Consider the following 243793-nt stretch of genomic DNA (forward strand, 5'->3'; position numbering starts at 1 on the left):
GTCCAGGAAGACGCTAAGTCCAGGAAGACGGTAAGTCCAGGAAGACGGTATGTCCAGGAAGACGGTAAGAGCAGGAAGATGCTAAGACCAGGAAGACGGTTAGTCCAGGAAGACGGTTAGTCCAGGAAGACGGTAAGTCCAGGAAGACGCTAAGACCAGGAAGACGGTTAGTCCAGGAAGACGGTTAGTCCAGGAAGACGGTAAGTCCAGGAAGACGCTAAGTCCAGGAAGACGGTAAGTCTAGGAAGACGGTAAGTCCAGGAAGACGGTAAGTCCAGGAAGACGGTAAGACCAGGAAGACGGTAAGTCCAGGAAGACGGTTAGTCCAGGAAGAAGGTAAGTCCAGGAAGACGGTAAGACCAGGAACACGGTAAGACTAGGAAGACGGTAAGACCAAGAAGACGGTAAGTCCAGGAAGACGGTAAGTCCAGGAAGACGGTAGGTCCAGGAAGACAGTAAGTCCAGGAAGACGGTTAGTCCAGGAAGACGGTAAGTCCAGGAAGACGGTTAGTCCAGGAAGACGGTTAGTCCAGGAAGACGGTAAGTCCAGGAAGACGCTAAGTCCAGGAAGACGCTAAGTCCAGGAAGACGGTAAGTCCAGGAAGATGCTAACTCCAGGAAGACGCTAAGTCCAGGAAGACGGTAAGTCCAGGAAGACGGTAAGTCCAGGAAGAGGGTAAGTCCAGGAAGACGGTAGGTCCAGGAAGACAGTAAGTCCAGGAAGACAGTAAGTCCAGGAAGACGCTAAGTCCAGGAAGACGGTAAGTCCAGGAAGACGTTAAGTCCAGGAAGACAGTTAGTCCAGGAAGACGGTTAGTCCAGGAAGACGGTAAGTCCAGGAAGACGCTAAGTCCAGGAAGACGGTAAGTCCAGGAAGACGGTAAGACCAGGAAGATGATTAGTCCAGGAAGACGGTAAGTCCAGGAAGACGCTAAGTCCAGGAAGACGGTAAGTCCAGGAAGACGGTAAGTCCAGGAAGACGGTAAGTCCAGGAAGACGGTAAGTTCAGGAATACGCTAAGTCCAGGAAGACGGTAAGTCCAGGAAGAGGCAAAGTCCAGGAAGACGGTAAGTCCAGGAAGACGGTAAGTCCAGGAAGACGGTAAGTCCAGGAAGACGCAAAGTCCACGAAGACGGTAAGTCCAGGAAGACAGTAAGTCCAGGAAGACGGTAAGTCCAGGAAGACGGTAAGTCCAGGAAGACGGTAAGTCCAGGAAGACAGTAAGTCCAGGAAGACGGTAAGTCCAGGAAGACGGTAAGTCCAGGAAGATGCTATGTCCAGGAAGAGGCTAAGTCCAGGAAGACGCTAAGAGCAGGAAGACGCTAAGTCCAGGAAGACGCTCAGTCCAGGAAGATGCTAAGTCCAGGAAGACGCTAAGTCCAGGAAGACGCTAAGACCAGGAAGACGCTAAGTCCAGGAAGACGCTAAATCCAGGAAGACGGTAAGTCCAGGAAGACGCTAAGACCAGGAAGACGCTAAGTCCAGGAAGACGCTAAATCCAGGAAGACGGTAAGTCCAGGAAGACAGTAAGTCCAGGAAGACGGTAAGTCCAGGAAGACGGTAGGTCCAGGAAGACAGTAAGTCCAGGAAGACGGTAGGTCCAGGAAGACAGTAAGTCCAGGAAGACGCTAAGTCCAGGAAGACGGTAGGTCCAGGAAGACAGTAAGTCCAGGAAGACGCTAAGTCCAGGAAGACGGTAAGTCCAGGAAGACGATAAGTCCAGGAAGACGCTAAGACCAGGAAGACGCTAAGTCCAGGAAGACGATAAGTCCAGGAAGACGCTAAGTCCAGGAAGACTGTAAGTCCAGGAAGACGGTAAGTCCAGGAAGACGGTAGGTCCAGGAAGACAGTAAGTCCAGGAAGACGCTAAGTCCAGGAAGACGGTAGGTCCAGGAAGACAGTAAGTCCAGGAAGACGCTAAGTCCAGGAAGACGCTAAGTCCAGGAAGACGGTAAGAGCAGGAAGAGACTAAGTCCAGGAAGAGGCTAAGTCCAGGAAGACGCTAAGAGCAGGAAGACGCTAAGTCCAGGAAGCTGCTAAGACCAGGAAGACGGTAAGTCCAGGAAGACGGTAAGTCCAGGAAGACAGTAAGTCCAGGAAGATGATAAGTCCAGGAAGACGGTAAGTCCAGGAAGACGCTAAGTCCAGGAAGACGGTAAGTCCAGGAAGACGGTATGTCCAGGAAGACGGTAAGAGCAGGAAGATGCTAAGACCAGGAAGACGGTTAGTCCAGGAAGACGGTTAGTCCAGGAAGACGGTAAGTCCAGGAAGACGCTAAGACCAGGAAGACGGTTAGTCCAGGAAGACGGTTAGTCCAGGAAGACGGTAAGTCCAGGAAGACGCTAAGTCCAGGAAGACGGTAAGTCTAGGAAGACGGTAAGTCCAGGAAGACGGTAAGTCCAGGAAGACGGTAAGACCAGGAAGACGGTAAGTCCAGGAAGACGGTTAGTCCAGGAAGACGTTAAGTCCAGGAAGACGGTAAGACCAGGAACACGGTAAGACTAGGAAGACGGTAAGACCAAGAAGACGGTAAGTCCAGGAAGACGGTAAGTCCAGGAAGACGGTAGGTCCAGGAAGACAGTAAGTCCTGGAAGACGGTTAGTCCAGGAAGACGGTAAGTCCAGGAAGACGGTTAGTCCAGGAAGACGGTTAGTCCAGGAAGACGGTAAGTCCAGGAAGACGCTAAGTCCAGGAAGACGGTAAGTCCAGGAAGATGCTAACTCCAGGAAGACGCTAAGTCCAGGAAGACGGTAAGTCCAGGAAGACGGTAAGTCCAGGAAGACGCAAAGTCCAGGAAGACGCAAAGTCCAGGAAGACGGTAAGTCCAGGAAGACAGTAAGTCCAGGAAGACGGTAAGTCCAGGAAGACGGTAAGTCCAGGAAGACGGTAAGTCCAGGAAGACGCAAAGTCCAGGAAGACGCAAAGTCCAGGAAGACGCTAAGTCCAGGAAGACATTAAGTCCAGGAAGACGGTAAGACCAGGAAGATGATAAGTCCAGGAAGACGGTAAGACCAGGAAGACGGTAAGTCCAGGAAGACGGTAGGTCCAGGAAGACAGTAAGTCCAGGAAGACGGTTAGTCCAGGAAGACGGTAAGTCCAGGAAGACGGTTAGTCCAGGGAGACGGTTAGTCCAGGAAGACGGTACGTCCAGGGAGACGCTAAGTCCAGGAAGACGGTAAGTCCAGGAAGATGCTAACTCCAGGAAGACGCTAAGTCCAGGAAGACGGTAAGTCCAGGAAGACGGTAAGTCCAGGAAGACGCAAAGTCCAGGAAGACGCAAAGTCCAGGAAGACGGTAAGTCCAGGAAGACAGTAAGTCCAGGAAGACGGTAAGTCCAGGAAGACGTTAAGTCCAGGAAGACAGTTAGTCCAGGAAGACAGTTAGTCCAGGAAGACGGTTAGTCCAGGAAGACGGTAAGTCCAGGAAGACGCTAAGTCCAGGAAGACGGTAAGTCCAGGAAGACGGTAAGACCAGGAAGATGATAAGTCCAGGAAGACGGTAAGTCCAGGAAGACGCTAAGTCCAGGAAGACGGTAAGTCCAGGAAGACGGTATGTCCAGGAAGACGGTAAGAGCAGGAAGATGCTAAGACCAGGAAGACGGTTAGTCCAGGAAGACGGTTAGTCCAGGAAGACGGTAAGTCCAGGAAGACGCTAAGACCAGGAAGACGGTTAGTCCAGGAAGACGGTTAGTCCAGGAAGACGGTAAGTCCAGGAAGACGCTAAGTCCAGGAAGACGGTAAGTCTAGGAAGACGGTAAGTCCAGGAAGACGGTAAGTCCAGGAAGACGGTAAGACCAGGAAGACGGTAAGTCCAGGAAGACGGTTAGTCCAGGAAGAAGGTAAGTCCAGGAAGACGGTAAGACCAGGAACACGGTAAGACTAGGAAGACGGTAAGACCAAGAAGACGGTAAGTCCAGGAAGACGGTAAGTCCAGGAAGACGGTAGGTCCAGGAAGACAGTAAGTCCAGGAAGACGGTTAGTCCAGGAAGACGGTAAGTCCAGGAAGACGGTTAGTCCAGGAAGACGGTTAGTCCAGGAAGACGGTAAGTCCAGGAAGACGCTAAGTCCAGGAAGACGCTAAGTCCAGGAAGACGGTAAGTCCAGGAAGATGCTAACTCCAGGAAGACGCTAAGTCCAGGAAGACGGTAAGTCCAGGAAGACGGTAAGTCCAGGAAGAGGGTAAGTCCAGGAAGACGGTCGGTCCAGGAAGACAGTAAGTCCAGGAAGACAGTAAGTCCAGGAAGACGCTAAGTCCAGGAAGACGGTAAGTCCAGGAAGACGTTAAGTCCAGGAAGACAGTTAGTCCAGGAAGACGGTTAGTCCAGGAAGACGGTAAGTCCAGGAAGACGCTAAGTCCAGGAAGACGGTAAGTCCAGGAAGACGGTAAGACCAGGAAGATGATTAGTCCAGGAAGACGGTAAGTCCAGGAAGACGCTAAGTCCAGGAAGACGGTAAGTCCAGGAAGACGGTAAGTCCAGGAAGACGGTAAGTCCAGGAAGACGGTAAGTTCAGGAATACGCTAAGTCCAGGAAGACGGTAAGTCCAGGAAGAGGCAAAGTCCAGGAAGACGGTAAGTCCAGGAAGACGGTAAGTCCAGGAAGACGGTAAGTCCAGGAAGACGCAAAGTCCACGAAGACGGTAAGTCCAGGAAGACAGTAAGTCCAGGAAGACGGTAAGTCCAGGAAGACGGTAAGTCCAGGAAGACGGTAAGTCCAGGAAGACAGTAAGTCCAGGAAGATGGTAAGTCCAGGAAGACGGTAAGTCCAGGAAGATGCTATGTCCAGGAAGAGGCTAAGTCCAGGAAGACGCTAAGAGCAGGAAGACGCTAAGTCCAGGAAGACGCTCAGTCCAGGAAGATGCTAAGTCCAGGAAGACGCTAAGTCCAGGAAGACGCTAAGACCAGGAAGACGCTAAGTCCAGGAAGACGCTAAATCCAGGAAGACGGTAAGTCCAGGAAGACAGTAAGTCCAGGAAGACGGTAAGTCCAGGAAGACGGTAGGTCCAGGAAGACAGTAAGTCCAGGAAGACGGTAGGTCCAGGAAGACAGTAAGTCCAGGAAGACGCTAAGTCCAGGAAGACGGTAGGTCCAGGAAGACAGTAAGTCCAGGAAGACGCTAAGTCCAGGAAGACGGTAAGTCCAGGAAGACGATAAGTCCAGGAAGACGCTAAGACCAGGAAGACGCTAAGTCCAGGAAGACGATAAGTCCAGGAAGACGCTAAGTCCAGGAAGACTGTAAGTCCAGGAAGACGGTAAGTCCAGGAAGACGGTAGGTCCAGGAAGACAGTAAGTCCAGGAAGACGCTAAGTCCAGGAAGACGGTAGGTCCAGGAAGACAGTAAGTCCAGGAAGACGCTAAGTCCAGGAAGACGCTAAGTCCAGGAAGACGGTAAGAGCAGGAAGAGACTAAGTCCAGGAAGAGGCTAAGTCCAGGAAGACGCTAAGAGCAGGAAGACGCTAAGTCCAGGAAGCTGCTAAGACCAGGAAGACGGTAAGTCCAGGAAGACGGTAAGTCCAGGAAGACAGTAAGTCCAGGAAGACGCAAAGTCCAGGAAGACGTTAAGTCCAGGAAGACGCTAAGTCCAGGAAGACGGTAAGAGCAGGAAGAGACTAAGTCCAGGAAGAGGCTAAGTCCAGGAAGAGGCTAAGTCCAGGAAGACGCTAAGAGCAGGAAGACGCTAAGTCCAGGAAGACGCTAAGTCCATGAAGATGCTAAGTCCAGGAAGACGGTAAGTCCAGGAAGATGCTAAGACCAGGAAGACGGTAAGTCCAGGAAGACGGTAGGTCTAGGAAGACGCTAAGTCCAGGAAGATGCTAAGAGCAGGAAGACGCTAAGAGCAGGAACACGATAAGAGCAGGAAGACGCTAAGAGCAGGAAGATGCTAAGACCAGGAAGACGGTTAGTCCAGGAAGACGGTTAGTCCAGGAAGACGGTAAGTCCAGGAAGACGCTAAGTCCAGGAAGACGGTAAGTCCAGGAAGACGATAAGTCCAGGAAGACGGTAAGTCCAGGAAGACGGTAAGACCAGGAAGACGGTAAGTCCAGGAAGACGGTTAGTCCAGGAAGACGGTAAGTCCAGGAAGACGGTAAGACCAGGAACACGGTAAGACTAGGAAGACGGTAAGACCAAGAAGACGGTAAGTCCAGGAAGACGGTAAGTCCAGGAAGACGGTAGGTCCAGGAAGACAGTAAGTCCTGGAAGACGGTTAGTCCAGGAAGACGGTAAGTCCAGGAAGACGGTTAGTCCAGGAAGACGGTTAGTCCAGGAAGACGGTAAGTCCAGGAAGACGCTAAGTCCAGGAAGACGGTAAGTCCAGGAAGATGCTAACTCCAGGAAGACGCTAAGTCCAGGAAGACGGTAAGTCCAGGAAGACGGTAAGTCCAGGAAGACGCAAAGTCCAGGAAGACGCAAAGTCCAGGAAGACGGTAAGTCCAGGAAGACAGTAAGTCCAGGAAGACGGTAAGTCCAGGAAGACGGTAAGTCCAGGAAGACGGTAAGTCCAGGAAGACGCAAAGTCCAGGAAGACGCAAAGTCCAGGAAGACGCTAAGTCCAGGAAGACATTAAGTCCAGGAAGACGGTAAGACCAGGAAGATGATAAGTCCAGGAAGACGGTAAGACCAGGAAGACGGTAAGTCCAGGAAGACGGTAGGTCCAGGAAGACAGTAAGTCCAGGAAGACGGTTAGTCCAGGAAGACGGTAAGTCCAGGAAGACGGTTAGTCCAGGGAGACGGTTAGTCCAGGAAGACGGTACGTCCAGGGAGACGCTAAGTCCAGGAAGACGGTAAGTCCAGGAAGATGCTAACTCCAGGAAGACGCTAAGTCCAGGAAGACGGTAAGTCCAGGAAGACGGTAAGTCCAGGAAGACGCAAAGTCCAGGAAGACGCAAAGTCCAGGAAGACGGTAAGTCCAGGAAGACAGTAAGTCCAGGAAGACGGTAAGTCCAGGAAGACGTTAAGTCCAGGAAGACAGTTAGTCCAGGAAGACAGTTAGTCCAGGAAGACGGTTAGTCCAGGAAGACGGTAAGTCCAGGAAGACGCTAAGTCCAGGAAGACGGTAAGTCCAGGAAGACGGTAAGACCAGGAAGATGATAAGTCCAGGAAGACGGTAAGTCCAGGAAGACGCTAAGTCCAGGAAGACGGTAAGTCCAGGAAGACGGTATGTCCAGGAAGACGGTAAGAGCAGGAAGATGCTAAGACCAGGAAGACGGTTAGTCCAGGAAGACGGTTAGTCCAGGAAGACGGTAAGTCCAGGAAGACGCTAAGACCAGGAAGACGGTTAGTCCAGGAAGACGGTTAGTCCAGGAAGACGGTAAGTCCAGGAAGACGCTAAGTCCAGGAAGACGGTAAGTCTAGGAAGACGGTAAGTCCAGGAAGACGGTAAGTCCAGGAAGACGGTAAGACCAGGAAGACGGTAAGTCCAGGAAGACGGTTAGTCCAGGAAGAAGGTAAGTCCAGGAAGACGGTAAGACCAGGAACACGGTAAGACTAGGAAGACGGTAAGACCAAGAAGACGGTAAGTCCAGGAAGACGGTAAGTCCAGGAAGACGGTAGGTCCAGGAAGACAGTAAGTCCAGGAAGACGGTTAGTCCAGGAAGACGGTAAGTCCAGGAAGACGGTTAGTCCAGGAAGACGGTTAGTCCAGGAAGACGGTAAGTCCAGGAAGACGCTAAGTCCAGGAAGACGCTAAGTCCAGGAAGACGGTAAGTCCAGGAAGATGCTAACTCCAGGAAGACGCTAAGTCCAGGAAGACGGTAAGTCCAGGAAGACGGTAAGTCCAGGAAGAGGGTAAGTCCAGGAAGACGGTAGGTCCAGGAAGACAGTAAGTCCAGGAAGACAGTAAGTCCAGGAAGACGCTAAGTCCAGGAAGACGGTAAGTCCAGGAAGACGTTAAGTCCAGGAAGACAGTTAGTCCAGGAAGACGGTTAGTCCAGGAAGACGGTAAGTCCAGGAAGACGCTAAGTCCAGGAAGACGGTAAGTCCAGGAAGACGGTAAGACCAGGAAGATGATTAGTCCAGGAAGACGGTAAGTCCAGGAAGACGCTAAGTCCAGGAAGACGGTAAGTCCAGGAAGACGGTAAGTCCAGGAAGACGGTAAGTCCAGGAAGACGGTAAGTTCAGGAATACGCTAAGTCCAGGAAGACGGTAAGTCCAGGAAGAGGCAAAGTCCAGGAAGACGGTAAGTCCAGGAAGACGGTAAGTCCAGGAAGACGGTAAGTCCAGGAAGACGCAAAGTCCACGAAGACGGTAAGTCCAGGAAGACAGTAAGTCCAGGAAGACGGTAAGTCCAGGAAGACGGTAAGTCCAGGAAGACGGTAAGTCCAGGAAGACAGTAAGTCCAGGAAGACGGTAAGTCCAGGAAGACGGTAAGTCCAGGAAGATGCTATGTCCAGGAAGAGGCTAAGTCCAGGAAGACGCTAAGAGCAGGAAGACGCTAAGTCCAGGAAGACAGTAAGTCCAGGAAGATGCTAAGTCCAGGAAGACGCTAAGTCCAGGAAGACGCTAAGACCAGGAAGACGCTAAGTCCAGGAAGACGCTAAATCCAGGAAGACGGTAAGTCCAGGAAGACAGTAAGTCCAGGAAGACGGTAAGTCCAGGAAGACGGTAAGTCCAGGAAGACGCTAAGTCCAGGAAGACGGTAAGTCCAGGAAGACAGTTAGTCCAGGAAGACGGTTAGTCCAGGAAGACGGTAAGTCCAGGAAGACGCTAAGTCCAGGAAGACGGTAAGTCCAGGAAGACGGTAAGACCAGGAAGATGATAAGTCCAGGAAGACGGTAAGTCCAGGAAGACGCTAAGTCCAGGAAGACGGTAAGTCCAGGAAGACGGTATGTCCAGGAAGACGGTAAGAGCAGGAAGATGCTAAGACCAGGAAGACGGTTAGTCCAGGAAGACGGTTAGTCCAGGAAGACGGTAAGTCCAGGAAGACGCTAAGACCAGGAAGACGGTTAGTCCAGGAAGACGGTTAGTCCAGGAAGACGGTAAGTCCAGGAAGACGCTAAGTCCAGGAAGACGGTAAGTCTAGGAAGACGGTAAGTCCAGGAAGACGGTAAGTCCAGGAAGACGGTAAGACCAGGAAGACGGTAAGTCCAGGAAGACGGTTAGTCCAGGAAGAAGGTAAGTCCAGGAAGACGGTAAGACCAGGAACACGGTAAGACTAGGAAGACGGTAAGACCAAGAAGACGGTAAGTCCAGGAAGACGGTAAGTCCAGGAAGACGGTAGGTCCAGGAAGACAGTAAGTCCAGGAAGACGGTTAGTCCAGGAAGACGGTAAGTCCAGGAAGACGGTTAGTCCAGGAAGACGGTTAGTCCAGGAAGACGGTAAGTCCAGGAAGACGCTAAGTCCAGGAAGACGCTAAGTCCAGGAAGACGGTAAGTCCAGGAAGATGCTAACTCCAGGAAGACGCTAAGTCCAGGAAGACGGTAAGTCCAGGAAGACGGTAAGTCCAGGAAGAGGGTAAGTCCAGGAAGACGGTAGGTCCAGGAAGACAGTAAGTCCAGGAAGACAGTAAGTCCAGGAAGACGCTAAGTCCAGGAAGACGGTAAGTCCAGGAAGACGTTAAGTCCAGGAAGACAGTTAGTCCAGGAAGACGGTTAGTCCAGGAAGACGGTAAGTCCAGGAAGACGCTAAGTCCAGGAAGACGGTAAGTCCAGGAAGACGGTAAGACCAGGAAGATGATTAGTCCAGGAAGACGGTAAGTCCAGGAAGACGCTAAGTCCAGGAAGACGGTAAGTCCAGGAAGACGGTAAGTCCAGGAAGACGGTAAGTCCAGGAAGACGGTAAGTTCAGGAATACGCTAAGTCCAGGAAGACGGTAAGTCCAGGAAGAGGCAAAGTCCAGGAAGACGGTAAGTCCAGGAAGACGGTAAGTCCAGGAAGACGGTAAGTCCAGGAAGACGCAAAGTCCACGAAGACGGTAAGTCCAGGAAGACAGTAAGTCCAGGAAGACGGTAAGTCCAGGAAGACGGTAAGTCCAGGAAGACGGTAAGTCCAGGAAGACAGTAAGTCCAGGAAGACGGTAAGTCCAGGAAGACGGTAAGTCCAGGAAGATGCTATGTCCAGGAAGAGGCTAAGTCCAGGAAGACGCTAAGAGCAGGAAGACGCTAAGTCCAGGAAGACGCTCAGTCCAGGAAGATGCTAAGTCCAGGAAGACGCTAAGTCCAGGAAGACGCTAAGACCAGGAAGACGCTAAGTCCAGGAAGACGCTAAATCCAGGAAGACGGTAAGTCCAGGAAGACGCTAAGACCAGGAAGACGCTAAGTCCAGGAAGACGCTAAATCCAGGAAGACGGTAAGTCCAGGAAGACAGTAAGTCCAGGAAGACGGTAAGTCCAGGAAGACGGTAGGTCCAGGAAGACAGTAAGTCCAGGAAGACGGTAGGTCCAGGAAGACAGTAAGTCCAGGAAGACGCTAAGTCCAGGAAGACGGTAGGTCCAGGAAGACAGTAAGTCCAGGAAGACGCTAAGTCCAGGAAGACGGTAAGTCCAGGAAGACGATAAGTCCAGGAAGACGCTAAGACCAGGAAGACGCTAAGTCCAGGAAGACGATAAGTCCAGGAAGACGCTAAGTCCAGGAAGACTGTAAGTCCAGGAAGACGGTAAGTCCAGGAAGACGGTAGGTCCAGGAAGACAGTAAGTCCAGGAAGACGCTAAGTCCAGGAAGACGGTAGGTCCAGGAAGACAGTAAGTCCAGGAAGACGCTAAGTCCAGGAAGACGCTAAGTCCAGGAAGACGGTAAGAGCAGGAAGAGACTAAGTCCAGGAAGAGGCTAAGTCCAGGAAGACGCTAAGAGCAGGAAGACGCTAAGTCCAGGAAGCTGCTAAGACCAGGAAGACGGTAAGTCCAGGAAGACGGTAAGTCCAGGAAGACAGTAAGTCCAGGAAGATGATAAGTCCAGGAAGACGGTAAGTCCAGGAAGACGCTAAGTCCAGGAAGACGGTAAGTCCAGGAAGACGGTATGTCCAGGAAGACGGTAAGAGCAGGAAGATGCTAAGACCAGGAAGACGGTTAGTCCAGGAAGACGGTTAGTCCAGGAAGACGGTAAGTCCAGGAAGACGCTAAGACCAGGAAGACGGTTAGTCCAGGAAGACGGTTAGTCCAGGAAGACGGTAAGTCCAGGAAGACGCTAAGTCCAGGAAGACGGTAAGTCTAGGAAGACGGTAAGTCCAGGAAGACGGTAAGTCCAGGAAGACGGTAAGACCAGGAAGACGGTAAGTCCAGGAAGACGGTTAGTCCAGGAAGACGTTAAGTCCAGGAAGACGGTAAGACCAGGAACACGGTAAGACTAGGAAGACGGTAAGACCAAGAAGACGGTAAGTCCAGGAAGACGGTAAGTCCAGGAAGACGGTAGGTCCAGGAAGACAGTAAGTCCTGGAAGACGGTTAGTCCAGGAAGACGGTAAGTCCAGGAAGACGGTTAGTCCAGGAAGACGGTTAGTCCAGGAAGACGGTAAGTCCAGGAAGACGCTAAGTCCAGGAAGACGGTAAGTCCAGGAAGATGCTAACTCCAGGAAGACGCTAAGTCCAGGAAGACGGTAAGTCCAGGAAGACGGTAAGTCCAGGAAGACGCAAAGTCCAGGAAGACGCAAAGTCCAGGAAGACGGTAAGTCCAGGAAGACAGTAAGTCCAGGAAGACGGTAAGTCCAGGAAGACGGTAAGTCCAGGAAGACGGTAAGTCCAGGAAGACGCAAAGTCCAGGAAGACGCAAAGTCCAGGAAGACGCTAAGTCCAGGAAGACATTAAGTCCAGGAAGACGGTAAGACCAGGAAGATGATAAGTCCAGGAAGACGGTAAGACCAGGAAGACGGTAAGTCCAGGAAGACGGTAGGTCCAGGAAGACAGTAAGTCCAGGAAGACGGTTAGTCCAGGAAGACGGTAAGTCCAGGAAGACGGTTAGTCCAGGGAGACGGTTAGTCCAGGAAGACGGTACGTCCAGGGAGACGCTAAGTCCAGGAAGACGGTAAGTCCAGGAAGATGCTAACTCCAGGAAGACGCTAAGTCCAGGAAGACGGTAAGTCCAGGAAGACGGTAAGTCCAGGAAGACGCAAAGTCCAGGAAGACGCAAAGTCCAGGAAGACGGTAAGTCCAGGAAGACAGTAAGTCCAGGAAGACGGTAAGTCCAGGAAGACGTTAAGTCCAGGAAGACAGTTAGTCCAGGAAGACAGTTAGTCCAGGAAGACGGTTAGTCCAGGAAGACGGTAAGTCCAGGAAGACGCTAAGTCCAGGAAGACGGTAAGTCCAGGAAGACGGTAAGACCAGGAAGATGATAAGTCCAGGAAGACGGTAAGTCCAGGAAGACGCTAAGTCCAGGAAGACGGTAAGTCCAGGAAGACGGTATGTCCAGGAAGACGGTAAGAGCAGGAAGATGCTAAGACCAGGAAGACGGTTAGTCCAGGAAGACGGTTAGTCCAGGAAGACGGTAAGTCCAGGAAGACGCTAAGACCAGGAAGACGGTTAGTCCAGGAAGACGGTTAGTCCAGGAAGACGGTAAGTCCAGGAAGACGCTAAGTCCAGGAAGACGGTAAGTCTAGGAAGACGGTAAGTCCAGGAAGACGGTAAGTCCAGGAAGACGGTAAGACCAGGAAGACGGTAAGTCCAGGAAGACGGTTAGTCCAGGAAGAAGGTAAGTCCAGGAAGACGGTAAGACCAGGAACACGGTAAGACTAGGAAGACGGTAAGACCAAGAAGACGGTAAGTCCAGGAAGACGGTAAGTCCAGGAAGACGGTAGGTCCAGGAAGACAGTAAGTCCAGGAAGACGGTTAGTCCAGGAAGACGGTAAGTCCAGGAAGACGGTTAGTCCAGGAAGACGGTTAGTCCAGGAAGACGGTAAGTCCAGGAAGACGCTAAGTCCAGGAAGACGCTAAGTCCAGGAAGACGGTAAGTCCAGGAAGATGCTAACTCCAGGAAGACGCTAAGTCCAGGAAGACGGTAAGTCCAGGAAGACGGTAAGTCCAGGAAGAGGGTAAGTCCAGGAAGACGGTCGGTCCAGGAAGACAGTAAGTCCAGGAAGACAGTAAGTCCAGGAAGACGCTAAGTCCAGGAAGACGGTAAGTCCAGGAAGACGTTAAGTCCAGGAAGACAGTTAGTCCAGGAAGACGGTTAGTCCAGGAAGACGGTAAGTCCAGGAAGACGCTAAGTCCAGGAAGACGGTAAGTCCAGGAAGACGGTAAGACCAGGAAGATGATTAGTCCAGGAAGACGGTAAGTCCAGGAAGACGCTAAGTCCAGGAAGACGGTAAGTCCAGGAAGACGGTAAGTCCAGGAAGACGGTAAGTCCAGGAAGACGGTAAGTTCAGGAATACGCTAAGTCCAGGAAGACGGTAAGTCCAGGAAGAGGCAAAGTCCAGGAAGACGGTAAGTCCAGGAAGACGGTAAGTCCAGGAAGACGGTAAGTCCAGGAAGACGCAAAGTCCACGAAGACGGTAAGTCCAGGAAGACAGTAAGTCCAGGAAGACGGTAAGTCCAGGAAGACGGTAAGTCCAGGAAGACGGTAAGTCCAGGAAGACAGTAAGTCCAGGAAGATGGTAAGTCCAGGAAGACGGTAAGTCCAGGAAGATGCTATGTCCAGGAAGAGGCTAAGTCCAGGAAGACGCTAAGAGCAGGAAGACGCTAAGTCCAGGAAGACGCTCAGTCCAGGAAGATGCTAAGTCCAGGAAGACGCTAAGTCCAGGAAGACGCTAAGACCAGGAAGACGCTAAGTCCAGGAAGACGCTAAATCCAGGAAGACGGTAAGTCCAGGAAGACAGTAAGTCCAGGAAGACGGTAAGTCCAGGAAGACGGTAGGTCCAGGAAGACAGTAAGTCCAGGAAGACGGTAGGTCCAGGAAGACAGTAAGTCCAGGAAGACGCTAAGTCCAGGAAGACGGTAGGTCCAGGAAGACAGTAAGTCCAGGAAGACGCTAAGTCCAGGAAGACGGTAAGTCCAGGAAGACGATAAGTCCAGGAAGACGCTAAGACCAGGAAGACGCTAAGTCCAGGAAGACGATAAGTCCAGGAAGACGCTAAGTCCAGGAAGACTGTAAGTCCAGGAAGACGGTAAGTCCAGGAAGACGGTAGGTCCAGGAAGACAGTAAGTCCAGGAAGACGCTAAGTCCAGGAAGACGGTAGGTCCAGGAAGACAGTAAGTCCAGGAAGACGCTAAGTCCAGGAAGACGCTAAGTCCAGGAAGACGGTAAGAGCAGGAAGAGACTAAGTCCAGGAAGAGGCTAAGTCCAGGAAGACGCTAAGAGCAGGAAGACGCTAAGTCCAGGAAGCTGCTAAGACCAGGAAGACGGTAAGTCCAGGAAGACGGTAAGTCCAGGAAGACAGTAAGTCCAGGAAGACGCAAAGTCCAGGAAGACGTTAAGTCCAGGAAGACGCTAAGTCCAGGAAGACGGTAAGAGCAGGAAGAGACTAAGTCCAGGAAGAGGCTAAGTCCAGGAAGAGGCTAAGTCCAGGAAGACGCTAAGAGCAGGAAGACGCTAAGTCCAGGAAGACGCTAAGTCCATGAAGATGCTAAGTCCAGGAAGACGGTAAGTCCAGGAAGATGCTAAGACCAGGAAGACGGTAAGTCCAGGAAGACGGTAGGTCTAGGAAGACGCTAAGTCCAGGAAGATGCTAAGAGCAGGAAGACGCTAAGAGCAGGAACACGATAAGAGCAGGAAGACGCTAAGAGCAGGAAGATGCTAAGACCAGGAAGACGGTTAGTCCAGGAAGACGGTTAGTCCAGGAAGACGGTAAGTCCAGGAAGACGCTAAGTCCAGGAAGACGGTAAGTCCAGGAAGACGATAAGTCCAGGAAGACGGTAAGTCCAGGAAGACGGTAAGACCAGGAAGACGGTAAGTCCAGGAAGACGGTTAGTCCAGGAAGACGGTAAGTCCAGGAAGACGGTAAGACCAGGAACACGGTAAGACCAGGAAGACGGTAAGACCAAGAAGACGGTAAGTCCAGGAAGACGGTTAGTCCAGGAATACGGTAAGTCCAGGAAGACGGTTTGTCCAGGGAGACGGTTAATCCAGGAAGATAGTAAGTCCAGGAAGACGCTAAGTCCAGGAAGACGGTAAAGTCCAGGAAGATGCTAACTCCAAGAAGACGCTAAGTCCAGGAAGACGGTAAGTCCAGGAAGACGGTAAGTCCAGGAAGACGCAAAGTCCAGGAAGACGGTAAGTCCAGGAAGACAGTAAGTCCAGGAAGACGGTAAGTCCAGGAAGACGGTAAGTCCAGGAAGACGGTAAGACCAGGAAGATGATAAGTCCAGGAAGACGGTAAGTCCAGGAAGACGCTGAGTCCAGGAAGACGGTAAGTCCAGGAAGACGGTACGCCCAGGAAGACGGTAAGTCCAGGAAGACGGTAAGAGCAGGAAGATGCTAAGACCAGGAAGACGGTTAGTCCAGGAAGACGGTTAGTCCAGGAAGACGGTAAGTCCAGGAAGATGGTTAGTCCAGGAAGACGGTAAGTCCAGGAAGACGGTAAGACCAGGAACACGGTAAGACCAGGAAGACGGTAAGACCAAGAAGACGGTAAGTCCAGGAAGACGGTAAGTCCAGGAAGACAGTAGGTCCAGGAAGACAGTAAGTCCAGGAAGACGGTAAAGTCCAGGAAGATGCTAACTCCAAGAAGACGCTAAGTCCAGGAAGACGGTAAGTCCAGGAAGACGGTAAGTCCAGGAAGACGCAAAGTCCAGGAAGACGGTAAGTCCAGGAAGACAGTAAGTCCAGGAAGACGGTAAGTCCAGGAAGACGGTAAGTCCAGGAAGACGGTAAGACCAGGAAGATGATAAATCCAGGAAGACGGTAAGTCCAGGAAGACGCTGAGTCCAGGAAGACGGTAAGTCCAGGAAGAGGCTAAGTCCAGGAAGAGGCTAAGTCCAGGAAGACGCTAAGAGCAGGAAGACGCTAAGTCCAGGAAGACGCTAAGTCCATGAAGATGCTAAGTCCAGGAAGACGGTAAGTCCAGGAAGATGCTAAGACCAGGAAGACGGTAAGTCCAGGAAGACGGTAAGTCTAGGAAGACGCTAAGTCCAGGAAGATGCTAAGAGCAGGAAGACGCTAAGAGCAGGAACACGATAAGAGCAGGAAGACGCTAAGAGCAGGAAGATGCTAAGACCAGGAAGACGGTTAGTCCAGGAAGACGGTTAGTCCAGGAAGACGGTAAGTCCAGGAAGACGCTAAGTCCAGGAAGACGGTAAGTCCAGGAAGACGATAAGTCCAGGAAGACGGTAAGTCCAGGAAGACGGTAAGACCAGGAAGACGGTAAGTCCAGGAAGACGGTTAGTCCAGGAAGACGGTAAGTCCAGGAAGACGGTAAGACCAGGAACACGGTAAGACCAGGAAGACGGTAAGACCAAGAAGACGGTAAGTCCAGGAAGACGGTTAGTCCAGGAATATGGTAAGTCCAGGAAGACGGTTTGTCCAGGGAGACGGTTAATCCAGGAAGATAGTAAGTCCAGGAAGACGCTAAGTCCAGGAAGACGGTAAAGTCCAGGAAGATGCTAACTCCAAGAAGACGCTAAGTCCAGGAAGACGGTAAGTCCAGGAAGACGGTAAGTCCAGGAAGACGCAAAGTCCAGGAAGACAGTAAGTCCAGGAAGACAGTAAGTCCAGGAAGACGGTAAGTCCAGGAAGACGGTAAGTCCAGGAAGACGGTAAGACCAGGAAGATGATAAGTCCAGGAAGACGGTAAGTCCAGGAAGACGCTGAGTCCAGGAAGACGGTAAGTCCAGGAAGACGGTACGCCCAGGAAGACGGTAAGTCCAGGAAGACGGTAAGAGCAGGAAGATGCTAAGACCAGGAAGACGGTTAGTCCAGGAAGACGGTTAGTCCAGGAAGACGGTAAGTCCAGGAAGATGGTTAGTCCAGGAAGACGGTAAGTCCAGGAAGACGGTAAGACCAGGAACACGGTAAGACCAGGAAGACGGTAAGACCAAGAAGACGGTAAGTCCAGGAAGACGGTAAGTCCAGGAAGACAGTAGGTCCAGGAAGACAGTAAGTCCAGGAAGACGGTAAAGTCCAGGAAGATGCTAACTCCAAGAAGACGCTAAGTCCAGGAAGACGGTAAGTCCAGGAAGACGGTAAGTCCAGGAAGACGCAAAGTCCAGGAAGACGGTAAGTCCAGGAAGACAGTAAGTCCAGGAAGACGGTAAGTCCAGGAAGACGGTAAGTCCAGGAAGACGGTAAGACCAGGAAGATGATAAATCCAGGAAGACGGTAAGTCCAGGAAGACGCTGAGTCCAGGAAGACGGTAAGTCCAGGAAGACGGTACGCCCAGGAAGACGGTAAGTCCAGGAAGACGGTAAGAGCAGGAAGATGCTAAGACCAGGAAGACGCTCAGTCCAGGAAGATGCTAAGTCCAGGAAGACGCTAAGTCCAGGAAGACGCTAAGACCAGGAAGACGCTAAGTCCAGGAAGACGCTAAATCCAGGAAGACGGTAAGTCCAGGAAGACAGTAAGTCCAGGAAGACGGTAAGTCCAGGAAGACGGTAGGTCCAGGAAGACAGTAAGTCCAGGAAGACGGTAGGTCCAGGAAGACAGTAAGTCCAGGAAGACGCTAAGTCCAGGAAGACGGTAGGTCCAGGAAGACAGTAAGTCCAGGAAGACGCTAAGTCCAGGAAGACGGTAAGTCCAGGAAGACGATAAGTCCAGGAAGACGCTAAGACCAGGAAGACGCTAAGTCCAGGAAGACGATAAGTCCAGGAAGACGCTAAGTCCAGGAAGACTGTAAGTCCAGGAAGACGGTAAGTCCAGGAAGACGGTAGGTCCAGGAAGACAGTAAGTCCAGGAAGACGCTAAGTCCAGGAAGACGGTAGGTCCAGGAAGACAGTAAGTCCAGGAAGACGCTAAGTCCAGGAAGACGCTAAGTCCAGGAAGACGGTAAGAGCAGGAAGAGACTAAGTCCAGGAAGAGGCTAAGTCCAGGAAGACGCTAAGAGCAGGAAGACGCTAAGTCCAGGAAGCTGCTAAGACCAGGAAGACGGTAAGTCCAGGAAGACGGTAAGTCCAGGAAGACAGTAAGTCCAGGAAGACGCAAAGTCCAGGAAGACGTTAAGTCCAGGAAGACGCTAAGTCCAGGAAGACGGTAAGAGCAGGAAGAGACTAAGTCCAGGAAGAGGCTAAGTCCAGGAAGAGGCTAAGTCCAGGAAGACGCTAAGAGCAGGAAGACGCTAAGTCCAGGAAGACGCTAAGTCCATGAAGATGCTAAGTCCAGGAAGACGGTAAGTCCAGGAAGATGCTAAGACCAGGAAGACGGTAAGTCCAGGAAGACGGTAGGTCTAGGAAGACGCTAAGTCCAGGAAGATGCTAAGAGCAGGAAGACGCTAAGAGCAGGAACACGATAAGAGCAGGAAGACGCTAAGAGCAGGAAGATGCTAAGACCAGGAAGACGGTTAGTCCAGGAAGACGGTTAGTCCAGGAAGACGGTAAGTCCAGGAAGACGCTAAGTCCAGGAAGACGGTAAGTCCAGGAAGACGATAAGTCCAGGAAGACGGTAAGTCCAGGAAGACGGTAAGACCAGGAAGACGGTAAGTCCAGGAAGACGGTTAGTCCAGGAAGACGGTAAGTCCAGGAAGACGGTAAGACCAGGAACACGGTAAGACCAGGAAGACGGTAAGACCAAGAAGACGGTAAGTCCAGGAAGACGGTTAGTCCAGGAATACGGTAAGTCCAGGAAGACGGTTTGTCCAGGGAGACGGTTAATCCAGGAAGATAGTAAGTCCAGGAAGACGCTAAGTCCAGGAAGACGGTAAAGTCCAGGAAGATGCTAACTCCAAGAAGACGCTAAGTCCAGGAAGACGGTAAGTCCAGGAAGACGGTAAGTCCAGGAAGACGCAAAGTCCAGGAAGACGGTAAGTCCAGGAAGACAGTAAGTCCAGGAAGACGGTAAGTCCAGGAAGACGGTAAGTCCAGGAAGACGGTAAGACCAGGAAGATGATAAGTCCAGGAAGACGGTAAGTCCAGGAAGACGCTGAGTCCAGGAAGACGGTAAGTCCAGGAAGACGGTACGCCCAGGAAGACGGTAAGTCCAGGAAGACGGTAAGAGCAGGAAGATGCTAAGACCAGGAAGACGGTTAGTCCAGGAAGACGGTTAGTCCAGGAAGACGGTAAGTCCAGGAAGATGGTTAGTCCAGGAAGACGGTAAGTCCAGGAAGACGGTAAGACCAGGAACACGGTAAGACCAGGAAGACGGTAAGACCAAGAAGACGGTAAGTCCAGGAAGACGGTAAGTCCAGGAAGACAGTAGGTCCAGGAAGACAGTAAGTCCAGGAAGACGGTAAAGTCCAGGAAGATGCTAACTCCAAGAAGACGCTAAGTCCAGGAAGACGGTAAGTCCAGGAAGACGGTAAGTCCAGGAAGACGCAAAGTCCAGGAAGACGGTAAGTCCAGGAAGACAGTAAGTCCAGGAAGACGGTAAGTCCAGGAAGACGGTAAGTCCAGGAAGACGGTAAGACCAGGAAGATGATAAATCCAGGAAGACGGTAAGTCCAGGAAGACGCTGAGTCCAGGAAGACGGTAAGTCCAGGAAGAGGCTAAGTCCAGGAAGAGGCTAAGTCCAGGAAGACGCTAAGAGCAGGAAGACGCTAAGTCCAGGAAGACGCTAAGTCCATGAAGATGCTAAGTCCAGGAAGACGGTAAGTCCAGGAAGATGCTAAGACCAGGAAGACGGTAAGTCCAGGAAGACGGTAAGTCTAGGAAGACGCTAAGTCCAGGAAGATGCTAAGAGCAGGAAGACGCTAAGAGCAGGAACACGATAAGAGCAGGAAGACGCTAAGAGCAGGAAGATGCTAAGACCAGGAAGACGGTTAGTCCAGGAAGACGGTTAGTCCAGGAAGACGGTAAGTCCAGGAAGACGCTAAGTCCAGGAAGACGGTAAGTCCAGGAAGACGATAAGTCCAGGAAGACGGTAAGTCCAGGAAGACGGTAAGACCAGGAAGACGGTAAGTCCAGGAAGACGGTTAGTCCAGGAAGACGGTAAGTCCAGGAACACGGTAAGACCAGGAAGACGGTAAGACCAAGAAGACGGTAAGTCCAGGAAGACGGTTAGTCCAGGAATACGGTAAGTCCAGGAAGACGGTTTGTCCAGGGAGACGGTTAATCCAGGAAGATAGTAAGTCCAGGAAGACGCTAAGTCCAGGAAGACGGTAAAGTCCAGGAAGATGCTAACTCCAAGAAGACGCTAAGTCCAGGAAGACGGTAAGTCCAGGAAGACGGTAAGTCCAGGAAGACGCAAAGTCCAGGAAGACAGTAAGTCCAGGAAGACAGTAAGTCCAGGAAGACGGTAAGTCCAGGAAGACGGTAAGTCCAGGAAGACGGTAAGACCAGGAAGATGATAAGTCCAGGAAGACGGTAAGTCCAGGAAGACGCTGAGTCCAGGAAGACGGTAAGTCCAGGAAGACGGTACGCCCAGGAAGACGGTAAGTCCAGGAAGACGGTAAGAGCAGGAAGATGCTAAGACCAGGAAGACGGTTAGTCCAGGAAGACGGTTAGTCCAGGAAGACGGTAAGTCCAGGAAGATGGTTAGTCCAGGAAGACGGTAAGTCCAGGAAGACGGTAAGACCAGGAACACGGTAAGACCAGGAAGACGGTAAGACCAAGAAGACGGTAAGTCCAGGAAGACGGTAAGTCCAGGAAGACAGTAGGTCCAGGAAGACAGTAAGTCCAGGAAGACGGTAAAGTCCAGGAAGATGCTAACTCCAAGAAGACGCTAAGTCCAGGAAGACGGTAAGTCCAGGAAGACGGTAAGTCCAGGAAGACGCAAAGTCCAGGAAGACGGTAAGTCCAGGAAGACAGTAAGTCCAGGAAGACGGTAAGTCCAGGAAGACGGTAAGTCCAGGAAGACGGTAAGACCAGGAAGATGATAAATCCAGGAAGACGGTAAGTCCAGGAAGACGCTGAGTCCAGGAAGACGGTAAGTCCAGGAAGACGGTACGCCCAGGAAGACGGTAAGTCCAGGAAGACGGTAAGAGCAGGAAGATGCTAAGACCAGGAAGACGCTCAGTCCAGGAAGATGCTAAGTCCAGGAAGACGCTAAGTCCAGGAAGACGCTAAGACCAGGAAGACGCTAAGTCCAGGAAGACGCTAAATCCAGGAAGACGGTAAGTCCAGGAAGACAGTAAGTCCAGGAAGACGGTAAGTCCAGGAAGACGGTAGGTCCAGGAAGACAGTAAGTCCAGGAAGACGGTAGGTCCAGGAAGACAGTAAGTCCAGGAAGACGCTAAGTCCAGGAAGACGGTAGGTCCAGGAAGACAGTAAGTCCAGGAAGACGCTAAGTCCAGGAAGACGGTAAGTCCAGGAAGACGATAAGTCCAGGAAGACGCTAAGACCAGGAAGACGCTAAGTCCAGGAAGACGATAAGTCCAGGAAGACGCTAAGTCCAGGAAGACTGTAAGTCCAGGAAGACGGTAAGTCCAGGAAGACGGTAGGTCCAGGAAGACAGTAAGTCCAGGAAGACGCTAAGTCCAGGAAGACGGTAGGTCCAGGAAGACAGTAAGTCCAGGAAGACGCTAAGTCCAGGAAGACGCTAAGTCCAGGAAGACGGTAAGAGCAGGAAGAGACTAAGTCCAGGAAGAGGCTAAGTCCAGGAAGACGCTAAGAGCAGGAAGACGCTAAGTCCAGGAAGCTGCTAAGACCAGGAAGACGGTAAGTCCAGGAAGACGGTAAGTCCAGGAAGACAGTAAGTCCAGGAAGACGCAAAGTCCAGGAAGACGTTAAGTCCAGGAAGACGCTAAGTCCAGGAAGACGGTAAGAGCAGGAAGAGACTAAGTCCAGGAAGAGGCTAAGTCCAGGAAGAGGCTAAGTCCAGGAAGACGCTAAGAGCAGGAAGACGCTAAGTCCAGGAAGACGCTAAGTCCATGAAGATGCTAAGTCCAGGAAGACGGTAAGTCCAGGAAGATGCTAAGACCAGGAAGACGGTAAGTCCAGGAAGACGGTAGGTCTAGGAAGACGCTAAGTCCAGGAAGATGCTAAGAGCAGGAAGACGCTAAGAGCAGGAACACGATAAGAGCAGGAAGACGCTAAGAGCAGGAAGATGCTAAGACCAGGAAGACGGTTAGTCCAGGAAGACGGTTAGTCCAGGAAGACGGTAAGTCCAGGAAGACGCTAAGTCCAGGAAGACGGTAAGTCCAGGAAGACGATAAGTCCAGGAAGACGGTAAGTCCAGGAAGACGGTAAGACCAGGAAGACGGTAAGTCCAGGAAGACGGTTAGTCCAGGAAGACGGTAAGTCCAGGAAGACGGTAAGACCAGGAACACGGTAAGACCAGGAAGACGGTAAGACCAAGAAGACGGTAAGTCCAGGAAGACGGTTAGTCCAGGAATACGGTAAGTCCAGGAAGACGGTTTGTCCAGGGAGACGGTTAATCCAGGAAGATAGTAAGTCCAGGAAGACGCTAAGTCCAGGAAGACGGTAAAGTCCAGGAAGATGCTAACTCCAAGAAGACGCTAAGTCCAGGAAGACGGTAAGTCCAGGAAGACGGTAAGTCCAGGAAGACGCAAAGTCCAGGAAGACGGTAAGTCCAGGAAGACAGTAAGTCCAGGAAGACGGTAAGTCCAGGAAGACGGTAAGTCCAGGAAGACGGTAAGACCAGGAAGATGATAAGTCCAGGAAGACGGTAAGTCCAGGAAGACGCTGAGTCCAGGAAGACGGTAAGTCCAGGAAGACGGTACGCCCAGGAAGACGGTAAGTCCAGGAAGACGGTAAGAGCAGGAAGATGCTAAGACCAGGAAGACGGTTAGTCCAGGAAGACGGTTAGTCCAGGAAGACGGTAAGTCCAGGAAGATGGTTAGTCCAGGAAGACGGTAAGTCCAGGAAGACGGTAAGACCAGGAACACGGTAAGACCAGGAAGACGGTAAGACCAAGAAGACGGTAAGTCCAGGAAGACGGTAAGTCCAGGAAGACAGTAGGTCCAGGAAGACAGTAAGTCCAGGAAGACGGTAAAGTCCAGGAAGATGCTAACTCCAAGAAGACGCTAAGTCCAGGAAGACGGTAAGTCCAGGAAGACGGTAAGTCCAGGAAGACGCAAAGTCCAGGAAGACGGTAAGTCCAGGAAGACAGTAAGTCCAGGAAGACGGTAAGTCCAGGAAGACGGTAAGTCCAGGAAGACGGTAAGACCAGGAAGATGATAAATCCAGGAAGACGGTAAGTCCAGGAAGACGCTGAGTCCAGGAAGACGGTAAGTCCAGGAAGAGGCTAAGTCCAGGAAGAGGCTAAGTCCAGGAAGACGCTAAGAGCAGGAAGACGCTAAGTCCAGGAAGACGCTAAGTCCATGAAGATGCTAAGTCCAGGAAGACGGTAAGTCCAGGAAGATGCTAAGACCAGGAAGACGGTAAGTCCAGGAAGACGGTAAGTCTAGGAAGACGCTAAGTCCAGGAAGATGCTAAGAGCAGGAAGACGCTAAGAGCAGGAACACGATAAGAGCAGGAAGACGCTAAGAGCAGGAAGATGCTAAGACCAGGAAGACGGTTAGTCCAGGAAGACGGTTAGTCCAGGAAGACGGTAAGTCCAGGAAGACGCTAAGTCCAGGAAGACGGTAAGTCCAGGAAGACGATAAGTCCAGGAAGACGGTAAGTCCAGGAAGACGGTAAGACCAGGAAGACGGTAAGTCCAGGAAGACGGTTAGTCCAGGAAGACGGTAAGTCCAGGAAGACGGTAAGACCAGGAACACGGTAAGACCAGGAAGACGGTAAGACCAAGAAGACGGTAAGTCCAGGAAGACGGTTAGTCCAGGAATACGGTAAGTCCAGGAAGACGGTTTGTCCAGGGAGACGGTTAATCCAGGAAGATAGTAAGTCCAGGAAGACGCTAAGTCCAGGAAGACGGTAAAGTCCAGGAAGATGCTAACTCCAAGAAGACGCTAAGTCCAGGAAGACGGTAAGTCCAGGAAGACGGTAAGTCCAGGAAGACGCAAAGTCCAGGAAGACAGTAAGTCCAGGAAGACAGTAAGTCCAGGAAGACGGTAAGTCCAGGAAGACGGTAAGTCCAGGAAGACGGTAAGACCAGGAAGATGATAAGTCCAGGAAGACGGTAAGTCCAGGAAGACGCTGAGTCCAGGAAGACGGTAAGTCCAGGAAGACGGTACGCCCAGGAAGACGGTAAGTCCAGGAAGACGGTAAGAGCAGGAAGATGCTAAGACCAGGAAGACGGTTAGTCCAGGAAGACGGTTAGTCCAGGAAGACGGTAAGTCCAGGAAGATGGTTAGTCCAGGAAGACGGTAAGTCCAGGAAGACGGTAAGACCAGGAACACGGTAAGACCAGGAAGACGGTAAGACCAAGAAGACGGTAAGTCCAGGAAGACGGTAAGTCCAGGAAGACAGTAGGTCCAGGAAGACAGTAAGTCCAGGAAGACGGTAAAGTCCAGGAAGATGCTAACTCCAAGAAGACGCTAAGTCCAGGAAGACGGTAAGTCCAGGAAGACGGTAAGTCCAGGAAGACGCAAAGTCCAGGAAGACGGTAAGTCCAGGAAGACAGTAAGTCCAGGAAGACGGTAAGTCCAGGAAGACGGTAAGTCCAGGAAGACGGTAAGACCAGGAAGATGATAAATCCAGGAAGACGGTAAGTCCAGGAAGACGCTGAGTCCAGGAAGACGGTAAGTCCAGGAAGACGGTACGCCCAGGAAGACGGTAAGTCCAGGAAGACGGTAAGAGCAGGAAGATGCTAAGACCAGGAAGACGGTTAGTCCAGGAAGACGGTTAGTCCAGGAAGACGGTAAGTCCAGGAAGATGGTTAGTCCAGGAAGACGGTAAGTCCAGGAAGACGGTAAGACCAGGAACACGGTAAGACCAGGAAGACGGTAAGACCAAGAAGACGGTAAGTCCAGGACGACGGTAAGTCCAGGAAGACAGTAGGTCCAGGAAGACAGTAAGTCCAGGAAGACGGTTAGTCCAGGAAGACGGTAAGTCCAGGAAGACGGTTAGTCCAGGGAGACGGTTAGTCCAGGAAGACGGTAAGTCCAGGAAGACGCTAAGTCCAGGAGGATGCTAAGTCCAGGAAGATGCTAACTCCAGGAAGACGCTAAGTCCAGGAAGACGCTAAGACCAGGAAGACGGTAAGTCCAGGAAGACGGTAAGTCCAGGAAGACAGTAAGTCCGGGAAGACGCTAAGTCCAGGAAGACGTTAAGTCCAGGAAGACGCTAAGTCCAGGAAGATGCTAAGACCAGGAAGAGACTAAGTCCAGGAAGAGGCTAAGTCCAGGAAGACGCTAAGAGCAGGAAGACGCTAAGTCCAGGAAGACGGTAAGTCCAGGAAGACGGTAAGTCCAAGAAGACGCTAAGTCCAGGAAGACGCTAAGTCCAGGAAGACGGTAAGTCCAGGAAGACGTTAAGTCCAGGAAGACGCTAAGTCCAGGAAGACGGTAAGAGCAGGAAGAGACTAAGTCCAGGAAGAGGCTAAGTCCAGGAAGAGGCTAAGTCCAGGAAGACGCTAAGAGCAGGAAGACGCTAAGTCCAGGAAGACGCTAAGTCCAGGAAGATGCTAAGTCCAGGAAGACGGTAAGTCCAGGAAGATGCTAAGACCAGGAAGACGGTAAGTCCAGGAAGACGGTAGGTCCAGGAAGACGGTAACTCCAGGAAGACGGTAAGTCCAGGAAGATGCTAAGTCCAGGAAGACGCTAAGAGCAGGAAGACGGTAAGTCCAGGAAGACGGTAGGTCCAGGAAGACGGTAACTCCAGGAAGACGGTAAGTCCAGGAAGATGCTAAGTCCAGGAAGACGCTAAGAGCAGGAAAACGGTAAGTCCAGGAAGACGGTAAGTCCAGGAAGTTACAGTAAATGTAATTAAGTGGGCCTAGTGATGCGCAGGTTTCGAACAGTAAAGAGGCGACAGGCTAAACATGTGAGGTTGTGGCTGGTGTTCACTGATTTTCAGGTTTTCAGACAGTGCAGGACGTGGGGATTGTGTAGTCGTGAGCTACTCACGTCTTCACTGACGCTAAGTCCAGGAAGACGGTAAGTCCAGGAAGATGCTAACTCCAGGAAGACGCTAAGTCCAGGAAGACGGTAAGTCCAGGAAGACGGTAAGTCCAGGAAGACGCAAAGTCCAGGAAGACGCAAAGTCCAGGAAGACGGTAAGTCCAGGAAGACAGTAAGTCCAGGAAGACGGTAAGTCCAGGAAGATGGTAAGTCCAGGAAGACGTTAAGTCCAGGAAGACAGTTAGTCCAGGAAGACGGTTAGTCCAGGAAGACGGTAAGTCCAGGAAGACGCTAAGTCCAGGAAGACGGTAAGTCCAGGAAGACGGTAAGACCAGGAAAATGATAAGTCCAGGAAGACGGTAAGTCCAGGAAGACGCTAAGTCCAGGAAGACGGTAAGTCCAGGAAGACGGTAAGTCCAGGAAGACGGTAAGAGCAGGAAGATGCTAAGACCAGGAAGACGGTTAGTCCAGGAAGACGGTAAGTCCAGGAAGACGCTAAGTCCAGGAAGACGGTAAGTCTAGGAAGACGGTAAGTCCAGGAAGACGGTAAGTCCAGGAAGACGGTAAGACCAGGAAGACGGTAAGTCCAGGAAGACGGTTAGTCCAGGAAGACGGTAAGTCCAGGAAGACGGTAAGACCAGGAACACGGTAAGACTAGGAAGACGGTAAGACCAAGAAGACGGTAAGTCCAGGAAGACGGTAAGAGCAGGAAGATGCTAAGACCAGGAAGACGGTTAGTCCAGGAAGACGGTTAGTCCAGGAAGACGGTAAGTCCAGGAAGATGGTTAGTCCAGGAAGACGGTAAGTCCAGGAAGACGGTAAGACCAGGAACACGGTAAGACCAGGAAGACGGTAAGACCAAGAAGACGGTAAGTCCAGGAAGACGGTAAGTCCAGGAAGACAGTAGGTCCAGGAAGACAGTAAGTCCAGGAAGACGGTAAAGTCCAGGAAGATGCTAACTCCAAGAAGACGCTAAGTCCAGGAAGACGCTAAGTCCAGGAAGACGGTAAGTCCAGGAAGACGCAAAGTCCAGGAAGACGGTAAGTCCAGGAAGACAGTAAGTCCAGGAAGACGGTAAGTCCAGGAAGACGGTAAGTCCAGGAAGACGGTAAGACCAGGAAGATGATAAATCCAGGAAGACGGTAAGTCCAGGAAGACGCTGAGTCCAGGAAGACGGTAAGTCCAGGAAGACGGTACGCCCAGGAAGACGGTAAGTCCAGGAAGACGGTAAGAGCAGGAAGATGCTAAGACCAGGAAGACGGTTAGTCCAGGAAGACGGTTAGTCCAGGAAGACGGTAAGTCCAGGAAGATGGTTAGTCCAGGAAGACGGTAAGTCCAGGAAGACGGTAAGACCAGGAACACGGTAAGACCAGGAAGACGGTAAGACCAAGAAGACGGTAAGTCCAGGAAGACGGTAAGTCCAGGAAGACAGTAGGTCCAGGAAGACAGTAAGTCCAGGAAGACGGTTAGTCCAGGAAGACGGTAAGTCCAGGAAGACGGTTAGTCCAGGGAGACGGTTAGTCCAGGAAGACGGTAAGTCAAGGAAGACGCTAAGTCCAGGAGGATGCTAAGTCCAGGAAGATGCTAACTCCAGGAAGACGCTAAGTCCAGGAAGACGCTAAGACCAGGAAGACGGTAAGTCCAGGAAGACGGTAAGTCCAGGAAGACAGTAAGTCCGGGAAGACGCTAAGTCCAGGAAGACGTTAAGTCCAGGAAGACGCTAAGTCCAGGAAGATGCTAAGACCAGGAAGAGACTAAGTCCAGGAAGAGGCTAAGTCCAGGAAGACGCTAAGAGCAGGAAGACGCTAAGTCCAGGAAGACGGTAAGTCCAGGAAGACGGTAAGTCCAAGAAGACGCTAAGTCCAGGAAGACGCTAAGTCCAGGAAGACGGTAAGTCCAGGAAGACGTTAAGTCCAGGAAGACGCTAAGTCCAGGAAGACGGTAAGAGCAGGAAGAGACTAAGTCCAGGAAGAGGCTAAGTCCAGGAAGAGGCTAAGTCCAGGAAGACGCTAAGAGCAGGAAGACGCTAAGTCCAGGAAGACGCTAAGTCCAGGAAGATGCTAAGTCCAGGAAGACGGTAAGTCCAGGAAGATGCTAAGACCAGGAAGACGGTAAGTCCAGGAAGACGGTAGGTCCAGGAAGACGGTAACTCCAGGAAGACGGTAAGTCCAGGAAGATGCTAAGTCCAGGAAGACGCTAAGAGCAGGAAGAGGCTAAGACCAGGAATATGCTAAGTCTAGGAAGACGCTAAGTCTAGGAAGACGCTAAGTCCAGGAAGATGCTAAGAGCAGGAAAACGCTAAGAGCAGGAAGACGCTAAGAGCAGGAAGACGCTAAGAGCAGGAAGACGCTAAGTCCAGGAAGACGGTAAGTCCAGGAAGACGTTAAGTCCAGGAAGACAGTTAGTCCAGGAAGACGGTTAGTCCAGGAAGACGGTAAGTCCAGGAAGACGCTAAGTCCAGGAAGACGGTAAGTCCAGGAAGACGGTAAGACCAGGAAGATGATAAGTCCAGGAAGACGGTAAGTCCAGGAAGACGCTAAGTCCAGGAAGACGGTAAGTCCAGGAAGACGGTAAGTCCAGGAAGACGGTAAGTCCAGGAAGACGCTAAGTCCAGGAAGACGGTAAGTCCAGGAAGACGGTAAGACCAGGAAGATGATAAGTCCAGGAAGACGGTAAGTCCAGGAAGACGCTAAGTCCAGGAAGACGGTAAGTCCAGGAAGACAGTAAGTCCAGGAAGACGGTAAGTCCAGGAAGACGGTAAGTCCAGGAAGATGCTATGTCCAGGAAGAGGCTAAGTCCAGGAAGACGCTAAGAGCAGGAAGACGCTAAGTCCAGGAAGACGCTCAGTCCGGGAAGATGCTAAGTTCAGGAAGACGGTAAGTCCAGGAAGACGCTAAGTCCAGGAAGACGCTAAGTCCAGGAAGACGATAAGTCCAGGAATACGCTAAGTCCAGGAAGACGGTAAGTCCAGGAAGACGCTAAGTCCAGGAAGACGCTAAGTCCAGGAAGACGCTAAGTCCAGGAAGACGATAAGTCCAGGAAGACGCTAAGTCCAGGAAGACGCTAAGTCCAGGAAGACGCTAAGTCCAGGAAGACGGTAAGTCCAGGAAGATGCTAAGTCCAGGAAGACGCTAAGACCAGGAAGACGGTAAGTCCAGGAAGACGGTAAGTCCAGGAAGACAGTAAGTCCGGGAAGACGCTAAGTCCAGGAAGACGTTAAGTCCAGGAAGACGCTAAGTCCAGGAAGATGCTAAGACCAGGAAGAGACTAAGTCCAGGAAGAGGCTAAGTCCAGGAAGACGCTAAGAGCAGGAAGACGCTAAGTCCAGGAAGACGGTAAGTCCAGGAAGACGGTAAGTCCAAGAAGACAGTAAGTCCAGGAAGATGCTAAGACCAGGAAGACTCTAAATCCAGGAAGACGGTAAGTCCAGGAAGACGGTAGGTCCAGGAAGACGGTAAGTCCAGGAAGACGGTAAGTCCAGGAAGATGCTAAGTCCAGGAAGACGCTAAGAGCAGGAAGAGGCTAAGACCAGGAAGATGCTAAGTCTAGGAAGACGCTAAGTCTAGGAAGACGCTAAGTCCAGGAAGACGCTAAGAGCAGGAAGACGCTAAGACCAGGAAGACGTTAAGTCCAGGAAGACGGTTAGTCCAGGAAGACGTTAAGTCCAGGAAGACGGTAAGTCCAGGAAGACGGTAAGACCAGGAAGACGGTAAGTCCAGGAAGACGGTTAGTCCAGGAAGACGGTAGGACCAGGAAGACGGTAAGACCAGGAAGACGGTAAGACCAGGAAGACGGTAAGTCCAGGAAGACGGTAAGTCCAGGAAGACGGTAGGTCCAGGAAGACAGTAAGTCCAGGAAGACGGTTAGTCCAGGAAGACGGTAAGTCCAGGAAGACGGTTAGTCCAAGAAGACGGTTAGTCCAGGAAGACGGTAAGTCCAGGAAAACGCTAAGTCCAGGAAGACGGTAAGTCCAGGAAGATGCTAAGTCCAGGAAGACGCTAAGTCCAGGAAGAGGGTAAGACCAGGAAGACGCTAAGACCAGGAAGACGGTAAGACCAGGAAGACGGTAAGTCCAGGAAGACGGTAAGTCCAGGAAAACGGTCAAACCAGGAAGACGGTAAGACCAGGAAGACGGTAAGTCCAGGAAGACGTAAGACCAGGAAGACGCTAAGACCAGGAAGACGCTAAGTCCAGGAAGACGCTAAGTCCAGGAAGACGGTAAGTCCAGGAAGACGGTAAGTCCAGGAAGACGATAAGTCCAGGAAGACGGTAAGTCCAGGAAGACGATAAGTCCAGGAAGACGGTAAGACCAGGAAGACGCTAAGACCAGGAAGACGGCAAGACCAGGAAGACGGTAAGTCCAGGAAGACAGTAAGTCCAGGAAGACGCTAAGTCCAGGAAGACGGTAAGACCAGGAAGACGGTAAGTCCAGGAAAACGGTAAGTCCAGGAAAACGGTAAGTCCAGGAAGACGGTAAGTCCAGGAAGACGGTAAGTCCAGGAAGACGGTAAGTCCAGGAAGACGCTAAGTCCAGGAAGTTACAGTAAATGTAATTAAGTGGGCCTAGTGATGCGCAGGTTTCGAACAGTAAAGAGGCGACAGGCTAAACATGTGAGGTTGTGGCTGGTGTTCACTGATTTTCAGGTTTTCAGACAGTGCAGGACGTGGGGATTGTGTAGTCGTGAGCTACTCACGTCTTCACTGTGCGAGTGTTCAAAGAGACAATCGTACAATCAAAGTTTTGTCATAGCAGTTTCAGCCTTCAGACGACCCGACCCACAATCAAAAGAGGATTTTATGACCACAGGCAGCCTGCGGGGGCCTTGAGGGAACCTGCACTTCATTAATCCTGAAGGAAATTCAGTTCATCAGCTGCACACACGAGTCATACACAAAAACAACTGATTAAAAAACAAGAAAAAACATTCAATACATAGGACTGTGCAGAGAATACAGTAAAGTAAAGTAAAGTGCTGTAAAGCCATTGTTCCCATTTAGCCCCTCCCACCCAAGGATTTATTATACAGCCTATCGCTCTGGGCAAGACATATTTCCTGAGCCTGAGTATTTCCAAGCGTCTCCAGGGTTTTCCTCTCCGTGATTGACACTACACAGTCCTGATTGGCCCCAATCATAGAGGAGCCACAGGAAGTCACAGTCACAGGAACAATTTCGCTCAAGTTGAAGTCAATGTGTTTTATTGAGTGTTTTTGTTTATTACAATGTGTCTGTTATAAAGATCTACTTCAGAGATACAGCATTGGTGAAGTAGTGCGTAATTAAAAAGTCGTTTTCTGTGCCCTCCCTTCCCCCCGGGGGCGCTGTGGAGACAACAGGTGACGCACAGCGGAGGAATGATCATTAATACGTTGTAAATACGTCGTAAATGTGTCAACAGAGCATATTGGAAACAATTAAAGCGACCGCCGTTACCAGGGCTTTGCTTTGGGAATGATTGATGGCACTAATGAGTGTTTTTGTAATCGTTAGATAAATATGTAACAGTGAGCGCTGTGAGCCGGTCTGACTGCTTCATATCTAATGAGAGACTCTGCAGATGAGATCCACTGATCCTTCAATAAATAACTGATAAACCAGCTTTGAATCCAGGCAGTAGTCAGTTTCCCAGAGTAAGGGAGATAGAGTGGAAATTGGTCATGTGTTTAAAAAAAGTACAGAAATACAGTTTTAAAGTTGGAAACAAATGTTATATTTGAATAAACATAAACAGAAGTGTTTGACAGAGGAAACAAACGGAGCTAAAGTCTGAGTCTCCTATCAAACTGGAAAGGGCTGGGCATCGATTCGGATTCCCAACTCGATTTGATTTAATTTGATTGATTATTGATCAAGGATATCACACAGTAAGGATTTGACTTGGATATGGAAGACATTCTCTAATAGTAGAGGGTTAGGGTTAGGGTTACACTAACTCTAACTGGGTGCACCTTACGTCACGCACAACATGGACATGTCTGAGTAGTAGACAGCGATAATACACATGCCTGTAAACTACAATAACAAGAAATACTTTTTCATTCACGTGTGAAAATGCCGGTTCCGGCGCAGCTCCTGCCTGTTGTGTCGGCCATGTTGATTTATCTACGTTTGATAAATCAACGGAGAGGAAATATATACGAAACAGCAGACGCGTTTTGTTTCATTTTGGCACTTTGCTCAACTTAGCTGCCAACTACCATTGTGTCTGAAAACAAGACGGCCGACACATTCAAATCGTATAGTTTGCATCCAGTCTATTATTAAACGATTAAAAATGATGCATGACTGTTTTCGATAATCAATAATCATCTGTGTCACATACAGTAAGTAGAACGTAAACAAGAGACACTTTCAGTCTGTCACCACGAGCCTGGCCCTCGGCAGACAAAAATATCACAAGTGATATTTAGTCTGGGGGCCACCGATTCATTTTCTGGTAGGAGCGGTGTGGTTTACGATCGTCCTGAGCCGTTTATTGGGCTGAATGTCTATCATGCGTCTGCAGTAGCCAATCGTATCAGATGACGTATGAAAACTTTCAAACTAAACTATTTAGAACGAGGTCTTGGATCTGTAAATAAACTTTTATATATATATATATATATATATATATATATATATATATATATATATATATATATATATATATATATATATATATATATATATATATATATATATATACATCCGTAAACAAACTACAAGCTTCCGCGTGTCCAATAGCTCGTCATCATCTTGCCGTCTCTCCTCCTAGTCCCTCCATGTGAAAATATGGGCCATGGTCCCCAGACTGCTGTGCAGTTCAAAATGATTGGAGCGCACACAGCAGCATGGGGGGTTCCCCGGCTGTATCACCACAGGAGCTTGAAACCATTTTGTGAACTGAAAGCTTCAATCGATCAAACTTTATTTATAAAGCGCTTTTCATACCAAAAAGGTATCACAAAGTGCTTTACAGATTACAACATTTAAAACAATGCGCCTGGGACAACCTCCCATATATATATTTTATATATTAGGATTAAATAAATAGATGTCAGTTAAAAGCTAAGCTAAAAAGGTGGGTCTTGAGCTGCTCTTAAAAACATTCTGGTTCTCTGCAGCCCTGAGCTCCTCCTCAGCCCTGAGCTCCTCCTCAGCCCTGAGCTCCTCAGGTGGTTCCAGAGGCGAGGGCCGTAATATTGGAAAGACGTCTCACCATGAGTGTTTTCGTTGACTTTAGGAATAACTAGGAGACCCCTGCCGGAGGAGCGAGGGGGCCGTGAAGGTTCGTGAGGTAAAAGCAGTTCTGAAAGATAAGAAGGACCAAGACCATTAAGACATTTAAAAACCATTAAAAGAACTTTAAAATGGATCCTGAAACACACGGGGCCAATGCAGCGATTCTCAAACCGGTGTAATGTGGTCCCGCCTCCTGGTCTTCATCAGGACACGAGCTGCTGTAAACCTGAGATCCTCTTTTTGGGAAGACCAGAAAGCAGGGCATTACAGTAGTGGATACGACTGGTGATAAAAGCATGCATGAGCGTCTCCGTGTTGGCCCGAGAGAGAATGGGGCGACTCTGGCTATGTTCTTTAGATGGTAAAAACCTTTATCTTTGTGATATTCTTAATGTGTGGAATAAACGCCAGCTCAGAGTCAAAGATCACACCCAGGTTCTTCACCTGTGGATAAGAACGAAACATTTGCGTGTACACCAGGGCACACCAGGACACACCCCTACCCCTCCGCGGGAACGCACAAAATCTAGGGGAAGGGCTCAGATCTAGGCCTAAGGTTTGAATTGGGACAGGGCCTTCTTCCAGACCACCCTCACTCAGTCTAGTCTGTATTTTCTTTATTCTTCACAGTGTGAGAAAAGGCCTCCTGCTGCCACTCACCAAACACAGGTCCTTGTTCATAAAACTGTCAAAATAACGAAGCATTAATGGGAGGCTAAATAGACTAATCAGCAGATCAAGTGTGGCACAGACAGTTTGACGCTCTGCGGGTTTTGCTCCAAATGAAAATGATTCATGGTTCACACGCCTCATAAATCACAGGTGTTCTCTCTGATGTCAGTGCTGCTCTACACTCGTCCAAAACAAACACACTCCTCACGCGGAGCAACAGTGTCCTGCTCCCGTCAGATCCAGATCCAGAGGTCAGTGGTGGGACTCCCAGAATGCACCTGGCCCGTGTGGGGGTGCAGTTACAGTAACGGCCGCTCCTCTTGCGGCGGCGGCGCTTTGAACGTCCTGTCATTTTCATCTCTCTGTAAAAACAAAGAGTTTCCCACAAGCGTCGCACATTCTCCACATTCACCTGTCACTCAGGAGGAGCCAGGTAATAATAACACTACCCTCATCTGACACCACTCTGCAACTGCCCTATAAATATTGTAGGTTCATCATTTTTCAAACTTTTTTCACAAGAAATAATAAAAATATTTTGATATTTTTTCAAACTTTGGTAGTTTTGTGCAGAACGGAAGTGGATCAACATAATTAATAATACAATATTTTTACAGCAGTTGAAAACAGTGGCATGAAAAGCCACTAACCGAAGATTAGGGTAATACATTTGTACAGGGTGCATCAATGACCAATGTAACATTTTCAAATCATATTTTGTTAATGTTGGTCAAAATACGTTTTGTTACAAAAAACTATTTGAATATCTCGAATATGGAAAAAGTTGGCCAAATTAAGAGCAAAAAATGGCAACAAAAAAAAGTGTCAAACGTTAACGTGGAGACTCTGCAGGGAACACGTGTGTATCTCGGTCAGTCCTAATTAGTTTCAATGTCAGAGTAAAACAATCTCCCTTTATGAACTCAAGCAACTGGCAGTCTATTTGCAGACCAGTTAGAGACTAGTCATAGACCCGAGTTGCCGCTGGTCATGGAGATGTCTCCGAGACACAATACCAGGTACCCAGGTAGTCTGGGTGAAAATGAACAGCTACGACAACAGGTTTGATTTCAGTCTCCGAGAGGTCTCCGAGAGGTTTCCGAGCGGTCTCCAAGAGGTCTCCGAGAGGTCTCCGAGCGGTCTCCAAGAGGTCGAAGAGAGGTCTCAAGCAGCTGTGGCAACTGTCATGTCTGGTGTTTAGTTTTGTGTTATTTAGTCATTCTGTTTTATTTTGAAATCTTACCTTTTGTTTCTCGATTCAGACTTCCTTCCTGCCCTTCCCTGTTTCCCCGCCTGTGTGATTACCTGCCTCTCCCCTAATGTGTGACACCTGCCCCTTTAGTATATATTGTCTGAGTCTTCCCCTTTGTCTTTGTCTGATTGTCTTTGTCCTTGTGCAGCTCTTGTGGGAATTCTTCGTTTATATCCTTGTTTTTGACCACGTCAATAAAAAGATTTTGAGCCACGCATTTGGGTCTCCTGTTCTGAACGTGATAGCAACATCGCAAACACTATTTGTGAGACGTTTCGGTGACATCCCTGCAATGCCTCCAATCCCTGCCGGTCTACATGGAGACTTCACTCCACTGAAATCGAACATGTCAGTTTTCACATCTCCGTGACCAGCAGCAACTCCAGTGTCCATCTAGTCTCCAGGCCGGTGAGACTCTTCAGATGAAATCACTCCTGGCTTGTTCATCCACAGATATGGACATGTTTGGTATCCACATGGCGCACAGAATCCCCCCGACAACACCCTGTAATCCTTTATTTTGTGGGAGTCGTCCCCCGATGGACCCCCCATCTGAAATGAGCACATTTCCTCCGGTTTGGCTTTGCCCAAATCTATAAGCTTCCTTAGAAAAGTGTCAAAACTGTGGAACTCTGGAAAACGAGTAGAAAATGAAGAAAGTTGGCCATCAACAAAGTCACCAATGAAAGTGCAGCAAAAATGTGACGACAACACAATAAAAAAGCCACAAAAAGGCAACAAAAGAGTAAGAAAAGTAGGGCTGAAACAACCAATCGATTAATTGACGACTAATCGATTTTTGAAATTTAGTAATCGATTAATTGTTTTCTGCTTCACACAGACTAAAATGGAGCAAAAATGACATGAAAATGTAGCATTTTTATGAAAACCTACCTTGTTTTTTATAGCTTGGGTCTGTAGTGTTTTGTAGATTGTAAATTTCATGAATAGAGCCTCCAACAAACATTTGTCTTTAGTTTACTCCATAGTGGACAGTTTCAAGTACCTGGTGTTCACCTCAACAATAAACTGGACTGGTCACTTGTACAGGGCGTACAAGAAGGGCCAAAGAGGCCTCCACCTTCTGAGGAGACTGAGGTCCTTCAGAGTGAGCAGACTCTGATCTGTGGTGGCCTCTGCTCTCCACTACGCTGGGCCCCGGGCCGCACAGAGCGGGACAAGAACAGACTGAACAAGCTGGGGGCCTTCAGACACGAACGGTGTCATTTTTTATCACAGCGCCGCTCAGTGGATGAAATTTTGGGAGAGCAAAACGCCCGAATTAACGAGAAAACTGAAGTAAAATGGTGTTGAAGATCCACATGAAATGAGTGTGTTCAGCATCCATCCTGCTAATCCGTTTCTCATCGATATTTGATGCCAAACTCTTATAAAATTGACATTAGTCAATAGTCATTACATTTCAAGATTTAACGTCATACTCTGAACGTTTCATTTGTGAAAATATATGATCACCGCTGTCACATGTGTCTGAGATGGACGATGCCAGCTCTCTGCTTAACCTTTGACCCCGGCCTTCACCAAGTGCATTTTCTCTGATCTTCACAGCTCGGGGCGGACTGGCCATTCTGGAAGAGCACGGACGGGCCCCTGGCATGAGGGCCACACACATAAGGCCAGGGGGCGCTGCTGCAGTCGTACAGCAAAGCAGACAGAAGGAGAGAAACCACAAGCTCTTCTGTTGATCCAAAGCAGAGAGACGGGAGACTTTAGAGAGAGTTGGAGGTTCATCCTTGCTTTCGTCTTATTTTTGTTGTTTTGACGCTGGTTTCAAGAAACTTTTAGATTTAGAAAATGTGCTTGGTTCAGGTGGGGGTTAAGAGGTTAAACACCATTACATCTCCTCAAATCTGTGAAAGATCCTCCAAAATGGTTCCTGAAGCCTTCACCCTGAAAAGCTCTGATCTACTGTGCCAGCCAAGAACACAACAGGCGTTCACTCTCTGACCATCACGTCAGTGATGGTCAGTTTGTTTTGATCTCAATACAACATCTGTGATTGACGTCATGGCCGACCTCTGAATCGGTGTCATCACGGGAGAAAACCCAAACTTTCTGTCTCCGAGGGCCAACATGAAAATGTGCCTTTGCCCTGCCATTTCAACCATGAAACACATATCACGGCAAACAATAATAGTTACTCTTTTTTTTTTTTTTGGGTGTGCATTTGCATCTGTGCAAAAAACATGCTGCATTAAAGCAAATACTAACCCTGGCAAAAGCCTAGTTTTAGTCGAACAAATATAAAACAATATTAGATCATTCTGAAAGTGTCAGTTCAGCATTAGTTCACTGTGGATGTGCCACGACGCTCTGTGATAAACACTGAGATACAACAGTGTTTCCTTACCTTTGCAGCAGGAGCAAAACAGTGCCCCCAATTTGACGCTAGTGGCCAAAAGGTGTACTGCATCCATACTGTAAGGGCTTACCATTGAGAATGAATGGGAAAAGTTAAAGGAATAGGCCACCGTTTTTACATACTGAGATATGTTCTTACCTGAGCTTTGACGAGTTCTTTAGGACCTGTCTGATCTTCCCCCGTGCCTTCAGTCACGTAAACACAGCGCAGACGGCGTTAGCATTTAGCCTCTCCCTCTCTCCTCTATAGCTCCAAAACAGGTCAAGATAGAAGCTACCAAGCTCTTCCACGTTTTCCCTATTTAAATATGGTTACGTGAAGTGTTCCACTACAAAGTATAATTACACACAATTAAACAATGTGGATTTTCTAAGCGGATAAAAGGGGGAACTATATTGTATGGCGTAATAATACCAGGAGTAGTTTGAAAATCGCGCAGTAATCTTCACTTTACTGTGCGGATGCCACAGTAAATTGGCAACCCTGCCCTACATGGACCCGTCTCGTGCCCTATCGCTGCACGTGCACACTTCTTCTCAGAAAGCACTGAGGGAACATTTGGAGTGCATTAGTCTTTTCTCTCCTGATAATCTTCTTCACCCGTCCTGGAACCACCACCTTAACGTGATCCACCCGAATGATCCTGGAGCTCTGTTGTCGGGGGCTTCGGGGCAAACAGGTCCTAGGTGATGGTTCAGAATCCCCTTATGAGAGACCGACAGGCCCGGTTAGAACCACGAGGCCGTCCTCAGGTGGACCCACCTGCAGGGGGAGCCGTAAGGGGCTGGTGTAGTGTGAAACGACCCGGAAACGGACAAGTGGAAGAAAATGGATGGATGGATGGACATTGCTCTTCACCAATCATCTCTCCTGACCTCAGCCCGGCGCTCCCCCTCCCTCCCCCTCCCTCCTCCTCCGCCTTTTTGGGCCTGAGGCGGCGGCGGCGACTGAATGACTTTTACCGCCCCGCGAAGTGTTTTATCCGAACGCGAGAAAGCAATTACAGCCGTTTACCGTAAGAAACCCCCGCGGACACGGCGCTCCGACAATAAAACGGGTCACATTAGAACACACATTACGACCGCTAAGTGTCCGTAATTAACTCATAATTAAGTGTACCTTGAGGAAGAGAGGGGTCCCAACACGCCCCGCAGTCAGGAAGAAGAAGTCACGGCTTTATTGAAGATAATCATGCCGTTACAAACAGATCTGTTTCAACTCGCTCAGAGGAAAATGACAATCAGTTTAAGGCGAGACGCTGCAGGCGAACAGGGAAGACTAAGAAATGTGATAGCTGGGGTAAAGTAGTTGGTAAAAATGTACACTTCTACTTGGTTTGGTGGAAGGAACTGTACTTATTAGCTCCATCATTCATAGTATAGTATAGTGTAGTTACTTGTGCCACTGGGAGTGCATTTTACTGTCACCAAAGCATCATGGCGACCTTAAAGTGGAGACACTACAGGCAAAACTCAATTTTTTCAGTTTTCAGGTTTTGGGCCAAATTGGTCTCTGAACATATAAGCTTTCACCCGGAAACAGAAAATATGCCTAATCTTCACAAAAACATGTTTAAATATTGCGCTGATTCAATGTTCCCCCATAGACTTATATGGGAGAATGCAATTTCAAGGGCCTTTTTCTCAAAACACATTTTTCTGTCATTGTGGCGACACTATGTCCACGTCAGTCGGACCTAAAGACTTCACTTTTTCCAGCCTTGGACTGAACAATATTTGGAAGATTTTTTCAGAGGGATTTTTTATTATTTAATCCCTTAAGCCCCATTTATTGAGTTTTGAATGTCAAAAAATAAGGCGAAAATTACATTTTTACAATTTTTTCCACTAAAAAACAGCTTATTTTAAAACTGAACAAGAAATCCGAAATCAATAAAATGAAACCATACATTTGAATGTAGCTCTATCCATTATTCAGATTTCGTCGCCGAAAAGATGGGAAATTTGGGGCATTTTTAGGCATAAAACACCTTGTTCTTATATGAAAAGATAAAATGACAGAAAACTTGCAATGTATTTTTTTCTCACATTAATGCCAGTGATCTACAGCAAAAATTGATATCTGTAAATATACATTTTTTCCCTGTTCACCTGCAGTGTCTCGCCTTATTGAAGGAGCATTATGCAAAGATATCAGTGCGTGTTTGACCCTGTAGTGACCCAGTGGCTGTACGAGTGGTCAGCAGTCGCCTCTACTTTCAATCAAGACGCTCCAGGATCAATAGTTTGGAAAGTTTTCACTGCTGAATGAGCCTCTCACCAGAAAACCTACAAAACGATGGATCCCGGAGCGTCCTAGAGCCCACTGGGATGGAAATAAAGGCGCCATGCTGACCACTCACAAGGTCAAATACACACAAATATCAACTTATTTTTTTAATTTATTTTTTTCTAAAAGTTGCATAATGCACCTTTAAATATGTGGGCTTATTTTCTTCTTTTCTTTCTTCTTTTATGGTATTCTCTTGGAAATATTCGTATTTTCACTTTACACTTTTTGTTTTTCATTTATGTCACGACTGAAGCATGAATCGGATTGTGCGTGCCCTCAATCACGCAAAAAAGACCAAAGATGTTGTTAGCATTTGGCCTCTCCCAGTATATTCCTATGGCTGTAAAACGGGGGTGAAGTTAGAAGCGACCGAGCTCTTCCACGAGCACGAAGACCAGACAGTCAACTTATCTCTTATCTCAGTGCAGAAAAAAAGGGAAGAAAGATGGAAAGAAAGAAATACGGTAGGAGGGGAGGAAAGAAAGAAAGAAAGAAAGAAAGAAGAGGAAAAGAAAGGAAAAGGAAGGAAAAGATGAAGGAAGGAAAAAGAAAGAAAGAAAGAAGGAAAGAACAGGGAAGGAAGGAAGGAAAAAATGGAAGAAGGAAGAAAGAAAGAGGAGAAGAAAGGAAAAAATGAAAGAAAGAAAGAAAGAAAGAAAGAAAGAAAGAAAGAAAGAAAGAAAGAAAGAAAGAAAGAAAGAAAGAAAGAAAGAAAGAAGAAGGAAGGAAGGAAGGAAGGAAGGAAGGAAGGAAGGAAGGAAGGAAGGAAGGAAGGAAGGAAGGGAAGGGAAGAAGAAAGAAAGGATGGAAGGATGGATGGATTGAAGGCCCTAAAGTTTAGTCCCTTTATCTGCACATGCGCCCTGTGTATATTTCTCCTGTCTTTAGCCTCTGCTGTCTCCCACAAAGGAAATGACCATATTTGGATTACAGTGTCGTCTCGGTCACAGCCTTTCCTGCTACACGTGGATACCAAACACATCAGTATTTGTGAATGAAGAAGCGTGGGAAAGACCAGGGAGCGACATGTTGGAACGGCGAGAGGAATCCCGAGGACTTCTGGATCCTGGTTCAGTCCTGATGTTTTTGTGGTCGTAGCTTTTTTCCTGCAGCTGTATTTAGTTTTTTAACGGGCTCTCAACACTTTAGGAAAACGGACTCTGACATTTACACGCTCATTTCTTTACCTCTTAGTTTTACAGGCGTTTCAACACCAGTCGTAAATGTCTAATAAATGTCGAGCCACGTTAGGCTAAACCACCCGGGGCCAGGGCCTGGGCAGAGGTGAACCAGGCAGCTGCCCAGGACGCCATCTACTGGACGAGGAGCCTCCTTCTGCTTCTTCAAGGAGAATGTGACTATTTTAGGCTACATCCGAAACGAGCAGATGGGTCAGAGCTCTTACGCCAAACCGGATGTGCGTCAGCGTCCTCCATGGCAAGTTGCTTCCCAATTGGGCTGTCAGTTAGGAAGTAGTTAGGAAAAGGAGCCTCCATACTAACTACCATAGCCACTTTAGCATAGGGACCTCTGGTGCTAACTATCATAGCCACTTTAGCATAGGGACCTCTGGTGCTAACTATCATAGCCACTTTAGCATAGGGACCTCTGATGCTAACTATCATAGCCACTTTAGCATCGGGACCTCTGGTGCTAACTATCATAGCCACTTTAGCATAGGGACCTCTGATGCTAACTATCATAGCCACTTTAGCATAGGGACCTCTGGTGCTAACTATCATAGCCACTTTAGCATAGGGACCTCTGATGCTAACTATCATAGCCACTTTAGCATAGGGACCTCTGGTGCTAACTATCATAGCCACTTTAGCATAGGGACCTCTGGTGCTAACTATCATAGGCACTTTAGCATAGGGACCTCTGGTGCTAACTATCATAGCCACTTTAGCATAGGGACCTCTGGTGCTAACTATCATAGCCACTTTAGCATAGGGACCTCTGGTGCTAACTATCATAGCCACTTTAGCATAGGGACCTCTGGTGCTAACTATCATAGGCACTTTAGCATAGGGACCTCTGGTGCTAACTATCATAGCCACTTTAGCATAGGGACCTCTGGTGCTAACTATCATAGCCACTTTAGCATAGGGACCTCTGGTGCTAACTATCATAGCCACTTTAGCATAGGGACCTCTGATGCTAACTATCATGGCCACTTTAGCATAGGGACCTCTGGTGCTAACTATCATAGCCACTTTAGCATAGGGACCTCTGGTGCTAACTATCATAGCCACTTTAGCATAGGGACCTCTGGTGCTAACTATCATAGCCACTTTAGCATAGGGACCTCTGGTGCTAACTAACCAGTGATTAGGAGCTATGTGCCACTGCGCCACTGGCCTATTGTACATGTTTTGAGTGGTTGGGGAAAGACAAGGGAGAACATGTAAACTCCACACAGAAGGGCCAGTTCCCTGGTGGGAATCGAACCCGGACCGTCTCGCTGTCGCTCACCACTGTACTACCACGCCGCACATAGCAACAGCACAAGGAAAAAGATCTGTTTAGATTAGATTTCTTGGTCTTAGCTTTCAAATGAGCTGTTACTCTGCCCCAGAAGCTGTAAGCTTTTAGATTTGAGTAAAGCTGAACTGGAGAACATGCGGCCTTTGGGCCTGTAATAGAACAACTGTGAGAGACCATTATTGACCGGGAAACGTCCCCACTCTCTGATTACCCAGCAGGCCTTGCTTTCAGGTCTCAGGCTCATTTCCATTGGAGTCACATGACTTCAGAGCTTCCTGTGGCAGTAGAAATCAACATGGCGTCCAAGAATACAAAACAATCATCTCATTTGTAAGCTTAACCACTTAACCAAGTGCATTTCCTGCAGTTCAGCTTTACCCAAATCGAAAAAGGCTTCAGCGTGACGCCTCATTTGAAAGCTAAGACCTACACTGATCTAGAAGAATATTTTCCCTCACATTGTTGCTGTGTTGTCGTGACTTTTTTGCCATTTTTTCATTGCTTTTGAGTTACATTATGGTGACATTTTTGTTGTGTTTTTGTGGCTTTTTCATCTGTGTTTTCGACCTATTTTTGTCACTATTTTGACACATGAGCTTGGTTAAAGTTCATATTTATGTCTCTATCTATAGGAAAGGTTTGACACAAATGATTAGTTTTTGCTCAGGTAGAACTTGTGCTGCTCAGAGGGAACTGAAAATGTGTGGGGAAAATGAACTCTTTTTTTTGTGCGTGGACAGATCTTCACAGTGAGGTTTCTCAGCGTTCCACTGACTCTCCGGAGGAGGGTGGAAAGTGGGCGCACGGTGATTATTTAAGGATCGGCGAGTTTATTTGTGCTGTCGGTTTAAAGAAAATGACTTTCTGTGGTTTTTAAAGTGAGACCGGAGCGGCTCGTGTTCTGCTGACGACACGTTCACATCTGACACAGTTTGTGAGCCATTTAAGGAGACGCCGCAGCAAAACCTCCATCTCTTTACACTTTCAAACTTTCACGGGGGAACAAATAAGTTCTCCAGAAACTATTGATCAGAAATAGATTATTTTCTCCATTGTGAAAAGACCAAGGGCCAAACCTGATATTTATAGCCATAAGTAAAGCACCACTTTCTCCAAATGCCAGTGCTGTGGATAATATATGACCTAATTTGGTGTTCTGACATTTTTAAAGGGACTATCCGCAGTTTAAAAATGTTAAAACTATGTATTTTCCTCCCCCTACATGTTCCAGCCATGTCCTAAGAAGAATGAGCTCAGACCTGTTCACCACAACTGCCTCTAAAATCCTGCACTGTCACTTAATATAGAAGCTGCAGTTACATGTATGACCTGAGGTGGCAGTAGTGAGTATAAAGTGGTCGACTTGCATCTAGTCTCTGAGTAATTGACAGTAATTCTCACATTGTCACAGTACTTAGCCCCCTGCCTTAACCGAACACACGTTCTCCAGTTCGACCTTACCCGAATCTAAAAAGCTTTGTTAAAAAAAAAAAAAAAAAGTGAACAAAAAGGACACAAAAAACAACAAAAACCCAACAAGAAAAGCAACAAAATTGTAGATGAGTTTTGTCCGTCTTTCAAATGAGGCGTTTCACCTATAGGCTCCAGGCAAGAAGCTTTTAGATTTGGGTAAAGCTGTACTGGAGAAAATTTGCTGGGTTTAGGTTAAATCCTAAAACCTTCTTTTTCTTGTTCTTCTCCTTCTTCTTCTTCTTCTTCTCCTTCTTCTTCTTCTGCTCCTTCTCCTCCTCCTCCTCCTTCTTCTTCTTCTTCTCCTCCTTCTTCTTCTTCTTCTTCTTCTTCTTCTTCTTCTTCTTCTTCTTCTCCTTCTCCTTCTTCTTCTTCTCCTCCTTCTTCTTCTTCTTCTTCTTCTTCTTCTTCTTCTTCTCCTTCTTCTTCTTCTTCTCCTCCTTCTCCTTCTCCTTCTTCTCCTTCTCCTTCTTCTCCTTCTCCTTCTTCTTCTTCTTCTTCTTCTCCTTCTCCTTCTTCTCCTTCTCCTTCTTCTTCTTCTTCTTCTTCTTCTCCTTCTTCTTCTTCTTCTTCTTCTTCTTCTTCTTCTTCTTCTTCTTCTCTGATTTGGATAACAATATTTTTCATTTGACTGTGAGATGATGTTGTAGGTCTTTGGGGCTGGTCTGTGGGCTGACTGTGAGATGATGTTGTTGGTCTTTGGAGCTGGTCTGTGGGCTGACTGTGAGATGATGTTGTAGGTCTTTGGAGCTGGTCTGTGGGCTGACTGTGAGATGATGTTGTAGGTCTTTGGAGCTGGTCTGTGGTTGACTGTGAGATGATGTTGTAGGTCTTTGGAGCTGGTCTGTGGTTGACTGTGAGATGATGTTGTAGGTCTTTGGAGCTGGTCTGTGGTTGACTGTGAGATGATGATGTTGTAGGTCTTTGGAGCTGGTCTGTGGGTTGACTGTGAGATGATGTTGTAGGTCTTTGGAGCTGGTCTGTGGTTGACTGTGAGATGATGATGTTGTAGGTCTTTGGAGCTGGTCTGTGGGTTGACTTTGAGATGATGTTGTAGGTCTTTGGAGCTGGTCTGTGGTTGACTGTGAGATGATGTTGTAGGTCTTTGGAGCTGGTCTGTGGGTTGACTGTGAGATGATGTTGTAGGTCTTTGGAGCTGGTCTGTGGTTGACCGTGAGATGATGTTGTAAGTCTTTGGAGCTGGTCTGTGGGCTGACTGTGAGATGATGTTGTAAGTCTTTGGAGCTGGTCTGTGGGCTGACTGTGAGATGATGTTGTAGGTCTTTGGAGCTGGTCTGTGGTTGACTGTGAGATGATGTTGTAGGTCTTTGGAGCTGGTCTGTGACGGTGACCGTGAGATGATGTTGTAGGTCTTTGGAGCTGGTCTGTGACTGACTGTGAGAGGATGTTGTAGGTCTTTGGAGCTGGTCTGTGACGGTGACTGTTCTCACCATCCTGCGCCTCTGCTTATGTGACATTTTTTCTTGGTCTGCCACTTCAGGCCTGAACTAGAACTGTGCCTCTGGCCTTCCAGTTCCTCACAATGTTCCTCACAGTGTAAACTTAGAGCTTAAATCTCTGAGACAGCTTTCTGGATCCTGAACAATCATTGTTTTCAGGTCCTCTGAGAGTTGTTTTGAGGCTCCCATGTTGCCACTCTTCAGAGAGGATGCAGAGAAGAGGAGAAACACTTACAAGTGACCTCCCTAAATACCCCTTCTCAAGATTGATTCACCCGTGTATGGAGGTCAAGGGTCACTGAGGTCACTGACAAGGGTGCTTAAATTTATGCACATGCCTAATATTGTTTACATAATTCTTGCACACTTTCCATACATCATATAAACTTTATTTCACTTCATCACTGTGTTTGTCTCTTATATGATATATTTAACAGACATTTGTTATCCAGACAACTAATGATTTAGAAAGGAAAATCAGGAGAACTTACAGAGGTGCACAAACTTTTGCATACCATGATTTCATTTTTCTTTCTTCTGTTAACATATCTATATGTGTTTTCCGACATGCTCCATCTGGTCCCGCTCTAAGTGCCGCTCTTTCCTTTTGGCCTTGGTTTAAAATGAGACAAACCGCTAAAAAATTATCCCTTCAATTTTCATTTGAGTTCCCCCCCCGCTCCCCGGAGAGGCCGCTTCAAACGCTCTCGCCGAGGGAGGAATAATGGTGCACATTTAGACGTCTGATGTCCCTTTTAAAAACGGGCTTTTAGTTTGAGGAGAAAATGAACTCCACTTTGGAGGAACTGCAAGTCAAGGACGAGCGTTTGATCGAGAAATTAGGACAAGGGAATTTCAAACGGGAGAGTGGAGCTCAGTTAGAGAGTAAATATACCACAGTACAGCACTGAAGTAGAGTTGGAGGATCTGTACGAATAGTATTTGTGTTGAGAACTTCTTATTTTTACTCCAATTTGAAACAGCATTTCTCTGACGGCTCCAAAGTTAAAAGTCCATTTGTCCACGTGTTTGCCTAACTTTGGGGGAGTGTGTTGACCATCTCTCTCTGCAAAGCTGAATTTGTCCATAAATCAGAGAGTTCAGTTCACCTGATGAGGAAACTGAACTCTTTTAATGTATCAGCAAATATTTGAAGTCACTTTTATCATTCTTTTATTGAACGTGTCTTAACCTTTTCTTTGAATCGCTGGTTTGATGTAGCCTGGCTAACACCAGACTAAAATCACAAGTGATATTTAGTCTGGGGACCACCAATTCATTTTCTCGTAGGAGAGGTGTGGTTTACGATCGTCCATACTCGTTTATTGGGCGATACGAAAAAAAAAAAAAAAAGTCTCTTGCGTCTGCACGTAGCCACGGCCAATCGTATCATCGTATGAGATGACGTATGACGTACCCGCTGTAAACTTTTGAATATAAACTATTTAGAACAAGGTCTAAAGCTTGATCAAAAAATACCATCGTGTCTGCTGCTGTCACGTTGGATCCGTAAATAAACTTTTTTTTTTATTATCCGTAAATAAACTACAAGCTTCCATATATCGAATAGCGCGTCATCGTCTTGCCGTCCCTCCTCGCTCTGTGATTGGTTCCCAAATCCACCGGAGATTTGGCTATGGTCCCCAGGCTGTTGTGCAGTTCGAAATAATTCGAGCGCTCACAGCAGCCTGGTGTTAGCCAGGTTAGGTTTGATGGCCTGTCTGGGAAAAATAAGAACAATCTGAACCACATTGTCAAAGTGTGTAGTCAGATTTCTGGAGTGCGTTTTGATGACCTTGCCTCACATCAAGAAAAGATTTCATGGATGTTGGGTCAACCAAATCATGACAGAAAAGAAACCGATTTTCACTGTCCTCTGTTCCTGATGCACTTATAGTTTATGACAGTTCAGTCAGTCAAATGTATCGAATGTGGTTAATGTGTCTCCATTTATTGTTTTTTATGACCAATAAAAAAACAGAATTGCCCATTGGGTGAATAACGTTGTTTTGATTGATTTGATTGAGATCATAGAGAGTCACTGAGAAGGTCAGCGCCCCCTGTGGGTGAAACAGAAGCTCTCGTCCATTGACATGAATGGGCAGCAATCAACATAGAACTTTGTATTTACACCTGAAAAAAACAATGTTTTATTAGCTTGATGGTTTATAATGTCATTATTCTGTTTCTTCCCATAATGACCATTGACAGAGAGTAGCAATGATAAACCATTCAATCCAAATAGCTCCTGATCGATGAACTCTTAGTGATTAAGACGGTTCTGTCACTGGGAAGGAGTGTTTTATCCACAGAACCAGAAGTCTGCCGCCATGTGAATTCTCTTTTGTTTTCACCCAGGGTGCAAACATCACTTGCACCTTAAATTACTATAAATGCTCATTTTACAGAAGGGGGAGTCAGTGTTTGAGTTATTTTGGGGGTCGCGGAACTGAAAAGTTTGGGAACCCCGGCACTAGAGTGTGTTAAAGTTACAGCTCCAGTTATGTGACTGTCAGTAGCTAGATGTTAGCATGCTAAGGTGTTAGCCTAGCCTTACCTTAGAGCAGACGTATGCTAATTTATTTTGGAGACATTTACCTGGGCGTAGGCCGTCCACATTGTTTGATCCACCGTAGGCAGCGTTCAGGTTGTGTTTTGGGCTTTGGGGAGGAAAGACACACTCTGGTGGTCCCTAGTGTCCGATTTACATCCTCCTTAGGCAGATGCTTCACCATTTTGCTTCTTCTTCTTTGTCAGGTAGGGTTTTGGGTGGTGAGCAGTAGTAAAGTGCATCTGCTCTGTGCTCATTGCTGGCATGTGCCATTGTTGACACCATGAGTGACAGTAAACATGACGCTAAACACAGTGAGCTCTTTGTTTCCAGTAAAAAGTCAGAGGCCTCATTGCTGGTGAAGAAGGAAGTCATGGAGCTTCTGCTTTAGACAGAACTTCAGACTTCTGCTGCAGGTAAGAGTCATATCATATTCTGAAACTCAAATATGTAGTAAAAACATAATATATGGAAAAGTAGTATTACAATTACAAAAAGAAAAATATTTATCTAATCAAAAATTATTATTTTTTTAATTTACTCTCTTTGTACAAAAAATAAATAAATAATAATATAATATAATATAATATAATAATGTTCCATATATAATGTTTTTACTACATATTTGAGTTTCAGAAAATGATATGACTCTTACATGCAGCAGAAGTCTGAAGTTCTGTCTAAAGCAGAAGCTCCATGACTTCCTTCTTCACTTCTCAGTCTGTGACTGAAGAGCAATGAGGCCTCAGCCTTTTTACTGGAAACAAAGAGCTCACTGTATTTAGCGTCATGTTACTGTCACTCATGGTGTCTGACCTAAAGTCTCACTCTGAAGAAAGTCAACTCACATTTACACTGAGAAGGTTGGAAGGGCGCCCCCTTGTGTCACCTTGCATCCAAATGCCCGGAACATGACAGCGGGTCAAAAAGACCCGCGAAGGCAACACAAGGGATAGTAACGGTTGCCTGGATGTCTGTTGGACGATTACCGTTTTGGGGCGTGGTTTTGCGAAAGGTCAATTGTATAGTTCAAACACTTGCAGTTCACATTAATCCAAAAAAAGGCTGTTTGTAAAAATGTCGGGTACAATGTTGGTGCAGGTTTCTGCAGGTCGGTGAAGAGGGAGACCCCCAGCCGCCGTATGAAAGTGGCAGTAACTCAATGAGACAATGCGTCACAGTTTGCTCTGGTTGTCAGTGGTCTACAGTCGCAGAGGTCCGAGTGTGCTCTATGAGATAACTCGGAGTGACAAGAATCCTCCGCGGCCCGCGTTCAAAGCTCGGGGCGTAATTGTCGGAGCTGTAATGCTCTGTAAAAGGTCGGAGTGGGATTTCCCCGTTCACATGAGCTCATCTGGAACAAGGGAGGGATTCCAACAGCCGTGAGTCACTGACGACAAGGACAATTATTGTAAAGCAGTGCTCATTTGGTCGTCAAACTCTGATGTTTGTGACTGAAATGGGATTAAAATGAAGAAGTCAATGAGGCTGAAGCAGTGACTGAACTCCTAAAGTAAAAGAAGGGAGTAAAGCGGGTGAACTTCCGGGACAGTTTGTAAGCGCCTCATATCATTTACATTCACTGTCAAAGGAACAGGTCTGTGCTCTGTCCATGTGGAGAACAAACATGAAGCTGTGGACCTTGGTTGGATAAGTTAACATTAAATATATCAGCGGAAAGTTGACGGAATCACTTTCAGATTTAGTCAACTACATCTTGACCAAAACGTAATGAAAACATGCCGCTGAATTGGTCGTTTTTCTCGACTGGTAAGACCCTAAATTCCATTGACTCGACATATTTCTCCAAAACTGGACAACTCATTAAGATAAAGCCAGTTCTCAAACATTACTCATGGGCCAGACTGAGGGAGAGAGTGTTTGAGAGTGCGAGTCAGGGACAACGGGTGGAAATGAGCCCATGGCCACGATCCAGCGTGTTAACATTCATGATGCATGCTCATGCACTGCCCGTTCCAATAAACAAACAAATAAATGAATGGGGGGGGGGTCTACAATTCTGTTTAAGCCCCGGGGCCGATGGGTACATTAAGGTGGGCCTGCCTATAGGTTGCAGTAACATTACAGCCTGTAAATAACGTACCGAGATGGAACAGGTGTGGCTTGCGTCCCGAGTGGCCGCCCGCCTCAAGACGCCCAACGCAAACGCACAGGGAGCAATGCCACGCCGAGCCAAATGCTAAAGATGACAGCCCATTAGCTCATGCTGACAGAATGGGTTAGCAACAACTCACCCCAGCCTGCTCACCCATTCCGCAAATACTCTGTGTTACCGCCAACAAATGGACCGCAACACTCTCGGCAACCGCCAGGTTTTGGCCCGGCAAACGGCCACAGTTTGCCTGATCGTCCGAGCTCAGCTGGAGCAGTCCTCAGTCTAGCACCCATGACTCAGCTCCTCAGCGCATGACGTCAAGGGTGAGGACGGCGCGGGTGAAATACTGCCCTTCATATATAGGCGGATATTGGTAACGCTAACTACGATAACTACGATAACTACGATCCAACAGCATTATATATGTTCAGCTCAAAGTGTCAGCTCTAAGTGTGTCTTGGAAGGGCTCTTGCCAGAAAAATAACTGCCTTTTTGGGGCTGACTAGATCATCTTTGCTACTGCCATGTCCTATGGATCTTTAACTCATGGTCCTCCATGGTCTACTGCAGGTTCTCCCCATGATTCAAGCCTATATCCAGGCCATACGCTCGAATAGAGGGACGCTATCTGTGTGGTTGTGTGCTTTAGCTCATAGCTTCATAGCTTTGGGTTTGGGAATGCCCTGTGCGTCATCACGGCGCAAACACATTCCCAGTGCCAATCCAGCCACTGAAACTTGTTTTCTTGTCACCGCTTTTAATCCTGGTGTTTAGGTAGAAGAAAGACTTTTAGCGGGTCCAGTTAGGCTCGCGTATCCTGCTTTGGGCCCAACTGCTCACAACATTTGTTTGTTCTAAATCAATTCTACCATTGGAAGCATATATAATAATTCCTCATTTCTGAAATACACACAGTTGAGGTCACAGGTAAGGTAAAGTTGTGCACATGCTAACACCGGAGACAAGCCGCATGTTGGGGCAAACGTTAGTCAAACATCAGGGTAAATGAGCCAGAACAACAGAGGCATCATAATGTATCACACTGGGTCATGCTGTACAGCCACACCATCTCTATAGTACACTCAGAAACTTGATTTCATAACCAGGAAGTAGACTAATTGCAACACACTCAGTAAAGCTAAACACCACACACTTACGAGAGTGTAACACTTATAAGCGAAGAGTGTCACGAGCTGAGGATTTGTTATTGTCACTGCACTGATAACACATGGGACACTCTTCAGTCTTCAGGCTCCTCCTCCTCCTCAGGAAACACTCGTCAGTCTTCAGGCTCCTCCCCCTCAGGACACACTCTTCAGTCTTCAGGCTCCTCCTCCTCAGGACACACTTCAGTCTTCAGGCTCCTCCTCCTCAGGACACACTCTTCAGTCTTCAGGCTCCTCCTCCTCCTCCTCAGGACACACTTCAGTCTTCAGGCTCCTCCTCCTCAGGACACACTCTTCAGTCTTCAGACCCCTTCATGAAACAAGGCCTCCAGAAAACCACCAAGACCAGTGTTGGACCATTTCACCACCTTCTTTGTGCTGTGGATGAACCTCTGATGATCCACCATACTGGCAGACTGTACAGGCTGCAGAAGAAGAATCACAGAAATATAATTTGAATATTCCTTTTCGATAGTATAATGAAGCTAGAGATAACTCCAACTAAAAGACAAAAAAAAGAGAAAAAAATGTCTCCATACATGTAAAACTAAAACGTGTTCATATTTGTCCGTGTACATAAACATGCATTCCTGTCATTATAAACCTTTTCTTTTTTAGCATTAAACATGTTTTTTTGTCATAAAATCATTTGAGATAGATAAAAATGTTCTGGTGACAGATGTGTGAAAAACATTTGAAGTGCCTCAGTCGTGACTATGTGGTTCATTGCTGCATAGACCAGAGGGCCATTTTTGAGCTTTTCTGAGTAGGACCATTTTTGTGAAGCTAAAACTCAAAGATCCTTTATCCGATCAATATTCTGCTTCTGCTGCAGTAAGGTTATATCCTAATAAACTAAAACCTGCAATATGAAGATGATCACTCAATACACTTCGTTTGTAGAACCCCTGACATTTTGGGGAAATAAATCCAAATTTCAAAATTGCCATTTTTAGCAGCCTATAAATACAAAACTGTACAATCTAGAACAGTTTTGATTATTGTTCCTGGAAGTATGTTTAGTAGACATGGCACAGACCCAATCGTAGCCCTGTACATGATTCCAGTACTTTAAAGATGCTCACAAATACAAAAAGCAACCGGGAGCAGACAAGGTGGTTACAACTCCCTGTTTTGTAAATTGTCTAAAACAAAACTATTGGGAGTTAGAGTTCATTACACATGTGAAGGAACTAAAAAAAAAACTGAGGGGTGTGGGTGAAACCACACGGAATGACCCAAACCAGGGGAGATCTGGTTGCTTGTCTCCCTCTGTGCGCCGCCCTGTGGACTCTTTTAAAAAGCAATTGAAGACTTTACTGAAGAAAGCTTTTGGCTGATGATTTCCCAGTTTTGTTGTTTAATTTATGTTGATTTTTACTTTGTGCAGCACTTTGGGAACAAACTGTACTGACTGACTTACTTAGTGAACTGAGTCTTAATAAACCAAACAAACAACGTGTAAACCCCACAGAGGTGACAAACCCTGACTTTTCATTCCTGGTCTGTCTGTCTCTGCCCCCCCCCCCCCTCTCTCCCCCCCCCCCCCCCCCCCTCTCTGTAAACCATCCAGTTTATGATTAAAGCGCTGCCTGACTCCGCTGGCCGCCGCTCGCATTCTTGCCCATTACGTCTGAGCCGGAGTTTGGAGTACTTTCTGAAGTACTAAATTACCTCTTTCATCGAGTAATCACCGGGCGGGGGGGTTGGCGGGGGGGGGGCGGCGGTCCTGACAGCTCCGCGCCGCAATCAGCTCCGGTTTCACGTGCGCCGCGCAGAATCGGCCGCTTTTATTCCTGGAGATCAAACCCGCGGCCGAGGTCAGGGGTCGTCATTATCCCTTTAGTTTTTATTGCCCCCACCTCAATCTTTTCCTGCAATGAACTCTGGGATTTGAAGTCAAGCGTGTGGCGTCAAACTGTCAGCTATTACCACTCCCACGGTGGGATCCTTTTAGCCTGGACTTGGCTGAAACCATGAAGCATTTCTCACACAATGTTCTAATGCTGACCAACTTCAGACTACTGACTTTTCCTGCTCGATGTGGGGAGATTAAATTAGTTTCCACTTAACATCTGGTGAGGATGCTCTCTATAGTCCCTCTGTTGTAGAAGAACCACAGTGATGGAGCTGGTCAGGATGCTCTCTATAGTCCCTCTGTAGAAGAATCACACAGTGATGGAGCTGGTCAGGATGCTCTCTATAGTCCCTCTGTAGAAGAACCACACAGTGATGGAGCTGGTCAGGATGCTCTCTATAGTCCCTCTGTAGAAGAACCTCACAGTGATGGAGCTGGTCAGGATGCTCTCCATAGTCCCTCTGTAGAAGAACCACAGTGATGGAGCTGGTCAGGATGCTCTCTATAGTCCCTCTGTAGAAGAAGCACACAGTGATGGAGCTGCTCAGGATGCTCTCTATAGTCCCTCTGTAGAAGAAGCACACAGTGATGGAGCTGCTCAGGATGCTCTCTATAGTCCCTCTGTAGAAGAAGCACACAGTGATGGAGCTGCTCAGGATGCTCTCTACAGTCCCTCTGGAGGCTGAGACTCTGGCTCTTCTCAACTTGTGGAGAAAGTAGAGGCGCTGAGTACTTTTCTTGACCAGTGATGTAGTGTTCATGGTCCAGGAGAGCTTCTCTGTGATGGGCACACAGCCTTGGGGAGCCCCCGTGTTCAGTGTGATGGTTCTGGAGGACGTGCCAGTTACACAATGATGTGTTGACCCCCAGGTGGAGCAGTTTGTGTATTCGCTGCTGTGGGATTATAGTGTTGAATGCTGAGCTAAAGTCTAAAAACACATTCTAACATTAGGGGTCCTATGTTTCGAGGTGTTTCGAGGCTTCAGCACCTGGTCTTCTGGAGGGGGTGTTGACTTTTGTGCCGGGGTTCCGTTGAGTGCCTCAGTCACTACAGGAAAACAAAGCCGTTTTTCGGCCGCACAGAGAAACGCTGCAGTGTCGACATGTCGGTGCAAATGAACATCGGCATTTTACACAAATCAATCGATCAATCAGATTTGAGCGGAGAATATTTTCCCTCGTTTTCCGTTAAAATGAGCGGGCTTCGCGCTCGACCGGAAGTGTCTGGACAACGAGGTGCCGAGACAACACAAAAAGTGGCAAAAGTGGGCGGAATAAGGTGAATACGGAAGCTTGTAGTTTATTTACGTTTTTTTTTTTTTTCAAGTTTATTTACGGATCATCATGACAGCAGCAGACGAGACGCAATTTTTCGATCAAGCTTTAGGCCGTGTTCTAAATAGTTTAGCTCGAAGGATACGATGATACGATTGGCTGTGGCCTCGTGCAGACGCATGATAGACATTCGAGAAAATGATGAATTGGTGGGCCCCAGACTAAATATCACTTGTGATTTTAGTTTGGCGTTAGCCAGAGAGAGAGAGAGAGAGTCAAATAGAGCAGTGCAGCGTCTTTACTTTAATATTACGGCTAACACATCACGTCTTCTTTCAGGTACTGACACTAGCGTGTATATTAGTTATATCCGTGATTTAATTTACAGTGCAATCCCTGCAAAGTTTGAAGGTTTACAAGGCCCACAGAAGATCAGTGCTTGTTTCTGACAGGAGGGGGCGTGGTGTCACAATGGTGGCTCTCCATCGTGATGTTGCTCATCCATCAGGATGGACGATGATATTGTCCATCGTGATGTTGCTCATGGTATCGTCCATCGGAACAGCCCTACTTGTCACCAGATTAGAAGGCAGCATCCCGGACCCTCAGGACTTCACTTGTAATCAGGTTTCTGATGGTGTAACAAAACCACACATTTAAACCTGGCTCTGTCCATTAATTACATTTTGTCGCTGAAAATATTTTTACACATAAATGCCTTACTTTTTCATGAAATATGTTTCTCAGTTGTCCTTGAACCGATTTTAACCATTTAAAAACTCAGAGAAATGTTCAAATCTCAATCTTGATATTTCACATGGGAAGTCGCTCTGCTTTGTCAAAGAGCGAGAGAGAAGTGTTGGCAAATAGCATAACTGTCTAACTCACTTCTCTTATTGCCATTGTAGCCATGTGGCTAACAATATACGAAATGTCCAGATCATGACTTTTCACAATAGTTTTTGATCATCATTTATTTCACTTCTGCTCATCACAGAGCTACCAAAAACACACATAAGGTGTATTAGAGTGACTGGTTTCGTAATTTAAAAAAAACAAGATTTTTCCGTTTTTGCCACTCAATGTCGCCTGAACCGAGCACATTTTCTCCAGGTCTAGAAGCTTCTTGAAAAACACGTGAAAATAGCGACATCAATGAGACGAACATGAGGATAAAACCCAACAAAGAGCGACAAAAAGATGATGGAAAACGTGACAAAAATAAATGACAATGTGGCAAAAATGTGATGGAAACACGAAGAGAAAGATCTGTTTTGATTAGTTCTGTAGGCCTTAGCTTTCAAATGAGGCGTTTCTCCGGCCTACAGGCTGTAAACCTTTATATTTGGGTAAAGCTAAAGAGGCTAACTGAAATCAAGATTGTTTTTTGGATACAGTTATCATACACCGAGCTCCGACCGGAGACTGAACTTGCGTATTTGTGTCTTGGATAAATAAAACCATCGGGACATTTCAGTAAAAGCAAGAAAAAACCCACAGATGGAATAACTTTAGCTGCTTTTATACAAAGCTTTTAATGTGAGTTTACGCTGCGGACACAATCAAATCAGTGCAGGCCCATTTCTCCCGTAACCGAAGTCGCCCAAACTTTCCCTCTTTCTCCCAAACTCCTCCAAAGACTCGCCGCTTTTTTTTCACGTCCAAATGAAGTTAAGCGTCCGAATCGGCGAGTGCATTACGGAAAATCCGATTTGGGAGAGCTGCACGTCTCGCCGAGCAGAAATGATTTTTCTGATGAATTTTCCGGGAAGTTTTTTTTTTTTTTCCTTTTTCGTCTCACTGAGGCCTGACTTCGCATGTGGCTCCTGTGATTCGGCCTGCGGTCGTTACGGATGTGCAGGAGAATTAAAGTCTGAGGTTTACGAGGGGTAGTCGTGTGGAGAATGCGGACGGAGTGAGCGGCGTTAAGCGGCTGGTTATTGACTCTCACGGACTCAATCAAGAGCTCACTCTGCTCAGCTTGGCTCCGGCTGCTCCTTCTGTCAGCAAGTCTTTTGCATTACGGAGCCAAAGTGTGTGTTAAATGTGCGGCAGCGTCAGTCCAGTGAGGCCACAGTGTTCACATGGCGTAAACAGCCTGTAATTGAAACTATTAAGACCTCTGTAATGGCTGGACCTATCCACGTGAAACAAACACTGTCACCGTGGGATCCTCCCTCCCTATAGTCACATGGCCGAGCTAAGGGGAGACACTACAGGCAAAAATCAATTTTTTCAGTTTTCAGGTTTTGGGCCAAAGTGGTCTCTGAACATACAAGCTTTCACCCGGAAACAGAAAATATGCCTAATCTTCACAATAACATGTTTAAATATTGCGCTGATTCAATGTTCCCCCATAGACTTATATGGGAGAATGCAATTTCAAGGGCCTTTTTCTCAAAACACATTTTTCTGTCATTGTGGCGACACTATGTCCACGTCAGTCGGACCTAAAGACTTCACATTTTCCAGCCTTGGACTGAACAATATTTGGGACATTTTTTCAGAGGGATTTTTTATTATTTAATCAATGTCAATGTCATTATTTTCAATGTCAAAAAATAAGGCGAAAATTATTTTTTTTACAAATGTTTCCACTAAAAAACAGCTTATTTTAAAACTAAACAAGAAATCCAAAATCCCCTCTGAGAAAGTCTTGGCAACTCATTCATCAATAAAATGAAACCATAAATTTGAATGTAGCTCTATCCATTATTCAGATTTTGTTGCTGAAAAGATGTTAAATTTGGGGCATTTTTAGGCATAAAACACCTTGTTCTTATATGAAAAGATAAAATGACAGAAAAATTGATTTTTTTTCTCACATTCATGCCAGTGATCTACAGCAAGACTTTCAAATTGATATCTGTAAATATATTTTTTCCCCCTATTCACCTGCAGTGTCTCCAGTTTGATCCAACTCTGATTCATGCCGTTGTCTCCTCCCATTTAGATGAATGTGTGGCTCCCTTCCTTTTCTGCTTGTTTACAAATCTGCTTCGGATCATCTTCAAATGGTTCACGACACTGCAGCGAGGCGTTTAACAGGATCACAGGCTGCGTCCGAAACGAGCAGATCGGTAAGAGCTCTTACGCCAAACCGGATGTGCGTCAGCGTCCGCCATGGCAAGATGCTTACTATGCCTTGCATTAGCCTAGCGCCACAAAACTCTTCAATTATAAGAACTGCATGAATTACAAAAAAAAAATATCTCCAGAAATCAGCAACAGTCTGGATAACTAGGAAATGAGGCCCTATGTCAAAAATCCTGAAATATCCCTTTAACTCCACATCTGAGTGCATTTGGAACGGCCTCAGGAGTGAGTGGCTGCATGTTTTTTTGGGGGGGTAGAGAGAAGGCCGATTATAAACTAGAAGAAGAAGAAGAAGATTATAAACTAGTTTTGAGAGGAACAAAGTGATCGCTCTTCAGGATCAAAACGGAAGTATCGATCCAATCCACCTGGTTAAAAGTCCTTTATTATTATTATTATTATTATTTATTTATTTTTATTTTGTATTTATTTTTTTTATTTTTTCAGACCAATATCCTGCCTGTGTGAAATTTAAGAAAAATGCGAAGAAAAAAAAAGTCTTCTATTAAGTGGACGTGCCTCAGGACTCAGTCACGTGATACAGAGACGGGAGAGACAAACATAATGCAGAGAAAAACAAAAAAACAACAATTAAAAATAGATGTGTATGGTAAGATATCGATAGTAATCATGTAGTAAACAACAAGTGATACAACATACCCTTTATGTTGGCCTTACAAAAAGAAAACTCAGAGTCAGATTTGGTGAACACAAATACTATCTATACCTTACCATACACATCTATGTTGAATTGTTCTCGTTGTTTGTTTTTTTCTCTTTTTTAGCCTATGAACTAGCTTTGAGTGTTCTACTGTGATGCTCCAGGATAAATTGAATTGTAGAGTTTCTGGTAGGCTATCACCGCTGATGGACCCTCTCACCAGAAACCCTACAGAACGCTTGATCTTGGAGCGTTGTGGATGGAACGAGCACCATGACGCTCCAGCCATAGGGTCACATAAAGGTCAGTGGAGGTGACTTGTGACCATCAGTAAGGACTGGCATTGCTAACTATCTTACGGCTTCTTGTGACACCTTTCAGAAACAAGACGACTGGTATAGTTTTGCCGCTTTTCTATTCAGTTTATGGCCAATTCAATCATTGTCCTGCACATTTCACCAGTCTGTAGTAACACGTTTGTTGTGAAATGCAGCTACTTTTCTAAATGTATTTATTTGACCTTTATTTAACCAGGAAAGTCCCACTGAGATTACAGGAACAGGCCACCGTTTTTAAATACTGAGATGTGTTCTTACCGGAGCTTAGACGAGTTGATCAGTACCTGTCTGGTCTTTATGCATGCGCTCATTCACACAAATAGACCAAAGCTGTCGTTAGCATTCAGCCTATAGCCTCCTCTCCTCTATGGGGCCAAATGGGGGTGAAGAGGCTTGTTTCCCCTGTTAAAATACAGTTACATGAGAAGTTACACGATCCAAGTCTGGAGTGGGTCCATTGTGAGGCGTAGTAACACTTTAGGAGCACTTCGACGTCTGCACAGTCAAATCAAAGCTCTCTTAAGGTGTTATTTAACACAAGGGTTCACTTACTTATTCCCCGCTGTTGTAAATGTCTCAGGTTTTTGATAAATGATGATACATTTGTGAGTTCATTTTTCCATTGATGACGTCACGTTGCCCAGGCCCCGAGGAAACAAAACAGCCTCACACCATGATTCTCCTGCTCCAGACTTTACAGTGAGGAGAGCGTTTTGTGTGTTCCTCCCAAACTATTCAACTTGGGGTTCATCAGTCCACAGAATATCGTTCCAGTAGTGCTGGAGCTCTAGTGCTCTTTCTTAAGTTAAAAAGATCAAAACCCTCTCCTCACAGTGACGTCTGGAGCAGGAGAATCATGGCTGAGGTTTTGTGTTCCTCAGGGCCTGGACAATGTGATCTCATGAATGGAAAACATAATTCACAAGTTTATCAAGATATTTTGCAGAAAGACCTGAGACATTCACAACAGTGTGAAACAAGTAAATAAACCTGTGTATTAAATATCTGCTAATAATAACTGCTTTTTTGTTGCTACAGATTTGACGCTCACGACGATCAGGAGGAATCTTGGATCATTCCTCTTTACAAAACTGCTGCAGTTCAGTGAGATTCAGGGGGTGTACTTACTTATTACACACTGTCCTGTGAATGTTTACATGTTACAGCCAGTAAAAATATGATCAAACGTAAATGTTTGGGTGGTATTAGTTTAAGCAGACACTGTTTAATCTAAATCTAAATCTGATACTGCATTAATCTCTGTAGAGAAATGAGTTCTCTGCATTTGACCCATCCTCAGTGTCGCATGGGGCGACCTGTAGGAGCAGTGAGCTGCCAGCATGGGCCGGCGCTCGGGGACCATCTCCATGATGTGGAGATGTCAGAAACACCTGACTGGAGGATTAACCTATTGCACATGTTTTTTTATAACCTACCACTAACCTACGCAGACACGGGGAGAACATGCAAACTCCACACAGAAAGGCCCCGTCCAGACCACGTCCAGACCACATTCCAATTTACCAATTTACCAATTTACCAATTTACCAATTTAAGCACGATGTATTTACTTTTCCCTCCCACTGCATGCGCTTTCTTGCCTCTGCTTATTCAGTTTGAGCTTCCATAACTGTATAATAATAATGATAAAAAGTAAAAAATAAATAAAAAAGTTAAGAATGTAAAATGTCAAATAAACGAAGCTAAAAAATGCAACAAAAATCTAAAAATAAATTGCATGATCTATCTATAGACACAAATATTTGTACTTTGGTCGATTCTTCCACAGTGCGCAGTGGACTTCTCTACAAGTGTTTTTTACTGGTGACAGAAACCACAGATAGTGACGAAAGAGCTGCAGACAGAAGTTATTACTCATCAATCAACACCAAAGAGGAGACAGTCCTCTTTAAATGTTGTTGCAGGAGTCCGTGAGGTGGAGGAAAAGGAGATGGAGCTGTAATCCAGTCCCGCTGCACTAACCAAGGAAATGAACAAACCTCTAATAACAGCCCGGCTCAACATTTAGCACGTACAAATGCACGCGGCGGCTGTGAGGACCTCTTCAGCGACTGCAGCGGTACGTGTGGAGGTCTGCGTTTATGTCGACTCGACAGTGTAACGCAATCTTCTTTCCACAGAGGGGGGACCGAGCGTCGAAGCTTTTCCCCTCTCAAATGTTACATGAATAAAGGCTGTATGTAAGGCCCACACTTTGTGCTTCAGTGCCGTGGAACACTTCAACATTTTGTCATTTAGTGGAATATTGTAAAGCGCTCCGAGTGCTCTACCTTTAGCCTATTTGCATTGTTTAACTGACTTCAGCCGGGAAGTAGGGGGGATAAAATGCAGACAGTAAATTATCCGTATCAGTCATTTCTTTTATCCACATTTTGTTATGTAGACTGTACAATACTAACTGGAATATATTTTCTAGTATATAGGGTACTGACCTAATATTATTTTAAAGTATTTTTATCATTATTATAGCATTTGAGCTGGTTCGTTCACCAGGGGCCAACCGAGTCCCTCAGGTTTGACTCAGGTCTTCAGCCAAGGACTGTCCCTTAGTTTTGTTTGTTTCGGCTTATTTATGTTTTGGTATGGTCCAAGCTGTATATAAGTTGTCTTATGTCTCATTTGAGGAGGTCAGTTTGTTTGTGTTAGTTAGTTTCCTTTACACATTCTATTTTTGTAAAGTTACATTTAGTTGACCTCTTTTATCGGCCCATGTTTGTTTGTGGCCAATAAAGCGCCTTTTGGGAGATTTAAAGGGACTATACAGAGTTTAAAAATGTTGAAATTAAGTATTTTCCTCCCCTACTTGTTCCAGCCATGTCCTAATGTGTAGAATGAGCTCAGACCTGTTCACCACAACGGCCTCTAAAATCCTGCACTGTCACTCAAAAGGTTGTTACTTCGGGTCTGAAGTGCCGTCATGCACGAGCTTGATATAGAAGGTGCAGTTACATGCATGACCTGAGGTGGCAGTCGTGAGTATAAAATGACCAACTTGCATCTATCCCCTTTAAAGCTTTTGTCTCATTGTCTCACTGCTTGGTCCCTAACAATTAGTAAGGGCTGTCCCTAACAGCGCCGCCGTTTGTATTTATTTGGCACTGATTCTGCAATGAAGTTTATCTAGTTGCTCTAGTACGGTCTTTGGGGAAGGTCATGTCCCGCATCAGCACACATTCACCAATGTCAATCACTTTTTCATTTTTGTGTTCGTACCACTTCTCACTTCTCTCCACGCCCATTCTTTGGCATAGTGCCCAATATAGGTAAGTTCCAACCTTGCTGTGTCTGTCCAGATACTCTTTTGAGGCCCAAATTTTGCAGCCAGATTCTATATGACTGATGGTCTCTTCTGCCTCTCCACACATGTTGCGTGTGCTGCTGACCTGCATGCCCATCACGTTCTTCTGGTGAGATCAGGTATTTAAAGCTTGGTCCTGTGCAGCTGTAATTAGGCTCTCAGTTTTGCTTTTGAGTCCTGCACTCCACAGGCATGAGTATGTGAGTTCTTTATTCACAAAACACACATTATTGTCATTATTATTATTATTATTATTATTATTATTATTATTATTATTATTATTACTATTATTATTATTATTATTATTATTATTATTATTATTATTATTATTATTACTATTATTTTTATTATTATTATTATTATTATTATTATTATTATTATTATTATTATTATTTATTTTGTATTATCCCCGCTTGTGCCAGTTATTTTCATTTATTTTGTATTCTATTTTATTTAATTTTATTTTCATTTGTCCTGACGTCCGTCCCGGGATGATGACGTAGCCGGCTGGTGACGTGTCGGTTTGTTTACTCCGGATGCTAGCGGCTAACAGCGGAGCGTCATCATGACCATGGACATAACTCTGCTGTTTAAGGCCAGCGTGAAGACCGTGAAGACCCGCAACAAGGCCATCGGCATCGGCTTCGACTCCGGTAAAGATGAGATCCTCAGACGGGGTCGGCCCAAGAGCGGCTTCTGCCCGAAGGCGAGGGAAGTGGTGAGTGCTAACTGAAGCTAACTGAAGCTAACTGAGGCTAACTCCTGCTAACGCCACTGACAGCTCCGTAACGGGACAGGGTTTTGGGGGGATTTGGTGGTGCAGGTGGCAGGTATCTGTCCGTGATAGAGTTGCAATCGTCAGATTAACCAGAAGAATTAAGTGAACTTTTAGCTTAGAATGGACACACAATTCACAGGAAGTTTCAGCTAAAGTGCAATTGAATGTGTTTGACCATGAATTTATAAGACATTTAGATTCAGTCCCTGCTAGAAACATGACATTGAAGGCCGACAAAAATATAAAAATAAATAATATATGTATATATTCAATTTAGTCATTAGTCATTTTGACACAGTATTTGAGTGTGTAATGTTCCAATACTAGTTTTTGTTTTAGTATTGTTGGTTTAAAATAATATGGTAAAAATAATATTGTTTATAGTGTGCATACTGAATTTCATTTCTCAAGATTAGCAAACATTCAATCAAACCGGGGAATGAGGGACATTTCCTCATTCAAAAAGCAAGTAGGACTCTGTGAAAACCTGAATGTAGGTCTGTCTCAATAATTATGGAATAGATTCAATAGACAGGCTTCTGCTGCCTTCATGTGCTCTGGTAAAGATGATTCTTTCCAGTTATGAAAGAATCATTGTGTTCAAGTGCTTTTGGGTCGTAGGTAAGTGAAACTTAAAAAAAAACAACGCGCTCGCCAATACACTATAAACATAATGGGAAATTCGTCGAAACCACCATTGTACCTGCTTTGATCGGGAAAACATCGAAATTGGGCAGTCGAGTGACAAATGCACACTTTTAGAGCTGCTCGATTATTTTAGTCATAATTGAAGTTCCAATTATTCAAACGATTATTTGTTGCCTTTAAAAAAAAAGTCCATCTTTATTTTATTTATTCATTTATTTATTGATCAAAAAACTATGCTGAATATTTTCTGTTTTCTGAACAGTCATAAAAGTACCAATGATTTCAAGTTTGCCTCGATTAAGAAGAGGTCTCTGATTCACACCTGCCCCCTGCTGGCCAGCCCTCACACCTGCGCAAGTAAACTGAGGCCTGATGACATCATCACACAGCGCTGTTTGTTTTTGAGCCATGACACATGAAATGTGAAGGGAAAATAATCCCAGCGGCATGAAATAATGCAAGTCTGCTTTGCAAAAAAAACCTGTTGTTTTTCGATTATGCTAATTTAGTAATCGTTTAGTGTAATAATCTAAATTGATTAATTGCACAGCCCTACATACTTTATACATATAGTTCGTAAGATTCTGGGTTTTATCGTTTTTCCTTTGTAGTTTGTGTCATAACTTTAATTTCATTTGGATCAGTGAACTACGCTCAGCACGGCTTCAGTGAGTCATTGTATGAATTTGTGATTTAGTTAAGGCTTTAATTAATTGTAATTTTGATAACGGTGACAAGTAAAACAAAAATATAGTCCAGAACACATTCAGTTTTCAGTTTGTTGCCCAATTCCCTGAATTTTCACATTAGCATTAACATTTGATTTGAGAGTTTTACTTTGAAACATTTGTCCCAGCGGAGATGAAAAGTCAAAGAAATAATCTTCACTGAGTCTGAGCAAGTGTGTGCAGTGCAGAATTATTTACAATATTATATAGTTTTAAAAGTTTATCATTTCGGTCTATTCTGTGTCAGACACAGGCCCCGCCCACTGCACGTGCACTATTGGTCAGGGTCTGTCATGATCTGAGTGAGTGACAGGTGAATTTAACCAATCACATTGTAGTAAAAACAAGATCATTGTATAAACTTTGCCGTTTGTCCCAAAGCAGAATGTGGGTTTAGGTTGTGTTTTGTTTGGACGGTCTGGGCTGTGACGTCACTCACATGTGGGTTTTATGGTTCAAAAACATCATTAATGGGTCGCTCACAGTTCACCAATTGTCTATTCAACAAAAATACAAAAAATATCATGTTTTTTCAAGCATTTTGACGTGTGCAGGTTTTAATTTGTGAAAATTCACAAAATTAACTAAAGTTCCCCACAGTTTTAATGTGGTGTAAAAGAGAAAACAAGTTTATATTGCAGACGTGACGTGGAAGCGTTGCACGACCTCGTTGTCATGGCAAAATTAGACAAACCAAGCAAAGTAGGAGGCTCTTTAGAAAAGTAGTGATTCTTTTGGTGCAAAGTTTAGACGGAGGGGGAGCGTCAAAGCAAAGTGCTGGATAGCTTTGTTTCTGGGGTGAAATCAAAATGTTTTCTAATGTAAAACCACAGATAGAGAATGGAGATCTGAGGATTGTGTCGGTCCATAACCAGTTCCAGAAGCGCAGCCTCGTCTGGGCCACAACGCTCTCTCTGTGTCCGCCCCGTGCTCCTGATAGGAAAATGTGTTTTAATAAAGCGGCCCCGCTGCGTGAGTTTCCTGCGCGGCCGATAACATCTCGCTCTGAAGTCTGATCTGCAGACACATCACACGCTGGAATGCCGTCCTCAGCTGAAACACTGCAGCTACGTCCGCTTCCTTCACACGTCTCCAACATTCTCCAAACCTCCACCGACCGGAATCTGCCCATAGGTTTATCTGGAGGGGGAGCAGGGCAGAACTGACGCAGACGTTTAGGGCTGGTTTATTTGTGATGGCTCTGTTTACTGACTTTAGCCACCGTCATTAAAATAGAGAATTATCGATCAATTACCGATATTATCATGTTTTCAATATCGGCTATCAGCCAAAATCGGCCGATAAAAAGGCCTTTAGAAGAGCTTTAAAATGAATTCTCCCACAACTTCCTAGGCGTCAAGGGGGCGGAGAAACATCGCCATGAAAATTGTTTGCACCTATTTTACATATTTTAGTTTATAAACCTTTGCGTATAATTTTGTAACCATAAGAGACAGAGACTTACCGTTTTTTGTTTTGGAATCTACAGATTTTTGTCTTTCAAACACTCTCCCTCTGAAGTACCTACTAAATATGAATATTCAGCTGTCACAGTTCAACACTGACACATACTTCACAGGATAATGGACAGTTCCAAAAGTGTGTTCAAAAATATCAGTGGTGCAAACCGGCATCGGCCAATCAAAATACCGATAATTGTTTAGTTTAGTCGCCTGTTCTAGGCATGTCCTAGTGGGAAGAGGCCTTGTGGAAGACCCAGGACACGCTGGTGGGACTATGTCTCCGAGCTGGCCTGGTGTCGCCTCGGGGTCAGAACAGCTGGAGGAGGTGTGTGTGGATCGGGAAATCTGGGCATCTCTGCTGAGACTGCTGCCCCCGCGACCCGGCCCCGGATAAAACGCAAGAAAATGGATGTATGTTTAGGTTAGTTTATTGAAAGGACAGTGTGCAGTTACATGAAAAATGATGGCTGCACCAAATTTAGCACTATGCTAATTTCTATCTGTAATAATCAATGCTTAAAAAAATGTAAAGGACATCAGTTGTTCATATATCCCGACAGAAACTGACATATTTCTTTATTTAGTTACAACATAGAGTAAATGCTAATGCATTTCAGTATAAGCCTTCCTCAGAGCGTTTAACTTTAGGCTATTTGAGAGATTTAAAAAAAAAACAAATTGACTTACTTAAAATATCAGCCATAGTATGAGCTATCGGCCAGACCAACTCCATATCGTATCGGACCCCGAAAATCCATATTGGTCGGGCCCTAGTTTTTACATTTGGGTAAAGTTGAGCTGGGTTGAGAAGAGGTTAAGAAATGATGGGTAAATTCAGAAGAAAAAAAAGGAATGCAATTGGGGAAGCATTGGGTGGAAATTGGGAAAAAGTAGTTCTGGCCTTTTTGTCGTCTGTTCAGGACAATGATCATTTTGAGCGACAAAGCGATGGAATAGTAGATGTTTACAGGACATTTACAAAATGATGACGATTTACAAAAACATGGCTTCATAATCGTTATGGAGAAAGACCTCAAAGTATTGATATTAATTTTTGTCAACATTTCCTAGGCTAGCCTCTCTGGACACGACTGATGCTGCGCGGCGTCGCCCGGTCGGCTGGATATAACCAGGAAGTGGCGCTGCTCGTCTGTGCTTGAGCGCCGGTTTAGTGACGCTTGGTTCTAATGATGTTGATCCTTGTTTCCTCTCTGTAAACAGGCGGCTTTAACAGTTTGCTCTGTTTCGGGGGGGGGGCTGAAAGCCTGCCGTCGCCGCAGCAGTGATTAAAGGTGCAGATCAAGCCCTGTCCCCGTGTCTGACGCTGATGTGAGCGGAGTAATGTGGAGCAGATGGAACCGGCCTGGAGGGGTTTCTCATGTACAAGTACTTTGATTTTTACTGAGGATAATGTACGTGAATCAACGCTAAACTTAAAATGTCAGTCTGTAAAAGAACAAAAACAACATGCACCTTTAGCTCGTTTTCTTCCCTACCGTCTTAGTTTTAATGTGATGAGGGAAAAGCAGACCAAACTCTCCCTTTAAGAGTTTGTGACATTCTGTGGCGAGTGAGCAGGAAATCCCTCCAACATGGCTGTGTCGCTCCCTGCTCTTTCCCACATGTATTCATTCACAAACACTGACTGTTTGGGATCCACGTGTAGCAGGAAAGGCACGGAACTCTTTGGAAAATCATGGAACTGTTTGAAAAAGCATGGAACTGTTTGGAAAATCGTGGAACTATTTGAAAAATCGTGGAACTGTTTGGAAAATCGTGGAACAGTTTGGAAAATCGTGGAACTGTTTGGAAAATTGTGGAACTGTTTGAAAAATCGTGGAACTGTTTGGAAAATCGTGGAACTGTTTGGAAAATCAGGGAACTGTTTGGAAAATCGTGGAACTGTTTGGAAAATCAGGGAACTGTTTGGAAAATCATGGAACTGTTTGGAAAATCGTGGAACTGTTTGGAAAATCGTGGAACTGTTTGGAAAATCGTGGAACTGTTTGGAAATCGTGGAACTGTTTGGAAAATCAGGGAACTGTTTGGAAAATCACAGAACTGTTTGGAAAATCACGGAACTGCTTGGAAAATCACGGAACTGTTTGGAAAATCACGGAACTGTTTGGAAAATTATGGAACTGTTTGAAAAATCATGGAACTGTTTGGAAAATCATGGAACTGTTTGGAAAATCATGGAACTGTTTGGAAAATCACGGAACTGTTTGGAAAATTATGGAACTGTTTAGAAAATCATGGAACTGTTTGAAAAATCGTGGAACTGTTTAAAAAATCGTGGAACTGTTTGGAAAATCGTGGAACTATTTGAAAAATCGTGGAACTGTTTGGAAAATCGTGGAACTATTTGAAAAATCGTGGAACTGTTTGGAAAATCACGGAACTGTTTGGAAAATCATGGAACAGTTTGGAAAATCGTGGAACTGTTTGGAAAATCGTGGAACAGTTTGAAAAATCATGGAGGTGTTTGGAAAATCACGGAACTGTTTGGAAAATCATGGAACAGTTTGGAAAATCATGGAACAGTTTGGAAAATCATGGAACAGTTTGGAAAATCATGGAACAGTTTGAAAAATCATGGAGGTGTTTGGAAAATCACGGAACTGTTTGGAAAATCATGGAACAGTTTGGAAAATCACGGAACAGTTTGGAAAATCACGGAACTGTTTGGAAAATCATGGAACTGTTAGGAAAATCATGGAACTGTTTGGGACATGGAAGTAATGAGGAAACAAGTTGGAGGGAGAATACTATGGGGAAAAGTTGGGGTACATTTTTATAATATGGTGTAAAAATAGGGGGGAAAACGTGATTTGAGAAAGATTGAGGGAGAAAAAATGGCGACGAAACTGGGGGAGAAATAGGTGTCAGTAATCTACAGCAAATATATATCTACATTGATGAACGTTTCCTATTCACCTGCAGCGTGTGGCCTCAAACCACACAGCCTGACGGCCTCCTCTGCAGAAAAGGGAAAGTACTTAGTTTTAATGAATGACGTTTGTTTAGACCAAAGCTCGGCGAGTCTCCTCCTCCGCTGTAGTTTCCCGCGGTGGCGCTTTGATGCTGCCCGTGCGTCCTCCGCCCCTAATTGAACCCGTCAGTCCGTAATCAGCGCTCTTTAACGCGAACCGTGCTCCTCCTGCGCTGCGGGGGGAGCTGTGGTCACGCGTTTGCCTGTTGTGATTCGGTGAACGCTCCACCGAAAGACGAATGTAAACAACTGTAATGAAGACGCAATCCAACATGGCGTCAGGACGGAGCGCCGCGGGGAGAAGCTCGCTCTGTGTACAAATACAGAGGTCTGGGTGGCACCAGCTAACAACATCTGAATGAGACCTTTTCATGCCATAGAAACGGACTCTAAAGCTTCAAAATGACAGTAAAGCTTTGTTTCTTAAATCATTTAAACATGAGATGCAATGAAACACAACTTACTTATGGTAAAAAAGGAACTGTCACATTCAAAAATATGACAAAGAATGCAAATAAATGAACAGACGATAAATATTGAGCCCAAAAATGTATCATTTATCGATATAATTATTGTGACAGCCTTAATTGGAGCTCTTCAAAAACCTTCCTGGAGCTGTGTTTGAGCCATTCACGCGTCTTTGAGTAATACTTGGGTATTTTCCCCATATCACACATTTCAGCCCAGCACTGGTTTGACTCGTCTACTTCCATTCCAATTGCAATTTTTCTGACATGCAGTATATCACGTTTAAGCTTAGGGCTGAGCAATTAATCGGATTTGAATCTAATCGCGATTTTAATTCAGGTCGACCACAATAATCGCGTGGTGCATTTTAGCCGACAGGAGAATTGGCCAGCCTTGTCATATTTTGCGAAAAATTCCGACACCGCGATGCTGCAGTGCCTGTCAGATCAAGCCCAGGGAACGGTAAGGGAAGAGTATCTGTCAATCTGTGAATTTAAGTGTAAAATCCCCACACGCGGACCAAAAGTTTACCTTCGCTGTATTTGGACCATGTGGACTATATCTGTGCATTAGCTGGACTTCTAACAGTGAATTATAAGTGAGTTATTATTGGCACATGCACTGTTCACTAATATTTCTTTATGTACATATTAGCTTGTTAGCGCTAAACTCCGTGAAGTCTCTGAACCATGTGCTCGTGGTTTTCAAACATTCCACTTTTTGGCGTCTCCTTTGCAGATGTTTGTGTGTCGCGTGGGCAGGTGAGGGGTTGTACTGTGAGAAATGGCCGCTTGGCTGCTCTGCTTCGCGATGACGACACTCGAGGCCGTCTGTTTCTTTCATGTGCGCAATATCGCCAAGCTGAGACAGTTGGTCTCACAAAAAGAGCTGGGTCTTTCAAAGCCGTCGCGCCCCGTCTCTGGAATGAACTTCCTCTGTCATAGATACAGACGGCATCTCTGGAATCGCCCATATATGGTCATTTTTGAAAACAGTTAAGGGGGTAAACAATTTTGAAAAAATTTACATTTTCTCTAATTATTCAAAAACTACATTAACAAATGCTGAATTATGAATATAGTTTCTACTAAATAATGATACAAAGACATGGGGAGGAGCAAAGTGGTTCAACAGCCCATAAATACATGATTAACGGAGAATGCTAACTTGATGCTACATGTTAGCATCGGGCTAATGCTAGCGGTTAGCTAGCGCTTGCTACAACTGCCGTTTTTTCACTTCTACTGAACAATCTGCTGTGAGAAAATATCCAAATGGGCCTGATTTACACTTGACTTTATCTATGTGTCATAAATAAGTTGATATTCCACCAGAAAATGGCTAAAAATAGTGAAAAATTGTGTTTCTCTAAAGATTCTATTTTCCTCCTCGGCGAAGCCACGCCCCCTTCTATGACAAGATGCCGTCTGTATCTATTGCGTTCCCTCGAGGAGACTTTTAAAAAGCAACTTAAGACTCATCTATTTAAAAAGGCTTTCGAGAGCAAATAGAGCTGCCTCTTTGAATACATATTTTTTACTGTCTTTTACCGTTTGTTTTAGTTGCTGTCCACTGTAAAGCACTTTGTGACCTCTGTCTGTGAAAAGCGCTATATGAATAAAGATTACTTACTTACTTACATTGCTGTAGTACCTCCATATAGCCGCTAGTCACCCATTGGAATACAAGCGATCACGATGTCCTCACACCCGGGGGCCGTGGTAGGCATTTTACGTTCTAAACAAATGATAAGAATCCGATGATCGGCTAAAAGCAATGTTCATAAACAGGGCATTGCTTCCCTTGCATGTATCATTTTATAAAACCGTGTTAGAAGCCTGGAAGCATCAGCTGTTGCCGACCATTCACCAAAACATCCGGCCTAAATTGCAGAAGTAAACAATAACAGCGATCGCTTGTATGCATTGGACTTTAGACACGTTAAAAACAACTTTAGAGCCGGTGCCTAATTTTCTTAAACTTTCTACAGTTAGATATTCCCCCTGTGATAACGCTGGGTTAGTTACAATTAAAGAAGCCAGGCTAGAAATCTCGTACTTAATGAGGGTCGGACTGTTAGCATTGGAGCTCTGCGAGCTACACGTCACACAAGGGCGGAGTCTACAGTGAAGGTCCCGCCCTTATGCCCTTTTTAGGAACATGCTTCGTGAGAGCTGGGGAGGAGGAGTCTGTAAATCCGCCATGACTTCCTCCTCGAACGTGGTCATTGTGGCAAACGGGGAGGAGTGAGGAGGATATATACATGTATATATACAGTGTGGAGCTTGTTTTTGCTGCTGAGTTAAGGAAAGGCCACATTTTCTTTTTTATTAAAACAAAAAAATGTAATAGAAAATTAGTGCTGGGCGATTTTGGATTAAGGGAATACTGTGACTAACAAACAGGAGGATGTGTTGAATTTAAAGGAACAGGCTGTTCTTATCTTAGCTTAGACGAGTTGATGTGTAGCTGTCTGGTCTTTACGCGTGCCCTCAGTCGCGTTAACAGAGCACAGGCGGCGTTAGCATAGCCTCTCCCAGTATTGGTATAGCTCCAAACTAAGGCGAAGGTAGTTGAGCTCTTTCCCTATTTAAATATGGTTGCATGAGCCTTTACACCTGGGGTAGGCAACGTAAGGCCCGGGGGCCAAATCCGGCCCTCCAGCACAGAACCTCTGGCCCTCAAGATGGTTTTGAGAAACATTATGACACAAATCAGAAAGTACTTTAACATTTTTAAGGTTAAATGGGAGAAATACTGTCAATACACCCAATTAGGTCATATCATGTACAACTCTGGCATTTGTAGAAAGTGCACTGGAAAAATAGTAATAATTTTAAGGAAGAAATGACAGAAACCTACTTGAATTAAGAGATTCAATCTAAAGTTTGAGTAGATTTGGTCTGGTCTTAGATCAGATAAAACATCTCATCGCCAATGGAACAAGTCATTATTTTCTTAATTCAAATTATATTAAAAGTTAATATGTCTGATTTCAAAGTGGGTTTTATGCTTGTTCCATTGGCATTTGTATCTTTATCTTAGATTAGTCCAAACAGACTCAAATTCAACATAAAGAACCTTTATTCAAGCAATTTTAAGTCATTTATCTCATTTAAGATGGCCATGTTTCCAGTGAAGTGCTTTACTTTGACCTAAAATTGGCAGCTTCAGCCCTCAGTCTTTTTACAATGAAAAAAATTGGCCCTCCGTTAAAAAAACTAACGATCCAAGTATAGTCACACAAAATTAAACATGGCGGATAAGAAGGGGAACTACTATATTGCAATGCGTAGACCAGACAGCTACGTGTCAACCCGTCTAAGCTAAGGTAAGAACATATCTCAGCATTTAAAAACGGTGGCCTGTTCCTTTAAATTGAACAGACACAGTATTCCCTGGGCCTGATCTGGATTTTTTTTTTCTTCTAGAATGCGACTGGACGGCCCTCCCTTCTGTAGATTAAACCGCACCACGCCATTATCAAGATTAACCTTTTTTTAAATTACGATTAATTGTCCTGCCCAGTGTTAATTTTGACAACATTTTAATTTAGTTTTAGTCTTAGTCTTTTGACTAAAATGTAATGTAATTTTAGTCGAGATTTAGTCCAAAAAATCTTTTCAATTTTAGTCTAGTTTTGAATTTAAGACTAATTTAGTGGACTTTGCATTGATAATATTGATTATAATCATATTTAATCTTGTTCCTCTGCTTCATGGAGCTGCTCCACATGAACAAAGCTCAGAGCTGATCCTCTGGAGGTGAATTTAAATGATATGAGGCTTTTTCAGACGTTCAATAGAAGTTTGGAGGATTTTAGTCTAGGGCTGAAACGACTAATCTATTAATCGACAACTAATCGATTACTAAAATAGTTGTCAACTATTCCAGTAATTGATTAATCGTTTTCTAGTAAACACAGACTAAAATTGAGCAAAAAAGACATGACAATTATGTTTTTTTGGATGAAAACCTACTTTGTTTTTTAAAGTGAGGGCCTGCAGTGTTTTGTATATTGTAAATTTCATAAATATCTGTCTTTGTCTCATCCAATCTGAAAGCAGAATTGGCACAAAGAGCCGCCTACAAACGTTTACTTTAAGTTTACTCCATCCACGTGTCCTCAAGCGGCGCCACTTTAGCTCTATGTGATGAAAAAATTGAAAAAAATACAATTTCCATGCACCTTTCACAGCCAAGCGATTAATCGATTAATCGGAAAAATAATCGGTCGATTAATCGATTACCAAAATAATCGTTAGCTGCAGCCCTATTTTAGTCTCTCCTTTTCATTTTTGTTTAGCCTTATTTTAGTCGACTAAAATATCTGGACATTTTAGTCATAGTTTTAGTCTCATGAAAAACTTAAAAACTTTTTATTTAGTTTTAGTCCAATTTTAGTCGTCACAACTAATGATTATATTTTTTGAATGATAACAACTTAACTGTGACGAACTAAAAGTAGCTCTTCGGGGACTAAAACATGCTCCGTAATTTGTCTGTGTAGATTCTTAAAAAACAGTCGGTCCCCCTCTGTCTCTGGTTAACCCCCTCTCGTCCCTGTTTACACCTGGGGGGCAGTGAAAGTGTGTCTCTTTCATTGGGAGCTGATGGAGAGATTAAGTGCAGCCCGTCAGACTGTCTCCGTCTGCGCTACAGACCTGACCCCCCCGTCCCCCGCCTGTCCCGTCCCCCCTCTCTCTTTACCTGTGCCTGATTCTTGTTCTTTCATCGTCTCATGTCGCAGGAGCACTTGACCCGCCGCGGTCCGCCGCGGGTTAAACGGTAACATGAGCCCTGTGTGCGCATCAGAGTCCGAAACCTCAGGGAGTATGCAGCGCACACCGAGGGGCCCATGGGTGGACGTCTGCTGCCCCGCGCTGGAGGAAAGAGGAAGCGCACCCAGTTTGAAAAAAGTGTCAAAATAGCACCAAAAAAGTGACGAAAATGTGACCAAAAAAGCCTCCAAAAAGTAACAGAAAAGTGGCAAAAAAACGTTGAAAAAGGGACAAAAGAGTGATGGAAAAATGACAAAAAATGTGTCACGAAAACACAAAAAAACAATTAAATAAAGTGATTTCAAATGAGGCGTTTCTCTGGCCTATAGGCTGTAAGCTTTTAGATTTGGGTAAAGCTGAACTGGAGAAAATGCACTTGGTTAAGGCGTGAGTTAGGAGGTCAGCAGTCTGTGAAGTCCAAGCCATTTTTGTGTCGACATCATGAAGCTCACGGAGAAAAAAAAACTGTTTTGAAGAATATATTTCACTCTTTTTGTTTAAAACATGAAGCAAAATGTATATTCTTGATGATTCAGAATATGCATTTTGACGATTATTGAAGCATGTCCCACACCCTACTTCTAGATTTATGTAAACTTAGATGACTGTAATTTTCATGATTAGAGTTCGACCGATAAGGGTTTTTCTAGGGCCGATGTAAACTGTGAAATGTGCAGGGGCGCTGTATGAGGGGCGGAACAGTGCATGTTAATAAACACACCACACCGGATTGTAGCCTTGCGCACTCTCAAACACACTCTCATTCATCCTGGCCTATTGTACATGCTTTTATTGGTAGGGGAAACTAGAGTACCAGAGGAAACCTATGCAGACACGAGGAGAACATGTAAACCCCACACAAAAAGGCCCCGTCCGTCCCTGGTGGGAATCAAGCCAGGGACCTTCTAGCTGTGAAGCACGAGCGCTAACCGCAGAGCTACCGTGTTTATATGTTCTTCAGAGGGAGCTCATTTAAATCAGCTGATTCCAGTCTCCGTCTCTTATGGATCTGAAATGATAAACTATAGTCTGCAACATAAAATCTATAAAATATGACCAGAGGTGTACAAAACTTAAGAACGATTTCCATTAGAATGCACTCTTTCAGTGCTAAAGTCTCTACCACTTTTGATTCCGGAGATATCGACCTTTTATCGGCAACTGTAAGGCCGATTAAACACCGATATCCAGAAAAATATCAAAATAAAGCTGCACCGTATCGTCACTGTCCCTCCTCTAACCTTACCTGAATGACCCCAGAGTTTTAGGGCTTCAGCTTTATTCTAAGACCGACATTGGCCGGCCCATGCCGATATGCTAGGCAATGCTATATTTTTTGCTGATTTTTCCAAATGTCTGGTCTATAATAGAACATAAATACTCGGCCACTCCAGCAGGGGCCGATTGTATTTTATTACTTTAGGTGATCCAATCATAGTTTTTGTCCCTGGTTTGATTAGTTGCCGCTAGCATTAGCATGCTGCCGTTAGCATTAGCTTGCTGTTGCTAGCTGTGGCATTTTGTGCGGCAATCAAAACTACACAATTGCGGCAAAATATTTAACAAACTTGTAGCTAACCCATTTTCATTGAGATGTTTCTCAGTTCCCCTGAGACCTTGAGAGGTGTGGGGGGACTCGTTTTAAAGCTCTGACTTCGCTCTTTCCAATGCAAACGGGGAAAAAAATGGAAAACGGGAAGTCTCTATCACTTTCGGTCACGGAGATTTCGGCTTTTATTGGCGCTAGGTCAGCGATATATCGGTGGACCTCTACACGGCACATCCAGAATCGGCTTGTTGCACAATGTGGCTACGCTAGTTCCTCTGAGCTGAAGCTGTGGGCGCTAGTACTTCCTGTTCGTGTTCATTTCCATTAGGATTAGCTTAGACCAGTGAGTTCCTGGTAGAAATATTTCCATAGACGAGACGTTTATGTTTGTAAGGATCAGTGAGTTTGTCTTGAAACTAAAGGCTAATTTAACCTCTTAACTCCCGCCTGAACCAAGAGGATCTTTTTTCCTCACGTCATCAGATTTTTTTCCATCATTTTTTTGTTGGGTATTCAACTCATTTTTGTAACTTTTTTGTCACATTTTTTTTAATTTTTCGTCAATTTTTAATAAAATGTTTGTCTTTTTTTAGTCACATTTTTGTAATTTTTTTGTCACATTTTTGTAATTTTTTTGTCAAAATTTTGTCCTTTTCTGTCAATTTTTTTGTAATTTTTTTGGTCAAATTTGTATCACATTTTTGTCCTTTTTTCCTTAGATGTTTTATCGCATTTTTGTCACATTTTGATCATTTTTTCGTCATTTTTTTGTCACATTTTTGCCTCTTTTTCATCAATTTTTCGTCACTTTTATGTCAATGTTTTCTCACTTTTTTTGTCACATTTCCGTCATTGTTTTCGTCTCAGTTTTGTTGCTATTTTCACACCTTTTTTCCAGAAGCTTTTGGACTGGGGTAAAGCCAAACTGGAGAAAATGTGCTCGGTTCAGGTGGGAGTTAAGGGGTTAATGCATTACACAATTTGAAATAGTGCCCTTTTATGTATATTTTTTTATTTATATTATTATTCCAGGAAAAGAATATAGACAGGAAGTACTGGCGCTCACACCTTCAGGTCAGAGGAACTAGCATAGCCACACGGTGCAACAAGCCAATTGCAGTTATCGAGCAGCACGGAAAGTTCGTCCACGAAAATCTTAAATTGTCTTCTTCAAAAGGCCTCAGTTGGAACTATTTCGAGCTTCTGTATTCCTAAGTGGAGTCGCCGTGGCTCGTGAAAGCATAAACCTCCAAGTCTCTCCCTAAACCTCTTTCCCCGAGTGTCAGTCCAACCCAAACTGTGATCGTGTTGCTTGTATTTGCAGACTCATTAATAGCCATTTCAAAATTACAGCTTTTACTTCCCAATTCCCACAGACGGCGGCGTTTTCGCTCTGCATACTCTCCCCAAAGCCCCCCTGGAACAGCGTCCGCCTGTTCGTCTCCTCTCACTCATAACCTGCCAGCGCGTCGAACCCTGCGCCGAGGAAGCAATTTCACCTATTTGAACTCGAATTACGAGCGTCAATATTAACTTTCCGAGCGGCCCCTGGACACTCGCGCACACAGTCCCTTCACAGTGAACTTAACCCGTTTGGAAACGCGTCTGTCATCGCACTGTTTGCCCCGTTTTTATTTATAACTACCCATTTGACGAGGAAATTGCCCGCTTGGAGTTGATGAAATGTCAAAAGTAAATATCGAAATGACAGGACAGTGTAGCGCAAACAAGCGGCTGCGTTTGTTTTGGCGCCCTCTGCGGTGCGGAAAGGGAACTGGCCGCCCGTAAAGCGGCTCAAGAGGAGCGGCCGGGTTTGTTGACAGAGGCGATGAGCTGAGGTTTCATTTTGTAGGAGGTGTATGTGGAGTTTCGCCTAATGGAGCTGTTGGCTTTTATTTTGACAGGTCGCAAACATCACCAAACTGAAGGACTTCCTGCTTCAGCATCGGAAAGACTACGTGAGCGGCGGCAGGTGAGCATGGCCAATTTATGTTAGTCAAGGTCATATATTATATAAGACGCCTAAAACTGATCAAAAGCTGTGACTCAAATCTGCAAATATTTCGGTCGACTCCTAAAAACTAGATGAGTAACTATGATAAAAGACGGTGTAAAAACGTGAACTTCAATGACAGTTTGAAAGAGCCTCATATCATCATCATTTAAACTCACTGGCAAAGGAACAGATCTGTGCTTTGTGTATGTGAACAAGCATGATGATCTGAGTTCAGGCAGAAGTGAATCAGACTCCATCAGCAGCAGTAATGTAGTGCCCTCTAGTGGTCAGATACCTAAACTACTGTAGACTTCTGCCACTATAATAAACAAGTTTATTGTAGTGTTTATTAAACACTACAATAAACTTGCTCAAATAAAGTAGCGAGTAATCCAACTTAGTTACTTTCAAAGCCAAGAAATCAGTAAAGTAACTGATTTAAAGGAGTAATCAGTAGTCAGTAGCAGTGATAATTTTGTCGACTAAAATATTTAGTCTTCATTTTAGTCAAAGTGATATTTTTGACGACTAAAACTAAATTTGAAGTTTTTCATGAGACTAAAACTATGACTATAAAATGAAAGGGAGAGACTAAAATCATCCAAACTTGTATTGAGCGTCTGAAAGAGCCTCAGATCATGTAAATCCTCTGCCAAAGGATCAGCTCTGAGCTTTGTTCATGTGGGGCAGCTCCATGAATCAAATATGATTATAATGAATATTATAAATGCAAAGTCAACTAAATTTGTCTTGAATTTAAATTATTTTTTTTGACTAAATCTTGACTAAAATGAAATAACATTATAGTCAAAAGACTAAAACTAGATTAAAATATGTTGTCAAAATGAACACTGGTCAGTTGTCTGTAATCTTTGGCAATGCTGGTCATTCCCACAGTGGACAACAGGGGGAGCTCCAGGCTAAGTCTTCCCCGGCTCTAGTTGTTTTCCATTGTTCCTGTTTAATTGTTACAGACATGATTTCCGTAAAGAATGAAAGCTGAGGCGTGTCATTTAGCCTTTCTGCCTTGTTGATCTGCTTCAGCCTGATCTCGTCGGAGGTGAGCCGGATGACAGACAGTGAGAGAGACCAGATCGATCAGGACGCTCAGATCTTCATGAGGACGTGTTCAGAGGCCATCAGGACACTAAGACACGAGGGTAACACACACAACAAATCACCCTCTGTCACATTCAGCCTGGTCTTCAACATCGTCAGAGTTTCATTTCTAGAAATGATCCACAAACTATCAATGGGAACTGTGGCTGAAACATTTTGGGAACTTTCTAAACTTCAAAAACATTATATATTTTTGCTTTTTTTTGTAAAATAAAGTCTTCCATTATGTTTTTTTAATGGTTTCGAACCATACACTTTTGAGTAATGTTATACCCCAGCCCCATAAAGGTAGAGACTGTTTAAAGCCACATACATCGAATTTTACCCAATAAATATATTGCAAAACAAGCCTTTATTTTGCAACAGATATTCTCATCATTGATGATAAATGTACCAACAAATATGCTGTGAGCGGCTCAGCTCTACTAAGATATAGATACAGACGGCATCTCTGGAATCGCCCATATATGGTCATTTTTGAAAACAGTTAAGGGGGAAAACAATTTTGAAAAAAATTACATTTCCTCTAATTATTCAAAAACTACTGTAACAAATGCTGAATTATGAATATAGTTTCTACTAAATAAAGATACAAAGACATGGGGAGGAGCAAAGTGGTTCAACAGCCCATAAATACATGAATAACGGAGAATGCTAACTTGATGCTACATGTTAGCATCGGGCTAATGCTAACGGTTAGCTAGCGCTAGCTACAACTGCCGTTTTTTCACTTCTACTGAACAATCTGCTGTGAGAAAATATCCAAATGGGCCCGATTTACACTTGACTTTATTTATGTGATAAATAAGTTGATATTCCACCAGAAAACGGCAAAAAAGTGTGAAAAACAGTGTTTCTCAAAATATTCTTTTTTCCCCCTCGGCGAAGCCACGCCCCCTTCTATGACGAGATGCAGTCTGTATCTATGACTGTGACTTTACCAGGAGTGGGTACGTCTCCAGCTCGTCTCCATGGAGATATGACTGAAGTCAGTAGATTGAGACATTTAAACAAGTGAATCCATTCTTTGATTCCCCACTGCAGCAATAGCATTTTCTGTTGAGCTGGTCATGAGGAGCATGTTTTGTACTGATGGCAACAGTATAGAGCAAAATGTTACACAGTGTGCCTTTAAGACCAGCTAAAACATAGTTTCAAGTTTCAAGTTTAATGGTTTTGTATAGCCCAATATCACAACAGAAGTCGCCTCACAGGGCTGCACCAAACATTAAGGCAATAAGACAGAGCAATAAATATGACAATTAAAAGTTCAGGCAAATATAATGTCCAATAGGAGGTGGTGACGAGCGGCGTGGGCCTCCCCTGTCCTTAGACTCTCCAGCACGGCAAGGACAAACTCAAAAACCCGGCAGGAGAAAGGAGAAACCTTGGGGAGAACCACAGAAGGAGAGATCCACTCCCATGGACGGACAGGCTATAGAGACCCAGGGCCGAAGGATCCCTCGTAGTAAACATAGTCCTGACTCTGAGAACCCCAGGAGACCCCTCCCTGAAGTTCTCAGGGCCCGAGATGGTTCATACGGCTCTAACATGTCAGAGATGGACTTCTGTGCTAAAGCATGAAAAGAGCTGTTTTAAGCTCTATTCTCTGAGTGACAGGAAGCCAGTGCAGAGACCAGAGCACTGGACTAATATGGTCGTATTGCCTGGTTTTCCTCCACCTTTCACTGTCCCATGTTTGGTCTCTTCCAAAGTGCTAATGGACGGTTCTGTGGCGCTCAAGGAGACATGGCCTTTGAAGATGTCTTTTTGTTGTCGCAGATGCCTCTGAGGGTTATTGGGCTGCAGTCGGCTCCAGCAACAGCTTCATTTGGGTCGAGGATCCTTTGTATTTGGCCACAACACAAACACTGTCCTCTTTCCCGCTGTGTCCAGATTGACCTTGAATATTGAAGCTTACCTGCATTGCTCTGTTTAGTCTTAACAAATGAAAATAGGCACAGATTATTGCTACTGATAATGAACTTGTATGTCTATGTCCCTCTGCAGCGGAGAAACAGATCAGCTCAGCTCAGACCAAAGACCACAGAGGAGCCGTGCTCGACCTCATCGAGGCCTATCTCAGAGGTGACCGCAGCTTTATGTCGTGATGATTAACTGTAGAAACCGTGTGACACCTGGCTGCCTCTGTGTGTAGGAGTGTGTAAGCTGTACTCGGAGCAGAGAGCCATCCGGGTCAAGAGGGTGGTGGACAAGAAGAGACTGTGAGCTTTTCCTTTCGTTCATTGTGTTCCTGATAGATCGTGGGTACAGCTGTCAAAATTCCTCATTTTTCCATTTCCTGTAGATCGCGGTTATTACCGGAGCACCATAAACGGGAGGTGAGAGCAGCCGCGGTGGAGCCGGCCGCAGAGGAACAGTCTGTCACCGAGGAAACTTCAGGTCACTACAGTCTAGTGTTGTCACCATACTAACATTTCAAACGATTTCGATACTGAACATAAAACTCGCTTCTCGATGACGATTTCTATACCACAGCCAAAAAATCCCTTTTACAAATATACACTATATATGTTGTACAAAGCTTTAGTCTCTTTGTACATCTGCCCTGTTTTATTTACATTACAGAACAATCAACACTGTATATGGTTCCATCGTGTTCTTCAAAAATCATTGTGAAAATGATTTGTTGCATATTCCTAGTCAAATGCTAAAATATCAACAATATAAACTACTGACTAACTGGATTTGGCCCATGACCATCAGGTTAAACACCGCCGCCGTAACAGTGACTGATCACATTTAGGAGCAGAACAGTGCGTCCATACAAAGCACAATGTTAAAACTGGCCCGCTGCAGTATCAGGTCCTGTATTTCAGCAGTGGTTGTATTTGGTCTTAGAATTGTATTCAGGGTTTAAGTGAGTACTTTTAGCTCTAGTCTAAGTTTGGGGCGTGGTCACAGGTTCTTCCTGCTGCGCTCCTTGAGGGGGGGTCGCGCTCTGTGCGCTGTCCTGAGGAATCACAGAAAGAATCAATATCTGCTTCAAACACCTAGTTTCCATACCACTTTTAGTGTTTATTATGGAGGAATCCATTTTGTTGACCACCCTCCTACAGTCACTGCCATGAGAATCACACAAACGTCCTTAGCTCTGAGCCCGTTCGTACAAATGCTTCTTCTGTCGCCGATGTCTTTCTGGACCAAATGAATGGGGCCAGGTCCTATATTGAAGTATGGCGGGGTGTGACGTGTCTGTGCTTTCTCCATCATTAACGTATTATAAGATTATATTTAGTCTGTCCCTCTAGGATGTTGCTTTGTTGTGGACTAAAATGCCGGACGTCGCAGCCAGTTCTCCATAAATTGTGAGTCAGGCTGAGTTATTTTTGTTCTGATCTAAACTCAAACGTTTCTCAGACACGGTTAGGAAGAAGCACAGGACAGAGGCAGCAGTCCTCGCTTCAGTCAGAATGACTTCACCCCACTTCCCACACGCAAAGACAACAAGTCAAATAGATTTAATCAGAGGGATCAGGAACTCACTTTTGTTGTGCAGAAGTTGTGGAGTTGAGTAATAGTTGAATGCCACACTGATTTCTCTGAGATCTGGAAATCCTGGAGGCATGCCACTGGACTCTAAACATGTCCTGGTGTAGCCGGCTTGTTAGCTGGATGGAACGCCGCTTCTCCTTTGTATTTCCACAGTAACTGCAGTAAAAAATCATTTAATTACATGGAAAAATAATCAAATAAAGTAGTCAAAATACTAAATAATATAAATGAATAATGAATGAAATGATGAAGAAAAGAGTGTGTGTTTGACCCCTGCAGTGACGTGAGTGTCTCCCCCCTGCAGAGCGCAGTGTGTCTGAGGCGGCGGATCCCACTGGAGACCTGTGGGAGGAGGGACGGGAGGAAGACGAGCTCTCCCCTGAGGAGATGCAGATGGTACGCTCCAGCTCAGAGCTGTGGAACAGAAATGACTCTGATCATTAACCGTGGCGTCTGTGCTGTGTTCAGTTTGAGCAGGAGAACCAGAGGCTGGTCAGCGAGATGAACAGCTTAGTGGACGAGGTCAAGTACGTGAAAACTGCTGTACTTTCTCTCTATCAAGGCGACGCAGGGCTCGGGTTTTTAGATAGAATTCCCTTAACATGTCACAGTAAAGTACTCTCCTTTAATGATGTGTATTTGAACAGGCAGGCAACCTCTTCTTTACAGTGAAGGAAAAACTATTTATTCCAAAGTAAACCTGTCTAATTAAATGCTGAATGTGCAATTTAAAGGACAACATCATTAATTATAAAACCCAAATATTTAAAACTCGATTCCAATTATATTTTCAGGCCAGATTTAGTGTAGATCCAATCACCAGACTGATTTTCTCTTTCAACAAGGAGAAAAGCATCAGTTAGAATTTGGGATATTTCTTCCAGTGCCATTGATATCCTCCTCATCTCTACTTTAGCAGCTCCTACGACTTGAAACATGACAATCTGGGAAGGTTTTTTTATAGGGATTTTTCAGTATCTAATTCCTGCCTGATGTATTGAGCTTTAAACTGCAAAAACAAGGCATGATTGGAACTTTTGCTGATTTTTGTTCAAAAACTTAACAGATCCAAAATCCATCCGAGCAAATCTTTGTTACTAATATGTCACAAAATAAAACTATAGATTTGATTTATTGTAGAATTCATTTTATTGTGAATGTTCGGTCCATGTCCAGGTTATCTCTGTGTTTTTAAACTCTTAGCCCTCACGTGAACCGAAGACAGTTTCTCCAGTTTGACTTTATGCAAATCTAAGGAGAAAAGTGACAAAAGAGCAACAGAAACACGGTAACAACGCGAGGAAAAAAGATCCGTTAACATCAGTTTTTCTAGGTCTTAGCTTTCAAATGAAGTGTTACTCTGGCCTGTACGCTCCAGTCGAGAAGCTTTTAGATTTGGGTAAACCCGAAATGGAGAAAGGGCACGGTGAAGGCGGGCGATAAGAGGTTTCTCTTAGCACCAGTAGATGGAGCCCGCCTGAACCGAGCACATTTTCTAAAAAAAAAAAACGACCAAAATGTAACAAAAAAAATGACAAAAATTTGACGAAAAAATAATTAAAAAATTTAAAAAATGTGACGAAAAAAATAACAAAAAAATGACAAAAAATGACAAAAATGTGACGAAAAAATAACAAAAAAATAACAAAAAATGACAAAAATGTGACGAAAAAATAAGAAAAAAATAACAAAAAATGACAAAAATGTGATGAAAAAATAACCAAAAAATGACAAAAAATAACCAAAAAATGACAAAAAATAACCAAAAAATGTGACAAAAAAATGACAAAAAAATGACAAAAAAATAACAAAAAAATGACAAAAATGTGACGAAAAAATAACAAAAAAATAACAAAAAATGACAAAAATGTGAAGAAAAAATGACAAAAAAATGACAAAAATGTGACGAAAAAATAACCAAAAAATGACAAAAAATAACAAAAAAATGACAAAAATGTGACAAAAATGTGACGAAAAAATAACAAAAAAATAACAAAAAATGACAAAAAATGACAAAAGTTGAACACCCAACCAAAAAATGATGGAAAAAAAATCTGATGACGTGAGGGAAAAGATCCTCTTGGTTCAGGCGGGAGTTAAGAGGTTAAACAAGTGCGACTTAAGCTATAATGTGATAAAAAAAAATTGAAAAATAGGAAACATATTCTGAAAAAACGGTCTAATGTGTGAATAAAGAACAATGCAGGACCTTTGGGTTTGTTCAGTTGTGTGATGAACGTTTGTGTTCAGACAAATCGAAGGGAAGGTGGTGGAGATCTCGCGGCTGCAGGAAATCTTCGCAGAGAAAGTCCTTCACCAAGTGCGTTTCCTCTCGCTCGTCTCATCCTCTTCTCTGTGCGTTTCTGTCCACTGACGTTTACTCCTGTGTCTGCAGGAAACGGAGATCGATAATATTCATCAGATGGTGGTCGGAGCCACGGAAAACGTCAAAGAGGGGAATGAGGACATACGAGAGGTGAGACGGACAACTTTAACTTTAAGGTTTCTCTATCGCTGTTCAAGTCCTTTGGGTTTATGTTAAGTAATGCAGTGACTGTTTGTAAATGTATATAGCCATTGAAATGTACATTTATTTTAGAACGTGTAGAATATAAACGTCTGGGCTTATTTGTACTGTCAGTGAAGGTGCAAGTTAGTTAGGGCTGCAACTAACGATTATTTTGTAATCGATTAGTCTGTCGATCATTTTTACGATTAATCGATTAATCGCTTGGCTGTGAATGGTGTAGTAAAGTTTTCTTTTTTCAATTTTTTTTTATCACATTATAGCTTAAGTCGCGCTGTTTAACCTCTTAACTCCCGCCTGAACCAAGAGGATCTTTTTCCTCACGTCATCAGATTTTTTTTCCATCATTTTTTTGTTGGGTAGTCAACTTTTGTCATTTTTTTGTCATTTTTTGTCTTTTTTTTGTTATTTTTTTGTTATTTTTTTGTTATTTTTTCGTCACATTTTTGTAATTTTTTTTGTCACATTTTTGTCATTTTTTGTCAATTTTTTGTTATTTTTTCGTCAATTTTTTGTCATTTTTTTGTCACATTTTGTCATTTTTTTGTCATTTTTTTTGTCATTTTTTCGTCAAATTTTTTGCCATTTTTTTGTTACATTTTGGTGGGGTTTTTTTGGGAAAATGTGCTCGGTTCAGGCGGGAGTTAAGGGGTTGAGGAAGTGCTGATGGACTAAACTAAAGGGAATTGTTTGTTTAAGGCTCTATTCATGAAATTTACATTGTACCAAACACTACAGACCCTAAATATAAAATCAAAGTAGGTTTTCATCAAAAATACTACATTTTTTGGGTCATTTTTGCTCCATTTTAGTCTGTGTGAGCCAGAAAACGATTAATCGATTACTAAAATAGTTGTCGACTCTTTCAATAATCGATTAGTCGAGTTAGTAAGAGATAATATGAAATTCCAACATTTTTCCACTGTTTTCAACACTAAACAGATCCACATTTAGATGTGTCATATACTAAACTTGTCAAAATGCAAAAATAAGCATTTATTTTTGAATTATTTGTTGCATAAGCAATTAGTGAACTGTTAATTACACATCAATGTTGTTTTCAAACCATAAAACTTGCTTTAAGTCTCTAAGGTACAAACTTCTGACCGATTTTCAGGCTCTTTCCAATGCAAAAACGTGAGGTTTACGGAGATATCTGCTTTTTTATCAGCTGATAGCCGATATTGTAAAGTAACTCATATAAATCACATAACTAACTCACACTTGGTGAATATACGGAAGATGGACACACGTGTTTGACAATGTTCTGTGGTGGGCGGAGCAAAACCCGGGGTAAATCCCAGTCTTCTATATTAGACACCTATATGGCCCTGTAAATAATAAATAGTCACATCAATTGTTATAACTAAGTGTAAAAGAGTTTTTAGGTTTTCATTTTTTTTAAGATAAAGATTAAGATAAAGTTGCGCTTTTCTCACATTTCCCTTTTCCTGCAGGCGATCAAAAACAACGCGGGCTTCCGAGTGTGGATCCTGTTCTTCCTGGTCATGTGCTCCTTCTCTCTGCTCTTCCTCGACTGGTACGACAGCTAACCACTGTGCCACTCCGCCGCACGCACGCCCGCCCACGCCTGCCACAGTCCCACACAAAATGGCCTCTGCTGTGGACCGAGCGGAAACATCAGCCCTGGACCCGGATCACGAGCAGAAGAAGGAGAATCCCGATATCAGCCGGGATTTGACTGTGGAACGACTTGTGCTTTTACTTTGAAAGGACTTCACTGGACACTTTATGGCAGCGATATTTGCATGAACTTTGGATTATGTAATACTAATCGCTGCACTAATACCTAAAAAAAAGGCTAATTTTTGTAGCCAAATTTGGGGTGATCTTTACTGACCACTGACAATCTAATAAAAAATGAATTTCACTCAATGTTTTTGGTTCTTTATTTACCAAATTGTGTTCATTTGAAAGCTATATGTACACAAGGAGAATTACACTCTCCTGAAGAGAACTGAGTTATTGAGTTTTGAATGTTAAAAAACAAGGCGAAATATACATTTTTACAGATTCTTTCACTAAAAAAATAGTTTATTTTAAAATTAAACAAGATGTCCAAAATCCTCACTGAAAAAGTCTTTGTAACTAATATATCAACAAAAAAAAAACACATACATTTGAATCATTCAATTCAATCCAGTCTTCAGGTTTCGTCACTGGAATAATGCAACATTTTGGGCATTTTTTGGCATAAAACAACGTATTTTTAAATGAACACATAAAATGATGGAAAACTTGCAATACATTTTTTTCTTCAAATTTATGCCAGTAATCTACAGCAGAAGTTTCAAATTGATTTCTTTAAATTAAGCTAAATCATAGCTAAAAAGAAAATGTATGAATTAGAAAAATCATCATTAATATCCATCACTGGGTCGATGATCTCTCTGTACAAGACCGAAAATTTCCTCTGAAACAAATTAATTTTTCCTTTAGAGTATAGGCCTTTAAATTAATTTTATACTGAAGGGAAGTGCGTCTCGAGTCTTCAACTTTTCCGACTTTTCCAGCAACAAACTCCTCGTACAGACTAAGTCACAAAACATATATATTTATATATTTTTACTGTTAATATTCACAATCAAAAAGGCAAGACAAATTACTGTGGATAATTTAAAAAAAAACACCAAAAATTAAAAGCAAAATAAAAAATTAAAAGCTGTGCACGTTCGTTTTTTGTGGAGACTTTCAAAACAAAAGCGTGGCCTTTTGAAACAACCCGCTTAAGACGAGCATTTATTTAAAAATCATACTAAGGCCAATATGTTAATACTAAAGAATCCTTTTAATATCATCTACAACTTGTTAAGCCATTGCTTCTTGTCTTTTAGCTTTAAGTCACTTTTATACTGAAAGGAAGTGCGTGTAGAGTTTCCGGCCTAATATTTTTCGCCTTCATTCTTCAACTTTTCCAGCAACAAACTCCTCGTACAAACACAAAGTTAGCGGAAACGTTGTCCCGCCGCAGGTTAAGCTTTCTTGTGTCAATAAACCGGGAGAGAAGCCAGGGACGCTCAAGCATAACGGAGGGAAAAGTCGGTTGGTGCAGTGTTTTGTTGGGAAAGACGCTGGTTTTCACGGAGTGCGAGCGTCACCGTTACGAGATGTTGAAGTGTGTGTCGTGTGTCCCTGTGCTGTTCCAACAGGGCTGTTCCAACAGGGCTGTTCCAACAAGGCTGTTCCAACACTGTTCTAACACTGCTGTTCTAACCCACTCTGAGTGATGTCGGAGGGCGAGGACGTGTGGGATTGTGGTTCGGACGTGTCTCGGCTGGTCCAGGGGGAGCTGCTGCAGGTTTACCCCGGCCTCCTGGCTCTGTCCTCGGTGTGCGGGGTGGTCAGTGGGCTCCTCACCGCGGCTCTGCTCCTGCGCTTCTGTGTCAGACCTTTCCTCCTCACCAGACAGGTACAGACCACAGACTGTAGGTACAGACCACAGACTGTAGGTACAGACCACAGACTGTAGGTACAGACCTCAGACTGTAGGTACAGACCACAGACCACAGACTGTAGGTACAGACCACAGACTGTAGGTACAGACCACAGACTGTAGGTACAGACCACAGACTGTAGGTACAGACCACAGACTGTAGGTACAGACCACAGACTGTAGGTACAGACCTCAGACTGTAGGTACAGACCACAGACTGTAGGTACAGACCACAGACTGTAGGTACAGACCTCAGACTGTAGGTACAGACCACAGACTGTAGGTACAGACCACAGACTGTAGGTACAGACCTCAGACTGTAGGTACAGACCACAGACTGTAGGTAAAGACCACAGACTGTAGGTACAGACCTCAGACTGTAGGTACAGACCACAGACTGTAGGTACAGACCACAGACTGTAGGTACAGACCTCAGACTGTAGGTACAGACCACAGACTGTAGGTACAGACCACAGACTGTAGGTACAGACCACAGACTGTAGGTACAGACCTCAGACTGTAGGTACAGACCTCAGACTGTAGGTACAGACCACAGACTGTAGGTACAGACCACAGACCACAGACTGTAGGTACAGACCACAGACTGTAGGTACAGACCTCAGACTGTAGGTACAGACCACAGACTGTAGGTACAGACCACAGACTGTAGGTACAGACCACAGACTGTAGGTACAGACCACAGACTGTAGGTAAAGACCACAGACTGTAGGTACAGACCACAGACTGTAGGTAAAGACCACAGACTGTAGGTACAGACCACAGACCACAGACTGTAGGTACAGACCACAGACTGTAGGTACAGACCACAGACTGTAGGTACAGACCTCAGACTGTAGGTACAGACCTCAGACTGTAGGTACAGACCACAGACTGTAGGTACAGACCACAGACCACAGACTGTAGGTACAGACCACAGACTGTAGGTACAGACCTCAGACTGTAGGTACAGACCACAGACTGTAGGTACAGACCACAGACTGTAGGTACAGACCACAGACTGTAGGTACAGACCACAGACTGTAGGTAAAGACCACAGACTGTAGGTACAGACCACAGACTGTAGGTAAAGACCACAGACTGTAGGTACAGACCACAGACCACAGACTGTAGGTACAGACCACAGACTGTAGGTAAAGACCACAGACTGTAGGTACAGACCACAGACTGTAGGTAAAGACCACAGACTGTAGGTACAGACCTCAGACTGTAGGTACAGACCACAGACTGTAGGTACAGACCACAGACTGTAGGTACAGACCTCAGACTGTAGGTACAGACCACAGACTGTAGGTACAGACCACAGACCACAGACTGTAGGTAAAGACCACAGACTGTAGGTACAGACCACAGACTGTAGGTAAAGACCACAGACTGTAGGTACAGACCACAGACCACAGACTGTAGGTACAGACCACAGACTGTAGGTAAAGACCACAGACTGTAGGTACAGACCACAGACTGTAGGTAAAGACCACAGACTGTAGGTACAGACCACAGACTGTAGGTACAGACCACAGACTGTAGGTACAGACCACAGACTGTAGGTACAGACTGTAGGTACAGACCACAGACTGTAGGTACAGACCACAGACTGTAGGTAAAGACCACAGACTGTAGGTAAAGACCACAGACTGTAGGTAAAGACTGTAGGTAAAGACCACAGACTGTAGGTACAGACCACAGACTGTAGGTAAAGACCACAGACTGTAGGTAAAGACCACAGACTGTAGGTAAAGACCACAGACTGTAGGTAAAGACCACAGACTGTAGGTAAAGACCACAGACTGTAGGTAAAGACCACAGACTGTAGGTAAAGACCACAGACTGTAGGTACAGACCACAGACTGTAGGTACAGACCACAGACTCTAGGTACAGACCACAGACCACAGACTGTAGGTACAGACCACAGACTGTAGGTAAAGACCACAGACTGTAGGTAAAGACCACAGACTGTAGGTAAAGACCACAGACTGTAGGTAAAGACCACAGACTCTAGGTACAGACCACAGACTCTAGGTACAGACCACAGACTGTAGGTACAGACCACAGACTCTAGGTACAGACCACAGACTCTAGGTACAGACCACAGACTGTAGGTAAAGACCACAGACTGTAGGTAAAGACCACAGACTGTAGGTACAGACCACAGACTGTAGGTAAAGACCACAGACTGTAGGTAAAGACCACAGACTGTAGGTAAAGACCACAGACTGTAGGTAAAGACCACAGACTGTAGGTAAAGACCACAGACTGTAGGTAAAGACCACAGACTGTAGGTAAAGACCACAGACTGTAGGTAAAGACCACAGACTGTAGGTAAAGACCACAGACTGTAGGTACAGACCACAGACTGTAGGTACAGACCACAGACTCTAGGTACAGACCACAGACTCTAGGTACAGACCACAGACTGTAGGTAAAGACCACAGACTCTAGGTACAGACCACAGACTGTAGGTACAGACCACAGACTGTAGGTACAGACCACAGACTCTAGGTACAGACCACAGACTCTAGGTACAGACCACAGACTGTAGGTAAAGACCACAGACTGTAGGTAAAGACCACAGACTGTAGGTACAGACCACAGACTGTAGGTAAAGACCACAGACTGTAGGTAAAGACCACAGACTGTAGGTAAAGACCACAGACTGTAGGTAAAGACCACAGACTGTAGGTACAGACCACAGACTGTAGGTAAAGACCACAGACTGTAGGTACAGACCACAGACTGTAGGTAAAGACCACAGACCACAGACTGTAGGTACAGACCACAGACTGTAGGTACAGACCTCAGACTGTAGGTAAAGACCACAGACTGTAGGTAAAGACCACAGACTGTAGGTAAAGACCACAGACTGTAGGTACAGACCACAGACTGTAGGTAAAAACCACAGACTGTAGGTAAAGACCACAGACTGTACTGACCGCTATGGGACGGTTCTACAGTCTACATGGCCCTGCTCATATGAAAGTGTGAAGTCCAGAGAAAAGTGATGTGACCCTGTTCCCTCTGCTCCTCAGGGCTATAACATCCGCCGTCTGCTGGAGCCGGAGGATGTGGCTCTGGAGAACAGTCCGAGTGATCGCGTGAACGCTGCCAAGAACGAGGGGCCCGGGGCCAGCAGCAAGGACAACGTACCAATCTGCAAGGTATTACATCTTAAAGGATTGGAAGGGTTTCCATTTTTTAAAAGTCTAAAACATGTAAACTGAGCGCTCGAGTAACAGTAACATCTTAATACTGACGTGTCTTTCAGCCGGAGAAGAAGCCGCCTCCTGTGAGCGGTGACGTCGCAGCGTTTGCCACAAGAGCCAAAGTGGTTTATCCCATCAACCAGAAATACAGAGTAAGGACTAGGGCTTTGTCTTAAAAAAGGTTTTGGGCTCTTGATTGAAGTGTCACCAGTGTACCAAAGTAAGTCATTATAATTACGAAAGAAACCCAATATTATTGGGTAATATAGCAACATAAACTGCTGCTTATTATTGTTCTTCTTATTTTATAAAATTAGAATCCTTTAAACAAATTCACAAGCCATTGTTAGTTGTCAAGTATGTTATAAGTAAGAAGTGAGTCAGATGTAACCTTTGTTCACCACAGTTTTGTATTTTGTCATTTACTCTGCACTCTTCTACATTTACTAGCCTTTAGCGGACGGAGCGTCCAACCCGTCTCTCCATGAAGCATCTCGTGTGGCCCCCCTTTCAGCGGACCCCCCCTCTTCCTCCTCCTCCTCCTGCACTGATGAAGACTCTGATGAAGAGGAGGAAGAGTGTGAGGGGCAGAACGGGAGCAGACATTTTGTGTCGTCTGCACTGCCTCAGAGTCTGCAGAACCACAGCTTCACTCCCGTCTCCAACCGAGGGCTCACGCTGACACTGACTGGGTAAAGAAACTACTACTACAGATACTCAGGATAAGAGTACTCAAAGAACTAGCACCACATTTGTTTCTAATTCGTACTCAGTAGACCTCCATATCGTCTCAAGTTCAGCTGCTCGTCTGCCGGAGTCAGCTCTCTTTGATGTTCCCCGTCGTCTTTTATGATCTGTCCAAGTATTTGGGTTCTCCCACACACCCTTAGTTTCCGAGTGGTTCCAGCAGTTTGCGAGACAGGTTATCTCTTCTTTCTGGTCTCTTGCTGATTTCGTTTGCTTCTCTCCATCTCTCCAGCAGTGCGCCATCTGGACTAATGCGTATTCAGGCCGAGATCCGTGTCAAATGAACGGCAGCACTGGTCACACTTTAAAAGTTTCTCAAGATTGGTGTCTTTGTATATTTGCATTTTCATCTTACACCACTGGGTTTGGTGTATCGCCAACCCACAGGCCTTTGTGAATGCTGTCCTGCAAAGACCACAGATTCTGTCTTCTGTCCTCATTTTGGCTTCCCTGTGTGTGAGTGTTCTTCTGAAGGTGTGTCCACCATGGGTTTTGTAAAGGCTTTCTTTTGCAGAGACGGGCCTCATGTAGGGATTTGACCCTTTTTTGTGGTAAATGTTGCTCCACAGGCCATACTTTTTGTGTTTTCAGAGCTGACTTCATATATGGAAGGTGTACTGGGCGCACATTCCTGTCCAAATTTCATGATTTTTGTTTCGCTGTCATTGATTTGGAGGCCTACCAACTCAGCAATTTCTTTGGTTGTTCTTGCTTCAGTAACAATATGATCTGCAAATTCCACTTGGGTTACTACAGTTTCTTCGATTTCATTCTTTTTTGTAATGGAGATGCATTTGTCATGATGCATGTTTGATCACCCATTCCAGTACTACAATGAATAGTAGCGGGCTGAGAACACACCCCTACTGACAATGGCAATTGGTTGGTCATAAATATTTTCATTTCATTTCAATATCATGTTAAGATAGTCATTAGGGCGTCCATACAGTACAAAGTATTCTAAGCCTTTGGTCTCTTCCAACTGAGTCAAATGCCGGTCTAAAAATCAATGTAGCAACAGTACAGAGGTGCCTGACACCAACTGACTTTTCCGTTGTTCTGTACGTATCTCCTCAGTTCCAGCTGCAGGTTTTAGCTCTCAGTGCCTTCTCCAGTTCTGGTTCTTTAATGTCTTCTGTGTTGTACATGAAGTTTGGGGTCAATGTTTCAATTATAAGCTTATCAAATATTCCATCTCCTCAGCTACTACTTCTGCTACTGATGATGACGATGATAAAGTATTTATCATTTCTTGTTTCCATAGTAACTAGTCCCCTAATCCAGTATTATCACTTCATCATCATATTATTACCATTTACTACTGTTGTTATCACTACTTTTCATGTGACTTTCAGTGTGGAAAGTCGTATGAATCTGTTCTTCTTGGCTCTGAGAGATGTCCAGCAGAACTATGTCCAGCTCCAGGAGCAGAAGGACCTGGTGAGGTCATCATCATTGATTTTTATGATCGTATACGTGGAAAACACTGCAGTCGCTCTGATCCTTGGATTTCTTTGCAGGTATATTCTGTGATGATGAAGACTTTATTTGGGGCGCGTTTTCCCAAAAGCAAACAGGAATCTGACTTTTTCAAAAGCGTTCTCCAGACGCAGGAAAAGGTAGAGACAGTGATGACCATCATAGAAACATGCTTTTGGGTTATGTCTAGTACAAGTCTCACACAAAGACATGTGAAGTGACTGTGGTTCTTCTGCAGGAGCTGAGTGAGTTAAAAAAGAGATTTCCCTTCAGTCCACCGGCCCCTGAGCAAAGTGAAGGCGTCGTTACGTTGGAGGAGGTTGAACGGTCTCAGAAAGAGCTGCTCGAACACGGACTACACACGGTAAAGACAAACACACACTTTGGTGCTGATTTAGAAATGTAAATACTGTAAAACACCTCAGTCAGAAGCAACTCGCATCTCTCACTGGAAAATATTACATGATACATGACGATGATACTTTTAAATGCTACATGAAAAGTTGATCACAAATGTACTTTGTTGTACGGCTGCACTATGGATTCCCCACTGGTCTAATGCAAACAAGTGATTATTGAAGGATCCATATGGATTCACCAATCTTAGCTTATCGACACACAACTGCATCTCACTCAGCAAACATGACCTCTCCAGCACTAAACATGCAACCCATATGTTTATCGCTATTTGAGGTGACCTTATCTCCACATCACAAGAAGCCACAATATGTTCTCTCAGGTCAGCGAAAACACACACAAGAACTAAAGGCGTTTCCACACTGGCTCTGGTTAGGTCGACCCAAGAGGCAGTTTAGAGTCGGCATATTGAGCTGAACCTTTGAGCTTCTCTCTCGCACTCAGACCAGCTGAAACCAGCCGCTGTCTGTATAGAAAGTTTCTGTGGCCAATTCAAGTGCATGTCTCATCAGTCTGAGGCATCACCACGACACGTAACATCAGGGAATCCATTCCATGCATTTGCTGTATCGACAGAACTCTGAACGCTTGATGCCTGTTGTCATGGGAATAAGCTCGGCGAGCAGCTGATTGTTGTCGTTACGTAGTACGGCTGTTGAAATATACTGAAACTACTCCAACATGTGTGCAAATGTTTATTTTTGGATTTGTCCTGCAGACCATTTATCGATGGATTAATTATAGTCTCATTCTTTGGGATAGTGTAAGGGCAAGGCTTTGGGAGTGGCTCTACTGAACCGTTGAAATGTTTTTGCCTTTTTAAGTCATTATTGAACATTGGCTCATCATTCTGACCTCTATATGTTTGTCTTAACATTTGCAACATTGTCCTATTGTTTTCCTTTTTTATTCTATTCTATTCCAAATTACGGAGTTGGCTAAAAAACTGCCAGATTGCTAGCATGAATGAGCCTTGTTAGCCTGCACTGAACTATCATTATCACAATGTTCCACATTTGTTCTTGTTTGTATCATACAGCTGTCTATGATAAATGCACTAAAATCATCTTCTCCAGCACGCTCATCGTTGTGTCAATATGTAAGATGTTGTGATGCTTTTTCTGTGTGTGCAGTGTCAGAGCTTCAGTAACCAGGTGGAGGACTTGTCTCAACTCCTGCTGAGGAACACCAGCGTTTTTCACCCCGAGGAAGCTCAAGAAATCATCAGCTCCATCTCCAAGAGCCTGGTGCTGCTGGAGAAGCATCTACAGACCTGCCAGGACTCACTGCTCATGGTAATCCTCCGCTCTCTCTGAATCTGTCCCACTCTGCCTCCCCTGACCCTTTGATCGCCGTGTCCTCAGAGCGTCCAGGAGAAGGTTCAGTGGTGGCAGGAGCTGGCGGCTCTGCTCCAGACGCAGCCCACGCTGTTGCGACAGGAGGCCTGTTTGAGGCAGAGCTTGGTCTCCACAGCGCTGGAGCAGATGACCAGCGACGGAGTCCTGACCTTCAACCAAATGGAGAAGATCCTGTGGGAGGTCCAAGAGGCTCAGAGCAACGGCCTGAAGCAGCACAGCCAGGGTACGCCTCACACAGGCAGTCATGTCTTGGAATCGTCGCTGAGTCCTTCCATCGAATATTGTCTCCACTTTTAATAATAATAACAATACATTTAGTTATATTTTATTTTGTTTATTGGCCTTTTTGGACACTCTATTTTTCAGAGTGCCTGGGAAAGACCTCAGAGCTGGTGACAGAGAAGATGAGCCGACTGGAGTCAAAGAGGAGGAAGATGTTAAAGAACCAGAGCAGAGAGAGGAAAGTCCTGGAGCAGCCTCAGAGAGACCTGCAGGGGGCGCTTAAGGTCAGAGATCCAGTGAAAAGATGCAGCTTCATACTGTCTTATAATAATAATCCTGTCCCTGCTCCAGGTTCACGAGGATATGTTTCTTAGGCACAGGCAGCAGCTGAAGGACCTGGAGCTGCAGCAGGAGCTCAGGCTTACGGACGCCATCACGGAGCTGTGGACGGTGAGTCACAATATCTATAGTATAAGCACTCACATTTTTGTCCATGTCTTTGAATGCACCATTTACATGTAGCTGTCTGATGGAAGAAATAACCAAAATGTGATCTTGGCAAGTTAGCGTGAGTTCACAAAAACACAAATCCACATAGAAAGAGTGGTCAAAAGTATAGAGATCAACAAAGTGAGGCTCAAGAAACAAATCACAACATAAAGCATAGGAAAACGTTCTAAATTACAAATGCTTATAACCAAAATGTTACTTTTGATAGTCCCACTTTACTTTGATAGTCCCACTTTACTTTGATAGTCCCACTTTACTTTGATAGTCCCCACTTTACTTTGATAGTCCAACTTTACTTTGATAGTCCAACTTTCTTTGATAGTCCAACTTTACTTTGATAGTCCAACTTTTTCTTTGATAGTCCCACTTTACTTTGATAGTCCCACTTTACTTTGATAGTCCCACTTTACTTTGATAGTCCCACTTTACTTTGATAGTCCCCGCTTTACTTTGATAGTCCCCACTTTACTTTGATAGTCCCCACTTTACTTTGATAGTCCCACTTTCTTTGATAGTCCCACTTTCTTTGATAGTCCCACTTTACTTTGATAGTCCCCACTTTACTTTGATAGTCCCCACTTTACTTTGATAGTCCCACTTTCTTTGATAGTCCCACTTTACTTTGATAGTCCCCACTTTACTTTGATAGTCCCCACTTTACTTTGATAGTCCCACTTTCTTTGATAGTCCCCACTTTACTTTGACAGTCCCACTTTACTTTGATAGTCCCCACTTTACTTTGATAGTCCCACTTTACTTTGATAGTCCCCACTTTACTTTGACAGTCCCACTTTACTTTGACAGTCCCACTTTACTTTGACAGTCCCACTTTACTTTGACAGTCCCCACTTTACTTTGACAGTCCCACTTTACTTTGACAGTCCCACTTTACTTTGAAAGTCCCACTTTTTTCTTTGATAGTCCCACTTTACTTTGATAGTCCCACTTTACTTTGATAGTCCCGCTTTGATAGTCCCACTTTACTTTGATAGTCCCCGCTTTACTTTGATAGTCCCACTTTACTTTGATAGTCCCCACTTTACTTTGATAGTCCCACTTTACTTTGATAGTCCCACTTTACTTTGATAGTCCCCGCTTTACTTTGATAGTCCCACTTTACTTTGATAGTCCCACTTTACTTTGATAGTCCCACTTTGATAGTCCCACTTTACTTTGATAGTCCCACTTTACTTTGATAGTCCCACTTTACTTTGATAGTCCCACTTTGATAGTCCCACTTTACTTTGATAGTCCCACATTACTTTGATAGTCCCCACTTTACTTTGACAGTCCCACTTTACTTTGATAGTCCCACTTTACTTTGATAGTCCCACTTTACTTTGACAGTCCCACTTTACTTTGATAGTCCCACTTTTTTTCTTTGATAGTCCCACTTTACTTTGATAATCCCACTTTACTTTGACAGTCCCACTTTACTTTGATAGTCCCACTTTACTTTGACAGTCCCACTTTACTTTGATAGTCCCACTTTACTTTGACAGTCCCACTTTACTTTGATAGTCCCACTTTTCTTTGACAGTCCCACTTTACTTTGATAGTCCCACTTTTCTTTGACAGTCCCACTTTCCTTTGATAGTGTTGATTAAAAATGAGTTGATGTAAGTGCGTGTTTGACCTTTCAGTGACCCACTGTCTGCTTGGGGGTTTAGCATAGCTCCTTTACTTACCATCCTGGTGGTCCCCAAGACGCTCCAGCAGCAATTGTTTTTGAGGTTTCTGGTAGGTTTTTGCTGCTGATTGAACCGTCTCCAAACCGTCTCCAAACCCTAAAAAACTCATGAAAGGGGCCACGGGGGTGGAGAGTAAAGGAGCTATGCTAACCAGCCATACAGCTGCTGGGTCACTGAAAGATTAAATACACACTAATATCTCCATACGTTGATAAAAAGTAATATCGTTGCATCTCTAACCTTCTCGAAGGTAGTGAACTCATCCGCTAACAGCAGATATCACATAAAGGGCACAACAACACCTCCCGAACTCTAATGCTCTGCTCCTGAACTTTTGCAGAGCCTGCGTTCCTCCTGGTCTTCGCGGCTCGCCCATCAGTGCCGCAGTCTGCTCCTCTCCTCGTTCTCCTCTGAGGCCGGTCTGACCCAGGACCAGGCCGAAGGACTGTGGTCAGACCTGGAGCTGGCTCTGGGTCCACAGCTCCACGAGGCTGAGAGTTGCATCAGTGAGAAGCTGCAGGAGACGAGGGGCCGGCTGCACCGAGAGGGAAAGGTGGGTTTATCCATCACCTCCATGCGTAGACATAATATTAATAGACTCCTCACTCCTCCCCGTTTGCCATAAGAACTACGTTTGAGGCAGATTTACAGACGCCTCGTACTCAGAGGAACGGAGCATGTTCCTAAGAAGGGCATAAGGGTGTGATCTCCAGTTTGTGTAACATTATGTGACTGTAAGTAGCTACATGTTAGGTGTTAGCCTAGCCTTACCTTAGTAGAGCAGACGTATGCTTGTCTATTTTCGGGACATTTAGCTGGGCGCAGGCCGTCCACATTGTTTGATCCATTGTAGGCAGTGCTCCAGTTGTGTTTTCGGCTTTGTGAAGGGAAAGAACTCGACTCCCCCAGACACACTCTTATTATATGGTTCCAAGAGTCCGATTTGCATCCTCCATAGGCTCATAAGCTAGCTGTTTGTTTACTTTTTAAAAACTGCTTTCTCCAGGACCATTGTGGACTTTCTGCAGTAAAAAAAAAGTCCACCGAACCTCACAAAAACACGGCAAAGACATGCCATCGCATCCAGCAAAACAATGTGGAGCACAGAAGAAAGGGGCAAAAAGCAGTTGTACCGAGGGAGAGGGAGGGAGGTTGCTGCTTGATGTTTTGTTTCTTCATCCATGACCTGCGTGTTGTGCTAAAACAAGGCCTAACTTGACTGTGGTTCCTCCTCAGACGTGGCGAGTGGAGATGCTGTTGGCAGAAGCTTGTCTCAAACATCTCAGCGACCATCAGACCAACAGCCTCCAGGCGCTGGAGCTCAGACAGAGCTACTCTCTGCACGAGTAAAGTCAAACTCTGGCATTAGCACCACTTCAGCTCATCATGCTCTTCACACTGTCCCTGCTCCTGTGTGCAGTCAGGCGGGCCGGCTGCTGGCGCTGAAGCACCTGCACCTGCTGGGGGCGCTGCGGAGGCTGTTTGTGGTCAGACATGTCAGTCTGAACCTAATCAAGGAGATGAGGCTGAGTGCGCTCAGTGAGAGCGACGGTGGCGAGAGGAGCCAGGACGCAGAGACTGTGGAGGTGAGCTCACACAGGCTCCTTCATATTACACTCACTAAAGGAAAAAATCCCAAACTGTATCGTTCACAAGATTACAGACATAAATATGACCAAATATAAGGCATGTTATTCATAATGGCTAAATTGTCTATATTTAAAAAGCCAGGTTTAAATGTCTGATTTTATTTTGTGACATTAGTAACAAAGATTTGCTCAGAGGGATTTGGATCTGATTTAGTTAGTTGGAGAAAATGGCTAAAAAATCTAGTTTGTCCTTGTTTTTTTGGGTTCAAAGCTCAATATATCAGGCAGGAATTGGATATTGAAGAATCCCTGTTAAAAAACTTACAAATGTCAAGTCCAAGACTGTAAAGTCTGGAGTCTGTAGGAGCTGGAGCTGAAAACCTCATTAGGAGAAAATGCACATGATTTCAGACAATATTCCAAGTCCACAAAATAAATAAACATTGTTAAGAGTTTGGGCTCATTCTGATCCAACAGTGTTTTTCTACAGTGAGTTATATCTGCTCCGTGTGCAGGAGTTACAAAGTTCGCACACACCTAATAAAGTATAGAGTGTTAAGGGAAGTGTGTGGAACACCGTGAGATCGATTGAGATTCAGTGCTTCCCCTGTGTTGGAACAGAGCCGCGGTGCGAGTGCGACGCAGGGGAGGTGGGCTGAGGAGCATCACTTGCTCGAGCAGAGTTTGAAGCAGGAATTTCTCTCTGAGCTGGAGACTGGAGCCGAACTACTGCAGCGCCACCTACAGACGATATTGGGGAATGCACTGAGCCACAGCGTCCAGCAGGAGATGGAGCGAGAGCCCCCAACCCTGAGCTCTGACTCGCATTACGACAGCGTGAAGGTGCCGCCGCACTAGGAGTTTTCAGAGTTTCATCGTTGTTGTGAAGTAGTTGCTTGAATAGTGAAGTAACTGATTGTTTTGTCCTCAGTGGCGTCTGACAGAGGCGGCCTCTGAAAGTGTGTATCTGACCAAAGACTCGCTCTGCGCCCTGGTCCAAAAGTACTTCTCACAACTGCAGAGGATCACAGGACAACTGCAGCAGGAGCCGTCCAGGCTGAGCGACGGTACTGCTGCTACTACCCCAGGCTCACATTCATGCCTTTGCAGATACGGCGCAGGCTTTGCAAGAAACCAAAACTCATTACAATCAATGTAGTGGGCTCAGTGTAGCCCCGTGCAGTGCACTGAGCAGGGCCACTTACCGAGGCCGTAATGAAAAAGATCCACAATGCCGCAGCACTCTCTGATCAAGCTCAGGGACTTACTCAAACCAAACAGGAACCCAGGAACCAGCCAGGGAAGTAAATCAGCTACAAACCTAACTAAGCTAATGTGAACAATTGCTGGGTTTCAGGTGACTTCACAGCGTTCTAAAGGCCTATAATATTAATAGAGGTGAAATGATTTTGTTTTGACATTTTTGGTCTTGTACAAAGAGATCATGGACTTACACTGACTGATATTAATGATCATTTTTGTAATTCATACATTTTCTTTTTAGATATGGTTCTAGACAACAAATATTTGAGTGTACGTATCGGAAAAAATATTGTTCAGGTATCGGTATGGAAAACTAAGCATCACTAAAATACTGGTATAGAGCAACTGCATGAAACCACGTGAACTCATGGTCACAGCGCACACAAACCGTGCACTAAACTGTGTTCAGTGTGTCCTAAATGCATTTGCCGAAGCCGTTCAGTGGTCAGCATGAGCCGAGTGCTGCTACTGCTACAACATGTACTGTATACAACTCTACTTCTGTGTGAAAATGACATCACAAATGTTATTGTGTAGATGAGGAGGAGCCAGAGCAGAGCAGCGCTCACATCATGAAGTCGCTCCTCAGAGAGTTACAGAACTGGAGCAAGAAGCCCCGCTCTGCTGAGTTCCAACAGAGGTACAGCTCCACACTGTTCCTTAGACTGTGCTCTGTGTTTATGCTGTAGTTGTTCCCTCAGAGTGGAGCAGCACAAGCGCAGGCTGCTGTTTCAGACAGACCGAGACCAGCAGCGACTGTGGGAGGAGCTCAGGCGCCGCAAAGTCACCCGGGACATCACACTGGACAAGGTCAAAGACCAACTCATGGTATGTGACTCTTACTGCAGACTACTACGTGTTCTGTGGGAGAACTTTGGGATTTACTACATTCATTGTTTACACCTTGTAGTGCAATATGTGAGTGGTATGAATAGGGCTGTGCAATTAATCGAAATTCGATTACGATTTCGATTACAACAGTAAACGATTACAAAATTAGCATATTTTTTTTTTTCAAATATTTTTTTTTTCAATATATTTTATTTTTTCTTTCTAATTTTAAATTTTTGGATTTTTGTCACTTTTTTGCTGGATTTATGTCACTTTTTTGCTGGATTTTTGTCACTTTTTTAATGGATTTTTGTCTTTTTTTTTAATGGATTTTTGTCTTTTTTAATGGATTTTTGTCACTTTTTTGCTGGATTTTTGTCACTTTTTTGCTGGATTTTTGTCACTTTTTGCTGGATTTTTGTCTTTTTTTGCTGGATTTTTGTCACTTTTTTGATGGATTTTTTTAAAGGCAACAAATAATTGTTTGAATAATCGTGATTTCAATTATGACAAAAATAATCGTGATTATTATTTTTTCAATAATCGAGCAGCCCTAGGTATGAAACATGGTGTGAAAATAAAATACATTAAAAAATCCTGCCTGCCACTCCGGAGTATAAGTCGCGCCAGCCAAGAATTGCATAATGAAGAAGAAAAAAAAGTCCCTCTGGAGTATACGTCGTACGAGCCTTGGCAACTACCCGGGCATGGAGACGTAACTGGACCGTTGACAAGCCTCTTCCGGCAGCACATTGTTCAAGTACCCATGTGCGAACTCATCCTCTTACTGTGGCCATCTAGCTTTGTGCCCATGATTAGCTTCTTTTGTTTGAATCATTTCGAACTTCACAGCAGTCTGGGGACCATGTGCGAAATCAATGGGGATCAATCACAGAACGAGAAGGGACGGCAAGACCATGACCCACTATTAGACATGCAGAAGCTCCTATATACCCAACATGACGCCCTCTGTAGATCGAGCTTTAGACTGTTTTCTATATAGTTTAGCTCGAAAGTTTACAGCAAGCAAGTCGTACGTCACACGTCACCGGATACCATGATGCAATTGGCTGTGGCTACTGCAGACGCATGATAGACATTCAGCCCAATAAACGACTATGGACGATCGTAAACCATACCGCTCCTACGAGAAAGCGAATTGGTGCTAAATATAACTTGTGATATTTTGTCTGGCATTTTACAGCAGTTTTAACTAAAAATGTGCTTTCTTTAAACAGTGAAAAGTTGCAGGGTTTTGGAAAAGTTGCTTGATTTTGCGTTAACATTTGAAATCCTGAAGGTTGTAGATAAACGTAATTTAATGAAAACGTTGTATTGACTGACTGTGTCCACCAGGGGGCAGAGGAGTGCTTCATGGAGGAGCTGGCAGCTTTGGCCCGAATCTCTCTGCCCGTTGAAGAGACAGAGTCAGGAGATAAACAAGAGGACAACAGCTGTGAGAAAACCATCCTCTCCTCCTCTGACTCTCTCTCCTCTGACCCTCCTCTCCTCCTCTGACTCTCTCCTCTGACTCTCTCCTCTGACTCTCTCTCCTCTGACCCTCTCTCCTCTGACCCTCTCCTCCTCTGACCCTCTCCTCCTCTGACTCTCTCCTCCTCTGACCCTCTCTTCCTCTGACTCTCTCCTCCTCTGACTCTCTCCTCTGACTCTCTCTCCTCTGACCCTCTCTCCTCTGACCCTCTCCTCCTCTGACTCTCTCCTCCTCTGACTCTCTCCTCCTCTGACCCTCTCTTCCTCTGACTCTCTCCTCCTCTGACTCTCTCCTCTGACTCTCTCTCCTCTGACCCTCTCCTCCTCATTGTTGTCTCTTGCAGCTGACCCGAGCGTGAACCTCCGAGAGCTGCTGGCCCTGAACCCGGCCTTAGACCCGGCACTGAACCCATCGCTCACTCCGCTCGTCTCGGCTCCAGTGAGGATCGTTTTGAGGGAGCAGAAGAAGAAGACGTGAAGCTGAAGTTTTACAGGGATCTAGGAACCACGAGCTGCAGCTGGCCCTCGGACCTCAGTGCACACGCTGGTTTGTACATTTGTCTTGTGGGGCCAGTCCATTCAAAGCCTTCAAAACAAACAATAACATGTTCAAATCAACTCTAAAATGGACTAGGAGCCAGTGCACAGAGTAGGTACATGCTTACAGATGATGTTGAATGCTGTGTTTCCTAAAGATGCAGCTTGGGAGGGGGTAGAGTGCAAAAACAACAGGAGCCAGTATTGAACCCTGGGGGACTCCGCAGTGATGAGGGGCAGAGGGTGAGGTGGAGCCCCCCAGCCTGACATATAAGATCAATTCGACTTTTTTACATTTATAACCCTTTCATTGCCAACTTTCACACTTAAAGTTACTGTACTTTTATGATCCAAACACACAAGAAAATACAATATATTTCAGATTTTAAATGCAAAATGGTACATTTCTGGTCTGGTTGAAACAGCCAGATGTGTGTGAGAGATTTGTTTATTAGTGCACATGGCAAGGGGAAGAAAAAGCCTGTTTTTCCCCATAGAAAACAATAGAAACGTGAGTAAACAGTTGAAGTAACATGGACGACTGCATTACACCATTGTTACAGAATCTTGCACTTTATTTATTTTCTCCTCACAACTTCGTAATATGGAATAACAGAGACATACATGTATATAGCTCTGTATATGTACATGTATATCTAACAGATATGTAGTGCATCTTTTCTGGTATTGTCCGAGTGCTGTATCATTTTGACAGACATGATGTGACTTCATTCATGAATATTGAAAGGCTTTCCTGCTCTACATTGGAAGAGTGTTTGTTTGGCTTGTTTAGATCGAACTTAAAAAACAGTGACTCAATTTATCTCATGTTATTGATGTGGAAGTATCATATTCACTCAGGGACGGGTTTCTCCGCCTTTTATAGAAGCTTCAAACACTCTTAATAACCATTGGGCAAAATGAAGCCTTCTCTTTAATTGTGATCCCTTAGCGTTACATGTGCCATTGTTTGTCTTTTGTCTTCCTTTCCTCCTCTTTGATTTGTCCTCTTATATTTCTTTGGCCCTGTGCAGCTCATCCATGTGTATAATGCTGGCTGTGCAGCTGGTGACTGTGCAGATCAAATGTTGATTTGTGTAAATGGAATTATTTCTTCAATAAAAATGTTAAAAAGATTTCAAATGGTAAATGGTTTCAACTTATATCGCGCTTTACATCAATGAAGCACAATACGGGCAGTGGGGCTGGGACGATCCACTTAGGTCACGATCCGATACGTATCACGATACCCAGGGGCCGATCCGATACGTATCACGATACCCAGGGGCCTATCCGATACGTATCGCGATACCCAGGGGCCGATCCGATACGTATCGCGATACCCAGGGGCCGATCCGATACGTATCGCGATACCCAGGGGCCGATCCGATACGTATCGCGATACCCAGGGGCCGATCCGATACGTATCACGATACCCAGGGGCCGATCCGATACGTATCGCGATACCCAGGGGCCGATCCGATACGTATTGCGATACCCAGGGGCCGATCCGATACGTATCACGATACCCAGGGGCCGATCCGATACGTATCGCGATACCCAGGGGCCGATCCGATACGTATCGCGATACCCAGGGGCCGATCCGATACGTATCGCGATACCCAGGGGCCGATCCGATACGTATCGCGATACCCAGGGGCCGATCCGATACGTATCGCGATACCCAGGGGCCGATCCGATACGTATCACGATACCCAGGGGCCGATCCGATACGTATCGCGATACCCAGGGGCCGATCCGATACGTATTGCGATACCCAGGGGCCGATCCGATACGAATCACGATACCCAGGGGCCGATCCGATACGAATCACGATACCCAGGGGCCGATCCGATACGAATCACGATACCCAGGGGCCGATCCGATACGTATTGCGATACCCAGGGGCCGATCCGATACGTATCACGATACCCAGGGGCCGATCCGATACGTATCACGATACCCAGGGGCCGATCCGATACGTATCACGATACCCAGGGGCCGATCCGATACGTATTGCGATACCCAGGGGCCGATCCGATACGTATCACGATACCCAGGGGCCGATCCGATACGTATTGCGATACCCAGGGGCCGATCCGATACGTATCACGATACCCGGGGCCGATCCGATACGTATTGCGATACCCAGGGGCCGATCCGATACGTATCGCGATACCCAGGGGCCGATCCGATACGTATTGCGATACCCAGGGGCCGATCCGATACGAATCACGATACAGTAAGTAATTACTGGGGGCATAGCTGTTAGCACTCTCGATTCCCACCTGGACGGGGCCTTTCTGTGTGGAGTTTGCATGTTCTCCCCGTGTCTGCGTAGTTTTCCTCCGGGTACTCCACTAAAAACATGTACAATAGGCCAGGATGAATGATGTGTGTGAGTGACTGTATGGTGGTGGTCAGAGGGACTGTTGGTGCAGACGTGTACTTCTTCAGGTTCTCCACCAGGGGGAACTGAAGCTACAAACGTAGTTTACCACCACAGAGTATGGACTGAATATAAAGCTCTTTGTGACCATGTCTGTGAAAGGCTCTATAGAAATAAAGATCTTCTATAACAAGTGATTTGTTTACCCTGAAATGTGTTTAGAAACCAAATGCCATTTGACATTTACTACAAAATGTAACAAAGTGCTGAGTAACAGTTACTGGAAAGCACAGTATGTGATGAAACAGGCCTCTAAACACAAGTATTGAAAGTATTGCAATACTTGGTATTGCAGCACAATATTGGGAAGTATTGGGATCCAAGTCCGATCCGATATTTCGTCCGAGCCCTAACGGGCGGTATTGTTATCTGAAAATAACTAATATAACTAATAATTGATAGTATGATAATGAATAAATGAATTAAAAGTTTAAAAAATATGTAAAATCTCTGAAACACTACAGATTGTAGTAAATGTAAGTATCTGGACAGTCTTTTCCTGCTAAATTTCAACAAATCCTTTGCTTTTGTCCTGGTGCAGATTTTGCCTCACACTACAGCAGACTGTCGCTCATATAAATACTTATTATGGTTTACTTTTGTCATCACCTGCAGAGTACAGACAGCAACTCAAAAACCTTCATCTAGGACAGAAGCGCCGCGGCCGCATGTGCAGGGACATGAACCCGCCTGTAGGGGCGGTATTGTGCCAGGCCCGTCCTACGCCGCCGTGCGCGTGTCCAGAAGAAGCCGTGGACAAACGTAAACATTCGAGCAGCTTCGAGCAGCTTTAGAGCAGGACCAGACCAGAGCAGACATGGCCAAACTGGAGCTGCTCAATGTGTTCCTGAACGACAGGCTCACCGCCGCGGCTCAGGACATTTTCCGGGCGGTGAAGGACACCGTGGCCGAGTACCAGGCGGAGTACCAGGCGGAGTACCAGGCCGAGCTGCTCCGCTCCCGGGAGGAGAACCAGCGGCTCCGCCAGCTGCTGAACGCGGCCGTGCAGCGCCTGCTGCTGCGGCCAGGTGAGCTCCTCATGTCCCGCAGGACCTGACCCTGACCCTGACTCAGCCTCTGGACCATCACAGGTGTTTCCTCTGGACAGAAACTTCTTTACAGAGGCAGCTGTACTCAACACAGGCCTGTGTGGAGCCTACTTCAGTAACTTTCAAGTATCTACGTTTCAGAGTACTTCTATCACACTGTACGTTACACTTCTTGACTTTAATGAAGTAGATTCTTCAAGTTAAAAGTACAGTTACTTCTACTGTGAGTACATCTAAAAGACAAAGGTTCATGCTTCATGAGATGTAGTTCCTGTTTCCTGTGACTGAATATGTTTTATACTAAATGTGTGGAAATATCAGGATTAACTTCTTATTTTTTCTCTAAATGATGTGATTCTTTGGGTCAGTCCTTGTTGTGTGTTTGAGGTTTTCTAGACTAGGCTCTCCTTCAGCTGCACCTCACTGACTACACATCCAACAGCTTTTGATTTCACACACTTTGGAGAAGATATCATTTGTATATTTAATATTTGCTTTGAAAAGCAAATGTCTGGTTAATGTTGTTCTACATTGGCTTTTGGCACATAACAGGTGACTGACCTAAGAGACCTAAATATTGAAAATGTCTAATATTTCCATCAAAAACATTTAGATCTACACCCAGAGGTTCTTTCACAAAGTGCAGTTGAACACATCATCAGCGCAAATGCAGAGCTTTTACTCTTTGTGTGTCGTCAAACTATCCAACAAGTGTTGCCAGATCAGATGAAAAATGGACGCCTGTCACCTCCTGCACTTGCTCTTCACAGCTTTACTCGAGTCACATCCTTCCTGATCCTGCAGCGCTGGCCCAGTCTTAATATCTAGCAAGTGTTTTACTAGAGTATTCTTTAAACCGCCGTGACTTCAATCCCATTGAATTTAAAATCACAATGTTAACATTTTACAAATGAATTAATATTTAGGGAGAAATTTACTTCGACTCCAGCAAGTAAACCAAATCCAAACAATAGACTGACACAAAACAAAAGTGGGACTTATCAAAGAAACCAGGTCCACATACGGGCTAAGCTGCAGCTGCATGTGTCCATGATGTAGTGCACAATAGTGTGGGCATTAGGACTATACTACTTGTGCATGACGGCTCAGGTTTACAAGCTTCTGCTGCCTTCATGTGGTCTCATAATAATGGGAAATGCCCCATGGTGAGTTCCTGAGACACCACGACATAAACGCAACACACTGATGAACAGGCAAAGACCAGCAGCTCTGAACAGTCCAACATGAGTAAGAAAAAGAGTGGTTTATTGTCAAACAAAGTCACAGTTCTGTCCGATTGAACCGCATGTGACGCTGACTTTGGGATTTTCGTGTCCTTGAAGAACTGAAGCATCCCAGCGCTGTGATTGGTCCACAGTGATGCCAGGTCTCTCTGCTCTCTGACCTTTATCTCTCTAGCTGGAACTGGATTTCTCAGTTTCAGTGAATGTTATCAAATATGACGGAGTGAAAGCCTCTGCGAGCCGTCTGTCCCAGCTCAAGGCTGAGGCACAGGCGGAACATGAGCATCGTGAAATATAGGAACAAAGTAGTAGGAATTATACGCTCCAATAAGACACACAGACACAAGTTTAGATGTTAGAACAGCGCAGAGGTTTTCTCTTTAGAATGGCGCAGCAGCAGCGGCTCCTCCTGTACTGAACACATGAGCGACCAGGTTAGGTGTGTATGTACTAGGGATGCACGATGATACTGGCCACCGATAATTATCAGCAATTATCGTCCCTTCAGACGCCATCACCGACAAGCCCATCATTTTTTGGCCATGTCGCCCAGCCCTAATATGAGCTCCACCGCTCACTGCAGTGTGGAGGCCGGACTCATTTGTTAAAAAGATCTCAGGAACATGGGACGCATGGAGCAAACAGTCATACATAACAGCCACAACACAAATACTACTACTCTGTACTACTGTGGAGTACTGCAGAGGTTAAACTTCCTCAACTCTGAACATTTAGTAAAGGTTTGTCATTTAAAATGAAGCCCCTGATGTTCTCTGAGTGTCTTTTATTGTAAAAGCCTCTCTGGACGAACACAGCAAATCAGACCTGGCTCCAAATGTTGAAGTGTTTCATGTTCATTGTGTCAAATAAATGAAGCATTTGTAACAGACGTTAACATGCCGGATTATAGGGAGGATCGTTGTGGTGGTGGTTGTTGTTCTTGTGGTCGTTGTGGGTGTTGTTGTGGTGGTGGTTGTGGGTGTTGTGGGTGTTGTTGTGGTGGTGGTTGTGGTTGTTGTGGGTGTTGTTGTGGTGGTGGTTGTGGTTGTTGTGGGTGTTGTTGTGGTGGTGGTTGTGGTTGTTGTGATGGTGGTGGTTGTTGTTCTTGTGGTGGTGGTTGTTGTTCTTGTGGTGGTTGTGGTGGTTGTGGTGATTGTGGTGATTGTTGTTGTTGTTGTTGTTGTTGTGGTGATTGTTGTTGTGGTGGTTGTTGTTGTGGTGGTGGTGATTGTTGTGGTGATTGTTGTTGTGGTGGTTGTTGTTGTGGTGATTGTTGTTGTGGTGATTGTTGTTGTGGTGATTGTTGTTGTGGTGGTGGTGATTGTTGTTGTTGTTGTGGTGGTTGTTGTTGTGGTGGTTGTTGTTGTGGTGATTGTTGTTGTGGTGGTTGTTGTTGTGGTGATTGTTGTTGTGGTGGTTGTTGTTGTGGTGGTGGTGATTGTTGTGGTGATTGTTGTTGTGGTGGTTGTTGTTGTGGTGATTGTTGTTGTGGTGATTGTTGTTGTGGTGATTGTTGTTGTGGTGGTGGTGATTGTTGTTGTTGTGGTGGTTGTTGTTGTGGTGATTGTTGTTGTGGTGGTGGTGATTGTTGTTGTTGTTGTGGTGGTTGTTGTTGTGGTGATTGTTGTTGTGGTGGTGATTGTTGTTGTGGTGGTGGTGATTGTTGTGGTGGTGGTGATTGTTGTGGTAGTGGTTGTGGTGATTGTTGTGATGGTGGTTGTTGTTGTGGTGGTTGTGGTAGTTGTGGTGATTGTGGTGATTGTTGTTGTGGTGATTGTTGTTGTGGTGGTTGTTGTTGTGGTGATTGTTGTTGTTGTGGTGATTGTTGTTGTGGTGGTTGTTGTTGTGGTGGTGGTGATTGTTGTGGTGGTGGTTGTTGTTGTGGTGATTGTTGTTGTGGTGGTGGTGATTGTTGTTGTTGTTGTTGTGGTGGTTGTTGTTGTGGTGATTGTTGTTGTGGTGGTGGTGATTGTTGTTGTGGTGGTGGTTGTGGTGATTGTTGTGATGGTGGTTGTTGTTGTGGTGGTTGTGGTAGTTGTTCTTGTGGTTGTGGTGGTGGTGGTGGTGGTGGTGGTTGTTGTTCTTGTGGTTGTGATTGTTGTTGTTGTTGTGGTGGTTGTGGTGATTGTGGTGATTGTTGTTCTTGTGGTGGTGATTGTTGTTGTTGTTGTGGTGGTTGTGGTGATTGTGGTGATTGTTGTTGTTGTGGTGGTTGTTGTTGTGGTGGTGGTGATTGTTGTTGTGGTGGTGGTTGTGGTGGTTGTGGTGATTGTTGTGGTTGTTGTGGTTGTGGTGGTGGTTGTGTGAAGAGCGCAGGTCTTTTTACTGAAGCTATGCTCTGTTGTGAGCCTGGTTCTGACCCGCCATAGATCTATTATTGTCTATTTCACACATTCGCGTTAACACCAGAGCTTCGGCCATGACGACACAGCGATGCCCTCCAGCTGCAAGACTCATTCACATCTGTAGTAACATCTGTATTAACATCTGTAATAACATCTGTAATAACATCTGTAATAACATCTGTAATAACATCTGTAATAACATCTGTAACGGATAACAGCCAAACAGAAAATACAATAAGCAATGTAACAGACGTTAGTTCAGCGAAAGGTCACAGGTTTATTCAAAGTATGTAATATTGGTGAAGCACTTTGAAACAGAACAGGCAGATTTCAGATGTTTGTTTTAAATATATCCAGACGTGGAGGACACTGGCTTTTCTTTTCCTGAGTGATTCTGTGGACTTGACTGTGTTCACTCCAGTTGACAAACCGACTTGTAAAACAATATTGAACATGTGATCAGCTCATGGACGGTAAAAAACATTTTGACTGTATTAGACTGATATCCTTTCTGCAGCCTCAGTTGTACCATGACCTGCCTCAGACCTGAACATGACGTCTTCTGTTGTGCTTTGCAGAGCCTCCTCCGGGACAGTCCCCTCTGGATGGAGAGCTCCTGGGGCAGGAGTGGAGCTGTGTAGAGGAGGATCTTCCACTGGTCAAAGAGGAGCCCAGTGAAGAGGAGCACCCTGCGCCTGTGGAGATAAAGACTGAGGTGCCTGTGGAGAGCAGGCCCGTTTCTCCCTCCGCACATAGTGCCACTAGCCCCGCTAGCTCGGCCCCGCCCGCCAACCTCGGCTCCAGCAGACCCCTGCCCCTCTCGTCCGGCCCCGTGTTCGCCCTGCACAAGCTCCACCGCTGCGCCGAGTGCGGCAAAGGCTTCAACTTCGCCTGCCAGCTGGAGGTGCACATGCGCTGGCACACCAAGGAGAAGCCCTACTGCTGCGCCGTGTGCCGCAAGAGCTTCACCACAGTGAGCATGCTCAAGAGACACCACCGCATCCACACCGGAGAGAAGCCTTTCCACTGCCACGTGTGCGGCAAGAGCTTCAACCAGTCCGCACACCTCAACACACACTTCAGACTGCACACGCGGGACTATGTGCGGGAGTGTGCACGAGGACGCACACGGGGACGCAGGGACACCAGGGACACCAGGGACACCAGGGACAGCATGAGGGACAGCATGAGGGACAGCATGAGGGACAGGCCCGGCCGCGGAGCCACTGCCCTCTGCAAATAATGACTCTCCAAAAGGAAACCTCGTTGTGTGTCGTGGCTCTGTGGGACATGTTCAGTCATTGTGTTGATGGTGCCGTGAACTGTGCAATAAAAACAAATGTGATCCAAATAAAACCAGGCTGTAGGTTTTCTGAAAACGAGAGAAATGTACCTTAAACCGGTGGTTCTCGCCGGGCAGCAGAGGTGTCCCAAAGGAGGGCATCTGGTATTGGAAGAAAACTTCAGTAATACTGGTATTGAAAAAAGGAAATTGCCCAATTATTGCCCTGTTTTTCTTATTTTTGGAAACAATGTTTTTGTCTTATTTTGCCACAATTTTTGCTGCTCTTTAACTGATTTGTGTCCAATTTCTCCATATTTTTGCCCCAGTTTTTTCCTTGTTTTTTCATTAAATGAACTGTGCCTAAATCAAGGCCTTAAATAATGCCATTTAAAAACCTTAAATTGGATTCAAGCTGGCAGGCATTAAATCTCAACTTATTGTACAAGTATGACATCGCTCAACTTTGTATAAGTTCATTGAATCTTTTCATCTGAAACATCCATGTTTTGTTCATGTTTTTGCTCTGAAGTTTCCTGTTTTGCCCGATTATCATTCCTCTGTTTGATGAACTGTTTGCAAATCCTAAGAAAGGAAATATGTGTCTTTCTTTGTCTTTGTGGCATTAAAAGTTCAAACACAGTATTGGAGCATGAAAAAGCATTGAATTGGACTTGCTTCTGCAGAAACAGACGGATATAATGAAGGCGAGGTGGGTGGAGTCACTAAAGTATTAGGTTTATGCTTATGAAGAGTTCTGAAGTATCTTGGGATCTTCTGTTTCAGCGTAAAAGTCTGATATATTTTCCGTTCTGTAAATGATGAACAAAATAATGCCAGAAAAATCTACATGTCATGTGACACGTGTAATGTATGTGTCATGTGACGCTTTCCTCACTGGAACCACTATTGTTTTTACTCAAGAGTACAGATGCCGTGCCAAAACGGCTAAAGTACAATTACTTCAAAAACGTACTTCAGTACATGTACTGTGTACTCGCCTCCGTCCACAGGTTTCCACCTGGTGAAATACAGAGGTTAGTATTCAGTTATACTTAAAGGAACAGGCCACAGTTTTTCCATACTGAGATATGTTCTTGCCTGAGCGTAGACGAGTTGATGCGTACCTTTCTGGTCTTTGTGCGTGAGCTCAGTCACGCAAAACAACCAAAGATGTTGTTAGCATTTGGCCTCTCCCAATGATAGCTCCAAACGGGGGTGAAGTTGGAAGACCACGACTTGAGTAATATTGTAATGAAGGATCTGTTCCACTGTGAGCAGATCTTTAACCCTCGTGTCGCCTTCGCGGGTCTTTTTGACCCGCTTTCATGTTCCGGGCATTTGGATGCAAGGTGACACAAGGGGGCCCCCTTCCAACCTTCTCAGTGTAAATGTGAATTGACTTTCTTCAGAGTGAGACTTTAGGTCAGACACCATGAGTGACAGTAACATGAGGCTAAATACAGTGAGCTCTTTGTTTGCAGTAAAAAGTCAGAGGCCTCATTGCTCTTCAGTCACAGACGGAGAAGTGAAGAAGGAAGTCATGGAGCTTCTGCTTTAGACACAACTTCAGACTTCTGCTGCATGTAAGAGTCATATTACATCATACCAAATGTTGTAATCTGTAATGCACTTTGTGATACCTTTTGGTATGAAAAGCGCTTTAGAAACATTGATTGATTGATCATATTCTGAAACTCAAATCTGTAGTAAAAACATAATATATGGAAAATAGTTATTACAAAAAGAAAAAATAATTGAAAATCCTGTATCTAATCAAAAAATTACTTTTTTATTTTATTTGCTCTCATTCTAAAAAAGAAAACCCAAACAAACCCTAACCATTTGTATCTGCTGTAAAGTCATGTTTGTCCCAGTTCCTCTGAGTCGTGGTGGGTCATGGTGGACCATGACAGATGTGGACAGGACTGTGGTAGATCTACTTTTACTTTGGAGAAAATAGTTACTATAGTAACTGTTGAAGAAATGAACCTCATGAGCTTCTTCTGTAACATCTGTCCACATCAGTCCTGCTGCACCATGACTCAGAGGAACTGGGACAAACATGACCTACAGCAGATACAAATGACCTGGCTTTGTTTTTTTCTTTGTTTTTTATAATGAGAGTAAATAAAAAAATAAAAATGTTTTTATTAGATACAGGATTATCAAATAATTTTCTTTTTGTAATTGTAATAATAATTTTCCATATATTATGTTTTTACTACATATTTGAGTCTCAGAAAATGATATGACTCTTACATGCAGCAGAAGTCTGAAGTTCTGTCTAAAGCAGAAGCTCCATGACTTCCTTCTTCACTTCTCAGTCTGTGACTGAAGAGCAATGAGGCCTCAGACTTTTTGCTACAAACAAAGAGCTCACTGTATTTAGCCTCATGTTACTGTCACTCATGGTGTCTGACCTAAAGTCTCACTCTGAAGAAAGTCAATTCACATTTACACTGAGAAGGTTGGAAGGGCGCCCCCTTGTGTCACCTTGCATCCAAATGCCCGGAACATGACAGCGGGTCAAAAAGACCCGCGAAGGCGACACGAGGGTTAAAGTGATGCAAAGTGAGTTGAACATTTTGACCTGAATAGAACAAAATTTAAGCAAGAAATGAAACTCAAATATTGAATATATTTAGCAGGTCCCGTTGATGACTAATTGCAGACTTACATTGATCAGCACAGGCCTGATGTTTCAGTGAGTCGGCCTTTCATTAAGAGTTTCACTTTAAATAAACCTCATTTTTACATCTTGACTTGCTCACACACTTCTGCCAAGGATTTATTTTATATTATTACAATGATGTATTTGCACAAACGGGGAACAAAACTTTCACAGTGAGTTCAAACATAAAGTTTCGGGACAAAAGGGAAGAAAAAAAACATGTTACAGGGCATCATGGGTAATTTCAGCTCTCCGAGGCAGCGGAGGATCCACAGGTGCATCTTGGGTAAATGAGCCAAACAGAGGAATGGTCCAGGTGAACCACTCGGCGGCCTGTGATGACGTGGATTCCATCAGAAGCGGCCGAGACGGCGAGGCTTCTGGGAAGTGGGAAACAGCCAGTGAGTGAAACTGAACAGTAAATGATCTACTTCCTCCTCTTTACTCAGGAAGCTGAGTTTGCAAATGAGGCAAAAGGGTCTAAAGTTACAGCCATGTCGGCCCCAGCGCCGTGGTCACGAAGCAGAGCAACCATTGGTCTAAACGCAGGCAATGGAGAGTCACGTGATCAGTTTCCTTTTGCTCCTCACGACGTCCTCTGTGAGGGCACAGGCAGGAGGTCCTTCAGGAGAGACGGGTTTATCCAAATCCAGAAGGTTGGTAAGAGGTCTGACCCACACCAGATGTGCATCAGTGTCCACCGTGATAAGGAGCGTCCGAATACAGCTGTCAGGAGGAGGGGGAGGAGCCTCAATGCTTCCTCACTGTGTGTTAATGACCTCACTGTGTGTTAATGACCTCACTATGTGTTAATGACCTCACTGTGTTAATGACCTCACTGTGTGTTAATGACCTCACTGTGTTAATGACCTCACTGTGTGTTAATGACCTCACTGTGTTAATGACCTCACTGTGTTAATGACCTCACTGTGTTAATGACCTCACTGTGTGTTAATGACCTCACTGTGTGTTAATGACCTCACTGTGTGTTAATGACCTCACTGTGTGTTAATGACCTCACAGTGTGTTAATGACCTCACTGTGTGTTAATGACCTCACTATGTGTTAATGACCTCACTGTGTGTTAATGACCTCACTGTGTGTTAATGACCTCACTGTGTGTTAATGACCTCACTGTGTGTTAATGACCTCACTGTGTTAATGACCTCAATGTGTGTTAATGACCTCACTGTGTGTTAATGACCTCACTGTGTGTTAATGACCTCACTGTGTGTTAATGACCTCACTGTGTGTTAATGACCTCACTGTGTGTTAATGACCTCACTGTGTTAATGACCTCACTGTGTGTTAATGACCTCACTGTGTGTTAATGACCTCACTGTGTGTTAATGACCTCACTGTGTGTTAATGACCTCACTGTGTTAATGACCTCAATGTGTGTTAATGACCTCAGTGTGTGTTAATGACCTCACTGTGTTAATGACCTCACTGTGTGTTTATGACGTCACTGTGTTAATGACCTCACTGTGTTAATGACCTCACTGTGTGTTAATGACCTCACTGTGTGTTAATGACCTCACTGTGTTAATGACCTCACTGTGTGTTAATGACCTCACTGTGTTAATGACCTCACTGTGTGTTAATGACCTCAATGTGTGTTAATGACCTCACTGTGTGTTAATGACCTCACTGTGTGTTAATGACCTCAATGTGTGTTAATGACCTCACTGTGTGTTAATGACCTCACTGTGTTAATGACCTCACTGTGTGTTAATGACCTCACTGTGTTAATGACCTCACTGTGTTAATGACCTCACTGTGTGTTAATGACCTCACTGTGTGTTAATGACCTCACTGTGTGTTAATGACCTCACTGTGTGTTAATGACCTCACTGTGTGTTAATGACTTCACTGTGCGTTAATGACCTCACTGTGTGTTAATGACCTCACTGTGTGTTTATGACCTCACTGTGTGTTAATGACCTCACTGTGTGTTAATGACCTCACTGTGTGTTAATGACCTCACTGTGTGTTAATGACCTCACTGTGTTAATGACCTCACTGTGTGTTAATGACCTCACTGTGTGTTAATGACCTCACTGTGTGTTAATGACCTCACTGTGTGTTAATGACCTCACTGTGTGTTAATGACCTCACTGTGTGTTAATGACCTCACTGTGTGTTAATGACCTCACTGTGTGTTAATGACCTCACTGTGTGTTAATGACCTCACTGTGTTAATGACCTCACTGTGTGTTAATGACCTCACTGTGTTAATGACCTCACTGTGTGTTCATGACCTCACTGTGTTAATGACCTCACTGTGTGTTAATGACCTCACTGTGTTAATGACCTCACTGTGTGTTAATGACCTCACTGTGTTAATGACCTCACTGTGTGTTAATGACCTCACTGTGTGTTAATGACCTCACTGTGTGTTAATGACCTCACTGTGTGTTAATGACCTCACTGTGTGTTAATGACCTCACTGTGTTAATGACCTCACTGTGTGTTCATGACCTCACTGTGTTAATGACCTCACTGTGTTAATGACATCACTGTGTGTTAATGACCTCACTGTGTGTTAATGACCTCACTGTGTGTTAATGACCTCACTGTGTTAATGACCTCACTGTGTGTTAATGACCTCACTGTGTCTTAATGACCTCACAGTGTGTTAATGACCTCACTGTGTGTTAATGACCTCACTGTGTTAATGACCTCACTGTGTGTTAATGACCTCACTGTGTGTTAATGACGTCACTGTGTGTTAATGACCTCACTGTGTGTTAATGACCTCACTGTGTGTTAATGACCTCACTGTGTTAATGACCTCACTGTGTTAATGACCTCACTGTGTGTTAATGACCTCACTGTGTTAATGACCTCACTGTGTGTTAATGACCTCAGTGTGTGTTAATGACCTCAGTGTGTGTTAATGACCTCACTGTGTTAATGACCTCACTGTGTGTTAATGACCTCACCTCACTGTGTGTTAATGACCTCACTGTGTGTTAATGACCTCACCTCACTGTGTGTTAATGACCTCACTGTGTTAATGACCTCACTGTGTTAATGACCTCACTGTGTGTTAATGACCTCACTGTGTTAATGACCTCACTGTGTGTTAATGACCTCACCTCACTGTGTGTTAATGACCTCACTGTGTGTTAATGACCTCAGTGTGTTAATGACCTCACTGTGTTAATGACCTCACTGTGTGTTAATGACCTCACTGTGTTAATGACCTCACTGTGTTAATGACCTCACTGTGTGTTAATGACCTCACTGTGTTAATGACCTCACTGTGTGTTAATGACCTCACTGTGTGTTAATGACCTCACCTCACTGTGTGTTAATGACCTCACTGTGTTAATGACCTCACTGTGTTAATGACCTCACTGTGTGTTAATGACCTCACTATGTGTTAATGATCTCACTGTGTGTTAATGATCTCACTGTGTGTTAATGACCTCACTGTGTGTTAATGACCTCACTGTGTTAATGACCTCACTGTGTGTTAATGACCTCACTGTGTGTTAATGACCTCACTGTGTGTTAATGACCACACTGTGTGTTAATGATCTCACTATGTGTTAATGATCTCACTGTGTGTTAATGACCTCACTGTGTGTTAATGACCTCACTGTGTGTTAATGACCTCACTGTGTGTTAATGACCTCACTGTGTGTTAATGATCTCACTGTGTGTTAATGACCTCACTGTGTGTTAATAACCTCACTGTGTGTTAATGACCTCACTGTGTGTTAATGACCTCACTGTGTTTATGACCTCACTGTGTGTTAATGACCTCACTGTGTTAATGACCTCACTGTGTGTTAATGACCTCACTGTGTTAATGACCTCACTGTGTGTTAATGACCCTGGCTTTCAGACCCCTCATCCCGTGGGACAGACACGCCCCTTTACTGGGACAGCCCCGCCCACTAATGGTACAATAATCTGCCCTCTCCTGGTGAACGACTGAGTGTTCAGTTGTGTCGTCACAGCGGAACGGAAGTGCTCGACGTCTGTAATGTAATGTCTTAATTCTATGCTTACGGACGGATTTTAATTTGTAAACCACCCTTTTCATTATTTCTGTTGTAAGAAATAAATAAATAAAGGAAAAGGGAAAAAAAAGAAAATAAAAAAGGATGTGCCCGAGGTGCAGGGTTGCCAGGTCTGGGCAGCCAAACCCGCCCAAAAATATCTGAAAACCGCGGAAAACCCGCGGACATACGGCGCGGCTGGAATTTTCAATATTGTTTACTAGCTAACAGAGCCCATGTGCTCCTGCGATGATGAGAAACCGCCCCTATTTCCCCCCCTTATTGAAAAAGCAGCTCACAGAGCCTTGGATTTGCCTTCGAAATAGTGATTTTGATCAAGTCAACATTGATTACAGCAAGGCAAAAAACCGCGGACAGTTTTTTTCACCCGCGGAATGGCTTTAAAAACCGCCCAATTCCGCGGTTTAACCGCGGACCTGGCAACCCTGCCGAGGTGCTTCCAGGTCAGCCGAGGCCAAAACAAACACCCCTGAGCGTCTGAACAGATCAGTCATGTTTGCGCTGCAGCTGAAGATGGAGCTCGTTATAACTGGACACACCTGTTCTTTATTCTTACCTAACGATCATGTCACGGAGAAAAAAAGCGCGTTTGGCTACGAGGACGAGGAGTTTATACAGTCTATGATTCAACCTTCCTAAAGAAGAGGCCACTCCCGTCAGAAGTTGTTTTTTTCTCCGGGATTCAGCGACTTTCACCAAAATATTGTTTTTCTGTGACTGTCACTGATGGATGTTTGTGAACCTTCACCAGAATCAAAGTGGATTAACTTTTATAACCAACGCGAGTCCCACAATGTAAACAGAGATGGACCAGAGGGTGAGTCAATCCAAACGCGGGTTAGCTTGTGTGTTAGCATATTAGCATGTGTGTTAGCATATTAGCGTGTGTGTTAGCCATTTATGAAGCTGTGTTGCAGATGTCAACTCAGTATAACTGCATCGTGAAGTAACTTAACTTATTGCTGTTTATTTATATTACGGTAAAGTATGTGCGGAGAGAGGGGGCGGAGTTAACTGAATCGAAGCGTTGTGTCTTCCGGGTTTGAAAAATACCTCCAGAAAACACTTATATTCATCACAAAAATGGTACAATATATCATATAAATGCCTATACTTAACTTTGGAATGGCTAAAATAGCAGGATATAGATCCTTTAAGGAGCAGGCTTCGTATGATGAGGTTGAGCAGCCATGTTGATTTCACAGATCACTCAGGATCATTACTAATGGAGCTGGATGGATGTGGTTATCTCTTCTATCTTAAAGGGACTAGATGCAACTCACTACTGCCACCTCAGGTCATATGTGTAACTGCAGTTTCTATATTACGTTTGTGCATTCAGTTTTAGAGGCAGTCGTGGTGAACAGGTCATGTAGAGGAAAATACTTATGAACATTTTTAAACTCTGTACAGTCCCTTTAAATTTAGGCCAGTTCGTTGCATTGGTCAACGTGGGAGGATACTCGACTCTGATTCGTCGCTGAGATCCGGGAAGGCGGGACTTTACAAAGAAGTTAGGACAGGCTATTTCAGGCTGTGTTTACTTCATTCTTAATGATTTCTTTTGATTTGTTTTTATGGGATTTCTTTTGAAAAAAAAAAATCACTTTATTTCCTGTTTTGTGTCTCGTCTGAACCTGCAGACTGTTTTAAAACACTTTCACTGGTGCAGAATCATTTTAAAGTCTTAAATATATTTCTCTCCGGTGATGACGCACGGTGACGGAACGGTCCGCGCTCCCGCCACACTTTAACGGTCCCACGGTCCCGCTCTCCGATAACCCCCCGGTCCCCCGCTCTCCTCCGTCCCGCCGGTGCTCGTCAGCTGACCCTCTCCCGCAGCTGACGTGTGCGGAGCGTGTGCCGCCGCATGCTCACGCCGCTGCCGCTCCTGTGAACGCGTCAGGGCGGAAGAAGACGGACCCATGGACCCGCAGCCGAGGCACCGGGAGGGAGGACGCGTCTGATGCCGCCGAGGCACCCGGAGAGCGCGCGGCCAGGTGAGTGGATGCGCGGGGGGGGGGATGCCCGTGTGTCTGCAGCGGCTGCCCCGGGGCGCGGAGAGAGAAGGGGAGGCTGTTGTTGCGGAGCTTTATTTTTTTTGGAGACGCTCGACCCCGCCTCGCCTCGCGCCGCTCTCAGGCTGTCAGGGGCTGGCTCCGCGGATGAGCGGGACGGGCAGGTGGCGGGGGGGCCTTGCCGCAGTGAGAGGCCGTGAGGAAGCCCCACTGCGGAGAGCGGGCACGGCGCGGTTTAAGTGGCCCGGCAGCGGCGGCGCATCTGCCCAAGGACAGCCGTCTGGGGCGCGCTCGGAGACGGTGACCTTGTGGCGGGAGGCGGGATGTCTTTGAGCGCCCCGGACCCAAACTTCCCCCCGCAGGCCCAGGACAGAGCGCTGTGTGAGGGACGCTGTGGGTCAGGGTTGTGCTTGTGGCCTGGGAGAGGAGTGATGGCTGGGACACTTTTCACTCCCCACGCGCTCTCCTGGTGGAGCCCGGACTTTAGTGACCAGGACAGGGGTCAGTGAGTGCGTGAGTGCGTGAGTGCGTGAGGGGTCCACTGTCTGTGTGTTGTACTTGTGCTCTCTGGTAAAAGTCACAGATCAATAAGGAATGATGCAGCTCATTTCAGTGAGGAGAGGCTGCTGCAGTTTGACAGTATGACCGACAGATGGCAGTGTCTGCTCTAAACAAACATCCCGGAGTCAGACATGGAGGAGGACACGGTTCATTTCGGCGACTAAAATATTCAGTGTTAATTAGGGCTGGGTACCGCTACATTTTTTCCGATACCGGTACTTTAACGATACTTAGTTTCCGGTACCGATACCTGAACGATACTTTTTTCGGTAACGATACTTAATTATTTTTTCATTTAGAACCAAAACAGATGAATAATGTTAATTTAGTGTTTTCCTCCCATTTCATTTCTTTTACATTTGTTTTAGTTGTTTGAGATTAAACTTCCTTTAACAACAGGAGGAAAAAAACTTTCCACATTTCTTATTTTTTCTCCCATTTTTAACAATTTAGAAGAAAAATGTCCCCCCTAAATTTCCTTCTAATTTACCCCCCAATTTTTTTTCTTCAATTTTTTCCCCACGTTATTTCCCTTTTTCATATTTTTGAGTCCCCAAATTTTCTCAAAATTTAACCAAATTCTGATTTTATATTTCTTTTCGGTACCTGCGTTCCATACTTTTATTTTTCCGATACCGGTAGTACCTAAACCTTCATTTTCGATACCGTACTGGTATCGTTTAACGGTACCCAGCCCTAGTCTTAATTTTAGTCAAAGTGATATTTTTGTGACTAAAATTGGACTAAAACTAAATTAAAAGTTTTTCATGAGACTAAAACTGTGACTAAAATGTCCAGATATTTGAGTCGACTAAAATAAAACTAAATAAAAATGAAAAGGAGAGACTAAAATCATCCAAACTTGTATTGTCCATCTGAAAGAGCCTCAGATCATGTTTAAAGGATCAGCTCTGAGCTTTGTTCATGTGGAGCAGAAACATGAAGCAGAGGAACAACATTACATATGATTATAATGAATATTATCAATGCAAAGTCCACTCAATTAGTCTTAAATTTAGTCGACTAAATTGACATGCAATTTTAATTGAAATTGAAACGACTTTTTTTTTACTAAATCTCGACTAAAATTAATTTACATTTTAGTCAAAAGACTAAAACTAAAACTATATCAAAATATGTTGTCAAAATGAACACTGGGTTTAACCTCATTTGTCTGTCCTCAAACCTTTGAGGCACGTGTTTAATGGTGGACAGAGAACATTCAAACTCCATGTGGTGAGAATATGCTTTTGGGAACCGATAACGTAACGATTTATCGGCCGATATTGTAATAATGATGATGTTTTTGGCCTGAGGAGATTAAAGTTCACAAATGTAATAACTTCAGCCAATAATAAAACATGATTTTGACTTGAGTGATTTAAACCGAGCTGTTGTGCTGTTTTCTCCAGGCCTTTAGCGACTGTGGCTCAGGGTACAGCAGGTTCTTATGACGGAAAGGTCACTGGTTCGAGTCCCTCTTCAGACAGGTATATGACGTCACCGTGTCCGTGGGCAAAGACACTTCCCTCACATTGAGATGTATGAGTGTGGGCCCAGGGCAGCTGTGGCTCCAACACTTGTCTGTTGCAGAAATATCATAGTGTTTTTTCATTCTCCTCTTGTCATTGGACCAGCTGTGTTTTAGTCTCAGATACAGGAGGAACTTTAGTCCCATCAGCCACTTGGGCAAAGCCCCAACCGCTCACTGCCACAGGATCCACATTCACACTAGTAACGTGAGGGAAGTGCCTTGCCCAAGGACACAGTGACAGCATGCAGCTGTGGGAGCAGGGGTTGGAACCGGCGAGGACCCGCTCTACTGCGTTACTTCAAGTGAAAACAGATTGTGATACAAACAAACATAAAATACAAAATCTGATGGAAAAACAAAAATGGTGTTTAATTCAAATCCATTCAGATTTCTGTTTTATTACATCACTGGCTGAACTTAGGTTAACTTATACTTTATTAAACTCTGTAGAGAAACGTGTTCTCTGCATTGGCAGCTCGGGGACCCGTCTCCATGATGTGGAGCCAGGCTGGTGCTCAGAATCACCTGGAGGATTCACCAAGGCCCCGCCCCAACACTCGCACTCCCACCCTCACGCCCTCCTGTGCGTGTTCCTGATGATGGGTGCGAGTGCACAGGGTGTCCCAATCCTCCAGAGGGGTCTTTGGCCCCGCCCCCTTTGCGCCCCTGATCCACACTTCGCCGAAGCCCACATCCAAGCGGACTTTGGCAAAGCATATTGCCCATAATTCTTTGCGGTACAAACCAAAGAGACAGAAAAATGGTGGCATCCGCGAATCTTGTGCTGAAAAAATGTACTTTTAATGAAATATTTCAACTTTTCTTATAATGTATATCTGTAAATACACTCAAGGTTTGCCATGCTACTTGGAAAGACACATAAAATGATCTGATGAAGTATTACCATGATTTGCGCACCGGTATTTACGGACATTATGCAACAATTTCTTTCCTTTTTTTGTGCAGTCATTCATATAAAATTCAATTTCAACTTTTAACTTTAACAAAACGTAAAAACTACCCACTCTACATTTAACAGAACAATTATACAGCGTGCTCAAATAAATTACTGATATCCAATATACATTTATTTTAACGTGTTTTAACGTCAACTCATTTCCTGCTACTATTTTTTCACACGTCCGAATGAAATGACTTTCAACTTTATTAAGTTCAGGTCTGAAAATGACGTAAGCCGCATTGTGCCAAGTCGGCCATTTTTGCACAATTGTAACCCTTGTGTGCACTTCAAACAAGAGCGTAGGGCACAGTGTGGGTATTAGGACAGGGCCCTATTGCACATGTTTTTACTACCAACCTTTCCCACCGTCCAGGTGGGAATTGAACCTGGGACCCTCGAGCTGTGAGGCACAAGCACTAACAGTTGATGGTTCCTATGCCTTATGTCTTTCGGGCTCCTGGTCCTGGTAAACAAGTACAAAATCATTTTGAAAGGAAAAATACATGTATTTGGACCACTGTTTAAGTAGTATTTTAGTATTCAGCCCAGAGGTTCTCAACTGGTGGGTCGGGGCCCAGAAGTGGGCCACAGAATCGTTTTCAGTGAATGAATGAATTGAACTGAATTAAACAGTGACAAAAACAACAGCGAGAGTAAGTTAATATGAAATGAATCCAAATAAAGGAGTGCAGATAAAAGCCCTGGATGATCCAGCCGACCGTGAGCAGGAGACACATGAGTGATGTCATTGTTCCTCAGAGGAGGACAGTGGGTCCACACTTTTCTCTCATGAGCAGAAAAAAGTGTGGAATCACCTGAGTCTGACAGTGACTGTTTGAAATAATCATTTATTATTAAACAATAGTTTGAAGTCTTGTTTTGGCCGCGGCTTGTGAGGTAGTGGTGGGTCCTGACCGGTCCTGACCGGTCCTGACCGGTCCTGACACCAATCTAGAACCACTGAGTGGACTACAGTCATTGTATAATAAGATCACCTCTGCATAGAGTGATTTGGGGCCTTAGAGATGTATTAGATCCTCTACAGTGACGTATGTTTCTGTTTTAGTAAAGTCATAACCAATGACAGTGTCATCTTCCCCCCCCACCTCACACCAGGGGCCCCTGAGAGCACCACAGTTATTTTAGTCATAACTGAGAATCCTTTTCATCATCACAAAAGTCACTTGTTTATTGTGTTGGTTTGTTTTGATTCATATTGTTTGTTGTTAATGTACTTTGTTGGTCACACTTTAGAATACGGCCCAGTAAGTCTATGGTACTGACAGTGGTAATAACTAGTAACTATGTGGTACTTTGAGGTACATACAGTACACATATAGTGTTGGGGAGAGTACTTTGAAATCGTATTTAGTTAACTGAATACTGAATACTTGCCTTAAACTGTATTTTGTAGTGTATCCCGTTACTTTGTCTAATCAGAGTACTGCATTCTGAATACTTTGAGTATTAGAATACCTTTTGTCCACATGGACTGTCATTATATTTGTGTATAAATATGGCATGACTACGATTATTGGAACACCTGTTATAAACTGACCCTTAATGATGAACCCTTTCACTCTGTCGGCCAATGGAGCAGCAGATACAGCATCATGTGACACTGTGTGAAATGTGGAGGAAAAACAGTTCAAAGTTCTTTCTTAATAATGTAGTGCAATATGAAGCTAACATGTAATGACAGGATACTGTGACGTCTTCACTGGATATTTGGAAAGTTACTGTATTCTAAATACATGTATTTTGTTTGTTCCTATGTACTTCCCCAGTACTTCTAGATGCATTCAGAGGTAATTTCTCGTAATTATTTATGATTTAGTTAGGATTGTATGACTATAAAACAACATAAAGAAAGTTTCTTTATCATCAATATGGAATAAGTAGCACAGAAAAGACCGGAACAATACAGAGCTTTAAAACAAGGACAACACTGTCATCCAAATGAAGAGACTCGTGTTATTAAAATGATTATTTGTATTTATAAAGTCATCATCAACATAAGCATAGGGCTAAACAGTCTTTATAGGAGATTTGTTTAAAGCATCTTATTCTGAACAAGTGAAGGAGCAAACAAACCGAGGCAGACAAGAGGACAGGAGGAGTTAGAGAGCCTTTATATGAGCAGCCTCTAGAGAGCGCTGTGAGGCCGTCTCTTTACAGGCACAAGGAGCCTCAACACATGTAGGAGAACAACACTGCACTGTCAGAATACGTCTTTACTCTCTCTAATGGTCCAGTAACCTCTTAACCCCCGCCTGAGCCCTGCACATTTCCTCCAGCTCGGCTTTACCCAAATCTAAAAGATAATGGAGGAGATAAAGGATAAAAAACACAACATAAAAGCATCATACAAATGTGAGCACAAGAGTGTTGAAAAAGCAACAAAAACAAAACAATAAAGTAACAAAAACACAAAAGAGGCGAGAAATGTGACAAAAAAGTGACAAAATCATCAAAGAAACCCAACAATAAGCATCAAGAGTCAAAAACGTGTGTGAATACTGATGAAACAACAACACACGTGAAAAGATGTGACAAAAGAGCATGAAAAAGCAACAAAAACGCGACAAAACAGCGCAAAGCATCAAGAACACAACAAAATCATGATGAAAAAGTGTCAGAAAACATGTCAAAAAAGTGGCAACGCAGCAGCAACAAGAGGAAACATCTTTCATCAGTTTTGTAGGTCTTAGCTTTCAAATGAGGCGTCGTTCTGACCTGTAAGACACTATAAACTCTCCAGTCGAGATGCTTTTAGATTTGGGTAAAGCTGAACTGGGGAAAATGGTGAAGAGCTGTGGTAATGTAGTGGAGGAAAGTGTTAGCGTTAGCTCCGCCCTGTCTCGCTGTGAACTTCGACTGAGACGAGTTTCGGATTCTGGTCTGGGAGAGCTAGAAACGACTTTAGGAAACAACTACCTTCCCACTTTCATGTTTTGATTCAGGGAGTGCAGCTTTAAGACCTGGAGTTTTCTGCTCCAGTCCAGGACTTTTGGTAAAAACCTCAGAAGAATGATTTAGTTTGAACTCTTGAACAGTTGCTGGAAGTGTCAGGTGTATTATATGTATACTGTGAGGTGGGACTGTCCCGGTTGTGCCTCCTCTTGTCCCGGCCCTTGTCCGACACGTCACAGCCTCGTTTATTCATGGGCTGATTTCCCTCCGTCCCGTCCCGAGCGCCTGGCCGGGCTTGGGCTGTGGCAGATGAGCTGTTGTCTCTGGAGGTGGTGGAAGTACAAAGCTTTGCGACCGTGGCTCTGCGGGGTCTTGGCCCGCCCCCCCCGCGCCCTCACGCCCCCCCCGCCCGCCCGTCGCCTCAGGCCCGTGTGCGTCTTATTGTTTCCATTGTATGCATGGGAGAGAAGTGGGTTAAGGCCCGGCAGCAGTGGTGAGCAGGACAGTGACCGCGGCATGTGTGAGTGTGGCAGGGGGCCATCCGGGGGGGAGGGGGAGGGGGGGGGGGGGATGGAGAGCGAGAGTAGGCCCCAGAGTAAAGTGAAATCACAAGTTTACAACTCGGAGACACGGCTTCGGACAAATATTGAAACGGATCATTATGATTCACAAACCTGTCACGTTAATCTCAAACGTTTTGCAATATTGTCTCCACTTTTGGACGCCTCTGTGAGAACATAATTGTGCTCGAGTTCATGTGTGCTGAGAGAGAAGACACTGGGCATTGTGACCGTTTTTGTTCCATGTGGATTGTGCCGGAAATGACAGTGAAATGTCAGTCTTGTTTTCAATGATTATAAAATAAAATGTAACTTAATACATCAGTCGTTTCAAAGGCTTCACAGTGTCAGGGACAGTCCTTAAAGGGAAGGTGAACGTGTGCCCTTTAAAGCACAGACACTGGATATGGTGGGAAAAGGTGAATTCTCTCTTTTCGTCAGCCATTTGTTATTTAATGAGACAAATGCCCATTTTAAGCCTTGTTCATAATGAATGAGGAGCAGAGGCTCATCATGTCGGGGTTAATCTGATGTGTGTGTGTGAGTGTGTGTGTGGGTGGGTGGGTGTGTGGGTGGAGGATGCCTCAGGCTATGTCCCGGGATGTCTTTCTCTCTGCGCTATAGCCCCCCTGTTTCCTGCTTCTTGTTTCTGTTCAAAAGCAGGACCGTCCGGAACTTTGCTAACAGCCTGAAATCTCCAAAAGTTTGTATCGATCCAATCACAGACCACGTCACGACAGAAACTGAATTAAAGCAGTGCTAAGTAACTTGTTTACCTTAATAAATCCTTTCCGTAGTCCCTCTGGGGGTAATAATTGGGGGGTCTTTCATCTCCCCCTGGTGTCGCTGGACAGAAAACCACAATTGCAACTTGACTGCCACCGGACCGGAGCAACCAATGTACACTAATAGAATCACGAAGAAGAAGCTAACAGGCTAACGGGCAAAGCTAACTGCGGGCTAACGTCACTTAAACAGTATTTACAGCCAAGTTTGAGACACCAGCCCCTTGTGTGTGTCGTGTGGCAGCTTGTGTTGATGCTACATTAGCGCAGCGTTAGCTCCGCCCTGTCTCGCTGTGAACTTCGACTGAGACGAGTTTCTGATTCTGGTCTGGGAGAGCTAGAAACAACTTAAGGAAACTACCTTCCCACTTTCATGTTTTGATTCAGGGAGTTTTAAGACCTGGAGTTTTCTGCTCCGGTCCAGGACTTTTGGTAAAAACCTCAGAAGAATGATTTTATTTGATGATTTTTAATTTATTTAATGATTTTATTTGAAGAACTCTTTATTCACTTTAACAGCAAGTAATACAAGTTACATCAAGTACAAGTATATGACAGGAAGTCCGTCTATTCAGTTTGGTTTTAGTCTTTTATGCTTTTAGCCCCGCCTCTAAATTAGGCGTACTGACCTTTAAACTGACCTTTAAAGGAACAGGCCACCATTTCTGAAGATTTGTTTTTACCTGAGCTTAGACGAGTTGATGTGTACCTGTCTGGTCTTTGTGCCCATGGAAGAGTGTGGTTGCTTCCAACTTCACCCGGTTGGAGCTATAGGAATACATTGGGAGAGGCTAAACGCTGACAACATCTTTGGTCGTTTTACGTGACTGAGCGCACACACAAAGACCAGACAGGTACGCATCAACTCGTCTAAGCTCAGGTAAGAACACATCCCAGTATGGAAAACTGTGGCCTGTCCCTTTAAGCTGAAAGTACATGCCAGTTTTCAGCAAAACAAGTTTGTTTAACCGTCTCGTATTGATTGAAACTTAGATCATTGACCTTGTACATTGGTCAAAACACATCCGCCAGTACTTTCCCACATGGAACGTTTATTTAACAGGGAGATAAGAGATAAGAGAAATCATAATATAATTCTTCTCCAAACAGGTTTTTATAAGTGAGTAGGAGTTATTAAGGGAGTAGATCCAAAACATCTCTCTGGAGGAGCTTTTTTAGCCGGTCTCCAGCTCTGACTGATTCCTGAATGTGTAAATAATTTAAAAAAAAAGATCTCCATTGTGTAATAGGATGAACAATCGCTCTGTCCCTTTGTTTTTTCTGTCAGTGCAGTATTTACTCTCACGGACAATTAATGAGTAAAAAAACGCAACATGCTACGACACCTGCAGTCGCTCTTATGGCCTCTAGGGGCAAGAGTTACTTAGTCCTGCTTTAACCACTGGTAAAAAATGTTCCTAATGTTCTTAACAAGAATGTTTGTGCTTCATCTTCTCTTCGTGTTGCCGTTCATCCAAAGTGTTTTTGTCCATTGATTGAATCAGCTGTTACACATTCGTGTTGAATTCTCCAACATTTAAAATCTAAACAGTTGCTAATGACTCCTTGTGTCTTTTCGTAGATGGCTATTTAGTCTCTGCTCTTCTGGCTGATGCTATTGTAAAACTATTAACTTCCTTTGGTTTGCCACATGCCGTTTCCGACATAGTGGTGAACACACTTGTCAATCACAACCAGACGTAAAATGAAGAATGGACTGAGGGAGCGAGAATTCAGCACAGGCTGAAGCTGAAGGTCGTTCATGTTTCACTGGGTTTTTGGAGCCAGATCCATTCTTTAGGATAGGGCGAAAAGGAAAATAAAAATATTGAAAGGATAAAATCATGATGTTAAAACACATGGAGGTGTGGAGGACAACCCTGTGGTCAATACTGACTTAAAGAGGAGCAAAACATTTCAATGGAAAGTCCACAGGAGCCAGGAACCTCTCTGTGCATAACCGTTTGTCTCAGTCATCAGTTCAGCAGGGACTTGCTACTTTACAATATAATTAAATACACACATTATAAGTGCCACTGTAACACCAACGAGACACATGACTTCAATCAGTGACAACAATAAAGAAGAGGAGAATGTAGCAGCATGTTTACCAGGTTTCCACTTGCAGATAAACACTGGATTTAAAAAAATGAATCGCCCGCTGAGCACTTTAATACCTTAAAGACGCACAAATAAACCATTCGGCTAATACAGCAACAGTTTAAAGTCTAGACAAAGCTAGCGGCAGAGCTACAGTTAGCATTCGTTGTACAAAAACAACAGTTCCATGTTATCAGCGATCCACGGGGCAAAGGGTCAAAGAATGTCCATGAACAGGCAGTTAAATGAAATAGAACTGCCTGGTTCATGTTATATTTCAATTAAATATAACAGCCACTTTAAAAGACACCCTGAGCCCCCCGAGATTTAATGGCCGATTTATGAGCTCCATTCCAGTCCAACAGATTTTCCTTGAATCAGGCCTCCATCTGAGATCACAACATAAAACCTCACCCCGGTCTAAAAGAGGGGGTCGTGACCTTTAGCTTGATTCTTCCATTCTGACAGCTTAACCGAGCAGACACCATAAAACCGCTGGATCATTTCCCTCTCTCTAACGTCCTGTTCAGAAATAGACTTGGTGACCTTTGTTGTTTGCTCAGTGATCGGTCTTATTGTTGATTGGAGAGCTGGAGACGGTGGATGCCATGGATCATGAAGGTTCAGAGCACACAGCACACTGCCGTTGTCGTCAGGAGGTTAAGTGGAGATGTCTGTGGAGCAAACATCTGAAGGGGTTGGTTCCATGTGCTGAAACAGTATTGGGTGAATCAGACTTTGTTTCCAGGTGAATCATCTGTCACAGAGTTTGATGCGTGTCTGTGTTGAGGTTCTTGTGTTAATGAGGGCCTGGGGGGTGAACAGTAAAAGTTTGCATTGTGATTTCCCGTGGCTCCGTGTGTCGGTGTGTAATGTGGGATTAGCGGTGTGTGTGTGTGTGTTTGTGTGTTTGTGTGTGGGGTGTGGGCGGGGCGTGGGCCGCGCGTGGCTCCACAGATGGCCCCGTCCGTTTGTCTGGGCTCCTCCTTGTGTTCCGGGGCCCGTCGTTAGACATGTGACTCCTGACTCTGCTGAACAGCTGCTGCTTCTGCCATTGTCTTCAGACACTTCACGTGCACTGCTGGCCCCCCAGGAGAGAGAGGGCTTTTAAAGGGCACAAAGGCTAAAACACACTTATGACATTCCCTCGTCAAAACCATACCTGGGATAGTTTTTTCAATAGCTGTGTTTACGTTGGTTGTTTCCTTTTTCTGGCACTGACATCACGACGTTCTGAAGGGTTTTAAAATCTGGATTATGGTTTTTATCCCTGTCATTTGGAGGACATGAAGCTTTGTGTAGATCTGGATTTGATCAGCAGATCCTTGTGTCCACACTGACGGAAGAACCACACACTGGGCAAACGGCCAAGTAATGGACTGATTGACCAACGTGCTCTTCAGCACACTCGGGCCAGTCCCAAATGAGAACAGAGGACGAGATGAGACTTTAGTGTCATCTTTCATCAACTCAGAATAATGTGATGTTTTTCTTTGGTGTGGCTTGTGATTTCTCTAGTGTCAAATATACTGTAGGCCCGGGCTCAAAATGGAGGGTCAACAGTTTTAAGTCAAGTTTTCTTTGGCATAGCTCAATATCACAAGAGTTGCCTCACAGGACTCCACCAAACATCAAAACTGTCCAGCATAATGTCCAAACAAATGTAGTGTCCAAACAAATGTAGTGTCCAAACAAATGTAGTGTCCAAACAAATGTAGTGTCCAAACAAATGTAGTGTCCAAAAAAAAGAAAGTAGTGTCCAAACAAATGTAGTGTCCAAACAAATGTAGTGTCCAAAAAAAAGAAAGTAGTGTCCAAACAAATGTAGTGTCCAAACAAATGTAGTGTCCAAACAAATGTAGTGTCCAAAAAAAAAGAAAGTAGTGTCCAAACAAATGTAGTGTCCAAACAAATGTAGTGTCCAAACAAATGTAGTGTCCAAACAAATGTAGTGTCCAAAAAAAAGAAAGTAGTGTCCAAACAAATGTAGTGTCCAAACAAATGTAGTGTCCAAAAAAAAAGAAAGTAGTGTCCAAACAAATGTAGTGTCCAAACAAATGTAGTGTCCAAAAAAAAGAAAGTAGTGTCCAAACAAATGTAGTGTCCAAACAAATGTAGTGTCCAAACAAATGTAGTGTCCAAACAAATGTAGTGTCCAAACAAATGTAGTGTCCAAACAAATGTAGTGTCCAAACACATGTAGTGTCCAAACAAATGTAATGTCCAAACAAATGCAGTGTCCAAACACATGTAGTGTCCAAACAAATGTAATGTCCAAACAAATGCAGTGTCCAAACAAATGCAGTGTCCAAACAAATGCAGTGTCCAAACACATGTAGTGTCCAAACAAATGCAGTGTCCAAACAAATGCAGTGTCCAAACACATGTAATGTCCAAACAAATGCAGTGTCCAAACAAATGCAGTGTCCAAACACATTAAGGGCCCGATCTTCCTCCTGACACATGGACATCGTTGCGCTGTTAGACAGTTGTACAGGCGTCCTCTTGCTGTGTGCCCGTCCCACCGGTAAGAGGGTGCACCAGACACTGTTCCTCCGTGGTCCCATGAGAAAGAGATGTATCTACAGCTCTAATTTTTACTATTTTTTGCCTAATACGCTAGGAAAACGTTTTTTTTTTTATTATTAATATTTTTTCTGCAGATATTTTGCAGATCTTCCACACATTATTGTTCTGTTTTCTGCTTCTAGACGGCATCATTTTAGTATACGTATCGGAAAGAGTATCGTCCAGGCATCGGTATCGACAAACAAAGCATTGTTAAAGTACTGGCATGGAAACAAACGTAAACGGCACCTACTCGTGACTCAAGAATCTCGCATCATGTCATCCCTGGCTTTGACGTTTCTTTTGTTGGTTCTCCAGACCATTCCACAACTCCACATGAGGACTTGGAAAAGTTCTCCTGGTGGATCTCGCTGTTGGAACTCTAAAGTCAGATCAAAATCATGTCTCGCTATAGTATTTGTTTTGACAGAGGAAGCTTGTGTTGTGGTAGTGCAGACTGTTGTGATGCAGAGCTCTCCACTGTCAGTCCTAAATGAATATGCAGGAGATAGTTGCCTACATGCCTGAGTACCCCCACAGATCAGGCGTGAACTGTGTGTATGTGGAGGCCAGCGTGCACGAGGAGGCAGCTGCAGGCCATGGGGCTCTCCTCCATGAGCGGTCAGAGAAGGCCAGACCGAGTGGGTGGATTAGAAGATCCAGCGCTCCGCCGAGAATCATTCCTCAAAATAAACCCGCAGCAAATACAGGTCTACCGCTGCTTTTTTGTCTCAGATAGAGACTCCTCAGCTTCCATCTCAGACCTAACCCTTGGGTGAGGTTGTTTTCTCTGGTTTTGTCGACGCAGAATCAGTCACAATGAAAACGATTAGAAACGACAATTTTATATTCTAGATTTAAGACTGCGCTTGTTGTGTTGTTCTCTGGACACAACAAAAGGGAATGAATGCTGTGAGTCCTCTGTCGAAAAGCTGCTAGACCTCCACAAACATAAAACATTAGTGCTCATGTGTGTTTTTTAAGTGTATGCACCAAGCACACGGCATAAGACTGACAGAAAATAAGACTTTATTGAGAAATTCACTTGTCTGCACGCTGATATAAGTGTAGGTCCTTTCTCCTTATGCCCACTTGGCTCTTATTGCATGAACCTTGATCTACAGGAGAGTGCCTTAAACGTACAAGCAGATGAACACTGGACAAAGGACAACTTCTGAAAGAGTTTATAGTGAAGTTATTCCAAAGTGCTGATCCAAAGATGGAAGAAACTCTCTGTGAATGGAGAAATAAAGGTAAGCTGGTGTTGGCTGATGGTTGGAAGTCTGTGACGATTACCAGGAGGCAGATTCACCAAGTGGCGACGGTGGTGCAGTTGGTAGAGTGGGTCGGAAGGTCGGGGGTTGGAATCCCGCCCCCTGCAGGTGCCCACTGTTTGTTATGTCCTTGTGCAAGACACTTCCCCCTCCTGGCCTCCAGTGTCTGCGTACACTGGTGTATGAAGGCCTAGTGTTTGAGATCATGTTTGAATTGAGATCAGTGAAAATGAAGCAAAACAAGGGTAAAGGGGCACAAATCAATAGTCTGACTGTTGATTTGATATTTTTAGACTTACGTTGGAAGACTGGCGTGTATTGGAATTGTGTGGAAGCCAGGTGTATGCTTGCCAAGTAGTGCCATGTGGTTTAAAAGAGGTAGATCCTAAGTGAGCTGTAGGCTTGGGCAGGTGGGCAGGAGAAATAGGGTCACTTACAATAAACAGCTCAGATTAAGGAAAGGGCTGCACAAAGTTCAATTCGCTGGAAGAGCCAGATCAATGTCTAGACAAAAGAAGGTTTGATTTGCGTGCACGCGTCTTAGCAGCATGGCGGTGTGTGTGTGTGTGTGTGTGTGTGTGTGTGTGTGTGTGTGGGTCGGGGGACAACCCAGCCCTCAGCCTCATGTCCGAGGCTCCTTCTGTCCTGAAGACGCAGCCTGCTTTAGGCTCTCACATGCAAATGAGCGGCACATCTTCATGTAATGCTCTCATAACAATAGGATCAGCTCAGGCTCCTGCTTCCCCCCTCCTCGCTCTCTGCCTCTTTCCTTGCTCCTCCAATTAATAACTCTGAGGCACGGGTCATTCTTCACTTAGCCTTTTAAGCCTGCGCGCCCCCCCTCCTTCAACCCCTCCTTCCCCGTCCTGCATTTACACTTTTACCAAATATCCTGTCAACTGGTCAACTGCTACAACAGCTTGACTAACTGATTCGTCTTCTGCTGCCACAGCCTTGTAACGTCAACACATCTATTACCAGCAGTGGTGTGAAATATTCAGAACGAGTCCAGTGGAATTGTCCTGGACTTTAAAAACCACAGATATATGATTAAAGAGTGTCTACCCAAGCACAGAAGGTTCAGTCAGCTGGTGTCACGCCCAAACAAGGTCATTTGTACAAGATCTGGCACGGTTTTAATTTAGACACAGCGAAGTGATCTTTTGTGATACGCAGTGACCTTTTCCCTCCCAGGATAGGATTTATAGGACATTATATTTGTTTGGACATTATATTTGTTTGGACATTATATTTGTTTGGACATTATATTTGTTTGGACATTATATTTGTTTGGACATTATATATGTTTGGACATTATATTTGTTTGGACATTATATATGTTTGGACATTATATTTGTTTGGACATTATATTTGTGTGGACATTATATGTGTTTGGACATTATATTTGTTTGGACATTATATATGTTTGGACATTATATTTGTTTGGACATTATATATGTTTGGACATTATATTTGTTTGGACATTATATTTGTGTGGACATTATATTTGTTTGGACATTATATTTGTTTGGACATTATATTTGGACATTATATTTGGACATTATATTTGGACATTATATTTGTTTGGACATTATATTTCTTTGGACATTATATTTGTTTGGACATTACTTGTGTTTGGACATTATATTTGTTTGGACATTATATTTGTTTGGACATTATATTTGTTTGGACATTACTTGTGTTTGGACATTATATTTGTTTGGACATTATATTTGTTTGGACATTATATTTGTTTGGACATTATATTTGTTTGGACATTATATATGTTTGGACATTATATTTGTTTGGACATTATATTTGTTTGGACATTATATTGTTTGGACATTATATTTGTTTGGACATTATATTTGTTTGGACATTATATTTGTTTGGACATTATATATGTTTGGACATTATATTTGTTTGGACATTATATTTGTTTGGACATTATATTTGTTTGGACACTGCATGAGTTTGAAGATTAAAATGAGAAAGAAAACTGGGGGAAAAAATGAAAAAATGTGTAATAAAATTGAGTAAAATGGGGCAAACAGAACTGGGATCTAAAGACATAAGATTTTATTCCGGCACCTGCTTTTCTCGAGTCCCTGAACGTTTTCTCCTCCGGCTGTGGAACGTGACGAGCTTCCCTGCATGACGTCATAAACACATCCGCCGTGACACCAGTTTGTATCGGGGAGTTCATGTCCCCGAGCAGAGGCAGGGCCGAACAATGCAGGAGACGACTGGATGGAGGAGCCTCATCCAAAATGCATGAGCGGAGGCGGGGCCAAGTCGGGGGGGGGCGGGGCCAGCAGTCACAGATGGAGGGTCCCGACTGTGCGCGCCTCAGTGAGAGTGTGAGGGGAGCGGAGAAAGCGCAGGACGGACGGGCTCTTACTGTCTCCTCTGGTTTTTGCTTTCCTGTTTTTCCCCCGCTTTTTTTTTTTGGACTTGGATTTGAGTGGCTTCTGCTGTGTCTCTGCTGCCTCATGTCTCACACTCTGTGGAATGGAGAGGCACATCGGTGAGAGCCGCTTACCTGGGCAGGAGAGGGGCTGTTGTAAAGGTAAGGCTCTTTTGTGGGCCGTGGGAACTTGCTGTGTCTTATTGTGAGTGAGAGCTGTGTGTGGATGCTGACCTTTGCTCGGTGCTGCTGGTTTCCTCCATAAACCTGCCCCACAGATGCAGGGACGGTCCGGACGCCGCTCCACCGGCCCCCTTTGTTGTTGCCAGTGATTTCACTCTTTTTTTTTTTGCTACAACAAAACAGATAGAGCTGTCAGACAGTCGCCCAGTGGAGGTTTCCTCACAGACCATTGAGCAGCTATCGATTGTGCCTTGTGTGTGTGGGCAATATCAATGCACAGATACAGTACATGGAGTATGGATTCAAATGCACAAACTGGTTCAGACGACAGGCCTGTCACAACAAACAGCATGTCAGCTCTGATGTAATGAGGCTGGAACATGTTGCTAGAGGCAGAATTGCCAAAACCCTCTTTTGATTCCCTTGTTCTAAAAAGGACCTGATCATAACAAAGCTTTACGTCCAAGTTTTGATGCTGTTGCTGTTGGTCCGGGGACATCATTAAAAAAAAGCCCAATGTTTGCACCATTTTCCCCAATTTTAATGTTTTTTTTTTCTTATTTTTGCCCAATTCTTTATCGTTTTCCCAATTTTTTCTCTCATTTTTGCTCATTTTTTATCACAAAAAAAAATCCGATCCTATTTTTTTCCCAACCCCCCCGTCATTTTTCCTTATTTTTTGTGCCACAATTTCTTCCAATTTGCTTGTTCCCCATTTGTCCCTATTTCTGCCCCCATTGTTTTTCAAAAAAAAATATTGTACACCATTTTTTCCTCATTTTTGCCACAATTCCTCCCAATTTTTTCCTCAATTATTCCCCTTTTTTTTACCCAACATTTTTTTTGCAGTTTGTGCGTAATGTGCTCTGTAACCATGTGTAATGACTTGTAAGTATGGGTTAGATACACAATGGAATAACTTCTGTTAGTACTTTGTAGGACACGGGTTAGGGTTATGTCTTATTACATTATGTACTTACAAACTACTAATACAAGTAGGGCTGCTCGATTATTGAAAAAATAATAATCACGATTATTTTTGTCATAATTGAAATCACGATTATTCAAACGATTATTTGTTGCCTTTAAAAAAATCCATCAAAAAAGTGACAAAAATCCATCAAAAAAGTGACAAAAATCCATCAAAAAAGTGACAAAAATCCAGCAGAAAAAAAGACAAAAATCCATTAAAAAAATGACAAAAATCCAACAAAAAAAGACAAAAATCCATTAAAAAAAGACAAAAATCCATTAAAAAAATGACAAAAATCCAGCAAAAAAGTGACAAAAATCCAGCAAAAAAATGACAAAAATCCATCAGAAAAAGACAAAAATCCAGCAAAAAGTGACTAAAATCCAAAAATTGAAAAAAAAAAAAAAAAATTTGAAAAATAAAAATAATTTAAAAAAAAATTTTGAAAAAAGAAATTATAATCGATTTTTTGCGATTATGCTAATTTTGTAATCGTTTACTGTTGTAATCGAAATCGTAATCGAATTTCGATTAATTGCACAGCCCTAAATACAAGTTACTCTATTGTGTATCTAACCCATTGGTACAACTTATTACACATTCTTACAGAGCACATTACATTGTACTAAATCAAGTTAGGTTCAATGTATCAAGGGTCGTGTGAAATCAAGTGTTACCCTTCCAATATTCCCCTATTCTCCCAAAATGATTCCCCATATCACATCCCCACATTTCTTGACATTGCTGTTACACATTTGCAGATCTTCCAAACATAATTGTTCTGTTTTCTGTTTTTTTATGACCCAGGACGTCCTGAGCTGGTCCGGGGGGTAACGGCCTTTGTCAAATGAAATCCTCACAGTGAAGGCGTTATGGCGTTATTTGTATTCAGAGACTTGTTTTGTCCCTTAAGGGGGGGCGTGTCCTGGGCTTTTCGCCCTCCAGCCGGAGCCTCGGGGCGACCTGTCAGGGGCAGTGGGCGAGTGCGGTGCCCGGGGGGCCCAGATCCAGAGTCAGGATGGTGGTCAGGCTCAGTGTCTCCAGTGCAGGGTTTTGTTTGTTTGAGATGGATCGGGAGCAGGCCAGAGGGATTCAGATCATGGGATTCAATTTGTGATTTGAATATTTTATGTATAGCCTATGTTTAATCTTTTTTGCTCTTACACATTGAGCTGCATATGGTCTCTGTCATATGGTGTGAGCAGCTGTATTTAAGTCTGTTGCTCAAATATGAATCTCTGGCACACTTTGTTTAGGTGAAGGGTATCATTAAAAGTTTTTCATCAGTTTTATCCGATTTACGGGGGGAAAAAATACATTCAATTACATTTCAAAAGTAAGATTAATGATGTAGTAGTTCTTTTTCGATATACTTGGTCCTATCAATTGTTCAGGTGTTGTTATTTTGGTTCATTCTACAAACATCTGTAACAAATGTACCAAGCTGCTGTGTTATGGATTTAAATACTCTTCATGGCAAATTTAAATTTACATTTTTTAAATGAAGTCTGAAGCTTAAAACTGATGATTGTATCGTTAAATATCAGTATCTGTTCAGCTCAGGAAGGACTTGCTTGTATTCAAAGTCAATGTAGTCTAGTTCTTATCATTTATTATGTAAATGTATATTGAATGGATTATTATGGGGTCGGCACTTATAAGCTTATTGCTTCAGCAGACTCCATTTTGAGCATCCACACTGTATGAATTTTGGAAGATAAAATGAATGTAAAATTGCTTAAAAAAGCAACTATTTTAAACTAAATTGAAATACATTAAGGACGTTTATTTTGCCTTACATGGCCAAGTCGTGATTTAAAAAAACACTAAAATGATCTCAATTAACGTCAACAATTCATATTAATTTATAGGAAGAAGACATTCTTAACATTTGAACAATACCACTAAATCCATCCATCCATCCATTTTCTTCCACTTTTCCGTTGCCGGGTCGTGGGGGCAGCTGTTGGAGCTGCCCAAATCACATTGCACCAGCCCCTATGGCGCCTCCTGCAGGTGGTGGGTCCACAGAAGGACGACCTCACGGTTCAAACCGGGCCTGTTGGTCTCTCATAAGGGGCTTCTGAAACGCTCTTAGTCTGACCCGTCACCTCGGACCTGTTTGCCATGGGAGACCCTACCAGGGGCACGAAGCCCCGACAACAGAGCTCCAGGATCATTCGGGCACTCAAATCACTCTCTAATAAACTATCTCCCTGTTCAGCTACATAAATGTATTCTCCACAAGCTGCAGCGGCTTCTTGGGTACAGGGATGATGAGTGGAGGCACCGGCTACAACCTGCATCGCCATGAAATAATAATAATAATAATAATCCGTGACCCAACCCGACCCACGCGTCACACGCCGTCTGTCCCCAGGTGAGGATAGTACTGCACGCCACGGGACACACGTGGAGTTTGTTTATAGCGACACACATGGCTGTCCTGCTGTGGCTTCTAATTGTCCATCTGCCACACTGGGATAGGTGAACACATGTTAGCCCAGCAGCTCAGACCGTCACACAGATGTTCTACATGCTCAGTGTCTCTTGTGAAATGTGGACAGTGTCATTTTGTCAGCTTAAATTATAGACCATAATATTGTAGATGGGGTCTCCAAATAATAGATTACATGAAAATAAATAACAGTTGTTTTTGTTTATATTAGCAGGGCTTTTTTTGAATGTTATAATTCATCACATGAAGACAAACTTGCAAACCATTAAAAACGTCTCCTTCTCTGTTTGGAGCTCAACAAGTCCGGCTCCCAGTCCCATCCTATATCTCTATGTCAATCAAATTCATTTTACTTTGCAAATGTAGATATGCGATTACATAATAAACCCATTCGAGTGTGTTAGAGAGGAAGCAGCACAGTAGCTCGCCTCACAGCTAGAAGGTCCTGGGTTCGATTCCCGACAGATGTTCTGTAGGTTTCCTCCAGGTACTCCGGTTTCCCGTACCACTAAAAACATGTACAATAGATGAATCCTCCAGCCAGGTGATTCTGACCATCAGCCTGGCTCCACATCTGCAAATGGGTCCCCGGGCGCAGTACTGCCGCTGCCCACTCGTCCTGCGGGTCGTCCAGTGGCTTCCAGGGATGTACAGTTGTATAATGACAAATAAAGCACCTTTAACTTTTTTGGAAAGTCAGTGGTTGATCGGGTGCTTCAGTGTGGTTTCCCTGTCCCTCAGAGCTGCTGAAGCTCTTTGGGAAATCCCACTGAAGCTCTGCTTTTAAAAAGCAGCCTCTGATTGGCTAAATGGGCTAACTATGAAGCTCAGATTCAAATCAAAGGATGGTGTTGTAACAGCCACCAGCTGTATTGGCTGTCTCCTGCTCCTCCTGCTCCTGATCCTCCTGCTCCTGCTCCTCCTGATCCTGATGCTCCTGATCCTCCTGCTCCTGATGCTCCTGCTCCTGATGCTCCTGCTCCTGATCCTGAAGCTAGTGCTCATGATGCTCCTAATGCTCCTAATGCTCATGATGCTTCTGATGCTCCTGCTCTGTGTCTCTGAGAGCAGCGTTAGCGTTAGCGTTAGCATTAGCATTAGCATTAGCTGTTGTTGAAGCTACAAAAAGAAGCTGAAGCAGTTGAGACCAACTTGACAGGGATGGACTTTACTGAGCACTCCTTAGACCTGGATTAGTCCATTAGTCTCTGCTTGCTTGGGGAATGTGAAACTGCAGCACTATTTACTTTTCTCTGCGTGTGATCTAACTTGAACTTGTCTTTCTTTCCTTTGGTTGAAGCCAGTTTAAGTCGCCCATATTGCACTTTAGTATGGCAGGAGCCTCACGATGGTATACGAGTATCTATATTTAGATGAGAGCACACATGCCTTATTTATGCCACTAAGTGTGTCACTGCGGGTACAGTAGAACCAAGCACGTAAGACTCCAATGTTCACGTCTAAAAGCATTCACGGAAATACTCTTTGTATGGATTTATTTGGAATCCAAGTACAGGTTTTTCTGTCTTTCCTCAGTGATGAACCTTCTGTACGCCTCATGGATCGAGCTGTCCTTGTCTGAGTGTTTGTTGTGCTCAGGAACCTGTGGTACTGAGCCAGGCCCAGACGGACAAAATAAAACAGGGACATGTAGTGCGGCAAAGATAATCACTGTATCGATGTATCAATAAGGCAGGTTAACTAGCTTAAGATTCTGCCCACTCGTTATTTATTTATCTATCTACTATTCACCTTCCTTTGGCTTTGCTTATGTGCTGAACTCTGTTTCTATGTAGAGCTTTGTTGTTGGAACTCAGATGTTCAAATAAAAAAGATGAAGATGATGTTCATGTGGGATGTTTGAAGATGAAGTACTTTTGGAACAGAGCTACATTTTTAAGCTTTAGAGTTAGTTTGTAAATGTGGCTATGCTAGTTCCTCTGACCTGGAGTTGTGAGTGCCAGTACTTCCTGTACGGGTTCCTCTCCTATGGATATTCGCTCAGACCTGCTCAAATAGTTATATTTTCTAAAGATTACAGATGGACAGTGAGTTCCTGGTAGATGATCGTGTTAAAAACTTAATGTAGGATGTAAATAGTTTCGCCTGGAAGCTAACGGCTAACATGCAACAAAGTCAAAGTAATAAGTAATAAACCAGTCGCTAACAGTGAGCGTCTCACATTCTGCCGTTGGATCAATGAAAATGTTGCTCCTGGTTTTGCATTAGTGGCATAGGGGTTAGCCTCACCGACCTGTCACAAGATGGCCGCCACATTTGCCACATCAACGAGCGTCACGTCCTGCTTTATATCAAATTAAAACTAGACAAGATGTTTGTTTTCATGCAGATTAGTTAAAGGAATAGGCCACCGTTTTTCACATACTGAGATATGTTCTTACCTTAGCTTTGACGAGTTCTTTAGGACCTGTCTGATCTTCACCCGTGCCTTCAGTCACGTAAACACAGCGCAGACGGCGTTAGCATTTAGCCTCTCCCTCTCTCCTCTATAGCTCCAAAACAGGTCAAGATAGAAGCTACCAAGCTCTTCCACGTTTTCCCTATTTAAATATGGTTACGTGAAGTGTTACACTACAAAGTATAATCACACAAAATGAAACAATGTGGATTTTCTAAGCGGATAAAAGGGGGAACTATATTGTAAGGCGTAATAATACCAGGAGTAATTTGGCATCCGCACAGTAATCTTCACTTTACTGTTCGGATGCCAAACTACTCCTGGTATTATTATTATTATAAAGCTAAGGTAAGAACATATCTCAGTATGTAAACACAGTGGCCTATTCCTTTAACATTTGTGGCACTATTTCAAATGTTATAATGCATGAAATGAATGTTAGCCTTTAGCTTCAAGCTTTCCGATCTTTATAAACTGAAATATTTACATCAATACATCAAGTATTTAAGTGAGTGATCATCCATCATTAACTGGGGGAATCTTTAGTAAATATGATTATTGGAAAGTGATCTTAATGGAGATGAACATGGACAGGAAGTGCTGGTGCGTACAACTCCAGCTCAGAGGAACTAGCGTAGCCACGATGTCCTGGAGGCACCGCAGTTCGAGGAGGATCCTGTTGTGAGCGAGGACTGAGGCTGCCTTCTGCGGAGCTTCAGTGTTCATTATGTGGCCTGTGTGCGTACGTAGATGACGTGGCGGCGCATGGACACACCGAGCATGTAAGAAAGGCAGTTTGTTTGGCCGTGGACTGACACAGAATGAGTGATTGTGCGGATCAACGCGGGGTTTTGTTCTCGTGGGAACAGCGGAGCGAGGCCTGAGCACCGAGGAGCACTGGCCGCCCTGCGCTGTTAGCATACGCCTGTTAGCATAAATCAGAACGCCTCTTCATGTTCTGTCCAGCTCACTGGCAATAAAGCATGGAGCTGGCAGAAGATATTTTCATTGAGGAGAGTGCGGTTTGGGTTAGTAAGGGCTCAGCGGTATCAAACCTATGCCCAGGACATCAGTGCATATACTGTATTTATGAACAAGACAACGTCATTCATTCATTATCATATTAAACACTGATGGAACACAGGAACACACTCCTGCAACGTTTATGTTTAAAGGGGACATATGCTCCATTACATTTTTGAGCTTTATGTTCCCTCATGGTTTAAAGTGAAGTCTTTCCGTTGCATCATTCTTCATACAGTCTTTACTTTGGTCAGTTCTGCTTTAGGGTGACCCGAGGTCCCAGGTTTGATGCCCCTGTTCCGTATAACAGTCTGTTTGTGTTTCCTGGATTGCGTTGCATATTGGGCTGCAACTAACAATTATTTTGTAGTCGATTTATCTATCGATCATTTTTATGATTAATCGATTAATCACTTGGCTGTTAATGGTGTAGGAAAATTTTATTTTTTCAATTTCTTTTAATCACATTATAGCTTAAAGGGACTATAAGGAGTTTAAAAATGTTAAAATTAAGTATTTTCCTCCACCTACATGTTCCAGCCATGTCCTAATGTGTAGAATGAGCTCAGACCTGTTCACCACAACTGCCTCTAAAATCCTGTACGGTCACTCAAAAATGTATCACTTCGGCCCGAATTGCCGTCATGCACGAGCTTAACATAGAAGGTGCAGTTACATATATGGCCAGAGGTGGCAGTAGTGAGTATAAAATGGCGAACTTGCTTCCAGCCCCTTTAAGTCGCCCTGTTTAAGGAAATGTTTTTTGAAGGCTCTATTCATGAAATTTACATTGAACAAACCACTACAGACCCTAAATATAAAAATCAAAGTAGGTTTTCATCAAAAATACTACATTTTTTTTGTCATTTTTGCTCCATTTTAGTCTGTGTGAGCAAGAAAACGATTAATCGATTACTAAAATAGTTGACAACTATTTCAATAATCGATTAGTCGTTTCAGCCCTACAATGGGGTGACTGGAGGGTCTTTCATCTCCCCCTGGTGTCTTTGGACAGAAAACCACAATTGCAACTTGACCAGAGTCACCAATACACACTAATGGAATCACGATGAAGAAGCTAGCAGGCTAACGAACAAAGCTAACTGTGGGCTAGCACCACTCAAACAGTATTTACAGCCAAGTTTGAGTAAAAAAAAAAAGATCTCCATTGTGTAATTGGATGAACAATATCCCTCTGTGGCTTTGTCTTTTCTGTCAGTGTAGGATTTACTCTCACGGACAATAAATGAGTAGAAAAACACGACATGCTATGACACCTGCAGTGGCGCTTATGGCCTCTAGGGGCATGAGTTACTTAGTACTGCTTGAAGACGGCGTTATTTTCAATCTGTCAAAATTACGAACCGCCTTCAGCTAAACACATTCGGTAAATGAATTGAATGTTCAGCTAATATAACCTCTGGTCTGGAGCCCTGTAATAAAGACATTCCTGCGTTATTTCTCTAAACCATTTAAGCGCTGATTCTTCTTTCATTCAAATTGATTTTAAAAAAAGGTCCAAACAAGCCTTTTTCTCCATCGTTGGAGCTTTGTGGCCCTTCTGAGACGACTGTAGTGTCCGCTGTGTTTACTTCAGCGTTAGCGTTCACATGCTCGTGCCGTTGTGTTCGCCAAACTTATTCCCATGGCAACGGGCATCAACAGAGCTCCGTCTCATCACAATTGCACATGTGCCCTTCCCTGGTGCTGCGTGACGGTCATTTCTCTCTCTCATGAGAAACAAAGGCTCCACGTGGACAGTGTTCATTTCGTCGACTAAAATATTTCGTCTTAATTTTAGTCAGAGTGATATTTTTGTGACTAAAATTGGACTAAAACTAAATAAAACGTTTCTCATGAGACTAAAACTGTGACTAAAATGTCCAGATATTTTAGTCGACTAAAATAAGAAATGAAAAATGAAAAGGAGAGACTAAAATCATCCAAACTTGTATTGAGCGTCTGAAAGAGCCTCAGATCATGTAAATTCTCTGCCAAAGGATCAGCTCTGAGCTTTGTTCATGTGGAGCAGAAACATGAAGCAGAGGAACAACATTAAATATGATTATAATCAACATTATCAATGCAAAGTCGACTAAATTTACTTGCAATTTTAGTCGACTAAAACTAGACTAAAATTGAAGATATTTTTTTGGCTAAAACTAGACTAAAATCGAATTATATTTTCGTCAAAAGATTAAAACTAAATTAAAACATGTTGTCAAAATGAACACTGCACGTGGAGAGCTCAGACCAGAGCCAGTGTGAGAACGTCCTCAGATACTGCACACGTTTCACTTGTTTTTATTTAGGCGTAGAGTATTTCTGTTTGTTTGCCTATGCATGTCTTTATAGCTTTATCATTTTTCTCATCACTTGATTCCAGGGGTGGACTGGGACTGAGAAACAGTCCTGGACTCTGACCAGCCTGGCCCAAATTAGCGTAATTGTGACACTTCCACAAATACATATTTTAACCTCTTACCCCCCGCCTTAACATTAACAAGTGCATTTTCCCCAGTTCGGCTTTTTATTATTTTATTTTTCTGATTGGCATCATCAGCAAAAAGAACTGGAAAGGTGGTCGTAGAAACAGAAGCAAAATCATTAATATAAATAATAATGGCCCCAAAATTGAGCCTTGTGGCACACCATACTCCACGGAATTCCTTTTAGATTCATGTTTTTTTATACTGGGCTTTACCCAAATCTAAAAGCTTCTCGACTGGAGATCAACAATGTAACTCCTCATTTGAAAGCTAAGACCTACAAAAGTGACAGAAACTTTTCGTCACGTCGCCATATTTTTGTCACATTTTTGTTGTTTTTTGAGCTATTTTTTCTGTCATTTTTTGTTGTGTTTCTCTCACGTTTTTGTTGACTTTTCATCCCCTTTTCTCGCTATTTTGATGCTTTTCTTTTTAGCTTTTAGAAGAATTGTACTTTGTGAATGCTCCTTCAGTGACCGTGGCGCTAAAACCCGTGCTGATTCTGCTGGAGGCTCTGGGGGGAAAACACGATGTAAATCTCAGATCAAACACCTCAGTCATTTAGCAACATTTTATGCAATATGGATAATGTTGAGATGTTTCGGCGATGCACGGTCCGACTGACATGGATGCACATCAGCGCCTTCTTGTCTTCTTCAATGTATTCATATCATACTTGCATATATGAAGGTTTAAGATCATTATGCTCTCATCATGCCTTCATTTCCATAACCTCAGAGGGTTGGTGGACCCGTGTGAGCGTGTGAGCGTGGGGGGAAGTGGCGTGGCCTTGATCCCATTCACCAACGCTGTCAGCTCAAATTCAAAGATTACCCCACACTTGTGAATTAAGCCAGTCCGCTTTCATCAGGGATTATGTTTCCTTATGGTAAAATAAGTAGTGCCATGAATGGAGTGAGAAGACATTATTGTCCAGCAGGGGTGTGCAGAGAGAAACACACGACTAGCAAATATCCAGAACGGTTTGTAAGACAGTTTAGAACAGAGATATGTGCTTTTGCAAATCTCTGCCGGGATCATGAAGGGGAAGTTCATTGTCGATGCCCTTTTCTTTTCGCTCTGATGTTTCTGTCCCGGGTTTTGTCGAGTGATGGGCAGAATGGGCAAGTGTCCCGGACAGGGGGCAGACAGACAGCCGGAGGTGATCTCGGACACAGTCGCCGTGGTAACCTGTACCAGATGGCTTACATGCCCTGTTTCCCTGCATGAGGCGGGAACAAGGGACCAGGCGAAAAATAACAGGAAAACAGATCAATTCATCTTTTCAACGATCAATCCACGTAGCTGATTCATGAACTTAGACAGAGCTTTTGCACAAACCTTAGATAAAAACAAAAACAAAAGCTTTCCTCTAGTTTTATTTAAGGGGAGACACTACAGGCAAAACTCAATTTTTTTCAGTTTTCAGGTTTTGGGTCTAATTGGTCTCTGAACATACAAGCTTTCACCCGGAAACAGAAAATATGCCTAATCTTCACAAAAACATGTTTAAATATTGCGCTGATTCAATGTTCCCCCATAGACTTATATGGGAGAACACAACTTCAAGGCCCTTTTTCTCAAAACACATTTTTCTGTCATTGTGGCGACACTATGTCCACGTCAGTCGGACCTAAAGACTTCACATTTTCCAGCCTTGGACTGAACGATATTTGGAGGATTTTTTTCAGAGGGATTTTTTATTATTTAATCCAGTGGTTCTCAACCTTTTGGAGCCGCGACCCCCATTTTAACAGATAAAGGTGTTCGTGACCCCCTGCTCTGGTCACACCGTGAGAAATCGGAACATTATCCTACATAATTCTTAAAAAACAAAGAAAAAAACAAATGGCTAAAATAAAATTCATCAAATTACGAACATATAATGGCACTCTGGTAAAATAGCACACACATGCAACAATAAAATATTATAATACGTTAAAAAAAAGTATATATATTTTATCTACATGATCTGGCGACCCCCCAAATTCATCTCGCGACCCCCTTGGTGGTCCCGACCCCCAGGTTGAGAACCACTGATCTAATCCATAGCCCAATACTTCAATTCTCAATAAATGGAGTTTTGAATGTCAAAAAATGAGGCGAAAATTACATTTTTACAAATTTTTCCATTAAAAAACAGCTTATTTTAAAACTAAACAAGAAATCCAAAATCCCCTCTAAGAAAGTCTTGGCAACTCATTTATCAATAAAATGAAACCATAAATTTGAATGTAGCTCTATCCATTATTCAGATTTCATCACCGAAAAGATGGGAAATTTGGGGCATTTTTAGGCATAAAACACCTTGTTCTTATATGAAAAGATAAAATGACAGAAAACTTGCCAATGTATTTTTTTCCTCACATTTATGCCAGTGATCGACAGCAACAGTTTCAAATTGATATCTGTAAATATACATTTTTTCCTCGCCTTAACACACAAATCTTCCATTGTCTCGTCCAAACTCCAAAACCATTAGCTGTTTCTGCCAAAGAACTGGCTGTAAACCTGACGATTACTAAGTCCTGTGACCATTATTAAGACTGACCAAAGTAGAGATTAATTCCCAGGCCCTTCTCACACAAACCGACATCCTTCATCCTGTCCTATTGCACATGTTTTTAGTGGGAGGGAAACCTATGCAGACACGGGGAGAACATGGTTGTGAATGTAGGCGCCAGATCTTTGAGAACGTGATTCAGTAGATACAGCCTGTGTCTGCCAGGGCCGGCGTTTGCCTCTCTGGCATCCTAAGGCTAATTGAAGAAGGACAAATTAACCCATTTATGGTGACAAACAGTTAGACTGCGGGGCAGAACGTAATGACCTCAATTCAGGCCCTGCCCCTCGGTGTGAAAGCCACTGTCAGGCTGGGGTTTAAGGACGACACTCTTTAAACTGGTGCAAGTCCAGTTTGGAAAGATTTAAAACTCACTGGACGTTTCTATCTTTTCACTGAGCCTGATGGTGATTGGTTTTATGCCGTGCACATTCAGAGGAGCGTGGATTCAACTCACCTTTGAGCACCTTGAGGGGGAAAGGGGGAAGCCGGAAGATCTCCTGCACATCCACTTTAGAAGGGTCTGAATGCAGCTGACGGAGGGCGTGTGATCAGTGGAGCTCCACTTCTGCACACGCCAGCTCTGCAGGACAATGCTAGTTTAAAGGAACAGGCCACCGTTTTTACATACTGAGATATGTTCCACGTCTTCACTATTTAAATATGGTTACGTGAAGTATAATTACAAAGTATAATTACACAAAATTAAACAATGTGGATTTTCTAAGCGGATAAAAGGGGGAACTATATTGTAAGGCGTAATAATACCAGGAGTAGTTCGAAATACGCGCAGTAATCTTCACTTTACTGTGCGGATGCCAAACTACTCCTGGTATTGGTCGCATACCTCCTTGTTTTTCCCTTTTTTGTTTCTTGCAGCTCCTCTTGTGACGCCTAATCTGTGCTGCAGGTGTGGGGGCTCTCTTCAGTGTTTCAGAAGAAGACATGTGCAGGTCTCTAATGTCTTTAGCTCATAAGCTAACTGGTAAAGCAGTGCTAAGTAACATGTAACATGCTAACGGGCAAAGCTAACTGCGGGCTAACGTCACTTTAAACAGTATTTACAGCCAAGTTTGAGTGAAAAAAAATATTTCCATTGTATAATTGGATGCACAGTAACCCTCTCTCCCTTCACCTTTCCTGTCAGCGTAGGATTTACTCTCCAAGACAATTAATAACTTAAAAATCGTAACTTGCTACAACACCTGCAGTTGCGCTTGTGGCCTCTAGGGGGAAGAGTTAGTTAGTACTGCTACAGACTCTCTGCAGTAAAACAAAAAACACTGAACCTCAACAAAAACACAGACGTACAAAAGTGTCCAGTAAAACACTGGGGAGCACGGAAACCACAAATACAGTTTGCAGAAAAAGGGGGGAAAACACTGCTGTACCAAGAGAGAGGGAGGTTGCTGCTTGTTTACGTGTCGCCGTGACGACAAAAGCAAGTAAAACATTGGCATTTGCTGAAAATGGTTCTTTGGGCTGTGGTACAGTGTTAATTTTGACAACATATTTTAATTTTTTTTAGTCTTTTGACTAAAATGTAATGTAATATTAGTCGAGATTTAGTCTAAAAAAATCTTTTCAATTTTAGTCTAGTTTTAGCCGACTAAAATTGCACGTCAATTTAGTCGACTGAATTTAAGACTAATTTAGTCGACTTTGCATTGAATTTTGAGTTTTTGATAATGCTTAGTCTTTACAGAATTAAACATTAGGGGCCGGGAATGTGAGAGCCAATGCAGTTGAAATGCTAAAAAGCGTTTTTAGTTAAAGTTAAAAATATTAAAAAGTGTTTTGGTTAAAAAGTAGCAAAGGTTAAAAAGTCTAAAAGCTAAGCTTAAAAGCTTAAAAACTCCAGTTTAAAAGACTAATGTAAAAGTGTTAAAAGATCAAAACAGTAAGATTCAAATGCATTCAAGCGGTGCAAGTTTGAGTTAAAAACAGGTAAAAAAGCCCTCAATCTAAGTCACTCCCGTTCCTTAGACACCTCTGATGTCATCAGTGTTGAGCTGAGTTCAGGTGTGGGAGCAAACAGATTTTCTACCTGTTGCTACAGAGAGAATGTAATGTTCATTTTTATTTTTGTCTAATAAATGGACTTCACTGGATTACGTCTCCCTGGTCTTCAGTGTAAGAAACCTTTCACATCTGGCTCACTGTAGCTGTTGAAATGAGCCAACATTAATATTCATGATAATCATATTTAATCGTGGTCCTCGACTTCATGGAGCTGCTCCACATGAACAAAGCTCAGAGCTGATCCTTTGGCAGAGAATTTACATGATCTGAGGCTCTTTCAGACGCTCAATACAAGTTTGGATGATTTTAGTCTCTCTTTTTCATTTTTATTTAGTCTTATTTTAGTCATAGTTTTAGTCTCATGAAAACCTTTAAATTTAGTTTTAGTCCAATTTTAGTCGTCAAAAATATCACTTTGACTAAAATTAAGACTAAATATTTTAGTCGACGAAATTAACACTGCAGTGGTGTGGCATCGTAGACTTGAGTTTCACAGCAGTTCAGCCGATACAGTGTGGCAGCGACCTTTGCCCCCCGAGCGCTCCGCAGTGTGGCTTTAATATTTCCCTCTTTGATACGAGGCGCGGTGCGAGAGCAGACTGTCCGCGGGCTTTTGTTCGCTCCGTCTCTGGTGCGATGCCAGGCTTTGATAAAGAAAGGCACCGCTCTAACTGTGTGGAAGGGGAGGGGAGGGGGGGTTACCAGTTTACCCCCCCGCCCCGCCCCCTTTCACCCTCGTGGGGCGGTTGCTAAGGAACCTTGGCGACCGCTGTGCATCCTGATTGGACGGCGGCCGCCCCGTAGACGCACGTGATAACGAGAGCCTGAGGACGGAGGGGAATCGATGTGGGCTCGCACATGAAAGGAAAAAAAAACAGTTTATGTTTTATTATGGCTTGTGTTGGCTTTGTGTCTATTTTATGGTAAGGTTATTGTCCATTATTACGCTCTTATCGTCATTATGAAGAGGAGGAGGATTATGTATTTTAGAAATATCTTCAGATTCAGCAAGAAAGTGACAACAAAAATGAGATGGAAAAAGCTCCATTTAGATCAGCTTTGTGGGTCAGAACACTGGCCTATGAGCTCCAGTCCAGAAGCTTTTAGATTAGGGTAAAGACGAACTGGAGAAAAGGCACCCGGGTAAAGGAACAGGCCACTGTTTTTCCATGCTGAGCTGCGATGAGTTGATACATACCTGTCTGGTCTTTGTGCTCATGGAAGTGTGTGTTGGCTTCCAACGTCACCCCGTTTGGAGCCATAGGAATATCAGATCAAATCAAATTCACCTTATTTATCTGTTAGGAACTTCATTTGCAGGAGAAGTGCCAGTATGGGCCCGATAAAAACTTAACATCCACAGACAAACAACAACATGGAATGAGAATGGACGGGTGGACTTGGAGTTTGCGGAGAGAAAAGAGGCGTTGTTGACATTTTGAAAATATGTGTTCAGCGTTGAGTTTGAATGTGAGTTTATGGTCGACTATGGAACCCAGGTGTTTGTATGAATGAACCTTTTCTATTATTTCATTGTTGACAGTGAGTGAGGGAGAGCTGGAGTGGCCATGTTGGAAGTTGATGGTCATCTCTTTGGTCTTGGATACATTTAAATCCAGACAGTTCTCCCTACGCCACCGTGAGAATGAGTCCAGTTCAATTTGCAATAGATATATACTGGGAGTGGCCAAATGCTAAGGTGGGTGGTAAGAGGTTTAGGGCCTATGCCACTGGCCTGGAGACTAGTTGGAGACTCGGGTTGCCGCTGGTTACCGAGATGTCTCCGAGACGTCCCCTGGAGATGAGGCGAGTCTCCAGGTCTCAGGGAAAACGAACACGGAGACTTGTTTTGATGGACAACAAAAAAATGTTTTCGCAACATTGCTTCAACTGAGCCTGGAGACACGCCTTATCTCCGGGGGACGTCTCGGAGACACACGAAAAATAAAACATTGGCTTAATCTGAAAAATGTGTAGAAATCATTTACATCTGCATTTTACTAGTTGTTCATAATGATATATATTCATTAGTCCAACTATAAATGTTTCATCTGTAACTGTGAACATTTTAAATTGGAACAAAAAAATGTTCGTGACTTGAATGTTCAAAGGTTCATTGAGTCAATTTAAAACTCTTCATTGAACCAATGTACTTTTAGCCCTCGTGTTGCCTTCACGGGTCATTTTGACCTGCTGTCATGTTCTGGGCATTTGGATGCAAGGTGACACAAGGGGGCGCCCTTCCAACCTTCTCAGTGTAAATGTGAGTTGACTTTCTTCAGAGTGAGACTTTAGGTCAGAAATGAGTGACAGTAACATGACGCTAAATACAGTGAGCTCTTTGTTTGCAGTTAAAAGGCTGAGGCCTCATTGCTCTTCAGTCACAGACTGAGAAGTGAAGAAGGAAGTCATGGAGCTTCTGCTTTAGACAGAACTTTAGACTTCTGCTGCATGTAAGAGTCATATCATATTCATCATGTTACTGTCATTCATGGTGTCTGACCTAAAGTCTCACAAAGTCTCAAAAGTGACCCGTGAAGGCAACACGAGGGCTAAAAGTACATTGGTTCAATGAAGAGTTTTAAATTGACTCAATGAACCTTTGAACATTCAAGTCACGAACATTTTTTTGTTGAACCAATTTAAAATGTTCACAGTTACAGATGAAACATTTATAGTTGGACTAATGAATATATATCATTATGAACAACTACAACAAAATGCAGACGTAAATGATTTCTATACATTTTTCAGATTAAGCCAATGTTTTATTTTTCTCAGTGCAGCTTCGTGACCAGCGGCGACTCGAGTCTGAGTCTCCAACCAGTCTCCAGGCCGGTGAGACGGGCCCTTTGTGGGCGGACAGTCCATCCGAGTTGCGGAGACGTCGCGGAGACTGCCAGTATTTATTGGAGAGTGTTTCAAAACCTATTATTTTTGATCTTAAGAAACAAAACAGTTATTTGCGTTAGCTCCAAAAACACCATTAATAACACTAACGCACACATGGGGCACGTCGTCACTGAGGATTTTTCCATCTTCGTCGGTCAATAACTGTTTAATGCAATCAGGTATAACGAAGGAAAAGACGCCGACTTCAAGCCAAGGGTTGATGTAAGTGTGACTCTGTGGGATGGCGTGTTGATGAGCAGTGGACTCTACAAACCAACCCGCCCCGGTCTCCCTCACAGGCTGGAACAGTTTTCAGATGGTGATACTCAGGCAGCCATGAATTCATCCTTCAATGGTTCAAATCTTTCTGTCACATCCTCTTCTGTCTTTTGTCTTTCTTGGCCCGAAAGAGGGAGGAATATACTCTTTAGCCCGTGGAAAATCAAGTCACTTGCTTTAATGCTGTCCCTGGACCAGCAGCATCAAAACGGGGATCTGAAAAATGTTCCGTTTTTTTTTTTTTTGGTGCCTGCTTTTGTCATGTATTTACCTACCCAGAACTTCTGCCTCATGGTTTCAGTGCATACCCTGAAAATGTAGTGCAGCATTTTGACGAACGCTCAAACACCTTTGCCTTCGGAGGCTTTGACGTGTTCACTGACACAGATACTTCACTTTGATGCATTGACGAAGCATTTGGAGCACGTTTTCCTCGTTTTGAGAGCTGCACTGCAAAAAGTACCCGACTAAAAACAAGGAAAACAATCTTAAAATAAGACATTTTGTCTTGTTTTAAGGAAACAATTCTGCCAATGGGGTCGGCATTTTTTTCTTGCTAAGAATTCTTATTTCTAGAATATTTTTCTCATCATAAAACAAGAAAGAAACACTAAATTTAAGCAAATAAATAGCTAGAATTAAGCTAAATGTCCTCAGAAAATGGAATAATTTAAGGAAAACATTCTTATTTTATGAAAAATTGTGGATATTTTCCTTAAATGTTGCTTGATTTAAGTAAAATGTTCTAAATTACACACATTTTTGAGCAAAATGTTCATAATAAATATTAATATTTAAGGAAAGTATTGCCTGCGCCCGGAGACCCGTCTCCATGATGTGGAGCCAGGCTGCTGGAGGATTCACCTATTGTACATGTTTTTAGTGGTAGGGGAAACGTACGCAGACACGGGGAGAACATGCTCCACACAGAAAGGCCCCGTCCTGGTGGGAATCGAACCCAGGACCTTCGAGCTGTGAAGCTGAGGCTCTAACAAGAAAAATTAGCAAGAAATGGCTAGATTTTCATCCATTCATTCATCCATTTTCTTCCGCTTTATCCGGGGCCGGGTCGCGGGGGCAGCAGTCTCAGCAGAGATGCCCAAACTTCCCGATCCACACACACCTCCTCCAGCTGTTCTGACCCCGAGGCGACACCAGGCCAGCTCGGAGACATAGTCCCACCAGCGTGTCCTGGGTCTTCCACGAGGCCTGACATGCCTGGCTAGATTTTATTTCCTAAAATAAGAATTTTTCTCAAGACACTTTGCTCGGCAAGACATTATTACTTTTTAGGGAAAAAATAAGAACTTATTTCTTACAGAAAGACATTTTTTACTTGCTTAGAATCCACTTTTTGCAGTGTGCACAATGAACCTTTGAAAACATCATTTCTGATCCGAGAAACGTGCCAAAGCGACTGGGAAACCCCTTAAACGGTCTGCCGTCGGTTCAGAATGAAAGCCGTGACATTTGCAGAGAGCTCTCTGACCAGAGGAGGCAAACCGAGCCGGCCCTGGGTCGTCTGTCGTCTGCAGTGTGGCGGAGTGTGGCCGGGGTCAGACACAGGAAGTTTTCTGGACTGATTGAATTGTGGATGTGTGTGTTTTTGGTTGTTCTGGTGCTTCCTCTGGCTCGGTCTCCTTCCTCCCCCTCCGTCCTCACATGCGGCTGGCTGACTGTGTGTTAGAAGTAGGTCACTGGTGCAGCGGCCTCCACCGAGCGTGACAGCCCTGTTCATGTTCATGTGCTGCGTCTCTCCAGGCAACCTCCCCCCCAATACCGGAATAATGCAACCATCGCATGCATTTCCGAACATGTACGGCACATACAGGGCTAAGGCAAGTCGTTTACGGACTGGAGGGCTTCATGGTAATAGACTGGGTTCATGTTCTAGAACTTGATGTCATAATCCCACGTGGAGGGCAGGGACCAACTCTCTAATGACAAACGACTCTAGTTTTAAACAGAAAATGTTGATCATTATTTGGTAGTCATTGGATTCACAAGCCCGTTTTGTTATTTTTATGGCTGAAAGTCCTTTCTACTGACCAACATTATGCATTTTTTGAATGTTGTCAGCACTTTTGGACACCATTAGAAGAAATAGTCGGACCATAGTTTTGTTTCGTGTGGATTTCCCCAGTGATGAGAGTCTTTTTTAGAAGATGGCAATTTTCAGCGCGACATGCCTTGTCAAATGCTGTATTGGAAGCACCCAGCGTTTCTCTGATTGGTCATTCTAACTGTTAAGAACTCGCAGAGCTATCGGCAAATGTGTTGCAGAAACATGTGGTGTGGCAGGAGACTGCTATAAACCATGATTTTAACCTCTTAACCTCCACCTGAACTAGTTTGGCTTTACCCAAATCTAAAAGCTTCTTGGAAAAAGTGTCAAAATGGCAACAAAAACGGGTTGAAAACGCACCAAAAAGAAAGAAAAAATCATCAAAAAAGTGGGGAAAAAATCATCAAAAAGTGACAAAAAAGAGACAAAACTCATCAAAAAAGTGGAAAAAAAATCATCAAAAAAGTGGAAAAAAATCATTACAAAAGTGAAAAAAAAACCTAATTAAAAAGTGGAAATTAAAAAAAAAAAAAAAAGTCACCAAAAAGAGACACAAACTCATCAATAAAGACAAACTCATAAAAAAAAGTGGAAAAACTCATAAAAAAAAGACAAAAACTCATTCAAAAAGTGGCAGAAAACGAACGTGAAAAACTGACTCTGGGGTCTTAGCTTTTATAGATTTGGGTAAAGCTGAACTGGAGAAAATGCACCGGGTTAAGGCGGGTGGTAAGAGGTTAATGCCTCGACACAAGAAGCGCAAATTGTTCAGCACCTTCTCGAGGTTCTCCTCAAGGCTCTTCTTTTCCCCTCCATTATCCTCTTTTGTTTTAGTTGTTCATTGCTTAGAAGGATGGATTCAGCCGTCCCTTCTTTGTCGACGTGGCTCATTTGGACGGACCCTTTGTTTGTCTGCACCGTCCGACATGCGTCTCATTGTTGATTTTCAAACAGTTCTCTTGCTAAATTGAATCTCCCGTTTCTGGTGAGTGTGACGCGACTGCTGTTGTCAGAATGGGCTGTACACATTTAAGTGATTAACTGAAAATATTGGCTTCTGAAAGCTGGTGGAGTGAGCTTCATTTTGTATTGGCCTTGTGGATCTTTTTCACTGACTGGTGGAAACCCTGATCATTTCAGACTGGGGAACAATGCAGGGCAGTCCCTTTAGATCAAGTAAACATGTAACTGAAGTATCTTTTTATAGCACGAGAGTCAAACCGTTTCGGAGCTGTCCCTTTCCTGATAATAGGTGCAGCAGATGGGACAAGATGTGGTCCATCTCTCTACCCCTGCGACTGCATTAGGGCTGGCTGCCATGGCGACGAGGAGGAAATGATGTCATTGTCACGGCCAATTACCCCAAACCCCCTGCACCTTTGACCTGTGAAGGATGTGTGATGTGTTAATGGAGTGGAGGCCAGTGGATGGGAGGGGGGGAAGGATCGAGCTTTACTCTCAGACTGACAGATGCAGTTCATATGTATCACAAAAGCTGTTTAGATAAATCAGATATGCCTCGTAGTTAGCACAGTCCCCCTTATTGTGGGTTAGAATGAAACCTCCCTGACTAGAGGCCGTTCTATCTCTATGGGGTTGTATCAGACTGTCTTAAGCTGGACCAACCTGACCCACTGTCACTGTTTGGGGGGCAGGGCGACCATTGTCTGCTCAGGTTTCCTCTCACCTGCTCAGAGCAACATCTGCCCTGAAGCAGCATCCACCCCCGACCAAGCCCGAGAGCTGCTCCGTCTGCGTGCACATGACTATCATCAGCTCTGTACAATGTGTGTAACATACGTCTATCAATTAATCAATGATCAACCAACCAATCAGTCAGTCAATCAGTCGATCAGTCAATCAGCATTCATGTACGAAGCCCTTTACAACACTCCAGGTGCTTTACAGTAAAATCAGACAAAATGTGAATAAAAACAATTACATAAACAGTCAAATCAAATAAAAAGTTAAAATACATAAAATGTCACCACATTACTGAGTATTAAAAGCCAATCTGAATAAACAGGTTTTAAGCCGGGCATTAAAAATGCCAAAGTCAGAGCGCTGGTGCATGTCAGGGGCAGCCTGTTCCAGAGTCTGGGCCCGGAAACTGAAAGGCCTTTTCAGTCACCTCCGTGTTTGTAGTGGTTCTGTTTGGAGCAGAACCAGCAGGAGCCGGGGATAATACTTATTTATCAGGCTCATGGGCCTGATAAATAAGTATGTTCAGTAACTCTCTGTTGAGTTTCTGAAATATTGCTTCTGGTATTAAAGAGTTTTCTCACACATCTGTGGACCCAGAAGTAAAGCTGTGATGTCACCACTTCACAAACGTGTTGAGAGTTGTGGACAGTCAGACGGTCTGACAGACAAGGAGGGGCAAGGCTGTTGAGAGATCTTTAGTTCAAATGCTGTGTGGTGGTGGACTCTGGTGAGTGAATTGTTTTCTCAGAGAGTCCCGTCACCTTTTCATTTTTGTTTAAGTCTGGCGTTGATAAACCAGTGTGCCGGGACATGAACAAATGAACTTGAGGGAGCTTTGTTATAGCCTCTGTATAACGCTGTAAGTCAAATCTACCTACGGGTATCAATAATGGCAGACGCGACTCAGCCCAAGGCCTGGTCAACCCAGGTATAAGTCTGACCAGGTATGCGTTTGGGACCGACCTCTGGTTGTGGTCAAACAGCTGCTGGCTCTGATTGGCAAGTGTTATAACACGCAGGTCATACGGATGTAGTATTTCACATCATCATACCGCTGTGCTAAAAAGGGATTTTGCCATTATTAGCATTTAACCGCTGTAAGCCCAGCTTTAGCTGGTGTTAGCATAACATTTGCATGTTGCTTACCTTCATAGTTGTATTTAGTGGTTTATTTTCTGTTTTAACACAGCTTGACTCCTCTGAATGCTTCCATAAGTCCCACCAGAAGGCAGTATGTGTTCACATTTGTTCTCATCGCGGCTCTAATGAGGTTTAATGAGGATCTGTACAGCGGCTCCTCTGTGGGGGCGCATACCACAACAAATGTGTGTGTGTGGTGGAAACAAAAGTGTGTCGTGGGACGAGTGATTAAAAGTGAACTCACAGATATTTTTGCTTTTTCTACAGGTCGGTGAAGGTGATCTTCAGAAACACTGATCCTGGAGAAAGTGGACCTGTGCACTTAACGTGAGTTCACCCAATTCTGTGGACTTGCATTCAGTCCAAATAGTGTTATTTCTATGACACTCCCTATGTGTATAGACCTTTCGATACCTGTACTTAAATGGCTTTCAATACAGATATCTTAATGATACTTTTTGCAATACCTATACTGAAATATTTGTCATCTAGCCAGAAAGCAGAACAATCATGTGTGGAAGATCTGCACATTTACAACATCGGGTTCAAGAAATATGTGACAAATTGGGGACGACAGATGGAATTTATCCCAAGGCTACAATCCAGAGTGGGGTGTTTACATGCATGAGACCCATGTATGTTCCTTAACATGCACTGTCCCGACCAAATAAATATATCAGTAAGGGCCTATCGCACTTTGTATTTGTGCTGTAGGCTGAAGCGATCGGGCTCTCCTCGTCCATCAGTGGCTCTCACTTATGCCGGATTTACACATAACAATCCACAAATGTTTATTTGATGATTCCGGGCGGAGCAAGGCTTCACAAACTGTTGCAAACTGTTTTCATGTGTTACAATTAATCGCACAAATGAATACGTATGACCATGAATATTGTCCCGGACTGTTGCTGCTACGGGTCATTGGGAATAGTTACCTCCAGCCAGGAATCTGACTGTCAATAAGTCTTTCACGAACATTAGGAAAGTCACAAATATCTGTGTTAAATATCTAGACATGATTATTGGAAAATCAATTCATAATAAATAAATAAATCCAATGAATAAAAGACACAGATGAAAAGTAAAGAAAAAAGCCCAGACAAACAAGTGTGTGAAACGGGCAGTAATCCGAGGCTCTCCGAAGGTAGATTCAAAGTCCTTTATGAACGAGGGACGCAGGAATGAGAGTCGCACTTTCCCAGACGACTCACACCGTAAAAAAAGGTGAATAACAGTGTCCGACATGCGACTGTGCACCTGAGGTCATGAGCGGCCTGATTCTGCTTGACCGGAGCACGGCAGCCAGCGGGCAGGTGGAGCAGGGGCCACAGGGAAGGAGAGAGAGAGGAGAGAGGAGAGGGAGGGAGGAGAGAGAGGAGAGAGGAGAGGGAGGGGGGAGAGAGGGAGGAGAGAGGAGAGGGAGGGGGAGAGAGAGGAGAGGGAGAGAGGGAGAGAGAGAGGAGAGGGAGGAAGGAGAGAGAGGGGGAGAGAGGGAGGAGAGAGAGGAGAGAGAGGGAGGAGAGAGAGGAGAGAGAGGAGAGGAGAGGGAGGGAGGAGAGAGGAGAGGGAGGGAGGAGAGAGAGGAGAGGAGAGGGAGGGAGGAGAGAGGAGAGGGAGGGAGGAGAGAGAGGGGAGAGAGGGAGGAGAGAGAGGAGAGAGAGGAGAGGAGAGGGAGGAGAGAGGAGAGGGAGGGAGGAGAGAGAGGGGAGAGAGGGAGGAGAGAGAGGAGAGGAGAGGGAGGGGGGAGAGAGGGAGGAGAGAGGAGAGGGAGGGGGAGAGAGAGGAGAGGGAGAGAGGGAGAGAGAGAGGAGAGGGAGGGAGGAGAGAGAGGGGAGAGAGGGAGGAGAGAGAGGAGAGGAGAGGGAGGGAGGAGAGAGGAGAGGGAGGGAGGAGAGAGAGGAGAGGGAGAGAGGAGAGAGGAGAGGGAGGGAGGAGAGAGAGGAGAGGAGAGGGAGGGAGGAGAGAGGAGAGGGAGGGAGGAGAGAGAGGGGAGAGAGGGAGGAGAGAGAGGAGAGAGAGGAGAGGAGAGGGAGGGAGGAGAGAGAGAGAGGAGAGGGAGCGAGGAGAGAGGAAGGAGAGAGAGAAGAAGGAGAGAGAGAGGAGAGGGAGGAAGGTGAGAGAGGAGAGAGAGGGAGGAGAAAGAGGAGAGAGAGGGAGGAGAGAGAGGGAGAGAGAGAGGAGAGAGGAAGGTGAGAGAGGAGAGGGAGGGAGGAGAGAGAGAGAGGAGAGGGAGGGAGGAGAGAGGAGAGGGAGGGAGGAGAGAGGAAGGAGAGAGAGAAGAAGGAGAGAGAGAGGAGAGGGAGGAAGGTGAGAGAGGAGAGAGAGGGAGGAGAGAGAGGAGAGAGAGGGAGGAGAGAGAGAGGAGAGAGGAAGGTGAGAGAGGAGAGGGAGGGAGGAGAGAGGAAGGAGAGAGAGAAGAAGGAGAGAGAGAGGAGAGGGAGGAAGGTGAGAGAGGAGAGGGAGGGAGGAGAGAGGAAGGAGGGAGAGGGAGGACAGAGAGAGGGAGGAGAGAGAGAGAGAGGTAAGAGAGAGCGGAAGGAGATAGAGGGAGGAGAGAGAAAGAGGAAGGGGAGAACAGTATTTTCCAAAAACGTGTAAGAAGCCACATTTTGTAACAATGTGCCGTAATTTGTAATTCATTAGTAAATACTTCATGATTTATAAAACATTTATTCTGTGTTACCAACACACCACATACAGTACTTCTTTTTTTCTTTTCTTTTTTACAAAAAGAACTTTATTGTAGACCAGAAGCCATTGCTAAAAACAAAATAAATTTTAAGATAAATTCAAATCCGTGGTCATAAGACCGTTGGAAAGAAGAAAATACAGAATAAAGAGAAAACAATGACCCCTGATTAAAAGGGAAGTTTGCAAACAGCTTTTAGTGTGGTAATCCAGTGCAAGTTGATCCAGCGTTGAATGTTTGTAAGAAACCCAACTGACTTTTGGATATTAATGAGTTTTCCAATAAAAATGTCATCACGTTATCATTGACAACACTCTCCAGGAGATTAGTGATATCGGTCTGTAGCTTGTAGGGTTTGATGGATCTCCTTTGCGTTTGTAAACCAGCGTCACATAGGCAGAGTTCCATATCTGTGGTGTTTTTGATGTGTCGATGGAAAGTCTGAATAGATGGGTGAGCAGAGTTTTGGAGAAATATATGTCATATCAGGACCACTAGCATTCGTGATATCAAGTTTGCTTCATTTACAATAAACACTCTCCGGAGATGCACACATCATGGATCAGGTGCAAAACAAGATAATATGGAGGTGACAACTGCATAAAAGTATTCACATGCAGTCTCTACATCATCACTGGAGTACACAGAGGACCAGCTGCAGTCCTTGAGTATCTCACGAAACTTGTGTCCGATCAGATTTATGTTTACAGTCGAGATAGGACAAGACATCGGGCCCATGTAATAACTGATGTCCTGCTTCGGGTGGATCAGATGAGAACGAAACAAATGAGAGGGAAATGACACCATGATTGGATGTTCCTGAGAATATTTCAGGGGTATCAGTTAAATCCAAGTCAATAAGAGAAGGGGTCGTAGGCAGCCTATCTGGAATTGGAGTAGGTGAGGTTGTGTCATGCCATGGTGCACACAGAACAGCTCTGTCTCTAATCCCTGCTGATCGGTTTTATCTTCAGACCACCTTTTGGCATTGTGTGCTTTGAGGTCACCAATTATAAGGTCAGTAGAATTAACGGGACAGTTTTCCAATGCTTCCTCAGTGTGGTTCAGAAGTGACATGTCTTCATCAGGTTCTCGGTGAATAAAAGCAGTGAATAGTTTTACATAGTCAAATGTAAAAAAGAGACTTTCAAACTCCTTGTTTTCTGGAGGCTCATGGTGTTTGTATTTCACAGTGTGCACCACCCCTCCGAAAGAGGGGCGGTCTTCTTTGCTGCACCCCTCTTTGCGATCTCCTTCGCAAAGAGGGATGGTCTTGGCGAATGAGATCAAAACCATGATCTCATCACATTAGTATTTGCACATTGCTACATACTAATGTTGCTCCATCCGTGTGTGTTGTTCATATCACACTATGAGGGAGGCCTCGTGCACGCTCTGGACCTGAAGACTGTCTGTGCAGTGAGTGGTTCAGCAGCCTTTTGGAGTGTGGACTGTGGTGTGTGTGTGATGTTCTTTAGAGCTTATTGTAAATGTCCTTTAGTGATTCCCGTTCCTGTCCGGTCATTTTACTGCTCAGCCTAATGATTTTGAGTGGGTTGCGGTGAAAGGCGCTCAGGGATCCAAACCAAAGTGTTATATTAAATGTTCTGACAGACTGAATGAAGCATTTTATAAAATGGTAGTGAGGACTGACTGATGGACTTGAAGCTTATGGAGTGAAAAGTTTTTGGGTTTCATCTATTGCACTATTGTTGAGGTGTGGGTGGGCTATGATGTCCCTGCTGGAAATCTATGACCAGTTCTTTTGTTTTGGATGTGTCTGTGTTTGTATTTTGTATGCATTTATTTGTAGGCCCTTGAGATGCAGCATCTCGTTTACAAGGGGGTCCTAAACATACACGGGTCAGCAACAGTGAACTCATTCATACACTCACACCACATTCTCCTTTTGGATCCAACCATCAAGCAATTCATAATATCAGATCAACATTTCAAAGTAGCAGACACTAAAGTATAATAAGTAAACTAAACGCAATACATAAGACAAAAATATAAAATAGGTGAGTAACACATACCAAGGTTGTGTTTGCACCGTTCTGCAAGTACAACTATCTTATCTCCACACTGATTAAAATAAATATCACAGAAAAACTCTATTTTTAGAAACTATTTGGTACCAGGCAAGTTTCAACACGTGTGAAGTCCCCATTCGATTCAGTATTACAGCAAGCCTTTGGAGTCACTCCTTACCACTAGGGGGTGGTATTACAGTGTCAACACTCTGCCATGAGAAGAAGTGCTATCCCCAATGGGCAAAGGAAAGCTCTTCTTCAAGGCAGGGAGCTGACATTGCTGTAATGCCACCCCCTGGTGGCCAGGGGGCGACTCCAAAAGACCCGTGGTAAACAGCGTTCTTATATAGGTTTGGCCCTCGTTTGCACTGCTTAAACTCCTGGCTCCAAAGAGTTTTTTTTATTATTTTTTCTAAGAATTGCTATGACAACGGTGTCATAAATGTGTCATATTTCTAACCATGCTGGGTTTTGTTTATTAGAAAATAAAAAGCTGAGGCCTATACATCTATGATTGACAGGCTCTGGAGCACTGAAGAGGCTCGTTGTCAGTTCTGCCTTTTTGCCCTTTTATTTCACAGACCCTGTGGGATTGTTTGTATGAATGGGGCTAAATGCATAATGGGGCTAAACGCACAACACTCCCATCCACAACAATGTCTCAAATTACCATTTCTCCAGATAAAAAAAAACGTTTGTGTCTAGTTTTCTCTTAACACAAAATGTACATAAACGTTTGCATTTGTGATTGTGTTTAAGATTCTCAGAGCAAACAGGAAACTTCATGGGATCTCACTGGACTACTATGGTTGCAAAATGTTGAAAAATAAAAATTGGGGGGAAAAAAGGTAATGCGTATCATGTTTTCAGTCATAGGCCGAGCTGGAAAGCCCTGCACACCCTGACCTGTTGGTTTGCACTGGGGGATAGTCTGAGATGGCCTGGGCCCTACTTTCAGCCTCATCTGTAAATGTAGAACGCGTCCACACTCACCACATCTGTCGTCTGTCTTTCCCACAGGACCTTCAGCAGCCAATCGAGAAGCAGGACGGCTGAGGCGGGCCAATCAAGCGGAGCAATGTGGGGGCAGGGCGGAGTCTCAGCGCTGGTCGTGTCACTGCTGCTGAGCACGTGCACAGTTGCCATCGAGGTGCCACAGGACCGTAAGTCCACTCCATGTGTAGTTCACTACTGTTCACCTATACACTCTCCATGTGCAGTTCACTACTGTTCACCTATACACTCTCCATGTGTAGTTCACTACTGTTCACCTATACACTCTCCATGTGTAGTTCACTACTGTTCACCTATACACTCTCCATGTGTAGTTCACTACTGTTCACCTATACACTCTCCATGTGCAGTTCACTACTGTTCACCTATACACTCTCCATGTACAGTTTACTACTGTTCACCTATACACTCTCCATGTGCAGTTTACTACTGTTCACCTATACACTCTCCATGTACAGTTTACTACTGTTCACCTATACACTCTCCATGTGCAGTTCACTACTGTTCACCTAAACACTCTCCATGTGTAGTTCACTACTGTTCACCTATACACTCTCCATGTGCAGTTCACTACTGTTCACCTAAACACTCTCCATGTGTAGTTCACTACTGTTCACCTATACACTCTCCATGTGCAGTTCACTACTGTTCACCTATACACTCTCCATGTACAGTTTACTACTGTTCACCTAAACACTCTCCATGTGTAGTTCACTACTGTTCACCTATACACTCTCCATATGTAGTTCACTACTGTTCACCTAAACACTCTCCATGTGTAGTTCACTACTGTTCACCTAAACACTCTCCATGTGCAGTTCACTACTGTTCACCTATACACTCTCCATATGTAGTTCACTACTGTTCACCTAAACACTCTCCATGTGTAGTTCACTACTGTTCACCTATACACTCTCCATGTGCAGTTCACTACTGTTCACCTAAACACTCTCCATGTGTAGTTCACTACTGTTCACCTATACACTCTCCATGTACAGTTTACTACTGTTCACCTATACACTCTCCATGTGTAGTTCACTACTGTTCACCTATACACTCTCCATGTACAGTTTACTACTGTTCACCTAAACACTCTCCATGTGTAGTTCACTACTGTTCACCTATACACTCTCCATGTGCAGTTCACTACTGTTCACCTAAACACTCTCCATGTGTAGTTCACTACTGTTCACCTATACACTCTCCATGTGCAGTTCACTACTGTTCACCTATACACTCTCCATGTACAGTTTACTACTGTTCACCTAAACACTCTCCATGTGTAGTTCACTACTGTTCACCTATACACTCTCCATATGTAGTTCACTACTGTTCACCTAAACACTCTCCATGTGTAGTTCACTACTGTTCACCTAAACACTCTCCATGTGCAGTTCACTACTGTTCACCTATACACTCTCCATATGTAGTTCACTACTGTTCACCTAAACACTCTCCATGTGTAGTTCACTACTGTTCACCTATACACTCTCCATGTGCAGTTCACTACTGTTCACCTATACACTCTCCATGTGCAGTTCACTACTGTTCACCTATACACTCTCCATATGTAGTTCACTACTGTTCACCTAAACACTCTCCATGTGTAGTTCACTACTGTTCACCTATACACTCTCCATGTGCAGTTCACTACTGTTCACCTATACACTCTCCATATGTAGTTCACTACTGTTCACCTATACACTCTCCATGTGCAGTTCACTACTGTTCACCTATACACTCTCCATATGTAGTTCACTACTGTTCACCTATACACTCTCCATGTGTAGTTCACTACTGTTCACCTAAACACTCTCCATGTGTAGTTCACTACTGTTCACCTATACACTCTCCATGTGCAGTTCACTACTGTTCACCTATACACTCTCCATTTGTAGTTCACTACTGTTCACCTATACACTCTCCATGTGCAGTTCACTACTGTTCACCTATACACTCTCCATGTACAGTTCACTACTGTTCACCTAAACACTCTCCATGTGTAGTTCACTACTGTTCACCTATACACTCTCCATATGCAGTTCACTACTGTTCACCTATACACTCTCCTTGTGTAGTTCACTACTGTTCACCTATACACTCTCCATTTGTAGTTCACTACTGTTCACCTATACACTCTCCATGTGTAGTTCACTACTGTTCACCTAAACACTCTCCATGTGCAGTTCACTACTGTTCACCTATACACTCTCCATGTGCAGTTCACTACTGTTCACCTAAACACTCTCCATGTGTAGTTCACTACTGTTCACCTAAACACTCTCCATATGTAGTTCACTACTGTTCACCTAAACACTCTCCATGTGTAGTTCACTACTGTTCACCTATACACTCTCCATGTGCAGTTCACTACTGTTCACCTATACACTCTCCTTGTGTAGTTCACTACTGTTCACCTATACACTCTCCATTTGTAGTTCACTACTGTTCACCTATACACTCTCCATGTGCAGTTCACTACTGTTCACCTATACACTCTCCATGTGCAGCTCACTACTGTTCACCTATACACTCTCCATGTGCTGTTCACTACTGTTCACCTATACACTCTCCATGTGCAGCTCACTACTGTTCACCTATACACTCTCCATATGCAGTTCACTACTGTTCACCTATACACTCTCCATGTGCAGCTCACTACTGTTCACCTATACACTCTCCATATGCAGTTCACTACTGTTCACCTATACACTCTCCATGTGCAGTTCACTACTGTTCACCTATACACTCTCCATATGTAGTTCACTACTGTTCACCTATACACTCTCCATGTGTAGTTCACTACTGTTCACCTATACACTCTCCATGTGCAGCTCACTACTGTTCACCTATACACTCTCCATATGCAGTTCACTACTGTTCACCTATACACTCTCCATGTGCAGTTCACTACTGTTCACCTATACACTCTCCATATGCAGTTCACTACTGTTCACCTATACACTCTCCATGTGCAGCTCACTACTGTTCACCTATACACTCTCCATGTGCAGCTCACTACTGTTCACCTATACACTCTCCATGTGCAGCTCACTACTGTTCACCTATACACTCTCCATATGCAGTTCACTACTGTTCACCTATACACTCTCCATATGCAGTTCACTACTGTTCACCTATACACTCTCCATATGCAGTTCACTACTGTTCACCTATACACTCTCCATGTGCAGTTCACTACTGTTCACCTATACACTCTCCATATGCAGTTCACTATGTGCTGTTCACTACTGTTCACACTGACCATGTATTGGCCAATGTGGTGTATTTATTATTATTGTTTATTATTACTGTCCATGTGTTGTGTGTTTCCCTAATATACAAATACACATACACACACGCCTATGTATGTGTATTTGTATGTGTATGTGTACGCGTACGTGTATGTGTACGTGTATGTGTACGTGTACGTGTACGTGTACGTGTATGTGTATGTGTATGTACATACACATAAACTCCACTCTCTTCTCTCTTCATTTTTTGTTCCATCACATTGACAGTTGACATTTTCAGGTGATGGAGTTGACAACTTCTGAGTGAAAATAGACCGTATGGAATCATCTAAGAGGCGCGTAGATTAAAATGGATCACTCGAGAAACAGGCTGCTTGTTTTTGCCAAACTCTAACCTCGCTCATATAGAACTGCAATACATAGAAGGTTTTCATGGGGACCTCATTCTGTTGACAGAAGGCAGCGTGTTAATTCAAACCTTATTGATCCTGTCCTCATCACCCTGGACTGATGACATGGTGATTCCTCGGGGAGGGTCCACAATGCACCAAGTAAAGACATGTGCGAACGCCTCGCAGTTGTCCAATGAAAAATGAAAATTGCACGATGACTCCGGAGCTCAAGGACACCCGGTGCACAGGAACAAAAGGCAAGCCGCCCTCTGAACCCTGGACGTGTGAGGCTCTATTGATCGGGTTTATTGTCTCCGGTCGAAGCATTTGGGAAATAGGCGCTGACCCCACGGCCCCTGCTCTCAGCACATTGTCCTAAGGAGGATTTATTTGGACACTGTGTCATCAGCGGCTCGTGTGATGTGGGGGAAGGATATGAAAAATATGAAAAGATATTTGGGATGCACTGGGCACTCTCTCCATTGTGCTCCATATAGTCTATCCTCACTAAAAGCCTGCCTGGTGTGGAGTTCGATCTCATTCACGCCGTGTCGCCTTGGGTTTGTGTTGCTTCGTACCAGGAAGAGTCACCATGTGGGCGGCATCTTTGGAATTGCCCATATATGGTCTTGTTCGAAGCAGTCAGAGGGAAAACAAAGACGGAACTTATCTAATACAACTTTATTGATAAAGCACTTTAAAAACAGCACAGTCGACCAAAGTGCTGCACACAAATTCTATACAAAATAATATAAAACAGACATAACAGTACAAGCATCAACTGTCAGATGTTAACGCCAAAGAGAGAAGGTGAGTTTTCAGCAAAGATTCAAAAACAGGAAGTGAATTAGCTTGTCCAATATTCAGTGGAAGCTCATGGTGCGTTCCAGGCAACTGGTGTTTTTCCCATTTGAAAATGACGCCCTCAGAACATTCCAGGTGGATAAACAAAACGAATAATGCTACAACAGGTAGCTAATATGATGCTAACGCTACATGAATGTTTCTCCAGTAAACATGCTAACATAACATAACAAATATTAAAGGCTAAGACCGAGAGTAAAGTTCACTTCCCTGATGCAGTGTTTTTTTTTAAGTTTTATCCTGAGCTGCACTCCTCCACTGGGGGTCGCCATCACTGTCTTCATCTCGCTTTCAAACAAGTTATATACATGTTAATTACAAGTTGTAATTACCACTTTGAGCGGCGTTCCAAAGCATTTTTCCAAGTGGTAGGTCAGAAATGTACCAGGTACTAGTTGCCTGGAACGCACCATCATTCCACAGTCTTGGAGCGGCCCCTGAAAAGGCAGGTTCTCCTGTTTGCTTCCTGTTGGTTTGAGAAACAGCTTTCTCTCATTTCTCCACCATTACTACAACAAATACTGAATTATGAATATATTTTTCTGCTAAATAAAGAGACAGACATGGACAGGAGCAAAGCGGTTCAACAGCCCATAACTACGGACAAGGTTAACCAGGAATCTAACCTTAGCTTCATGCTACATATGCTAATGTTAGCAACAAGTGCCTTTTTTTCGCCTCTACTCAACAATCTGCTGTGAAAAAACATCCATATGGACCCAATACTGACTTGACTTTATTTATGTGTGATAAATATGTTATAGTCCGACAGAAAACGGTAAAAATTGTGATTTTCCGTGGGACATTTTCTTCCCCCTTGGTTAGGGGACATCCGCTCGTTTGACGGTCGCTTCGGTGGGTGATTGGTGTTTTTGGTGGTCTGAAGGGGCAGATTGGCAGCCACACTCCTGCCAGTCTACCCCAGGGCAGCTGCTCTAACATGGAGTGAGTGAATACATGGCCCTGGTGAAGCTTTGGGTGACTTGTGTCAGACACAAATAAAAGACTTGTTTGTGTGTAATCTGCATGTTTGTCTCAAATCTGAATGATGTGTGAACATATGACAAAATGTCTTGCAAACACCTTTATTTACATTGCTTTGTCACGCAAATTTCCTCCCCATTTTTTCAAAAATTTTCCCCAATCATTTCCCCATTTTCTTCCATTTTCTTGCCAATTGTTTCCCAAGTTTTCCTTCTTTTTATCAAATTTTTCCCAATTATTTTCCCAATATTCCAAGCCATCTCAATATATCATCTTAATACAATAATAATACAATATACAATATACTACCAGCTCTACTGAAGAGCAAGTCTCTTTGTAAGACAAATGCTGATGATGTTTTCTTCTTCTCTCCTGTGTGTGTTCTATGTACGGATTTGGAACCCTCCCACAGGTAGGTTCATCATTCTCTACACGTCTAAATGCTAACACATTACAACATAGAAAATTAAAAAGTAGTTATGTCTTTGCTGACTAACCACCCTTTCTAACATCTCTCTCTCCTCTGTCTCCACAACGCCGTTCCGTGGACTAACAGCAAAGATCTTGCAAGAGAGTAAGTGTCCCCCGACTAACTGTCTCCACTCGAGTAGAAAATGTGTGCTTTCATATGCAAAATGTCGTGTGATCACTCCTGCAGTCACATCGGGGCCAATTACGCCAAATATCCGTCTTTTGACTCCATCCAAGCACGCGCTAAATAGGCTATGGGGGTTGCCGTGGTAACTGTGGGCTTTTCTGGGTCAGATTAGTGTAAATTGTCAGCCTGTAGGAGCCCCGTGAGCTGCGTGGACTAAAGGTCTACTGCTGGAGAGCGTCATCAGCATCATGGCATTAGTGATTTCTGCACTCTGAGGTTGTGTTCACGTGACATTGTAAAACAGATTAAAGGCTAATCGGCTTCTAATTTCTAATTAAAAATAATAATAAATAAAAATAGCTCAAGATTACATGAGATTTCTCCGATACGTCCCCGGAGACAAGGCCAGTCTCCAGGTCTCAGTGGCTACGTCTACATGAAATATCCAATAACTGGAGTAATCAGATAACCCAGTAATCAGAAACTCTACATGTGCCAGAGCAGATTTGGATTTTTAGAGCAGAATCAGATTATATGAATATCCAGCATATGAGACACCAGAAACCTCTGTTTTTTGGTCTGCATGTAAACATAGCCAGTGAAGACGAACAGGTTTGATTCCAGCGGAGTCTCCGCATGGTCTCTGAGAGGTCTACAGGAGGTCTCCAAGAGCTCTACACGAGGTCTCCAAGAGGTCTCTGAGAGGTCTCTGAGAGGTCTACATGAGGTCTCTGAGAGAGGTCTCTGAGAGGTCTACATGAGGTCTCTAAGAGAGGTCTCTGAGAGGTCTACACGAGGTCTCCAAGAGGTCTCTGAGAGGTCTCTGAGAGGTCTACACGAGGTCTCTGAGAGGTCTCTGAGAGGTCTACATGAGGTCTCTGAGAGAGGTCTCTGAGAGGTCTCTGAGAGGTCTACATGAGGTCTCTGAGAGAGGTCTCTGAGAGGTCTACACGAGGTCTCTGAGAGGTCTCTGAGAGGTCTACATGAGGTCTCTGAGAGAGGTCTCTGAGAGGTCTACATGAGGTCTCTGAGAGAGGTCTCTGAGAGGTCTACACGAGGTCTCTGAGAGGTCTCTGAGAGGTCTACATGAGGTCTCTGAGAGAGGTCTCTGAGAGGTCTACATGAGGTCTCTGAGAGAGGTCTCTGAGAGGTCTCTGAGAGGTCTACATGAGGTCTCTGAGAGAGGTCTCTGAGAGGTCTACACAAGGTCTCTGAGAGGTCTCTGAGAGGTCTACATGAGGTCTCTGAGAGAGGTCTCTGAGAGGTCTACACGAGGTCTCTGAGAGGTCTCTGAGAGGTCTACATGAGGTCTCTGAGAGAGGTCTCTGAGAGGTCTACATGAGGTCTCTGAGAGAGGTCTCTGAGAGGTCTACACGAGGTCTCTGAGAGGTCTCTGAGAGGTCTACATGAGGTCTCTGAGAGAGGTCTCTGAGAGGTCTACATGAGGTCTCTGAGAGAGGTCTCTGAGAGGTCTACACGAGGTCTCTGAGAGGTCTCTGAGAGGTCTACATGAGGTCTCTGAGAGGTCTACATGAGGTCTCTGAGAGGTCAACATGGTCTCCGAGAGGTCTCTGAGAGGTCTACATGGTTTCAAGCAGCTGTGGCAACGCTTCGAACACTATTTTTTGTCCTCAACCCGTGAGACGTCTCTGTGACGTCCCTGAGACCTGTCGGATACCAAGGAGATCTCAAAGTACTCGATCTACTTCTAGAGGAGAATGCAGCATCCCAAAATGTAAATCTGCTTCTCTGTGATCGCACTAGGTCAGTGGAACACACGGCCCACTGAGATTACTGCATGTACGACATTCAAAAGATTTGTGCATTTGAGTAAAAAATGGCTTCTAGAAAGACAACCTTACACTCATGATCTGTAGCGACGTCATGAGGGAGCGGCCGCTCACCTGGAGAAAGGACTGGTAGAAAATGTTTCAAACATATTTAAATTAAATGTATGTTAATGATGATGTTAAAATGTATAAATCCATGGTATATATATCCATGGTCCAAGTATTCATTTACATCTAAAATCAGTTTTTGTACTGTAACATCAACCTGCCCAGAGACTACAGGTGGAAAAATAACCTAGTACAATGCATCTTTCCTTCTGGTCAGTGTTAAATTGTGCGCTGTCCCTGTCTAAATAAAAACCATACCAAACAGAGTCCATACTCCTACGTTTGAGTAGGGCTGGATACCGATACCGATACTTTAACGTAGGGCTGAACAATTTTGTTTTTCTCACATGTGTTGAACCTTGATTTTTGATTCAACTTCACTTTTTCATACTAAAATAAATCCATGTAACTGAAGCATGAAAAAACGATTGCAATCGCGGTGCTTCTTTTAAACACGCTCTAGTTCATTTTGAAAAAGCCCCAGACCTCGGTTGGCAGCCGGCCACGGCAGCTCTCCTCATGTGTGTGCTCGTACCGACTATAATGTAGGACTGTAGGACATTACCAAAATAATTCACACATGTAAAGAGGTTAATTCGACATGTTCAATCACAATTTCATGTGTAATCATGTAAAATGACCCTACAAAAAATATAGATAAGCCGATGATGCCATAGAGTGGAGTGGAAAAAGTGTGTTTGTCGACTCACTGATCCTGAACACAATCGCTTGCTTCCTGTGAGAAGGACAGTAAGAATTTATTTGAGTTTTGTAATCTGGGACGAGATAAAACCTTATCCAGCAGGTCCAGTCTTGGTTTGCTGGAGTTGTTACAAACATCTGGTAAATGAATAGAGAAATGAATGTTCTGAATGTGTGTGCACAGTGATGCAGCCTCCCACCATCGTGAAGCAGTCGGTGAAGAACTACATTGTGGACCCGCGGGACAACATCCTGATCGAGTGCGAGGCCAAGGGCAACCCCCAGCCCGAGTAAGACACACACACACACACACACACACACACACACACATGCACACAAACACACACACACATGCTGCAGGCTCACTCACTACGCAGGAGCTTTTAGGTTTTAGGTTCAGTGTGACAGTGTTGATGATGGACGTTCACATGGTTAAGAATGACATTTTAAAGGACATGTCCCCTTTGATTCAGTCTGTGTGGCCAAAATGCATTGGAAATGGAGCTCAGATTTCTCCCGCTTGCTGCCGTCTCTGGTCCAGTCTCTAGCTGCTGCCCATTACGTGGGTGTTTGTCCGTCAGCCGGTGTGCTGTTGCCCGGACGATCCCTGCTTCCGTCCCTCTGCCTGTCTGTGCGGCTGCTCTAACGCAATCACAAACACATTCAGACTCGGTGACCTCCACTGTTCCCCCTGTGAGCCACACAAGTGCAGCTCCTCTCTGATGGAAAACACTGTGCTTAAAGCCCGGTGACAGAAGCACACCTGGAGCTGGGTTGTGAGTCATTCACGGCTGTTTGAGTCACCCCTAGCATTAGCTACCAAAACATTGCAAATGATGAACGATCCAGACGTCTTCAGCTGTTGTTCAACCATAGACCACTTTAGGTCAAAGCCTCGTTAGAAATCCTGAATGAATGTTCAGACCTTTGGAGATTGATTTGAGAAATGATAAAAGTGCCTTGACAAGGACAAATGTACTGCCCTATTCGTTAGTCTGGACACCTGGCCGGCTATTCATGTGTAGAGCGGATGGAACGTTTAGATCTGGGAGCCGTTGGCGAACAAATGTGCACATTTGGCTCAGAGAGCTGAAGGCATTTCTGTGATTTCTGTGTTTGTTGTGAGCAAACAGTTAACCACAAATAGCCCGGGGTGTTCTCAGACTGAATTGCTGTTCTGGAGTTAACTGCAACGTCCTACGGATCTTTAGCGACACACCCATGGTCTCTCCCAATGTTTAAGCTCAAATCCATCAAAAGCTTAAACAGTGACTGATTAGCTGCTCATGGCTAGCAGCTTGGATACCATGCTACGGCTCTTTGTTGATGAGAATTGTGTAGCTACTAAAGACAGCCCTTTCTGCCTGGGCCTTTACTGTAAAAGCACAGGGACTGCCCCATCAATCACATACAGTGGTTTGCAAAGGTTTGGGCACCCCTTTAACTTTGCGACATTTTGTCATATTATAGACCATAAACATTAATATATTTAATTGAAATCTTTTGTGAAAGACATAATATTTAATGAATAAAAACTGAAAAGTGTGATGTGCAAAAGTATAGCCCCCCCTTTCCTTTTAGTGCAACCAATTGCCTTCAGAAGTTTCCTGATGATTTCTGAATGATCACATGTTGACCCACTGACTAAATCGAGTCTACCTGTGTGTAATCTAATGTCAGGTCAAATACAGCTGCTCTGTGATGGTCTCAGAGGTCTGACCAGACAGGTCCAGGATAAAGAAGAGAAAGAGAGGTATAAAGCTGGGTTTGGTTATAAAAAGATTTCCAAAGCTTCGAGCATCTCTCGGTGTACAGTTAAATACACCATCCAGGAATAGAGAGAGTATGACATCACTGCAAACCCACCAAGACCCGGCCGTCCTCCTAAACTTACTGACCGAACAAGGACAGCACTGACCAGAGCTGTTACCAAGAAGCCTGTGATGACCTTGGATGAACTGCAGAGAGCTACAGCTCAGGTGGGGGAAGAAAACCATAAGAAATCCCGTTTCGGTTTGCCAGAAGACACATGGAGGCCACATGGAGGCTTCTGGCGAACAGAAAACGGGATTTCTTCAGGTTTTCTTTTAAAAACGTCACTCTGCCATAAAGGCCAGATTTGTGCCGTGTACGACTAATACAGTAGTTGTCCTGTGTACAGTTTCCCCCACCTGAGCTGTAGCTCTCTGCAGTTCATCCAGGGTCATCAAAAGTGTTCATGCAGTATTTACATTTCAATTAAATATATTTATGTTTATGGTCCATAGTATGACAAAATTAAAAGGGGTGCCCAAACTTCTGCACTCCACTGTATAGTGTAGCTTCTAAACCATAAGTTCCATGAGCACCACACAGCCTGAGCTGATGGTGTAGTGACTTTGTTGTGGCTTATTTCTTGTTTCCATGTGATCGAGTGAAGCTTTCATTAGCTGATGGGAGCTTCTCTCTGTCTCATGGGTCAACACACATTCTCGGCGCTGACCCAGCCACTAACGCCATGTTATTTGATGATGTGCCTGGCATCTAGTCTCTGGGCCAGGGACAGCATGCACACTTTGGGCCAATCCAAGCGCTTTGATTTCACTGGGCCCCAATCGAACCTCCCGGGTTTACGTGGGTTTTGATAATCCTGTTCCAATCTGACTTTCCCTTCATCTATGTAACCATTCTGGTGATCAGGCTAAACCTACCAACCAGCCTACCAACCTACCAACCGACCAACCTACCATCTACCAACCTACCAACCGACCAACCTACCATCTACCAACCTACCATCCAACCAACCTACCAACCTACCATCTTACCAACCGACCAACCTACCATCCTACCATCTTACCAACCTACCATCTTACCATCCTACCATCCTACCAACCTACCAACCGACCAACCTACCAACCTACCAACCTACCATCCTACCATCCTACCAACCGACCAACCTACCATCCTACCATCTTACCAACCTACCATCTTACCAACCGACCAACTTACCATCCTACCATCCCACCAACCGACCAACCTACCATCCTACCATCTTACCAACCTACCATCTTACCAACCGACCAACCTACCATCTTACCATCCTACCAACCGACCAACCTACCATCCTACCATCTTACCATCCTACCAACCTACCATCCGACCATCCATCCAACCAACCTACCATCTTACCAACCTACCATCTTACCAACCTACCATCCTACCTACCTACCAGCCCACCACACCCTACCAACCGACCAACCTACCATCTACCAACCTACCAACCGACCAACCTACCATCTACCAACCTACCAACCGACCAACCTACCATCTACCAAACTACCAACCGACCAACCTACCATCTACCAACCTACCAACCGACCAACCTACCATCTACCAACCTACCATCCAACCAACCTACCAACCTACCATATTACCAACCTACCCCTCTCCTTCACGGAGCAGCGAGAGGTTGATGTTGCGATGGAAAAGAGCCGGCTCACGTAGACTTGATTTGAAGGCCAGTGTCCAGCGAGTTACATCACTGAGACACAAAGGACAGTGTCCACACACACTGTCCCTCTGTGGCGGGACACTCAGACTGTGTTAGCATTATGCCCCTGCTCCATGTGAACGCTCATCAAACATTCCGCCCCTGATTGAGTGCAGCGTGATCAGAGTGGGCCACAGAGGGCCATTGTCAGAGTCCGGTGGGCCATGGGCACTTTCAGCCAGAACCCCCCAACCTGACCCCGCCCCCCCACCCCGATTTCTCTCTCGGTTCAGACTTTGGCCTTTCCAAAATGCCTCTGTTCTGCGCATCATTATGTCTTTATTTGTATTTATTTTTAATCTGTGTATCTGATTAAAAAAATGGCACACTTTATATAAAACGTATATCCACCCCATTAGCTTTGTCTTCATCTTACAAGGGGCCGGTCCAACGTTTCATTTCCTGACCAACACAGTCCTCGCTAGGGCTGGGTACTGATATCTGAAAAAGTTTAGGTACAATCGGAAAAATTAAAATATCAAGACCTGTGCAGAAAAAAAAATCTTTATATCCAAGTTCCAATCCCATTTTTGCTCATTTTTCCACCTACCCAATTCTTTTTTCAAATTTTGTCCCCTAATTTTTGATCATTTTTTATACTGATATTTTCCGAATGTCCCCTCATGTTTTCCCATTCCCCCCCCAAATTTCCCCCCTTTACTTTTTTTTAACAACATTTTTCTTTATATCCCAATTTTCCCAACATTTTTCACACATTTCTTGACATTGGAGATGTGAATTGTAAATATTCCACACACTATCGTGCTGTTTTCTAGATCTAGATGACAAATATTTTATTATAGGTATTGAAATAAGAATCGATCAGGGATTCAGTATCGAAACCTAGAGGTCGACCAAAACAGCAGCCGGCCGATATATCGGGCTGATATTAGTGTATTTTACAATATCGACTAATGGCCGATCTAATGCTGATAAAAGCTGATATCTCCTGGTTTCTCTGTCCCCCCACAACCTCCTGGGCCACAGGGGGTCAGAGAAACATCACGATGACATCTTGGTTACGTTTGTTAAATACAACATAACATGTATATAATACTGTATATATAATAATAAATAACTTTCACTAAACGTCAGTGAATATGGACATGCTGCAGGTCTTTTTTCCGCAAACATATTTTGATCGCCACACATAATGCAGCAGCTAGCAACAGCATGCTAATGCTAACAACAGTATGCTAATTAATGCAACTAATCAAACAAATCAAAGAAAAACTATGATTGAATCACCTAAAGTGATCAAATAAAATCGGCCGCTGCGGGAGTGGCCAAGTATTTATGTTTTTACAGGATTACAGACCTGGGCCGGGACATATGGGCATCGGCAAATCAAAATCTTCAAAAAACAGCATCGGCCTTAGAAAAGCCCATATCGGTCGGCCTCTTTCGTAAACCAAGAAACCAACCATCCAATACTACATCTGACCATCCAGGGTCACACGGCCTCATCAGTGAACAAGACTGTTTGAAAATGAGTCTCATGTATTTCTGAGCCACTGCAGCCGTTTCTGTTCATCAGCTTCAATGAACAGTTTAGGGGAGGCCGGATAGAAGGTTTATGCGCAACTGCAGCCTCTGGAGGATCCTACAGCTTCAAGTTCGGGAGACTCCAGAGGCACCAGCAGCTTCAAATACCTGTCTGCTGCTTTGTAGCATCTGTTCTCTTAATCTGATGGTTTTGTCTGGCAGAAACCATCCTTATTGTACCTTTATCTGCACAAGCCTGTGTGTGTCTGAATCATCCACAAATCTCTTAACATCTCTTAATGATTACACTTTCCGGAAATATCGAAGGTTTTTACGCTTTTCATCAGCAGAGAGATCCTTTTTCTTTCCCATATTGCTTGAAAATGATGATCTGCATAATAAAGTGGAACATCCTTTTTCAGTAGGTTTTTCCCTTAACTGGACTTAACCTGAAAACTAATTATCCCAGGTCTCTGAGATTCATGTCTCAAAGAGCCCTGAGACACAATACCATCCATGAGTTTCATAAAAAAAAAAAATATTTTTTTTACCTTTTTGACACAAAAATACAATTTGCATAATAATGTGGAACGCAGTGTATAGGATTCCCATGTGTCCTGGAGAACCGGGAAAATGACTTTTCCAGTCATGGAAAAGTCATGGACATTGAGAAAAAATGTAAACTGCTCTGGAAAAAAAATAATGTGTACAAGGTTTTAATCCTTTTGTAAGTATGACTTAGTTTGACGATAGCATTTGTTGTTTTAATCATAGGTTTATTTGAGCCAAGCAGCCATTTTAATGAAGAAAAGTTGGGTTCTTTTTATTTAAAAGTCAATGATAAAGTCCTTTCTCATTCACATAACATGGTTGGAACAAGTGTTGTTCTGAGTATTTGCATGTTCAATGTCTTGGGGAAAGTGTTTCAAGTAAAGTGTGTAAACCCTGAATACCAAGGTAAACGTTTGCTCCAGCAGGTTCTCACCGGTCTGTGTGTTCATGTGTTGTGGCTCAGCTTTTCATGGCGGAGAAACGGCAAGTTCTTCAACATCGGGAAGGACCCCAGGGTGAGCATGCGGAAGCGCTCGGGCACTCTGGAGATCAGCTTCAGGAGCGGGGAGCGCCCGGAGGACTACGAGGGGGAGTACCAGTGCTTTGCCAACAACAACCTGGGGGTGGCGCTGTCCCACAAGATCCAGCTGCACGTCTCCAGTAAATACACCGCGGCTTTACTGTATCCTCCTGCAAATGCCTTCAGAGAAACCACACTGTAACACCCAAAACCACTCAAGTCATACAACCAGAACCATCCACGTTTGAAATCAGATCAGTTATGATTCATTGCAGCTCAGAATGAAAAATATTAATACTATAGGTCGACAAAAAACACACTCCTTCAAAGCATTTGCTCACATGTCATTACAAGCTAACAACAGTTTCATAAACCTGCAGGGGCGGACTGGCCATATGTCCATTCTGGAAGAGCACAGAAGGGCCACTGGCTCTAGGGCCACCGGTCCCGCCTCAACCAAGCTTTACCCAAATCTAAAAGCTAAAAAGAAAAGCATCAAAATAGCGAGAAAAAGGGGATGAAAAGTCAACAAAAACATGAGAAAAATACGGACAAAAAAAGACAACAAAAAATGATAGAAAATATTTAATTAAAAATTCAACAAAGATGTGACAAAAATGTAACAAAAATTCAACAAAAATTCAACAAAAATTCAACAAAAATTCAACAAAAAAATTACAAAAATGTAACAAAAATGTGACAAAAATGTAACAAAAATGTGACAAAAATGTGACAAAAAAATTACAAAAATTCAACAAAAATGTAACAAAAATGTGACAAAAGTTCAACAAAAAAATTACAAAAATTCAACAAAAAAATTACAAAGATGTAACAAAAATGTGACAAAAATTCTACAAAAATTCTACAAAAATTCTACAAAAATTCTACAAAAATTCTACAAAAATTCTACAAAAATTCAACAAAAAATCAACAAAAATTCAACGAAAACTCAACAAAAATATGACAAAAAAGAAAAAAAAAAAGAAGTAAAAAAAAACATACAACAGCGCGAGGAAGGTCAGTTTTAGCTTTCAAATGAGCCAAAAGAGGACAGAATGCATTTGGTTTAGGCGGACGGTAAGAGGTTAAAACATGTATTTGTGGTGGTAGAAGTGTCACAATTTCGCTAATTTGGGCCGGGCTGGTCAGAGTCCAGGACTGTTTTTCAGTCCCAGTCCGCCCCTGTAAACCTGTGTGTAAACCTGGCTGCCGCCATTTGTAAATAGTAATGAAGTGCTGTACCTTCACAGACTGTAAATAAGAATGGACTGAAGCCCGTTCATGCTAGCTGTTTGGCTGTGTTTGTTGAAACCAGCTCCATTATTTAGAATAGGGTGTAAATAAAATAATAATATCTAAAGTAAAAATATGGTTGAGATTTAATGTCAGTATAAAAACAGAACAGAACATTGAATACTGAACGTGAGTGTTGTGTCTGTGTCCCCCCGACAGAGGCTCCGCTGTGGCCCAAAGAGCAGCCGAAGCCTGTGTCCGTGACTGAGGGCTCTCCTCTGGTCCTGCCCTGTAACCCGCCGCCCGGTCTGCCCCCGCCCACCACCTTCTGGATGAGCAGCAGTGAGTCATGTCGCAGCCTGGGGCCGCTTTGAACACGTGGGGCGAGCGGCGGGTGGAGGTCGTTGGGGGTTGTGTGACGGTCTTTTGGTGTTAAGGTCTAATCTTTGCTTGGGAAGGCATCAGGTAGTTGGACAGCGTGTGATGCAGGTGCCCAGACCACTAAAAACATGTACAATAGAATGCATGTATTTATCTACTTAGCTAATTGTCTATGATCAGTTTAATTTGAATGACAAGGGTTTTAACACACTAACAGTGCAGCATTCTGCCTGTATCAATGTAATCATAACTTAGTGGCTCAATGATCTTATAGATAAAGTAAAAAGTATTGTCTGTATTTATTTTGCAGAAGTAGACGTCATTCTAAGAACATGGCTAACAGCTCTACACACTGTTCAGTGTTTGGAGCCTAAATCTTAAATGTAAATATATTAGCTGGCAGATTGTTTTTATGCAGGTAGGTTTGATGTGTGATCTCATATTCACGTTTCCTTCAGATACATCGGCCTCAGAGTTAGCGTTAGCTGTTAGCTATTAGCTATTATACCAAAGGTTAAGTTATATATTCCTGATCAGTGAAAGTAATAAGCAGGTTACATAACATCAAATACAAAAAAAATGATGGAAAAGGTGAATATCACATCATGGGCCAGATCTTGTGCCTGACGCGCAGTGTTAATTTCGTCGACTAAAATATGTAGTCTTAATTTTAGTCAAAGTGATATTTTAGTCGACTAAAATTGGACTAAAACTAAATTAAAAGTTTCTCATGAGACTAAAACTGTGACTAAAATGTCCAGATATTTTAGTCGACTAAAATCAGACTAAATAAAAATGAAAAGGAGAGACTAAAATCATCCAAACTTCTATTGAGCGTCTGAAAGAGCCTCAGATCATGTAAATTCTCTGCCAAATGAACAGCTCTGAGCTTTGTTCATGTGGAGCAGCTCCATGAAGTCGAGGACCACGATTGAATATGATTATTATGAATATTATAAATATAAGTCGACTAAATTAGTCTTAAATTTATTCGACTAAATTGACATGCAATTTTAGTCTTAAAATTAAAGAAGTAGACTAAAATTGAAAAGTTTTTTTTTGACTAAATCTTGACTAAAATTAAATTAGCTTCCTGGAGCGCAGCTGTTGCCCTTGTGTTCTTCCTTTAGCATGACAGGCTCTCACGGGTCAAACTAAAAACTTTATTAACCCCATCGTGAGCTATAATGTTTGTGTCCCGAAAGAAAGAGATGTAGCTACAGCCGGTCCCGCTGTGGCGCGGTTCGGCACTCGCTCAGCTGTAATTGCGTTATTGCGACCAAAACAAAGCATGTGTTCACCTCCACTCCCCCACAACCTCTCCTTCACTGTCTGCCTGGAGGAAAAGGCTGTTGTACAGAACACTGCCATTGGCCATAGATGTTTCTTCTGACTTAAATGCACTAAGTCTGGACTGCAGATCTCACAGTGCGCTCCCACTAAGCGCAAAAGTCACCGTATAGTCTGTGAATAAAGACACAGGATGGGGCCCCGTGGCTTCATGCCAGCGTGTTTTTGTGGCTGACCCTGTGTTTGCCCTGGCACAGCTACACTCCTGTCACTTTCACTACTCCATAGAATGGGTCGCCTTTATTTGGTTCTCTCATTGGCACCGTTGTCACTTGCCTTCCAAGCTGCCTCAGAGCTGGAAAAACTGCACTAACAATGGAGTAGCCAGTAGTGCTGGGCGATACCTGACATTTCGGTTTCGAACGATGTGGGAATATATCCTCTTCTGTGTAATTTATCAATAATAGAAGCACTGAATAACTACAGGATTGTGTCATTTATAACAATGAATATTTGAGGGAATTCGGCTCAATTCATTCAGCTCAATGAGGTAAAAGAAAACAGGATCCACGTAAGCTCATCACCTCTGTACAAACAAGGCTCCTCAGGTTATTCCTTTTCAGCACACTGCGTGTTTAGTACGAGCCGATCATGTAGTCGCCGCGTGTCAGCAGAATCAGCTGTGTAGCGTGTTGCTCCGCCCTCTTTTCCTCCGCTCAAAGATGGCTGATAGAGAGGGATGTGCAGCGGCCAGGTCAGAACGCAAGAAATCTGCTCAACAGTAAAAAGATTTAAAGATCGATACTCACTTTGGTATCGATTCTTTCAATACCTACATTTAGTAGCCAATCATTAATCACTGAGCTTTATGAAGGGATATAGGGTCTCATTTCCTAGTTATCCAGAGTGTTTTTTGTAATTCAAGCAGTTCTTATAATAATGCATTGGTTTTATATAGCGCTTTTCTGGAAACTCAGAGACACTTACATTGCACTATTCGTTCACTCCATGCTCGGTGGTGGTAAGCTGCTATTGTAGCCACAGCTGCCCTGGGGTAGACTGACGGAAGCGAGGCAACCAGTCTGTGCCATCGCCCCCTCCGACCACCACCAACCACTCACACACTACAGTCACTCAGGCTTCCTGGTGTTCCCAAACGGTCTCCCATCTGAGTCCTGCCAGGCCCTTCCCTGCTGAGCTTCCAAGGTCTGACGGGATTGGGCAGAGCAAAGGCGTGACGGCCACAATATTTGAAGAGTTTCGTGGCGCTAGGCTAGTGCAAGGCTAGTGCATTTCTATGGTATCAGCTAGCCTGCATTAAAAACAGTGTGACCCGCTCCACTGAGCACCTGAGGCAAATCACTTATAACGCCAGACTAACCATATGTCTGTGTCCATAGAATAATTTTAACCATTTTGCATTTAAAATACCTTATATTTGAGCAGCATCAGCTTCGTGGTTGTATAAGCTACGCAGCGGTGGAGTGATCTGCGAGAAAATAGTCCCTCAAAATGCGATCATTCATATGATGCAAGGTCAGTCATATTCCAAAAATGACTCTATGGACACAGACATTTATATGGTTAGTCTGGTGTTATAAGTGATTTGCCTCTGTGGAGCGGGTCAGACTGTTTTTAATGCAGGCTAGCTGATACCATAGAAATGTGCTAGCCTAGCACAAGCCTAGCACTATGTAACTCTTCAAATATAATTGTATAAATTACAAAAAAATATCTCCAGAAATCAGCAACACTCTGGATAACCAGGAAATGAGGCCCTATGTCAAAAATCCTGAAATATCCCTTTAATGCTTTTATCACAGATGTACATTTGTAATGCGTCGCTCAACTGTGGATCACGCTCTGACAGAGTCCGGCTGTTCGCCCGTTGAGTCGGACACATCTGAGAGTAAGTTAGTGCAGTGTGGCTGGTCAGGCTTCAGCCTCCAGTATCTTTACCCTCAGTGACTGGAGTGTAATGTGGATCACAGCCGTTTAGTGGCTGAGTGTGAGTGACATATTAATGTGATCGGCTCTGGGGCATCGTCATAAACACCATACGTCCGCTGTCGGGACAAGCATATGCCTTTTGTCATGTGGTGTTAGCGGACGTGCACAGTCACACCTCACGGCATCGGTCTGACTGTCACATGAAGCTGGTTATTGAAGGCGTGTCAACTGTCCACAGCGATGACGTCCATCGAGCAGGACCAGCGGGTGTCCATGGGGCTGAGCGGAGACCTGTACTTCTCCCACGTGCTGAGCCGAGATGCCCAGACCGACTACAGCTGCAACGCTCGCTTCCTCTTCACCATCCAGCAGAAAAACCCCTTCACCCTGCGGGTCCACACCAGTGAGTATAACTGTATCTATAGTACTTCCATTTGTACTCCCAGGGTCCACACCAGTGAGTATTACTGTACAAGTATCTATAGTACTTCCATTTAAACTCCCAGGGTCCACACCAGTGAGTATAACCGTATCTATAGTACTTCCATTTAAACTCCCAGGGTCCACACCAGTGAGTATAACTGTATCTATAGTACTTCCATTTATACTCCCAGGGTCCACACCAGTGAGTATAGCCGTATCTATAGTACTTCCATTTGTACTCCCAGGGTCCACACCAGTGAGTATAACTCTACAAGTATCTATAGTACTTCCATTTATACTCCCAGGGTCAAAACCAGTGAGTATAGCTGTATCTATAGTACTTCCATTTATACTCCCAGGGTCCACACCAGTGAGTATAACTGTATCTATAGTACTTCCATTTATACTCCCAGGGTCCACACCAGTGAGTATAACCATATCTATAGTACTTCCATTTATACTCCCAGGGTCCACACCAGTGAGTATAACTGTATAAGTATCTATAGTACTTCCATTTATACTCCCAGGGTCCACACCAGTGAGTATAACTGTACTAGGATCTATAGTACTTCCATTTATACTCCCAGGGTCCACACCAGTGAGTATAACTGTACTAGTATCTATAGTACTTCCATTTATACTCCCAGGGTCCACACCAGTGAGTATAACCGTATCTATAGTACTTCCATTTATACTCCCAGGGTCCACACCAGTGAGTATAACCGTATCTATAGTACTTCCATTTATACTCCCAGGGTCCACACCAGTGAGTATAACTGTATCTATAGTACTTCCATTTATACTCCCAGGGTCCACACCAGTGAGTATAACTGTATAAGTATCTATAGTACTTCCATTTGTACTCCCAGGGTCCACACCAGTGAGTATAACTGTACAAGTATCTATAGTACTTCCATTTATACTCCCAGAGTCCACTCCAGTGAGTATAACTGTACAAGTATCTATAGTACTTCCATTTATACTCCCATTGTCCACACCAGGGAGTATAACTGTACAAGTATCTATAGTACTTCCATTTATACTCCCAGAGTCCACTCCAGTGAGTATAGCTGCACAAGTATCTATAGTACTTCCATCTATACTCCCAGAGTCCACTCCAGTGAGTATAGCTGTATAAGTATCTATAGTACTTCCATTTGTACTCCCAGGGTCCACACCAGTGAGTACTTTCGACTGGGGCTGGGTACCAACACATTTTTTTCCGATACTGGTACTTCAACTATACTCGTTTTTGATGCCTGAACGATACTTTTTTTCCGATAATATCTTTGCTAAATGATTTGTCATATTGAACCATGAAACACATGAATAATGCTAATATCCTCATTTTTACTTTTCATTATTTAACATTTTTTTTCTGGTACCTGCTTTCGATTCTTTGATTTTTTTCGATACCATCAGCACCTAAACCTTTTCATCCATACCAGACTGGTATCTGTTAATGGTACCCAGCCCTACTCTCGACTCATGAGTTACAAGTCAAATTGCAACGGCCATAGCGAGTCAAAACCTCGCCTCTCCTGACTGGTCAAATGTTCCCCAAACGGCCCCCCTAACAGAAGAATGTACTGTGAGTGCGACAGAAACCCATGAATAGCCTCGCCGTGCACTCAGTGGAACATGTCGATCCTTTGTTTTTTCAGCGGAGGGGTACAATGAGACATCTTACAATATCTCTGCGCCCTCTGGTGGTGAGTTGTGTTCTCCATGACCTGTAGTTCCTGCTTTACAGGCGCTCTAACCTGCTTGTAGAGGGGCAATAATTCACCTCTGCTAACTCTGTTTCTCTTCACGTCTCCATAATGTCATGTTGGAGTAGGAGGGGTTATAGGAGGATGGAAGGGCATCTGACACAAAGCAGTGTATTTAGGTGGAGGGTTTAACATACAGATGCTTTTGAGAGGAAGGAGGTAAAGGCTCCCTCGCTCTCTGATCTCGCTCTCTGATCTCGCTCTCTGATCTTGCTCTGTGATCTCGTTCTGTGATCTTGCTCTCTGCTCTCGTTCTGTGATCTTGCTCTCTGCTCTCGTTCTGGGATCTCGCTCTCTGCTCTCGTTCTGTGATCTCACTTCCTGCTCTCATTCTGTAATCTCACTCTCTGCTCTTGCTCTTTGATCTCACTCTCTGATCTTGTTCTGTGATCTCGCTCTCTGCTCTCATTCTGTGATCTCGCACTCTGCTTTCATTCGGTGATCTCACTCTCTGCCCTTGTTCGGTGATCTGGTTGTGATCTCACTCTCTGCTCTCGTTCAGTGATGTGGTTGTGATCTCGCTCTCTGCTCTCGTTCTGTGATCTCGCTCTCTGATCTCGTTCTGTGATCTCACTCTCTGCTCTTGTTCTGTCATCTCACTCTCTGCTCTTGTTCTGTCATCTCGCTCTCTGCTCTCTTTATGTGATCTCACTCTCTGCTCTCGTTCTGAGATCTCACTCTCTGCTCTTGTTTTGTCATCTCGCTCTCTGCTCTTGTTCTGAGATCTCACTCTCTGCTCTCGCTCGGTGATCTCGTTCTGTCATCTCGCTCTCTGCTCTCGTTCTGTGATCTTGCTCTCTGCTCTCGTTCTGTGATCTCGTTCTGTGATCTCGCTCTCTGCTCTCGTTCTGTGATCTCGTTCTGTGTTTTCGTTCTCTGCTCTCGTTCTCTGCTCTCGTTCTGTGATCTCGGTCTGTGATCTCACTCTCTGCTCTTGTTCTGTGATCTCGCTCTCTTCTCTTTTTCTGTGATCTCGCTTTCTGCTCTTGCTCGGTGATCTCGTTCTGTGTTCTCGCTCTCTGCTCTCGTTCTGTGATCTCACTTTCTGCTCTTGTTCTGTGATCTCACTTTCTGCTCTTGTTCTGTGATCTCGCTCTCTGCTCTCTTTATGTGATCTCGCTCTCTGCTCTTGTTCTGTCATCTCACTCTCTGCTCTTGTTCTGTCATCTCACTCTCTGCTCTCGCTCTGTGATCTCGGTCTGTGATCTCGCTCTCTGCTCTTGTTCTGTCATCTCACTCTCTGCTCTCGCTCTGTGATCTCGGTCTGTGATCTCGCTCTCTGCTCTTGTTCTGTCATCTCGCTCTCTGCTCTCGCTCTGTGATCTCGTTCTGTGATCTCGCTCTCTGCCCTCGCTATGTGACGCTGCCCTTGCTTTCCGTGATTACTGTCTGATCTTGCCTTGCTCTCGCTCTCTGCTTATGGCCTCTCTGCTCTCGCTCTCTGCTCTCTGGTCTTCTACGGCGCGCTCTCGGTCTCATCAGGACTAACCCACTGCACACTGATGCCATAGTTTGTAGCTTTCCTAAATATAGCACAGCTTTTGTCTGCCTCAGCACTAAACCTGTCTGTGCTTTTATACACACACAATGTTTACGTATTATTCCATGATACAGACAAATAACCTGTGGAACCTTCTCCCTGTAGAAGCTGTTTACTACAAATGTGTCTTTTCCATTTGAATTGGTCAGAGGTTTAAACAATTGATGCAGATTTAACATTTACTACAGCTAAACGTTATTGATGTAAATTAGCAATACAAGCTAGCTTTACTCAACAATTTGAACTAAACACCTGTACCTTCCTGTATTCCGATTATAATACTTCAATTATGCTCAACCATATTCATATCCAATCTCCTAAACCGTTTATTCGTTAAAAAATAAACATTTAATTATACTATATACTATATTCCAGTTCGGAACAAAGAAAAGATCAGGCGATATAACTGCAGTAAGCATGTGAAAAGCAGTCGTCCTGCAGAAGGTTGAGTGAGTTATGGCTGCAGTGTCTCCGTGTCAGTCTGCATGATCCGGTAACATGCTTAGCCTTGGGCGGTGCTCGGCCCAGAGAGACAGATGAGCGGAAGGAGCTCCCGGTTCATGTCCTCTGTGACAGAAGCCAGGCTGCTCTGATCTTTGTAATGCAGTTAGTCAGAGGAAGTGTGTGGACGGGCATCAGGCACAAAACCAGACACCAAAATGATGACGGCTGCCATGTTGTGTCATGTTTGAAGGGATTGTGAATGTTCCTGTTGTTCCTGTGCAGGCCGGGCCATCCCAGAGTCCACCCCCTCTTTCCTGTCCCCTCTGGGCACCGAAAGCTCCAAGACGGTGCTGCGCGACCAACAGCTGCTGCTGGAGTGCATCGCCGCCGGGAGGTCAGTGGCTCGTTTCATTTAGCAGCAGATACTTCAGGCTCAAAGTGAGGGCAACTCCAGCTGGTGTGTTAGGCATTATAGATATACGGCAGAGACACGCCAGGGACACGCCAGAGACACGTCAGGGACACGCCAGGGATATGCGAGGGACACATGTTTGTTTTCTTCCAATCCGTGTTCAAAATTCTTCTCCTAAAATGCTGTAATAATGCGATACGTAGCTGTACTAGTGATGTGAAGATGAGTGGCTTTCACAGCTGTCGCGGTTGGAAACGCTCACAGAAGGTTAACCGTGAGAATGGTCGGACTCACAGTGAACCGCTGTCCCGTCTCATGAGCCTCGGCGTGTTTGTGCCGAACAAAAACCCCGTCCAAAGAATAAGAAGAACCCAGTGTGCAGAGGCCAAATCTGTACAATCTATGTTTGCATGATGACAGCAAAATGAGTCCCAGCAGAACTGCGTGCACCTGCGACACATGGAAATCATCATCATGATAGGGTCATTAGTTTAGGTCACTTGCTCCCTTTAAATATTGCGATTAATTATATTCTATTGCTTATTTTTTTAAATCATCATTTTATTAGGCCTATTATTATTATTTAAGGAAAATAACACATATAACACTAGACTAACCATATAAATGTCTGTGTCGATAGAGTCATTTTAACCACTTTGCATTCAAAATAACTTACATTTGAGCAGCATCAGTTTCATGGTTGTATAAGCTACACAGCGGCGGAGTGATCTGCTGGAAAATAGTCCCTCAAAATATGATCATTCATGTGATGCAAGGTCAGTTACTGTAAATGCTCTAATATAGGCCGGGGCCTTTATTTACTCAAGGGCATCTAGGACCAGGCCTTTATTGGAACCAGGCCACAATTAGAAATTTATTTCTATTTGAGCAAAACGGACGACCAGGAAAACGAAGAAAAACAAGATTTGTGTCCATTTGCACCTAAAATATTAGGTTCATTTATTAATGAACATTTCAAACCCTCTCCCAGCGGCTGGAACATTGACGCCTTTTATTTTGTCGGGACAACAGGAAGTGTTTCGTTGCTGTTAGCGGAGCTTTGACATCAATGTCACTGCAGGTTTCTGTTTCGTTTTTACCGCGGACCGGATTATTTGTTGTTATCTCGTGTAATGGAATACAGGCCAGTATTAGAGAATTGTTGATGGTGTTTTTCTGTATGTTTGTGCCTGTGTTTGTCCTGTCATGACATCAACCTGCCATGGGACTACGGATGAAAATTAGCCTATATGGCTAACTCCGGCACATTTACATGTTGAAGAAGCACATGTTGATTAATGTGCACTGTCCCAATTCAAATAAAGATATAAAAATATATATATATATATTCCAAAAATTACTCTATGGATACAGACATTTATATGGTTAGTCTGGCGTTATAAGTGATTTGCCTCAGGTGCTCTGTGGAGCGGGTCACACTGTTTTTAATGCAGGCTAGCTGATATCGTAGAAATGCACTAGCCTTGCACTAGCCTAGTGCCATGAAACTCTTCAAATATCTCCAGAAATCAGCAACACTCTGGATAACTAGGAAATGAGGCCCTATGTCAAAAATCCTGAAATATCCCTTTAACTTTGCGAAAGGAGTGAAACAGCGCCCCCAATTTGACGCTGGTGGCCAAAAAGTGTACTGTAGCCACATTTACCATTGAGAATGAATGGGAGAGAGTTAGTATTAACCATACCCAGCGCAAAAGCGGCGCTGGAAGTGATTCTCAGCTGGTTTGGCTTCGTCGCGACCCAAAAAGCAAAATTCGTTTCAAATTTGACTCCAAATACTTCACTGTTGTGTCATTTTTATTGTACTTGAAAGAGAAATGCAGTATTTCTTTGCAGAGTCCGGTCAACCTCGGCTTTGATCATAAACCTTTCCATCAGAAACGATCCAGAACATGACCTGTGGCCGGGCCGACCCACACAGCTTTGGGCGCAGTTTGTTTGTTTGTGTCGGGGTTCATGACCCCCCCGTGTCCCTGTCCCACAGGCCGACCCCCACCATCAGCTGGTTCAAGAAGGGCGGGGAGCTGCCGGAGAACAAGGCCACGCTGGAGAACTTCAACAAGACCCTGCGCGTGTCCGGCGTGTCGGAGGAGGACGCCGGCGAGTACGTGTGCATGGCCACCAACCGGCTCGGCAGCATCCGCCACGCCATCTCCGTGCAGGTCAAAGGTCAGTCCCGAGAAACATGTCTAGGTTTCAAAGGTATAGAAATGATCAAGAAAAATAATCTTTAGATCCAAGTTTAAATGACTGTTGGTCCGTTAAAGGAAGTGACTTGATCATTTCAGCTCAAATAAAAAAAGAAAACTCCCATTTGTTCCTCCCTATTTCATTCTGTTTTCTTGTTCCAGATGGCAAATACTTAAGCGTAGGTTAAATGTATGGGTGTGGTTAAAGCAGCAGTCTGTAATGCCGGAGCTTGTTACTTGCTCTGGTGTGTGTGTGTGGACGTGTCACTAACTGAGCCTCCTGTGTGCCACAGCTGCCCCCTACTGGCTGGACAAGCCCACCAACCTGGTCCTGGCTCCGGACGAGAACGGGCGCCTGGTGTGTCGGGCCAACGGCAACCCCAAACCCACCATCCAGTGGCTGGTCAACGGACTGCCCCTCAACAGTGAGTCCAAAGTCCTGACGTAGACCTGCTTTAGAGACCCAGTTCACCATGAGTCAGAGAGCGATGGAAGAACCTTAGCCTCAGGCCTCATGGAGCTGAAAACACCACTGCTTTACATGGATGACCCTGAACCATAAGAGACAGAGGCTTAGTTTGTTATTTTGGGATCTGCTGATTTTTGTATTTCAATTAATTTGTTTTTTTGTTTTATCTCTCAAATAGCCTCTAGTTAAAGAAAAAGGCCACAGTTTTTCCATACTGAGATGTGTTCTTACCTGAGCTTAGACGAGTTGATGTGTACCTGAATTGGCTTCCCAGATAGCAAAATTGGTATGGCCCAGATTTGGCCCACATCAGACACGTTGATTTGGCCCACATACCGCGTGGATTATCGGCCATAACGCGGTCCACATCCGGTTACCACATCTGGCCCACAATAAACCCAGAACAGGTCCAACTCTTAGCCAGTAGTAAACCAGATTATTCAAAGGTGGTCCAGACATGGCCCACTGATGTTTGCCACCATGGGCCCACAGATGTTTTGCCATTTTTGGGCCATTTTTGATATTTTGTATATGGGCCATATTTGGTTTGCCTCTGGTTATTCCGGTTTAAACTATCCTGGAACTGCCATGTCTTTGCCATAAGTGGCCCATATATGTGTTTTCATTAATGGGCCATAGTTGGTCATTTGCATGTGGGCCACATTTGGTTAACTGCTGGTTTATCTGGAGATATTGAGGCCACACGTGCCATGTCTTTGCCATAAGTGGCCCATAAACGTTATTCCATTAATGGGCCATGTGTTGTTATGTTTTACATGGCCCACTTCTGGTTTACATCTGTTTCCCGCGGGCCACACCAATGCCACAAGTGCCACATCTTTGCCTGATTTGGGCCACATCGGCTTGCTATCTGGGTTGTTGCACAATGTGGCTACGCTAGTTCCTCTGAACTGAGGTTGTGGGCGCTAGCACTTCCTGTTTGTTTTCATGTCCAATAAGATTAGCTTAGACCCGTTCGATTCATCGTATTTCCTACGGATTCTGTGGTGGACGGTGAGTTTCTGGTAGACGATCACTTACCGCAGGTTAACGAGTTGCTGTACAGTGTAAATATTTCCGTAGAGGAGACGTCTATGTCTATAAGGATCAGTGAGTTTGTTTTGAAGCTAAAGGCTAACATTCATTTCATGCATTATAACATTTGAAATAGTGCCGTTTATTCAATTCTTTTATAGCATGTTAGCCTTTAGCTTCAAGACAAACTATCAATCCTTTATGATCACAGGCGTCTCCTCTGAACTCGCTACATCAAGGTTTGAACACACAGTAAATGATCATCTGCCAGGAACTCACTGCCCACAACGTAGTCTTTGGAAAATGTGATTATTATTCCAGGAAAAGAAAACAGACAGGAAGTACTGGCGCTCACAACTTCAGGTCAGAGGAGCTAGCATAGCCATACCGTGCAAACAAGCCAATATACTGGTATGCTGGGAGAGGCCAAATGCTAGCAACATCTTTGGTCTTGTGTGTGACTGAGCGCACGCACAAAGACCAGACAGGTACGCATCAACTTGTCTAAGCTCAGGTAGAAACATATCTCAGTGTGGAAAAGCAGTGGCCCGTTCCTTTAAACATGCATTATTATAGTAAAGAAATGTATAGAAATATATCCAATACAGGTGGGTTTCTCCATGTTCAAGCTCTTATCACCTTCGGTTCTGGCCCTGGCGCAGATATGAAAGTCTAATGGATCTCACTGATCAGAAACTAGTTGTGCAGAGTTTGTGGAGTTGGGGGAAAGTTGTGATGCCAAATGAATATCGGCTCCAATCCTGGGTTATCGGCCGCCTTGACTTCCAGGGTCAGCTCTCTGGGTTCAGTCCTGACCTTCTCTCTGTGTCCAGGCTCCCTGCCCAGTCACGGCCGTCAGCTGCTGGGCGACACCATCCTGTTCCGCTCCGTGCAGATGGGCTCCAGCGCCGTGTACCAGTGCAACGCCTCCAACCAGCACGGCTACCTGCTGGCCAACGCCTTCCTCAACGTGCTGGGTACGGCTCAGTCAGGGGCTCATCCTCATGCATATCCACTGGCCTGGGTTATACAAAATACTTCACTGTCATTGTGTCCTTGGGCAAGACACTTCACCCTCCTTGTGCACACTGGTGTATGAATGAGAGAGTGAGTGTGTGACTGGTTCCTTTGGGCCTGATAAAGGTACATCGCTCTGTAAGTTGAGTTGAGTAACTTTAGACGGGTTTAAAGATCGTCGCTTTAAAGTGATGGTCTGTAAGTTTGCAAAGTGAGGAGAGATAGAGGGAAATTGTAAAGTAAAGAATCAAACTCCTCCCTCTTAAACCAGAAAGCCATTCTTAGTTTGCAAAATGAGGAGAGCAGGAACAGAATTTTCAAAAGTAAGAAAAAGCTCCTCCCCCTCCCTCTTGATTGGACCTGACAGGCTGGTTCACAGGAAAAGCGCGTCTCATTGGTCGACACGGGAGGATGTTAGACTCTGAATAAGATATATAGATATAGATGTTATTACTGACTTTACATCAAAATTCAAAACCAGGTGTCATGGTTGGAGGTGGTGTGAAGAAAGTAAAAACCCAAAATGCAGGACTGCAACAAAACTGGCGATGTTTAATGAACGATGAAAACCAAAATATCAAAATCCAGAGATAACCAAAAACCGGGGCTGACGAAGACAATGACGCGACAAAGGACAAGGGAAACACAGGGGTGTTAATACAAGAGTAATCGGGGCACAGGTGAAACACATCAGGGCGGGGCAGGCAGGTAACGAGGGAAGTAAAGCAGAATAGAACACACGTCAAAATAAAACACAGGACTAGACCAAACACAAGAAAAACATACAAAAACAGATGAACAGAAGACAAAACATGACACCAGGTGGTCGATTTTGCACATTTTATAATAAATGTAACACATTTAGACTTCTAGACTTTCAGTTTAAATGAGGGTTTACACTGGTGAGATCTCGATCTATACACAATACTTTTTGTTAGGTTGAAAACATTGGGAGGCTGGAGTGCTACTTGGATGTAAAAAAGTTGAATACACTTGGTCTTTTGGGTGCTCTTCAGTGTAGGGATCCGTTTCAAACTGAGGCACTCCAAAAGTAGAGCAAAGATCAAATTGCCAACGCGTTTCGGCCATTTCATTTTTCATTTTTCAGCATCAGGTGAACTGACTTATCAGTTCAAATCATCTAACACACATGTGTCAAGGTCCGCGAGATGATTGAATGTGGCCCTTTGAGGAGCATGAGTTCCTGAGTATGTCAAATAAAGTAAGTCTCTAGCCCAGGGGTGTCAAACATACAGCCCGCGGGCCTTATCCGGCCCGCAAGATGATTTAATCCGGCCTCTGCCTTGTAGAGCATAGATTCCAGAGTATGTAGGAAAAGAAGTAAGTCTCAGGCCCATTCCTGTGCGGAGTTATGATTTTTTAAAGAATAACCAGAATAACCAAAGAGTTCAACACGTGTCCAGCAGAGGGCACTGACATATTAAGAGCTCAGGATATGAACAACACATTATATAGCCACGTGTTAAATGGATAGTCTGTCCCAGGGCGGCTGTGGCTTCAATAACAGCTTACCACCATCGAGTGTGGAGTGAATGAATACTATGTTGATGTAGTACTATGTAGGACAGAGGCTTGTAGAGTGTATTACAAGTGTAAGCCGTTTTAGTGAAGCTACAGTCAAGTCAGGGCTTTGACCAAATCACAGCTTATAATTATACATGTTTTGGAAAATTGTTCTCTATTATGTGCGGCCTGCGACCCAAAATGAGTTTGACACCCCTGCTCTGGCCCATTCCTGTGCGGAGTTACAGAATTTTCTCACTCCAGCCACTAGGGGGCAGCTCAAATGTAAAAAAGGAAAGAATTCCACATGTGTCCAGCAGAGGCACTGACATAATAAGAGATCAGGATATAAACAGCATATTATAGCCATGTGGTAAATGGTCAGTCTGCCCCAGGGCGGCTGTGGCTACAATAGTAACTTACTATCATCGAATGTGGTGAATGAATGATGACTTCATGCAGCACTTTGAGAAACATGTGACACAGGCTGATGAAGCTCAGTCAGTGTAGCTGTTATTCATGAGGCCACAGTCCTTTACCATATATGCGTGTGTGTGTGCCAAAATATGTGCACAATGTTCTAAGGCTCTCAGTCGTACAGGTGTTGTCCACCTCAGATGAAAGCTCTTGAGTCATCGTCTGTACTCTGTAGTTGGAGTGTAGGACGTGGCGCCTCTTCATCCAAAAGGCTTTGTCAGCAACACTGAGGTTTCCTGCTCGCATGCAGACTAGACACAAACAGATCCATCAATAATCCAGCACATGTGGGAGAGCTCTGTCCTCTTTTAAAAGCGTGAGGCTATAATTAGTCCATTGATAAAGGCTCCATGACTCCGTGTGGATCCGGGTGAGGAGTGTGCTGCAGTAATCCGACCTGCGGAGACAGAGACCAGGCAGGGAGGATGGACACCGTATCTCCTGTATCCTGGTGTTTGATCTAAATGATGTTTCGTCTGTTTTCAAATGTTATTCGCATTGCTTTTTCGAGCCACACTTGCAAAATTTGAACAGAACAGACCTTAGCAGTCTCACCAACACTCACCTCTCAGCTATAGATGAATTCTGAAGTGTGCTGTGAAGTCAAAGGTCCTGTGAGGGGAGTAAAGGTCATTTGAGCCAATGGGATGTTACATTAATGCTTGTTTGTTAAAGAGGGGGTATTATGCTTTTGTCAGTCCCATAGCACCAGTCTATATCTCACTACAATGATGACGAAACCTTCTGTTGGTCTGTAAATGCAGTAAATTAGAATAACTGCCTTGTATAAAATGTCTCTCTCAAAATGGCTGTAGTGAATGTCTTGAAATAGGCCTCTGTGTCTTTAAGAACCTCTGAGCCTTTAGACACGCCCCCTCCACACGCTGTCTGTGGCATCAGTGGGGAGGGGGTTCTGCTGAGGAGCAGTGGTCGGTTACTCGGCTGGTGACCAAAGCTCGGAGGCGTCTCCAGGAGGTGGGGGCGTTCCTAGGAGGACTCAGGCAAACCTATCCCTAAAATGGCCGCCATCAGAGTTTTTACAGATTACTCAAAAATACGTGAATGTGCCAAGGCAACACTTCAGCCATGTTTTTAATGAGGGAATGACAGAATAACATGATGGAAAGCTTGAAAAAGTCCATTTTGCAGAATACCCCCCCCCTTTAAAGTGTTTCTAATGTATATTTGATGGTGCACGTGGTGACGTGAGACCTGCTCGTCCCTCCACAGACATGCCTCCTCGGATGCTGGGCCCGAAGAACCAGGTGATCAAGGTCATCGTGAACAACCGCACCTTCCTGGACTGTCCGTTCTTCGGCTCGCCTCTGCCCGAGCTGCGCTGGTGAGTGTCCTCCCCGTGTGGTCAGAACGTTAGAGCGTCAGACACAGATACGTCCTGAATACATGTGCTTCTGATCCACACCAGCCGGATGTGTGAGGCTCAGCGGTGTGAGGCTCAGCAGTGTGAGGCTCAGCAGTGTGAGGCTCAGAGCAGTGTGAGGCTCAGCAGTGTGAGGCTCAGCGGTGTGAGGCTCAGCAGTGTGAGGGTCAGCAGTGTGAGGGTCAGCAGTGTGAGGCTCAGCAGTGTGAGGCTCAGCAGTGTGAGGCTCAGAGCGGTGTGAGGCTCAGGTTAAACAAAGGCCTGTCACAGTTTCTTAATGTTGGACACTTGTATGAGTGAGTTTATATTGCTACTGTCTGTCAAGGCCATGTCAGGGCTCATTATTGAAGAAACAGCTCCCCCTTGTGGTTGAGTATTAGGCGCTTTGTTTCGTCTTTAAACAGTAAATATTCAGACTGATCAAATGTGCTCAGCGTTAGGCCTAATTAATGACTCTGTGTCTAAAAACGCACATTGACGTTAGCAAGGGAGTCCCAGTTTTGAGTCTTTTGTCCCACATCCCAATAGATTTCTCCAAAACCACTGATTTGTCCCACTTGTCCTGATTTTTGGTCAGTCTAACCAACTGAAAACCGACTTGCAGCAGCTCTATGGAGATGAGGTCATGTGATATGAACAGTTGTAGCATTAGACATGGGAAAGGACAGTCAAGATCAGGCATATTCACAAATTTTGTCCCAGTTTTTAAGTTGGAAAATTGGGTCACCCTATGTTAGCAATAGCAGCTACATTAGCTGCTAAATAAAATCATGGATGTTTAGCTCTCATAAGGGGAGGCTGCATACATTCCATTTAATAACATTATAAAGGGACAGGATTAAAGTTGAGGCGGTAATGACTCTTTAAAGGAACAGGCCACCGTGTTTACATACTGAGATATGTTCTTACCTGAGCTTTGACGAGTTCTTTAGGACCTGTCTGATCTTCCCCCGTGCCTTCAGTCACGTAAACACAGCGCAGACGGCGTTAGCATTTAGCCTCTCCCTCTCTCCTCTATAGCTCCAAAACAGGTCTTTTCCCTATTTAAATATGGTTACATGAAGTGTTCCACTACAAAGTATAATTACACAAAATGATCATGATGACAGCGAAGTCCAGCTCACTTTCAAAGCTTTAACGCCTCCTCTATGAATGACCTGAAGCAACAGGTCACTTCCATTGCATCAAACAAAGCAAAAATGAATTGGACGTTCTTACATGATCTCCGCTCATTCATTTCAATGGACGAGAGCTGCTGTTTTCACCCAGAGGGGGCGCTAACCTCCTCAGTCTCATCCGCGGACCTCAGAATGGTGAACGTTGCCGCTTTGTGCAGGTTCAAGAACGGCCAGGGCAGCGGCCTGGACGGGGGGCACTACCGCGTCTACATCAACGGCACGCTGGAGATCAAGAGGACGAGGGCGGAGGACGAGGGCACCTACACCTGCGTGGCCAACAGCATCCTGGGCACGGCGGAGAACCAGGTGCAGCTGCAGGTCAAAGGTCAGGCCCCACACGCGCACACACGGTTCACCATTCTCAATCAGGGGGGTGAAAGTCCTTTTGGGCAGAATTTGGTCATCTACAGGATCTTGAAACACACACAAACTATCAACTTGTATTTTAAAGCCCAAAGCCGCTCCCTTGGTCTGAGCAGAAGTGGTTTGATTGGATAAACCAGATGAATAGTGTGTCCATCAGGAAGTGAAAGAAGAATCTGACAGTGACATCCACATGTGTGTGAGTGCTGACCTCTGACCTCTCCCCGTCCAGAGCCCACGCGGATCGTGCGGGCCCCGGAGCACCAGTCGGCCGTCAGGGGCTCCACGGTGAGGCTGGACTGCAAGGTGAAGGCCGACCCCAGCCTGGCCCTGTCCGTCAGCTGGAGCAAAGACGACGCGCCTCTGCACCTGGGCTGGAGGTACCGAGCTTCTCCCAAAACACCACATTTTCATCCTGTTTTTGCTCTATCTGAGTCTGTGTTTACCAGAAAACCATTGATCAATGACTAAAATACTTGTGTCACACTAATCGATTAGTTGCTTCAGCCCTTTTATCCAACATATAGATCAGGGGTCTCCAACAGGCGGCCCGCGGGCTAGATGATGATTCACTCCGGCCCCTCACATTGCAAAAAGTATTTAAGTAGATCAGTATAAACATCTCAATTTGAGCATAATGATCCAAATTTTAGTTGTTTTGACGAGTTAAGAAGTTGTTGGGCATTTGTCCTGGATTATTTCACTTGTTCTGAGATGTTTCTGACTCGTTTCGATACATTTCGTCCTTATTTCAGGTCATTTTCTTTGCCAATGGGGTGAGAAAATTGGTCTTATCTCATTGGCAATTTTACTATCTTATTTAAAGCGAGATTTACCCTAGAACTGGTCTGAAATGTCCTCAAACAAGCAAAGCAAACTGGGTCCGATCAGGAAAAGTGTCTAAATGAGTGAAAACCGCTCAAAACAAGATACATTTCCTCAATTCAAGTCATTTAAGCCAATGCTTGATATTTACTTTTTGTAGTGCACTTGTCGAGCACACATTTCTGAGTGTGTTTGTTTGTAGCCCATTCCTGTGCAGACTTATGGATGTCCAGCAGGGGGCACTGACATAATAAGAGATCAGGATATATACAACACATTAAAGCAGAGGTCCTCAGACTTTTTTCTCTGGGGGCCACATTATTGTTCCTGACTGTGATGGGGGGCCGGACCGGGTTGGCTTTAACATATAATTGTATGACTCAGACAAAAATGCCTCTTTGTGAAGTAAATACGACTCACCTGTACAGTCGACCCCACGACTTTATCCACAAGATCAACACTTGATTCAGGCTCATGTTTGTTTCACTGTCGTGGTTTGCAAAAATAGAAATCAAGTCTTCACACTTTGTTTTAATTTCCATTTGTTTGTATTTTCAAATAAAACATCATTATGTAATGTGACCAAAGTACTAACGTCTTACACTTGTGCTTTACAAGCCTGTTCACAAGTTTCTCAAAGTACTGTCGTCATTATTCATTCTCTCCACACTCTGTGGTTAAGCTTCATTTACCACGTGGCTATAATGTGTTTATATTCTGATCTCTTATGTAAGTGCCCTCTGCTGGACACCTGTGGAATTATGTTTTATTTATTCAAATTGCCCCCTAGTGGCTGGAATGAGTAAACTGGTTATTTAGTTAAAATATCCTAACTCCGCACAGGAATGGGCTAGAAACTAGAAGAGTACTTTTTTTTATGACATACTGGATTTGTGCTCTACAAATCGGGCCGGATTAAATCACCTCTGTAGTTTGAGGACCCCTGCTGACTACAGTGTAGCAGAGACTTGTGACACAGGCTTGTAAAGTGCAATAGAAGAGTAAGGCTACAGTCCAGTCCGGCTCATTATTATTCATTTACTCAAAACGTTCCCTCAATAGAACATTCACAAAAACACATTCTACTGGAACTTTTCTGATTCACTCCCGATATGTCTCGGCCCCCAGTCAAATGTCCTTGGAGACCCTTGATATAGATTGTGCATCCTAAGTCACTGGTACCACACGTGCTGAAGGTACCTGACGGTGACTCACGTGAGGGGGCCTGACCAGTGTCTGTGTGGTACAGGTTCCGTAAGGACGAGGACTCTCTGACCATCTCAGACGTGCAGGAGGGGGACGAGGGAACCTACACGTGCACGGCCTGGACCAGCATTGACCGGGACGAGGCCTCGGGACGTGTCACTGTCCTGGGTGAGCAGCAGAGGAACTACTACCTAACACTGTGCTTCTCAACTGTCCCAGAAAACACTGGTCTTGTTTTATGTACTGAGAAGTCACTCCTGAGGTTATCGGGGGGTTGTTAGAATCATCTCAGCTGGTTTGGCTTGTTTAATCCTCATGCAGTGATCATTTGAGAAGACAATACAGTATTTTACATTAAAGTGATAGTCTGTAAGATTGGAGTCTGTAAGATTGGACCAGAAAGCCACTCCTAGCTGGTCTCATTGGTCAAAGTGAGAGCCCGCATATTCTGAAATCAGCAAAAGGAGGGGCTTGTATGTTTTTATTCATCCTTGACCCTGGCACTCAATGATACAAAATCTAATACATTTGTAAAACAGTTAAACTTACAGACTATCACTTTAAATATAAATATAAGCTCCAGCTGAGAATGCTCATTAATCTCTAACAAAGTGCCCTAACTCTCTTAACGGAACTAAACACTTTGATTGGAGGAGTTTGGACTTGTTTGGGTTTGTTGATCGTGGAGATGAAGTCATTCCTGTCATTGTGCAGATATGTGAGTCTGGTTTATGGTTTATATTTACTGGACCAATAATCAGACTGTGAAAAAGATCAAAACAAAGGATCGTCCACAGAGAGTCCTGACTAAGGCCGGGTACAGTCTGGTATCAGGAAAAAAGTTTATGTACTACTGGTATCTACAAAATAAAAGCAGCATCTTTAGAGACAAGTTTTAATGCTGTTGGTCATTACAAATTGAGGGGGAAATGTGGGGCAAAATATTATGTCCTAGACTGTGGCCTAAAGGTGAAGGTATAGACCCTTTAACTGCTGACGTCATCAGTGGCATCAGATGGAGGCAGGAAGTGATCAAGAGAAATAAGATTAAACTAAAACTAGTGATAATAAGAGTAAAACTGCAACTAAAACATGTGGTCCTGTTGGGACATAATGTGCAGAGGAATGACATTTTAGACGATAAAATAAGGTTTATCTGACATTTCCAAAAACGGTTAGACATTTGTTTATCGTTACTATGACAACAGTTGCAATGGAAATAGATAGGAATCTCACTTCCTGCCTCCAGATAAGCCCGGAATGTTTGCAAACAATTAAAGGGTCAATAGATACAGACGGCATCTCTGGAACCGCCCATATATGGTCATTCTTGAAAACAGTTAAGGGGGAAAACAATTTTGTCTAATTTGTCTAATTATTCAAAAACTACTTTAACAAACGCTGAATTATGAACATAGTTTCTACTAAATAAAGAAACAAAGACATGGAGAGGAGCAAAGTGGTTCAACAGCCCATAAATACATGAATAACGGAGAATGCTAACAATTACATGTTAGCATCGGGCTAATGCTAACGGTTAGCTAGCGCTAGCTACAACTGCCGTTTTTTCACTTCTGCTGAACAATCTGCTGTGAGAAAATATCCATATGGGCCCGATTTACATTTGACTTTATTTATGTGATAAATGAGTTCATATTCCACCAGAAAATGGCTTCTCTAAAGATTCTATTTTCCCCCTCGGCGAAGCCACGCCCCCTTCTATGACGTGATGCCCTCTGTATCTATAGTGACACTTCCCCATAAATATCCATAGGATTTATACATGGATGAATAAATGGAAACAAGTCCAGTGTTCTCTATATCCAGGCATTCTAAGTTCTGCAGATATTTGTTTTGTTGTGGATTCTAATAGAGTTGCTGTGTGATTGTGTCTAACCCTGACTGACCTGCCCTCCACAGAGCAAGCCTCCCTGCACCCCTCAGTGTCTAGTGCCCTGCCACCAGGTAACTCCCGCTCACCTCTTAACACTGTTCAGCATGTCTTTAGGACCTGTGTCGCGTACAATGGACTCTGATCCTCCTGAAACTAGTCTGTGGCTCCTGCTCTGAGCACATACATGTAGGGCTGGGCCATATCTCAGTGAAGCCATTCATTTTTGCAAACCATCATCAGAAATAGGCTGAAATGTGCTTCCCCCCCCCCCCCCCCCCAATATTTTTTTCCTCAATTTTTATTTCTTTACCCCCCACTCCCATTCCCCCAATCTTTTTTTTAAGTTGTTCCCCCCATTTTTACATTTTTACTCCAAATTTTTCCCAAATGTTTCCCCATTGGTTCAGATTTTTTTTTTTTTTTCATCACTTTTTCATTGTTTTTTTTTTGTCACTTATGTGTTTTTCTTCGGTTGCTTTTTTGCTGCATTTGCATCCTCGTTTTTGTGTTATTTCTGTTTCTATTTTGACACCGTGTTCAGGAAGCTTTTACGTTTGGGTAAAGCCAAGCTGGAGAAAATGCACTCTGTTAAAGGAACAGGCCACCGTTTTTTCCATACTGAGACATGTCCTTACTTGAGCTTAGACGAGTTGATGCGTACCTGTCTGGTCTTTGTGCGTGCGCTCAGTCACGCAAAACGACCAAAGATGTTGTTAGCCTCTCCCAGCGTATTCCTATAGCTCCAGACTGGGGTGAAGTTTGAAGCGACCGAGCTGTTCCACGTTTTCCCTATTTAAACACAGTTACGTGAGTAGTTACGCGATCCAAGTCGAGTGACACAAAATGAAACATGTTGGTTTTCGTAGCGGATACAAAAGGGTACTATACATAGAACTATACAGGTACTATATTGTAAGGCGTAACAACACCTTAGAGCACTTCCACTTTACTGCCTGGACGTTGAAGTGCTGAGCTATAGGAATACACTGAAAGGCTAAATGCTAACAACATCTTTGGTCTATTAAGCACACGCACAAAAACCTGACAGGTACACATCAACTCGTCTAAGGCTAAGCTAAGGTAAGAACATAATGTAAAAACGGTGGTCTGTTCCTTTAAAGCCACACCGTGTAGAATTTTACCCAATAAATAAAATTGAAATACAAGCATTTATTTTATGACCATTATTTTCATTGAAAAATACCTCAGAATTGTACAAACTAACATCTATGAGGCTCACCCCGCCTAAGATATGGCTGTAAACTTTACTGGGAGTGGGTACGTCTCCAGCTCGTCTCCATGGAGATGTGACTAAAGGCAGTAGAATTTGAGATTTAAACAGGTTAGTTTCACATCCAAATCCATTCTTTGATTACACACTGCAGAAACAGCATTTTCTGTGTTCGAGCTGGTCATTAGGAGCATGTTTTGTTTTGCCACAACAATATAGTCCAAAATGTTACGCAGTGTTCCTTTAAGGTGGGGGTTAAAAATGTTTAATGAGTAAAAATGGCCCAAAAGTGTCCGTACTGTATTTTGGGCGAAGTGGAGCCAGGTGTAAATGTGTGGGTTTATTCTGTGACTTATAGTTGTGGATCTTGTTTGGTTTTATAATGAGCGCTTTATCATTGGTGCTGATTCTGACGTGTTCTCTGTGAACGGTGCAGAGCGGCCGGACGCCCCCACGGACCTGGAGCTCTCTGACCCCGCGGCCCGGAGCGTGCGCCTCACCTGGATCCCCGGGAACGACCACCGCAGCCCCATCACAGGTGCGCACACCGCTGCAGCACACTGTTTATAAACCTACAGACCCGTAACCCAGCACATTTTATCCACTCGAGCATTACAGCGCAGCGTCTCATTTGAAAGCTAAGACCGGCAAAACTCACCAAAACCGCTTCCTCGTTGTGATCGTCGCGGTTTCGTCCTTTTTGGTTGTGTTTTCATCACGATTTTGTTGCTTTTTGACATGTTTTGGTCACATTTTTGTGGCTTCATCACAGTTCGTGGCAAAAACGCAATAAACAATAAAGCAAAGAAAATGCAAAACATGGGAAAAGCAACGAAAGCTTTTCCCTGTACAGGAGCAGGGGCGGAGCTGACACGGGCATTAGAGGGACTGGGGCCCCACAGCAGAGGGACTGAGGGGGCCCCACTGGGAAAAAAAACAAACTCTGGATTGTTACACTAAATAAAAATATTAAATTCTCATAGATTTTATTTGTCAATTCATTTCACAATTGATAATAATATAATGATAGTAATAAGTAGTAACAATAATTTTACCTTATAATATGAATAATCTAGAAATAAGTAAAGTCTACTTGAAATAATCACTTTTCAGTTGGTGAGTAAAAAAAAATCTACTCTTCAATTAAGATAAAACATCTCATTACATTTCAATTAGATAATAAATATCAATTAACTTAAGTGCAAAAATACGACTCCACTGCATATTATGGTTATTATTATTATTTGGCCTGTTTCTGATTAAATGAAATATAATTATCAGTGGTTCCCAAAGTGGGGGTGAGATCATTTTGAGATTTTTTTTGTTTTCTGACATTGAATTTGATGTATTTTTTTTTTATTATTATATACAGCATATTTTGGTGAAATTGAACCAAACATCATGAAACACAGTATAATTAAACCAGATTTTGTCATGTTTTGCGCCTTATATTATTATAAATCCTAATTACATTTTGCAGAAGGAGGTCCAAATTGTTGAGTGCTTTTGGGTGCCGTGGCCTGAAAAGTTTGGGAACCTCAAAATTTCGTGGGGGGGGGGGGGGGGGGGGGGGACCTCCGCATCCAGAGCTACAAGATGAATATGGACCTCACTATTTCTAAAATCCTGGCATGCACGATTCACTCCCTTTGTTTTAAATGACGTTTCATGTCTGTATAATGGTGATGTTACATATTTGACCCTTTCGGGACCTGCTGCTGTATGGGTGGTTAGCTTAGTGCCTTTATTTTACATCACAGGACCTTTTTTGTGTGCGTTTCCGATTTTCTGAATGGACTATACGGGGGTTAGGGTTAACACTGATGGTTCAACAGTGAACCGGTGAAAACCAAAACCCCTAAAAACAAGAAAAAAAAAACAGAAATGCCTTTAGTTCTGAGCCGGTTCCTAGAAATGCAAACATTTTGTTAAACATACTATTAGACTCAAAACACCTTCTGTTTTTTAGAGACTTTGAGCTGTTCCCCTCAGGTCGAAGGTGCAGGTGTCCCGCCCTGTCTTAAATCCCAAGTGCATTGAGTTGCCTTGTGTACGAAATGCGCGGTATAAATAAAGTTGCCTTGCCTTGCCTAAACCTGGACCAGATTTACATTTAATATTCCATCCCTCATACAAATGAATGGTGAAGCCAGGCGCTATACAAACATAAGGGGAGGAATATTTGTTTTCCTTTTCATGGCATTTATATAATTTCTGTGGTTTCTTTATAATCTTATAGGATGAATTAGGGGCCACTGGACGTGTATCTGACCCACAGACGCCTTCTGAAATGCAGGTTATTGATGTTAGTGGCTCGTCCTGTGTGTGCAGAGTTCCTGGTTCAGTTTGAGGAGGACCAGTGGGAGCCTGGCGTGTGGAGGGATCTGTCCTCCTACCCTGGAGACCACAACTCTGTCATCCTGCAGCTGTCCCCCTTCATCAACTACCACTTCAGAGTCATCGCCATCAACGGCGTGGGCCGCAGCGAGCCCAGCCTGCCCTCGCTCCCCTACAAGACCAGCGGAGCGGGTGAGTCCAGTGTCTGTACTGTCCTCTCCACCACGTGTTTTAGCTAGCCTTTGCACAGTGAGCAAAAACATGTTTGTGGAGGTTAAAGGTCTATGTCACAGGAGAAAGACTCTCTTTTCAAAGATAAGATGTGGTTCTACTTTACCACAGTGTTTATGTGGATTACATGTGTAAGTACCATTGACTCTTGTGTTGCAGCTCCAGACGTCATCCCCAGGGGTCTGCGAGGGTGGGGCTCCAGCAAAGACAACATGGAGATCAGCTGGGAGGTAAGCACACGGACAGTCCCCAGGTACTCTCAACCACTACTGGACTGAAGGAACATCTGAAATCAAAAACACATTTGAATGGCAGTGGTTTTAAACTAGAGTTTGGTCCTTTGTCCATCTGCTCCAACTCCCTGAAGCCACTCACTAAAAACAGATATTTCCACGAAATCTCACTAATTGTCAAACTAGATTCAGATTTGTGGCCTCTAAATGATAAACAAATAGTTAAGAGAGTTTCTAAATATTATTATATATTGAAAGGGAACATTGACCAAAGCTGTAGAAATGCTTCACGGTGTGTAATTACTATGAAGTTTGACATGCCTGTGTAAGCTCTCAGTCGTACAGGAGTTGTCCATCTTTGATGAAGGTTCTTGAGTCACTCTGTAGTGAAGGACAAAAGACTTTGTCAGCAACACTAAAGCCTCTGTTCCATGTAGCACAACTCGACTGCCAACGCCATGATCTACGTGCACGTATTTACTATCCCACACACCTTCTGTTCCCCCCACAGAGGAGCCGCTGTGCAGCTCGTCATTAACACTTTTTAGAGCTGCGATGACAACACATGTAGACAAATACTGCCCTCTGGTGGGAGTTATGGAATCATTCAGAGGTGCTAAGGCTAATAAAACAGAAAAGAAACCGCTAAATTTCAACTATGAAGGCAAGCAACATGCAAATGTCATGCTAACACCAGCTAAAGTTTCACTAACAGCAGCTAAATGCTAATATCCGCAAAATCCCCTTTTAGAACAGCCGTATGATGTTATATAATATTAAATATTAAATCTGTTTGACCAGAATGTTAAAAGTGAGGGCTGTCCACTCTCCTGTTTGTCTATCAGCAGCCAGCAGTCTGTTCACGTCACGTTAGTACGATTCAGCACGCTTTGACCACAGCCAGAGGCCGGTCCCAAAACCTTTACCTGGTCACACCGGTTTGACCCTTGTGATGGAAAAGCTCGCCAAACTTGGGCTGATACGCGCCTGTCTGTGGAACAAGACCATGAGATTTCCAGCTCACACGCACACTAGATAAAGACCAGTGGGAGGGGCTAGCTTGGCTAAGCCCCTCCCCTCTATTAAAGGCTGCTCTGGGTAAACCTTTGTTGTTCTCAGTCTGAACGACACGACTCTCAGTCGATCACTGCTAGTTACCTGCCTATTGATCTGCCCTGGGCTGAGCCTCTGCCTCATAACATTAGCATTAGCATTAGCATTAGCATTAGTGACATGATATGACAGAGTCCTCCAGGACAAAGATCTTTAATTTAAAACTCCAGGTTGGACATGGTCATGGAAACACTGCTTGTTTTTATTTCATGACTCTAGATTTGACTTTAAAACAACACCACATGACCAATGTTTAATGAACATGGGACAGTGACACAGTGAATGTTAGCGCTGAGCTCTGGGAGAAAACAAAGCTAAAATGAGCTGATCCTGACTGAGATATGAGAGTCATTAACAATGAGGTTCTCACATTCTGCCTTTGGATCAATGAAAATGTTGCTCTTGGTTTTATATCGGTGGCATAGGGGTTAGCCAGTCACAAGATGGCCGCCACATTTACTACGTCAGCGAGCGTTATGTCCGATCTAGAGTTTTATCAAAAATGTTTGCCCTCCAGGCCTGGGGCACAGCAGGGGAATCTCAGACCTCCATATCTGTTCATGTCATATCCTTTTACCCTTTGTTCAACCTTAGTGTTGCTGATGAAGCCTTTTGGAGCCGTTTGACCACATTATCACCACATTATCTCCCCGTTGTCCAGTGGAAACATACCTGAGGATAATGTTTCCACTGTTGGAGGAGTCAGTGCTGTGTCTGTGTTTGTGTGCAGCCCCTGTCGGACCTGGAGCGGAACGGCCCGGACCTGCACTACAGCGTGTGGTGGAGACGCAGCGACTCCAGCGACGACTGGACCAACGTGACCACGGAGGCGTCCCGATACGTGGTGACCAACACCCCCACGTACATCCCATACGACGTCAAGGTCCAGGCGCTGAACCGCTTTGGCCACGGTCCCGAGTCCAACGTGGTGGTGGGCTACTCTGGAGAGGACGGTACGCTCGGGTCCTCTTTAGTGTTGTGTTTGCAAATGTTGGTTAGTGTGCCAGGATTAACGCTGCCAACCATAACGCTGAGGGGGGAAAATATGTGTAGTTATTTTAAACGGAAACCACCAGAGGACATCACCAGAAAATGTATTATTGCATTATTTCGCAATGCTTTGAAATAACGTGCAATAATTACGGCAAATGAATATTAAGGGGAGACACTACAGGCAAAACTCAATTTTTTTCAGTTTTCAGGTTTTGGGCCAAATTGGTCTCTGAACATACAAGCTTTCACCCGGAAACAGAAAATATGCCTAATCTTCACAATAACATGTTTAAATGTTGCGCTGATTCAATGTTCCCCCATAGACTTATATGGGAGAACACAACTTCAAGGGCTTTTTTCTCAAAACACATTTTTCTGTCATTGTGGCGACACTATGTCCACGTCAGTCGGACCTAAAGACTTTACATTTTCCAGCCTTGGACTGAACATTATGTGGAAGATTTTTCAGAGGGATTTTTTATTATTTAATCCCTTAAGCCCCATTTATTGAGTTTTGAATGTCAAAAAATAAGGCGAGAATTAAATTTTTACAAATTTTTCCCCTAAAAAACAGCTTATTTTAAAACTAAACAAGAAATCCAAAATCCCCTCTGAAAAAGTCTTGGCAACTCATTTATCAATAAAATGAAACCATAAATTTGAATGTAGCTCTATCCATTATTCAGATTTCGTCGCCGAAAAGATGGGAAATTTGGGGCATTTTTAGGCATAAAACACCTTGTTCTTATATGAAAAGATAAAATGACAGAAAACTTATAATGTATTTTTTTCTCACATTTATGCCAGTGATCGACAGCAACAGTTTCAAATTGATATCTGTAAATATACATTTTTCCCCTATTCACCTGCAGTGTCTCGCCTTAAAAACAAACAAAAAACAAACAAAAAACAAGGACGGGGTCTAAAAGTGGATCGTTTTCTGTTTCTTTCATTCAAATTGTGATTTTCAAAGTGAACCCCGTTTTGTGCCCAGTTCCCGACAGCCCGCCCACCAACCTGAGGGTGTCCAAAGTGGACAGCACCAGGGTCCACCTGCACTGGACCCCCGTGGACATGTCCTCTGTGCACGGACACTTCAAGGAGTACAAGGTGAGCGCTTTGAGGGGGGGTTTTGGACGGTTGTCTCACACTAAAAGTTTCTTGAAAAAAGCCTACAGCTCTCCAGTCAAGAATCTTTTAGATTTGGGTAAAACCGAACTGGAGAAAATGTGCTCAGGTATAGTGGGGGTGAAGAGGTTAATCCTGTCCCTGGACCAACAGCATCAAAACTTGGATCTAAAGATTAGTTTTTTTGTTTTGTTTTTTGTTACCTGCTTAAAGGGACTATATGGAGTTTAAAAATGTTAAAATGATGTTTTTTCCTCCCCCAAATGTTCCTCCATGTCCTAATGTGTAGAATGAGCTCAGACCTGTTCACCACAACTGCCTCTAAAATCCTGCACTGTCACACTAATATAGAAGGTGCAGTTACACGTATGGCCTGAGGTGGCAGTAGTGAGTATAAAATGGCTAACTTGCATCCAGCCCCTTTAAGACTCTCTCCTGTTCTCGATATGAGCAGGACCTAAGCTTGTGCCTGGTGTGGTGTAGCAGATTCTGCCCCTGACCGGCCGTGTGTTCACAGTTGTATTTCTGGCGGGAGAGCAGCCTGGTGCCCGGGCTGGCGGTCAGTCAAGAGAAGCTGACCAAAGGCTTCTACAGCACCGCAGCGGAGCCGTCGGCCGTCCTCCTCGACCTGGTGCCCTTCTCCCACTACCACATGTACATGGTGGTGGCCAACAGCCGCTACGAGGGCCCCCCCAGCAACACGGTCCGCTTCAGCACCAAGGAGGGAGGTAAGGGCTCGCGTGGTGCACACGTCCAGGCCCGCCACACGCTCACGCGCTGACCGTACGCTGTGTCCACAGTGCCGGACGCTCCGCAGTACTTCAGGGTGAAGCGGAAAGGTCTGGACACGCTCCTCCTGGAATGGGACAAACCCGAGGAGCCCAACGGGATTCTGATCGGGTACCAGCTCAAGTACCAAGCAGGTAGAGTGGACAGTAGTTCTACTGCAAACAAGAGGATGTGGAAACCCTAATGGATTGATTACTTTACATTGTGTGATTCTTTCATGGTTCGATAAAACAAAGTTCTAAGTATCATTTTGCAACAAGAAGAAATGAGAGTGAGACAAAAGAAAATGTGAGTAGAGCTTTTATTGAAAACAACAATTAAAGTGAAGTAGTGGATTCAGAAAATGTGGATTCAGAGTCAGCTTGTCAGGTTTTCACAGGGCCTCTGGCAGAGCACCATCACTGCTGAGGTGGGACACAGTCAAACAGTCATTTTGAATGTCTTAAAAGATCCTGAGGGTCACGGATCAAAACAGTCAAGTGGAAGACTCATAAAAATGTCCCCAGCTCTGAGCCGGAGGATCTGATTGGCTGGAGGATCCTCGACCCAAACAGGGCCATTACTGGAGCCAGTTTGTTGATAGTGTAAAAACCTGACAGAAAATCCAAACCAAACCAACTTTATTTACAAAGCACTTTAAAAACTGTGCAGTTAGCCAATGTGCCTTACATAAAACATGCAAGTTCATAGAACAGGCAGTGAAAACGCTTCTCATTAAACGCCTTTGAAAAGAGGTGTGTTTTTAGGAGAGATTTGAGAACAGGTGGAGACTGGGCAGTGGGTAGTAAAGGAGAGGCTCCATCTCCCTGAACTCTGTGCTTGGTTTTCGGAACAACCAGTGTCAGCTGATCTGATCTGCTGACCTGAGCCTGAATGACACTGAATCCACATGTTTGCACAGATTTGGCCTTTTAAAGGCAGGTGGTCTCATCTGCAAAAACAGACTCTTTCAGTTTTATTGTTGTTTTCAATCAAATATCTACCCTTTATTTTTGTCTCACTCCCATTTCGTCTTGTTGCAAATTGAAGTTGTATGTCCAACCATGCAAAATGTACATTTTTGCCACCTTTCAGCTGGTCTTTAACCTTTGATGAACACATGGGATTTTGTAGGAAACAAAAAAGGGTGAACTACTGCAAATATGTTTTATAATTAAAATGAGTCAAAATGGCCACCCTTTATTCTTGGCCTTTTCTCCACGAGCTTCCTTGTCCCTGAAATGGTTTAAAGCAATATAAAGTACCTTGTTTACCTTAATAAATCCTTCCCTAGTCCCTCTGGGGGTAATACAGGTTTCATCTCCCCCTGGTGTCTCAAGTAAACCACAATTGCAACTTTGCTGCCTCCGTATCGGAGGCAACAATTTACAAATTGTGTAATTGGATGTACCATATCCCTCAGTCCCTTCGTCTTTTATTTACTCTCACGGACAATTAATGAGTACAAACCGTAGCATGCTATGACACCTGCAGTGGCGCTTATGGCCTCTAGGGGCATGAGTTACTTAGTTCTGCTTTAATCTCTATGAAGTCCAAACCATTTCTGTGACGACGTCATGAAGCTCAGTGAGAAAATGTCCGAAGTGTAAAACAGAGATCAAAGCAAAAGAAGATTTCACCTTTTTTCATTCATAAATGTTTATAAAGTAATCCATAAAAAAGCCTGACCTGTACTGTAGTGTCGGGTGAGCAGCTTTAACCCTAACCACGTCTCTGGCTGTGTGCAGTGAACGGGTCGTCCCGGGGTGGGCGCCCCCTCCTGGAGACCTTCCTCCCTAACGTGACGGACTTCACCCTGAGGCTGCCCGAGCGCGCCGCCCGATACAAGCTGTACCTGTCGGCCCGCACCCAGGTGGGCTCCGGGGAGGTGCTGGCGGAGGACGTGGCCCTCTTCACCAACGAGGGTATGTGCGTGTGTGTGTGCGTGTGCGTGTGCGTGTGTGGCTGGGACATACCAAAGGCGCACAGACAAAGCCCCTGTATCCTGCTGGACTGTTCATTATCCACTGTGCTGCTGCTGCCTTTGGATACAGGAAGAAGATACACATATGGGTTTGGATCGGGATATCCCAATAAAGTACAATGACCATACAGGAGTAAATGTAGATCTCACTCGCAAACACGAGGCACAAAGCCCCTCCAGGCCTGTGTTTCTGATCCTGGAGGAGCAGCATCAGCACACGGTCAGAGGAGGTCCCGTTCAGCAGGATACAGGTTTGTGCCGGACGCCACACGATGGCGACACTCTGCTGAGTGACTATGTGTTCTGTCTTGGCAGATGAGTTCACTGATGACACTGGTCTAGGTATGACCCCCACCTCCCCCCCCCCCCCCCCCCTCTCATGTCATGAACCCCCTCCTCATGCTCTGACCCCCTGGCTGCTCTTCATACAGGCCCATATGCACACGTCCACCTTTGGTTCTTTATGAGGAAACATTCCCCTTTCACTGACAAAGCAAGTCACAAAGTGCTCACATGAGACAGACGGCCTGGAGGAAGTGAGCGTTGTTCTTTACCCGCGGGAACCTGCTTTTTGTTTATCAAACCATGGATAGATCAGAATAAGAACACACTGTTATCCTCATTGAAAAATAAGGCCGCAAACTTTTGAAAGGCAAATGGAGTGGACTTTCCTCTCAGTTTGCTGGACACTGGATACAGCACTAACCGCCATGCTGTTGCTATATGCTATGACATCATACACATAACCTCTAACCCTCCACCTGTAGAGCCTAGATTCCTGAGTATGTAAACAAAAAATGTCTCTCGCCCATTCCTGTGTGGAGTTATCAATTGTTAAATACATAACCAGAATGCTCACTCCAGCCACTAGGGGGCAGCCACATTTTTAAAAAAAAGGAAAGAATTCCAAACGTGTCCAGCAGAGGCCACTGACATAAAAGAGATCAGGATGTAAACAACACGTTATAGCCACGTGGTAAATGGTCAGTCTGCCCTAGGGCCGCTGTGGCTACAATATTTTTCTACTTCCTGTTTGCATAATGTGTGGCCCGTGACCCGCAGTGGGAGCTGAATTCCAGCCCATGAGCCAAATGAGTTTGACACCCCTGCTCCATGCTGATAATATAAGACTGACGATCGTGTTTTATATTCTACTTCATGTCTTTTTAGTCCAAATGAGCCTTGTCTTGTTTCCCTTACTTGAAGAAACGTTTTAGTGATTCCACATTCTTCACACTCTGAGGTCAGGAGACTCAAACAAAACCATTTTAACAAGCTAATTCTGGTAGGACTAGCTAATGTTACGCTAAAGAGTTCCTTAAAGGTGCATTATGTAACTTTAACCAGAAGAAAAGTTGATATTAGTGAGTGTTTGACCTTTCAGTGACCCCGTGGCTGTATGGCTGGTTAGCTTGGCGCCTTTGCTTTCCATCATGGCGGCCTCTATGACGCTCCAATTTTATGGTTAGTGCTAGATCGTATGCTCCGGAGAGACGGTCTGCTGTGAGTTTGTATAGATCTATGAGTTGGTTTGTCTAAAAATACAAATAATCCTAATCCTAACCCTAATCCTTAAAGTTAACCCCTTAACTCCCACCTGAACCGAGCACATTTTCTCCAGTTTGGCTTTACCCCAGTCCAAAAGCTTCTGGAAAAAAGGTGTGAAAATAGCAACAAAACAATGATGGAAATGTGACAAAAAAGTGAGAAAACATTGACAAAAAAGGGACGGAAAATGTATGAAAACATTGACAAAAAAATGACGAAAAAATGACAAAAATGTGACAAAATAATGACAAAATAATGACAAAAAATTGACGAAAAAATGACAAAAACGTGACAAAAATTTGATAAAAAATGACAAAAATTTGATAAAAAATGACAAAAAAATTATGAAAAATTGACGAAAAAATGACAAAAACGTTTCAAAATGTGATAAAAAAATGACAATAATTTGATACAAAAAATGTAAAAAAAAATGTTTAAAAAATGACAAAAATGTGATAAAAATGTGACAAAAAAATTGATTAAAAATTGACAAAAAAATGGACGAAAAAATGACGAAAAAATGACAAAAATGTGACAAAATGTGACAAAAAATGACAAAAATGTGACAGAAATGTGACAAAAATGTGATAAAAAATTACAAAAAAGTTACACAAATTAGTTGAATACCGAACAAAAAAATGTTGGGTAAAAAACCTGTTGACGTGAGGAAAAAGATCCTCTCGGTTCAGGCGGGAGTTAAGAGGTTAAACCATTTCCCTGGCCCTAACCTTAATTTGTGTCATGATATCTCACGTTTTCACAGCAGACTGTCCCTCCGGAGCAGACGATCTAGCACTAACCCAATTTTATTTCATGTTTTTTCGGGTTTCTGGTAGGTCATTTCACCGAAGCAGTGAAAACCTAGCAGAAACCCTAAAAACAATTGGAGCATCCTCGAGACCACTGTGATGGAAAGCAAAGGCGCTAAGCTAACCACCTAAACAGCTGCTGTGTCACTGAAAGGTCAAATAGGCATTAATATCAACTTTTTTTTTTACACATAAAGTTACTTGGAGGGGCTATGTGCAAGGTAGACATTTTCTACTCACTACTGCCACCTCAGGTCATGCATGTAACTGTAGCTTCTATATTAAGCTCGTGCATGACGGCACTTCAGACCCGAATTAGCATCTTTCTGAGTGACAGTGCAGGATTTTAGAGGCAGTTGTGGTGAACAGGTCTGAGCTCATTCTACACATTAGGACATGGAGGAACATGTAGGGTGGAAAATACATTTTTAAACTCTGTATAGTCCCTTTAATGCTCCTATAAAAAGCTCCTCCTCGACCCCACTATCAAACAATGCTAGTATTTGCTTTAGCATCTCCTCCACCCCCACCTTTGGCTGGCACTGTTGCGTTCTGCTTAACTCCATCGAATGGTTTTCCTCTGTGTTCACTGGGCGGCCTGCAGCCTTCACCGTCTTCCCTCTGGACCGAGCCTCTGCTGCCCTCTGCTGTTGTTGTTCTGTCTTTCAGGCCACGGCTCTCATGGTCCATCTTTTCCACCACACATGCTCAGTCCACTCACTCGGTCGACCTTTGCCCCAGTAGATCCGTCCTATCGGGCTGTCCCCTCGAGTGTTGTCACCAAACTAAAACTTCAACCTCGACTTCGATGCTGAACAAAAGCCTCGACACCGATGTTCATACCCTTTAAATCCATGCTGTGTTTGCTTGTCTCGTTTTCCACCTGCACTGTAGTACATTACAGAACACTCAGCAGTATATTTTGGTTTTACCATTTCAAAAATCTGTGCTATGACCTACATTCCTACAATATCATTTGGCCCATGACCAAATCCAGAATCATGTTTGGAATATAACTGACCTGCATCACATGAATGATCGCATTTTGAGGGACTATTTTCCAGCAGATCACTCCGCCGCTGCGTAGCTTATACAACTGCGAAGCTGATGCTGCTCAAATATAAGTTATTTTAAATACAAAATGGTTAAAATTACTCCATGGACACAGACATTTATATGGTTAGTCTGGTGTTATAGATACAGACGCATCTCGTCATAGAAGGGGGCGTGGCTTCGCCGAGGGGGAAAATAGAATCTTTAGAGAAACACAATTTTCCCTCTTTTTTGCCATTTTCTGGTGGAATATCAACTTATTTATCACACAAATAAAGTCAAGTGTAAATCGGGCCCATATGGATATTTTCTCACAGCAGATTGTTCAGTAGAAGTGAAAAAAAAGGCAGTTGTAGCAAGCGCTAGTTAACCGTTAGCATTAGCCCGATGCTAACATGTAGCATCAAGTTAGCATTCTCCATTATTCATGTAATTATGGGATGTTGAACCACTTTGCTCCTCCCCATGTCTTTGTATCTTTATGTAGTAGAAACTATGTTCATAATTCAGCATTTGTTACAGTAGTTTTTGAATAATTAGAGAAAATATACATTTTTTCAAAATTGTTTTCCCCCTTAACTGTTTTCAAAAATGACCGTATATGGGCAATTCCAGAGATAGATAGATACAGACGGCATCTCTGGAATCGCCCATATACGGTAATGGGGAGGAGCAAAGTGGTTCAACAGCCCATAAATACATAAATAACAGAGAATGCTAACTTGATGCTACATGTTAGCATCGGGCTAGTGCTAACGGTTAGCTAGCGCTTGCTACAACTGCCTTTTTTTTCACTTCTACTGAACAATCTGCTGTGAGAAAATATCCATATGGGCCCGATTTACACTTGACTTTATTTACGTGTGATAAATAAGTTGATATTCCACCAGAAAATGGCTAAAAAGAGGGAAAAATTGTGTTTCTCTAAAGATTCTATTTTCCCCCTCGGCGAAGCCACGCCCCCTTCTATGACGAGATGCCGTCTGTATCTATGAGTGATTTGCCTCAGGTGCTCTGTGGAGCGGGTCACACTGTTTTTAATGCAGGCTAGCTGGTACCATAGAAATGCGCTAGCCTTGCACTAGCCTAGCGCCACGAAACTCTTCAAATATAAGAACTGCTTGAAGTACAAAACAAATATCTCCAGAAATCAGCAACACTCTGGATAACTAGGAGATGAGGCCCTATGTCAAAAACCCTGAAGTATCCCTTTAAGTGTGTAAGTGTTAAATGAAGCCCACACGTATCAAAAAAGGCATGAAAAAGCATTAAACATGACGAGATAAACTGTTCTGTGAGTGAGCGACACACAGGCAGAGCGGTCCCTTTGCTGTTTGGGCTCACATTGTGCCACTGGAGCTTTGATCATTCTGCTTTTTTCCCATGATGCCTCTGGCCCGCATGTGTCCTGTAGAATGCCTGGTTCACGTGTGCGACTGCTTCTGCTCTTGTGTGTGTTAACTGTTGTCTCTCTGATCCGCAGTGGAGCAAACCGATGTCTCCCTGTCGTCAGCCTTCTCTCCCCCTCCTCCCACTGCTATCAGTACTACCACCTCAACTACTACAACTACTACTACCACTACTCCTACTTCTCCTCCTGCTCCTACTGCCGCTCCTACTGCCGCTCCTACTGCCGCTCCTACTGCTGCTCCTGCTCCTCCTTCTACTCCTTCTACCACCACCACCACCACCACGGCTAGTCCTCCCACCTCGACGCGAGTGCCCGCCTGGCACACGGACGTGAATGTGCAGGGTACATGCTGTGGCCTCGGCAGCTCTGTTCTTATCGTCTGACATCCTTTTACTGTTAGCTTAGTCTTGCTAGCCGTTTGTTTCGTTCTTTTGGAGTCTTCCAGATCACGGGTTAAGGCGAGACGCTGCAGGTGAACGTTTTAAAATCAGATATATCAATTTGAAACTTAGGCAACACATCGGCCTCAGAATTCGATATTAAAGTGCATATGATTCATTAGACACAATGTTTGCTCAAATGTGCCTAAAACAATGATATTTAAGATTTTCTTTCTTTAGTTTGACCTTTTTTGTTTATAGTTTCACTTCCTTATTGGACACTGACAGGAAGCGACATAGATATAAAGGAAAACAATGTTAGACTGTTGCCGTGCCAACCATGTTATGCCAATGGGAGATGAGTGTGCTATAGATACAGATGGCATCTCGTCATAGAAGGGGGCGTGGCCTCGGCAAGGGGGAAAATAGAATCTTTAGAGAAACAACATTTTTCACACTTTTTTGCCATTTTCTGGCGAAATATAATTAGTATAATATATTTATCACATACAAATAAAGTCAAGTGTAAATTGGACCCATGTGGATATTTTCTCACAGCAGATTGTTCAGTAGAAGTGAAAAAACGGCAGTTGTAGCTAGCACTAGCTAACTTTTAGCATTAGCCCGATGCTAACATGTAGCATTCTGTTAGTATTCTCCGTTATTCATGTATTTATGGGATGTTGAACCACTTTGCTCCTCTCCGTGTTTTTGTATCTTTATTTAGTAGAAAACTATATTCATAATTCAACGTTTGTTACAGTTTTTGAATAATTAGAGAAACTTTACATTTTTCAAAATTGTTTTCCCCCTTAACTGTTTTCAATCATGACCATATATGGGTGATTCCAGGGATCACGTGATTGAAGGAGGCGTGGCCTCACCGAGGGGGAAGGAAGTATCTTTTTACTCTTTTTAGCCGTGTTCTGGCGTGATAATTGTTACTTACTACAGATGTTATCCATCAGTCATATTTCCAAAAGCACTTAAAGCAGCACTAAGTAACTCTTGCCCTAGAGTCGATAAGCGCAACTGCAGGTGTAGTAGCAAGTTGCAATTTTTTTTCTCATTAATTGTCTTGGAGAGAAAATACTACGCTGATAGAAAAGACAAAGGGACTCAGGGATATTGTTCATCCAATTACACAATGCTAGCCCGCAGTTAGCTTTGCCCGTTAGCCTGTTAGCTTCTTCTTCGTGATTCCATAAGTGTGTATTGGTGGCCCCGGTCAAGGCAGTCAAGTTGCAATTGTGGCTTTCTGACCAGAGACACCAGGGGGCGATGAAAGACCCTCCAATCATCCCATTAACACTTGTATTACCCCAGAGGGACTAGGGAAGGATTTATTAAGGTAAACAAGTTACTTAGTACTGCTTTAAACCTGTCATATGCACTTTAAACAATCCCTCTGGGAAAAAAACTACAAAAATATTGGTCAACGGCTGGAAAATTGTGTGGGAAATGTAAGAAACATGCATGTTGACAGTACAATTTCTCCTATAAATCTCTTGAATCAGTGCAATAATTAATTTTCATGACAAACAATGAAATAGAAAGCCACTAAATTGAAAGGTTAGTTGTGTCCAAACTCATTCCTAGCTATTCTAATAAACAGTGTTTGTAAACTCCTGATTCTCCACAGGGTCACAGGTGTTGTGCCTGTAAGAGAAGCTGTACATTGAGAAACGTTTGCCTGGAGTGTCTCTCCTTAATCAGACAGTGATGTGTTTAGTCTTACAGTTTAGACTTGGGGTGTTTTCATGTTGGACCACTTCACAGGCCACATTACTACGACAATGATCAGCTGTTTGGCATCAAGTGAACAGCGCCGGGTCAAAGCTCATCCTCAAGGAAACAAACCAAACAAACCAAAAGCAAACTCCTACACAGACACAAATATTGACTCAAGTAGTAGTAAACATGTGCTTGAGTAGTGCGAGTAACTGAGTAACTGCTGAGTGAAAGTCTGATCCATATTTCAGTCGTGACGATGAGAATCAAAACATGAAATAATGTAAAAACTGTAACACTTTCAATAGAAATATCACAAAGATAGTGATGTGACGTTCCTGACCGAGCGGCTCTCTGAGGCGACCGGTTCAAACCGGATCGAGCAAAGACAGAAGGATTGATGAGAACGTGTTTTTCAAAGCGTAAATATCAGTCCCATTGTCATGTTAGATGATTTACATTTTAAAAAGTGCCTTTTATGGATCGTGTCTGAGATATTGTGAGTTTTCTGCTGGTGTTTTTGAAAATGGACTGTATCAAAAAGAGCCAGTCTTTTGAACGGCTCTTTGAAAGACTCCCAGAAAAGAGCCGTAAATCCCATCACTACATACAAACCTATATAAAGGAATCATTAGGAAGAATTACAATGGGTCAAATGCTGATTTGTTACTTATACATGTTATTTACTCACAGTGTCATTTTTTACTCAAGTAAGAGTACAGATACTTTATTATAATATTACTCAAGTATAATAAGAAGTACCACGTGAAAAAAGTGCAGTTACTTCAAAAAGTTGCTCAAGTACATGTAGCTGATACTACATACCATGGGCATAGGTTTGTGTGGGGACCATGGGGACATGTCCTTGCCAATATTTCAGGATGGCCAAGTTGTCCCACCAACTTCATGTGTCGATCTTCACATGTGCGAACCTTCACAACTGAACTCAGATGTGGCACTTTGGCTTTGGGAGAGGATGATCGGCATCACACTTTTTGTTTTGTGTTGATTGGTCAGATATTCGCGGGGACATTCATATTTTCGGGTGGCAGCAGAGCTTCTGTCTGTTTATGGAGCCTCATTACGTGAGCCACATTTACATTTACATATGCTCTTTCCAAAACGTATTTTATGAATAAGTTAAGTGTCCCATGTTCTCTGAGCACAGCACAGAGGTCTAAAGTGTCCCCACCAATAGTAACACCAATCCTCCGGCCTTGGGCCCACCTCTTGCCTGGCCAGCCAGATGCTCCTCCTTTCTGTTCAAGAACTGGACAGCGTTTCTCTAATTGGTTGATCCCGTCTGTCACTCACTGAGATCACACTCACTCCCAGACTACATATCTTTGGAAGATCTTTGAAAAAGCATGTAGTTTGGCTCCAGCAGATGATTCTGAGTGCCTGTGTGTGTCCCGTCCTCCAAGACCATATGTTTAGAAAGGGCGTGTGAGATGGACCCAGAGTGCAGTGGTCACTCTGGGTCCAAAAGTCTCCGATCATCAGCCCTGTTACATCCACCAAACCAGTGAAAACACCCTAAGGCTTAACTTCCTGAGGAGAAATGACTAGTTTCCGATAGCTCTGGTTTACTGTTATAGGACCGTGAGTAAAAAGCTGGTGCAGTTTACTTCAGGCCTGTTGTGCTGGCGGTAACCACGGCTCTCTGACCCGCAGTGGCGTCGGGCTGGGACATCTGGAACCTCACGGTGGAGCAAAACAGTCACTACGCTAATGTCAGCTGGAGACACAACCTCCCACCCGGCACCAGCCAGTTTGTGCTAGAGTTCACACTGGACAGTAAGAGCCGGAGCAGCCCCCCACTCACACCAGCACTCCCAGCAGTACAGCACATGAACGGAGGCATTTCAGACCATTCACAACACAAAACACTTTAAACAGCAGAGCGGACATGAGGCTCGTGGACGTGGCAAATGTGGCGGCCATCTTGTGTCTGGTTGGTGAGGCAAAACCAGGAGTAACTAACATCAGTCAGGATCAGCTCATGTCTTTGAAACGTCGTGTTGTTTTGCCGTGTTAGCTTTGTTTTCTCCAGTCGTAATATAAACAAATGGAGATTAAAGGGGATAGATGCAAGTTCGCCATTTTATACTCACCACTGCCACCTCAGGTCTTACACGTAACTGCACCTTCTATATTAAGCTCGTTCATGACGGCACTTCAGACCCGAAGTAACACGTGCAGAGTGACAGGGCAGGATTTTAGAGGCAGTTGTGGTGAACAGGTCTGGGCTCATTCTATGGCTGGAACATGTAGGGCAGGGGTGTCCAAAGTGCGGCCCGGGGGCCAAATGCGGCCCTCAGACCAATTTTTGGTGGCCCTCTGCCTTCTTGCTGAATCGGGACACATCATCAGAGATAGTCCTTTTTATTTGAAATGTAATAATTCTACACAATTCTAACCAAACAGCTAACCTTTTACTGTGAGACAGAGCTGCATGAAGGTTTTGAGCAGAAATAAAGGTGTGGGGCGCAATTTAAACCTCTGCTAGTCAAAGGTTTTGCGGCACTAACCACCGATCTATGGCCCTTCACCCTGTGTACGCTTCGGTATGTGGCCCCCCATGAAAAAAGTTTGGACACCCCTGATGCAGGGGGAGGAAAATACATCATTTTAACTCTAACCATTTTGAAACTCTGTATAGTCCCTTTAAGTCTGTGCCTCCTGTAAAACTGGAATAACGTTTGAAAACTGCAAAAACGTGACTTTCTGACATGAGGTCAGTCACAAATATCAAAGAGTCATGAAATAACTAACTAACTAACTAACTTTTTTTCTTTTTTAAACAGTATGAAGGAAATCAGTGGTTTGTTTACATTGCACTTTGTTAGAAGGGCTAGACACAAGATGGCCGCCAGAACTGCCATTTTCTCCAAGGTTAGTGCTAGATCGTGTGCTCCGGAGGGACGGTCTGCTGTGAGTTTGTATAGATCTATGAGTTGGTTTGTCTAAAAATACAAATAATCCTAATCCTTAAGGTTAACCCCTTAACTCCCACCTGAACCGAGCACATTTTCTCCAGTTTGGCTTTACCCCAATCCAAAAGCTTCTGGAAAAAAGCTGTGAAAATAGCAATAAAACAATGATGGAAATGTGACAAAAAAGTGACGAAAAATGTGACAAAAAATGTATGAAAAAGTGGCAAAAATGTCACAAGAAATTGACAAAAAATGGACAAAAAATGGACAAAAAAATGACAAAAATGTGACAAAAATGTGACAAAAATGTGACGACAAATTGAGGAAAAAATGACAAAAAATTGACGAAAAAATGACAAAAATGTAACAAAAAAATTACAAAAAATTGATTAAAAATGGGCCAAAAAATGTCAAAAATGTGACAAAAAATTGATTAACAATGGACGAAAAATGGACGAAAAAATGACCAAAATGTGATAAAAAATGACAAAAAAGTTACAAAAATGAGTTGAACACCCAACAAAAAAATGTTGGAAAAAAAATCTGATGACGTGAGGTAAAAGATCCTCTCGGTTCAGGCGGGAGTTAAGAGGTTAACCACTTCCCTGGCCCTAACCTTCATTTGCGTCATGATATCTCACGTTTTCACAGCAGACTGTCCCTCCGGAGCAGACGATCTAGCGCTAACCTTTCTCCAATGTATTCATGTCCGATCTGGAGTTTCATTTAGGAGCTTTGTATGTCACATTCTTCCTGCGTTTTTAGGAATTATTATCAAAAGTCAGGACAAAATGATTTCCCATGATGCTCGCGCTGCCACACGACTGCGCTCGGCACCGTCACCGCTTTGTACTTTTTCTTTGCTCTTTTTGCTTCATTTCATTTGGCTGAATCTGTGGGCCCTGAGGTTCATCGGAGCGACCGCCCTGATACCTCACTGCAGTGCATCGGAATGCTCTTTCCATCTGCTTTGAGCTAAATAAAACCTACGCTGCAGGGTTTTATGCCACTCTTTAACATGAATTGAAGAGTTAGTTTGTGTAGTTTGTGAAAGGGAGCTCATCTATGGGGAGCTGGAGCGGGTTCCTCCGTTACTTCCCTGGGGTGCACGACCTGGACGGGGTGGTGATAAGAGATCGGTAGCATTGCTGTTCTGCTGTCTGGACTGTTGGGGGCACTGTTGTCGGTGCATGGCTTTGACTGTTGACTGTTGAGGTTTTGGCATGGCGCATGTGTCACCACTCGACCACTTGACAGTCATGCGGCTGCTGCTCATGACTGGGACAAAGACGGGTCCAGACGAGACGTGAGATTGCCAATGCTCTGCCTCTTTCACCATGGCGTGCATGGATGTGGAGGGACCAAGCACAACACGTATGGGGCTCATGGATGTCAGACGGAATGAACCAAAACATGACACAGAGGAACCGGTACTAATGTGGGACCCCTGGAGAGGATGTGAACGAATCGCACAACCCATAACATACAAATAATGTCACACAATCCCATACTGTATGTCACTCTGAATGACATATGGGATTATAACCTAAGAAAACCTAAGAAATTAAATAAAAAAAATGTTACAATTGGTGCAAAACAAAGCAGCACGAGTGGCCTTAAAGGAACAGGCCACCGTTTTTCCATACTGTGATATGTTCTTACCTGAGCTTAGACGAGTTGTACCTGTCTGGTCCTTGTGTGTGCCCGTGGAAGAGCGTGGTAACTTCCAACTTTGCCCCTGTTTGGAGCTATAGGAATACATTGGGAGATGCTAAACGCTAGCAACATCTTTGCTTATTTTGCGTGACTGAGGGCACGCACAAAGACCAGACAGGTACGCATCGACTCGTCTAAGCTCAGGCAAGAACATATCTCAGTATGTGAAAATGGTGGCCTGTTCCTTTAAAGGTGCATTATGCAAGTTTTTATGTGGAAATGATGTGTGTGAGTGGTAAGTGTGACGTCACAGTGATGTGTCCGACGCTCCAGGATCAATTGTTTGGGAGGTCTTCACTGCTGGTGGATCCTCTCACCACGCATACAGAGGGTCTATCTCAGTGGCCGAAAGACTTAAGTTGAAGACGCCCCATGGAGTTCAGGCGGGTCTCCAGGTAGTCTCGGTGAAAACAAACAGGTTCGATTTCAACGTTGCAAACACTATTCGCTGCCCTCAACCTGTGAGACGTTTCCGTGACGTCCACGCGATGTCTCAGAGGCCTGTTGAAGACTTGAAAAAGTCAAATCAAACCTGTTCGTTTGAACCTAGACTACCTGGAGACTCGCCTTATCTCTAGGGGACGTTTGGGAGAAGTCTCCGTGACAAGCAACAAATCAGGTATCCAAATAGTCTCCAGGCCAGTGAGATAGGCCCTTAACCCAAAAGGGAACAAAAACACAAATGATATTTTAGGAACTGTGCTTACTGCATCACAAAGCTGGTAAAGCCAAACACTCATCAATTTGAAATACCTCAGTCACACCAGTGTTAATTTCGTCGACTAAAATATTTAGTCTTAATTTTAGTCAAAGTGATATTTTTGACGACTAAAATAGGACTAAAACTTAATTAAAAGTTGTTCATGAGACTAAAACTATGACTAAAATGTCCAGATATTTTAGTCGACTAAAATAAGACTAAATAAAAATGAGAAGAAGAGACTAAAATCATCCAAACTTCTATTGAGCGTCTGAAAGAGCCTTAGATCATTTAAATTCACTGATGAACAGGTCTGTGCTTTATTCATGTTGGAGAAGCTCCATTAAGTCGAGGACCTTGATTAAACATGATTATAATGAATATTGTAAATGCAAAGTCGACTAAATTAGTCTTAAATTTAGTCGACTTAATTGACATGCAATTTTAGTCAACTAAAACTAGACTAAAATTGAAAAGTTCTTGTTTTTACTAAATCTCGACTAAAATTAAATTACATTTTAGTCAAAAGACTAAGACTAAAACTAAAATAAAATATGTTGTCAAAATTAACACTGAGTCACACATGTTGTTACTGTGTCTTCTCTTCGACATACTCTCCCGGGCTCCACACTAGATTGTTATCCGTTAACACGGTCTTAACACGTGCATGCATCCCATATCGTCCAATGGCAGTGGAATGGCCTCAGCATTGCAATCCGTCTCCAACGGCATGGGCGACTCCGGCGGCGGGAGCTGTTCTGTGAGCTCTGCCGCATTGTTGTTTGGGGCACAGAGGCTGCACCCCTGGAGTGTGTGATCGGCCCTCTCTTGTCTTTCCAAAGGCAACAAGACTGTGAAAAAGTTCCCGGCGAAACAGTCCCCGGTCACTGTGCCCGACCTAATCCCGGGCGCCAAGTATGACCTGCGAGTGTACTCCCACGAGCTCACCGGCGTGTCCAGCGGCGTGCTCAGCTTTAAGACCAAACCAGGTAAACACGCACGACCCGGGAGGAGGAGTTCCACAGAGGTCACACCACGGCTCACCTGGGTCCACGATGGGCCGGGGGGGCGGGGTGGCGGGTGTTTGGACGTGGGGTGATTGCACTTTGATTGCGGGAACCAGTGCTCCGTGGAAAGGTCATGGTGGTGTGACCTTAACCACCGGTTCCCAACTGTTTTCATCTCAAATGCCCCGTTCATCTACACCCTGAGGATCCGGCCAACAAGTCCACTAGACTTACAATTATTTGTGATTAGTAGAGAGTGAAAATAAAGCTAAAACACTCATTCAAGCATTTGACTAAACATGATTAAAACCTTTCTTTGAAGGTAATGTTGCAATACTACTCATTTTCACCCTTTGTTTCTGAAGTAATTCCATGTCCCCCCACAAGTGCCCTCAGGTCGAGACTATCGACTTCTAGCTACTCCCATTGGGTCCTGTTTAAATGTTGGTTTAGTTCTAAATTAGTCCTTGATCACATCGTCTCTACAATGCCTGGAAGACTTTCAGCTATCCACACAATCTTTGGGCTAAAACTAGCATTTTGCTCAATTACCATCCATCCACTCATTTATTCATCCATCCATCCATCCATCCTCCATCTATCCTCATCCATCCATCCATCCATCTATCCTCCATCCATCCATCCATCCATCCACCCATCCATCCACTCATTTATTCATCCATCCATCCATCTATCCATCCATCCATCCATCCATCCATCCATCCATCCACCCATCCATCCACTCATTTATTCATCCATCCATCCATCCATCCATCTATCCATCCATCCATCCATCCATCTATCCTCCATCCATCCATCAATCCATCCACCCATCTATCCATCCATCCATCCATCCATCCATCCATCCATCCATCCATCTATTCTCCATCCATCCATCCATCCATCCATCCATCTATTCTCCATCCATCCATCTATCCTCCATCCATCTATCCTCCATTCATCCATCCACCCATCCATCCATCCATCCATCCACCCATCTATCCATCCATCCATCCATCCATCCATCCATCCATCAATCCTCCATCCATCCATCCACCCACCCACCCAATACTCAGGTGCCGATCCAATATGCATTGTGATGGATACAGTAAATAATATTTACTTTAAAATGTGTGAAAAGAAAACAGTCATGAGTCCAAAGTTTATAAATCAAATGACATTTATTAAAGTGTGAAGAATTGAAAGTGCTGTCACTGAAAAGTGCAGGCTAAAAACACCTCAGAACACAAGTATTGAAAGTATTGTGATACTTGATAAAGTGTTGATACTTGGTATTGCAACAAAAGGTTTAGCGATCCGATACAATATTTTGTCCCAGCTCTACGATCTATCCCTCCAGATATCCTGTTTGTAATGCGATGTGTTCTTTATTGTTCTGTGTATCTTGTTTTCATACGTGTGTTGAAGCGTGTCATTTCTCTGGTTTGAATACCTGGCTCTTGCTTCAGTCACGGGTTGGACTCCACTTCCTCCTGTCGCTTGTGCTGACCCGTTCACCCTCTTGTGTAGAGCCAACAATCCCATCGCTCTTTCACAGTTAATTATCTGTTATATTATATTGTTAGCTTTCCAATGTGGGATTTCCTGTTGACATATTGTGAAACATGTGCATCTGTACTAAGAGTGCATCCTACAATTACCTTTCAGTAAAATCTATCACAATGCCCCTAAGCAGCGTCACTTTTGCTTTATGTGGTAAACCAAACAATGACTCCATTAATGGTAAACATGTATATGCCAAAAAACAGGTCATTTGCAGCCCAGCGGACAGTCCACCCCTCCCTGACCACCTTCATCTTTTCTCTTCACCCTTTACACCACAGCTGTTGTCTCTCTAGTCGGGGATGGGCCTTGATCGTCTCTTCGCCCTGAAGAAGAAGACTGGTTTTTGGTCAGCACACCTGTCTCACTGTCCCGTCTCTGTCCTTTCTGTCCCCAGCCTACATGGACCAGGTGGACATCGCCACGCAGGGCTGGTTCATCGGCTTGATGTGCGCCATGGCTCTTCTCATCCTCATCCTTCTCATTGTGTGCTTCATCAAGAGGAGCCGCGGGGGGAAGTACCCAGGTGAGTCCAACGTTTTGAACTCTCATCAAAACAAGTCCACAAGCTCTGGCTTTTTGAGATGGTAGCACAAGTCAGAGCTTCGGGGCCACAAAGAAAACAAATCCTAATCGGCCCTAGTTTTGAAGTGAGTTTGCTGATGTATAAGTGCAAGTGTAATTGAAGGACTTAAAAAACAATCACTTGACACACTTGCTCAGTGAAAATCAACTCTGAGTCTCTGTGCGACCCGTGGATATGGATATGCAAATGGAAAGTGTTTTCTTCTCCTGTCCCGGCCTGTGCACTCTGTATTCGTGAATGTCACTTCACTGCATATTCTCTGGAAGTATACTGTACCAGTGTTCGTCCAATGAGCGAAATTAGAGATGCACCGATCCAGTTCTTCTGCTTACTACACCGATCCTGCGGGTTTGAGTATCTACCGATATCCGATATGAACCGATAATAGGAATAGTCCTCTGAATGTATGAGATCAATAAAGTCTTGTCTTAGCTTAGGGTTAGGGTTAGGGTTAGGGTTATAGGTTATGCTTGGCTACATGACTCAGGTTATCAGGTCACATTAATATAAACAGCTCACAGCATTAACAATCTGATTATTACAACTTGTGCAATACAAACCACATTACACCGAGACCTTCTATAGTGGCCGATATTATTCTATTACTTTAGGTGACCCGGTCATAGTTTCTGTCCAATGGGCGCTGGCTGCTCTGCTTTATGACCACGACACTGGGGGCCGCCATTGCTCCGCCATTGCTGTAGTACCTCCAAATCGCCACTAGGCCCCCATTGAAAAGCACTGGAGTTTAGACACCTAAAAAACAACTTTAACGCCTGGTTTCTATTTTTCCAACACTAGACTAGGCTAGATATTCCTCCTGAGATCACGCTGGGTTAATCACAATATTTGAAACCAGGCTGGTTTTCGTAAGAAGAATTTTAGAAATCTCGTACTTAATGAGGGTCGGACTGTTAGCATTGGAGCAGCGCGAGCTACACGTCACGCAAGGGCGGAGTCTACAGTGAAGATCCCGCCCTTATGCCCTTTTTAGGAACATGCCTCGTCAGAGCTGGGGAGGGGGAGTCTGTAAATCCGCCATGACTTCCCCCACGGCCGTGGTCATTATGGTAAACGGGGAGGAGTGAGCAGAAGACGTCCATTATTTTTTACAGTCTATGTTTCTGTCTCAGCCTTGAATAGTTGCCGCTAGCATTAGCATGCTGCAGTTAGCTACACCGTGATTTAATTATCCAGGTTCAGAGCTTCAGAATGAGGTACAGCATGTCCACATAGAGTTTGGGGAAATCCACTGTTACCATGGAGATCCGCCATGTTTGTGGGTGCTAGCATACATTTTCCATAAAGGCTGTATCCGAATGTCCACACTATTCCCTATATAGTGACTATATAGTGGTCACGCCCTGTTGTAGGGGTGTCCGAATGTCCAGAGAGAAAAAAGTAGTCCACTCGAAATTTCCCACAATGCATCTCGAAAAGTAGTGAGCATCGATGGTCACTAAACGGGTCAATATAGACCACAATGCATTGCGAGAGTCGGAGAAGAGCCTGACAGAGACAGGTCTTTGAACTAAACACGACTGAAGTAAATCAGTCGTGTGTTTGCGTATTTGTCATGAATAAACGACCTAAATATAAACGGCTACGGTGAAAAGATGCTAACGCTAGCTGCTTACCTTTAGCTTGAGCTGTTAAATGACCGACAGCTTCCTCTCGAATAATCCAAGTCATTCATGTAAGATCCATGTGAAGTAAAAGCGTATCTGACTCGTATTAATCCATAAATATTCCACTGTCTCTGAGTTTGGTTGGTCTTTATCACAGAAATACTTTATTCCCAGAGTTTAGCTACTTTTAGCAGATGTCGTCACTCAATCTTCTGGCGCTTCGGACACCGGGCTCTGATCTACTTTCGGCGTCTTTGAGCTCACGCTGGGGTGATATTCTTTTTCTCCCTTTTTTTGTGATGATAGTAACGCCTGTAAAAGTGCCAAAACAGTCGTTCTGTTTCATAAAATAAACGATTGTGGCAATAAATAAATTCAGATTAAAAGATAAATAAAAACATATCTGCAGCTGCAGCGCGCCTGACGTCAGTCGGAGAAAGTAATGTCTTGTGTCCGAATCGCCAACAGAATCAGTGACTAGTCGACTATATAGTGCGGGCCTATGTAGTGAATGAGGGGCTAGGGACTAATGTGGACATTCGGATACAGCCATAGAGTTTGGGAAAATCCACTGTTACCATGGAGATCTGCCATGTTTGTGGGTGCTAGCATACATTTCCCATGGACTAACACTAGATAAAAACAGTATAAAAAGTGGAGGAAAAACTCTGTAGCTGTTGAGTCACATCTGGTAAATCCATCCAACATACAATAGTGTCCAAGTGTTTTGATGTAAACAGTAAGCTTTTAAAATCTCCATTTGTTTATTATTTCTGCAAATCCCATGATGCTTAGCGATATGACATCACAATCCTGAACTCTATTCACTCAGAGTTAGTTGGTGAACAATGTCTTTTTAAAACGGTGAGAGCCAAAACAGTTCGGTATGGGATATTTGGAATCAATACCCGATACCATGGTTTTTCCAGGATCGGCTCCGATATCGGATCGGTGCATCCCTAATGCAGTGAGTGGCACTTGTTTGTCCACTTGTGTCAGAGGTCCAGGGTCACACTCGTGTTAATGTCTTCAGTGTGTGTGATGTCTAGGTGGGGGTTGGATCGCTGCTTTCACAAAACGTATGGGTAGGTGATGTGCTGTCATTTTACAGCGAGCTCCGTTATCTTGTTTGTTTTGAGTCAATGCATAACCCATAGATACAGACGGCATCTCTCAAATTGTCCACATATGGTCATGTTCGAAGTTGCAAGAGGGGGAAAAAACAAAACATAACTTATTACTCTAGAACTATGCCAATATCTGAAGTTACAAATGCAGTCTGCAGAGAGATCCGCAGATGGACGGTTGAGTGTTTCGTTGATGTTTTCAATCATCAAACCCACCCAGGATGAAATAAATGATGTATTTACTGGGTGAAAACTTCCTCAGTGAATTATGAACATGACATGGAGAAAAACAAATTGGTTCGACAGCTCATAAATACTTAATAAACAGACAATGCTAACCAGGAAGCTCCGTTAGCTTCATGCTACATAATGCTAACGGTAGCTTAAAGGACTAGGCCACCGTTTTTACATAGGCTACTGAGATATGTTCTTACCTTAGCTTTGACGAGTTCTTTAGGACCTGTCTGATCTTCAGTCACGTAAACACAGCGCAGACGGCGTTAGCATTTAGCCTCTCCCTCTCTCCTCTATAGCTCCAAAACAGGTCAAGATAGAAGCTACCAAGCTCTTCCACGTTTTCCCTATTTAAATATGGTTACGTGAAGTGTTACACTACAAAGTATAATTACACAAAATTAAACAATGTGGATTTTTTAAGCGGATGAAAGGGGGGACTATATTGTAAGGCGTAATAATACCAGGAGTAGTTGGAAATCCGCGCAGTAATCTTCACTTTACTGCGCAGTAAACTTCACTTTACTGTGCGGATGCCAAATTACTTACTTACTTATTAGCTTGGTAGCTTCTATCTTGACCTGTTTTGGAACTATAGAGGAGAGAGGGAGAGGCTAAATGCTAACGCCGTCTGCGCTGTGTTCACGTGACTGAAGGCACGGGTGAAGATCAGACAGGTCCTAAAGAACTCGTCACAGCTAAGGTAAGAACATATCTCAGTGTGTAAAAACGGTGGCCTGTTCCTTTAATAAACAGACAATGCTAACCAGGGAGCTCCGTTAGCTTCATGCTACACGATGCTAACGGTAGCTTAATGGTACCTCTCCCGCTTGAAAACCACAACTTTCGACCTCAGAGCGTTCCAGCTGAATCAACTCGTATATACACGAAACGGCTAATGCCACAACAGTTAGCTAACACGATGCTAACGGGATATGAAGTTTCCTCCACACCAGATATAATTCAAAACGTACTAGCCTAGATTACATTTGCCTGGAACTGGAAAATAAGTGCAATTTTTTGGCTTCCAAACAATCTGCTGTGAAAAAACATCCACATGGACCCAATTCTGACGTTATTTGTGTGATAGATGTGTTTATAGTCTGAGAGAACGTGAGAAGCTTCCTCGAACACGCCCTCTTGTATGACACGTTGCCGTCTGTATCTATGCATGTCCTTTTAAAAAAGAATAATACTAATGTGGATTCCGCTTTATGCAGATGAAGGTCTAATGTGACGTGTACTGACTGCTCGTGTTTGCTCTTTCCCCGCTTTCATTAATATAAACAACCACCTAAACCAAAACTCACATTAAAAATGAAAGACCAACAGTGCTCACGACATTGAAAGAAACTTGAAGAGACTTTTGTGTCGATATATGTGGTTGAATCATACAAACACTGCCTCCTCGATCTGAGATGAGTCGCTTGAATAAAATAGCTGGACTTTCATTGACATTTTTATGTTATGTTCCACTAGAATAGAAAGAGTTAGCAGTCGTGACCCTACAGGTAGTTGTCCGCATCATTCCGGTTACAGAGCCTGCAGTCGGTGAAATGTGATCGCTGCAGTCATTCAAATTGATTTTGGATTCATGGCGACTTATCTTGCAGTCCTATCGTTGCTTCACTTTTCAAACTTAAAGGTTGTGTTCTGACTAACTTAAAGGCCCTATACCTGATTTTATTTTTTTTACCCAAACCTTTTAATCCCCGTCTTAACCCAGCACGTTTTCTCTAGTTCAGTTTTATCCAAATCTAAAAGCTTCTCGACTGGAGCTTACAGCCTATAGGCCAAAGCTAAGATCGACCAAACTGATGGTCACTTTTTTGTCACCTGTTTGTCGCTCTTGCAGGGCTTTCTTGTGTTGATGTTTTGTTAATTTTTCATCACTCTTTAGTCCTTTTGTTGCGTTGTCGCTTTTCCGGCACGTTTTTGTCGCTCTTTTGCCACTGTTTTGCTTTTAGATTTGGGTAATGCCAAACTGGAGAAAATGTGCTTGATTCATGTCATGTCTCCTGACTTCCTGATCGTTTGGAGCCTCCCAGTTCTTCACAGGAAACACAAGTTCTTAGGCGTTTCTCAACTTTGCAGGGTCACTTTCCCTGCAATGGTTCATGAAATTGATCCCAGTGGGTTCATTAGAAAAAAAACAATCAGATATAGTGCCTTTAACCTTGCATATCCCTTGTGTTGCCTTCGCGGGTCATTTTGACCCGCTGTCATGTTCCGGGCATTTGGATGTAAGGTGACACCAGGGGGCGCCCTTCCAACCTTCTCAGTGTAAATGTGAGTTGACTTTCTTCAGAGTGAGACTTTAGGTCAGACATGAGTGACAGTAACATGAGGCTAAATACAGTGAACTCTTTGTTTCCAGTAAAAAGGCTGAGGCCTCATTGCTCTTCAGTCACAGACTGTGAAGTGAAGAAGGAAGTCATGGAGCTTCTGCTTTAGACAGAACTTCAGACTTCTGCTGCATGTAAGAGGCATATCATATTCTGAAACTCAAATATGTCGTAAAACATAATATATGGGAAATTATTATTTATTTTCTAATCAAAAACGTTCAAAAATGTTTTTCTATTTACCCTCATTCTAAAAAAAACAAAAACAAACAAACCCAGGTCATTTGTGTCTGCTGTAGAGTCATGTTTGTCCCAGTTCCTCTGAGTCGTGGTGCAGCAGGACTGATGTGGACAGATGTTACAGGAGAAGCTCATGAGGTTCATTTCTTCAACAGTTACTATAGTAACTATTTTCTCCAAAGTAAAAGTAGATCTACCACAGTCCTGTCCACATCTGTCATGGTCCACCATGACCCACCACGACTCAGAGGAACTGGACAAAACATGACTTTACAGCAGATACAAATGGTTTGGGTTTGTTTGGGTTTTCCTTTTTAGAATGAGAGTAAATTAAAAAAAAAACATTTTTTTGACTGGATACAGGATTTTCAAATATTTTTCTTTTTGTAATTGTAATAATAATTTCCCATATATTATGTTTTTACTACATATTTGAGTTTCAGAATATGACATGACTCTTACATGCAGCAGAAGTCTGAAGTTATGTCTAAAGCAGAAGCTCCATGACTTCCTTCTTCACTTCTCAGTCTGTGACTGAAGAGCAATGAGGCCTCAGACTTTTTACTGCAAACAAAGAGCTCACTGTATTTAGCCTCATGTTACTGTCACTCATGTGTCTGACCTAAAGTCTCACTCTGAAGAAAGTCAACTCACATTTACACTGAGAAGGTTGGAAGGGCGCCCCCTTGTGTCACCTTGCATCCAAATGCCCGGAACATACCAGCGGGTCAAAATGACCCGCGAAGGCGACACAAGGACTTCACTAATGATTTAACTCTGGCTGAACCTCCACTAAACCTTCTCCATGGCACTCAGGCCGGCTAAACGTCTCAATGTTTTGTCCCTCAGTGCGCGATAAGAAGGACCTGCCCCTGGACCCTGTGGACCAAAAAGACCAGGACGGATCCTTCGACTACCAGTGAGTACCACACAACTTCCATCGTTCACAAACACTAATCCACAGGGGGCGCCATTGTTGTAGTGTGCTACAATTTAAGAGGGGTTAAGAGATGAACTCATTTGTGAAGAATTCTTCCCAACCAGATGTGGATAAAGAGAGTTTTCCAGATGCATGAGACCCACTCGAGCTAGGTTTTGTAAATACATCTGAGATAACCTGTTTTGGAAGACCGTGACAATCCTAAAGCTTCTGAAAAGCAGAGTCTTGTAGCTCTGCCCATGTGGCCAGGGATGGAGCACATCGGGTGTTCAGATGTGGGCCTGATGTGACCACTGTGTCTTCTCCTCCTTCCAGGTTCAACTAGACCCTGGACTGGGACAAAGCCGCTCATGTTCTCTGTACTAAACACAAGCCTCACTAAAGTGCCTTTAACCTGGACGCGTGCCACTGATCTCACACTTTAACAACTTCATCCCCCCAAAAGGCTTCTTTTCACTGTCATCAAGGTCTTCATTCGTGCTAATATTCCAGGGCTAACATTGCAGAAGGGTCAGTCGACATATTCTGGTAGAGCAGTGCTTCCCAAACTGTGGTGCACGAGGGCCAGTGTTGGGGAGAACACTGAATACTTCCCTTAAAATGTAGTTTGCAACATTTTTTGTTTCGTTTTTTTGTCCAATGAGAGTACTGTATTGTGAATACTCTCATGTGGATGTGTGTTATATTCATGTAAATGCTTGTGTGTTGCATTGTTTGCATGAACAGAGCCGTAAAGAGTTTTATAGTTTGTGATTGTGAGTGGAGAGATCGTTATTTTTAAGAAGATTAAGCACTACAGAAATACATTTTCCCGTTATTAATGATAAAAAATGAATAATAAGTAACTGTTACTCAAAATAATAATCAGAGGTGGACAGAGTAGCCAAAATATTTACTCAAGAAAGAGTGACGTTACTTTGAAATGAGTTTGCTCTAGCACAAGTAAGAAGTAGTGGCCCAAACAATTACTCAAGTAAATTGTAAAATAGTACTTGAAGAAACAGTTACTCACAGTACTCAAATGTTACTTGAGTAACTGTTTGAGTGAAAAAGTCAGATTTATTTTCAGTGACGCCATAAATTGTGCGAAACAAAATGTTAAATCCTGTGGAAATCGTGATGTTTGCAAAGAAAATTCCACGAAAATACAGAAAATCTATATAGTTCTAAAGAACATGGTACACGTTTATCGATCAAAATTAAGCATTTGCCGCTGAAATATTTACCCACAGTGGAAAAAGTAACGATTATTTTAACTCAAGTAAGAGTACAGATACTTCATTATGCTTTTACTCAAATGCAAGTAAAAAGTACTATATGATAATACTACTCTAAGAAGTGCAATTTCTGTAAAAACTTAAGTGAGTACTTATACCTCTGAAAATGAGGATTATACGTGTGTTCTGTTGCTACACAACACTGACTCGGGCAGATTTAGCAGTGAAAGATATTTGAAGCTGGGCATATGTAAAAAGAAGAAAACCGGTATAATACACAGGTCATGTAGTCACAAGATGAATTCACTGAGCCATGGATACAGTGATCAGGCATTACTCGCACATGATCAGAACTGGAGGATTTATTTTCAAAATGGTGGAAAGTGTCTATGACTGTCCAGAGAAGCGTTTTATTAAACCAATACATTCTCATTCTCTGACCTTAACCTCAGGTCCATGAGTGAGCCCTATCTGACCTTAACCCCAGGTCCATGAGTGAGTCCTCTCTGACCTTAACCCCAGGTCCATGAGTGAGTCCTCACAGTCCTGACCATAACCCCAGGTCCATGAGTGAGCCCTATCTGACCTTAACCCCAGGTCCATGAGTGAGTCCTCTCTGTCCTGACCTTAACCCCAGGTCCATGAGTGAGCCCTATCTGACCTTAACCCCAGGTCCATGAGTGAGTCCTCACTGTCCTGACCATAACCCCAGGTCCATGAGTGAGCCCTCACAGTCCTGACCTTAACCCCAGGTCCATGAGTGAGCCCTATCTGACCTTAACCCCAGGTCCATGAGTGAGTCCTCTCTGTCCTGACCATAACCCCAGGTCCATGAGTGAGTCCTCTCTGTCCTAACCTTAACCCCAGGTCCATGAGTGTGTCCTCTCTGACCTTAACCCCAGGTCCATGAGTGTGTCCTCACAGTCCTGACCTTAACCCCAGGTCTATAAGTGTCCTCACAGTCCTGACCTTAACCCCAGGTCCATGAGTGAGCCCTATCTGACCTTAACCTCAGGTCCATGAGTGAGCCCTATGTGACTTTAACCCCAGGTCCATGAGTGTGTCCTCTCTGACCTTAACCTCAGGTCCATGAGTGAGCCCTATGTGACTTTAACCCCAGGTCCATGAGTGAGTCCTCTCTGACCTTAACCTCAGGTCCATGAGTGAGCCCTATGTGACTTTAACCCCAGGTCCATGAGTGTGTCCTCTCTGACCTTAAACACAGGTCCATGAGTGAGCCCTATCTGACCTTAAACCCAGGTCCATGAGTGAGCCCTATCTGACCTTAAACCCAGGTCCATGAGTGAGCCCTCTCTGTCCTGACCTTAACCCCAGGTCCATGAGGGAGTCCTCACAGTCCTAACCTTAACCCCAGGTCCATGAGTGAGTCCTCACAGTCCTGACCTTAACCCCAGGTCCATGAGTGAGTCCTCACAGTCCTAACCTTAACCCCAGGTCCATGAGTGAGTCCTCTCTGTCCTGACCTTAACCTCAGGTCCATGAGTGAGTCCTCACAGTCCTGACCTTAACCCCAGGTCCATGAGTGAGTCCTCACAGTCCTAACCTTAACCCCAGGTCCATGAGTGAGTCCTCTCTGTCCTGACCTCAACCCCAGGTCCATGAGTGAGTCCTCTCTGTCCTGACCTTAACCTCAGGTCCATGAGTGAGTCCTCTCTGTCCTGACCTTAACCTCAGGTCCATGAGTGAGTCCTCTCTGTCCTGACCTTAACCCCAGGTCCATGAGTGAGTCCTCTCTGTCCTGACCTTAACCTCAGGTCCATGAGTGAGTCCTCTCTGTCCTGACCTTAACCTCAGGTCCATGAGTGAGTCCTCACAGTCCTGACCTTAACCCCAGGTCCATGAGTGTGTCCTCTCTGTCCTGACCTTAACCCCAGGTCCATGAGTGAGTCCTCACAGTCCTGACCTTAACCCCAGGTCCATGAGTGTGTTCTCACAGTCCTGACCTTAAACCCAGGTCCATGAGTGAGTCCTCACAGTCCTGACCTTAACCCAGGTCCATGAGTGTGTCCTCACAGTCCTGACCTTAACCCAGGTCAATGAGTGAGTCCTCACAGTCCTGACCTTAACCCAGGTCCATGAGTGTGTCCTCACAGTCCTGACCTCAACCCCAGGTCCATGAGTGAGCCCTATCTGACCTTAACCCCAGGTCCATGAGTGAGCCCTATCTGACCTTAACCCCAGGTCCATGAGTGAGTCCTCTCTGTCCTGACCTTAACCCCAGGTCCATGAGTGAGTCCTCACAGTCCTAACCTTAACCCCAGGTCCATGAGTGAGTCCTCACAGTCCCAACCTTAACCCCAGGTCCATGAGTGAGTCCTGTCTGTCCTGACCTTAACCCCAGGTCCATGAGTGAGTCCTCACAGTCCTGACCTTAACCCCAGGTCCATGAGTGAGCCCTCACAGTCCTGACCTTAACCCCAGGTCCATGAGTGAGTCCTCTCTGTCCTGACCTTAACCCCAGGTCCATGAGTGAGTCCTCACAGTCCTGACCTTAACCACAGGTCCATGAGTGAGTCTTCACAGTCCTGACCTTAACCCCAGGTCCATGAGTGAGTCCTCTCTGTCCTGACCTCAACCCCAGGTCCATGAGTGAGTCCTCAAAGTCCTGACCTTAACCCCAGGTCCATGAGTGAGTCCTCACAGTCCTGACCTTAACCCCAGGTCCATGAGTGAGTCCTCACAGTCCTGACCTTAACCCCAGGTCCATGAGTGTGTTCTCACAGTCCTGACCTTAAACCCAGGTCCATGAGTGAGTCCTCACAGTCCTGACCTTAACCCAGGTCCATGAGTGTGTCCTCACAGTCCTGACCTTAACCCCAGGTCCATGAGTGTGTCCTCACAGTCCTGACCTTAACCCAGGTCCATGAGTGTGTCCTCACAGTCCTGACCTCAACCCCAGGTCCATGAGTGAGCCCTATCTGACCTTAACCCCAGGTCCATGAGTGAGTCCTCTCTGTCCTGACCTTAACCCCAGGTCCATGAGTGAGTCCTCACAGTCCTAACCTTAACCCCAGGTCCATGAGTGAGTCCTCACAGTCCTAACCTAAACCCCAGGTCCATGAGTGTGTCCTCTCTGACCTTAACCCCAGGTCCATGAGTGAGTCCTCACAGTCCTGACCTTAACCCCAGGTCCATGAGTGTGTTCAGCTGCTTACGTGTCCCCCTCTCTCTCCTTCACGCTGGAATGGCCATATCAGGAACGAGAATGACAACAGGTACTTCTCTCCAGCCTCTGCATGTGTGGGCGGGATGGTTTTAGGGCAAACATGATCCAAGTTTAATGTAAACAGTTTCTACAAAGTCCTACCGAGCAAATTGCCTTTTAGATTCTGCTGTCCATTACACACGGTATTGAAAACCAGCTTGTTTTTTTAATACCGATGCCTGGACACTATCGTTAAAGCACCGGTATCGGGGGGAGCAATGTGACGGTACCCAGCCCTAGCAGTGATGACAGGGGGTAGTGCTGTTAAAAGCATGATGTGAGCTTTGGGGTACTGATGCTGTGATCTGATCCGTCTGTGTTTATCTCTCTGTCTCCTTCACTAAGGTCTGTTGAAAGGTATGGACTCTTTTTTTCTGTTTGGGAACAGCATCCCTGAACCACCAGCTGTTTGTCGCCCTGTCCCTTTTAAAACGCATCAACGATCTCCCGTTTTGGCACACCGAACTTCTTTATCTCCTTAACATGGGCCTGGCATGAATGAAACCGAACGGCTAAGGAGAAGACCCTCTGTACTCAAGCATTTCCTCATTGATAAGAATTTCTAGAGACTGTTTTTCTTCTGGACTGGACCTCTCTGTCTTGGCCGGTCCTCTCAGTTAAAAGCTTCTGCTGCTGCTGTGCATGAGGTGCCATGTCCGCAGCTGGCATGTGCATGGACGTGCATCAGAATGACCTTGATTTTTAACTATGCAGCGCTGGCAGTGACGCCTCTGTGGATTTCTCGGTATCGGCTCCTTGTAGATACTGAGAATGTGCCTTTTTTCCGAAACGTTTGCGCGCTACACCACAGGTCCCCCCCAACGGGAAGTGTCCGGTCCCGGATTTGCATGAAAGCAAATGTTTTTTCCACAGGCCGCATGATCCGACAGCGCTACTTTTGTTTTCACGTGTGCAAAACAAAGTCATTCAAGTCAAGTGTTTTCAGGAAAAGACTCGGGGTGCGTTCATGTGGACTGGGGGGGCTCGATTTCCCGAGATGTGACGTCATTGTCCCCAGTTGGTTTGTGGTTTTAATGTGGGAAAGTGTGGATTTTGAGGTATTCAAATAAGTGAATTCATCAGTGATTAGCACTGTGATGAGCTAATCATTCAAATGTGTTGCTAGCATCTCAAAAGCTAAACTCACTAAGATTCACTTTTTCCTAGCATTGATGTCAGGCATTTCACTCACATTTTTGTTACTACGAGGATGACGGCAGCTAATGCTAAATATAAAAGTAGCAATGTTTCACGAAAAAGCTCACGTTAGATAAAAGAACAGATGAGCTGATTTCCACAGTCAGGTGCGGAAGTCGGGAAGCTAGCTTTGACCCGAGCTCCCCAGTCGTTGTCCACAGTTGAGCGATCCTTGGGAAGGTGTTCGCCCGAGTTCCCGAGGACCACATGAACGCACCATTGCAGTCAGGTTCCACATGACGTGTTTGCTCTGCTCCGCACTCGCTCAATAGGTAGAAATGTCACTGAATTTGAGTTAGCATTTAGCTCACAGGTACTTTTATATGCTAAAGTAAAATCTCTAAAGGTCTGAACATTCACAAATGATTTCTAGCGGGACTTTGACCTAAATGTGGACAACAGTTCAATCTCATGCAATGTTTGATGGCTAATGCTAACGGCTACAGGAAAATACATTGAGCAGGCTAATGCTAACGGCTACAGGAAAATACATTGAGCAGGCTAATGCTCGGCTATAGGGTTCGGGAATGTGACGTCATATCGCTAAGCATTATGGGATTAGCAGCAATTGTAAACTAATGGAGATTTTAAAAGTTGAAATACTGGAGTGATTGTTCACATTAAAACACTTAGATTAGATGTGTTCACCAGCAGTAGCTCAGCAGCTAACGGAGCAGTTCCACGGCTATTTTCTCCACTTTTTATACTGTTTTTAGCTAATGTTAGTTTATGGAAATGTATGCTAACAGCTGCAAAGATGGTGGATCTCCATGGTAACTTTGGAATTTCCCGAACTCTATAGGATAATACATTGTGCAGGCTAATTCTAACGGCTATTGAGCAACGCCCCCTTTTGGGGGTATCAAGAGTTAAAAATTGCATTGGTGTGTATGTGGAAACAGGATTATTTCTCGTTCTGAGGGTGAAATATTCCAAACCAGTGATCAGAACCACAGGACAAGGGCCGTACTTAATTACGGACACATCAACTCAGGGAATGAGTGGAAGATTTTTTCTCTTTTTTGTGGAAACTTATATGAGCGAGTTTATGGATTGGAGCGTCTGTCAGACTCAGAGCCATGTCAGGGCTCATTACTGTGGAAACAGCTCCACATGGTGGTCGTGCATATGCTCTCGGTGACGCCTTTAATCTGAATATTTATATTCAGACTTATCATAATGTGTTCAGTGTTAGGCCGAATGAATCGGATTTAAAACGCACATTGACGTTAGCATTAGCAGCTAGTAGGTTAGCTGCTGAATGAACCATGTGCTCATAAGCTAAAAAAAAAAAACATCGTAGGCTGTATGATTTTAATTTAATGATATTATTGAAGGGATAGACTAAGAGCTGAAGCAGTAATGGCATTAAAAAGCAACCAGCAAAAAAGTTACACAAGATTTGTAAGATCTGTCACTGGCAAGTCATGACGACAGTGGGTTTAGCTGCTAGTTTAGATATGTTAACCCCCCCCTCGACACTTCGACACATTTTACAAGAAAGAAACAAACAATACTTGAATTTACAAAATAACTTTAATATTTTTGCAGTTTATTAGATTAGACAAATCTTTAATTTTACCTTGTATGTTTCATGTCCGTGAGTTAGCACATAGCTGATTAGCCGGCGCTGTGATGTTCAAATTTTAACAGTTGACTTTTTCTAAAAGTCAATGCTAATAATATATGGATTTTTTTATGTCGGACCCTGACGTGGGAGTGGGTGGGACTGGTGAGCTCTATATTGCTAAAGGCTATAGGAAAAATGCATTGAAAAGGCTAATGCTCACGGCAATAGGAAACATAATTGAACAGGCTAATGCTATTGGCTATAGGAAAAGTATATGGATGATGCTAACCCTAATGGCTATAGGAAAAATTAATTGAGCAGGCTATTGCTAATGGCTATGGGAAAAGTACATGTTGCAGACTAATGCTAGCGGCTATAGGAAAAAATGCATTGAGCAGGCTAATGCTAATGGCTATGGGAAAAGTACATGTTGCAGACTAATGCTAGCGGCTATAGGAAAAATGCATTGAGCAGGCTAATGCTATAGGGAAAGTAGTTCAGTTTAGTATCACTATAGGGCATAAACACCTTAAGCATTTATTACACTCCCTCACCGCCTGGTTCATTTTCACAGTCATTTGGACGCGTTCTGGAGCAAATATTAATGTAGAATCTCCTGGTTCGGCCCCGTCCACGAGCCGACGAGCTCAGGCCGAACACGCTTATCACGTTTACTGCTCAATCTGCTTCACTTCTCCACCACTCCAGGACAGTAACACAGGTATTACTGCAACTTCTGACTTGTGTGATAAATGTGGATGCACACGACTCCTCCTGAACCTATGTGGATGTCGTCTAAAACTCCTCATTAACACATTCTCTGAGTTTTTGGCCACTTCTCCTAAATCTGTGTCTAACATGGCTGTCGTGGCCTTCTCTAGGTCCACTCCTTCCCCGGAGGAGCGCTCTCCGCCCAGGCGTCCTCACTCACTTTGTTGTGTGCTTGTGTTTGCAGCAGCGATGAAGATAACAAGCCCCTCCAGGGCAGTCAGACGTCTCTGGATGGGAACGTGAAGGAGAGCGACGACAGCTTGGTGGACTACAACGAGGGCGGGGACGGCCAGTTCAATGAGGACGGCTCATTCATTGGGCAGTACACAGTCAGGAAGGACAAGGACGAGACCGAGGGTAACGAGAGCTCTGAGGCCACGTCTCCGGTCAACGCCATCTACTCGCTGGCATAGAGCGCTGCTGCCCCTTCCTGTGTGAGAGCCTCGGGACTCTGCCTAAAGCCAGGAGCCAGAGCCTGTCCCACAGAGGGCAGCGGACACTGCTGGTCTCTGGTCCTCGGACTCTGTGCCTTGTAGCATCTGATAGCACTGTCTGGACACTCTGATGTTTTTTATTTTTCTGCTTGGACTTGGGCCAGTGTTCCTGCTCTCCCTTTAGTCTGACCTCTGCCTGTAAAATGTGCGTCCCCCCCTTCAGCTTGGTCCGCAGACACGCCCAGTGCAGGCTGACACTGGGCGCAGTGGGCCTGTACCTATGCACTACGTTTGTGTTTGTACCACACGCTGAATACACATTCTAACTATGCCTTCCCTGCAGTAGTCGTCCTAACGAACACAGCTCTCTGCAGACAGCATGTTTTACCATTTGCTAAATGTGCAAAAGAATTAGGGGAATAGTGGAGCGTATAGTAACAAATGACCACTGAGTGGAAGAGTTTGTTTCCATGTTAGCATGCAGGCTAATGCTGCATTATGAAAAAGTGAGAATACTTCAATGCAGGGCCCTGAAGGTTTGGTGCTTGACTTTTTTTTAACATCACCAAAGATGCCAACAGTTCCAATAGTGGTAAAGATGAAGCTCGTACGTCACATTTTGTTTTGTTTTCCTCAGCCCCACTGATTCTGCTGACGGCTGAGTTCAAATGTAGCAAATCAAAGGAGCATTTACCGGGTGACCGCACTCTTCTCACTCACTCTTCTTTATTTTGCTTTGTTAAAGCCTAACATGTTGTGACAACACTCACAAGCTCCTCTGGGTTTTGTGTTGAATAATGTGACATGTGTACACTGTTGTTGTGTGCCGGGTGCTTTAGCCTGTGTGTCGTGTAGCAGGGCTAATCCACCTGAAGCACACTACCCTCACTTAGAAATGGTTCATCCTATCTGCTGCTAGCAGAGTCAATCTTTGATATTTATTTAATATTTCTATTTATTACACATGTGCATAGTATTATTAATATATCTGCCAATAAGGTAATCCTTGTCAATGTGTCTGGGATGGTTTTGCTGTACTGCAGGTGGTGGTTTCTCTGCCATCATCACGTCTGGGGTAGAACTGTTCCACGTCAGATCCTTCTCATTGATTGATTTGTCTTAACTTCTGTAAGTGCTGTTCATATAAGTATACGTGTTTGTACATATTCTTCTGTACTCACTGAGCACATGGCACTGCCGCGGTGCACTCCTCACACGTCGCTCCTGCACTCCCCCTCTTCAGTGCAGAGCAGGACGCTCCCTGGTGGACGCCCGGGGGAACGACGGCGGCGTCCGGCGCGTGCGGGAGGCTCCGCGCGGGCTCGCCGAACATTGACTTCATATCAGTGCACCACAATCATGACAACCGCGTTCTGTGTCCATGAAGTTAGCAATACTTCCTCCGGCCTGCTGTCCGTTCAGGCCTCACTTTGGGCTTTCCACACTTTGGAGGGAGCTGGAGCCGGGCGACCGGGCTGAACACGGCGTCTCCATGTGCTGCGTGTGCGTGTCGACTGTCTGCGTGTCGTGACTCTGCTTTGTCTCTGTTTCACCTCTTTTACCGTCCACTTCCGAAATGCTGCAGCGGTCAAGGCTCTGCGTTACTGGAATGACCCGCGGGGGAATACTGTTGGTTTGACTGTGGAGCCGTTCCCCGGAGCGGCGGATCCAAAGCTTGCTTCACCATGCTCAAATAACTGCTTTTGTAGGCACAACTAAAAAAAAAAGACAAAAAGACGACTATATTCACAATGTATGCGTGTATAAGATGACTGATAGCAATGCCTTCTTTATAGTAAAGCTCTCCTTTTCTCTACCTCCTCCCGCCTCCGCCTCGTTCATTTGTCCACGCCGACCCATGATCCTTTGCGGTGGGAGCTCAGTGTTCGGTTTCAGTTTTAATCTGATGTGGGTTCACTGTTAAACAATACCAGTTTGGTATTAAAAAAGTGTAGGTAGGACGGGCAAAAAAAGAATCTTTAGATCCAAGGTTTGATGTTGTTGGTCCAGAGACAGAAGTAAAAGAAGGGAATTGGGTCAAAAATAAGAAA

The 243793-nt window shown here is 44.3% G+C and overlaps 4 protein-coding genes across 25 annotated transcripts; all 4 read left to right on the plus strand.

The window, feature by feature from the left end:
* The first annotated feature begins 61996 nt into the window (after positions 1–61996).
* Positions 61997–85614, plus strand: stx18 (syntaxin 18). Its single transcript, XM_079582484.1, has 11 exons — positions 61997–62194; positions 76788–76855; positions 77924–78039; positions 80009–80086; positions 80157–80223; positions 80307–80401; positions 81819–81910; positions 81983–82041; positions 83765–83834; positions 83910–83990; positions 85499–85614. The coding sequence occupies exons 1-11, from the start codon at positions 62042–62044 to the stop codon at positions 85592–85594; spliced, it is 975 nt and encodes a 324-aa protein (XP_079438610.1). The 5' UTR covers positions 61997–62041; the 3' UTR covers positions 85595–85614.
* A 1674-nt stretch (positions 85615–87288) lies between these two features.
* On the plus strand, positions 87289–102790 carry evc (EvC ciliary complex subunit 1; the record flags this gene model as incomplete). The annotated part of the gene is made up of 20 exons (XM_079582423.1): positions 87289–87471; positions 90541–90669; positions 90777–90866; positions 91165–91406; positions 92817–92901; positions 92982–93080; positions 93179–93304; positions 94491–94652; positions 94722–94938; positions 95082–95221; positions 95289–95387; positions 97479–97691; positions 98375–98484; positions 98559–98724; positions 99349–99570; positions 99659–99794; positions 100528–100630; positions 100692–100818; positions 102178–102277; positions 102657–102790. 20 exons carry the CDS (start codon positions 87289–87291, stop codon positions 102788–102790), a joined length of 2883 nt encoding a protein of 960 aa, XP_079438549.1.
* Positions 102791–106115: 3325 nt separating this feature from the next.
* Positions 106116–111371, plus strand: LOC306982544 (uncharacterized protein; the record flags this gene model as incomplete). Its single annotated transcript, XM_079582504.1, has 2 exons — positions 106116–106326; positions 110515–111371. 2 exons carry the CDS (start codon positions 106116–106118, stop codon positions 111177–111179), a joined length of 876 nt encoding a protein of 291 aa, XP_079438630.1. The 3' UTR covers positions 111180–111371.
* Positions 111372–135636: 24265 nt separating this feature from the next.
* On the plus strand, positions 135637–243014 carry nfasca (neurofascin homolog (chicken) a). Of its 22 annotated transcripts, none has more exons than XM_079582460.1 (35): positions 135638–135769; positions 158085–158144; positions 163560–163702; positions 169604–169621; positions 172430–172535; positions 178275–178471; positions 179784–179906; positions 183424–183588; positions 185273–185320; positions 187647–187758; positions 189782–189966; positions 190280–190411; positions 192324–192467; positions 195739–195850; positions 197226–197392; positions 197663–197810; positions 199505–199629; positions 201382–201426; positions 203023–203124; positions 204918–205115; positions 205314–205384; positions 207231–207453; positions 208488–208603; positions 209139–209349; positions 209422–209544; positions 211138–211314; positions 211689–211715; positions 216267–216536; positions 219980–220102; positions 224500–224646; positions 226625–226753; positions 229491–229526; positions 233237–233306; positions 237748–237780; positions 241493–243014. In XM_079582460.1, exons 3-35 carry the CDS (start codon positions 163618–163620, stop codon positions 241719–241721), a joined length of 4197 nt encoding a protein of 1398 aa, XP_079438586.1. In that variant the 5' UTR covers positions 135638–135769; positions 158085–158144; positions 163560–163617; the 3' UTR covers positions 241722–243014. The 22 variants fall into 22 exon arrangements, 20 of the variants coding, with proteins under 20 accessions (XP_079438603.1, XP_079438586.1, XP_079438595.1 ...); XM_079582469.1 differs by having other exon boundaries at positions 237763–237780; XM_079582477.1 differs by lacking the exon at positions 201382–201426 and having other exon boundaries at positions 135637–135769.
* Positions 243015–243793: the final 779 nt, after the last annotated feature.

The sequence above is a fragment of the Gobius niger genome, assembly GCF_951799975.1.
Source record: "Gobius niger genome assembly, chromosome: 24".
In the NCBI taxonomy this organism is placed as follows: Eukaryota; Metazoa; Chordata; class Actinopteri; order Gobiiformes; family Gobiidae; genus Gobius; species Gobius niger.

Bases quoted from the DNA above. Each gene is read 5' to 3' on its own strand.
- nfasca (XM_079582460.1), top strand. From the start codon at position 163,618: ATGTGGGGGCAGGGCGGAGTCTCAGCGCTGGTCGTGTCACTGCTGCTG. The intron at 185,321-187,646 runs GTGAGTTGTGTT...GTTCCTGTGCAG, and splicing joins TATCTCTGCGCCCTCTGGTG to GCCGGGCCATCCCAGAGTCC. The intron at 208,604-209,138 runs GTGAGCGCTTTG...GTGTGTTCACAG, and splicing joins GACACTTCAAGGAGTACAAG to TTGTATTTCTGGCGGGAGAG.
- stx18 (XM_079582484.1), top strand. From the start codon at position 62,042: ATGACCATGGACATAACTCTGCTGTTTAAGGCCAGCGTGAAGACCGTG. The intron at 80,087-80,156 runs GTGACCGCAGCT...CTCTGTGTGTAG, and splicing joins CATCGAGGCCTATCTCAGAG to GAGTGTGTAAGCTGTACTCG. The intron at 80,402-81,818 runs GTCACTACAGTC...TCCCCCCTGCAG, and splicing joins TGTCACCGAGGAAACTTCAG to AGCGCAGTGTGTCTGAGGCG.